We start from the raw sequence: 225,599 nt of genomic DNA on the forward strand, positions 1-225,599 counted from the left end.
CATAATCACAGCTCCTCTACGAACTTCAGTCCGTCCTTGTCTTGACGTTTCCGGTTGCTCCTGAGTCCGTTCTCGTCTTGACGTTTCCGGCTGTTCCTGAGTTCGTTGCTGACTTGGAGTAGGGTTTTGAGCAAGTGAATCAGGGGTCTGAGCTGGAGTGCGACCATCTGTTGGCGGGAAATGCCTAAGGAATCTCTCGATTGAGGGACGCCGGGAAAGAATGATGTCGTACCGAGAAGCCCAGCGCCGCAATGATGTCACGACTTGTTGGCAAGCCGAGCTCTCCAGCGCATTGTTCCTCCGGAGTACGTGATATTCCTCCCACAGTTCGTCAACTCGTTCCTGAACTTCAGAGATGGTCATTCCCCCGCGCCTGCTGATGAAATCCTCATACGCAGTCCTCTCTGCGACGGCAGTATTCAGCTCGGCCTCCAGATCTTTCTTTTCGGACTCTAAGTCCTTATTGTCGGCCTCCAGCTTCACTAAACAAGCCAAGAGTTCGTCATTCTTCATCTGGTCAGCTATGGCTTTTTTCTCAGCTTCGTCTAAAGCGGAAGAGTACAGCCGCTTCCAGTGAAGTACCTCCAGCTCCTTAAGAGTTAAGAATACAAAGCTGCTATATCAGTTCGGCATTTCATTTTACCGAGCAGGTAGTAAACCACAACAGGAGTAAAAGAGAGTACGAAAAGCTATACGAAGACACAAGTGCAGAAAGAAGAATTTTTTCATTCATAAGAAAAAAAATTTTACACGAGGGCTTCAAGGCCATTTTACAAGAAGGAAGAAACTAAACTAAGAGAAGGGAAGACGAAATCATACTCCGCCAGCTTCGTCTCCGGCTCCTCGGTGAAGTTCAGCTTCCTTCTCCTTGTCTGCCTCAGCTTCAGCCTCGGCCTCCCTGCTCTCCCCAGCCTGCTCGGCGCCACCGTAGCCGATCTGCTGCGCCTCCTGCTCGGCCTGCTCATCGCCGGTCTGCCGCTCATGCTGCTCGGTCTCACCCTCTCCATGGAAAATTGGAGCGGGTGAAACTGACCATATGGAGGCAAAGATAGCCTCCATGTTCTCATCGCGGTCAGCTCGGCAACTACGAACTTGGTCTGCAGAAAGCAGGACCGAGGACGAAGCAAGCTCCTCAAGCACCGGCAGACTCTGAAGCCGAGCTGCTATCTCTCGGCCGTACAGCGGCAGGATGACTTCGGGACCCTGCTCGGCTTTATCGGTCATCAGTTTCAGCAGATCACCGACAAAGGCTGAAAATTGGTTGCTCAGAAAGAGTTTCTCCGCGAAAGCACGGAGAGCCTCTCCTTGGGCAACCACGGCGGCAGCATCCCTCCGTTTCGTCTGCTCTCGCTGGATGACGAGCTGGTTTTTGGCAAACTGAGCTTCATCCTGGGCCGAAATCCTAGCAGCTCTGGCTTTCTCAAAGTTTGCCTCAGCCTGCTCGGCCCGGTGACAAGCAGCCGCCAACTTCCTCTGCATCTCAGCATAGTCGTTGGACGCTTTGGAGAGTTCAACGGCGACGAGCTTGGAGAGCATATCGTTCCTCTGAAAATGGAAAAAGCAAAAAGTCAACAGAGGGGCCACAAAAAATACAGGAAAAAAAGCAAGGCCAGAAAATCAAGAAGAGAATTCACCTCGGCGAAGTCCGTGGGCCATAAAAAGGGCTCACAGATATGTTCCGAAGGAGGCGCCAAGACCACGTCTTTCTCTGGCGCTCTCGGGGGCTTCTGGGTCTTCCCCTTCCTACTTGCCGAAGTCGACTCCGGCTTCTTTGGATCCGAAGAGGTCTTTTGCCTCTTCGGATTCTTCTCGGCATCAGGCGCCGAGCTGGTAGCCTTCTCTTTCTCCGGCTCCTTAAGCTCGGAGGATTTGCGGCTAATCTTATTCAGCATGTACACTGCCAAAAAGCAAGAAAGCAAAGTTAGTTTTCGCCACAAAAGCAGTAAGGCACAAAAAAGAATTCCTCACCCTCGGTCTCTTCATCCGAAGACGAGGAGTCGAACACGAAGTCGCCCTTGACGAGCTCAGACTCCAGGTATTGCTTCCTAATCATAGGAATCTTATTGAGCTCGCCCTCGAGCTCGTCCAACGGTTCTAACCGAGGATGAGGAATCACGGACTTCGGCACTCTCCAAGGAAAGCCCGGAGCCGCTGTCCTATTATAAAAAAAGAAGCGATGTTGCCACTTTGGCCACTTGGTTTTGCAGAAGGCCCTAAAAGGCTGTAAAGGGATCAAGTAAAACCAAGATCCTTTTCTCTTAAACTGGAAAAAATTAAGGATTGCCCTCAGAGACAGATCCTTGTCTAGCCTACGCAGTTCGGCAGCAAAGGCCGATAAGTGCCTCCAAGAGTTCGGAGTCACCTGACCTAAAGGGAGTTGAAAAAAATCTAGCAGCTCTACAAAGGCAGGGGGAAGAGGGAAACGAAGCCCGCATTCCAAGCTGGCCTCATAAACGGTGGCGTAACCCTCCGGCGGCGAGTCAGCCCTATGAAGGTCGTCGGGAATCGCAACCTTCCCCCCAGGAAAAAAATATTTTTCGTGTAAGGATATCACAGTATCCTTACTCAAGATGCTGTGAAAATGCTCTACGGTCTTCTCCCCGGATTCTTTCCGGCTAGAAGACCCCTTACCCCCTTTCCTATCGCTACCTGACTCAGAAGAAGAAGAAGAAGACATGGTTCTTACTCTTTGAAAGTCTGAAGAAATTCTGAAGAAATTCTTGAAAGCGGAAGGAAATTTTTACGCAAAAGAGAGAGAATGCAGAAGAGGCAATAGCAAAAGTGTTCAACTGATGAAGAAAGGACGTATTTATCAGATTCGGAGAAGATTTCAAAATCATCGCACCGTTTCGAATCCCACCTTTTCAGGATTCAACGGCCGGATTTTACTGTCGCATTTAATGCAGTCACGCGCAAGGCACGTCCCCTGACGTCAGCCTCCCCCGTACCTTTATCCAGAATGCCGAAGTGACTCGCTTCGCCGAAGTGATTCACTTCGCTTTTCGGGGGGGGTAGTGATGGGGTACGTACTAAACAAGCCCAATAGCAGCGACGGCCCATCAACCCAAAGCCCAAGGAAGAGTATCAGTTCGGCCCTAGCCTACAGCTCGGTAAAAGCCGACCAATCAGTTCGGCATTACCAAAGAGTTCGGCCCCAGCCTACGGCTCGGTAAAAGCCGACCAATCAAGCTCTACTCTCAGATCGGCAAAAGCTGCTCGGCAATAGTTCAGCAGTTCGGTCTCAGTATTCGACCGAACTGGGAGATAGTGGACCCATGCAGAACCTCCACGACCTCCACTACACGATCTATTTAGTGGTGGACCCATGCAGGATCTCATGACCTCCACGACATCCACGACATACTTAGTGGTGATGTAAGCCACGACCTAGTTAGTGGTGATGTAAGCCACGACCTAGTTATTGGTGATACAAGCCACGATCTTAGTTCAATGTATAAATAGAACTTAGATCAGAAGGAAAAAAGGGAGGTCTCTAGACACAAAATATCATATAGCAAGTCTGTATTGTAAGCTGTAGAAAACAGATCAAGCAATACAACTCTGCCCTCTTTTCTTCCCGTGGACGTAGATTTACCTCAGTAAATCGAACCACGTAAATCTCTGTGTTGTGATCTGTATTTTCCTGCATTCATCACCATCAAAAATTCGCCCAACCATCAAGCTCCTAATAAAATTTGGCCTGATAATTACCATAATTTTGTTATTTATTGAATAGAATTACTATTTATGTAGGATTGCTTAAAATACAAACCTTATTTTGAGAATATTTACGGTGACAGTATAAAGTGACTGCTTTTCGCGGTGAAATTAACTGCACTGAAAAATAAAATTCAAATTATTTGAATTTTCAAGAATGGTTTTAGGGTTTAGGGAAGACTACTTTAATTTAACATAATAAGTATTTTGCATATTTAATACTCCCTCCCTCCTCCAAAAATAGTCTTGTTGGTGGACAGCAAAGATTATATTGTGAAATTGGTAAAGTATGAAAAATAATGAGAAAATGTGGATAAAGTAAAAGAAAGATATAGAAATGTGGGTTATTTGAATTTTTATTTTGTCAAATATATTTGAAAAAGTTCATAAACTCTTAAATTTTTAAAAAGCTGATCACCTTAAAACCAACTAAAAGTTGTCCTTCTGTTTTTTCCTGAAAAAAATAAAAGAGAAAAGACCAAGTCTTCTCTATATTTTCAGAAAGACTTAATTCATTGGATCCTCTAGTCAAAAGTCTATATATCTCTATAATCGAGGGCTATGTAATTTTTTTCCACAAAAATTTTCCAGATTTTCCGCAGCTACTTTACGCAAGAAAAAATTAATAGAGTTTTCGCTATGGAATTATTGGGGAATGGATCCCTTGCCATGGAAAGGGTGGATGATGCTGTTCCTCACACCCCCTTATTTTATTTATTTAATTAAATATAAAAAAAATTTATAAAATATTGGGGTGTGAGGAGCAGCATCTCCTGCTGTGCACCCCTCCACAACAAGGGATCCATTCCCGGAATTCTTGACAGAGAAAATATCCAGTGGTCCGGCACACCACTTGGCAATGATGATGTGGTATGTCCCACTAATTACAAACTAATAAATAAAAGTAGTAGAAATTACACTATATAAGGTATAGTCTTATAAATAGAATAAAATTTTGAAATTTAAAAACTTTTCAAATTACAATTTTAACCATTAATACATATACATAAGTATTTTTTATATTGTGTAATGGTCAAATAAATTTATATAAATATTTTTTGTTTCATGCCTATAGTATTAATATGATTAATTATAATTTAGTTTATTTTTTTTTATTTTTATTTTTTTCATATATAAGTGCAAGATGAAAAAATAGTAAACTTAGTTAATGTGATTATTTGAGATACATACATTACTAAGTCAATTTTTTTTTATTTTGTGTAATGGTAAAATAAAATTATATATATATATATATATATATATATATATATATTTTTAATTTCGTGGTTATGGTTCTAACATGATTAATTATGATTTAGTTTATTACTGAGTATTATGTTTTTATTTTTGATTTTTTCATGAATAAATACAAAATGAAAAAATGGTAAATTTAAATTAACGTATTGTGATTTTTGAGATATATATAATACATGTATATAATTATAATACGTTCACATATATAGATATACTCCATAAAATTGGGAAAAAAGAAAAGAGAATAGTCTCATCAAATTGCGGAAATTGATCAAATGTACGGTTATACTAATAGAATATCTTTGATCAATTATAATAGCAACCCTATGAGCATCCACAATGGGCGGACCACTAGTCTGCCCTAATGTGTGGACTAGTGGTCACCACATGAACATTTTCTAGTTCTGCCCTTCCTTCTGCAGTGGTTGCGGACTAGTTGTCGTCCTATTAATTAAAATCTATTTTTTATTTAATTTAATGTTATTATTTTTTATATTTGTTTTCACATATTATAAATAGTAAAATTAAATAATAAATTAAATGCAAAACATATATTACATAATTTTAAAAAAGAAGTTAGAAATTGTATATATAATTTAAATATTTTTTTTTCATATAATAAATAGCAAAATATAATATATTATAAAACATGATAAATTTAAATAAAATACTTACATTACTTAAATTAAATTTACATTACCATAAAAATATAAACATGCTTATAGGAAAAAAAGTATAAGCAAAAAAAGAATCAAATAAAATGAAAAAGTATCATAAAAGTCAAAATTAAAAACAAAATGTTGAGTTTGGGGCTTGAACCCACAACCTCTATGATTTTTCAAAACACATTAACCACTAGGCTAAACATAGATTTTATATAAGAATCATATAAAGTTATACATAAAGCAACAAAAATTCTCTTTTAAGTGTAAAACTATTTGTCACACGTCGAAATCACAGAGAAACTTAGAGTTGAAAACCTATCTATAAAACAACCATTTATCCTACATCGAAGTCATAATGAAAGTTGAAATTAAAAAACCTATCTATAAAAGGTTTACTCAAACAATGCAAAAGAGCCCAATTAAATTATGTAAACAAAACAAACTGGAATGATTTAGTAGTTTTTTTCATAAAGTTTTAGCATCCATGCAGACCAGTTTCTTTTTCAATTTTGCTCATTACAAGCTATAATTATGGCTCCACCATTGCATGTAAGGGCTTAATCACACAATAGTACAATCACATGAGTTTCTAAACAAAAGTAACCAAACATACAAATGCAACATTACATACTTTAATATGCATTATATGCAAAACATAATACAAAAGCACAATGTTTGTCTTCACTCACCTTCTTCTTGTTGCTTTAGCTCTATTTCTTCTCTTCACCTTACTATTATTATATCCGACTCCAAAAAAGAATTCCACTAACCATCTTGGCCTTCCGCTTCTTATAATCATGTAACCAATTCCAATTCCAACTGCAAATCCACACCCATATCCCATAACCACACTTCGCCAACCAAATCCATCTATAAATCCTGACTCATCATCATCATCTTCTGGAGGAAACACTGGTTTTCTATCAGTTGGTTCACACTGCTTTGCCAACGGAACTCCACACAATCCTGAGTTTCCTATGTATGAATCATTCTGAAACGTGGAAAACTGCTTAGATTGTGGTATCTGCCCCACAAGATTATTCATTGATAGGTTTAATTTCGAAAGAAACGTCAACCCTGTCAGATCACTTGGAAATTTTCCACTAAATCTGTTCCATGACAAATCCAATGACTCAAGAATACTTATATTCCCAAGAGATACAGGAATCTCTCCCGTGAGAGTATTACTGGACAAATTCAAGTATCTAAGAGAATTAAGATTGCCGATGGAAACTGGAATATTCCCGGAAAATCTATTGGAAGATAAGTCAATCATTGTAAACGTATCCAATAATCTTGACAATCCCTGATCCAAACCTTTCAAAATGACACGTAAGTCTAAAAATGTTTGGAGCTCATCCTTCCCAACGCGTGTCAGATTATCCTTGGCATCTATCATACCTTCAAAATTCTTGATATATCTATCAGGTAAAGAGCCAACAAATACATTTCTTGATATATCCAAGACTTGTAACTTTGGAAACGGATGCTCGGTCTTTGAAGGCTCCAACATAGTACCATTCAACTTGTTAGACTTCAAGATGAGGACGCGAAGTTGAGGGAATGTTTCCATCCAGAAGGGAAATGCACCTCGTATTTCATTATCACCAAAATCAATGCTTTCCAGGCGTTGGCAGTTGATTAGGGAAGGTGTTATTCCTTCCAACTTATTGCCATACAGAATAAGGGGCCTGAAGACTGCATCCTTTTGCAAATGCTGATTGAAGGGCTGTGATTTGGTTTCCACCCAAATTAAGAGCCAACAATGAACTATTGAAGTTTCCCAAGCAGTTTGGAATCTGTCCTTCCAAATGATTGTCTGCTAAATGGAGGAGTGTTAGTAATCTCAAGTCACAAATGGATGATGGAATCTCTCCAATTAGTTTGTTATGAGGGAGTCCTAAATAGGTCAGCTCTGACATATTCCCAATGGCGGAAGGTATTGGACCTGAAAATTGATTTTGAACAGAGATCAAGAATGACATATTGACATATGAGAGAGAGAGAGAGAGAATATGATACCATTTAAATTGTTGTCGTGAAGCCATAACTCCGTGAGGTGTTTCAGGTTTCCAATTTCTTTTGGAATAGTACCTACTCGTACACAGAGATCAAGAATGACATATTGACATATGAGAGAGAGAGAGAGAGAGAGAGAGAGAGAGAGAGAGAGAGAGAGAGAGAGAGAGAGAGAGACCATTTAAATTGTTGTCCTGAAGCCATAACTCCGTGAGGTGTTTCAGGTTTCCAATTTCTTTTGGAATAGTACCTACTCGTACAAATTTTGAAAAGGACAATCATAACATCCAATGAGTTAATAAATACAGTACGACTTTGTATCCAATAATACATAAAGAGACATGCAATCGTGCTACTTAAAATACGAAGTTATGACACTAATATATGTATGTTTATGTAAAACATGTACATGATGTATTACTTCCTCCCACAATCAGAGTCATATTTTGTCATTTCGGTTCGTCCTACAATAAGAGTCTTATTTAACTTTGATAGAAATCCATTGGTTTCATCCTAAAACCAATTGGTGATAGGAGGAGTAACCCATGAGATTTATATACTAGTTTCAGTTTTATCTTGACACCAATATCGGATAGTTATATGTTATTTTTTAGTTTCAATTGCCAACACACATTTACCATAAAGGGTAAGAAAGCCCCGCATTCGATCAACTTATTCCACTCAAATTTTATTATAAAACTAATATATATATAAGTGGGACTCATATCCTACTAACTTAATCAACCTATTTGTCTTTACATTTCTTAAAACTCGTGTCATAACTAAATAGGACTACTATTGCATGACGGAGGGAGTACTTTATATAACTCTTTTGGAGCATATAACAATGAAAGAGAAAATATCATACCGCTTAATCTATTATTGGAAAGCCATAAGTAGGAAAGAGATGTCATGTTCCCAATTTCCTTCGGTATAGATCCATTTATTAGAATATTGTAGTGCAACTGCAGCTCCCATAAATTAACAAGGCGACCTAGCTCTTTTGTTATAGGACCTGCAAGAATATACAAGAAACATTGTGCAAGCTTAAAATTTATAACTAATAAATTTTAATTTTCATTAATACTGAGTTAACATCAATATACCCGATTGATCCGATGGATGACATATGGTAGTAGTTACTCCCTCATTTTCAAATTAATTGAGTCATTTTTCTATCTTGAGAAGTTTCACGATAATTGAGTTTCTATTTTTGGAAAAAAGTAACATTTTCTTAACTTTTTTATGTCTTACTTTATTCACCATCCATTTAAGACACTATTTTTAAACCCCGTGCTGAAAAAAGGTGTCTCTATTAATAAGGAATAGAGGGAGTATCATATTATGGGAAAATGTGATGCATTCATGTCGACACAAAATTGAACGACTTAAACTAATTTTAGTAGCAATAAATGCAATAAAACGTTACAAAAAAGTAAGTTATGAAGGGTTGGGGTCGTACCACTTAAAGCATTACTGGAAAGGTATATACCAACCATGGCTGTCAAGTTCCCAAGTTCTCTTGGCACTGAACCACTAATTCTGTTGCAACACATGCTTAATCGCTCGAAATTAGCAAGATAGCCGATCTCTTTCGGAATTTCACCTGTAGGGTTATGATAGAAATCATAAACTTAGCTCAAATTAACCGTCAACAAGTGATTTGCTCATACCAATTAGATTATTATATTCAAGGCCTATTCTGCGAAGGGATGTCATGTTTCCAATATCTCTTGATAGCGATCCATTCAAATCATTCGATGCAAAGTCAAAATACTCCAAGGAAGTCATGCTGTAAATAGTTGCAGGTATAGGGCCTGAAAACTCGTTGAAACTCATTCCCAAACCTAGTAAGTTATTAAGATAACCCATCTCTTTTGGAATATTACCTGCCAATTTGTAAAGTTGTAGGAAATTAAAATGCAATCATATATATAATTATACGACTATAAATATAATTTGAAAATGAAAAAAAACTAGGAGTAGAATATAAATAGACTAGCTAAATTTTTAACTAGTAAAGTAAGAGCATGAGATAAAATCTTACCGCTCAACTTGTTGGTACTAAGGTCCAACAATTGAAGCAATGTCAAGTTCGCAATTTCCCTTGGCACGTGTCCGATAAAGTTGTTGATGCTCAGATCCAAACCTGCTAAATTAGTAAGACCACCAATCTCTTTTGGAATATTACCTGCGAGTAAATTACACCAAATAAATATCCAATTATATATGAGTTTGTGCATATGTAATATGGAAGTCTTGATATCATGGAGATAAGATCTTACCACTTAAATTGTTGGAACTCATATATAACACTTGAAGCAATGTCAAGTTCCCAATTTGAGTTGGCACAATTCCACTGAAATTATTGCTGACCAAAGAAACATACTCAAGTTGTGAACACTGCTCCAAACTCGATGGTATTTCCCCAAACAACTTGTTGTAAGAAATATGAAGTCTCTTGAGTCCATGCAGATTTTGTTTGCACATATCAATTGGCAGGTTACTTGATAAACTATTATTCCTCAATTTTAAAACTTCTAAACTTGACATGTTGAAAATAGATGTGGGAATAGGACCATGAAAAGAGTTCTCGCTCAAATCTAAAGAAACGAGAAAAGAAAGATTTCCGATTTCAGGTGGGATGGTTCCTACGAGACCCATGGACGATATATTCAACTGAGTCACCCTGTGATAGCGAGAATCACATGTAACTCCCATCCAACTACAGATATTGCTTTCGTTTCTCCAATTTTGGGATAATATATTATGGGGATCAGAAGATATTCGAGATTTGAAGGCAATAAGTGAAGAACGATCAGGGTTGATATCTGATTTGGCTGAGTTATAATCAATCAGCCATTGAAGAAGTAAGAGTGATGTTATAAGGAGGTAGAGATGGAAATATCTATCCATTATAGGCTTGAATTTAAAAGTAGTCATGTGTAGTGGGTAGACAAGATACAAATATATATACCTCAAACATGTATATGAGTGTGTGTGTGTGTGTGGTTGTGTTTTCTGTGGAAGGGAGAGGGATTGGGCAGATAGGGAAGTGACAAAAGTGAAATAAATGTTATTTACATACTAAGTTTTAAGAGGAGTACATTTTAAGGGTTGAAGAAAAAGTCTTCTGAAAAATGCTTGTAGGTTTGGATCGGTGAATTGCGATACTCGTTCACATAATAATGCAAAAAGTCATGAATTATTGTAAAATGAATGATGGCTGAAGGAATAAAAGAAAATTGGTGATGGTTTCTTTTTTACAATAATGAAACAATATGTACATACATGCCTACTATAAAATACAATAGAAGGTAATTTTGTCCAGGATGGGACATTCAAAAGAAAAATAACCTTATCTATAATGTTTTAATAAGAATATATGAGAGAGTTTTTGTTGGCAATTGAAACATAAAATGAATATAATAATATCCCTGGTGTACATAAAGAGCTTAATCCACTATATAAGTCTCATGGACCTCTCCTCTTATCACCAATTGGTTTTAAGATGAAACACATGGATTTCTATCAGTTTTTTTCGTGCTTATATTGGTTTTTGTGTGCATATCTTGGTCTAGTGATAGAAGAGTATGCATATGAAGTCTAAATGTTTCATGTTCGAATCGATTGAAAAAGAAGGGAAAAACCAGAACTTGTGCTTTCAATTATTAACTTATATTTTCAATTAAAAGAAATTATTAACTTTAAATGATATTCTAATGGCTACGCTTTAGAATTAAAATTTCATAATAAAATTGCAAAATATTAAAAAAGTGAATTTATTCCCAGATTAACCTAGAATTACCTCCATTGCCAGGTGATTAATGGTTGATAGGTTCATATATGTATGCGAACCTTTCTACATGACTAGGGGTGTGCATTCGGGTTTCGGTTCGGTTTTTTGCCAAAACCGAACCAAAACCGAACCAAAACCGAATATAGTTCAAAATCCAAACCGAACCGAACCCGAAAAACCGAAACCGAAAAACCGAAAACCGAACTTAAAAAACCGAAAAACCCGAACAAAACCGAAATTCCCGAAAAAACCGAAAAACCTGAAAAAAATAAATATAATATAAATATATATTTATATATGTGTATTTTATTTTATTTTATATATACTAATAAAATATTTATATATAATATAAAATTAATAATACATATAATATATATTATATAGTAGAATATATTAAAAGAATATATATATTATATATAATATAATATATTAAATTAATAGAATATATATATAATTCGGTTTTTTGGTTTTTCGGTTTTTTCTTCGCCCGAACCGAACCGAACCGAAAAACCGAATTTTTTTTATTTTTAAAACCGAACCGAATTTCAAAATTTCGGTTTGGTTCAGTTCGGATATTCGGTTTCCGGTTTTTTTGCTCACCCCTATACATGACTTATTATTCACACTTGACGAAGACTTCCTAAATCAAGTCAATGGTGTCAATGGGCAAGGTGATACTTTTTAATATTAATCAACTAATAAAATTTAGGTTTAATTCTGATAATTAACTTAACTTTTTTATCTATCGAGGAGAATTATATAGATATGTCGGTCGGGTTTGTCAAATTACATTTCCTTTTCTTTTTAGAACGTGAAAACGTTTGCATTGAACTTCCGAAAGATTTTCATTTGAACATCTTTATACATCGATCAATATATGTACCTATTATTCAAAAAACAATGTTTTGAAATATTTTGTTTGCTAATCTAAGAGTAATAGTTCAATTCATCTATTTATCCTTTTTATAAAGTGTATATTATTTCAAATATTAATGTACCCCAAAATGGAAATGCAATATTAATTTGCAAAATATATATTATTTACATTTTAACCTTGAAAACAAATTCATGACCATTGTCATGTGAGTAATGATTGATAGCTCCATTTGTATGTCAGCACTCATTAATGAGCTTGACGAAGACTTTGTAAGTCAAGTCAATAGGTGAGGTGGACACTTTTCTTATTTATGCTCCTAATAAAATTTGGCCTGATAATTGCCATAATTTTGTTATTTATTGAATAGAATTACTATTTATGTAGGATTGATTAAAATAAAAACCTTATTTTGAGAATATTTACGGTGACAGTATAAAGTGACTGCTTTTCTCGGTGAAATTAACTGCACTGAAAAATAAAATTCAAACTATTTGAATTTTCAAGAATGGTTCAATTAATAATCCAATTTCTATTAGAATTTACTATATTGGATTTAGTTTCAAATCCTTTTGCATGCGAAATAATATAATTCATTTGGAAACTCATTAGTCATGTCGTAATCCTACATGTTATTTTTTCTAAATTAAATTACTTTTTATATTTTTTAAATAACTCTAGTTTTACAAAAAATGGACGTAACTAACGAAGATAAAACCTCCATTAGAAGAATTATTTAAACGATAGAAAGGTGAGAAGTGGGGCCAAGAGGATGACAATGGAAAGTTGACATCTACCAATATTAATTTTGTACTAGTATTACTATAATTTCTTCATAAACAAAGAAAAAGTTGATTTGGAGGTCTAACTAAGAGAAAAGTATGGTGCTTATTTTTATGGTAGGGAGAATTGTGATGAAAACAAATTTTCCATAGTGCTAATTAATGATGCTAAATGATGTCAAGAATTTTGTTGGCCAAAACTGCATTAATTTCTCTTCCACAAAGTAGGTGTCGAGTAAAATAATGATGTCAAGAATTTTATTGGCCAAAACTGCATTAATTTCTCTTCCACAAAGTAGGTGCGGAGTAAAATAATGATGTCAAGAATTTTATTGGCCAAAACTGCGTTAATTTCTCTTCCACAAAGTAGGTGTTGGGTCCCGGTGGTGCACACCCGAACTCCACATTAGTATGATATTGTCCGTTTTGGGCAAATCCCTCACGGTTTTGCTCTTGGGTACTCCCCAAAAGGCCTCATACTAATGGAGTTGGGGTAGCCCATTTATATGCTTGCAACTCTTGTCCATTCTCCGATGTGGGATATGGTTTGCTTCACCACAATCCTCCCCTCAAACCAAGACCACATGTCTGTGCCCCCATGTTACAGGTCACCAGGTCACCCCAGGTCTTGGTCGAGCTCACACACCACATCGGAGAACTTGCAAGCGCAACCCACCGAACCCTGAGCCACACAGGCCCATCCCCTGAACCAGGGCTCTGATACCACTGTTGGGTCCCCGGTGGTGCACACTCGAACTCCACATTAGTATGATATTGTCCGCTTTGGGCAAAGCCCTCACGGTTTTGCTCTTGGGGTACTCCCCAAAAGGCCTCATACTAATGGAGTTGGGGAAGCCCATTTATATGCTTGCAACTCTTGTCCATTCTCCGATGTGGGATATGATTTGCTTAACTACAATTCACCACAATCCTCCCCTAAAACCAAGACCACATGTCCACCCCATGTTACAGGTCACCAGGTCACCACAGGTCTTGGTCGAGACCACACATCGGAGAACTTGCAAGCGCAACCCACCGAACCCTGAGCCACACAGGCCCAGCCCCTAAACCAGGGCTCTGATACCACTGTTGGGATCCGGTGGTGCACACCCGAACTCCACATTAGTATGATATTGTCCGCTTTGGGCAAAGCCCTCACGGTTTTGCTCTTGGGGTACTCCCCAAAATGCCTCATACTAATGGAGTTGGGGAAGCCCATTTATATGCTTGTAACTCTTATTCATTCTCCAATGTGGGATATGGTTTGCTTCACCACAATCCTTCCCTCAAACCAAGACCACCAGACCAAGACCACATGTCTGTGCCCCCATGTTACAGGTCACCCCAGGTCTTGGTCGAGCTCACACACCACATCGGAGAACTTGCAAGCGCAACCCACCGAACCCCGAGCCACACAGGCCCAGCCTCTTAACCAGGGCTCTGATACCACTGTTGGGTATCGTTGGTGCACACCCGAACTCCACATTAGTATGATATTGTCCGCTTTGGGCAAAGCCCTCACGGTTTTACTCTTGGGGTACTCCCCAAAAGGCCTCATACTAATGGAGTTGGGGTAGCCCATTTATATGCTTGCAACTCTTGTTCATTTTCCGATGTGGGATATGGTTTGCTTCACTATAGTAGGTGTGGAGTAAAATAAATGGGCATGGCTTACATGTGGGGCGGGGTTTATATAGAGAGGTATGAATGCATTTGAATTAGGCAAGGGCTCAATTGTGCTTATTAAATACTAAAAAGAAGATTTAGTCTTTTTTTTTATTTGACAATAGGTGTTCCAAGTTGTCTTTAGTGGAATCAGATTAATCTTGTTTGATCGGGTTTGCGAATTGAGGTTGAAAGTCTCCTAGTGGATAGCGGGATTTGAAGCTATGACATCAAAATCACCACAACTCTGCTCTGCCAACTGCGCTACAACCGTTGGTAGATTTAGTCTTCTATTGGTTATTCATTTATTTAAGATGAGAAAGAAATGAAATTTTCTATTGAAAATTTTAATCATTGTCTAGCATCGATTTGATGATAGAAGATATCTCATCTAGGATACCCTCTTTCTTATTAGGCTTTTAAGGATGGATGACTTATTTCTACATAATATCAGAGCAGATTAAATCGATGTGGACCACTTTATCCATTTATTGGTTGCGCGTGTGAGAGTCCGATGTTCAATGTTCATTCCAGCACACACATGCAGAACATGAAGAAGACTCCACATTCTTGTCTCATCAACTTGAAAATGATCATTTGTCATCTATGCATTCTTAGATAGCCCTCTCTTTACGAGCGCTTTTAATGGGGTGAGTGGTACATATCTACAAGTTTAGTTGAACTTTTCAAAATATTTTAGAGTTTATAAATTTTTCATATTAGAATTGACAAAAATAAAATTACAAATATTTAATAGCTTCGATATTCGACTTACAAAAAATTCCATCATGCAGATTATTTTCAATATATTAATTGCATATAATTTCAATAATTTATAAGATTATTATATGATTTATATATTCTCAGTCATTAAAGCTTGCATCTAATATTGGGCTTTTATAATTAATTTTGGTTGCAATACCTATAAATCGATTTCAAGGGAAAAGCCCAGAATGCCTGGTGAGTGTTATCACTGTTATAATTACGAAATATAAGCGTATTAGTAATAACAACATCATTCTTAATTATAATTACAACAACATCACCGTATAAAATATTTTCTAAAGTATCTCATGCACAACTGTAACAAACACATACACATGCACAAACAAAACTAACATCAACTAAAGCACTTTACTCACTATTGGTTTAACCAAAAAAATTTTTTGCCAACCATCTTGGCTTTTCATAGTGAATAATTTCATAGCCCATAAAAACTCCAATTATGAACCCACATCCATACCCCAACACAACTGGTTGCCACCCAAATCCGTTCACAAAACCAGACTCATCATCATCTTCTTGCGACAACGATGGTTTTCCATCGCTCGTATCACATTTTTTCGTCAATGGAAAATCACACAATCCTGCATTTCCCTCATATGTTTCGTTACCAAATGTGGAAAGTTGAGTGGATTGTGGTATTTGTCCCTTGAGATTATTCATCGAAAGATTTAACTTCGCAAGAAATGTCAGCTTTGCCAGTTCACCCGGAATTTGTCCCTCCAATTTGTTTGAAGACAAGTCCAGCGACTCGAGTAAACTCATACCTCCAAGAGATGGCGGTATACGTCCTCCAATTGTATTGTGAGACAAATTCAAGTACCTGAGAGAGTTAAGATTCCCTATGGAAGGTGGAATATTCTCAGTGAATCTGTTGGAGGATAAGTCGATAGTTGTAAAGGTATCCAACAGGCGCTGCAATAATTGATCCAATCCTTTCACTGTGAGTGTCACCTCTATATAGTTTAGAAACAAATTTTCTTCGTCATGAGTCTGATTTTCCTTGGCATCTATCATACCTCGAAAGTTCTTGAAATATCTATCAGGCAGGGAGCCAACAAATGCATTCTGAGATACATCCAATACCTGCAACTTTGGAAACGGCTGCTCAGTGGTTGGAGCCACCACGATCGTACCATTGAAGTTATTTGACCTCAAGACGAGAATGCGAAGTTGAGGTAGTTTTTCCATCCAAAAGGGAAATGCATCTCGTATTTCATTGTCACCAATGTCAATACCCTGCAAACCCTTGCAATTGACTAGGGTTTGGGATAATGGTCCTTCCAATTTGTTTCCATTCAGATTGATTGACTGGAGACTGCAATTCTTTGTGAATGTTGACGGAATGAGTCCAGTTAATTTATTTGCATTCAAATGGAGGATAAACAGAGATGTGCTCAAGTTTCCCAGACAATCTGGAAGTGCTCCTTCCAAATTATTGTCTGATAAATAGAGGGTCTTGAGGGATTTCAAGTTGCAAATGGATGGTGGAATCACTCCACTTAAGTTGTTGGAACGCAGTGCCAATGTAACCAATCTGGATTGATTCACAAAGGTGGATGGTATTGGACCTGTAAGTTTATGTTGTGTTGTGTCAAGTCTATATTTTGAGCAATATGGAAACAAATTCAATTAAAGAAGGGAAAATCCGTTATATGTACTATGTTGTTGCAAACAGAAACAACTATATGGACAATATATTCAACTACTTAAACAACATTTAATACAACTAGTTAGTCGTATCTTTAGTTTTTATATATGTATGTGTTACGTCAATAAATTCAGTCACTTAGCATGCCAGAATTTTAAAAGTTACGAGATTCACTAAACTCACAAATAATGCATTATGGTAATATACTCCATATAGGATGAAAATTGAAAATACCATTCCACCATAAAAAATGTATTATTGTGATATAAAGGGGTGTAGCACTTTAATGGCGTATAATAATAGCATATTATACACAGTTTTACGTGAATTTACAATTTATCTAAATATATTTAAAATACAGTTACAAAAATGGTAAGGATATACTATAATACTGCAAAGTGGCTACTATATTTCAAATTTGTATCTATATGGTACGGATAAAATTTAAGGCTGCTATATGAAAAAATATATAAGAGCGAAATGAGATAGAAAATCATACCGCTTAAATTATTGAAGTGAAGCCATAGACCTTCAATGCTTGGGTTACCAATTTCTCTCGGCAATGATCCTTGAAGTCGGTTGCTTGCGATGTTCAAATACACTAAATTATTGAGACGAAAAATTCCTTTTGGAATATCACCTGTGAGATTATAAATCATCCACACATACATTTAGTTATGGATCAAGTTATTACTCTAGTGTAGCAAACAAATATTATTCTTTAAGTGTAATATATTACTACTACTTAAGTTATACCACTTAAATTATTGTTGTTGAGCCACAAGTAGCTAAGGAATGTCATGTTTCCGATCTCTTTGGGCACTGTTCCATCCAAATTGTTTACTTCCAATTGCAACTCCTCCAAGTTAATAAGATGACCAATCTCTATCGGAATATGACCTGTGCAAAAATAAAATTTTGAAAATCCAATTTGATTGCAACGTACAACGCTACATCATTCTTGTATTTCGAAATTAATAGAGAATATTTGATATTCGTAAAAATACGAGAGAGACTAGGATCGTACCACTTAAAGCATTGCTATGAAGGAGCAATCCATACATTGTTGTTAAGTTCCCAATTTCTTTTGGCAATGGTCCACTAAATTTATTTCCAGACATGCTCAACCGCTCGAAATTACTAAGACGGCCAATCTCCTTCGGAATGTTACCTAAAGGCCCCAAATTATCAGCTCAGTGTAACTTATAGAAAATTTTAAGGGGGATGAAGAATCATATATACCACTGAAATTGTTGAATTCAAGGCCTATTCTGAGAAGAGATGTCATGTTTCCAATTTGTGGTGATAAATGTCCACTTAGTTCATTGGAGGCAAAGTCAACAGATTGCAAGGATGGCATGCTGAAAATAGTTTCTGGAAATGGGCCTTTTAACTTGTTGGCACTCATGCCCAAACCTTGTAAATTTGTTAGACGACCAATCTCTTCTGGAATATCACCTGTCACATTGAAAATGTGGCATGAAATCAAATCCAAATGGCAAGGCATATTTTGCCATGAAACTAGAGTACTGTTTCTCTATCTATATAGCACCTAATTCTTCTCTGGCACCAAGTATTTTTCTGCATGCAACTTAGTGGTAATAATAGGGTTATTAATTATCAAGTAGAAAATTTCCAACTATATTAACCATCAAATCCTTATAACATCATAGATATCATGCAATAGTTAGTGGTCTAGTATCATGACATGCGATCCACATATATGATCGTATAAAAATAATAGTCCCTCGGTCCCAGTCTAAGTGATGTATGCCTTTTTGGTACGTCCCAACCTAAGTGAGACGTTTCCTTTTTTTTTTGGCAACAATCAACTTACACCCCTCTCCTACTTTATCCTATCATCTCTCCTACTTTATCATGTCTCTTACTTTATTCTCTCTTTCTCTTTCTTACTTTATCTCCTCTCTTAGTTTTTTCTCTCTTTCTCTTTCTTACTTTACTCTCTCTCATACTTTACTATCAATAATTTAATTCACTAAACACCACTACTTCAATTCTTGTGTCAAAATAGAAATGTCTTGCTTAGGCCCGGACGGAGGGAGCTAGTACTATCTGTGTCGGATCATATGTGTCATTTTTTTGTTTTGGTCCCTTCACCATCACATGTCTCATTTATTTTTTTACTACTATACACTATTTAATAAGTAGTCTCACATTTCACTAACTTACTTCACTCGTGTTTGAACTAATATATAAAAGTGGGATTCGCATCCCACTAAATATTCACACGTGCATTTCCAAATATCTTAAAAGTCGTGCTTGACTCAAGTGGAACATATATTGTCCGACAGGGTGAAAGTAAATTCTCAAGTCTCAAAAGTGGAGCATAGAAATTAAAAATTAAATAAAAAATGACATTGATAGAAGTACTTAACCATCCACGGTCAATAGAAACACTTACCAGTCAACTTATTTGCACCAAGGTTCAATAATTGAAGCTTCGTCAAGTTCCCAATTTCTCTCGGCACAAATCCACTAAAATTGTTGTTGTACAAAGCAAGAAACTCTAGTTGCGAACACTGGTCCAAACTCGATGGTATTTTCCCATACATTTTGTTGTAAGAAACACCAAGTCTTTTGAGTCTATCCAGATTGTATTTACACATATCAAGAGGTAGACTACTAGACAAACTATTATTCCTCAAATTCACAACTTCTAAACTTGACATGTTGAAGATAGATGGTGGAAGAGGGCCGTGAAAAGAGTTCTCACTCACGTCTAAAGAAACGAGAGAAGAAAGATTTCCGATTTCTGGTGGAATGGTTCCGACAAGACCCATGGATGATATATTCAACTGAGTCACCCTGTGATATCGAGAATCACAAGTAACTCCCATCCAACTACAAATACTTCCCTCTCCACTCCAATTTTTGGTCAATATATTATGGGGATCGAAAGAGATTCGAGATTTGAAGGCGGTAAGGGAAGAACGATCAGTGTTAACAGCTGAGATAGCTGAGCTATAATCAATCAGCCATTGAAGAAGTACGATAAAGAGGTAGAGATGGGAAGATCTATCCATTGCGATGGATTTTTAAGTGTGTGGTGGGTAGACAAGATGTGAGCTACCACTATATAGAGACCTCAAACGTGCGTGGATGTGATTTTATCTTTTTCGTTTGCTATAATCCACCACACGAATGAACTAGTACTACTTTTTAATATGATAAGTTAATCAGTCATTTTTAGCACATTTTTAAGGAAATTTCCTCCATTCTATTATATGGAGATTAAAAAAGCAAATATTTTGTTAGTTAAAAAAAGTGAGAATAAAATATGAATAATCATAAAATTGATAAATAGTGTGAGATTAAAGTAAGAAAGAATAAATAAGAAATTCAGTGTGTTGAATTTTGGCCAAAAATAAAATAACTCAACTGTAATGATATATGATATGACCAAAATGAATCAACAGTAATGATACATGAGGCGTAGTATTTAGTGAGTTAAATATGGAGGCGTAGTATTTAGTGAGTTAAATATGGAGAGAATAAAATGTAGAAGATGTTTAAATTTGGATATATAGTTGGAAAAGGTCAGGCCATACTCTATTAAATATCATTTTCTGAGGAATATTATGTATGGTTATACTATTGTGAACAAAATCCTAAAGATGAATTGATAGTTTTTTCTACGTTTTCAGTGTACATGTTTATAATACTTTTGTAAATATAATATAGTGGGTAGGATTATAGGAAAAATTGTTGGAGGTCTATTCATGAGAAAATTGTACTAGTACTACCTTTCTTGTGATGGGAAGAAGAATTGTAATGGAAATAAAATTTCCAAAGTTGATGATGACGAAAAACAGCATTATTTCTCCTGCGAAAAGTATGAGCCAATTCAATTGTGGCAGATATTTGATGATAAAATTCTGTATCAAAAAATAGTACACTAGTATGCGTGAGAAAAGTAGTTGTTGAATATTAAATGTTGTGGAAATGTTGATCGTGTGGGTGAGCCAATCATGATTCATCAGTGTTAAGCGCTTTACATTACTCCATCGGTTCATGATTAAGTGTACCAAGTTTCCGTTTTCGCTGATCCCGATCCACATTTAAGTGTATCATTTACTTTTTACTCCTAATTTTGGTAATGAACTTTACATTCCTCTTATAACTCAATCTATTCACATTTTATTTTAAAACTAATTATATAAAAATAGTATACATACTATATTATTTTTTTCTATCCACTTTTCATTATATTTTTTAAAAATCATGTCAAGTCAACTTAGGATAATTAATCATGGACAAGAGAGTATTCTGCCATATAAGTTCTTAAGATTTAAGTATTTACCAAGTACTCTCTTTCTCTGAATAGGAGTCCAATTGTTTTGTGCACGGATTTGATAAAATGTTAAGAAAAGTGGATGGAAGAAAGTTAGTGAAATATGAGTCCCACTTATTTATATTAGTCTTAAATGATATGTGAGTGGAATGAGTTAGTGAAAGTTAGACTTTTTCACGTGAAAACATTTGCATTGCACGTCCAAAATATTTTCATTTGAACATCTTCATACATCGATCAATATATTTTGTTTAGAACAATATTTTAATTCATCTATTTATCCTTATACGCCAGAACAAAACGGGGTAGCTGAGAGAAAGAATAGAATCCTTCTTGAAATAACTCAAGCTTTATTTTTGATTCGAATGTCCCAAAGTTTCTTTGGCCGGAGGCAGTCGCTACCTCAGTCTATCTTATGAACCGTCTTCCTACAAAAGTACTCGATATGAAAACACCCCTTCAAGTTCTTTCAAAACAAACAAAAATCCCTGAACCCCTCACTCTTCCGCTCAAATTTTTGGATGTTCTGTCTATGTGCATGTTCCGAAACACGAAAGAACAAAATTTTCTGCGTGCGCTGTGAAATGTGTCTTTCTTGGGTATGAGATTAATCAGAAAGGATATAGATGCTATGATCCGTCATCTAGGAAAATAATCACTACTATGAATCGTAACTTTCTTGAGTGCGAATATTTTTATCCGACCCAACTTAGGGGTCAGGGGGGGAGTAGTGGGAATAGGAATGGCCTAGGAGAGATAAGTGGGCCCCCAAGTTGGTTGGTGCCTCAATCAAGCAACTTCGAGGCGGAACCAACAGAACAAGCTAGCACCACCGCAGAGCAAGTCATGTCTACTGTGGATCCTCCTCAGCCAACCACGCTTCACTCCAATCCTCCTCCAGTGATATCTGAGGTAACTCCCGAACCAGAACCTAAGAGTACATCTATTACTGCTGACAACCCTGACACAGATGAAGTCACTGCCGTTGACGAAGACACTGGCCGTTATATTCTTCCCAAATGCAGCACTCGAGGAATTCCGCCTAAAAGATACAGTCCGGAGAAGATTGGGACTAAGAGCAGATATTCAGTAGCAAACCTTGCTAAAGCCAATCTCAATGAAATGGCTAGGGCATTCACAACCGCCCTATATGAAGAAGAAGAGATACCTCAAACAGCAGAAGAGGCTATGCAGATAACTCATTGGAGAAAAGCGATGATGGTAGAAATGAATGCCCTGATGAAAAGCAAGACATGGGACGTATGTGCCAAACCAGAAGGTGTGCGAGCCGTAGGATGCAGATGGGTCTTCACCATCAAAAGGAGACCCGATGGATCGATTGAGAGATACAAGGAGAGGTTAGTAGCCAAGGGATACACTCAAACGTATGGGGTCGATTATGCAGAGACGTTCTCCCCAGTTGCCAAAATGAACACTATCCGAGTCCTATTCTCTATTGCAGCTAACAAAGAGTGGCCCATGCACCAGTTTGATGTTACTAATGCTTTTCTACATGGGGAACTCTCGAAACCAATATATATGGAAGCCCCACCGGGTTTCTCTGAAGACTTCAAAGGTGGACAAGTGTGCAAACTCAAGAAGACGTTGTACGGATTGAAACAGTCACCTCGAGCATGGTTTGGGAGATTCACCGAAGTAATGAAGAAGTACGGGTACAAACAAAGTAATTCTGATCACACGCTGTTTCTGAAGAAGAGGGAGGGAAAGATCACCTGCCTGATCATCTATGTAGATGATATGATCCTCACCGACGACGATGAGGAAGAAATCAAGATGTTAAGACATAACCTTTTTTCAGAATTTCAGATGAAGGATCTTGGATTGTTGAAGTACTTTCTTGGAATAGAAGTTTTGAGATCAAAGAAGGGAATCTTCATTAACCAGAGAAAGTATGTCCTCGACTTATTGGCAGAAACAGGGATGTTGGATTGTAAGCCAGCAGATACCCCTATGGTGCAGAATCATGGGCTACAGATAGTAGAAGGAGCAGAGCCTACGCATTGCACAAGGTACCAACGCTTGGTTGGTAAGCTAATTTACTTGTCCCATACGAGACCTGACATTGCATACGCAGTTGGAGTGGTGAGTCAGTTTATGCACAAACCCCAAGAAGCTCATTTGGAAGCAGCACTGCGGATCGTTCGATACCTAAAAGGAACTCCGGGACATGGAGTGATGTTTAAGAAGCATGGTCATATGGACATATTTGGATTCACAGATGCCGATTGGGCTGGAAACCCGAATGATCGAAAGTCAACCGACGGGGTATTTCACATTCGTTGGTGGAAATTTGGTCACCTGGCAAAGCAAGAAACAGAAGGTGGTAGCTTTGTCAAGTGCTGAAGCAGAATTTCGAGGAATCAAGAGTGGATTGACCGAGATCCTGTGGCTAAAAAGGCTAATGACCGAGTTGGAGTTGATGCCTTCCGGACCCTGCAAGCTATTCTGTGATAACAAGGCAGCCATCAGCATTTCCGAGAACCCAGTGCAACATGACCGGATGAAACATGTTGAAGTAGATCGACACTTCATCAAAGACAACATTGAAGCCAAGGTTGTGGAACTACCGTTTGTCAGATCAGAAGACCAGCTAGCGGATATCCTTACCAAAGCAGTGGACTCCAGAAGTTTCCATGAAGTATTGGGCAAGTTAAGTTTGGATGACCCCCTTACTTAACTTGAGGGGGGGTGTTGGAAAGAAATCAATGGAGAATCAAATCACGAGCAAATAATCACGAAGATATGAGATTGATTGTGATTACCGTGTAATAAGGTAATTAGAATTAGGGTAAATCTTACCTTATTTTGTAGAGCCTCTCTACTATATAGAAGGATGTAAATCGTAGGTTCATACAAGTTAAAATTTAAACATATATTTCCATGGTATCAGAGCGGGTCACCGATTGTGGGCTAAAATTGACTGACCCAGCAGTATATCTGGGCTGAAACTGAAAAAAAAAATGACTGACCCAGCAGTATAACTGGGCTGAAAATTTGGGCCAAGTGGTCCAACCGATCGAAAAAAAAAAATTGGGCCGATTGTCCAATCGATTAGAAAAAAGTCCAACCCCTCCAAAGTTCACCTTGAAGGGTTTGAGGGAGGGTGTTGGCAATTGAAACTAAAAATATAACATATAAATGTCCCACATCGGTGTCAAGAGAAAACTGAAACTAGTATAGAAGTCTCATGGGCCCCTCCTCCTATCACCAATTGGTTTTAGGATGAACCCATGGATTTCTATCAGAAAATAATCTGCATGATGGAATTTTTTGTAAGTCGAATATCGAAGCTATTAAATATTTGTAATTTTATTTTGTCAATTCTAATATGAAAATTTTATACTCTAAAATATTTTGAAAAGTTCAACTAAACTTGTAGATATGTACCACTCACCCCATTAAAAGCGCTAGTAAAGAGAGGGCTATCTAAGAATGCATAGATGACAAATGACCATTTTCAAGTTGATGAGACAAGAATGTGGAGTCTTTTGCATGTTCTGCATGTGTGCGCTGGAATGAACATTGAACATCGGACTCTCACACGCGCAACCAAGAAATGGATAAAGTGGTCCACATCGATTTGATCTGCTATGATATTATGTAGAAATAAGTCACCCATCCTTAAAAGCCTAATAAGAAAGAGGGTTATCCTAGATGAGATATGATCTATCATCAAATCGATGCTAGACAAGGATTAAAATTTTCAATAGAAAATTTCATTTCTTTCTCATCTTAAATAAATGAATAACAAGTAGAAGACTAAATCTACCAACGGTTGCAGCGCAGTTGGCAGCGCAGAGCTGTGGTGATCTTGATGTCATAGCTTCAAATCCCGCTATCCACTAGGAGACTTTCGGTCTCAATTCGCAAATCCGATCAAGCAAGATTAATCTGATTCCACTAAAGACACCTTGGAACACCTATTGTCAAATAAAAAAAAGACTAAATCTTCTTTGTAGTATTTAATAGGCACAATTGAACACCTTGAAAAAATAGCATGTTATAAGGATTACTGACCTGATCTAAAGAGTTTCCAAATGAATAAGTTTTAGCACAGATTTATATTATTTCGTATGCAAAAGGATTTGAAACTAAATCCAATATAGTAAATTCTAATAGAAAATGGATTATTAATTGAACCATTCTTGAAAATTCAAATAGTTTGAATTTTATTTTTCAGTGCAGTTAATTTCACCGCGAAAAGCAGTCACTTTATTCTGTCACCGTAAATATTCTCAAAATAAGGCTTGTATTTTAATCAATCCTACATAAATAGTAATTCTATTCAATAAATAATAAAATTATGTTAATTATCAGGCCAAATTTTATTAGGAGCATAATAAGAAAAGTGTCCACCTTGCCTATTGACTTGACTTACAAAGTCTTCGTCAAGCTCATTAATGAGTGCTGGCATACAAATAGAGCTATCAATCATTAATCACATGACAATGGCCATGAATTTGTTTTCAAGGTTAAAATGTAAATAATAAATTCTTTTAATAAATATTTTGCAAATTAATATTGCATTTCCATTTTGGGGTACATTAATATTTGAAATAATATACACTTTATAAAAAGGAAAAATAAATGAATTGAACTATTACTCTTAGATTAGCAAACAAAATATTTCAAAACATTGTTTTTTGAATAATAGGTACATGTATTGATCGATGTTTAAAGATGTTCAAATGAAAATCTTTCGGACGTTCCATGCAAATGTTTTCACGTTCTAAAAAGAAAAAGAATTGTAATTTGACAAACTCGACCGACATATCTATATAATTCTCCTCAATAGATAAAAAAGTTAAGGTAATTATCAGAATTAAACCTAGATTTTATTAGTAGATTAATATGATTAAGTATCACCTTGCCCATTGACGCCATAGACTTGATTTAGGAAGTCTTCGTCAAGTGTGAATAATAAGTCATGTAGAAAGGTTCGCATACATATATGAACCTATCAACCATTAATCTCCTGACAAAGGAGTTAATTCTAGGTTAATCTGGAAATAAATTCACTTTTTTAATATTTTGCAATTTTATTATGAAATTTTAATTCTAAAGCGTAGCCATTAGAATATCATTTAAAGTTAATAATTTCTTTTAATTGAAAATATAAGTTAATAATTGAAAGCACAAGTTCTGGTTTTTCCCTTCTTTTCAATCGATTCGAACATGAAACATTTAGACTTCATATGCATACTCTTCTATCATTACACCAATATTCGCACACAAAAATCAATATAAGCATGAAAAAAACTATCTCTCATATATTATTATTAAAACATTATAGATAAGGTTATTTTTCTTTTGAATGTCCCATCCTGGACAAAATTACCTTCTACTGTATTTTATAGTAGGCATGTATGTACATATTGTTTCACTATTGCAAAAAAGAAACCATCACCAATTTTCTTTTATTCCTTTAGCCATCATTCATTTTACAATAATTCATGACTTTTTGCATTAGTATGTGAACGAGTATCGCAATTCACCGATCCAAACCTACAAGCATTTTTCAGAAGACTTTTTCTTCAACCCTTAAAATGTACTCCTCTTAAAACTTAGTATGTAAATAGCATTTATTTCACTTTTGTCACTTCCCTATCTGCCCAACCCCTCTCCCCTCCACAGAAAACACACACACACTCATATACATGTTTGAGGTATATATATTTGTATCTTGTCTACCCACTACACATTACTACTTGTAAATTCAAGCCTATAATGGATAGATATTTCCATCTCTACCTCCTTATAACATCACTCTTACTTCTTCAATGGTTGATTGGTTATAGCTCAGCCAAATCAGATATCAACCCTGATCGTTCTTCACTTATTGCCTTCAAATCTCGAATATCTTCAGATCCCCATAATATATTATCCCAAAATTGGAGAAACGAAAGCAATATCTGTAGTTGGATCGGAGTTACATGTGATTCTCGCTATCACAGGGTGACTCAGTTGAATATATCTTCCATGGGTCTCGTAGGAACCATCCCACCTGAAATCGGAAATCTTTCTTTTCTCGTTTCTTTAGATTTGAGCGAGAACTCTTTTCACGGCCCTATTCCCACATCTATTTTCAACATGTCAAGTTTAGAAGTTTTGAAATTGAGGAATAATAGTTTGTCAAGTAGCCTGCCAATTGATATGTGCAAACACAATCTTCATAAGCTCAAGAGACTTCATATTTCTTACAACAAGTTGTATGGGGAAATACCATCAAGTTTGGAGCACTGTTCACAACTTGAGTATGTTTCTTTGGTCAGCAACAATTTTAGTGGAATTGTGCCAACTCAAATTGGGAACTTGACATTGCTTCAAGAGTTATATTTGGGTTCCAACAATTTAAGTGGTAAGATCTTATCTCCATGATATCAAGACTTCCATATTACATATGCACAAACTCATATATAATTGGATATTTATTTGGTGTAATTTACTCGCAGGTAATATTCCAAAAGAGATTGGTGGTCTTACTAATTTAGCAGGTTTGGATCTGAGCATCAACAACTTTATCGGACACGTTCCAAGGGAAATTGCAAACTTGACATTGCTTCAATTGTTGGACCTTAGTAAAAACAAGTTGAGCGGTAAGATTTTATCTTAAATTCTTAGTTTACTAATTAAAAATTTAGCTAGTCTATTTATATTCTACTCCTAATATTTTTTTCTTTTTCAAATTATATTTATAGTCGTATAATTATATATATGATTGAATTTTAATTTCCAACAACTTTACAAATTGGCAGGTAATATTCCGAAAGAGATTGGTTATCTTACAAACTTACAAGGTTTGGGAATGAGTTCCAATGAGTTTTCAGGTCCTATACCTGCAACTATTTACAGCATGACTTCCTTGGAGTATTTGGACTTTGCATCGAATGATTTGAATGGATCGCTATCAAGAGATATTGGAAACATGACATCCCTTCACAGAATAGGCCTCGAAGGAAATAATCTAATTGGTACAAATTCCACTACTTTTTATTTTATTTTTATTTTTTAATAGTTGATATACTTGTCAAGTGGGCCACCCCAGCCCAATCAAAGCCCAAGCCCATGTGTGAAGCAGGGTATGTTGGATTGGGCCTTAATTGTGTCTTATTTGGGCCGATCTACATTGGGTTTCTAACAATTTAGGGCCCATGGGTTAAGAAAAAGGTCCGAGTTTGCTACAACTGATGATCTTGGGCTAGATTGGTTGATTTCACTGATGGACCGATCCTAGATAAGCCCATATCGTGGGATGGATCGACCCGGTCCACCTAACTAGTTTAAATCTGGTCCACAAGATTTGGTTAATAGAGTTAGTTAATTAGATAAACTTGGAATGCAAATTATATACCCTACTTATAGAATATATCCTTGTTGAGGATTAAATCAAGCTAAGTGCATGCATTCATGATAACATATAACAGGTGAAATTCCAAAAGAGATCGGTCGACTTGCTAATTTCGAGCGATTGAGCATGTGTTGCAACATAATTAGTGGTTCAGTGCCAAGAGAAATTGGGAACTTGACAGCCATGTTTGGTATATACCTTCACAACAATGCTTTAAGTGGTACGGTTCCAATCCTTCCTCTCTTCCTTTATCGTTTGCATTTATCGCTTCTAAAACTCGTGAAGGATCGTTCAAAATTCACTGAACTTTCGAGATGTAAAATTGTTGTAGGTCCTATACCAAAAGAGATTGGTCGTCTTGTTAATTTATGGGAGCTGCAGTTGGAATACAATTATCATATCAATGGATCATTGCCAAAGGAAATTGGAAACTTGACATCCCTTTCCTACTTATTGCTTAACGATAATAAATTGAGTGGTATGATATTTTCTTTATTATGCATATTATTTTCTATAGCATCAAACTTATAAGTGGATGAGTTCTAATCTCACAGGTGAAATTCCAAAAGAAATTTTTCTTCTCAATAATTTATTGCAATTGAACATCGGAAGCAATCAACTTAGTGGATCATTGCCGAGAGAAATTGGCAACAACACAAGCATTCAAGATTTGTGGCTTCACTTCAATAACTTAAGTGGTATGATTTTCTATCTCATTTTGTTATTTCATTGTTATAAGAAATGTAGTGGAAACCAAAGGGGTGAAGAATCAATTTTATTAGATATATAAATCTATCTTGATTTTATTCATATTCCTTGCTAATGCATTTTATAAAGATCAGGATCACTATATGCATGCCTATCAATGACAAAATGTTGAAATAGTAGTCACTTTGGATTGTGCGCAATTTTTTCTTTTTTATTGGCAATTAAAAAGAAATTTATAGATCACATGACTCAAATGTGAGACATTCGCTTCGAACATGAACCACTGTACCACTAGGTCAACTTAAACACACACAGTTTTCTCTTTACTAGTATATGTCACAATTCCTATACTATAAAATATCTTCATTATATTACAATATTGAACATGTATTTTCCATTTTCACCCTTTCAGGTCCAATACCATCCACCTTTGTGAATCAATCAAGTCTGGTTACTTTTGCACTACGTTCCAACAACTTAAGTGGAGAGATTCCACCATCCATTTGCAACTTGAGATCCCTCAGAATCCTCTATTTCTCAGACAATAATTTGGAAGGTGCACTTCCAGATTGTCTGGGAAACCTGGGCTCATCCTTGGTAATCTTTCATTTGAATGCGAATAAACTTAATGGCCTCATCCCGTCAACATTCGCAAAGGGTTGCAGTCTTCAGTCAATCAATCTGAAAGGAAACAAATTGGAAGGAACGCTTCCCCAAACCCTAATCAACTGCCAGGATCTGCGGGGCATCGACATTAGTGATAACGAAATGCGAGGCACGTTTCCCTTCTGGATGGAAAGACTCCCTCACCTTCGCATCCTTCTCTTGAGGTCAAATAACTTCAATGGAACGATGTTGGTGGCCACAAACTCGAACACTGAGAAGCCGTTTCCAAAGTTGCAAGTCTTGGATGTATCAGAGAATGCGTTTGTTGGATCTCTACCCGATAGATATTTCAAGAGCTTTCAAGGTATGATAGATGCAAAGGAAAACCAGACCAACGATGGAGCAAATTTGTTTCTAAGTTTTTTAGAGATGGCACTCACAATAAAAGGATTGGATCAGTTATTGCAGCGATTGTTGATAACCTTCACAACTATCGACTTATCCTCCAACAGATTCTCTGGGAGTATTCCACCTTCGGTAGGGAATCTTAACTCTCTTAGATACTTGAATTTGTCTCACAATACAATTGAAGGACATATACCGCCATCTCTTGGAGGTATGAGTTTGCTCGAGTCGTTGGACTTGTCTTCGAACAAATTGGAGGGACAAATTCCGGGTGAATTGGCAAATCTGACATTTCTTGCGAAGTTAAACCTTTCGAAGAATAATCTGGAGGGACAAATACCACAGTCTACTCAACTTTCCACATTTGGGAACGAAACATATGCTGGAAATGCAGGATTGTGTGGATTTCCATTGACGAAAAAATGTGATCCGAGCGATGGAAAACCATCGTTGCCGCAAGAAGACGACGATGAGTCTGGTTTTGTGAATGGATTTGGGTGGCAACCAGTTGTGTTGGGGTATGGATGTGGGTTCATTATTGGAGTGCTTATGGGCTACGGAATTATTCACTATGAAAAGCCAAAATGGTTGGTGAAATTCCTTTAATAATAGAGGGAGTGAGGTGCTTAATTTAGATGTTTTTTTCATTCTCTTGTATTTAACGAGCATGTGATTAGGTGCTGTTAGTGCATGTGTATGTGTTTGTTGTATAATTAATAAATAAGAACAATGTTCTTAATGTTAATATCCCTATGCTTATATTGTGTATATACTATAATTCTATTAATGATGACTTTTTTGGTACAATATTAATAGTTTGAGTATTTGTTGTAAAAGTTGATGATATTTTTCATGTAACAGCGTAAGGTGGTCGTATCTCCCAGTAACTAGGCATCCATGGTTGTTCATAAGTTGAGGACTCATGCCCGGGTTGTCGCGCGATGCTTGGATTTCAGCAACCCGGAGATCAGCCGCATCCAACCTCTTGTTTAACCTGCTGCAGAAAGCCATTATCCGGTCGCATAGTGAAGATAGAAGGATTTCCTCGTTGGGATTCATGGATGAAGGATGAAAGGCCAAGATGGTTATTGAAATTTATTTTTGGTTGAGAGTGAAGAGTGCTTTAGATGTGTTTACATTCTCTTGCATATGATAGTTTTGTTTCTGCAGTTGTATGTGTTTGGTACGGTAATTAGTTTTGGATCAGAGGCTTTAGAAAAGTATTTTATACGGTAATAGTGATTGTAATTACAAATACTAATAACAATGTATGACAACTTTTGTAGTTTGGAATATTTTAATGATATTATGTAAAGTTGATGACATTTTTGGTACAATATTAATGTTTGTCTGTATTTAATAAATTTGATTTCTATTACCAAATTGGCAAGACATTTTACCTGAAAGACAAAAAGGTGGTGTTTACTACTTGGGTTGATAGCAAACATGGATAAGAAACACTAAGAAGGAATATTGATGGATATGTAGAACAATTTTGAGTTTGGCCGTCTTTATTACAAATTTCTTACTGAATAATTGCAACATTTTGCTTAAGAAGTAGACACAAAAGTCTAAAAGGACATACCAAATATTGCAAAACACTAAGAAGGAACCTTACAATCATTAATAATAAAACTATTGCTAGCACATTCTTTTTTATTTTTGTCTAGCCTGATTCCTCACAGCTCTTCTTCGTCTCTCTCTTTTCTTCCAGCGCTGGCAACGCTCAAAGATCTTCTCAAAAACATCCTCAACTCTCTCGAAGTATTTATACCTGAAACTTCGACAAAATAAAAGCAGCCAAGAAAAGATCCCTATGCCCACAACATATCCAGCAGCAGCAAACACATAATCCCACTCAATCTCCCTATCTGATTCCACTTGCTGCGGTGATGGTTTTCCATCGCTCTTCTCACATTTTTTCGTCAATGGAAATCCACACAAGCCTTCATTTCCCACATACGATCCATCTCCAAATGTGGAAAGTTGAGTAGACTGTGGTATTTGTCCCTCAAGATTATTCATTGAAAGGTTTAACTTCGAAAGAAATGTCAACCTTGCCAATCCACTTGGAATTTCTCCATCCAGTTTGTTTGAAGACAAGTCCAATGACTCAAGAAACTTCATACCTCCAAGAGATGATGGTATATGTCCTTTGAGGGCATTGTGAGACAAATTCAAGAATATAAGAGAGTTAAGATTCCCTAAAGAAAGCGGAATGCTCTCAGAGAATTTGTTGGAGGATAAGTCTATAGTTGTAAAGGTTGACAACAGTCGATCCAAAAACTGATCCAATCCTTTCAATGTGAGCGTCAAATCTATCATATCATGAAACAAAATATCCCCATCATCGTTCATTTTTACCTTGACATTTATCATGCTTCGAAAGTTCTTGAAATATATATCAGGTAGAGAACCGACAAATGCATTATGTGATGCATCCAAGACTTGCAACTTCGGAAATGGCTGCTCACTATTTGAAGCCACTGTCATTGTACCATCGAACTTATTTGATCTCAAGACGAGGATGCGAAGTTGAGGGAGTGTTTCCATCCAAAAGGGAAACGCGCCTCGTATTTCATTATCACCAATGTCGATGGCTCCCAGACGCTGGCAGTTGTTTAGGGTTTGGGGAAGTGTTCCTTCCAATTTGTTTCCATTCAGATGGATTAACTCAAGTTTGCAACCCTTTGTAAATGTTGATGGGATGGCGCCGGTAAGTTTATTTTCATCCACATGGAGCATCCTCAGGGACATGCTCAAGTTTCCCAGACAATCTGGAAGTGATCCTTCCAAATTATTCCTTGATAAATCGAGGATCAATAGGGATCCCAAGTAGCAAATGGATGGTGGAATCTCTCCAATTAAGTTGTTGGAATAGAGATCTAAGGCATGCAGCCCTGATTGATTCACAAAGTTGGGGGATGGTATCGGACCTGAAAGTTTATTTTGTGTATCAAGTTTCAGTTGATATGGAATCAACTTCAATAACGTAATGGATGATGTATTCTTGTCGGAAAATAATGCATTATGTAATAGTCTCTCTGTTTAATAATTAATGTCCCATATTCGACTAATTGGATTTTAAGAAATGGTTTGACTTTGTAAAAATATTGAATGAAAAAAATAAATGGAATGTGCAGTCTTACTATTGTATATATTAGTTTTATAATAAAATGCGAGGTTCACTTATTAAAAATAGTAAAAATGTAAAATGAGTCACTCAATGGCTTAGAATAAGAACTGAGACATTTAATGAAAGACAGACAAGAAGTGTATAATTAGGCGGAAATTGAACATACACGTTCACAAAATGTATTAGTGTCGCCAAATCCAATGAAAGTCATCTCTTAAGATTGTATAACACCTCTTATTTTTTATTTGCAGATGATCAACACATGTCACTATATGTCACAACTCTACAAATCTTTATTAAATAAAAAATGACACATGACAGTTATCATCTGTATGTGTGGCAGAATATTTGACACAATGCTATAATAGAGGATAAATCATGCTAAAATGGGGAAGCAAAATTATGGATCTACATATAGAAATCAAGACCTTGTGGTTAATTAGTAATGAAAGAGAAAACATCATACCACTTAATTCATTATTGCTAAGCAATAAGTTGGTAAGAGATGTCATGTTCCAAATTTCCTTCGGTAATGATCCTGAGAACTCGTTGACCCTCACGCTCAAGCGTAGTAAGTTAGTAAGATAACCGATCTCTTTTGGAATATTACCTGCCAATTTGTAAAATTGCATAGAATCAAAGTGTATTTTTGCGTTAGTATGCAATTTTCTATGTTAGTACGTGTAGAACTCACATCTTACAACATCAACTAAATGAAGAAGATGCATGCATAAATAATAATCCAAATGCAAAGCATATAAATAAGAGTAAATATTCTCAAATGTAAAGCATAGAGATTAAAGAAGTATTCAAGAATTAAATAGAATATATATGGCCTTAAAATGAACATGTGTAGACCAATCAAAGCAAAAAAAAAGTAGTAGGAATAATATTAAGATTTTACCTCTTAAATTGTTGACACCCAAGTATAGTACTCTAAGCAATGTCAAGTTCCCAATTTGTGCTGGCAAATGTCCACTGAAGTTGTTGCTGCGCAAAGAAAGATAATCGAGCTTGGAACAATGTTCCAAACTCGATGGTATTTCCCCATACAACGCGTTGTAAGATATATGTAGTTTGTTCAATCTATGAAGATTGTGTTTGCACATATCAAACGGTAGGCTACAAGACAGACTGTTATTCCTTAAATTCAAAACTTCTAAAAATGACATGTTAAAAATAGATGAGGGAATAGGACCATGAAAGGAGTTCTCGCTCAAATTTAAAGAAACGAGAAAAGAAAGATTTCCGATTTCTGGTGCAATGGTTCCTACAAGACCCATGGATGATATATTCAACAGAGTCACCCTGTTATAACGAGAATCACAAGTAACTCCGATCCAACTACAAATATTGCTCTCACTGCTCCAATTTCGGGTCAATATGTTATGGGGATCTAAAGAGATTCGAGATTTGAAAGAAATAAGTGAAGAACGATCAGTATTGATATCTAAGTTGGCTGAGCTATAACCAATCAGGCATTGAAGAAGAAAGAGTGATGTAACAAGGAAGTAGAGAAGGGAAGACCTATCCATTAGGCTTTATTTTGAAAATGCTTAAATGTGGTGTATTCCTGATTTGATCTACCTCTTTTTATACATACCTAAAAGGTGGGTGTGGCACTTATCTTAATGCTTGATAGCTCTTTTGTGTTATACTGTTGTTCATTACTTTCTCCGTCCTTAAATATTATCTTATTTTGACTCGACACGGATTTTAAGAAATGTAATGAAAAATTAGTTGAAAAAGTTAGTGCAATGTGAGTTTTACTTTTATAAATTAGTTTTATAGTAAAATGTGAGTATAAATGAGTTAGTGGAATATTGGGTCTCCTATAAAAAATGGTAAAAAGTGAAATGAGACAAATTTTGTAGGACGGACGGAAATAGAAAAAAATGGGACAAACTTTCATGGACGAAAAGAGTACTTATTACAGATGCTTGACGAGGACTTCATAAGTCAAGTCGATATCATTTTTCATTAATCTCCTAATATATAATTCGACAATATTTGTATGTAACGTATAAAGTAATTGTATTCGTAGTGAAAATTAAGTGTACTAGAAAAAATTATTTTTTGCTCCCTCAGGTTTTTAAAGCAATATGCATTCATTCATCAAGGCCGATAAAATCATAAATCTACTGTATTTATTCGCTTTCGCAAGCACTAAAAATGGTTTTTACATTCTCACGATATTGATTATGCATCTACTATGTATATGTGCTCTAATTTTTTTTAAGTTTGTTTAATAATACTATATAATATATATTGTTTTTATTTTGGTTAATTCTTAAAACATAGAATGATTATGCTAGTATATTGATCAATTTTAGTATCCTTTTCAATTTTAATTTTCAAGAATAGTTTAGTAATTCAATAAGTATGTATTAAAATGTGATAGAACTTATTACTTGTATGCATTATATACTTGTTTATATTCATCAGTTTTAGATATCAATCAAATTTTGCACCCCTAATTTACGTGATACATTATTGAGAATAAATTCGATTTTGGATAATAGAAGAAAGATGTGTTTATGGTTCGAATCATATCACCCTTGAAACACGGTATTCTTTAATAGTCCAAATTTAGTGGTCTGGTTCGAGGGGTCTTCAATTGACTTGATGTCATTTTCTTATTGGCCGAAAACTGCAATAATTTCTCTTGAACAAAGTAACACGGTACTCCCTCCGTCCAGAAGATGACCCTTACTTGGGCGGCACAAGATTTTATGCAATTTTATTTTGTATATTGAGTGAAGAGAGTAAAGTAAGATAAATGAATAAAGTATAGATAAATGTGTTCTATTTTAAATAATTAGTTATCTTGATTGTGACAAATCAAAAGGGAAGGTGAGTCATCATCACGGATGGGGTACTTATTTAGAAAAAAAATGTAATCGATTGACGAATCAAATTAAATTTGATGATAAAATTTTGGTGAAATTAAATCGCCGTGGCTTACAACTTACAATGGTCCTATATTTTGACTAGTCAGAGCATCAATTATATCTTTTAAAAAAAAAACGTGTTGTGTTATTTTATTTTATCTAAGCCTTTTTTGGTTTCATATGCTAGTTTTTCTTAAAGCTATGAAAAAACCATCGTTGCCGGATGATGAGGAGGAGGAGTTAGGTTTTGTGAACGGATTTGGATGGCAACCAGTTGTGTTGGTTGGTGGAGCGGATCACCTCCCCCACCTCATACACCATTTGCTACCCATTAATAGAATAGTGTCATGTGTTTATTCTTTTAAATGAAAAATCTCCTGCATCATTTACTATCCCACCAATATAATAGTGACATGTGTATATTCTTTAAAATATAAAATTAAAGATTAAAATTTTCATTAAATACTTATATATCTTCTACTATATTAATATAATATTTCCATATAAAAAATAGAAATAAAAAGAAAATGAAAACAATACCTAAACTATTAAAACCTAAAATCATTTATTTATCATCACATCTAAAAACCGAACACCTAAAACCTTTGAACTTTACTGCGCATCAAAAACATAAAAATTGTAAAATGCGAAGGAAAAATCTCCAGCCCCAACAAAACAATAAATTTAAAATTGTGCATAACTTATTGATTAATTAGTTACTTTCAATAGTCAGATTTTTCAAAAAAAAAGGACTAATACTTAAAATTAGAAGGAAAAACATGATCCTCACGTGAGGAGAGAAGGAGTTGTGACTTTTGTTAATATTATTATATTAGTACTCCCTCCGTCCCCCAAAATTCGTCACCATTTGATCCGGCACGGGTTTTAAGAAATATAATAGAAAGTAGGTTGAAAAAGTTGGTGGCATGTGGGTCCTACTTTTATATATTAGTTTTATAATAAAATGTGAGTGTGAATGAGTTAGTGGAATGTAGGCTCCACTACCAAAAATGGTAAAAGTGAAAGGTGACAAATTTTTAGGGACGGACGAAAAAGGAAATAAGTGATAAATTTTCAGGGACGGAGGGAGTATTAAACTTTTATCGTTTTCTTCCCAAAATTTAGATCGGCAGATTAAAATGTCAGCCCCTCGTATCATTCAGCTTTCGAAGATTTAGTCTATCAAGACATTAATTTGGTGGGGGCTGAAGTTAATTTCTGAAAATGTTTAAAAAAAAACTGAAGTAGAAATTTATGAAAACTCTTTTGGGAGAGGCTTAAGCCGCTTCCCCTTGCACCTGTGTCCGCCGGTACACTATTATATTGGTGGGGTAGCTAATGGTGTATGAGATTTTTCATTTTAAAGAATAAACACATGGCACTATTCTATTGGTGGGGTAGCAAATGGTGTATGAGGTGGGGAAGGTGATCCGCTCCGGTTCATAATTGGAGTTTTTATGGGCTATGAAATTATTTGCTATGAAAGGCCAAGATGGTTAGTGAAATTTATTTTTGATTGAGAGTGAAGTGCTTAAGATGTGCTTACATTCTCTTGCATGTAATTGTTTTGTTTGTGCAATTGTATGTGTTTGGTACTGCTATTGATAATTAGTTTTGCATGAGATACTTTACAAAAATATATTTTATAGGATAATAGTGATTGTAATTAGAATACAAGTACTAACAATAATAATTCTATTATTATTTCTCCTGCGAAAAGTATGAGCCAATTCAATTGTGGCAGATATTTGATGATAAAATTCTGTATCAAAAAATAGTACTGGTATTCGTGAGAAAAGTAGTTGTTGAATATTAAATGTTGTGGAAATGTTGATCGTGTGGGTGAGCCAATCATGATTTATCAGCGCAGATATTTGATGATAAAATTCTGTATCAAAAAATAGTACTGGTATTCGTGAGAAAAGTAGTTGTTGAATATTAAATGTTGTGGAAATGTTGATCGTGTGGGTGAGCCAATCATGATTTATGGGTGAGCCAATCATGATTTATCAGCGCCTATGCACCGCCACATCATTATTTTATAGTATACCCTTCCACATGCAGTGGGGCGCCCTAAAGGCCACCCTATAAGTTTCACTACTATTTTGTTAATTAATTTTATATTTTCTAATATGTCAATGCAAAATAATTAAAAAATGTCACGATTAATTAAAAAAACGGCAAATCCTACTTTAACTAAAAATTTACAAGAGTTAGAAATGAAAAAAAGTTCACTACTCTACAAAAGTCTCAACTTGAGGTGGGAAGGGGCGGCGGGGCAGGTTGGAGACGGCTCCATGTTAGACAGCCCATACGAATCCGTACTGAATTCGGGAGCGTACTGGGTGTTGTAGTCGAAGGGCCGATTTTCATCAGGGTTTGTACCCGACCAACGTGCACCACCCCCAAATATCGGACTATTCAGACTTGTGTATTCATCGGAATCCATTTTATAGTGTAATTTGAGAGTGAAAATGTGAGAATGCAATTGTGAAAATGAAAGGAGGATGTTGGGTATATATATAAAAAAAATAGAATTAAAAAAAACACGTAAACGCGTCGCATCGTCCGCCTCGCCCACAGTGGGGCGGACGATGCGACGTCGAACGCATATCGTCGGCGGATGATGGATGTGCCATCGTCCGCATACCCGCAGTGGCGGACGATGGCGCGCCCGATGCATCGGGCGGCCTATTGTCTGCCCCTGTGGATGCCCTCGGTGTTAAGCGCTTTACTCCATCAGTTCATGATTAAGTGTACCAAGTTTCCGTTTTCGCCGATCCCGATCCACATTTAAGTGTATCATTTACTTTTTACTCCTAATTATTTTGGTAATGGACTTTACATTCCTCTTATAACTCAATCTACTCACATTTTATTTTAAAACTAATTATATAAAAACTCTATTTTTTTTTATCTACTTTTCATTATATTTCTTAAAAATCATGTCAAGTCAACTTAGGATAATTAATCATGGACAAGGGAGTAATATCAACCGAGATGTGGAAAACAGATGGAAAACAGATATAAGCATTCTGCCAGATAAGTTATTAAGATTTAAGTATTTACCAAGTACTCCCTCTTTTCGTGAGTATGAGCTCAATTTTTGGGCATGAATTTTAAGAAATATTAAGAAAAGTGAGTGGAAGAAAGTTAGTGGAATATGGGTCTCACTTATTTATATTAGTCTTAAATAATACATGAGTGGAATGAGTTAGTGGAATGTTAGGTTTTTTTCACGGGAAAACATTTGCATTGCACGTCCGAAATATTTTCATTTGAACATCTTCTTCATACATCGATCAATATATCTTGTTTAGAACAATAATTTAATTCATCTATTTATCCTTTGTATAGTGTATACTATTTCAAATATTGATGTACCCCAAAATGGAAATGCAATATTAAATTTGCAAAATATTCATTAAAAGAATTTATTTATTTACATTTTAACCGTGAAAACAAATTCATGACCATTTTCATGTGATTAATGATTGATAGCTCCATTTGTATGTAATATATACGTGTCATATATTTTGCCATTCTAGCTACATGTTCACCCATATTACTGAGCTTGACGAAGACTTTGTAAGTCAAGTCAATTGGCAAGGTGGACACTTTTCTTATTAAGCTCCTAATAAAATTTGGCCTGATAATTACCATAATTTTGTTATTTATTGAATAGAATTACTCCCTCCGTCCCAAAGAAGATGGCACACTTGGAAGATGGCACCAGATTTTAGGAGACGTTGTTTTGTGTGGTAAGAGAAAATATAATTTTATAATTGATGTGAGAAGAAATTTTTTCCAAAAGAGGAAAAAAGTCATCTTTTGTGGGACAAACTAAAAAGGAAAGTGTGACGTCTACTATGGGACGGAGGGAGTAGTATTTACGTACGATTGATTAAAATACAAACCTTATTTTGAGAATATTTACGGTGGCAGTATAAAGTGACTGCTTTTCGCGGTGAAATTAAATGCACTAAAAACTAAAATTCAAACTATTTGAATTTTCAAGAATGGTTCAATTAATAATCCAATTTGTCTCCATTCAAATTGATTGACTGGATATTGCAACCCTTTGAGAAAGTTGATGGGAGTCCAGTAAGTTTATTTGTATTCGAATTGAAGATCAACAGAGATGTGCTCAAGTTTCCTAGACAGTCTGGAATTGCTGCCTCCAATGAATTGTTCGACAAGTAGAGGATTTTGAGGGATCTCAAGTTGCAAATGGATGGTGGAATCTCTCCACTTAATTTGTTGCAACGTAGTGAAAAAGTAATCATGCTTGATTGATTCACAAAGGTGGATGGTATCGGACCTGAAAGTTTGTCAAATTACAATAACATGATCCATCATTGTAATAGAATAATACATTATTATCCTAACACATAAAAGCTGAAAAGTGTAAATTTTCATGCAATTTTTTCATTATGAGTCTCTATATTATGAAAGAAAGTATTGAGATAGGAAATCATACCAGTTAATTCATTGAAGTCAAGCCACAGATCTTGAGCGCTTCTGTTACCAATTTCTCTCGGCAACGATCCTTGAAGCCGGTTTTTGGCGTTGTTCCACTGCACTAACTTATTGAGAAGAGAATTTTCTTTTGGAATTTCACCTGTGAGAATATAAATCATCCACACATCAGGCTCTGATACACACAACGCGATACACACTCAAACTCCATTTTAGTATGAATGCAGTTGGGGCTACACATATATGTGATAATTATTTAAGGTGCAGTATACAGTGACGAAGCCAGAAATTTTGCACTATTTACTGTTAGATATTTTTCGGTGTCGACATCAATATAATCGAAAGCAGTTGCAACTTTCAGTCCAAGAATCTCGAGAGACATGTGATTATTGAGCAAAAGAATTAGAGATAAAGTCGTGGAAAATAGTGATATATCTGATGACGTCGTTAAAAGCAACTTCGAGTCGTGGACCCCCCACCCCCTTTTGGTTTGATATATTCGATTGATTTATTCATAAAAAAAATGCATGCTCACAACAACTAATATGTGAAAGCAAATTTAGGAAAATGGCAACAACTAGATCAAGCGAAGTAACTTATAATGTTACTTTGTAGTCCAATAATATAGAGACATGAAATCGTACCACTTAAATTATTGTCGTTCAGCCACAAGTAGCCAAGGTGTGTAATGTTTCCAATCTCTTTTGGCAATGATCCGTTGAAATTATTAAGTGACAACCATTGAAGCATGGTCAAGTGACATATCGCTTTCGGAATATCACCTGTAGAGTTATAATTGGTGACGCGTTTGCAATCAACCAAGCCTTCTATCTTTAGAAAGTACGATCGTGACATAAGTGGGCCAATCAAAGCCCAAAATTGATATGAAGTTCCCAATTTATGTGATTTTAAAGATATACACGAATTTCTCATGATGACATGAGATATATGTTATAATAATATTTCTCTCTCATTTATACTGATAAAATGGACCCTGCAAAACTATAAAATCAGCAGAGAAACCTCCAAAAATAATTAATTAAATGACATCAAAAAGATAATTTTAATACCAAACAAGCCAAAATATCTAAGAGCATGAAAATAAGTACTTACCACTCAAAACTGTTGGTACTTGGCACCCATATAATTGTTGAAGCAATGTCAAGTTCCCAATTATCTGATTTTAAAGATGTACACAGATTTCTCATATGACATGAGATTTTCCTTATAATAATATTTCTCTCTCATTTTTGCTTATAAAATAGACCCTTATGAAAGACATGCGTAACTAGCACAGAAATAAAATAAATATTACCTCCAAAAATAATTAATAAAATGACATCAAAAATATAATTTCAATACCAAACAAGCCAAAATATATAATAGCATGAAATAAGATCTTACCACTTAACTTGTTGTCACCAAAGTCCAACCATTGAAGCATTGCCAAGTTCCTAATTTCTCGTGGAATGTTACCTATGAATAAATTGCATTAGACCAACACCCCAATCATAGTATCAATTTGTACATGCAATATAAATTATTTTTCAAAAATAAAGTAATATAAAGTTAATTAAAATATTATTTAATGCAACTGTTACAAAATACTACTCCCTCAGTCCCCCAAATATTGTCCCACTTTGGCCCGGCACGAGTTTTAAAAAATGTAATGAAAAGTGAGTCGAAAAAGTTAGTGGAATGTGGGTCCTACTTTTATATATTAGTTTTATAATAAAATGTGAGTATGTATGAGTTAGTGGAATATTTGGTCCACGATAAAAAAATGATAAAAAGTGAAATGAGACAAATTTTGTGGGACGGGCGGAAATAGAAAAATGGGACAAACTTTCAGGGACGGAGAGAGTAATATTTATTTTGTAACAGTGGTATTAAATGATATTTTAATTAACTTCATACTCCCTTCGTCTTTGGAGAGTATGAACAATTTCATTTTTAGTCCGTCCCTAAAAGTATGAACATTCTAATTTTAGAAAGTATTTGTTCTTTAAAGAGGTGAGATCCATTATATACTAAAAATACTTAAAATTACTTTTTCTCTCTATCTCTTCTTAATTTATCAATTATACATTAAAACATGTGCCGAAACAAATGTTCATACTATTCAGGATGGAGGGAGTATTACTTTGTTCTTTTAAAAATAATTTCTTCATAAAATCAAACAACTTAAAACCACACCGAATCAAAATGTGTATTTAAATCATGAATGTATGGAGAGAAACACTCAAATGTATACTTAAATCATCGACGTATCGAGTATTATAAAGATCTTGGCATTAGGATCTTACCACTTAAATTATTGGCACCCAAATTATTAGGTTAATAGTACAGTATATCTTAATTGTTGAAAAAATATCAATCATATTAATTAATTACTTAAATGCTACAAAATAGTAGAGTTTAAAAAATATGCGGGTAATGGATGTCATGTTCCCAATTTCCTTTGGCAATGATCCCCACAACATGTTGTAACTCATGATCAAATCTTGTAAGTTAGTAAGATGAGTTATCTCTTTTGGAATATTACCTGCGTAAAAGTTGCATAAAATCAAAATGCAATTATATATTACTAAGAGCACCGATCTCTTTTGGAATATTACCTGTGAGTAAATTGCATCAAGTCAACATCCAATTATATACTTATAAGTTTGTACATGTCATATGAAGTCTTGAGATCATGGAGATTTTCAGATCTTGCCACTTAAATAATTAGCACCCAAATTTAATAATTGAAGCAATGTCATTTAAGAACTTATTGTCTAAATTTAATAATTGCAGCAAATTATTTTTAATATATATTGATTTAAGAACTTATTGTCTAAATATTGCAGTAGCTAATTTATTAAAATAGCTACCTCATTTAAGTTTGTTTAACTGGCGGTCTTCGATATTTTGGGCTTACAAATGGGCCTCTAATATATTTATTTGATATTATAGGAATATTATAATTGTATATGCCATGGATGGGTCGACAATGCGTAATGTTTAAAATATTGGCCCAAGAAGATAGAACCGTGCCCATAAGCTTTGGACTAGACTCAATGATTATGGGAATTTTTAGACTCCCCCGTCCCATTTAAGATGACACACTTTCCATTGTAGTTTATCACAACCAAGATGACACATTTTTATTTTTAGTAACTTTCTCCAACTGATGCACCCAACCATTTTTTTATCCAATTAAATATCTTATTCTCTTTCTCTCTACATTTAATATTTACACTTACATTTTCTCTCTCCAATTAAACATATTAAACAACTCCTAAAATCTCGTGCCGATTAAGAAATGTGTTATCTTAGGTAGGACTCAGGGAGCAATTCCTAAATGTGAGCAAGATTCTGTTGTGGGAAATATTCTAATTCCAAAATTTTAAACTCTGATGTTTGTTTCATATTTTCATATTTGTATATTTATATTTAAATGCCACACATGGACATAGTTGAATTAATGAGTTAGCAAAGTTATCACATTAAACTAATTATAAACATATTATCAACGTATATAGCTGCGGTGGATTTTGACCTAAAATATGACATGTATGGAATCATAAATAAAATAAGAAAAGTACTTATTACTTTTATTTTTTTATGGGTGAAATAATTATTACGGAAATTAATTTTCCATAGTGGTTGGTGATTACTCATTATGATGATCTAGTTCGAGGGGTATCCGTATTTGCTGATAAAATTATCTACCAATATAATTGGCTTGAGGTCAATATTTTATTGGATAAAAACTGCATTGATTTCTCTTGCACAAAGTATTATTTATAAAATATTTAATTAATCAACGAATCAAATGAAATTAAAGATAAAATTTCGGTGAAATTGAATCGTTATGGCTTACAAAGTGTTCCTATATAGAGAAGTATGAAAATATTTGACTTAGTCATAGCCTCAATTATATCTTTTCGAAATATATTAAATTTGACCGAGTCTCATTATTTTATTTAAGCTTTTTTTTTATTTCATACGCTAGTTTGACTGAGTATACATCTTTGTTTTATAGTATGTGAATTTTTGTTATTGTACAACATAAGAGGAGATTTTCATTTCAGCAGCAAACCAGAAAACGTGAAACAATCAGGATTACAATCAAAATCAAGGGAGAACACTAAACATTGGATAACTAAAACAAAAGCATTCATACTTTTTTATTTTCGTGTGCTAACAAGCTTGATCCTTACTGCTGTCTTCTAGCCTGATTCCTCACAACTCTTCTTCGTCTATCTCTTTTCTTCCGGCGTTGGCAACACTCAAATATCTTCTCAAAAACATCGTCAACTTTCTCCAAGTATTTATACCTGAAACTTCGGCAGAATAAAAGCAGCCATGAAAAGATTCCTAAGCTCAAAGCATAACCAGCAGCAGCAAACACATAACCCCACTCGATCTCCCCTTCCGATTCCACTTCCACATGAGGCGGTGAAGGTTTTCCATCACTCCCCTCACATTTTGTCGTCAATGGTAATCCACACAATCCTACATTTCCCTCATATGATTCGATACCAAATGTGGAAAGCTGAGTAGACTGTGGTATTCGTCCCTCGAGATTATTCATCGAAAGGTTTAATTTCGAAAGAAATGTCAACCTCGCCAATCCACTTGGAATTTCTCCATCCAGTTTGTTTGAAGACAAGTCCAAAGACTCAAGAAAATTCATACCTCCGAGAGATGATGGTATATGTCCTATGAGGGTATTGTGAGACAAATTCAAGTATCTAAGAGAGTTAAGAATCCCTAGAGAAGGTGGGATACGCCCAGAGAATCTATTGGAGGATAAGTCGATAATTGTAAAGGTTGTCAAGAGTCGCTCCAATGACTGATCTAATCCTTTCACTGTGAGCATCAATTCAATCATTCCTTTAAGGTTTTCTCCTCTAAGGTATTTTGTTCCGTTATCAGTTTGGTTTTCCGTGGCATCTATCATACATCGAAAGTTCTTGAAATATCTTTCAGGTAGAGAGCCAACAAATGCATTATATGATACATCCAATATTTGCAGCTTTGGGAAAGGCTGCTTAGTTTTTGAAGATACCAACATCGTGCCATTGAACTTATTTGACCTTAAGACGAGGACACGAAGTTGAGGGAGTGTTTCCATCCAAAAGGGAAACGCACCTTGTATTTTATTATCACCAATGTCCACTATAAGCAAATCTTGGCAGTTGACCAATGTTTGGGGAAGTGTTCCTTCCAATTTGTTTCCATTCAGACTGATTGACTCAAGACTGCAACCCTTTGGGAATGTTGATGGTATGATGCCACTAAGCTTATTTGCATTCAAATATAGGACAAATGATAAGTCCAAGTTTCCCAGACAATATGGAATTGCACCTTCCAAATTATTGTATGATAAAATGAGGATCATTAGGGGTCTCAAGTTGCAAATGGATGGTGGAATCTCTCCACTTAAGTTGTTGGAAGAGAGTTCTAAATGAAGCAGCCTTGATTGATTCACAAAGGTGGATGGTATCAGACCTGAAAGTTTATTTTATTCGTGTCAATTTCAATTTTAATTGATATATATGAAACAAATGCATTAAAACAAAGAATGATCATTAAAAGTATGTCAATCCAAAATTCTTTTTGACATACTTAAGCCAATGTGTTTGACATTTTCAATATACGAGTTTGATAAATTATCAAAGTTATTAAACTAAATTAGTTATCATCTTAATATGACCTGATTTTAGGGAAAAATTTGTAGCAGTATAATTAAAGAGTTAAGCCAAATCAAATGACATATAGTAGTCACCCCTACACGAAAATATTCTTGTAGTAGTGTTAAATACAATATTAGGTGGGGTAGTGATAAAATGCAAACTTTATATATTGTACAAACTCCAAATTTTTCAACACGTGTCAACACAACGTCAACACAGTATAAAATTTCAAGATTTTGATGTCAATACAACATCAACCGTTGACACTGTGATGATATTTTTTGTTGCTATTATTTTATCATCTGTTGTTATTTTTTAACGGTACAGATCATAGTTTGGAGTTTGTACAGTATATAGATTTTGCATTTGATCACGTGAATTTACAATTTTATCAAATTACTTCCTCCATCACAAGATATAAGAAATGGTGTTGAGTGATTTAAGTAGAGATAGAATAAAGTAAATAAATGAAGATAGTAAAATATGAGAGAATAATATAGATAATTAAAAATGATTTCTTTTTTCTTGCCTACAATAAAAATTACTCATTTATCTAAAAAGTCTCTAAAAGCAATAATATTGTGGTGGATGGACTATAACATTGTAAATGACATGGTTGCACATATTTTTTGTGTAAGTTATAGTAATTTAAAATGATTACTTTTTCCACATTTTTTTTACATGGATAAATTTTTTTTTTCTGAAATGATTAGACTGATCCTCAATAAAAACTGTATTATGAAAGATGAAGAAAGCAACATTAGTTACAAAATAAAATAGATTAACGTAATGGGCAGAATTTACATTATGAAAGGAAATAGAAAATCATACCGCTTAAATTATTGTTGTTAAGAACCACATTTTTGATGGTTGTGTTACCAATTTCCGTCGGCAATGATTCACCAAGTCGGTTGTCAGCCATTTGCAATTCATATAAATTCATAAGAAAAATTCCTTTTGGAATATGGCCTGTGATTATAAATTATCCACACAAAAATTTAGTTATCGGTCAAGTTATTCATCTATAAACTAGCTAGTAGCATAACAAATAGATACTATTCATTAGTACACTAAATTAAATGTTCAAATTGTTGAGGCGACGAGACTTTATCAAAACTACACATGTATTTGATGAGAAGGCTAATAACTTTGACAAAAACATTTGGATCCTCCCTCCCAAAATCTGTGTAAAAAGTACTCCCTTCGTTCCGTGTTAATAGAGGCGTTTGTTTCTACACTCGTTTTGAAAAAATAATACTAGTAATAAATAGTTAAAGTGGAGAAAAAGTAAAGTAAGAGAGAATAATGTACATGAGAGTCTTCTCTATATTATTTTTCTCTCTTTTTTTACTCCTCTATTAACTTTAAACTGAAACGCCTCTATTAACTTTAAAAGGAGGGAGTATTAATATATTGAATTTTAATTAACATTATTACCAAAACTGGAAAGTTAATTGTAGAATAAATATCGATCATATTAATTAATCACTTACATGCTACAAAATGATAGAGGATAAAGCAATGAAAGAGAAAATATCATACCACTTAAATCATTGTTGTTAAACAATAAATAGGTAAGGGATGTCAAATTCCCAATTTCCTTTGGCAATGATCCTGACAACTTGTTGTTACTCATGATCAAATATTGTAAGTTAGTAAGATGAGTTAGCTCTTTTAGAATATTACCTACGTAAAAGTTACACAAAATCAAATAGCAATTATATACTCATACTCTCTCCGTTCTTAAAAATAGAAACTTTGAAAATGGTATAGATTTTATTAGTAAAGTAAAAGAGAGGAGAAGAGAAAAAATCAAAAAAGTAGAGAAGATCTTACCACTTAACATGTTGTTATAAAGGAGCAACGATTGAAGCATTGTCAAGTTCCCAATTTCACTTGGCACGGGGCCAGTAAAGTTGTTGGTACTCATGTCCAAATATTGTAAATTAGTTAGAGCACCGATCTCTTTCCGAATAATGCCTGTACGTAAATTGCATCAAAAGCAATCAAAACAAAACAAAATGCAAGGTGATGAATCCGCGAAAATTTGATGTTAGTGATGAATGCTGGAAAAACGCAGATCACGACACAGAGAATTTACGTGGTTCGATTTACTGAGGTAAATCTACGTCCACGGGAAGAAAAGAGGGCAGAGTTGTATTGCTTGATCTGTTTTCTACAGCTTACAATACAGACTTGCTATTTTGTATTCTATCTCTAGAGATCGAGAGAATGTCTTTTGAAGCTAACCCTATCTATCTGATCTAGGTTCTATTTATACAAAGGACCAAGATCGTGGCATGCAGCTATTTACTAGGTAGTGGATGTCGTGGAGATCGTGGCGATCTTGCATGGGTCCACTATCCTGCATGAGTTAATGACTGCTTGACACCACTAAATAGATCGTGGGTGTAGTGGAGGTGGAAATCCTGTATGAGTCCACTATCTCTTAGTTCGGTCGAATACTGAGACCGAACTGCTGAATTATTGCCGAGCAGCTTTTGCCGATCTGAGAGTAGAGCTTGATGCCGACCTGAGAGCAGAGTTTGATTGGTTGGGTTTGATTGGTTGGCTTTTACCGAGCTGTAGGCTGGGGCCGAACTCTTTGGTTGTGCCGAACTGAACTCTTTAGTCATGCCGGACTGATACTCTTTAGTCATGCCGAACTGATACTCTTTCTTGGGCTTTAGGCTGATGGGCTTTACCGCTGTTGGGCTTGTTTAGTACGTACTCCATCACTACCCCCCCGGAAAGCGAAGTGAATCACTTCGGCATTCTGGATAAAGGTACGGGGTAAGTTGATGTTTGTCCTCGGTCTTATGAAGTGAACTCTTCTTTGACCGGACTCGTCTTTGGTCTGATGAAATAAACATCTTTGACCGGACTCGTCTTTGGTCTGATGAAATAAACATCTTTGACTGGACTCGTCTTTGGTCTGATGAAATAAACATCTTTGACCGGACTAAGCTTGTGTCCTAATTTGGCGAGTTTTATCGCTCGGATCGGACTTTCCGTTGTCCTAATTTGGGGATCGGACTTTCCCTTGTCCTAATTCGGCGAGTTTTATCGCGTGGATCGGACTTTCCCTTGTCCTAATTCAGGCAAGTTTTATCGCGAGAATCGGACTTTCGTTGCAGTTCGTTTCAGACGAAGTGCTTGATTTTTAAGCCGAATTGTGGTCTTGTATCCTCTTTAGAAGCTTGGACTTCACAATCGTTGGCTTATTGCAGCTCGTTTCAGACGAACTGCTTGTTTAAGCTGAATTGTGGTCTTGTATCTTCTGTAGAAGCTTTGACTCACAATCGTTGGCTTGTTGCAGCTCGTTTCAGACGAACTGCTTGTTTAAGCTGAATTGTGGTCTTGTATCTTCTGTAGAAGCTTTGACTCACAATCGTTGGCTTATTGCAGCTCGTTTCAGACGAACTGCTTGTTTAAGCTGAATTGTGGTCTTGTATCTTCTGTAGAAGCTTTGACTCACAATCGTTGGCTTATTGCAGCTCGTTTCAGACGAACTGCTTGTTTAAGCTGAATTGTGGTCTTGTATCTTCTGTAGAAGCTTTGACTCACAATCGTTTAGCTTGTATATGTTCTAAGAAGGGGATCAGCCTTCGAAGAGCAAGATACCTCAGTAACATTTGTAAGAGACGACACGCACAGAGACAGACAAAACACACAAACAAAACGCACAGAGAAAAATAAAGACCAAGTAAACCAAATAAAGCACAATGAGCAAACAGGACTCAAGACTGACTGACCGGACTGTCTCTTACAAATGGAACTTTTTGAGGTTGGAAATGTGCCATGTTCGGGGTACCTGTTCTCCTGACATGTGAGCCAATTTGTAAGACCCTTTGCCGAGGACTTCTGACACCCGATACGGACCTTCCCATGTGGGTTCGAGCTTGCCCAGCTTTTCTGCTCGGCTTACTTCGTTGTTTCTCAGGACGAGATCTCCCACTTGAAATTGCAGCTTCTTCACCCTTTGGTTGTAATACCGGGCTACTTGCTCCTTGTACTTGGCTGCTTTTATGCATGCCAATTCTCTTCTTTCTTCGGTAAGATCTAGCTCGGCTCTCAGTCCGTCGTCATTCATTTCTGAGGAGAAATTTAGAGTTCGGGGACTGGGTACGCCGATCTCTACCGGAATTACGGCTTCAGTGCCGTACACCAGACTGTACGGAGTTTCCCCGTTGGAGGTTGTGGGTGTAGTTCGGTAGGACCATAGGACTTGAGGGAGATTTTCTACCCATTGTCCTTTGGCTTGTTCTAACCGAGCTTTTAACCCTTTCACCAGGATACGATTTGTTACCTCCGTTTGTCCGTTTGCTTGTGGATGAGAGACCGAAGTGAACCGCTGTTGAATATTCAGCTCTTGGCACCAATTTTTGAACGTCTTGTCGGTGAACTGAGTCCCGTTATCCGAGATGAGGATGTGGGGTATGCCAAATCGGCACACTATGTTCTTCCAGACGAAATCCAATGCCTTCGAGCTCGTTATCGTAGCTAATGGTTCAGCTTCCACCCACTTCGTAAAGTAGTCCACGGCAACGATTAGGAATTTCATTTGCCGAGGAGCTTGAGGAAGTGGTCCCACTATGTCTATGCCCCATTGCATGAAAGGCCAAGGGCTTTGCATAGTGGATAGATCGGTCTGCGGCATCCTTGGGATATTTGCATGGATTTGGCACTTTGGGCATGTCTTGACGAGCTGCACTGCTTCTTGCACCAAGGTTGGCCAATAATATCCCCATCTTAGAACTTTTTTAGCTAAAGCTCTAGCTCCGATGTGGCTGCCGCACGATCCTTCATGAACTTCTCTGAGGATGTAGCCCGTCTCTTCTGGTCCTACGCACCGCAATAACGGCTGGAGGTAAGACTTTCTAAAGAGGACTCCTTCATGAAGTTCGTACCGAAGTGCTCGGCACGTGATCTTCCGAGCTTCTCTCTTATCCTCGGGCAATTGTCCTTGATCCAGATACTGCAAGATCGGCGTCATCCAGTTCGGCGAGCTGAATACTGAATGTACCTCGGCTTCATCAATGCTTCGATGCATTAATTCTTCCGCCTTTGAGCTCGGATCTGAGGCCAACTTACTTAAGGTATCTGCTCGGCTATTTTCCGCTCTGGGAACGCGGATTATCCGAAAATAGGAGAAACTTCGGCTGATGTTTTGCGCTTTGTCCAAATACTTCTTCATTCTCTCGTCACGGGCTTCACTTGTACCCAACATGTGATTTACTATGACTTGTGAATCACAATGGACTTTGAGAGATTTGACGAGCAGACTTTGCGCTAACTGGAGTCCGGCAAGGAGGGCTTCGTATTCGGCTTCATTATTAGTAGTGGGGAATAGGAACCGAAGTGAGTAGGATACCTCGTGTCCGTCGGGAGCGACGAGTAAAATACCAGCTCCACTTCCCATCTTGTTTGAAGCTCCATCTACGAATCCGCTCCAGCAGTCTGGCGGCTCTACTTCGGATTCCAAGGGCTGTGCTAGCTCGGCATTGGCAGAATTTTTCTGTTCGGCAATGACAGGGATTGCTTGATCGAACTTGGCCTCTGCAAGAAAATCTGCCAAGGCTTGTCCCTTGATGGCTTTCCGAGGTAGGTACTCGATTGAGTGTTCTCCCAGCTCTATGGCCCATTTGGCGATTCTGCCTGATGCTTCTGGCTTGGTCAAAACTTGCCGAAGAGGCAGATCGGTTAAGACGCATACCTTGTGAGCATAGAAGTATGGCCGCAGTCTCCTTGCTGCATTTACTAACGCCAGAGCAATTTTTTCCAGAGGTTGATACCTTGTTTCTGGACCTCTTAATGCTCGGCTTGTAAAGTAGATGGGAAACTGCTTTAGGCCTTCTTCTCGTATAAGCACCGCGCTGATGGTTTGATCTGATGCCGCTAAGTATAAGAATATTACTTCGGCTTCGGTTGGAGCAGAGAGAATAGGAAGCTCGGCTAGATAACTTTTGAGCTCGTCAAAGGCCTTTTTCTGCTCGGCTCCCCACTCGAACTTTGGTGCCTTTTCAACACTTTGAAAAACGGCAGTTGCTTTTCGGCTGCTTGGGAAAGGAATCGATTCAGTGCGGCTAGACATCCGGTTATCCTTTGCACGTCATGTATGGACTTCGGCATTGCCATGTTCTGAACGACTTGAACTTTTGAGGGGTTTGCCTTGAGTCCGTCCTTTGAAACCCAACAACCCAGAAACTTTCCCGAATCTACCAAAAAGGTACACTTTTGGGGATTAAGTTTGAGGTTGGCTTTCTTGAGCACGTTGAGAGTGGACTTGAGGTTGTGCTCGTACTCCGAAGTGCTTTTGCTTTTGACGACTATATCGTCAACATACACTTCGACCTCCTTTCCGATTAGGTGCCGAAAAAGCTTGTCTACCATCCTTTGATAAGTGGCTCCGGCATTCTTTAAACCGAATGGCATCTTTTTATAAGCGAAAATGCCGAAATCGGTAATGAAAGCTGTTTTCGGAGCGTCACTCTCATCCATCAATACTTGGTGATATCCTTTGTATAAATCAAGAAAACAGAAAATTTCGAAGCCGATCAAAGCTTCTACTTTTTTATCTATATTCGGAAGGGGATAGCAATCTTTAGGACAGTGCTTGTTTAGATCGGTAAAATCTATGCACATCCGCCATCCTCCTTCTTTTTTCTTGATCATCATAGGATTGGCCACCCAGGAGGGATATTTCACCTCGAATAGTACATCCGCTTTTAGTAATTGGCGGACTTCGTCATGGATGACTTGGCTTCTTTCTGCCGCAAAGAGTCTTTGCTTCTGTTTTACTGGCCGGATTGAAGGATCAATATTTAACCGATGAGTGATTACCTCGGGGGGCACTCCGGTCATGTCCAACGGAGACCATGCAAAGACATCTCTGTACTCCTTGAGGAGCTGAATGGTCTTTTCCCGGAGTAGAGGCGTTCCTGCGAAGCCGATCTTGACCGTTCTGGATGGATCATCTTCGTATAACTGAACGGTCATTGAGTTCGGCTCTGAAGTGACTTCGGTCATCTCGCTTGCCTTTGACTCCGGTTGCTGTGATTGCTATGCTTGATGGTGCCGAACTGATTGCTCGGCACTTTTAAGCGCAATCTGCAGACATTCTTTTGCTCTCTTTTGATCACCTCGGATGACCGCTATCCCACCTTTAGTGGGGATCTTGATGGTGAGGTGATAAGTAGAGCAAACGGCTCGAACTGTGTTGAGCCAGTCTCTCCCCAGGATGATGTTGTACGGGGACCGAGCTTTCACCACAAAGAACTCTATCATCGTATTGGAGCTTGTAGGCGCTTTTCCCACCGTGATCGGAAGGCTGATAATACCTTCAGGGCGGGTGTCCTCCTGGGCGAAACTTTTCAGAGGAAGTGGAGCCGGACTGAGCCGAGCTGGATCCACTTCCATTTTATCGAAACATTCTTTAAAAAGAATGCTGACTGACGCTCCTGTATCCACAAATACTCTGTGGATCAGTTTGTTTGCCACTCCGGCTTGAATGACAATAGCATCTTGGTGAGGAGAGATGGCTGGGACGGGATCGGCGTCTGAAAATGTAATCATTTCGTCTTTCTTCAGCCTTTTATGTGTTGGCTCCTCTCGATTGAAGCCTCTGCGCTCTGCTTTTAGGGACGATTTAGTCTTCCCGGCAGGGAGAGCATCAATAGTCAGGATTACTCCATCATATTGCGGCTCGTCGTCGTCTTCGGGATCCTCATGCCTTTTCGGATCCTGAGGATTGCAGTTCGCACCTCTCTGCTTTTTGTTCTTTTTCGGCTGCTTGCTTTGGTATTTTTTTAACGTTCCTGTTTTCACAAGAACATCAATACCTGCAGCCAAATCTCGGCACTCCTCGGTATCGTGACCGTGGGTTTGATGGAAGGAGCAATATTGATCCTGAGGTCGCCGCGCGGCTGATTTCGTCATCCGCTTTGGTCTTTCGAACATATCGGAATGTAGTTCGAAAATTTCCGCTCTTGACTTGTTCAGTGGTACGAACTGAGCGGGCGGCTTCTCGGGATTGAGACGGGGTCCCAATCTGTCTTGCACCGGAGCCCTTTGAATTCTTTCAAATGGAGTCCGGCGAGGATGCCCCTGATCGCTATGATCGGGCTTCCTTCTGTCTCCTCGGGACGATGAGCTGTCTAACGACCGTTTGCGACGGTCTGCCTCATCGGCCCGGGAGTACTGGTCCACAATGTCCCACATTTCCTGAGCTGTCTGTGGACCGCACTCAACGAGCTTCCTGTAGAGAGCTCCGGGCAGGATTCCATTTTGGAATGCCGAGATGACAAGCAGATCGTTGAGATCGTCTACTTGCAGGCATTCCTTGTGGAATCTTGTCATAAAGTCGCTGATTCTTTCATCGCGACCTTGACGAATGGAAAGCAGCTGAGCCGAAGTGATCCGGGCTTCCGCTTTCTGAAAGAACCTCCTGTGGAAAGCATCCATTAGATCTCGGTAGGATCTAATGCTGCCTTGAGGAAGGCTGTCGAACCACCTTCTGGCGTTCCCGATGAGCAGCTCGGGGAACAGCTTGCACATGTGGACCTCGTTGAGACCCTGGTTCGCCATGTTATATTGATAGCGTCCCAAGAAATCATGAGGATCCACGAGTCCGTCATAGGTTATCGACGGAGTTCGGTAGTTCCGCGGCAAAGGAGTTCGGGTGATATCGTCCGAGAACGGAGTCTTCAATGCTCCGTAGATGGCGAACCCGACATCTCTTCGGTACGGAGGAGATGGAGTTCTCCTGTGGTTCCGGTACCGAGGAGGAACAGGAACATGTCGGGGTTGAGGATTCTTTCTCCTGGAAGACACGTCACTACTGCGGTAGTGACTTTCATGCCTAGATGAGGAGGGAGAATCCGTCGTTGTCTTCTCCGGCTGTTGGCTCTTCTGCAGGAAGGTTAAGAACTCCTCCTGCTTCTCGGCCAAGAACAGCTTGACAGCTTCATTTAAATCGGGCTGCTGGGAAGACTCGGTGCGATGACTCCTGGAGTGGCTTGTTCCTTCTTCGTGAGAACCGGAGGTAGATGTCTCCCGAGGCCGTTTTTCAGACCTGCGAGCTGGACTAGCTTCCTCACGGTTATCACGAACGGTATTATGGGTGTTATGTGATCTGGTATGCATTTTTTTGGGGTGGAAAAAGGGTCAAAAATTCGCTTTATCACAGATTTGGTTCTCTGTTTCCCACAGACGGCGCCAGTGATGAATCCGCGAAAATTTGATGTTAGTGATGAATGCTGGAAAAACGCAGATCACGACACAGAGAATTTACGTGGTTCGATTTACTGAGGTAAATCTACGTCCACGGGAAGAAAAGAGGGCAGAGTTGTATTGCTTGATCTGTTTTCTACAGCTTACAATACAGACTTGCTATTTTGTATTCTATCTCTAGAGATCGAGAGAATGTCTTTTGAAGCTAACCCTATCTATCTGATCTAGGTTCTATTTATACAAAGGACCAAGATCGTGGCATGCAGCTATTTACTAGGTAGTGGATGTCGTGGAGATCGTGGCGATCTTGCATGGGTCCACTATCCTGCATGAGTTAATGACTGCTTGACACCACTAAATAGATCGTGGGTGTAGTGGAGGTGGAAATCCTGTATGAGTCCACTATCTCTTAGTTCGGTCGAATACTGAGACCGAACTGCTGAATTATTGCCGAGCAGCTTTTGCCGATCTGAGAGTAGAGCTTGATGCCGACCTGAGAGCAGAGTTTGATTGGTTGGGTTTGATTGGTTGGCTTTTACCGAGCTGTAGGCTGGGGCCGAACTCTTTGGTTGTGCCGAACTGAACTCTTTAGTCATGCCGGACTGATACTCTTTAGTCATGCCGAACTGATACTCTTTCTTGGGCTTTAGGCTGATGGGCTTTACCGCTGTTGGGCTTGTTTAGTACGTACTCCATCACAAGGAATATAAGAGCTTGACATAAGATCATACCACTTAACATGTTGTGACCAAGGTCCAAATATTGAAGAATTGTCAAGTTCCCAATTTCACTTGGCACGGGGCCAGTAAATTTGTTTGTACTCATGTCCAAAGTTTGTAAATTAGTAAGAGCACCGATCTCTTTTGGAATATTACCTGTGAGTAAATTGCATCAAGTCAACATCCAATTATATACTTATAAGTTTGCACATGTCATATGAAGTCTTCAGATCAGATCTTACCACTTAAATAGTTAGCACCCAAATCTAATAATTGCAGCAATGTCAAGTTTCCAATTTGTGTTGGCACATGTCCACTAAATCTGTTGTTGTACAAATAAAGATACTCAAGCTTTGAACACTGCCCCAAACTCGATTGTATTTCCCCGTACAACTCGTTGTAAGAAATACGAAGTCTCTTAAGCCTATGGAGATTGTGTTTGCACATATCATTTGGTAGGCTACTAGATAAACTATTAATCCTTAAATTCAAAACTTGTAAAAATGACATGTTGAAAATAGAATGGGGAATAGAACCATGAAAAGAGTTATTGCTAATATCTAAAGAAACAAGAAAAGAAAGATTTCCGATTTCTGGAGAAATGGTTCCTGCAAGACCCATGGATGATATATTCAACTGAGTCACCCTTTGATAGTGAGAATCACAAGTAACTCCCATCCAACTACAAATACTGCTCTCACTACTCCAATTTTTGGCTAATATATTATGGGGATCAAAAGAGATTTGAGATTTGAAAGCAACAAGGGAAGAACGATCGATGTTTATATCTGAGTTGGCTGAGCTATAAACAATCAACCATTGAAGTAGTAAGAATGATGTTATAAGGAGGTAGAGATGGGAAGATGTATCCATTAGGCTTTATTTTAAAAGTAGCTAGCAATGTGTGGTGTATACAAGATTTGAGCTACCACTATATATATACCTCAAAAGTGTGTGTGTGTGTGTGTGTGAGAGAGAGAGAGAGAGAGAGAGAGAGAGAGAGAGAGAGAGAGAGAGAGAGAGAGTTTATCTTTTGTTTTTGAGATAAATGATACTCCAAAAGTCGTCTATTATCATAAACATAATGGTAATGATTTTTCATTTACTTTAAAATTATATTCCTATACACCAAAATTATTTACTTAGAAAAAGAGAAAATGGTTTATGTATACAAAAAGAACTCTATATTAAGGAATCTCATGTTGACTGTAGATCTGATCTTGAAGTTGTGTTAAGAAAATTGAGGCTTTCAGTCCTTTAAATATTTCCATGACGCCAAGTAAAAAAATTAATTAAATTATATTCCTATATCTCTAAACTGAAATATTTACAATATTCAATTCAATTTGTTAATTTATTCCAAAATAAATTTAATTACAGCTTAACTGGAAAACGATACTACATCGATCAATTCATCACCGTTGTCATGTGATTAAAGATTGATAGCTCCTTTTTGTCTTCGACTGCTATGCATGACTTATTACAGACACTAGACGAAGACTTCTTAAGTCGAGTCAATGTCCTTTTTCATAATGTTTTTCTACGGTTGATATTTAAACTCACATTTTTTTAATTAATACTCACATTAACAAACAGTTTCTAAAATCTTGTACGACTAAGAAATGTGTCATTTCAACTGCGACAAAGGCATTATATCATTAAAAATCTTAATCAATTTTTAGTATCTTTTCAATTTTATTTTTAAGAGTAGTTTAGTAATTTAATATCCCCTCCGTCCCAACTCGAGTGATTGACTTCTTTTTTGTCGTTGTTTTGCTATGATGATAGTTAATAGTTAAAGTAGAGATAAAGTAAAGTAACAGAGTGAATAACATAGAAGATAAGCGTATCTACATTATTCTCTTATTTACTTTAATTTCTTTCCACTTTAACTATTTATTGTTATTTTCCCTAAACAAGTGCCTGAAAACAGTCAATCACTTGAGATGAGACGGATGGAATATCTATTTGTATAGTATATTGGATACAAGCTCAAATCCTTTAGCCTATGAAATTGGTATAAATGTGATACTGTATAAAACTTATTCATTGTATACAACAAATACGTGATACGTTGAGAGTAAAATACAACTATATAAATACTAGGTTGGATAATAGAAGAAAGATGTGTTTATGGTTGAAATCATATCACCAAAAGACCTTTAAAACAAGGCATGCCTTAATATACAGTCCAAATATAGTGGTCTCAAGTCAAGTCTACGTTTATCACTAAATAAATAGTCGCTTTATGAATAGACAATTGGACATATATATATCAACATATAGCTGTGGTGGATTTGGACATAAAATATGGCATACTGGAACTATACATCATGTTACCTAGAAAAGTATTACTCCCTTTGAAGATGACCCCTTCTATGGCCATTATATTATGTGTTAAAACAGACTTTTCAAGTAATTAAATTTCAATATTATTTAATCGATGAAAATGAAAAAATTTATAACCCCCGTCCGTGCAGTAACATTATTTTCATAAGAACGGTACGTTCCGAGGTGTAAAGTAGGAGAGAAGGGATGTCATAATTGGGGTTTTGAATAAGACGACCTTTTTATTTTTCATTTTATTCGTTGAAAAAGTAATAAGAATGAGAGGTGTTAAGCTTTTTATCATCCTGGCGTCGAGCTATTTTTCCGCAGGACCTCCCCTACAGTATCGTCACCGCAGTAGAGTTTAACCACCAAGTTCGGGATGGATTGGTGTGGTTCCTCTACGCCTAGGACACCAGAATATGTGGAAAGTAAAAAAATAAAAAAAGGAATAAATTTGACATAGTTAGAGTTAATTATATCTTTTTAAAATATTAAAAAATTATATATTTGACTGAGTCTCATTATTTTATTTAAGCTTTTTTTGTTTCATATGCTAGTTTGACTGAGTATAAATCTTCATTTTATATGTGAATTTTTCTTATTGTAAAATATTAATAATTTAGACACAACAGGATATTTTCATTTCAGCAGCAAACCTGAACCCTAACAGAACAGGTGAATTTCTCCATTCGTACAACTTTGCACCCGGAACGAGTAAATCGAGAGTGAACGGTGAATTATGCCTATCCAAATCACTAACACACTTGGACGTAATATCTGATAACGCAATCAAATCAGCAAACTGAGGTTCATACAACTCTAAAGAATATATATCACATGTTCTCAAAGTTATAGTGTATAGCAAGAAACAATCATCTGCCATAGTCGATGAGTTGATACGATTATTATTATTATTATTATTATTTAGTTAGTTAATTATGAATTTGCATATCTTTTCCATATCTTTTGTCTTGCTCATTAAGTTAGTATCCCTATTACAAATAGGACTATTGTTATTCTCATTATTGAATCAATGAAATCGTAATTATTTGTCTTTTATCTTTATTTAGTTTTTCGTTTAGAATTTCTGATTGTCGACAGAGCACGGTTTCTCTGCGAATTTCTTTATCTTTTTCACTTGATAAGGGTTTTTCCCTTATTAGATCCATAGTCCACTAATTTATTCAACTCATTTTTCTTTACATTTCTTAAAATCTGTGTCCGCACCAAATGCGACTCCTATTGTTGGAAGGAGGTAGTATTATCATGAGCAAATAGTGATGATTTTTTCTTTAGGATGGTCTAGTGTTATAAGTGAGCTATAAGCTTATGAATTGAAGTAGAGATATTTACTTTAGAGTTTTGTTTGAGTCTGATCTTGTTGTTGCGAGAACTTGACAAAATAACTATTTAACGTATTTAGAAATTGGATAATACGAAGAAAGATGTGTTTATGGTTCGAAACATATCACCAAAAGATAGAAAGGACCCTAAAAACACGACGTGTCTAAAAGTTGTCTCAAGTAAGTCGATATTTATCACTGAAAAGTAGCTTTTTTTAATACACAATTGGACATATATATTAACGTATATTGGTGATGGATTTTGACATAAAATATGACACATTTGTAATTAGGAACGTAATCAAATGCAAACTCTAAATATTATACAAATTCTAAATTATGATCTTGATCGTTAAAAAATATCAACAGATGACAAAATAGTAGCAACATAAAATGTCAACACAGTGTCAACGGTTGATGATGTGTTGATATTGTGTTGACATTTTCTGTTGCTACTATTTTGTCATCAGTTGATATTTTTTAACGATCCAGATCATAGTTTGGAGTTTGTGCAATATATGAGTTTACATTTTATCACTACCCTTTATAATTATATATAGACTGAGAAAAGTATTACTTTTATTTATATAATTATCATGGAAATTATCCATCAATTGACTTGAGGTCACTAATTCATTGGTATTAATTTTTCTTGCACTAAGTAATATTGTGAAATATGTTTAATCGCTTCGCCAATCAAATAAAATTGCTGAAACTAAATAGCAACGTGATAAGAGTAATCTCTTAATTATTGCAACCATAGTAAAGATTCTAGAGATCTAAACAACAATAAAATAAAATCCAAAATAATTAATCTTGACGCTTTCCGTCAATTAATTTCTTGCCTTCCACCAAAGCCTGAATTCAATTTCCTCAATCATTGGAATAGCAAACACATAGGAATCTCAATAAAACAAAATATTTATGAGAAACCAATATCATTACCGCTTTCACAAAATATCTAAGCAAAGATCCACTTTAAAGATTAAACTTCTCACAAAATTTCTTTATGAAAGAATATTGCTTGATCACTTTTATAATAGAAAAGGGCCATATTAGCCCAAAAGAGAGCCCAACTTAATAGGCCCAACTGAATGATTTAAACAAAACAAACAAGCCCAAAAGAGAGCCCAACTCCAAAGAATAAGATTGTGTCTTAACACACACACACTCTCTCTCCATCCAGATCGTAACAACTTTATAACAATAAATCATAAAATACAGTTAAATAGCTTACTTTCACAGTAGAGTAAAAATGAATCTTACTTTTCTTGATATCTTCAAATACTATGAAGTAAGTAATCTACTAAAAATCATATCCTCCATAATCGTATTTTCCAATAATATTTTACTTTTCCTAATAGGCTAAGATATTTTGCTCCCTATAAATACACGAAAATGACAAAGATTACTCCATATTTTTCTAAACCCTAATCTTCTCCTTCATCAAAATTGTGATTTCATCTTCTCCCAGCTCTGTCAAATTCAGCCATGGCTCATGTTGATAATTCAAAGTCCAATCATCCAGAGCAGCGACCCTATCTTCGGAGATGACCCATGGGGATGGACTTTCAAGGTTGACACGTATTTCGACTATTACCGGATGTCGGAAGAGCATCGGTCTACACTTCGTCGGACTACTCTTCGAGCAGGCGGCGCTGGGTTGGTTCATTTACCGAAAAAAACAAAATTTGCTGAAATCATGGCCTGATTTCATGGAAGCGGTGAAAGAGAGGTTTGATCCAACATATCATGACAATCATTTTGGGAAACTCTGTAAGCTGCAACAACTCAACACGGTGATGGAATATCAGAACGAATTCGAGAGGCTTTTGGTCAAGATTAAGGGTCCATCGCTATCGGAGAATCACCTCGTCTCCATATGTGAATCGGGCTTGAAAGATCCTATTCGGTGGGAAGTTCACTTGCGAAGGCCATCGTCCTTGTGTGATATGTTTGCGCTTGCTCGCAAATTCGAGAAGATGTACGATGAAGGCTTCAAACAAGAGAGGTGTGTTTTGGTTGTTTTATAGTTTTAGGTTTTGTTTTGAGTTGAATTTTATGGGGATTGAATTTCTTTGCAATTGTTTCCTATTAGAATTAGAAGTTAAATTTGGATATACTTTCATAAATGAGAGTGAATTTATCTATTTGTTATATGTCTAGGCTTTGTTGTTTGTTTGAATGATGATTTTTTTTTATATTTTAATTAATAGATGATTTAGAAACTTTAGTTTTTGTATGTGTTGGCTTCGTTTCCCTCATATGTTCGGTCGTTATTGAGAGTGACTAGGCAACAACTCGTATTAGAGATGTAGACATGGTGATCGTGGTGTTCGTAGTAGTGGGAAAAGAGAGATAAACTCATGTTTTGATAGGTTCAATTGGTCATGTGGAGTTTACTCATTTAAATCTGTAGTTTTTGACCAATTATATGACTTTTGGGAGTTTAATGAGTTTGTTTAGAATGCTCTAAGAATATAAGTGAAATGGGCAAGAAAACGGGCATTGAATGAGATCCAAGGAATCTCATTCGAACCGAGTGAGTGTGGTCTAACATTACCAGTTTGTGATGCAATAATAGCATATTTTAATTAAATACTCCATCCGTCCCGAGATAAGCGAGTCATATTCCTTTTTGGGATATCCCACTATAAGTGAGTCATTTCTCTTTTTAACAAAAAATCATCTCTCTAACTTTATTTTCTACCTACTTTTCTCTCTCTCGTACTTTACTCTCTCAACTTCAACTTTTACTCTCTCTCCTTTAACTCTTTAAATATCAATTCCTGAAATCTTGTGCTCAAAAGAAGTGTTTCGCTTTGGGACGGAGGGAGTACTAACTTACAGTCATATTAGTCCACATTAAAGTTTAATAGAAGTTGCTAGTATTGTTAGAAACACACGACACATTTAAACCATCATCAGATTCTGAACAAATACTTCTGTTTAAGAGAAAAGAATATCAAGAGTTAAATTTTTGTCCAAAGTCGTAGACATAAGATTAGAATCTAACAATTTTGAACATTGAAATATTTGATTTTCTTTAGCATCTGTGCAGATTGCAAGCAAGGGTTGCTTAATCACACATTAGAGACAATATGTACAATTTTATAAACAAAAGTAGTCTAACTTAGAAATACAACATTGCATAGTTTAAGATGCATTATTGCAAAGCATCATACACACAACATGCTAGTGTTCCAAATGAAACACATGTAAAGCCCAATGTTTGTCTTGAATCACCTTCTTCTTCTTGTTGCTTTTGCTCTATTTCTTCTCTTCATCTTACTATTACTATATCCAACGCCAATAAAGAATTCCACTAACCATTTTGGCCTTGCGCTTCTTATAATCATGTAACCAATTCCAATTCCAACTGCAAATCCACATCCATATCCCATAACCACACTTCGCCAACCAAATCCATCTATAAATCCTGACTCTTCATCATCGTCTTCTGGAGGAATCATTGGTTTACCATCAGTTGTTTCACACTGTTTTGCCAATGGAAATCCACACAATCCTAAGTTTCCTATATATGACTCATTCTGAAATGTAGAAAATTGCTTAGATTGTGGTATCGGCCCCACAAGATTATTCATTGATAGGTTTAATTTCGAAAGAAACGTCAACCCTGTCAGATCACTTGGAATTTTTCCACTCAATCTGTTCCATGACAAATCCAATGACTCAAGAATACTTATATTCCCAAGAGATACAGGAATCTCTCCCGTGAGAGTATTACTGGACAAATTCAAGTATCTAAGAGAATTAAGATTGCCGATGGAAACTGGAATATTCCCGGAAAATCTATTGGAAGATAAGTCAATCATTGTAAACGTATCTAATAATCTTTTCAATTCCTGATCCAAACCTTTTAAAATGACATCTAAGTCATAATATGTTTGGAGCCTATCCTTCTCAACGCGTGTCAGATTATCCTTGGCATATATCATACCTTCAAAATTCTTGAAATATCTATCAGGAAGCGCGCCAACAAATGCATTTCTTGACATATCCAAGACTTGCAACTTTGGAAACGGATGCTCGGTCTTTGAAGCCTCCAACATGGTACCATTCAACTTGTTAGACCTCAAGATGAGGACGCGAAGTTGAGGGAATGTTTCCATCCAGAAGGGAAACGCACCTCGTATTTCATTATCACCAAAATCAATGCTTTCCAGGCGTTGGCAGTTGATTAGGGAAGGTGTTATTCCTTCCAACTTATTGCCATACAGAATAAGGGCCTGAAGACTGCAACCTTTTGCAAATGTGGATTGAAGGGCTGTGATTTGGTTTCCACCCAAATTAAGAGCCAACAATGAACTATTGAAGTTTCCCAAGCACTTTGGAATCTGTCCTTCCAAATGATTGTCTGCTAAATGGAGGAGTGTTAGTAATCTCAAGTCACAAATGGATGATGGAATCTCTCCAATTAGTTTGTTATGAGGGAGTACTAAATAATCCAGCTCTGACATATTCCCAATGGCGGAAGGTATTGGACCTGAAAATTGGTTTTGAACAGAGATCAAGAATGACATATTGACATATGAGAGAGAGAGAGTATGATACCATTTAAATTGTTGTCGTGAAGCCATAACTCCTTGAGGTGTTTCAGGTTTCCAATTTCTTTTGGAATAGTACCTACTCGTACAAATTTTGAAAAGGACAATCATAACATCCAATGAGTTAATAAATACAGTGTATCCAATAATATATAAAGAGACATGAAATCGTGCTACTTAAAATATGAAGTTATGACACTAATATATGTATGTTTATGTAAAACATGTACACGATGTATTACCTCCTCCCACAATAAAAGTCATATTTTGTCATTTCGGTTCGTTCCACAATAAGAGTCCTATTTAACTTTGATAGAAATCCACGTCATATTTTGTCATTTCTCGGTTCGTTCCACAATAAGAGTCCTATTTAACTTTGATAGAAATCCATGGGTGGAATGACCCATGGGATTTATATACTAGTTTCAATTTTATCTTGACACTGATGTTGGATAGTTATATGTTATTTTTTAGACACCATCCCTCAAACCCATCAACTTTTTCTAATCGTTGGACGATTGGCCCAATTTTTTTCTCGATTGTTTGGACCATTGGCCCAAATTTTAAGCCCAGATATACTGTTGGGTCAATTAAATTTAGCCTACAATCGGTGACCCGCTCTAATACCATGCTAGAAATTCATGGGTTCCATCCTAAAACCAATTGGTGATAGGAGGAGTGACCTATGAGATTTATATACTAGTTTCAGTTTTATCTTGACACTGATGTGGGATAGTTATATGTTATTTTTTAGTTTCAATTGTCAACACACTTTTACCATGGTAAAATGGTAAGTAGGCCCCGCATTCAATCTTATTCCACTCAAATTTTATTATAAAACTAATATATATAAGTGGGACTCATATCCTACTAACTTAATCAACCTATTTTTCTTCATATTTCTTAAAACTCGTGTCATAACTAAATAGGAGTACTATTGCGGGATGGAGGGAGTAGTTTATATAACTCTTTGGAGCATATAACAATGAAAGAGAAAATATCATACCGCTTAATGTAGTATTGGAAAGCCGTAAGTAGGAAAGAGATGTCATGTTCCCAATTTCCTTCGGTATAGATCCATTTATTAGAATATTGTCTTTCAACTGCAACTCCCATAAATTAACAAGGCGACCTAGCTCTTTTGGTATAGGACCTGCAACAATATACAAGAAACATTGGTGCTTGCTTAAAATTTATAACTAATAAATTTTAATTTTCATTAATACTGAGTTAACATCAATATACCCGATTGATCCGATGGATGACATATGGTAGTAGTTACTCCCACCGTTCCTGATGGGATACGAACTAAGTAACTATACAATAATTGCGAGCCCAATGGCAGTGACGGCCCATCAGCCCAAAACCCAAGAAAGAGTATCAGTTCGGCACAACCAAAGAGTTCGGTCGCAGCCTATAGCTCGATTGGTTCTACTCTCAGATCGGCAAAAGCTGATCGGCAAAGTTCAGCAGTTCGGTCTCAGTATTCGACCGAACAAGGAGATAGTGGACCCATGCAGGATCTCCACGACCTCCATTACACCCACGATCTCCACGACCTCCATTACACCCACGATCTATTTAGTGGTGTTAAGCAGTTATCAACCCCCCATACCAGGGCTAAAAACCACGATCTTAGTTCGAATGTATAAATAGAACTTAGATCAGATAGACAAATGTTAAGTTCTCTAGATCCTGAATCTCATATAGCAGATCAGCATTGTAATCTGTAAGCGAGATCAAGCAATACAAATTTGCCCTCTCTTCTTCCCGTGGACGTAGATTTACCTCAGTAAATCGAACCACGTAATTTTCAGTGTTGTGATCATTTATTACTTGCATTTATTCCCATCAAAAATTCGCCACATCATCACTGGCGCCGTCTGTGGGAACACAGAAAACCAAAACTGTGATAAAAGCGAGTTTTTGATCCTCTTCCATCAAAAAAAATGCGTACCAGATCACATAATACCCATACTTCCGTCCGTGATGAACTTGAGGAAGCTAGTCCAGCCCGTAGGTCTGGAAAACAGCCTCTGGAGAAATCTGCCTCCAGTTCTCATCGCACCGAGCCTCCCCAGCAGCCCGATTTGAATGAGGCTGTCAAGTTGTTCTTGGCTGAGAAGCAGGATGAGCTCTTAACATTCCTGCAAAAGAGCCAAAAGCCGGAGAAGAAAACGGCGGATTCTCCCTCCCCCTCCAGACATGAAAGTCACTACCGCAGTAGTGTCGTATCTTCCAGGAGAAAGAATCCTCACCACCGATATGTTCCTTTTCCTCCTTGTAACCGAAATCACAGGAGAACTCCATCTCCACCATACCGGAGAGATGTCGGATTCGCTATGTATGGAGCGCTGAAGACTCCATTTTCGGATGATATCACCAGAACTCCGTTGCCACAGAATTACCGAACTCCGTCAGTGACTTATGACGGGTTAGTGGATCCTCATGATTTCCCGGGACGCTATCAGTATAATATGGCGAACCAAGGTCTCAATGAGGTTCATATGTGTAAGCTGTTTTCCGAGCTGCTCATCGGGAACGCAAGAAGGTGGTTTGATAGCCTCCCTCAAGGCAGCATTAGATCTTACAGAGATCTAATGGATGCTTTTCGTAGGAGGTTCTTCCAGAAAGCTGAAACCCGAATCACTTCGGCTCAGCTGCTTTCTATACGTCAAGGTCGCGATGAAAAGATTAGCGACTTCATGACAAGATTCCACAAGGAATGCCTACAAGTAGATGATCTCAATGATCTACTTGTCATTTCGGCATTCCAAAATGGAATTCTGCCAGGGGCTCTCTACAGAAAGCTCGTTGAATGCAGTCCGCAAACAGCTCAAGAGATGTGGGACATTGCGGACCAGTTTTCTCGGGCTGATGAGGCAGACCGTCGAAAACGGTCTTTAGACAGCTCTTCCAGAGGAGACAAGAGGAAGCCCGATCATAGCGATCAGGGGCATCCTCGCCGAACTCCTTTTGAAAGAATTCAAAGGGCACCGGTACAAGACAGATTGGGACCACGTCTCAATCCTGAGAAACCACCCGCTCAGTTCGTACCATTGAACAAGTCGAGAGCGGAAATTTTCGAACTGCATTCTGATATGTTCGAAAAACCAAAGCAGATGACGAAATCGGCCACGCGCCGAAGTCAGGATAAATATTGCTCCTTCCATCAAGACCACGGTCACGATACCGAGGAATGTCGAAATTTGGCAGCAGATATTGATGTTCTTGTGAAAGCAGGGACGTTAAAAAAATACCAAAGCAAGCCGCCGAAAAAGAATAAGAAACAGAGAAGTGCGAACTGCGCTCCTCAGGATCCTAAAAGGCAACAGGATCCCGAAGACGATGACGAGCCGCAATATGATGGAGTAATCCAGACTATTGACGCTCTCCCAGCCGGGAAGACTAAATCGTCTCTAAAATCAGAGCGCCGAGGCTTCAATCGAGAGGAGCCAATACATAAAAGGCTGAAGAAGGAGGAAGTAATTACATTTTCAGATGCAGATCCCGTCCCGGCCATTTCTCCTCATCAAGACGCTATTGTCATTCAAGCTGGAGTGGCAAACAAACTGATCCACAGAGTGTTTGTGGATACAGGAGCGTCGGTTAGCATTCTTTTTAAAGAATGTTTTGATAAACTGGAAGTGGATCCAGCTCGGCTCAGTCCGGCCCCACTTCCTCTGAAAAGTTTCGCCCAGGAGGACACCCGCCCTGAAGGTATTATCAGCCTTCCGATTACGGTAGGAAGAGCGCCTACTAGCTCCAGTACGGTGATCGAGTTTTTTGTGGTAAAAGCTCGATCCCCGTATAACATTATACTGGGAAGAGACTGGCTCAACACAGTTCGGGCCATTTGCTCTACTTATCACCTCACAATCAAGATCCCCACTAAAGGAGGGATATCAGTCATCCGAGGTGATCAAAAGAGAGCAAAAGAATGTTTGCAGATTGCGCTTAAAAGTGCCGAACAATCAGATCGGCACCATCAAGCATAGCAATCACAGCAGCCGGAGTCAGAGGCAGGCGAAATGAACGAAGTCACACCGGAGCCGAATTCGATGAAAGTTCAGTTATACGAAGATGATCCATCCAGAACGGTCAAGATCGGTTTCGCGGGAACACCTCTACTCCGGGAAAAGACCATCCAGCTCCTCAAAGAGTACAAAGATGTCTTTGCGTGGTCTCCGTTGGACATGACTGGAGTGTCTCCCGAGGTAATTACACATCGGTTAAATATTGATCCTTCAGTCCGGCCTATAAAACAGAAGCAAAGACTCTTTGCGGCAGAAAGAAATCAAGTCATCCATGACGAAGTCCGCCAATTACTGAAAGCGGATGTATTATTTGAAGTAAAATATCCTTCTTGGGTGGCCAATGCTGTGATGATCAAGAAAAAAGAAGGAGGATGGCGGATGTGCATAGATTTTACAGATCTAAATAAGCACTGTCCTAAAGATTGCTACCCCCTTCCCAACATAGATAAAAAAGTAGAAGCTTTGATAGGCTTCGAAATTTTCTGTTTTCTTGATTTGTATAAAGGATACCACCAAGTTTTAATGGATGAGAATGATGCTTCAAAAACGGCTTTCATTACTGACTTCGGTATTTTTGCTTATAAAAAGATGCCATTTGGTTTAAAGAATGCCGGAGCCACATATCAAAGGATGGTAGATAAGCTATTTCGGCACCTGATCGGAAAAGAGGTTGAAGTATATGTTGAAGACATAGTTGTTAAAAGCAGAAGCACTTCGGAGTACGAAAACAATCTCAAATCCACTCTCGACGTGCTCAAAAAAGCCAACCTCAAACTCAATCCTCAAAAATGTACCTTTTTGGTAGATTCGGGAAAATTTCTGGGTTGTTGGGTTTCAAAGGAAGGACTCAAGGCAAATCCCCTAAAGGTTCAAGTTGTTCAGAACATGGCAATGCCGAAGTCCATGCATGATGTGCAAAGGCTAACTAGATGTCTAGCCGCACTGAATAGATTCCTTTCCCAAGCAGCCGAAAAGCAAATGCCGTTCTTCAATGTTTTGAAGAAGGCACCAAAGTTTGAGTGGGGAGCCGAACAGAAAAAGGCTTTTGACGAACTTAAAAGTTATTTAACCGAACTTCCTATTCTCTCTGCTCCAACAGATGCCGAAGTGATATTCTTATATTTAGCAGCATCAGATCAAACCATTAGCGCGGTGCTTGTACGAGAAGAAGGCCTAAAACAGCGTCCTATCTACTTTACAAGCCGAGCATTAAGAGGTCCCGAAACAAGGTATCAACCTCTGGAAAAAATTGCTCTGGCATTAGTAAATGCAGCAAGGAGACTGCGGCCATATTTCTATGCTCACAAAGTATGCGTCTTAACCGATCTTCCACTTCGGCAAGTTTTGGCTAAGCCAGAAGCATCAGGCAGAATTGCCAAGTGGGCCATAGAGTTGGGAGAACATTCAATAGAATATCTACCTCGGAAAGCCATCAAGGGACAAGCCTTGGCAGATTTTCTTGTAGAGGCAAAGTTCGATCAGGCAATCCCTATTATTGCCGAACAGAAAAATCCTACCAATGATGAACTAACACAGCCCCAGAAACCCGAAGTAGAGCCGCCGGACTGTTGGATTGGATTCGTAGATGGAGCTTCGAATAAGACAGGAAGTGGAGCTGGTATTCTACTTATCGCTCCCGACGGACACGAAGTAACTTATTCACTTCGGTTCTTATTCCCAACCTCTAATAACGAAGCCGAATACGAAGCCCTTCTTGCCGGACTTCAGTTAGCGCAATGTCTACTTGTCAAATCTCTCAAAATTCATTGTGATTCACAAGTCATAGTGAATCACATGCTGGGTACAAGTGAAGCCCGTGATGAAAGGATGAAAAAATACTTGGACAAAGCGCAAAGTATTAGCCGAAATTTCTCTTATTTTCGGATAATCCGCATTCCCAGAGCGGGAAATAGCCGAGCAGATACTTTAAGTAAGTTGGCCTCATATCCGAGCTCAAAGGTGGAGGAATTACCACACAGAAGCATTGATGAAGCTGAAGTACACTCAGTAACCAGTTCACCAAACTGGATGACGCCAATATTAAAGTATCTAGATCAAGGACAACTGCCCGAGGATAAGAGAGAAGCAAGGAAAATCACATGCCGAGCACGTCGGTATGAACTTCATGAAGGAGTCCTATATAGAAAGTCCTACCTTCAACCGTTATTGCGATGTGTAGGACCAGAGGAGACGGATTACATCCTTAGAGAAGTTCATGAAGGATCTTGCGGTAGCCACATCGGAGCTAGAGCATTAGCTAAAAAAGTTCTGAGATGGGGATATTATTGGCCAACTTTGGTACAAGAAGCAGTACAGCTAGTTAAGAAATGTACGAAATGCCAAATCCATGCAAATATCCCAAGGACGCCGCAGACTGATCTATGTGCTATGCAAAGCCCTTGGCCTTTTATGCAATGGGGCATAGACATAGTAGGACCACTACCACAAGCTCCCCGGCAAATGAAATTCTTGATCGTTGCCGTGGATTACTTCACAAAGTGGGTGGAGGCTGAACCATTAGCTACGATAACAAGCTCAAAGGCATTAGATTTTGTCTGGAAGAACATAGTTTGCCGATTTGGCATACCCCATATCCTCATTTCAGATAATGGGACTCAGTTTACTGACAAAACATTCAAGAGTTGGTGCCAAGAGTTGAATATTCAACAGCGGTTCACTTCGGTCTCTCACCCACAAGCAAACGGACAAACGGAAGTAACAAACCGTATTTTGGTGAAAGGATTAAAAACTCGGTTAGAACAAGCCAAAGGACAATGGGTAGAAAATCTTCCTCAAGTCCTATGGTCTTACCGAACTACACCAAAAACCTCCAACGGTGAAACTCCGTACAGTCTAGTGTACGGCATTGAAGCCGTAATTCCGGTTGAGATCGGCATACCCAGCCCCCGAACACTTAATTTCTCAACGGAACTGAATGACGGCGGACTGAGAGCTGAACTAGATCTTGCCGAAGAAAGAAGAGAATTGGCCTTCATAAAAGCAGCCAAGTACAAGGAGCAAGTAACCCGGTATTATAACCAAAGGGTGAAAAAGCTGCAGTTTCAAGTGGGAGATCTCGTATTGAGAAACAATGAAGTAAGCCGAGCAGAAAAGCTGGGCAAACTTGAACCCACATGGGAAGGTCCGTATCGGGTGTCAGAAGTCCTGGGAAAAGGGTCTTATAAATTAACTCACATGTCAGGAGAACAAGTACCCCGAACATGGCATATTTCCAACCTCAAGAAGTTCTATTTGTAAGAGACAAGGTCCGGTCAGTCTTGTGTCTAGTTCGGTCCTAGGGGTATGTGCTTTCATATTTTTATTGTTCTTTATACTTGTCGTTTTTTAAAAGATTAAAATCTTTTTCGTCCTTTTTATTTGTCTCTCTATGTGCGTTTTGTCTCTTATAAATATTACTGAGGTATATTGTTCTTTAAAGGCTGATCCCCTTTTTTAGATCATGTTTTAAAGACAATTGTGAGTCCAAGCTTCTAAGGAAGATACAAGACTCCACAATTCAGCTTAAGAAACAAGCAATTCGTCTGAAACGAACTGCAATAAGCCGAAAACCACTCCGGTTAACTAGGGAAAGTCCAATCCAAGCGATAAAACTCGCCAAATAAGGACACAAACTAAGTCCGGTCAAAGAAGAGTTTACTTCATAAGACCGAGGACAAGTACAATAAATGAAATAAAAAATCGCTGAACTGTAAATACGCAGTGATAGAAGCGAAATGAAAAAATTTCATTTACTAAGTCTTGTTGGGCATACAATTCCGCTGCCCTACGAGAATGCGTTACACCATTACAAAGGACTACTCTACTGTCTACGATTGCTAAAGTTGAGCCACCTATCCGAAAAATCCTCATGATGCTGAGTTCGGGCGTTCCGAGCAGTTGAAGAATAAGTAGGTGGACGAGATGCTCTGATCGACCTACCGCCTCTTCCCTGAGTCCGGGAAGTTCTAGCACCTCGGCGGCGAAGAGTCTCTTCACGAAGCATTCGCTGATCTTGCTCACTCATATTCACAACTCCTCTACGAACTTCAGGGCGTTCTTGTCTTGACGTTTCCGGTTGCTCCTGAGTCCGTTGCTGAGTTGGGGCAGAATTTTGAGTAAGTGGATTAGAGGTTTGAGTTGGAGTGTGAGCATCTGTTAGCGGGAAACGGCTAAGGAATCTCTCGATTGAGGGACGCTGGGAAAGAATGATATCGTACAGAGAAGCCAAGCGCCGCAATGATTTCACAACTTGTTGGCAAGCCGAGCTCTCTAGCACATTGTTCTTCCGGAGTACATGAAGCTTCTCCCACAGTTCATCAACTTGATTCCGAACTTCAGATATAGTCATTCCCCCGCGCCCGCAGATGAAACCTTCATATGCAGTCCTCTCAGCGATGACAGTATTCAGCTCGGCCTCCAGATCTTTCTTTATGGACTCTAAGTCCTTATTGTTGGACTCCAGCTCCACTAAACGAGCCAAGAGTTCATCATACTTTATCTGGTCATCTATAGCTTTTTTCTCAGCTTCATTTAAAGCCAAAGAGTATAGCCGCTTCCAGTGAAGTACCTCCAGCTCCTTACAGTTAAGAATACGAAGCAGCTATGTTAGTTCGGCATTTCAGTTTACCGAGCAGGCAGTAAACCACAATAGGAGTAAAAGAGATTAAGAAAAACTATAAAGAAGACACGAGTGTAGAAAGAAGAATTTTTTCATTCACGAGAAAAAATTTACACAAGGAGGGCTTCAAGGCCATTTTACAAATATAAAGAAAGAAACTAAACTAAGAGAAGGGAGACGAAATCATACTCCGCCAGCTTCGTCTCCGGCTTCCCTGTGGGTTTCAGCTTCTTTCTCCTTGTCTATCTCGGTCTCAGCCTCGGCCTCCCTACTCCCTCCCTCCTGCTCGGCACCCCCATCGCCGGTCTGCTGCACCTCTTGCTCGGCGTGCCCGTCGCCGGTCTGCTGATCCTTCTGCTCGGTCTCCTTGCCGGCCTCATTTTCCTGCTCACCCTCTTCTTGGAAAATTGAAGCGGGTGAAACAGGCCCCAAGGAGGCAAAGATGGTCTCCATGTTCTCGTCACGATCAGCACGGCAATTACGGACTCGTTCAGCAGAAAGCAGGACCGATGAAGACGCAAGCTCCTCAAGGAGCGGCAGACTCTGGAGACGCGCTGCAATCTCTCGGCCATACAGCGGCAAGACGACTTCGGGTCCCTGCTCAACATTATCGGTCATCAATTTCAGCAGATCACCGATAAGGGCCGAAAATTGATTGCTCAAAAAGAGTTTCCCCGTGTAAACACGGAGAGCCTCCCCCTGAGCAACCACGGCGGCGGCCTCCCTCTGTTTCGACCGCTCTTTCTGGATGATGAGCTGGTCTTTGGCACGCTGGGCTTCATCCTGAGCCGAGATCATAGCGGCCCTTGCCCTCTCAAAGTCTGCCCGAGCCTGTTCGGCCTGGTGACGAGCAGCATTCAAATTCCTCTGCATCTCATCATAATCGCTGGACGCTTTAGAAAGTTCAACTGTGACGAGTTTGCAGAGCATATTGTTCCTCTGAAAATGGAAAAAGGAAAAAGTCAACAGAGGGGCCACAGAAAAAAAAATATAGGAAAGAAGCAAAGCCAGAAAATCAAGAAGAAAATTCACCTCTACAAAGTCTTTTGGCCATAAAAAGGGCTCAGAGATATGTTCCGAAGTGGCCGTAACCACTCCCATCTCTCTCTCTGGCGCTTTTGGGGGTCTCTGAGTCTTCGCCTTCCCCCTTGCCGAAGTCGATTCCGGCTTTTTTGGATCCGAAAACTGACTCGAAGAGGTCTTCTGCCTCTTCGGATTCTTCTCGGCATCAGACGCCGAGCTGGCGGTTTTCTGTTTCTCCGGCTCCTTTGATTCGGAGGATTTGCGACCAAGCTTGCTTAGCATGTTCACTGCCAAAAAGCAAGAAAACAAAGTTAGTTTTCGCCGCTAAAGCAGTAAAGCATAAAAAAGAAATCCTCACCCTCAGTCTCTTCGTCCGAAGACGAGGAGTCGAACACGAAGTCACCCTTGACGAGCTCAGATTCTAAATACTGTTTCCTAATCATGGGAATCTTATTGAGCTCGCCCTCGAGCTCGTCCAACGGTTCTACCCGAGGATGAGGAATTACGGACTTCGGCCCTCTCCAGGAAAATTCCGGAGCCGCTGTCCTATTGTAAAAAAAAGAAGCGATTTTGCCACTTCGGCCATTTGGTTTTACAGAAGGCTCTAAAGGGCTGTAAATGGATCAAGTAAAACCAGGATCCCTTTCTCTTAAACTGAAAGAAATTAAGGATTGCCCTCAGAGACAGATCCTTTTCTAGTCTACGCAGCTCGGCAGCAAAGGCCGATACGTGCCTCCAAGAATTGGGAGTCACCTGACCTAAAGGAAGTTGGAAAAAATCAAGAAGCTCTACAAAGGCGGGGAGAAGAGGGAAACGAAGCCCGCATTCTAAGCAGGCTTCGTAAACGGTGGCATAACCCTCCGGCGGCGAGTTAGCCCTATGAGTGTCGTCGGGAATCACCGCTAACCCCCCAGGAAGAAAATATTTTCTGTGTAAGGATATCACAGTATCCTTACTAAAAATGCTGTGAAAATATTCTACCGTCTTCTCCCCGGACTTTTTCCGGCCAGAAGATCCCTTACCCCCCTTCCTACCACTACCTGATTCAGAAACAGTTTCAGAAGAAGAAGACATGATTCTTACTCTTTGATGGCCGGAAGTCTCTGAAGAAATTCTTGAAGAAGCGGAAGAAAATTTTACGAAAAAGAGAGAGAATGCAGAAGAAATAATCGCAAAAGTGTTCCAATGATGAAGAAAGGAAATATTTTTCAAATTCGTCGCACCGTTTCAAATCCCACTTTTTCTGGATTCTCTGGCCGGATTTGCTGTCACATTTAATGCAGACACGTGCAGAGCACGTCCCCTGACGTCGGCCTCCCCCTTACACTTATCCAAAATGCCGAAGTGATTCACTTCGCTTTTCGGGGGGGGTGGTGATGGGATACGAACTAAGTAACTATACAATAATTGCGAGCCCAATGGCAGTGACGGCCCATCAGCCCAAAACCCAAGAAAGAGTATCAGTTCGGCACAACCAAAGAGTTCGGTCGCAGCCTATAGCTCGATTGGTTCTACTCTCAGATCGGCAAAAGCTGATCGGCAAAGTTCAGCAGTTCGGTCTCAGTATTCGACCGAACAAGGAGATAGTGGACCCATGCAGGATCTCCACGACCTCCATTACACCCACGATCTCCACGACCTCCATTACACCCACGATCTATTTAGTGGTGTTAAGCAGTTATCAACCCCCCATACCAGGGCTAAAAACCACGATCTTAGTTCGAATGTATAAATAGAACTTAGATCAGATAGACAAAGGTTAAGTTCTCTAGATCCTGAATCTCATATAGCAGATCAGCATTGTAATCTGTAAGCGAGATCAAGCAATACAAATTTGCCCTCTCTTCTTCCCGTGGACGTAGATTTACCTCAGTAAATCGAACCACGTAATTTTCAGTGTTGTGATCATTTATTACTTGCATTTATTCCCATCAAAAATTCGCCACATCATCAGTTCCAAACTAATTGAGTCATTTTTCTATCTTGAGAAGTTCCAAGATAATTGAGTTTCTATTTCTGGAAAAAATTAACATTCTTTTAACTTTTTTATGTCTTACTTTATTCACTATCCATTTAAGACACTATTCTTAAACCCTGTGCTGAAAAAAGTGTCTCTGTTAATAAGGAATGGGAAAATGTGACGCATTCATGTCGACACAAAATTGAACGACTTAAACTAATTTTAGTTGCAATAAAACGTTACAATAAAGTAAGTTATGAAGGGTTGGGGTCGTACCACTTAAAGTGTTATTGTGAAGGTATATACCAACCATGGCTGTCAAGTTCCCAAGTTCTCTTGGCACTGAACCACTAATATTGTTGCAACACATGCTTAATCGCTCGAAATTAGTAAGATAGCCGATCTCTTTTGGAATTTCACCTGTAGGTTTATGATAGAAATCATAAACCAAATTAACTCAGTTTAATCATCAACAAGGAGATTTAATAACTCAGTTTATGTAGAGTGATGCACTTTAAGCTGAAAACACTAAAAACTTCAACAATGCCGGAATGAGTTGAAATTCACATTAGGATTTGAAACGTACAAAGGATTCGGAGTCGTGATGCACAGTGGATTATGGCCATCGGACATCCTCGTAAGTGCAAAATAGTGTTTTAATTATTTTTTTCGGCTTTATAGTTTTAAGCCTGTGATTGTTTTTTCTATTTATTTTTTTGAATTTCTAGTGTTTTAAAGCATTTATAAATAGTGAGTTTTATTGTTTTATTCGTATTTGTTGGATTTTTAATCTTACAAGATAAGTAATTAAAATTCAAAGTAGTGCAACTTTCAAGAATTCTTATTCCCTAATTAACTTATATTTAATCTTTATTATTATTATTATTAAAATAATAACTTCAATAAATTCTAAAGAGGCATGCATGAAGAATGAGATATACCACTGAGATGGTTGAATTCAAGGCCTATTCTGAGAAGGGATGTCAGGTTTCCAATTTGTGGTGATAATGATCTACTTAGTTCATTGGAGGCAAAGTCAGCATATTGCAAGGATGGCATGCCAAAAAGAGTTGCAGGCAATGAGCCTTTTAACATGTTGGAACTCATGCTCAAACTTTTTAAATTTGTTAGACGACCAATCTCTTCTGGAATATCACCTGCATGAGTTGAATCCAGTTGCATTTGAATATTATTTAGTACATGTTCATACATCATTATAATATTTTAATTTATACTCCCTCCGTCCTCGAATAGGAGTCCCATTTTTTTCATGCACGGGTTTTAAAAAATGTTAAGAAAAGTGAGTAGCAAAAAGTTAGTGAAATATGGGTTTGATGTGTATATATTAGTTTTAAATGATATGTGAGTGGAATATGAGGCCCTTTTACCAATTATGGTAATTATAAACCGGGACTCTTTTTCGCGGATGGGCCAAAATGGAAAAATGAGACTCCTATTTGCAGGCAAAGGGGTATAAAGTTATGTCTATAGAGAAATAGAGAATACAATTAAACTTATCTCCTTGGCCTATTTGTTTAGTAAGATTATGACCTAAAATAATAATACTATGACTCTTGACCTTGAAATTTTTATTCGTATTTGTTGGATTTTTTATATCACAAGATAAGTAATTAAAATTCAAAGTGGTGCAACTTTCAAGAATTCTTATTCCCTACCTTATATTTAATCATTATTATTGTTATTATTATTATTATTAAATAATAACTTCAATAAATTTTAATATAAGTTGACAGTACCTAATTATAATAATGATAACTATGATAATAAATAACCATACTAATAATAATATTGTTAATATTAATTTGAAAATAATAGAAATTGAAAATAAATAGAAAATGACATTAAAAAGAATTATTAAACTATAGTCAATGGAGATCAAATTACCTGTCAACTTATTTGCACCAATGTTCAACGTTTGAAGCTTGGTCAAGTTGCCAAGTTCCCTCGGCACTATTCCATCAAATTTGTTGTTGTACAAAGAAAGATACTCGAGCTGCGAACAATGCTCCAAACTCGATGGAATATTCCCGTACATCTCGTTGTAAGAAATACGAAGAATCTTGAGTTTATCAAGATTGTGTATGCACATATCAAGAGGTAGACTACTAGACAAACTATTATTCCTCAAACTCAAGACTTCTAAATTTGACATGTTGAAGATAGAGACGGGAAGAGGGCCATGAAAAGAGTTGTCGTTCATGTCTAAAGAAACGAGAGAAGAAAGATTTCCGATTTCTGGTGAGATGGTTCCGACAAGACCCATGTTCGATATGTTCAACTGAGTCACCCTATTGAGGAGAAAATCACAAGTAACTCCGAACCAACTGCAGACACTGGCTTCAGTGCTCCAATTTTTGTTCAATATATTTGATGGATCGGAAGTTATTTGAGATTTTAACGCAAGAAGTGAAGAACGATCGGTATTGATATCGGTAGCTAAGCTGTAATACATCAAATAGTGGACTGACAAGAGTAGATTAAGGAGGAGAAAATGAGAAGATTTTACCATTTTCGACTTGATTTCGACTGTAGTATTTTGTGATTGAGTTACGATGCATATACATATATGTGTGTAGGATATTTATTATAAGGAGATTGTAACAAATATGAAAGCATTAGGTGAAGTCAATGGCATGAATTTACGTTGTGTATATCTTATTATTGATGATGCCGCGGCGGCTTCATAATTGATTACACTTACAGAATTATTTATTAAGTCAATGAAAGTGATCTCAATTTTTAAAGTATTTATCCCCCAATTATTATGTTTTTGACTTTTTCATGAACGATCTCATCAGATTTTGTCAAAGATTCAATTGTAAGAGATTGAATTAAATAGATACCACTAGCCTTGGTTATCATCTTCTCTAAAATATGACGATTCCTAGTATTTAAGTCAAACAATATGAATGTTGACATCTTTAATATTTTTATGATAACTGAAGTGACATGTCACAATTTGACAAAACATTTAAACACGCAAAAGCGATGTAATCTGTTTTTTTTTCCATTTTATTAGTTGCATTTGTGCTTTCAGATCTTTATATTTTATTTACATTTTTGTTAATTTCCATTATTTGAATAACAGTTTGTTAATTATTAGTGGCATAGTTAGTGGGTTTGTAGTTTTGTGGCTTATGCAGATCGTGTTTAGTGGATTGAGAAAATGGCATAGTTCCATATGATTTGTGCGTATCCAGCAATCTCAGCAATGTCTGATCTAAACCTTTCAAAGTGACAATTAAGTCAAAATATCTCTGGAGCACATCCTTCTCAACGCGTGTCATATTATCCTTAGCATCTATCATACCTCCAAAATTCTTGAAATATCTATCAGGTAAAGAGCCAACAAACGCATTTCTTGCTATATCCAAGACTTGCAACTTCGGAAACGGATGCTCAGCCTTTGAATCCACCAACATAGTACCATTCAACTTGTTGGACCTCAAGATGAGGACGCGAAGTTGAGGGAATGTTTCCATCCAGAAGGGAAATGCACCTCGTAGTTCATTATCACCAACATCAATGCTTTCCAGATTTTGGCAGTTGATTAGGGTGTGTGGTATTCCTTCCAATATATTGTCTTTCAGATTAATGTACTGAAGACTGCATCCTTTTACAAATGTAGATTGGAGGGCTGTGATTTGGTTTTGACCCAAATTAAGAAGCAATAGTGAACTATTGATGTTTCCCAAGCACATTGGAAGCTGTCCTTCCAAATGATTGTCTGCTAAATGGAGGAGTGACAGTAATCTCAAGTCGCAAATGGATGATGGAATCTCTCCATTTAGTTTGTTATGAGGGAGTCCTAAATAGGTCAGCTCTGACATATTCCCAATCGCGGAAGGTATTGGACCTAAAAATTGATTTTGAACACGGATCAAGAATGACATACAGTACTTGGCAACAGTCCACTAAGATTGTTGATTGCAATAGTGAGTGTCTCCAAACTATTGAGACGACTAATTTCTTTTGGAATATTACATGGCCGTACAAATTTCGAAAATGGCAACTCATATTATCCAATGTAAATTTGTATCCAATAATATCACCTAACATTTTTGTTTCCTATTAATAAAAAATATTACTAATACAATGAATTTTAATTGGAAGGTTAATTTACCTTCATTGTGGAATAACTATGATTTTTAATGGTACTCATGATACTCACCTAAACATAAAATCTGTGTAATAGTGTTATTCAATATAGGAAAGAAAGACATAGAGTGTGAGTATGATACCATTAAAATTATTGACGTCAAGCCATGCTTGGCGCATGGCTGATAAGTTTCCAAGTTCTCTAGGCAACGAACCACTAAAATGGTTCATTGCAATATTGAGTACCTCCAACTTAAGACGACCGATTTGCTTTGGAATATTACCTGTGAAATAATGGCAACTCATGAGATCCAAATGAGTTAATTCAGTAATTAATTTGACTAATGTAATTAAAAATAATATCGAAAGAGATATGAAATCATACCATGTAAATTATTGTGGTTGAGCCACAAGTAACTAAGTCGTGTCATGTTTTCAATCTCTTCAGAAAGTGATCCATTGAAATTGTTTTCTTCCAATTGCAGCTCTACCAAGATATTAAGACGACCAATTTCCTTTGGGATATTACCTGTATATAAATATAAAATTGTGAAACAATTCTATGCCAATCATTTGTTTTCAATTAATAAAGAATGGTACAAATTAAATTAGTAAAATATGACTTGTAAGTAAGAAGGTAGAAAGATATTCATACCACTTAAAGCATTACTGGGAAGAAACAATCCAAACATGGTTGTTAAGTTCCCAATCTCTCTTGGCAATGACCCACTGAACTTATTTCCAGACATGCTCAGTCGCCCAAAATTACTAAGACGACCAAACTCGATGGTATTTCCCCATACAATTTGTTGAAAGATATACGAAGTCTCTTGAGTCTATGCAGATTGTATTTGCATATATCAAATGGTAAAGTGCTAGACAAATTATTCTCCCCTAAATTCAAAATTTCTAAAAATGACAAGTTGAAAATAGATGGGGAAATTGGACCACCAAAAGTGTTCTTTGTCACATCTAAAGAAATGAGAAAAGAAAGATTTCCGATTTCTGGTGGAATGCTTCCGACAAAACCCATATATGATACATTCAACTGAGTCACCCTATGATAGCGAGAATCACAGGTAACTCCGATCCAACTACAAACGTCGCTCTCACCGCTCCAATTTTGGGTTAATATATTATTGGGATCGAAGGAGATTCGAGATTTGAAGGCAGTAAGTGAGGAACGATATCTGAGTTGGCTGAGCTAGAATAAATCAGCCATTGAAGAAGGAAAAATGATGTTATAAGGAGGTAGAAATGGGAAAATATATCCATTAATTAGGCTTGATTTTAAAAGTAGTAATGTGTGGAGGTAAACAAGATTTAAGCTAACACTATACATATATATACCTCAAACTGTGTGTGTGTGTGTGTGTGGAAAGGGAATTTGGGCAATTGGAGAGTGACAATTGTTTGAGACTTGAGAGTAAAATAAATGCTATGTAAACACATTTTGAATTTTGCATGAATTATGGCACAAAAACATTAGTTCACCTTTTGATTATTCAACCCTATAATAAAGAAAGTTGGTGACACATATCATATCTTCGACCTTTCTACAAGCTTGACGAAGACTTCGTAAGTCAAGTCAGTGGCAAATGGTTGGGGTGACACTTGTTTTAAACGGAAATAAATTCTATGGACGTACATTTAAAAATGATTTAAAAAAATTATTTTATCATAAACAAAATAGTGATAATTTTTCATTGGGATACAAATCATCAGAAGTCAATAATTTGGACTTCTACATTCTATGCTGAATAAATCAACGATAATCAATGTTGAAAATTTAGACCAATAGTTTATATAATTACAAATGTTGATTATTTACACATAAAATTAAGTGGAAACGTGGGAAGAAAATTCACTTTTATAATTCATCCCAAGTTTTGAAGATTTCAAATAACCACTTTTTTAATGCATAGAAAAGGGATAGAAAAGGGAGTTTGTTGAGAATGGGTTCAAAATTGAAAATGGGTTCAAAATGGAGTGTGAACGGATAGAAAAGGGAGTTTGTTGTGGATAGTTACAAGATACCTTAAATGCATATTTTACTAAACACTCGACATGTTGATAGGGCACTCGATCTTGTGAATCTCGTCAAGCATATCCATTAAAGATCTCCAACATATCTTCTTTATTTTATTTATTTAGCATATCTTCTATTTTAGTTAGTTATTTTTATGCAATCTTTATCTTTATTGAGTCTAGTTAGTATTCTATAAATTTGAGGTCTATGTACTCTTTTATTCATTGAGAAATAAAGTTAATTACTTGTTCTCATTCCCCAGTTCTGGCGGAAATCGCCCCTAGCACCTCAACTAGGGTTTATCTTGTTCTTCGTCTCACTAGTGCTCTAGTCCGATAGACCAAGGGTCTATCACATGTACATATAATCTTATATATATATATACACTCCCCGTCCCATAAAAATGAAAAAATGGAGCTCTTATTCGCGGACAGAGGGAGTACTAGTATATAGAAATATCAAAGATAAATAAGGTGATAACTCAATAATGTTCCAAGGCACAATATTAAAACCTCCACATGGACTACACCAGTATAATTCCCAGCACAGTTTGGGAACAACATGAGTTTTAAAGCTAAATTAGTACAATAGGAAAGAGATTAAAATAAAAAGGGATTAGAGTGTTGTTATGAGAGAATGAGGTCCACCTCTTATGAAAGTAGACTAATTTCGTAAAGGACTAAAATAGAAAAAAAAAACAAACTATTCTATGGGGACGAAGAAGGGAGTACCTTCTAATTTGAAATTATAATTTTCTTTCCTATTCAAATAAAAAATATTATCAATAATTTTTCATGATTTCCTCCATAGTGACTCAAACATATATAATCTATAAGTTGGAGCAAATGAAGGCATGTTACTAGCATAAGTTCACTTAATCGTCAAAATTAAAATCATATTTTTCAACTTAATCACGCTAAGTAGATAGGATAAGTTGAGAAGATAACGTTAAAAAGGATTTTAGATAGGCACTGAAATTAAAGAAGCTATATATATATATATCACTCATGAAGATTTGACCAAATATTAACAATGTGATCTATACATGAAATCTGTCGGATCTCTGCATGGGCCGACAATGCGTGAGGATGGCCCAATAAGATCAAATCAAACCCACAAGCTGTGGGCTATGCTAAGGAATAATTTCTATCTATGATTATCTTTTATGTTGAGTGAGTTGAGTTACCAAAATAATGTTGTTAGATATTATATTTACTGAAAAATATGGTTCCACAAAATTTGATTCATGTTAGAATTTTAGGGATTGGATTTATTTTAGGATTAGAAATTGAATTTCGAGAGCAACTCGGCAACATTTGGTATGCTTCCCATGGTCATTAATCTATATTTTTGAACAATTCAATATTTAATTTTTTGAACATTGAAATATTATACTTCTGCTCGTTACAAAGTAGTATAAATATGGCTCCAAGATTGCATGAAAGAGCTTAGTCACACAATAGAATCAATATGTATATGTTTTTGTGAACAAAAGTAGCAAACCTTAGATATACAACATTAATTGCATATTTTACAAAGCATAATTACAAAACATCATATATACACCCACTATGCTAGAGTTACAAATGAAGCACAAGGAAATCACAATGTTGGTCTTGAATTACCTTCTCCTTGTAGTTGCTTTTGCTCTATTTCTTTTCTTCGTCTTACTATTATTGTATCCAACCCCAAAAAAGAATTCAACTAACCATTTTGGCCTTCCACTTCTTATAATCATGTAACCAATTCCAATTCCAACTACAAATCCACATCCATACCCCATCACCACACTTCGCCAGCCAAATCCATCTATAAATCCATACTCATCACCATCTTCTTCGTCTTGAGGAAATACTGGTTTTCCATCACTCCCCTCACATTTTTTTGTTAATGGAAATCCGCACAATCCTACATTTCCCACATATGATTCGTTACCAAATGTGGAAAGTTGAGTAGATTGTGGTATCTGTCCCTCGAGATTATTCATCGAAAGATTTAACTTCGCAAGAAATGTCAACCTTGCCAATCCACTTGGAATTTCTCCATCTAGTTTGTTTGAAGACAAGTCCAACGACTCGAGTAAACTCATACCTGCAACTGATGAAGGTATATGTCCTACAATGGTATTGTGAGACAAATTCAAGTATCTAAGAGAGTTAAGATTCCCTACCGATGTCGGAATGCTACCAGAGAATCTGTTAGAGGATAAGTCAATAGTTGTAAAGGTATCCAACAATTGCAGCAATAACTGATCCAATCCTTTCAATGTGAGTTTCAAGTCTATATAACTTAGAAACAAATTTGCTCTATCATCAGTCTGGTTTTCCTTTGCATCTATCATACCTCGAAAGTTCTTGATATATCTATCAGGTAGAGGGCCAACAAATACATTCTGTGATACATCCAAGACTTGCAACTTTGGAAATGGTTGCTCCGTGTTTGAGTTTGAATCCACCAACATCGTACCATTGAACTTATTTGACCTCAAGACAAGCAAGCGAAGTTGAGGGAGTGTTTCCATCCAAAAGGGAAATGCATCTCGTATTTCATTATTACCAATGTCGATGCCCAACAAACCCTGGCAGTTGAGTAGAGTTCGGGGTAGTGTTCCTTCCAATTTGTTGTCATTCAGATTGATTGACTGAAGACTGCAACCCTTTGGAAATGTTGATGGGATGAGGCCATTAAGTTTATTTGCATTCAAATGGAGGATTAAAAGAGATGTGCTCAAGTTTCCCACACATTTTGGAATTGGCCCTTCCAAATTATTGTACGACAAATAGAGGATTTGGAGGGATGTCATGTTGCAAATGGATGGTGGAATCTCACCATTGAAGAAGTTGAGACCAAGCCCTAAAAAAACCATTCCTGATTGATTCACAAAGGTGGATTGTATCGGACCTGAAAGATTATATTATACGACATACGGATCAGATTTATTAAAACAACTAATGATCTATAGTTTGTACAATTAATATGAAAATTTGGATATGCATCAATTCCAACTATATTCAAGTTTGTACATGTAATATGAAAATTTGTATATACATCAATTCCAAATAATGATTTATTGTTTAAAAAGGTATATATTCCAAGATATAAAGCATACAAATCAAAAAAATAAAAGGAATATGGCTTTAAAATAATCAGTTGTACACCAATCAAAGCCTAAACAAGAAGCATGGAAATAGTTAAGATCTTACCACTTAAATTGTTGGCATCCAAGTACAGTTCTTGAAGCTTTGGCAAGTTTTGGATTTCTCTTGGCACGTGACCACTAAAGCTGTTGAATTGCATGCTCAAAGTTTGTAAATTAGTAAGAGCACCAATCTCTTTTGGAATATTACCTGTATTACAACATGAAATAGCATGAAATAAGATCTTACCTCTTAATTTGTTGTTACCAAGACAGATGTATGGAATGTAATAGCATGAACTAAGATCTTACCACTTAAATTGTTGCTACCAAGGTACAACATTTGAAGCATTGTCAAGTTCCAAATTTCTCTTGGCATTTGGCCACTAATGTTGTTGAGATTTATTGCCAAATATTGTAAATTAGTAAGAGCACCAATCTCTTTTGGAATATTACCTGTGAGTAAATTGCATTATACTATCAATTAAACCAAGAGAAATGTAGGGAATGTAAGAGCATCATATCTTACCACTTAACTTGTTGGTACGAAGGTTCAACCATTGAAGCATTGTCAAATTGCCAATTTCTTTTGGGACATGGCCATTAAAGTTGTTGAAACTCATGCTTAAAGTTTGTAAATTAGTAAGGGCACCAATCTCTTTTGGAATATTACCTGAAAATAAATTGCATTAAATCAATCAAGCGTAAACATATGTAGGGAATGTAAGTGCATGAGATACGATCTTACCACTCAATTTGTTGTTATTAAGGTACAACGTCTGAAGGCTTGTCAAGTTCCCAATTTCTCGTGGCACATGATCACGGAAGTTGTTGAAACTCATATCCAAATATTGTATATTAGTAAGGGTGCCGATATTTGTAGGAATATTACCTGAGAATAAATTTCATTAAATCAATCAATCAAGTCCGGTTAGTATGCCTTGAATCTGTATTGTTTGCCGCTAGCCAAACATGGTATCTAATTATCATATTGGGCCTAGCTCGTGTTGTGTGCCTGTTTATATAGAAGTAGGGCATAAAACTCTGCAATCTGAAAACGTTATTATAATACAATCCATTCTCTGTTCTTGCCCGTGAACGTAGCCAACACAATGTTGGTGTACCACATAAATCTGTCTCTTTACGTTTCTGTTTGTCTCGATTACACAATTGCTCTATTTTGTCACAAAAAGCCTCATATATAGCGAATGTAAAAGCATGAGATACGATCTTACCACTTAATTTGTTGTTATTAAGGAACAACAACTGAAGGCTTGTCAAGTTCCCAATTTCTCGTGGCACATGATCACTGAAGTTGTTGAAACTCATATCCAAATATTGTAAATTAGTAGCGACACCGATCTCAGTTGGAATATTACCTATAAGTAAGTTGAATCAAATCAATAAATGCTCAAACAAATGTAAGGAATGTAAGAGCATTACATAAGATCTTACCACTTAACATGTTGTTACCAAGATACAACGTTAGAAGCATTGTCAAGTTCCAAATTTGTCTTGGTACTTGGCCACTAAAGCTATTGAAATCCATGCTCAAAGTTTGTAAATTAGTAAGACCACCAATGTCATTTGGAATATTACCTATACGAGTAAATTGCATCGAATCAATCAAGCCAAAACAAATGAGAAAATGTAAAAGCATAATATAAGTTCATACCACTTAACTTGTTGGTACGAACATTCAACCATTGAAGCATTTTTAAATTTCCAATTTCTTTTGGCACATGGCCACTAAAGTTGTTCACACTCACATCCAAATTTTGTAAATTAGTAAGAGCACCGATCGCATTTGGAATGTTACCTGTGAGTAAATTGCAGCAAATCAATCAACCTAAAATAAATGTAAGGAATGTAAGAGCATGAAATAGGATCTTACCATATAACTTGTTGTTACTAAGGTACAAGGATTGAAGCTCTTTCAAGTTCCCAATTTCTCGTGGCACGTGTTGGCTAAACGTGTTGAAACTCATGTCTAAATATCGTAAATTAGTAAGGGCACCAATCTCTAATGGAATATTACCTGTCAGTAGTTTGAAATAAATATCAATCAAACCTAAACAAACGTAGGGACCGTAAGCGCATGAGATAAGATCTTACCACTTAATTTGTTTGTACTAAGGTCTAACAATCGAAGCATTGTCAAGTTTCCGATTTCTATAGGAACGTGGCCCCTAAAGTTGTTGACACTTACGACCAAAGTTTGTAGATTTGTAAGAGCAAATATCTCGTTTGGAATATTATCTGAGTAAATTGAATTGAATCAAATCAATCAATTACCCAAAACAAATGCAGGGAGTTAACGAGCATGATATAAAATCTTACCACTTAACTTGTTTGTATTAAGATCCAACCATTGAAGCATTCTCAAGTTTCCAATTTCTTTTGGAATATTACCTATGAATAAATTGCACCAAATCAATTTACCACTTAAATTGAAAATCTTACCACTTAACAAATGTAGGCAATGTAAAAGCATGAAATAAAATTTACCACTTAAATTGTTGTTATGAAGTCCCAACCATTGAAGGTTTGTCAAGTTCGCAATTTCTTTTGGAATAGTACCTGTAAGTAACTTACGTCAAATCAACATCCAATTATATATGCCTTTGTACATGCAATATAAAGTCATTGGGACATATTATAGGCCAAACTTACCCTTATATGCAAAACACATAACCAAAACAAAGAGGACTATTAGAGAACCTCTAAGGTCATTTTTACCTCATTTTTAGTGAATCATATGAAATTCAGATTTTAAGATGAACCAAACGATCTACAGATGACCTAGGCCATTTTAAAATCTGAATTTCTTATAATAACCTATTGTTTTATGTTTTGCATTTCGCATTTAAAATTGGTTAGGTATATAATTGAAGTTATTTCATGTAAGAATAGTAACATGAAATGAAAATAAAAACGCAAATGTCACACATATTATATGGAGTTGAGATCTTACCACTTAAATAGTTGGCGCCTAAGTATAACTCTTGAAGCATTGTCAACTTCCCAATTTGTGTTGGCACATGTCCACTAAAGTTGTTGCTGCGCAAAGAAACATACTCAAGCTGTGAACAGTGCTCCAAACTCGACGGTATTTCTCCATACAACTTGTTGAAAGATATACGAAGTCTCTTGAGCCTATGTAGATTGTGTTTGCACATATCAAACGGTAGGCTACTAGACAAACTATTATTCCTCAAATTCAAATCTTCTAAAAATGACATGTTGAAAATAGATGGGGGAATAGGACCATGGAAAGAGTTTTCACTGAAATCTAAAGAAACTAGAAAAGAAAGATTTCCGATTTCTGGTGGAATGGTTCCTACAATACCCATAGACGATATATCCAACCGAGTCACCCTGTGATAGCGAGAATCACAAGTAACTCCGATCCAACTACAGACATTTCTCCTACTACTCCAATTTTTGGTCAATATATTATGGGGATCGAAAGATATTCGAGATTTGAAAGCAGTAAGTGAAGAACGATCAAGGTTGATGTATGAGTTGGCTGAGCTATAATCAATCAGCCATTGAAGAAGTAAGAGTGAGGTTCCAAAGAGATAAAGCTGTGAAGATCTATCCATTAGGATTGATTTTGAAAGTAGTAAATGTGTGGAGATATAGTGTGCTACCACTATATATATACTAACGTGTAAGTAAACCTCAACTATTGTTTTCAAATTTCAAAAGTTTCGAGTTTAAATTCAGCCTATAAAATTTCACCTAATGCACATGTGTATTGGAGTAGGCATGTAAAACTCAATGAAAAATAACTTCTAAAGTGAAGTAAAATCAGTTATTTTTAAATTATATAGTACATACAACCCAAATTGAAAAGCTATAAATTTTAAAAATATTTTCAAGATGAATTTAATCACATTTAATCTGTAAAAAGATTCTAGATCAATTCAACGCCACTGTCATGTATTTAATGACTGTGTTTCGTATCATATTAATTATTGATAGCTCCACATATCTGTGACACATAACTCATCACTGACTCTTGTTGAAGAGTTCCAAGTCAAGTCAATGGCAAGCTGGCCCATTCACTTTCATTTTTCAGTTGGTTTACTGATGCATTACAAAGGCTTAAAAGCCAAGTCAATTGAATTTAATTTATTGGCAAAAAATGCATTAATTTCTTTCGGATAGTAGTTGTGGAATATATTTTGACTTGGTATTTGTTCAATTAATTTAAGGAAAAAATACTAAAAATAAATTAGTAGGTGAGATTTTTAAAGAATTTTTAATATACTTAAAAGTGTACATAATTTTAAAAAGTATATAAATAAATCAGTTAACAAAAACAATTCCATTATATTTTTTGTTTTCAGTGAATACTTTATACATTTCATATCTTCCTGATTCGTTTACATCTTCAATTTCGATTCTAGTATCTTAAAGTCAAATTTTCCTAGTGTTTTTAATTTATAGTGGGCTTACATTTGGGTTTCTAATATATTGAATATCTCTCAACTGAATCAGTTCGAGCACATGATACGGGCCTGGGAATTGAGACCAATGGGCCAAGCGTAAGAGATTAGACAATTTGTCAATATTAATATTGTTAATTGGGTTAAATAGTATTATTATTATTATTATTATTATTATTATTAACATTGCTACAAATATATTATACTAGTATGAATTAAGAAAATTTTGTTGATTTTTAAAATTATCAATCTTACTTTATAGCAATATCTATAACGATGATAATCATAATCTTTTATTATTTATTTTCACATTTTCAATTAAAAATTGTTAAGCACATCTAGGTAAAATTTATGGATTATTATTATTGTTTTAATCATTGTCAAATTTAATTAAAAGTTCACTTTAATTGTTAGGTATATTAGGAAGATCCCAATCTCATTGATATTACGTATAACTTTAACCAATGAACACTATAAATTAGGAAGATCCCAAATCTCATTGATATCTCTAAACAAAAGAGAAATAATCTATTTCCAAGATGATATCTTGCCTCCTATATATATATTTAATCCCATCGTTACTCATATCATCATTCATATAGATTATCTTTTCCAAAACCCTAATCTCCTCTTGATTTCTCCTTCAGCTCCGCCGCCCTCCCATCTTCTTTGAACTCAGTCATGGCAAAACAAACTCATGCTCATAACTCAAATCCTGATATGGTGAAGAAACTTGGATTGGAGGTTAAACCAACCAAACCTTTTCGCGTGTATTTGAGCAATGGGGCGTCGTTAAGCTGTAACGAGAAGTGTGAGCGTGCGAAGTTATTGATTCAAGGGCACAAGGTTGGGAATTCATAGTTCGGACGTGGTCTTGGGAATTCAGTGACTGGAGAGTTTGGGTGAGGTTACCGAAAACTATGCTGACCTCACGATGAAATTTATGCATAATTATAAGCTTGTCACGCTATGCGGCGACATGAATGGACGGGAAATGTCTTGCTATGCCATGGAGGTCTCCTTTGACTAATAATAATAAAATCAAATCCTAACTTGAATAACATAACCAATGCAATAAAAATCCACATCCATATCCCGTCACCACACTTCGCCAACCAAATCCATCTACAAATCCAGACTCATCATCATCTCCAAAATCCAGATTTATTTTAGGATTAAAAATTGAATTTCGAGAGCAACTCGACAACATTTGGTATGCTTCCCATGGTCATTAATCTATATTTTTGAACAATTCAATATTTAATTTTTTGAACATTGAAATATTATACTTCTGCTCGTTACAAAGTAGTATAAATATGGCTCCAAGATTGCATGAAAGAGCTTAGTCGCACAATAGAATCAATATGTATATGTTTTTGTGAACAAAAGTAGCAAACCTTAGATATACAACATTAATTGCATATTTTACAAAGAATAATTACAAAACATCATATATACACCCATTATGCTAGAGTTACAAATGAAGCACAAGGAAATCAAAATGTTGGTCTTGAATTACCTTCTCCTTGTGGTTGCTTTTGCTCTATTTCTTCTCTTCGTCTTATTATTATTGTATCCAACCCTAAAAATGAATTCAACTAACCATTTTGGCCTTCCACTTCTTATAATCATGTAACCCAGTCCAATTCCAACTACAAATCGACATCCATAACCCATCACCACACTTCGCCAACCAAATCCATACTCATCACCATCTTCTTAGTCTTGAGGAAATACTGGTTTTCCATCACTCCCCTCACATTTTTTTGTCAATGGAAATCCGCACAATCCTACATTTCCCACATATGATTCGTTACCAAATGTGGAAAGTTGAGTAGATTGTGGTATCTGTCCCTCGAGATTATTCATCGAAAGATTTAACTTTGCAAGAAATGTTAACCTCGCCAATCCACTTGGAATTTCTCCATCCAGTTTGTTTGAAGACAAGTCCAACGACTCAAGCAAACTCATGCGTCCAAGAGATGACGGTATATGCCCTCCGAGGGTATTGCGAGACAAATTCAAGAATCTAAGAGTGTTAAGATTTCCTAGAGAAGGTGGAATACTCCCAGAGAATCTGTTGGAGGATAAGTCGATAGTTGTTAAGGTATCCAACAGCCACAACAATAACTGATCCAATCCTTTCAATGTGAGCTTCAACCTTATAAATCTTAGAAACAAATTAGCATCATCAATCTGGTTTTCCTTGGCATCTATCATACCTCAAAAATTCTTGAAATATCTATCAGGTAGAAAGCCAACAAATTCATTATGTGATACATCCAATACCTGCAACTTTAGAAATGGTTGCTCGGTGTTTGAATCCACCAACATTGTACCATCGAACTTATTTGACCTCAATATGAGGATACGGAGTTGAGGGAGTGTTTCCATCCAAAACGGAAACGCATCTCGTATTTCATTATTACCAATGTAGATACCCTGCAAACCTAAGCAGTTGAGTAGGGTTCGGGGTAGTGTTCCTTCCAATTTGTTTCCATTCAGATTGATTGACTCAAGATTGCAGCCCTTTGGGAATGTTGAAGGGATGTGTCCAGTGAACTTGTTTCCACTCAAATTGAGGATAGACAGAGATGTACTCAAATTTCCTATACAATCTGGAATAGTTCCTTCCAAATTATTGTCTGATATATAGAGAATTTTGAGGGATCTCAAGTTGCAAATGGTTGGTGGAATCTCTCCGTTAAAGTTGTTGGAATATAGTGCTAAATTAATTAGCCTTGACTGATTCACAATGGTGGATGGTATCCGACCTGAAATAGTAACCATTTTTTGCTTTAATAACTACACATTGTTTAGGCATTATGAAAGTGGAAAATTAGATAGAAAATCATACCGCTTAATTTGTTGTAGTGAAGCCACAGATCTTGAATGTTTGGGTTAGCAATTTCTCTCGGCAATGGTCCATGAAGTTCGTTGCTTGCGATGTTCAATTGCAATAAATTGTTGAGAAGAAATATTCCTTTTGGAATAGTACCTTGAGATTATAAATCATTCCCACATATATTTAGTTATTTTTTAAGCATCTAGTAGTATAAGATACATGTTACACAATGCTACAATAGATGATAAGAAAAGGCAACAATTAACAAAAGATCAAATTAGGTAATTAATGTAACTTTATAATCCAATAATATAGAAAGAGACATGAAAACGTACCAGTAAAATTGTTGTTGTTCAGCCACAAGTAGCTAAGGAGTGTCATGTTTCCTATCTCTTTTGGCAGTGATCCTTCGAAATGGTTTATTTCCAATTGCAACTCCACCAGGTTAACAAGACGACCAATCTCTGCTGGAATATGACCTGTACAAATATGAAATTTGAAAATCGAATTTGAATACCACATAACAACGCTACGCCATTTGTGTATTATGAAATTAATAAAAAACGGTCGATATGATCATAAAACAAAAGAATTGTACGTGAAAGAGAGCAAGATCATACCACTTAACTCATTGCTGTGAATGAACAATCCATACATAATTGTCAAGTTCCCAATTTCTCTTGGCAACGAACCACTAAAGTCATTACCAGACATGCTCAATCGCTCGAAGTTAGGAAGACGACCAATCTCCTTTGGGATAGTACCTAAAATCACCAACTTAAGTGACTGAAAAGGGCAAATGTTAAAGAAAATTTTGAGAGGAATGAAGAATGATAATACCACTTTGGATTCAAGGCCTATTCTGAGAAGGGATGTCATGTTTCCAATTTGTGGTGACAATGGTCCACTTAGTTCATTATAGGCAAAGTCAGCATATTGCAAGGATGACATGCTGAAAATAGTTTCTGGCAATGTGCCTTTTAACTTGTTGGATCTCATCCGCAAACCTTGTAAATTTGTGAGACGACCAATCTCTTCTGAAATATTACCTGCATGAAATCAAATCCAATTGCATGTGCATAATATTTAGTATATATAGCATAATAATAATTTAAATTTGCACAAAGTTATGCCTATTTGTTTAGTAGGACTAAGACCTAAAATATAATACTATGACTCTTGACTTTGAAATTATTATACGTATTTGTTGGATTTTTTTTCTTACAAGAAAAGTAATTAAAATTCAGAAATCAAGAAAAACTAGTACGGAGTACAACTTTGAAGAATTCCTATTCCCTAACTTTTAGGTAATTAAAAAGTCTAACATAATTTTTAAAATATGGACAATACCTAATTATAATAATGATCTCTACGTATATGACTATAAAAAAATAATAGAAGATGACATTGAAAAGAATTATTTGACTATAGTCCATGGAGATAAGATGAAATTACCTGTCAACTTATTTGCACCAATGTTCAACGTTTGAAGCTTGGTCAAGTTCCCAAGTTCCCTTGGCACAAATCCATCAAATTTGTTGTTGTACAAATTCAGAAATTCGAGCTGCGAACACTGCTCCAAACTCGATGGTATATTCCCATACATCTCGTTGTCAGAGATAGAAAGAATCTTGAGCCGATCAAGATTGTGTATGCACATATCAAGAGGTAGACTACTAGACAAACTATTATTCCTCAAACTCAAGACTTCTAAATTTGACATGTTAAAGATAGATGGGGGAATAGGACCATGAAAAGAGTTGTCGATCATGTCTAAAGAAACGAGAGAAGAAAGATTTCCGATTTCTGGTGGGATGGTTCCGACAAGACCCATATTCGATATGTTCAACTTAGTCACCCTATTAAGGAGAAAATCACAAGTAACTCCGATCCAACTGCAGACACTGGCTTCAGTGCTCCAATTTTTGTTCAGTATATTTGATGGATCTGAAGTGATTTGAGATTTTAACGCAAGAAGTGAAGAACGATCGGTATTGATATCGGTAGCTAAGCTGTAATACATCAAATAGTGAACTGACAAGAGTGGATTAAGGAGGAGAAAATGAGAAGATTTTACCATTTTCGACTTGATTTCGATTGTAGTATTTTGTGATTGAGATACGATGTATATACATGTATGTGTGTAGGATATTTATTATAAGGAGATTGTAACAAATATGAAAGCATTAGGTAAAGTCAAAGCCATGAATTATTGATGATGCCGCGGCAGCTTCATAATTGATTACATTTCTAGAATTATTTACTAAGTCGATGAAAGTGATCTCAATATGAATGTTGACATCTTTAATATTTTTACGATAACTGAAGTGACATTTAACAATTTGACAGAATATTTAAACACGCAAAAGCGATGTCAATAATACTCATCATGTAAAACTTATTCATATGTCTTGCTATATTGCGCTTCAACTGTTTGCCGAAATACCCAAAATATTATCTCGCCGTGAGAAGAGCTCTAAATGTTTGATTAAATCCCACGTGATGTCATGGCCGGAAAGTTGTATTTCGGGAATAAGGAGTATCGGAGAAACACCATTTCTTTATTGGTTTATCATCGATGAGTTTGAGATCATCATTATTGGCAGAAAGCCAGATTCTCTATTTTATTAGGAATGTAATTAGTGGTTTAATGTCTGTTTAGTGGGCAGCTATTATTCGATCATCTGCTTCAAGTAGATATATAAAAGAAGCGTGAGATTTGTGAGTTTGAATCAACACAAACTATTGAGAAAACGGCAGCTGATATGATTTGCACCATCATCAATCTAGTTTTCATTTGCATCGATCATACCTCGAAAGTTGTTGATATATCTAACAGGTAGAGGGCCAACAAATTCATTCTGCGATGAATCAAAGACTTGCAACTTTGGAAATGGTAGCTCTGTGTTTGAGTTTGAATCCACCAACTGTAATACCCCGACTTTTTCTATCTTTTTATTTGTTCTCGTAGTGACATCGTTTGTGCCCCTGAAAATTTCTGCCTTTGTTTCGTTTGTCGATAGAAATATATAATCATTTTTGGGGCCTATAACAATCATTCTTTTTCTACCTAATTTATTTATTTTTCCTAGCCCAATTCTTTTTATGAAACTTGTAATACCCGGTTTTTTTTTCTATCTTTTTAAACTAAGATTTTTGTTTTGAGAACGAGCGAGTGATAGACCTTGAATAAAATACCGTCTTCGTTTCGATTGGTTGTGAATGGAAATAGTGAATCCTTGAGTTATTGTTGATTAATTGTGTGGTGTAAGTTGTCGACGAGATTGACGTGAGAGTCGTCGATGGGAAAATTTGGGCGTTCGTTTACAATGTACATGGAATAACACCAAAGTACTAAAATAATAAAACACCACAAGTTAATCAACGTACTGAAATTATATATTTTTGGGCCTATCACTTTTGTCTATTTTTTTTAGCCCATTTATACTTATTCAATTGGGCTACTTTTAATATGGCCATTTATTCATAATTCCTATTGAATTCCTGCCGCCAACATAAATCCCTTCCTCTAAACCCTCCTACACGTTTTTTTTCCATCAATATCTCCACCCACAAAAATCTCTCCAACAAACAAATCTAATCTCTGCATTATATATCTCTCCCCACAACTGCATCTTTTATCACCCGTTTCATAATTTCCTGTTTCATAATTTCCAGTGCAGTTTTCTTCCCTTCCAACAAAGGTATAATCTTCCACTTCAATTCAGTGTATATAACTCGCTGGATATTAAACCCATAGCACCATATTTTTCTTGTCACAGTTGAGAGGAAAACAATTGAGCAGCCTGTGAAATAATCACCTCTCTGCAATCTCAAACTGTTCTCTTCATTCCAAAGGTATACTCCCTAATTTTGGAAGTCCTCTGCAGATTAACATCCAAACATTCATAGTAGTACACGAATTGAAATTTTTGAAACTGTTGAATGATTTGTGCTTGATAGAGTCTTATGTTTGAAAAGTCTCGATCTTTAGGGCCATTAGAAACTATCCTCTCGTTTCTTTAATCTCCAGATCTTGTAAATCCGTTTCTGCCCATAAATATTTGAAGGCAAACAATAAATAAAAAAAACTTAATAATATGAGGGAGAGGGACTTACCGGTTGTGAGTAGCAGCGTCGCTGCCGACGGAGGAGCTGGGTAGCGGCTGGATTGCAGTGTGATGGCGACGACGGTGCTGAGACAGAGACAGCGGCAACACAGTATCGATGGCGGCGATGGAGAGGCGTGAGGCGGCGCCGAGTTGGAAACGAGGGAGATGAGTTGGGATCGTTTCTGTTTTGGTGAACTGCAGAAGAGGTCAGACAGAGAGAGAGAGTAAAAATAAAGAATTTGAGAAGTAGGGAGAGAAAGAGTTGTTGTTGGTTTTTTTGAAGAAGACGAATTGGATTCGGGGCTAGAGTATATTTTTTAATATTTTCCCTTTTTCTTTTGCAATTGTGGAATATGGAATATACTAATACTATGTACTGTGTTGTGAAAGGAGTATATACACGTGGGTTATTGTTGGGAGTATAGTAAGTTACACAGTTTCTTTTTCATTCCACCTAATTTCGGTGATGACGAAGAATTTTCTATGTTGGGAACTTTGGTGTTTAATTGATAAATCCGTTTTGAGTATATGTGAACGAAGGATAAATTGAGCACACACTTAGGATGCATGCATGGTTTAAATTAATTTATTTTGCAAAGTCTAATTGTTGCATATTATGTTATTTCGAAAAGGGTGAGCTTGTGCACGTTGTTTGCGGTGGGAACAGAAAGTGGTTAAGGAGTAAGCTTTTGAGGTGGACTTTCTTTTTAAATAAGGACTATGTCCTAAATACTTTTTATGTGAAAGGAGGTGGAAAGTGTTTGTCTTGCCATATTTTTCCCTATGTACAGGTTGAGCGGTGACGAGCGGGTGAGTGTTGAGCATAAAGTGAAGAAGATAGTAAATAAAACTTTCTGAATATATTATGTCTTCATACATAACATTATTCTACTCTCGAAATGCTTCCACTGAATATTGTTTCTTTCGCCAAGTATTGTTGAGATAATTTTGTTTCGAGTTGCTGAATGTTGTCTCTTTTGAGTTTATGTATTGTTGAGATATAATCCCTTTGAGTTGTCAATTGTTGAGATGATACTCTGATTTTTATTCGAGCTATTCCCATTTGTTTCGAGCTATGGTCGAGTTGTGTTGATTTCCCCCTTTCTTCCTCGCTTCTTTAACCATCCCCTAGTCGCGATCAACCGTGTTTTCTATCCTTAAAAAATGCAGGCGTGACATTTCGAAGCCCAATTATTCTATAAAGAATTAAACGGCCAACACAAAAATTTTCGGCTCCATAAAATCTTTCAGGCCATGATCCGCGCTAGCTGAAAATTAGGAACCAAATCAGTTTCAGCAAACCCTAGCAATAATCTATTTACTTTCACGTTACACAATAATCTATTTACTTTCACGTTACACATTCTCTCAAAAAGGAGGGGGCAGAAGTTCAGATTATGAAAGGCAGATTCTTCACCACACAAGAAGGCGACGCCGCTACCTGTGCGTGTCCGGCAGTGGCAGCGAGGGCGAGGAGCAACGGGGAGCAGGGACAGACCGCGACGACGACGGACTCCCATGGTGGTGGAGTGCAGCGGCGCTGCCACGAAGCAGATGGAAGTCGTGCACCGGCGACGGTGACGGCGCTGCAGTGCTTGGATAGGTCTCCAAGAAAGAGGCAAAATAAACGAAGGGGAGATAAGAAACAAAATGTTGAGAAGGAAGACACCGGCAACACTTTGACAGCAGCAGCGAATGGCGGACAACGGCTGCTCGGCTGAACGGCGGTGACAGCAGCGAATGGCGGAGCAGCAACGTCCGTGCTGCAGCGGGGATCTCAGCGGCTGTCTCGATCTGGAGCAGCGGCGGCTGACCTGGCAGCGACGACGCCGACAGATCTTGGACAGCAGCGGCGCTGTGGCAGAGATGAGGGAAAGATAGGGGAGTGACGGCGATGGCGGCGCAACGGAGAGAAGGCGATGGAGGCGGCAAGCTTACCGCCAAATTAATTGAATGGAAGATTGGCTCGGAGTCCATTAAATCAACGGGTGACTTCACACACGCTTTTCAAGAACGGAATGGAACACAAGTCAAGGCTTTAAACGAACGAGGTGGGCTTTCTTTTTAAATAAGGACTATGTCCTAAGTATATTTATTTTTGCGAAATATGTTTGCCATGCCATATTTTTGTGTTGCTATGAGACCTATCTGAAGTGGCTTTTGCCATGTATGGTTAATCGAATTCGGGTCTGACTAGGGAGTGAGTCCCTAGTCAGGCTAGTGTACACCCCGTAGATCGTGCGCTATCTCTTTGAGTTGGCCGGTCTAGTGGCTTGGAATGTGGCCACATTCCTTGTCATGTACGTTCAGATATGGTATGGTGATGTTGATGATGTTGAGGTTGATGATGATGATGATGCTGGTGAGATGTTTTAGTGACGCGGACCCTTTCAAAGTTAAAACCCCGAGGTCACTCGTTAATGGCATGATAAATACCTTATTTTTATAAAATGTTTTCAGCATGAGTCCACTGAGTGCATCAAGTACTCAGCTTTGCATTTTTTTTTAAAATGTGCAGGTTGAGCTGTGTCGGGCGCGGTGGGTGTTGAGCAGAGCTGGTGAAGATTTGTGTTTGTTTTAAATGTTCTGAATATATTGTGTCTTCATACATAATATTATTCTTCTCTCGCTTCCGCTGAATGTTGTTTCTTTTGAGTTTATGTATTGTTGAGATATAATCCCTTTGAGTTCTCAATTGTTGAAATGATACTATGATTTTATTTGAGTTATTCTAACTCATTTTGAGCTATGGTCGAGTTGTGTTGATTTTCCCATTTCTTCCCCGCTTCTTTAACCCTCGCACTACTAAAAAAATGGTCTGTTATCACACTTAAAAATGTCAGCATATATATTTTTTTATTACACTTCATCTATAATCACAGTGGGTGCAAGTGTGATAACGAAAGATGTAATAATAGTTTGAGTGAAAGAATAGAGGGTCTACTATTTCACTTGGAAACGTAATGTAAAATCACTTATAGTGTCATTCAAGAATGTCATAAGACATAATCTGAGATTACACTATCTTAGTACGTATGAAAATTTTTAAAAATACTACATGTGAATGGTTCTAATTACATTACCCCCCTGATTGTATGTAATTTACAATTTTCACCTACGAAATTCCATAATTTATACATAGGTCCTTCGAATATTAAAAAAATATAATTTCATCCTTTAAATGCTTAAAATTATATATTTTTTAAATATATAAATATTTTTGTTACTTCCATATACAAAATACAAAAATAAACTAAAATTAATAAGCCAACAAACTTTTATCAACAAATCATGTAAATAAATTAACATTCAAATATATAAAAATCCAAAGTATTTCAAAACTCTAAACATGTATTCCAACAATATGAAATGCCAATTCATTTTCTTCTTAAACTATGTGAGCATACTAGCACAGACTATAAAGCATAATCTATTATAAAGAGCATAACACAATTTGTGTGAGCCTCTTCTTCCTATTCGTCGAAAGAACAAGTTCCTCTGCAACGTGCCCTGCAAAAAATTTAAAAATTTTAAATTACTATCATGAGTTGAAAAGTTACATGTGTTCTATAGAATAAAACCTCAAATAAATCAACTTCCTAGAACAAATTATTTAACATTGAAAGAAACACTAAACAGAATAAACCAAGATTGATCATGTAATCAATATAATTAGTTAACTAATTAACAATAGATTACCTTGAATCCATATGTGAATCAACAAATTGTCACTACTCAATGGGAGTCACCTACATATATAAGATGAAAATATACTTAGAATCAAACTAAAATGCATTTAATAATTATATAGTAGTATAATAAATAATTGATAGAGAATACCAAGGAAGATGGCCAAGCAATCATATCACCAACTGTCTGGGAAAGTTCTTGAAAGTTGTCGTAAGGCCTAATCAATTGTTCCTTCGGCTCAATCACAACTTTAACATTAATTTCACACCAATTCAATCCTAACATTTGTCCCCCAACTTTTATATTTGGATCAATGCTCTGAATAAATCCTTTAGCAACGATTTTCTTCGTGAGAATACTTCTCAAAGAAACATATTTTCCAACCTCCAAGAAACCAAAATAAATAAATAAGCATTTTAAATCTACATATATAAATATATATGACTATGATATATATATTTCAGAAGTCAGAACTGTAAAAAAATAATAAAGATACCTGATCAGTTTCAGCCGTTGTAGAACGTAGTGAACGAGATTCAGATGCTATCGCATTTGGCCTTGCGTCTGCTTGTGAAGCACAAGGTCTTTGTTGTGCTCCAAGCATTGCCTCTAGTCGTGCAATTGTTTCTCTATACTCACTTATTAAACGATCTGATGTGTTTATAGGAGTTCCATTCCACACATCTGAAGGACACACTCCTTGACCCATCATTCTTACTTGACCAGGTCTGTCCTTCCCTACGACTTGGGCAAATACATCATTTGGAGCAATTACATCTTCAGAACCTTCCGAAAGTTGATCCCTATATTCTGCCATAGCTGCCTATTTATAAAATAAAAATTAATGTATAAATTAAAATATAATAAATTTGATATAACAAACATATCAATAACACATACAATTTTACTCGAGACAACATCACTTGAGTTCCCATTTGAAGAAACAAAACAGGAGCTAAACAGTTGAGCACGAGTCGGGCATCGTCCTTGTTCCTTTGTCTATGAATATGCATATTATTAGGTTACTAGCATATTATAAAAATCAATGATAAAATTCAATATATAAGAAATAAAACATTACCAATTTGGCCTTAACTTGTGCAAATGACGTTTTCCCTGTTCTTTGATTCATTACCTTTTTGGCTCGAGCATTTTTGTTTCTCTTACTTGTATTCTAAAAGCAAGTAAAAAAGGATGCGTAAATTCATAGTTCAAATGAAATGATTATTATATGGATGTATTAAATTTACCTTTGCATTATCGGTTCTCCAATAAGCAAGAAGATTGATCCATTGATCTTCTAAAACTCTATCATCTCGATCATGAATTAAATGCTCAATAGATACGTCGGCCCAATATCTCGTTTTTAAATGATGCTTCCAAGTTCTCCATTTAAGTCCGATGGAGCTTAAAATCCACTTCTCGGCAATGATAGGGATCTCGAACTGTAACTGCATGACACATAGTCAGTCAATGTTAAAAATATGTGTATATAATCGAGTAATTAAATGATAAATTAAATAACCTTAGCTTTCTTTAAATGTTATTACCTTTACAACTTTGAGCATCTCATCTTTATTCTCCTTTGTCATAGCATGCCAATTTTTAATATCTATTGGACAATATTTGCCATTTCTCGCAAGCGAACCTAAGAAATGACAAAGCTTGCTTTTCTCACCACCTATAGGTTGACCGAACTCATTATATTCAACTGACATGAGTGGTAAGTTTAAAGGACGACCCCATATATTTTTCATATAGGTAGGACCTCTACTTTCCTTTTCAACAATGCTAGCTCCAAATGCACCGTCTTGAACTATAAAAAAATTAATAGGATTAGTCTAATAATAAAAAAAGCTTACATAACGTGTCATAGTGTTTGATTGTCCATTACCTTCATCTTCCTCTAGTTCAATATCAATGCTCATATCCTCATGGTTTGAACGTGTGACTATGTTTGAATCTTCTTGATGTATGTTTCTATTATAAATTCTTCTGCCTAATGTAGTCCTGGTAGTAAAATCTGCATATCATTATAAAATATATATTCAAATAGATTAAATTATTTCCATGTACAAAAGTAAGTCCACATAGAAACTTAACACACAAAGATGGTAGACGCGACAAATGCAAGCTCCTTTGGCAAAAAAAAAATGAAAATGAAGAAAAGCATACAACCTATAGATTACCCTATCCATTTGACGCAAGGCTAATAACCCAAAAAAAATATGAAAATGATTAAGGATATATCTCCTTGCTATATTTCACATTCAAAGTAAAAAAAAAAGATCAAGTTCTGCACTCCATCACTAAACAACCATATAAAACTAGCAAATACATCTCAAACAAGACACCCAAGACATGAATCCATCTCTTTTTCACTAAACACATTCAAGAAATCATCAACATCCAAAACACAAAACCCACATATCTACAAAGAGCAGTGTAATGTGTAAATAACCCCCCCCCCCCACTTGGAAAAGAATATCATATAGCAAAAATCAAATAAAACCAATTGATGAGCATGAGCATGCTCTATCCAATTGTCTTTTTACCTTCAGGATTTTTCAACCTTTGATGTGATATATCTGATTCATCTTGTAAACGAACATTCTTTTTACATTGCCTTCGTCCTTTAGAAGCCATAACTGCATATATTACAACAATAAAATAAGCATAGAAAACTTTTAGGATTGAATGGTTAGAATACTGAATGCAATCAGAAACAGCCAATCCGATCAAACAATAGCACAAAAACGCCCATGACATGAATCCCTCTCATGTTCACTAGACACCATCAACAAATCATCAAAATCTTAAACACTAAACCCACCTATTCACAAACAGCAATGTAATTCGTAAATTACCCCAATTGGAAAGGAATAACATACCCCAAAAAATTCATATACAAATTGAATGATTCGAAGATTCAATTACACCGCAAAATATAGAGAATTAAAGAGAAGTGTTAAAACAATCTATAGATTTATAGATAGGGCAAGGATGACAAAAATACCGGAACACGCTAGCGTACTCTCTTCTCCTGTGCGAAGTAATCCGAGACTCCGAGACTGTCACTATTTTTTCCCCAACGAGAAGTGTTGAAATTTGAGAGGGGTAGGGTTTTGGGTTTGTAGGCGGGAGGAATAGAAAAATTTTGGTAATCAACCGCTAATTCCCTAAAAATTGTAGGCGGGAGTAATAAAAATAATGTACTTTTTCACGAAAAGTAAGAATTCAATGATGCTGCGTAGTTTAAAGTTTTTATACATTTTATATATTTTTTAAATTACAATGTAACATTAAGATTAAGGTTAGTTCCATATATGACTTGGTTAATTAATGTAACGCTTAAAATTTAAATAAATAAAACACATCATATAAATCAATAATATAATAATAATTTTAAAGTATTAATATAAAAAAATTTATGGAGTATACAATAAAACAAATAGTTTCTACTTAATTTATTTTTATCAATTATCTTTTCAGTATGTGGTTTTTAATTACTTTCTTCACTAATTAAACTTATTTTGAGTAATTTGAATTTTCCTTTTTTGAATCATGTTTAAATATTCACTTATGAAAATATATATTCCTTGAGCAATAATAGGAGCAAGTTTCCATTATTCTACGTAACAGAAGTGTGAGTATATGATTATTCAAATGACATCTAACTCCAGTGTAACGTTAGTGTATGATATAAATGTGATGAAAGGTCAATGTATTGTTTGAGTATCTATGCTCACAGTTTTAATAAAGTGTGACTAATTTAATGTAATAATATGTCAAATTTTTAGTAGTGTCGCCTAGTCGCAATCAACCGTGTTTTCTATCCTTAGAAAATGCGGGCGTGACACCAACATCATACCATTAAATTTATTTGACCTCAAGACGAGGATGCGAAGTTGAGGGAGTGTTTCCATTCAAAAGGGAAAATGAATCTTGTATTTCATTATCGCCAATGTCGATGCCCAACAAACCCCGGCAGTTGAGTTGGGTTCGGGGTAGTGTTCCTTCCAATTTGTTGTCATTCAGATTGATTGACTGAAGACTGCAACCCTTTGGAAATGTTGATGGGATGAGGCCATTAAGTTTATTTGCATTCAAATGGAGGATTGAAAGAGATGTGCTAAAGTTCACCATACATTTTGGAATCGGCCCTTCAAAATAATTGTATGATAAATAGAGGATTTGGAGGGATCTCATGTTGCAAATGGATGGTGGAATCTCTCCACTAAAGCTGTTGAGACCAAGCCCTAAATAAATCATTCTTGATTGATTCACTACGGTGGATAATATTGGACCTGAAAATTTATATAATACGACACATAGATTCAAATTCATTAACACAACCAATGATCTATAGTTGTCATTAAACAATGCATTATCACAAATTTATATTTCTGTATGCGTTTACATTGCTATGTGAATCTATAATTTTGTCTAAATAATATTTTTCATACACAAAAAATAGTCTAATTATTTTTTGGTCTGTACACCAAAATCAGTTCTATTTCCATTTTACTATTTATATAAACTTTTTCATCACTTTTTCTATTTCTATCCCCGTACACATTTTTCACTTTAGTCTTTCCACCAAATTAGTTCTATTTTTATTTCTAGAAATAATCACTTTTTTCTTTATCTCTCCTATTTTACACATTCTCTCTTCTTCTCTCATATTTTATCAATTTAAAACTTATATGGTCCACAAATGAGACTATTTTTCATAGATAAAGGTATAACAATAAAAAAAATACTCCCTCCGTCCCCCATTATGTGTCTTAGTTTTCCATTTTGGCATATCTCATATTAATTGTTCCACTTCGTTTATACCACTCTTGGTAGTAGACTCACGTTCCACTAACTCACATTTTATTATAAAACAAATATATAAAAGTATGACCCACATTATGCTAATTTTTTCAACTCACGTTCAATTACATTTCTTAAAAATTCCTACCAAAGATAGTAAATTAATAAGAGCTTAAATTATTTTTTAAAATTAAGCCCGTATAATTTTATCAATTAATATCTACCTATATGAGTTTATACATGTAATACGAAAATTTAGATATACATCCATTCCAATTAAGATTTAGTATTTAAATAAGTATATATTTGTAGATATAAACCATAGAAATTGAAGAATTAAGAAACATGGAAAATAAAGCCTAAAAAAGAAGGTAGGGAAATAATTAAGAGCTTACCACTTAAGTTGTTGGCACCCAAGTATAATATTCGAAGAAAGGTCAAGTTTCCAATTTGTACATGTCCACTGAATTTGTTGCTCTGCAGAGAAAGATGCTCAAGCTGCGAACACTGCTCCAAACTCGATGGTATTTCCCCATACAACTCGTTGTAAGAAATACGAAGTCTCGTCAGTCTATGCAAATTGTGTTTGCACATATCAAGAGGTAGACTACTACACAAACTATTATTCCTCAAATTCAAAACTTCCAAAGTTGACATGTTGAAAACTAATAAGTTTTTGAACAAAAGTTTCCATCCTAGGTTACGCAACATTAATTGCATATTTTATAAAGCATAATTACAAAACATCATATATACACACACCATGCTAGATTTACAAATGAAAAACAAGGAAATCACAATGTTTGTCTTGAATCATCTTCTCCTTGGTGTTGCTTTTGCTCTATTTCTTCTCTTCGTCTTACTATTATTATATCCAACCACAAAAAATAATTTAACTAACCATTTTGGCCTTCCACTTCTTATAATCATGTAACCAATCCCAATTCCAACTACAAATCCACATCCATACCCCATCACCACACTTCGCCAACTAAATCCATCTATAAATCCGTACTCATCACCATCTTCTTCGTCTTGAGGAAATACTGGTTTTCCATCACTCCCCTCACATTTTTTTGTCAATGGAAATCCGCACAATCCTGCATTTCCCACATATGATTCGTTACCAAATGTGGAAAGTTGAGTAGATTGTGGTATCTGTCCCTCGAGATTATTCATCGAAAGATTTAACTTTGCAAGAAATGTTAACCTCGCCAATCCACTTGGAATTTCTCCATCCAATTTGTTTGAAGACAAGTCCAACGACTCAAGCAAACTCATGCCTCCAAGAGATGATGGTATATGTCCTTCGATGGTATTGTAAGACAAATTCAAGTATCTAAGTGAGTTAAGATTCCCTACAGAAGGTGGAATGCTCCCAGAGAATTTGTTGGAGGATAAGTCAATAGTTGTAAAGGTATTTAGTAATCGCTCCAATAACTGATCCAATCCTTTCAAAGTGAGCGTCAACTCTATAAATTTCAGAAACAAATCTGCTCCATCATCGGTCTGCTTTTCATGGGCATCTATCATACTTTGAAAGTTCTTGAAATATCTATCAGGTAGCGGGCCAACAAATTCATTTTGTGAAACATCCAAGACTTGCAACTTTGGAAATGGCTTCTCAGTGTTTGCAGACTCCAACATTGTACCATTAAACTTATTTGACCTCAGCACAAGGATGCGAAGTTCAGGGAGTGTTTCCATCCAGAAGGGAAACTCACCTTGTATTTTATTACCACCAATATTAATGCCCATCAGTCCATTGCAGTTGACTAGGGTTTGGGGTAGTGTTCCTTCCAATTTGTTTCCATTCAGATTGAAGGACTGAAGACTGCAACCCTTTGTAAATGTTGATGGAATGTGACCACTAAGTTTATTTGCATTCAAATGGAGGAGTAACAGAGATGTGCTAAAGTTTCCAAGACAATCTGGGACTACTCCTTCCAAACTATTGTTTGACAAATAGAGGAGTTTGAGGGATCTCAAGTTGCAAATGGATGGTGGAATCTCCCCACTTAAGCTGTTGGAAGAGAGTTCCAAGTTAATCAGTTTTGATTGATTCACAAAGGTGGATGGGATCGGACCTGAAAGTTTATTTTATTCGTGTCAATTTCAGTTTAATCTATATGAATCAAACGTATAACAAAGAATGATCTAACGTTGCCATAAATTAATGCATCGTTGTAATATATATAGGTAAAAATTGTACGTGATTTACAATTTTATCAAATTACTACCTCTATCACAACAATACAAGAAATGGTGTTGAGTGAGTTAAGTAAAGATAAATAAAATAAAATAAAATAGTTGGAGATAATAAAGTATGAGAGAGATAATATAGATATTAGAATAAGCAAAAGACAAAAGTAAGAGAACAATTTAAAATGGTTGATTGTTTCTTGCCTAAAATAAAGATGACTAATTTATCAAAAAATACTCTAGCCATGTTTGTTTGCAAGATTGTGTCTGAGAAAATAATTTCATTCCTTAAAAATTTAAATTCCGTTGTTTGTTTGAATTTTAATGAAATTTGGAAAGTAAACAGAATCCTAAAAACAAAGTGTTTAGGATTCTAATTCCCCAACCTTTCCCAGGTATTCATTTTCCATGTTTATATATATAATATATTTTGTATAACAATTACTCCCTCCGTCTCTAAATAACGATAATGAACTATTTCATTCTTAGACCATCCCTAAAAAGTATAAACTTTCAAATTTTGTTAACTCTTTTTTTCTCTAATGAGGCGGGACTCATTTTCCACTAAAAATGCATTTATTGTTTTTTCTTTCTATCTCTATCTTACTCTATCAATTATTATTATTATTATTATTATTATTATTATTATTATTATTATTATTATTATAAAAACTGAAAACTATTAAAAAATTAATCTAAGTATTTAAGATTATTCATTATAAAATATGATATTCTAATTATTATATTTATAATTAATAATATATAAATAAAATCTTAATATACTTTTAAAATAATTGATTACATTATTATTATTTTTATTAGTATTATTTTGTTAATAAAAATTAAACATTATTACGTCAATTAGTTAATTGAGTTAATATTTCAATTACTCGATTGAATTCAATTAGTTAATATAAGTTCAAAATCATAACAAACAAAGCATAAATAATTTATTAGGGTGAAATTAGTTCAATTTCTGTTGCAAGTCTTAACTTTTTCTATTTTTGCCATTCTCCATCTAAGGATTATTGTTGTTTATCTTTATATCTATTTTAATTAAATGTAATTGATAACTTTTAAGTAATATTATGTACATTTTCTTATTTTATGGAGTAGAAAAATTATAATTTTATATTAATAAAATACGTATATTGAAACTATCAAATTAAAAATTAGCTTTATTAATGATAATATATATTCTTCTGAATTTGTATATAATATTTTAATTATTATATTTTAATTTTTGTGTTTTAATTTCATATTTCCGTGATTCATATTCCTAGGATTTATTTTCCTTGCCAATATTACTTTTCCACCAAAAAAATATGGCCTAAAATACTAGTACTATTTTGTGTAAGGTATAGTAATCTAATATGATTAATTGTCCACATTTTTATTTGCATGGATAAAATTTTCTTTTGCTATATGGATAGACTGATCCTATATTAAAAATGTTGTATTAACATAAAAGATATAAAAAGCAATATTAATTATCTAATAAACATGATTAATGAAATGGGAATAATTTACATTATGAAAGGAAATAGAAAATCATACCGCTTAAATTATTGTTGTTAAGGATCAAATTTGGGATGGTTGTGTTACCAATTTCCGTCGGCAATGATTCACCAAGTCGGTTGTCAGCCATTTCCAATTGATATAAATTATTGAGAAGAAAGATTCCTTTTGGAATATGACCTGTACGTGATATTACAAATGAACCACAGATAAATTTAGTTATCGATCAATTTATAAATCTAGAAACTAGATAGATACTATTGATAAATACACTAGATTTTCAAATTGAAAGAGGATAAAACAATGAAAGGGAAAATATCTTAATATATTGAATTTTAGTTAATGGTTTTACCAAAACTGGAAGGTTAATATATCTTAACTGTTGAATAAAGCAATGAATGCAATGATAGAGAAAATATCATACCACTTAATTCATTCCGGTTAATCAATAAGTTGGTAAGGGATGTCATATTCCCAATTTCCTTTCGCAATGAACCTGACAACTTATTGTTACTCATGACCAAGATTTGTAAGTTAGTAAGCTGAGTTATCTCTTTTGGAATATTACCTGCGTAAAAGTTGCATAAAATCAAGATGCAATTATATACTCGTACTCTCTCCATTTCTTAAAAATAGAAACTTCGAAAATGGTACGGATTTTACTGGTAAAGAAAGAAACAGAGGAAGAGAAAAAAATGGATAAAGTGAGAGAGAAAAGGATCTTACCACTTAACATGTTGTTACCAAGGTCCAAATATTGAAGAATTGTCAAGTTCCCAATTTCATTCGGAATAATGCCTGTACGTAAATTGCATCAAAAGCAATCAAAACAAAACAAAATGCAAGGAATATAAGAGCTTGACATAAGATCATACCACTTAACATGCTGGGACCAAGGCCCAAAGCTTGTAAATTAGTAAGAGCACCGATCTCTTTTGGAATATTACCTGTGAATAAATTGCATCAAGTCAACATCCAATTATATACTTATAAGTTTGTACATGTCATATGAAGTCTTGAGATCAGATCTTACCACTTAAATAGTTAGCACCCAAACCTAATTCTTGAAGCAATGTCAAGTTTCCAATTTGTGTTGGCACATGTCCACTAAAACTGTTGTTGTACAAAGAAAGATACTCAAGCTTTGAACACTGCCCCAAACTCAATGGTATTTCCCCATACAACTCGTTGTGAGAAATACGAAGATAATTCAGTCTACGCAGATTGTGTTTGCAGATATCATCTGGTAGGCTACTAGATAAACTATTCATCCGTAAATTCAAAACTTGTAAAAATGACATGTTGAAAATAGAATGGGGAATAGGACCATGAAAAGAGTTATTGCTAACATCTAAAGAAACAAGAAAAGAAAGATTTCCGATTTCTGGAGAAATGGTTCCTGCAAGACCCAAGGACGATATATTCAACTGAGTCACCCTGTGATAGCGAGAATCACAAGTAACTCCGATCCAACTACAAATACTGCTCTCACTACTCCAATTTTTGGCTAATATATTATGGGGATCAAAAGAGATTTGAGATTTGAAAGCAACAAGGGACGAACGATCGATGTTTATATCTGAGTTGGCTGAGCTATAAACAATCAACCATTGAAGTAGTAAGAATGATGTTATAAGGAGGTAGAGATGGGAAGATGTATCCATTAGGCTTTATTTTAAAAGTAGCTACCAATGTGTGGTGTATACAAGATTTGAGCTACCACTATATATATACCTCAAAAGTGTGTGTGTGTGTGTGTGTGAGAGAGAGAGAGAGAGAGTTTATCTTTTGTTTTTGAAATAAATGATACTCCAAAAGTCGTCTATTATCATAAACATAATAGTGATGATTTTTCATTTACTTTAAAATTATATTCCTATACACCAAAATTATTTACCTAGAAAAAGAGAAAATGGTTTATGTATACAAAAAGAACTCTACATTAAGGAATCTCATGTTGACTGTAGATCTGATCTTGAAGTTGTGTTAAAAAAAATTGAGGCTTTCAGTCCTTTAAATATTTCCATGACGTCAAGTAAAAAAATTAATTAAATTATATTCCTATACCTCTAAACTAAAATATTTACAATATTCAATTCAATTTGTTAATTTATTCCAAAATGAATTTAATTACAGCTTAACTGGAAAACGATACTACATCGATCAATTCATCACCGTTGTCATGTGATTAAAGATTGATAGCTCCTTTTGTCTTCGACTGCTATGCATGACTAATTACAGACACTAGACGAAGACTTCTTAAGTCGAGTCAATGTCCTTTTTCATAATGTTTTTCTACGGTTGATATTTAAACTCACATTTTTTTTTAATTAATACATTAACAAACAGTTTCTAAAATCTTGTACGACTAAGAAATGTGTCATTTCAGCTGCGACAAAGGCATTATATCATTAAGAGTAGTTTAGTAATTTAATACCCCCTCCGTCCCAACTCGAGTGATTGACTTCTTTTTAATCGTTGTTTTGCTATGATGATAGTAAATAGTTAAAGTAGAGAGAAAGTAAAGTAAGTGAGTGAATAACATAGAAGATAAGCATATCTACATTATTTTCTTACTTACTTTAATTTCTTTCCACTTTAACTATTTATTGTCATTTTCCCTAAACAAGTGCCTGAAAACAGTCAATTACTTGAGATGGGACGGATGAGTATCTATTTGTATAGTATATTGGATATAAACTCAAATCCTTTAGCCTATGAAATTGGTATAAATGTGATACTGTAGAAAACTTATTCATTGTATGCAACATATATTTGTTGTTTGTATTCATTACTTTTAGCTCTTAATCAAATTTTGTACCCCTAATTTACGTGATACGTTGAGAGTAAAATACAACTATATAAATACTAGATTGGATAATAGAAGAAAGATGTGTTTATGGTTGAAATCATATCACCAAAAGACCTTTAAAACAAGGCATGCCTTAATATACAGTCCAAATATAGTGGTCTCAAGTCAAGTCTACGTTTATCACTAAATAAATAGTCGCTTTATGAATAGACAATTGGACATATATATATCAACATATAGCTGTGGTGGAATTTGGACATAAAATATGGCATACTGGTACTATACATCATGTTACCTAGAAAAATATTACTCCCTCTGATGATGACCCCTTCTTTAGGCGACACGAGATTTCGTGCAGCTTTATATTACGTGTTAAGTGGAAAGAAAAAAGTATAAAAGGGAATAAATTAGAGATAATGGTATTTCCAACTTTGGATCATCTTGATTGAAACCAAGAAGGTAAATAAGTCATATTTAGTGGATGGAGGAAATATATTTTTTTTCTGGGTGCAATAATTATTATGGAAATCGATTTTCTACAGTGGTTACTCGTTATGAGGTATTTGCTGATAAAATTATCTATATTTCAGTATAGTTGACTTGAGATCAATATTTTATTGGCAAAAACTACATTGATTTTTCTTGCACAAAGTACTGTTTAGAAAATTTTAATCGATCGACGAATCAAATAAAATTGAATATAAAATTTTGGTGAAATTAAATAGTCATGGCTTACAAGTGGTTCTATACAGAGAAGTAAGAAAATATTTGACATAGTCATAGAGTTAATTATATCTTTTCAAAATATTAAAAAATTATATATTTGACTGAGTCTCATTATTTCATTTAAGCTTTTTTGTTTCATATGCTAGTTTGACTGAGTATAAATCTTCATTTTATATGTGAATTTTTCTTATTGTAAAATATTAATAATTTAGACACGATATTTTCATTTTCAGCAGCAAAACAATCAGGATTACAATCAAAATCAAAGGAGAACACTAAACATTGGATAACTAAAACAAAAACATTCATACTAATTTTCTTCTGCGAATAAACTACATAACATAGCCTTATCCTCACTGTTCCTGATACGGTGATCCCTCTCGACCAAACGGGACCGGCCAGTGTTGCCGGAGGGGAGGACGAGTCAGGGGAGTCATCGGTCCCGGAGCGGAATTATGAGACGGTGGAGCAGGGGAGGCCGTCGCCGAGGGAAAGGCGGGAGCAGAGGAAGTCGGCCCGGCGAGCCAAGGCGCCGGTGAGGTTCGGGGACTACGTTCCCAAGTAGGACGTGCGAAAGGCTTCGTAGATTAGGATTCTTTATTTTTATGTTTTCTTTATTTTCTGGTTTGGTTTTATTTTATTGTTAGAATAATTGGGTCGAGCGAATTATAAGCTCCGTGTCGGGTTTTCTTTGTTGGTTCTTTCCCGGCCCGTAAGTCGAACCAACACTAGGGTCCTTAGATTATAAATAGGCGCTGAAATTAATAAAGGATTATCAGAAAATTTCGCCTATTTCTTCTGGTTATTTTTCGTTAATAGCAAACCCTAGTTGTCGACGGGATTTCGCCTCCCGGGACTTCTAATACTCAATCGCTGCATCACGTTAGGGAGTTTTCCTTAACAGTTCCTCACAACTTTCTTCGTCAATCTCTTTTTTTCCAGCGCTGGCAACACTCAAAGATCTTCTCAAAAACATCATCAACTTTCTCAAAGTATTTATACCTGAAACATCGGCAGAACAAAAGCAGCCAGGAAAAGATTCCTAAGCTCAAAGCATAACCAGCAGCAGCAAACACATAACCCCACTCGATCTCCCTATCCGATTCCACTTCCACATGAGGCGGTGATGGTTTTCCATCACTCCCCTCACATTTTTTTGTCAATGGAAATCCACACAATCCTACTGTTGAATAAATTGGTGGACCTTCATTTGGGCTGGTTTTGTCTTTGGCCCAGACGATGCTGTGTTGGGCTTGGCCCAAAACTAATTCTCACTCTCCAGATGCAGCCACGTGTACTCTCACCCGGATCAAGGCTTTCAGCCGTTGGATTGTGGTGTGTGCTTGTTATGTGAGAGGTGAGTCCATTCACTTCATTCATCCTTTTGATATTCACTCTCTCTCTCACTCGAAGCTCTCCAAAACTCTCTCTGTCTCTCTCTCTTTTCTGCTCTCTTCTCCGACGATTCTCCGGCGGTTTCTGTGAGATTTCTCTCGGTTGAAAGGGCTGTAGACCTTGCTACAGTAACAGTGAGGGCAACTACTTCGGTTGCCGGTGTTGGTTGAGAAATAGGGTTTCTGTCTTTGAGGGTTTCGGTGTGAGGTGTTCTCGGACGGTGTAGATCTGGGATGTAGGAGTCTGGTTGAGCTGGAATCTGGAGGGTGAGGTTAATCATCGGTTGATTCTGCTGTGCTCCTTTGGATCTGTGTTCTTGAGAATAGATTTGTGCTATCGGCGAGTGTCTGAGCCGAAGCAGCTTTTCTTCTGTGTTTTCTTTCATTGCATCTTGTGTTCTTACGTGTAACTGCTCCAGATCCGAAAGGATCTGTTTCTTGTAGTACTAATTCGTTTGTCAAGTGTGCAGGGTTGAAGAAGCTGAAGCTGGGAGTGAACTGTAATCTTGTGTAATAGATAGGTCTATTCGGTATTCAAGATTATTTGTAACTTTGATTGTAATATCAGTCGCATGGTTGGAGTTTGACTGAGCTCCCTAATGAAGAACAAAGAGGTCTTGGTAAATAGTGAATCCGACCCTAGTCTGATCCCTACAGTGGTATCAGAGCCACGGGGGGACTAGGTCGGCACGCCAAGTCGCGTAAGGCGGTGGGCAAGTGGAATCCTCCTTCGAGTGGGGATTCACTCTGGTAAATTGGCTGTGACCTTCTTGTTTTACGGTTTTCTGTTATAGTGCCAACATAGGCTTGGGTTTTTTGTTGCTGGTAGTTGGTTCTTGGCAAGAACTTAGGTTTTACTTGATTTCTTGTGTTTTTTGTTTTCGCTTCTGCTGTTGTTGTGTGGTGCTCTGTGTAGTCTGATCCCTAATCTGATCTCACTTCACTTGGCCACTAAGTACTGATACTGCCAAAGTGAACCCCTGCGCCCTCCAAGAGCGAGTGATTGCGAACTGGGATAGCCTTTGCCAGTGTGCTCGTGACAGTCAGGGAATTGAGTCTGGTTCTCTGTGAGAAAGTGTGTTCTAAGTGCTTGCTATATGTCTGTGTGCTTAAAGGTGTGTAAAGCTCTCTGTGTTTGCCTTGCTTCCTGTGCTCTTGTAAAAATCTTTGCAAAAATGACTCAGCCTGTTGGTTTGATCCCTTTCAATGGTAAAAATGACTTTGTGATCTGGAAGCAGAAAATGAAATGTGTTTTGATTCAACAAAAGGTTTTTAAAGTTGTTGATGGTTCTTTGCCTGAGGCAACTGCTCAGGACAAAATTGATGAGATGAATGAGTTGGCTAGAGCCACCATTGTGTTAAATCTGTCTGATTCTGTGATTAGGAAAGTTGATCATATTGAATCTGCCTCTGAAATGTGGAAAAATCTTGATTCTCTGTATACAGAGACCTCTATGTCTTCTAGAATGTATCTGCTTGAAAAATTGTTCAAATTTAAGCTTGATTTAACTAAAGACATTGATGATAACATTGATAGATTCCAGAAGCTTGTGCAAGATATAAAAAGATCTGGTGATAAAACCATAGATGAATACACAAGTATAGCTCTAATGAATGCCATACCTGATTCCTATAGTGATGTTAAGGCAGCCATTAAGTATGGCAGGGATACTGCCCCTTTGGAATTGATTGTTAGCTCCTTAAAATCTAAAGAACTTGAGTTAAGGGAAAGGGCAGCTGATAAGAGTGCTTTTAATAGAGCTCTGAGTGTCAGAGGTAGATCTCAGTCTAGAGGGGGTAAAGACACCAATAATGGATCAGGTTCCAACTCTAATTCAAAGAAAAAGAATAGATCTAGGTCCAATAGCAGGGATCCTAAATCTTTCAGAAAGTGTTTTAATTGTGGGGAAGTGGGGCACTACAAAAAGGAGTGCACTAAGCCTAAGAAGAAGAAAATCCAAAATAATGACACTCAGCTTGAAAGTATTGTCAATGTGGCAAAATATGATGCAAATAATGAATGTGTGTTCATGGTTCATGATCTGATGTATATTAATGCTTCCCCTATGTGTCCTTTTAATTCAAATGATTGGCTGTGTGATTCTGGATGTACTTATCATGTTAGTCCTTTTAAGGAGGTGTTTTCTGAGCTGAAACCTGTTATTAATACCTATGTGTCTATGGCTGATGATAAAAAATGTGAAATCCATGGTATTGGTACTGTGTGTTTAAAGTTTAATGATGGTTTTGTGCTCTGCTTGAAAAATGTGAGGTATGTTCCAGATCTGTGCTACAATTTGATGTCTTGTACTGCTTTAGAAGCTGCTGGTATGGGGGGAAAATGGGGGGATGGATGCATGAAAATTTGCAGAGGATCTATGTGTCTTTTTAAGGCCAAAAAGAAATGTGGTTTATATGTTTGTACTGCAGAACCTCTTTCATGTGCTAGTGCCTCTGCCAATGTGGTTAAAAGTGATAAAACTATGCTATGGCATGATAGACTAGGACACATGAGTGAAAAAGGTTTAAATATTTTAAAGAAGCATGCTATTTTATCTGACTCTGATGTGCAAGGCAGTATGCCCTTCTGTGATACCTGTGTGCTGGGTAAACAGCACAGGGTTTCTTTTCATTCTCCTGTGCCTGTTAATGTGAGCAAATGTGTGCTTGAATATTTGCACATGGATGTGTGGGGTCCTGCCTCTGTATCTTCTCACTCTGGTTCTGTCTATTTCCTATCTATCATTGATGACTTCTCTAGGAAGGTTTGGTGTTTTCTCATGAAACATAAGTCTGATGTCTTTGAGAGATTTAAAACCTGGAAAATGTTGATTGAAACTCAGACAGGTAAGAAGATAAAAGCTATCAGAACTGATAATGGTCTTGAGTTTTGCAATAACCAGATTGATAACTTGTGTGCTGCTTATGGTATTAAAAGACATAAAACTGTTCCTTATACACCCCAACAAAATGGAGTGGCTGAAAGGATGAATAGAACTTTGCTTGAAAAGGTGAGATGTTTGCTTGCCAAATCTGGTTTGTCAAAGAAGTTCTGGGGTGAAGCTTTAATTACTGCTGCTTATCTGATAAATAGATCTCCTTCTGTACCCTTAAATGGTCAGTGTCCTGAGCATGTGTTTTCTGGAAAAGATTTGTCTCTTTCTCACCTGAGGGTATTTGGCTGTACTGCTTTTGTACATACTAAGTCTGATAAACTTGAGCCTAGATCTAGGAAAGGTGTTTTTCTTGGATATCCTGAGGGTGTTAAGGGTTATAGAGTCTGGCTAAGGGATGAACCAGGTTTTAAGGTCATTATAAGCAGGGATGTAGTCTTTAATGAGACTGATTTCCCTTGCTTAGGTCTGACCACTGACCCTGCTCCACTCCCTGTGGACAGTGAACCTCTTATGGAGGAAGAGCCCACAGTACCACTCACTGATGTGGAGAATCAAAATGATACTCCAAGTGAGGTGGAGCAGTCTTTCTGGCATACCTATCCAGTATTTACACCTGTTGAGACACCTCATGAGGGAGATTTGATTGATAATTTGCCCCTGAATGTTAATGACAATGAGATGCATGATAGTCCTATTAGGCAAAACTCTCCTGCTCAGAATATTTTGCATAGTCCAACTGGTGTTCAAAATGCAATTGATAATACTGATTTGAGCAATTATGTGTTAGCCAGAGATAGAACTAGAAGATTGAATGTGTCTAAACCAAATAGATTTGTTGGCATGGTTGCTCTTATTAACCTGGCTTTTAATGTTTTTGAATCTGATGGGGATGAACCCCAGTCCTATAAGCATGCCACTAAGTCAAAGTACTGGAATGAATGGCATAAAGCAATGTTAGAGGAAATGCACTCCCTAAAGATAAACCTTACCTGGATACTTGTTCCCTTGCCCCCTGGTGCATCTGTGGTTGATTGCAGGTGGTTATATAAACTCAAAAATGAGGTGGAGGGCCTTAGGTACAAGGCAAGATTGGTTGCAAAAGGGTTTACTCAACAAGAGGGGGTAGATTATACTGAAATTTTTGCTCCTGTGGTTAAGTTCACTACTGTTAGATTGATGCTTGCTTTGTGTGCTCACTTTAATTGGGAATTGAAACAGATGGATGTAAAAACTGCTTTCTTGCATGGTGATTTAGATAAACCTATCTATATGAAACAGCCTGAAGGCTTTGTTGATCCCAAGTTTCCCAATCATGTGTGTTTACTGAAAAAGGCTCTTTATGGGTTGAAACAATCTCCTAGGCAATGGAATATTAAGTTTAACAGTTGCATGCATAAATTGGGTTTTGTAAGAAGTACTTTTGATGCATGCTTGTATGTTAAAGACCTTGATTCTCCTGTGCCTGTGTTCTTGCTGCTGTATGTGGATGATATGCTCATAATGGGACCTTGCTTGAAAACCATAAAGTCAGTTCAGTCTGCTTTGAGTGAGAATTTTGACATGAAGGATTTGGGTGATGCTCAGAAGATCTTAGGGATAAATATTGTAAGAGATAGGAAGTCTTCTACCCTTGTGTTGCATCAAGAACCTTATGTGTACAAAATTCTTAAAAAATTTAATATGTATGATTCAAAGCCTGTCTCTGTTCCTTTGGCTTCTCATTTTGTGTTGAGTAAAGATCAGTGTCCTCAAACCAAGTCTGATATTGATGCTATGAAAAAGATTCCCTATGCAAATGCTATTGGGTCAGTGATGTACTTGATGGTAAGCACCAGACCTGACATTGCTTATGCTGTGTCATGCCTCAGTAGATACATGTCTAATCCTGGCTCTGTGCACTGGGAAGCTGTGAAATGGCTTCTGAGATATCTTAAAAATACTGCAAAATATGGTTTGTGTTACTCTAAGTGTGAAGATGGTGTTTCCTTAACTGGGTTTGTGGATTCTAACTATGCAAATGACAGGGATAAGAGGAAGTCAACTACCTCCTATGTGTTCACTGCTTGTAGGTCTTGTATCAGTTGGAAATCCCAATTGCAGCATATAGTGGCTCTATCCACTACAGAGTCAGAGTACATTGCTATCACAGAAGCAATGAAAGAAGCAGTTTGGCTAAAGGGAGTTCTCTCTGAACTGAAATTTCTGAAGTTATCTCCTTCTGTGTTTTCTGATTCTCAATCTGCAATTCAGTTATGTAAAAACCCTGTTTTTCATGATAGAACTAAGCACATTGATGTAAGGTTCCATTACATTAGGGACATAGTAGAAAAAGGTGAAGTTTTCTTGCATAAGGTCCATACAGATAAGAATCCTGCTGATATGGGTACAAAACCTTTGCCTGCTGAAAAACTTGTTTTCTGCATCAAATTTTTGCATTTTGATTTAGGTTAGATTGCATGTCCCGGGGTAAAGTCCTCAGTCATTTTACTTGCTTTGGTACAGCTGGTATATGACTTGAGGCTGGAAGTCCTCCTAGACTAATGGGTCTATCCCTCTGGTGTCTGGAGGCAGTGTGGTGGTTCCCCTGAGTGCAAGTGAACTTTTTTGTTCTTTAAAGCTAAGGGGGAATTACCTTGCAGGCTGTGATGATTATTTCACTTTAGCTTATAGCACAAGTTGGTTTCTCAGAATGAAGTCCAAGGTGGAGTATGTTGAATAAATTGGTGGACCTTCATTTGGGCTGGTTTTGTCTTTGGCCCAGACGATGCTGTGTTGGGCTTGGCCCAAAACTAATTCTCACTCTCCAGATGCAGCCACGTGTACTCTCACCCGGATCAAGGCTTTCAGCCGTTGGATTGTGGTGTGTGCTTGTTATGTGAGAGGTGAGTCCATTCACTTCATTCATCCTTTTGATATTCACTCTCTCTCTCACTCGAAGCTCTCCAAAACTCTCTCTGTCTCTCTCTCTTTTCTGCTCTCTTCTCCGACGATTCTCCGGCGGTTTCTGTGAGATTTCTCTCGGTTGAAAGGGCTGTAGACCTTGCTACAGTAACAGTGAGGGCAACTACTTCGGTTGCCGGTGTTGGTTGAGAAATAGGGTTTCTGTCTTTGAGGGTTTCGGTGTGAGGTGTTCTCGGACGGTGTAGATCTGGGATGTAGGAGTCTGGTTGAGCTGGAATCTGGAGGGTGAGGTTAATCATCGGTTGATTCTGCTGTGCTCCTTTGGATCTGTGTTCTTGAGAATAGATTTGTGCTATCGGCGAGTGTCTGAGCCGAAGCAGCTTTTCTTCTGTGTTTTCTTTCATTGCATCTTGTGTTCTTACGTGTAACTGCTCCAGATCCGAAAGGATCTGTTTCTTGTAGTACTAATTCGTTTGTCAAGTGTGCAGGGTTGAAGAAGCTGAAGCTGGGAGTGAACTGTAATCTTGTGTAATAGATAGGTCTATTCGGTATTCAAGATTATTTGTAACTTTGATTGTAATATCAGTCGCATGGTTGGAGTTTGACTGAGCTCCCTAATGAAGAACAAAGAGGTCTTGGTAAATAGTGAATCCGACCCTAGTCTGATCCCTACACCTACATTTCCCACATATGATTCGTTACCAAATGTGGAAAGTTGAGTAGACTATGGTATTTCTCCCTCGAGATTATTCATCGAAAGGTTTAACTTTGCAAGAAAAGTCAACCTTGCCAATCCACCTGGAATTTCTCCATCCAATTTGTTTGAAGACAAGTCCAACGACTCGAGTAATCTCATATCTCCAAGAGATGGTGGTATATGTCCTATGAGGGTATTGTGAGACAAATTCAAGTATCTAAGAGAGTTAAGAATCCCTAAAAATAGGATCCTTTTTTATATTTTCCATATTACATTGGTATGACTGAAAATCACAAAATAGGGAGGGACCAGACAGTGATAACATTATTGAAATTATACCTTTTTTGGGGGATGATTACATAATTCATATAAAATGTTTAACATTTGTTTCATATTGGTACAAAATGTCGGACGTTTACATAAATTATGCAAAAAGTTTCATCCACATTTCAATTTAAATATTAGGTCATACGTGCTTAGGGGTCGTTAACTCTTTAACTACGTGGGGTACACAACGTGAACCAATGATACTCTGTGTTTGATTGTGATACGAGTATTATATCAGTATTAATTAGTTTAGATATATTAGGGATTTGCATATCTTTCTTGGGCGCTCGACGACTACGGTCTCTGTTTCTTGATTTTGTGTGGAATTCGACGTTAAGGATTTAGGTCCTTAACATATTGCTCCCTTTTTCTTTTATTAAATGAAGAAGAATGGCATTTTGCATTGTTTTTTAGCTAACTGTTGGGTTCTGTTTTATGTAATTATTTAGCTTAGCATTCTGATTGCATTTTTCTGTTGGGTTTGTGTTTTGTGTTGTAGGGTCCGGTGGTGCACACCCGAACTCCACAATAGTATGATATTGTCCGCTTTAGACAAAGCCCTCATGGTTTTGTTCTTGGGGTACTCCCCAAAAGGCCTCATACTAATAGAGTTGGGGTAGCTCATTTATATGCTTGCAACTCTTGTCCATTCTCCGATGTGGGATATGGTTTGCTTCAGCACATGTGCAACCACTTAACTAAGTGTACTTGTATTTTTATGAAGTTTTAGAAGGCTGTCTAATTTTTGAATGAATGTCTTTACGAAATTGCTTATATTTAAGTTGTAGAACTTCTCTCTGAGTTTCTTCACTGTGGCTGGTGGATTGCATTCGTCAATGCGTACTATAATGGTTTATAAAGTTATTATTTCCTAACGCCTTCTCAAAATGAAGTAATAATGGTTTAGATAAAACTGATTAATATTAGAGCTTCTAAATATAAATGTAATATAGGAATAATACGTTATACCTCATGTGGTCATAACATAAAGTATAAATGATTTTGATAAAGTATTTGTAATATTGGACCTTATGTGGTCTTAATATAAATGTAATATTGGAACAAATCCCAAAATTGACTCTGTGTGTAAACAACTTATAGTCATATCACCAATAATCAAGCTTGACTATTCCATGAAAAAAAGTCTTGTACACAATTATGTTTCCCATTAAATCATTTCGATGTTTTCCCATACGCCAAACTTTGCCGTGTTTCACAATTATGTTTTGCACATTGAAGTTGTTTTTTATTGTTGGAATATAGTATAATTTTAATTTTGATTAAAAGGGCATCTCATATAAATAGGCAAATGAAGCAGAGTAGATAGACAAAAACATCATTCATGAAAACAGCACACCTTTTTCTTGCATATCTTTTTCTCCTAACCATGTGTCCATGTGTGTGTCCTTCAAGAGCAGCCACAAGTGAAGCAGAGGCTTTGATGAGATGGAAATCCAGCCTATCATCTTCTGCTTCTCTCGAGTCTTGGTCCGTCAACAACATCAGCAACCACTGCAGATGGATTGGCATTCGCTGCAACGACGAGGGATCTGTCTCTGGGATTAGTCTCCCCGGTTCAGGCCTTGCAGGGACATTGGATCTGTTCCATTTCACTGCATTGCTGAATCTCACCACTTTCAACCTCAGCGGGAATTATCTCAACGGCTCCGTACCAGCTGCTCTTGGCAACCTCACAAGCCTCACTCTCTTGGACCTCTCCAACAATCCGTTTTCCAGCGCCATTCCACCAGAGATCGGCCGCTTGACAGAGCTTCGATACCTGAGCTTCTCCGAAAACCAAATGGTTGGAGAAATCCCATATCAGATTGGCAATCTGAGGAAGGTGCGCTTCTTGGATTTGGGCTCTAATTACTTTAAATCTCCTGACTGGTCTAGATTTCCCACTTTCCCTTTCCTAACTCACCTTAATCTTTATTACAATGAACTCACCTCAGAAATTCCACACTTCATAACCACATGTCTCAACCTTACATTCCTTGATTTGTCTCTAAACAACTTCACAGGCCAAATTCCTGAATCATTGTTCACCAATTTGGTCAAACTTGAATATCTTGACCTCTCCAGTAATGCTTTTCAAGGCCCCCTGTCACCAAATATCACTAGCCTCACCAAGTTAAAGGATCTTCGCCTCGGCAACAACTTCTTCTCTGGCAACATTCCGCAAGAGCTCGGACTGTGTAACAAGCTGACCGACTTAGATTTATCCCAGAATTCACTCTCGGGGCCATGGCCGCCATCCTTGTCAAATTTGGGCAATTTATCTTATTTGGGACTATACGACAATGAATTCAGTGGGGAACTTCCATCAGAAATAGGATTGCTCACAAACCTCGAGCATCTGTATCTCTATAATAACTCGTTTTCAGGCAGCATCCCACCAGAGATAGGAAATGAAGAGGTTACGAGGTGCGTAGGTGTCGTTCAAGTGAGGATATATCCTACTGGCAGGATAAAGATCCTAACTAAGCCTAGACCTCGTCTTCAAAGATTCCTCAACCCACTTCTACTGATCAGTATAGTGGAGGTAAGGGTCGAATCCCACAGAGATGGTGCGTTTAAACTACTGTGGTGATGTTTTGGAGGGTTGGTTAGCTACCACGCTCGGGTTGAGTTTCTACCTAGGCGAGTAATTAAAGGGTGGCGTCCTACTGACTAGGATGGGGGAGCAGATCATAGAATGCGACTGTGTACGTGGAAATGAGGGGACATGGTGTAACAGAAATTGTTTGGAAAGGACGGTATTTCTATTTTTGGCTAAACAGAATATTCAGAGTGTAGTGGAGGTAGTGGTGACTAGGCTGACAGATCTGCAGGTACAACCAGAGGTGAAGGACAAAAGAAAGCAAAAGTAAATAAAAGTAAGGTGGTCCCCAATCTGGATGTAGACATCGTCTTCTCCAACAACACAACTTAAACTCAGATAACAATTCCAGATCCAACCCGGCAAACGCAGATTAACAACTCGCGAACACAGATCTAGAACTAAGAAATCAAATCTGAAATCAAACGCTGAAACTGGACTTCTGCATGCTGGTCAACATGAAAGATCGATTCAGAAAATAAAACGAAGCCTTGCATGCAACGATCTACTTCCAGATCAAATAGTACATGTTTACCTATCCTAAAGAAATTTGTTACGTAACAGAATTTAGAGATTTAGCACTTAAAACACCGAGAAATCTTAGATCTAAGCTAACTAGACAAGGAAAGAAAAGAACACTACAATGAACGAAACGGAAATCAACTTCATAGCATTAACACGTTCGGATATCCAAAGCAAGCATTTCAAAACAACAAAATCCCAAAATGTAACAGAAATCCAACGTAAAGACGGAGAACTAATTAAACTACGAAAGCAATTTAAAGATTGTTTGCCACTCCGGGCGATAAAATCTCTGACTGGAACTACGATCTAGCTAACTGGAACGGACGATGACTGGAACTCGGGAACATTCTGAACGTCAGGTGATCATGGCTCGGCGAGGCAAGAAGTGGACACGGCTGAAAGACTGAAATTACCGAGAGAACTCTCTACCTAAAGATGATGGTGAATTGAAGTCTATCCCCCCCCGCTTGCGGCTTTTTTCTCTCTCCAACTTGGCTACCTTTTATAGGGAGGCTACCCTTGATTTTAGGGTAAATCCTCGCTGCAATTTGACTTCTTTGCCCTTGATTGTGGGTAATCCGTCCCAGCTATCCGTCTTCTTCATCTCAAGCCGTTTTAGCATGTATACGGATCAGTATGAGACCATGCTGGCGCTTTTTCTACCCGAACACTCCGGAACTTCCCTACTGGCCAGAACACTTATCCTGCACACTTTGAGCAACTGCTTTGCAAATATAATCATTTAAACCTGTCATACTGACCAGTAACCGAGGCCTAGAATACGACTTATCAGGAAACCTACAAAATTTGTGGGAGCTGGACCTTTCAACCAATAACTTTTCAGGTGAAATACCTCAACTCATAAACCGATTTCACATGGAACTTGGAAAACAATGCTTTATATTCCTTGGCAATATTGGTTTCACATGCAATATACTTATTAATTTGAAACTTGGCATATCCTTGTTAATTTCTCTATAGTAACTCGTTTTCAGGCAGCATCCCACCAGAGATAGGAAACCTACAAAATATGAGGTGGCTGTACCTTTCAACCAATAACTTTTCAGGTAAAATACCTCAAGTCGTAAACCGATTGAGTGGGAACATGTAAAACAATGCATTATATTCCATAGTGAATTTCTTATTCTTTTTAATGACGGTTTGAAACGATCATCATTTTGAATTAAATACTTTCTATAAAGAATGGAATGCATTACTCATAAATGTGCAATTACAATGCTATTCATACATTTACATTTTAAAAGTAAAGAATTTTGATTTATATCCTTATTTAACTTTAAAATATATTGTTCGAAGGTCCATTACCATCCACCCTTGGGAGTCTTACAAATCTGGTGGACTTAGTTCTCTCTTTCAACAAATTAAATGGTGAGTTCCCAACCTCCGTTTGCAACTTGACATCTCTTGAGTAATATTGTTGGCCAAATACCAAATTTAATAACTACTCGAGTGCAAGATGTCATGCTAGTATGAAGTGATTATATAAATATAAACCTAAAATACTATGTTATTTCTAGAATATTTTGTTCCATACATGCCTGCTAGAACATGAATTTTGTTCCTCGGGATATTACCATATGAGTAATGGCTATGTCTCAAACTTGTACCATCCACAATTCAGAATCTATACTTGTGAGTTATTGATATATATGTCCCAACAAATTAAATGGTGCTTTTATTACAATATGGAGTAGTAGTTTAGTTCACAACATGACATGTATGTACAATTTTAGATGTAAAGAAATTTGGTGTATATCCTTCTTATATTTCGAATAAATGGTTTGAAGGTCCAATACCATCCACCATTGGAAATCTTACAAATCTGCAGTCCTTAGTTCTCTCTTCCAACAAATTAAATGGTGAGCTCCCATTCTCGTTGGCAACTAGACATTCATTAAATAATCTCGTTGCGCATTTTTATAACTCTCAGAATACATAGCATATTATGTCATTTTTATAATAGTTTTTGTTATAATGATTTCCTATATGCGAGCTAGGTATGAATAGTGAATTTCATAACTCTGGATATTAACATGAATAATATAGATATGTTAGAATGCGGATATTGAAAAGTTCATATATTAGGGTGAATAGTTATATTTTCGCCAACACTTTTATGTCTGAAAATGATGCTAACTTTATTTAAACGTTCTGATTTATGTTCTGATTTATGGGAGTTATTTCATGAAAGATTGGTCATCTTGACAACTGACATTTCGATTTTATGTGGTCCTTCTACTGTAAAATGTTAATATCTAATGCGGATAACCGCCATATTGCCGATGAGTATTTTTCAATATAAATAAATTTGATTTATATCTTTCTTTTATCTTTCAAATTATTTGTTTGAAGGTCCAATTCCATCCAACATTGGGAATCTTATAGAATTGGACTCCTTGGATCTCTCTTCCAACAAATTAAACGGTGAGCTCCCAACTTCCATTTGCAATTTGTCATGTCTTGAATAATCTTGAGGGCTCATTCCACAACATTTACCAATAGTTCACAACATGATATGTATGTACAATATTAGATGTAAAGAAATTTGATTTATATCCTTCTTATATTTCAAATAAATGGTTTGAAGGTCCAATACCATCCTCCCTCTGCAAGTTGTCATGGCTTTATTATCTTCTTCTCTCAAATAATACTTTGGAAGGAAGACTGCCACCACAGTGCTTTGGGAACTTCACCGCTTTGACCATCTTTCATCTAAACCAAAATCAATTTGATGGCCTCATTCCATCTATCTTTTCTAAGAATTGTAGTCTCATTTCCATCAATTTGGGTAATAACAAATTCCACGGACGATTACCTAAATCCTTAGTCAATTGCCAAAGTCTAAGGGGTCTCGACATTGGAAATAATAGAATACAAGATGAATTTCCCTTTTGGATGGAACGCCTTCCCAAGCTTAAAGTGCTAGTCTTGAAGTCTAACAAGTTTGATGGCAACTTATCACTTCCTTCGCCTACCAAACTTCCATTTCCTATGTTACAAGTTCTAGATATATCTCATAATGCATTTTTAGGCTCTCTACCAGAAAGATATTTCAAGAATTTCAAAGCAATGATAGAGGAAAAGCAAAGAGATGACACAGAGATTTCCTACGAGAAAGAAAAACAAGATGACCAGTATCAAGGTTTTCTGGATATGACAATCACCTTGAAAGGTCAGGATATGTTGTTGAATAGACTACTTGATACCTTCACAACAATTGATTTATCCTCCAATAGTTTCTCTGGGACTATTCCACCTTCCATAGGAAATCTTAAGATTCTCAAATATTTGAACCTAACCCACAATAGCCTCACGGGACATATACCATCATCTCTTGGAAACATGAGGCAACTCGAATCATTGGATTTGTCAACAAACAAACTGGATGGAGAAATTCCAAGTGAATTGACAAGGTTGACATTTCTTGCAAAATTAAACCTTTCAATGAACAATCTTGTTGGGCAAATACCACGATCCAATCAGTTCTCCACATTTGAGAATGATTCGTATGTGGGAAACTTAAGATTGTGTGGACTTCCGTTGACAAGAAAATGCAACGAGGATGATGGGAAATCGATGCAGCCTGCAAAAGAAGAGGGTGATGATGAATATGAATTCATAGATGGATTTGGTTGGCGATGTGTTGTGATGGGATATGGAAGTGGATTCATTGTTGGGATTGGAATTGGATACATGATTATAAGGAGTGGAAGGCCAAGATGGTTAGTGGAATTCTTTTTCGGAGTTGGTTATAAATATAAGACAAAGAAGAGACGCAACAGAGCTGCATCAACACACAGGGTAACTTAGATTGCAAGACTAAAGGAGGATTGTGTGCTTTCCTTGTGTTTAATTTGGGGATCTTTCCTTGGTTGTTTCGAATTACTTTTTTTACGTTTTTGGATGTCATGCTTGTGTTTCTACTTCTGTGGTTGTGCTCAATTTCAAATTTAGAGTTGTTGTAGTGTATAAAATTATGTTAAGAATTAAAGCTAATTTATGTTGTGTATATTTTGCAAACTAGTACTCTCACATCCATCAAAGATGACTCACTTTCTTTTTTAGTTTGTCTCATTCAAGGTAATCTATTATTAAAAATAAAATTCCTTTTTTATTTATTTTATTTCGTCTCTCTTATTTTATTCTCTCCAACTAACTCACAAAATAAAATTACATAAAATCCTATGTCACCCAAAAAATGGATTATATTCCTTAGGACGCAGGAAGTAAAAAGTCATCTGTGATATAGGAAAAAGTTTGGAAAATTAAACATATATAAGCTTTCAATTGTCACATTAAAAATACACCCAACAAAAACTCCGACGTTTTAAAAGTTCAAACTACAAAGTGTATTGCATAGCACAAGATGTGCTTGTTCAACTAGCTCAAGGGTATTATAACTGAATGAAGACAATTCTCATGCGTTGGATTAACTTTTATTCATCTTATTAACATCTTAATTTTATATTATTACAAATCTTTTTAAAAAGCGAAAAATATTTGTTAAAATTTCAAAGAGTCGATTGGGGGAAAAATAAATTAAAAAATCGTGTTGTAAATCTGCAAAATCCGCACGCTCTAATGAGGCCAAAGGCGCAAGTACAAATATCTCACTGTTGTAATCTCAGCCCAATATTAAAACCTAAGATGGGTTTCACCAATGTAATTCTCAGCCCATTTACAGATTTATCATACTTCTCTATATGAATTTCTAATATTATTCTTCCAAATAAATTAAAAATATAATTCACAGATTGATGAGACCCAAACCAAAGACCTCTATCCACTAATTATAAATAAAACGAGTACACGTAACATTTCATCATAGCATATATGTGTTGTTTTAATATAAATATCGTATACGAATAAATATCAAACTTGACACTATACATATAAACTTGACACAGAAAAAATATTATATTTTTCTCACTTTATTTTGAATCACTTCCTCTCTCTATATTTATTTAGAAATGATTCGGTAAGAGTGATAAATGCATAAGTACAAATTACACGTGTAGTACCAATTTTAATCCCATTGTTGGTGAAATTCATATTCATGGATGTATGTAATTTATACTTACATATCATTCTCAATTCCCACGTTAAATATAATTAGCATTAGATGTTGTGTTTAAATTAATTAACTCATTTCCAAAATTACGAAATTCATTTGAACCGTATATGAGTTGTAGCGACACAAACGGTTGAGTACAAACCTATTCCATATCGTGCGTGGGACGTTGGAAGTTATATATAATTCATGTTCAATCTCAATTAGGCTGAGGTCTTTTGGGAATGACCTAAAAACAAATTTGCGTGGGTTTGACCTAAAAGTGACTAAACCCAACATAGCAAAAGTGATCAGTTTCTACTATATCAAACTCAACGCCCAACTAACAATCAAATCTCAGTAAATTCTAGACTTTGTCCAGATTTCTTCTCACTTCCCAAATTCTTTGATTTTTTTTTCTTTTCATTTCATTTTTTTCTATTTTTTTTCTTATATATCCTTTCTCTTTTATATGCACAACAAAATTTCTAATCCAAACCACATATGTCTATGCAATTTTCACATTTAAACACACTTCTTTTCTTTCTACCTCATCTCTCCAACTCATTTCACAACATTTAAACTAACTTTCCCCAAGATTTTATGGATATTCCCCCTTTTATTTAGCTTCCAAAGAAAAAGGCTTTAAAGGCTCAAAGTGGCTAGCTAGGAAAAATATTGAGTTAGGTCATAAATTTGGATATATAAAATAGCTAAGAAAGATGGCCTAACGTCCTTTTTTATCATTTAAACACTATGTAGACTTAGGCTGACCGGGAGCAAGTTCAGTTCATGAATGCAGATAAATCACACAAGAAAGAAATTTACAGCTCAAGTCTCATAGGGTATAAGCACGATTCAAGGCAAACAAGCAATTAACTAATTATGCACCTTTTCACAAAACTATGAAATCAATATATCAAGCCAACTCAAACAAAATATAATAGAACTTTTCATCATAGGCAACTCGGTCTGATGTCCCTAAACATGAGTATTTTTAAGTTTTCTATGTTAAGCTCATGACTAGGTCTGATGTCCCTAAACATGAGTATTTCTAAGTTTTTTATGTTATGCTCATTACTATATTCACCTCGGGTTTTTTTAAAAAATAAAAACAAAACTAACAAAAACAAACTAATCTAAAAAAAATAAGCAAAAACAACGGCCACTGCTCCGTTGCTGTTCGGAGGAAGACCGATGCTGGTAGCCCGTTCATCGGTGTGGTCCAGCCTCCTCCGGCCACTGCCACTGCCACTGCTACTCTTCCACCACCGCCCCGATACTGGTTTCGACTGACCGCCCTTGTTGCTCTCGTTTTCTTCATTTCATCCCATCATTTAGGATATCCAATTAGGAGGAAGCAACCTTCTTTCGTATGTTTCTTTCCTACACAGTGAGAGCAGGATAAATCTTCCATGGGGACTCAGTAACAGAATCATCATCGTCCCTAACCCTTCTCGGCCTTTAGCCTGACCCTTTCTAACCAAGAACCTGCAAATCAACCAACCAAAACCATGTCAAATTCCGAACCAGAAACTCCCAAAAAAACCTCAATCGGGGACAGCCAAAAAGGCTTCCCACCCGAATTTGTTGCACAACTTGCAGCGTTCATGAAACAGAACTTCAATATGCCACCAGAAATAAAGCCGGTACACCACCGGCAACAACCTAACCTATTCAACATAATTGGATATCCTGGCTCTGATTCCATGATAGAAATCCATGAGTTTCATCCTAAAATCAATTGGTGATAGGAGCCCATGAGACTTATATAATGATTTCAGTTCTCTTTGTACACCAATGTGGGATAGTTGTAATTTATATTTTTAGTTTCAATTGCCAACACTCTCCCCCAAACCCTCCAAGGTGAAGAGGTTGGGCTTTTTTCTGATCGATTGGACAACTGGCCCAATTTTTTCGATCGGTTGGACTACTTGGCCCAAATTTTTAAGTCTAGATATACTGATGAGTCAGTCATTTTTTCAATTTTGGCCCAAATATATTGCTGAGTCAGTTAAATTTGACCCACAGTCGGCGACCTGCTCTGATACCATCTCAAAAGAGGGCATCAATCGAGAGGAAAAGTGTTGAGAGAGAAGGGATCATTTTTTATTTATGTGTATTTTTGTACAGCCTTTTACATCTCTTTATAGGAAAGGTTACATGTAAATATGGGAGAGAATAATCTATTCCTAATCTTAATCAATTACATATCAATGAGTCATTGATCGATTAATTGCTGAGTTTGATCCTTTCCCGGCTTAGAATATCCTATGCAATCTTTCCTTTCTTGAGAGGATAAAGATTAAAATATCTCACTGTTGTTATCTCTTGGATCCCTCTCGTCGATGAATGAAGGTTAGATTATTCACTCAGCTGATACATCTCTGCTTGAATTGTTCTAGAAGCTTCGTTGTTTTGTGAATTTTAAGGAGGCGGAGGATTGTGAATTTACCCTAATTTCTCACTTAGCTCAATTATTGTTTTTGAGCATGGGAATGGGAGTATAATCTGTTTTGAGGAGTGGTTTATGTGTTAATTCACTAATTAGTGTGATATTTATGTTGTTGGAGTTCGTAGGTGTTAGTGGATTGTGACGTGCTTGATTGCTCCCTTTCCTTTGTTATATGGCTTTTAATTACTTAAAATTACGCTTTTTTTGCTTATCACTAAAGAAGAAAGATTGCATTTCCTTTGTAGGGAACTGTTGGATTCTGTTTTATGTAATTAGTTAACTTTATATACCTCTGTTTTTATGAAGATTGCAATTTTGCTTTCTTCTGTTGCGAACTGTTTGAATGTGTATAGCTATGCATTCTGTTTCATGTAAGTATGTCTCACGTCTCAAATCTCACATTCCACTAACTCATTTTTACTCATATTTTATTATAAAAGTAATATATAAAATGAGACTTATATTCCACTAATTTTTTTCCACTCATTTTCTTTTAATTTCTTAAAATCGAAACCAAAGTGGACAATTTTGAGTTGTGTTTTCTATTTGTTTGTTACTACTTTTAATTGTTAGTTATGTGCTCATACTCGATTTCAAATTTAGAGTTTGTAATATGTAAAGGCTTATCCTAAAACTTGTTCTGTATTTCAAAAATATTAATCTAAGTTGATGAGTATAATTTATTAAAGTTTAGAATATATAGCCGTCACGTGATCTAAATTTGAGATGAAATATTTTTATAAAATTGATGAAACTTGTCTGATTAAACCATATTTGTAAAAGTCCAAATGAAAGAACTTTCACCAACATAATTCTCATTGCACTTCCATTTTATAAGGCCCAAAAATAAAGCCCAAATTAAAACCCAAAAATGGGCTTTACCAATGTATTGACAGCCCATTTACATAGGTGTATTCTTTTATCATCATTATGACCTTATCCATATGCATTTAGGTATATCTTTGGAGAGATCTTATTCTTCATGTACTATCCCCAAAGATATAGCTCTTCCAAATAGAATAAAAAAATATAGTAATTCATAAATGTAATATTGGAATAAATCCCAAAATTGACTCCTTGTATGTTAACAACTTAGAGTCATATAACAAACAATAAAGCTTGACTATTCCATAAAAAAAAGAAATGTGATTCACATTAAAGATGTTTTCACACGCCAAACTTTGCCGTGTTTCACAATTATGTTTTTCACATTGAAGTTGTTTTTTTAGTGTTGGAACACATTATTTTAATTTGGAGTAAAAAGGCATCTCCTAGTTTGCATATAAATAGGTAAATGAAACAGAGTAGATAGACAAAAACATCAGCCATGAAAACAGCATACCTTTTTCTTACATATCTTTGTCTCCTAACCCTGTGTCTATGTCTGTGTCCTTCTAGAGCAGCCACAAGTGAAGCAGAGGTTTTGATGAGATGGAAATCCAGCCTATCATCTTCTGCTTCTCTCGAGTCTTGGTCCCTCAACAACATCAGCAACCACTGCAGATGGATTGGCATTAGCTGCAACGACGGGGGATCTGTGTCTGGGATTGATCTCTCCGGTGCAGGCCTTGTAGGGACATTGGACATGTTCCATTTCCCTACATTGCTGAATCTCACCACTTTCAACCTCAGTATGAATTATCTCAACGGCTCCATACCAGCTGCTCTTGGCAACCTCACAAGCCTCAATCTCTTGGACCTCTCCAACAATCTGTTTTCCGGCGCCATTCCACCAGAGATCGGCCGCTTGACAGAGCTTCGATACTTGAGCTTCTCCGACAACTATATGGTTGGAGAAATCCCATATCAGATTGGTAATATGAGGAAGGTGCGCTTCTTGGATTTGGGCTCTAATTACTTTAAATCTCCTGACTGGTCTCGATTTCCCACTTTCCCTTTCCTCACTCACCTTAATCTCTATAACAATGAACTCACCTCAGAATTCCCACACTTCATAACCACATGTCTCAACCTTACTTTTCTTGATTTTTCTAGAAACACCTTCACCGGCCAAATTCCTGAATCATTGTTCACCAATTTGATCAAACTTGAATATCTTTACCTCACCAGCAATAGTTTTCAAGGCCCCCTGTCACCAAATATCACTAACCTCTCCAAGTTGAAGGAACTTCGCCTTGCCGACAACCTCTTCTCTGGAAACATTCTTGATTCAGTAAGCCTTATTCCAAGCCTGCAAATTCTAGAGCTGTACAATAATTCGTTAATAGGAGAAATCCCTCCTTCTGTAGGCCTACTCACGAATCTACGAACTCTAGGCCTTGGAATGAACAGATTCAATTCCTCGATTCCCCGAGAGCTCGGACTGTGTAACAAGCTGACCGACTTAGATTTATCGCAGAATTCACTCTCGGGGCCATTGCCGCCATCCTTGTCAAATTTGGGCAATTTATCTTGGTTGCAACTATCTGGCAATAGCCTGACTGGTGAAATATTGACCTCTTTCTTCACGAGTTGGAGAAAACTAATCTCACTACAAATTGGAGAGAATGAATTCAGTGGGAAACTTCCATCAGAAATAGGATTGCTAACAAACCTGGAGTATCTGGATCTCTATAATAACTCGTTTTCAGGCAGCATCCCACCAGAGATAGGAACCCTACGAAATTTGGAGACGCTGGACCTTTCAACCAATAACTTTTCAGGTGAAATAGCTCGAGTCATAAACCAATTGAATGGGAGTTGGAAAACAATGCATTATATTCCATACTGAATTTCTTTTTCTTTTTAATGGCGGTTTGAAACGATCATCATTTTGAATTAAATACTTTTTATAAAGAATGCAATGCATTACTCATAAATGTGCTATTAAAATGCTATTCATACATTTACATTCTAAAAGTAAAGAATTTTGATTTATATCCTTATTTAACTTTAAAATATATTGTTTGAAGGTACAATTCCATCCACTATCGGAAATCTTTCAAATCTGGATTCCTTATTTCTCTCTTTCAACAAATTAAATGGTGAGTTCCCAACCTCCGTTTGCACTTGAAATCTCTTGAGTAATCTTGCTGGCCAAATACCAAATTTAATAACTACTCGAGTGCAAGATGTCATGCTAGTATGAAGTGACAATATTATATAAATATCTCAATATAAACCTAAAATAGTATGTCATTTCTAGAATATTTTGTTATAGTGATTCCCTACATGCCTGCTAGAACATGAATTTTGTTATTACCATATGAGTAATGGCTATGTCTCAAACTTGTACCATCCAAAATTGAGAATCTATACTTATGAGTTATGGATGTACATGTCTCAACAAATTATGGTGCTTGAGAATCTACAATATGGAGTATTAGTTTAGTTCACAACATGATATGCACGTGGAGTACAATTTTAGATGTAAAGAAATTTGATTTATATCCTTCTTATATTTCAAATAAATGGTTTGAAGGTACAATTCCATCCACTATTGGAAATCTTTCAAATCTGTGGGTCTTAGATCTCTCTTCCAACAAATTAAATGGTGAGTTCCCATTCAATAAATAATCTTGTTGGGCAATTTTATAACTCTCAAACTACATAACATATTATGTCATTTTTATTATAGTTTTTGTTATAATGATTTCCTATATGGGAGCCAGGTATGAATAGTGAATTTCATTACTTTGGATTTTAACATGAATAATCTAGATATGTTAGAATGCGGACATTGAAAAGTTCATACATTAGGGTGAATAGTTATATTTTCGCCAACACTTTTTATGTCTGGAAATTATGCTAAGTTTATTTAAACGGTCATCTTAACAACTGACATTTCGATTTTATGTGGTCCTTCTACTCTAAAATGTTAATATCTAATGCGGATAACCGCCATATTGCCAATGAGTATTTTTCAATATAAATAAATTTGATATATATCTTTCTTTTTTCTTTCAAATTAATTGTTTGAAGGTCCAATTCCATCCAACATTGGGAATCTTATAGAATTGGACTCCTTGGATCTCTCTTCCAACAAATTAAACGGTGAGCTCCCAACTTCCATTTGCAATTTGTCATGTCTTGAATAATCTTGAGGGCTCATTCCACAACATTTACCAATAGTTCACAACATGATATGTATGTGCATTTTTAAAAGTAAATAATTTTGATTTATATCCTTATTTATCTCACGAATAAATTGTTTGAAGGTCCAATACCATCCACCATTGGGAATCTTACAAATCTGATGATCTTATCTCTCTCTTCCAACAAATTAAATGGTGAGCTCCCATCCTCTATCTGCAAGTTGTCATACCTTGGTATTCTTCTTCTCTCGAATAATTCTTTGGAAGGAAGACTGCCACAGTGCTTTGGGGACTTCAGCAGAAATTTGACCATCTTTCATCTGAACCAAAATCAATTTGGTGGCCTCATTCCATCCACCTTTTCTATGAATTGTAGTCTCATTTCCATCAATTTGGGTAATAACAAATTCCACGGACGATTACCTAAATCCTTACTCAATTGCCAAAGTCTAAGGGGTCTCGACATTGGAAATAATAGAATACAAGATGAATTTCCCTTTTGGATGGAACGCCTTCCCAAGCTTAAAGTGCTAGTGTTGAAGTCTAACAAGTTTGATGGCAACTTATCACTCCCTTCGCCTACAAAACTTCCATTTCCTATGTTACAAGTTTTGGATATATCTCATAATGCATTTGTAGGCTCTCTACCTGAAAGATATTTCAAGAATTTCAGAGCAATGATTGAGCCAATAGAAATTGAAGGTGATCAGTTTCTAAGTTACGTGGAGATGAGGCTCAACTTGAAAGGTCGGGATCAGTTAATTAAGAGACTGTTGAAAACCTTCACAACAATTGATCTGTCCTCCAATAGATTCTTTGGAAATATTCCATCTTCTATAGGAAATCTTAAGATTCTCAAATACTTGAACCTGTCACACAATAGCCTCACAGGACATATACCTTCATCTATTGGAAACTTGAGTGAACTCGAATCGTTGGACTTGTCAACAAATAAACTGGATGGAGAAATTCCGAGTGAACTGACAAGGTTGACATTTCTTGCGAAATTAAACCTTTCAATAAACAATCTTGTTGGGAAAATACCACGATCCAATCAATTCTCCACATTTGAGAATGATTCATATGTGGGAAACTTGGGATTGTGTGGACTTCCGTTGACAAGAAAATGCAAAGATGATGATAGGGAATTGATGCAGTTTGCAGAAGAAGAGGGTGATGATGAATATGAATTCATCGATGGATTTGGTTGGCGATGTGTTGTGATGGGATATGGAAGTGGGTTCGTAGTTGGGATTGGAATTGGTTACATGATTATAAGAAGAGGAAGGCCAAGATGGTTAGTGGAATTCTTTTTTGGGATTGGTTATACATTTAAGACGAAGAAGAGACGCAAAAGAGTTGCACTAACACGCAGGGGAATTTGATTCAAAGCCAAAGGGAGTGATGTCCTTGTGTTTGAGTTGTGTTTTCTATTTCTTTCTACTTTTTTCATTGCTAGTGATCTCGTTTTGCTTAGTATCTATGATAAATTCTCTAAAGTATTAAGCTACATGTGTTCTGCATTTGAAAAAAAAATCTGTCCAACAAAAAAATTGATTGGTAAAATTATGGTACATAACCAATAGTTATGTTTTTCCATTTTGATCCATTTACAAAAATTAGTCAGACTGCCAGTTTGTAGTTTGTGTTTTCATTTTCTATCAATAATACTTCTACCATTTTTTTTGTATGCCTCTATCATGTTTTACTAATTTTGTTAAGGTATTATTTTGGTCCTCGACATATGGCTGGAATACGAAGTTAGTTAAGAACATTCATTTTTTTCGAAAATTGACTACTAAACAAATGAAAACATTGCCGAATCGGTCATTTTTTTCCTGCTCCGTCAAAAAATGACGGTCAACCGTGGATTAGTGAAATTGTGACCAGATTAAGCGATTTTGGTCACGGCAGCTGATATTTCAAAAAAATGGAAAGGTGTAATTGGGAGTGTTGGAACAATTGATGTGGAGCAAAGACTCCAGATGCTTGATAAATTGATAGTGTAATACTGAGATACATTAAACTGGAAAAAAATGAAATAATTATCTCTTTGTCCTAGGGTTTCTCTGTTCATAGATGGTACTCTCTCCGTCCCACAATAAGAATCACATTTTACCATTTTAGTCCGTTGTACAATAAAAGTCACGCTTCATTTACTTAAAACACGGCTAAATATGTAGAAAAAGAGGACTCCGTATAAATTTCCATTAATTGCAAAACACCATTTACGCATAGCAATTTGGTTGCTATCCAACTCAATCAAGCAGTAGAGCAGAGCACAAAATAACTCAATGGAACAGTTCGCGCCACAGGTATTCGATAAAAGGCTTAAGAGAACACTGTAACAGAAGAATCAAGAAAAAGCAAACAAAAGAACGATCCACATGAATGAAGGCCCATTAAAATTGGCCCAAAACAAAATTCTACTCTTTTCACCAAATAATGTCTCCAGCCCCAAAACTAAATGATTGTTTGTTTATCTTTGACTAAAATCATAAGCAAATTTTATATAATAAGATAGTAACCAAGACTTTAGGGGTATCTAATTATACTTAACTTACTAAAGATAATAAGAATTGTTTTTATTTTAGATAAATAATGACTTGCACAGACAGGTCAACAAAGTAGGGTTAGAACTATGTGGAAAATTGTCTTCTTTCTTTCATTATTATTATTATTGTAATGATTTAGTGGAATGTAAAGTCTAATTATATTTTAGTAAAAATGAAATGAGATTTAATTGTGGATTTTTAAAATTTGCAATATGAGATATTTAATATGGACTAAGGACTCGAATACCCCTCTAATATCACGAAACGAAAGCACAAAAGATTAACACATAACTTGACCCAAAATAAAATTTACTTTCATTACTAAATAATTTGACAAAGCCTTGTGATTATAATACAAACTTGGGCTCACGTATATTTTCCATGACCACTCTTATTTTCCAAAAACTTAATCACTATGTCCTATTATAAATGAAACGTTTTCTTTTTTGGATTATTTCAATAAAAATGAAACGTTTCCTAAAATGGAAATATTAATATCTCTACTTTATCTTCACTTTTACTTTACTCTCTCTTCATTGACTCACAAAACACCACTGCATAAAATCTTGTGTCTTATTTATTGGGACGGAGAGAGTATTAGGTAGTAATTTGCCAAACGTAACTTTTATTTTCATAACCAAATATTTTATCAAGGCCCAAACGTAACTTTTATCAAGGCCCAAATATTTTCATATCCAAATATTTTACTAGTAAAATTTCTTACTATGGCAGAACCTAAGTTTAAGCATTTTCAACTTTGTCGTGTTGCATTTTAGACTAAGTAGAAAATGCTTTAAAATAATTTATAATTGTTTATCCTTTAAAAAAATCAGTAATGTAAGTTCGTATTAATTGTTAAACAAAACGTATTTTAAATTAATCTATTATTTTCATTTATAGTCTTTTCTTTCACAAAAGGAAATTTCATTTTCTATTTATTTTCTCTCCTGATCTCTTTTCTTTATTAATTTTGCGTCTATATGAAAGACTGCTTATGAAGATAACCTACTTGGGCCATTAATTTGGCATTATCTGATGGAGTTGGAGTACATGAATTCTACATGGATATATCTATTTTGATTGTACAATTAATTAAAATGTGATGGCCAATATTATACAACTTGCACTTCTAATTATTTAATTTGTATCAGTTCATTAACCATTTTATATTTAATCAATTAAGTAGGAGAGATAAAAAATTTCTCTAACTGAAAGGACCTGAAAATTGGTTAATGGTACCACTTAGTTTAAATTTCTGGTTCTGTCACTAAAAAGACCGGAAACGGCATATTTGACAGCCCAAAATGAGTACTCCCTCCGTTCCATAGTAATAGAGTCATTTTACCATTTTGGTACGTTCCATAGCAATAGAGTTATTTCCCTTTTTAGTAAAAATTCAACACATTTTTCTATACCTAATTTACTATCTCTTACATTTTTCTCTTTTCATCTCTCTACCTTTTTCACTTTCCACTTTATTCTTCATTTACTTAACTCACCTAACACAATTTTTCTTAATCTACGTGCTGAAAATAAACGCATCCATTAGTATGGAATGGAAGGAGTATATCTTACTCGAGTTTTCAAAAAGCCGAATTTAAAGTCTCCCAAATTTATTATAAAAATAGAAAGTGTTCTGCTTTTGAATGTTAATTATACCACATTTCCTATGATTAATTTAAGACCCCAAACAATCAAAGATTCTTTGTGGTTTCTTCAAGTGGCAGTCCTCTTGACACGGCCAACAAATTAATCTTAGTGCTAATTTAATATGAATTTGTGTTTAGACTTTTGTTTCCCAAATCTAACATAAAGTAGAGAGCATCTGCGACGGTTGCATTTTATTATTAAATTGAAGAATTGGTAGACAGTTGGAATTGTTTCAACAATCAGAGGTAAAGGTTTTCTTTGTGTTTGTAAAGTAATTTAAATTGCCCATGAGAAATTATAAAGTAAATTTTAGGAATTTTAAAATGTATGGATGTCCCACAATCAAAATAATAGATGAAATATCTTTGAAATTAATGAGCTTGGTTTATCAAACTACCTAGCGACATGAAAAGATATGTATCATATGAGGAGCGAGCTCCTTTAGGACAATGGACACAATATTAAAAGAATGAAGTTTAGTAATTTCAGTGGAAAATATAAAGTAAAATAATAAAAAAATAAAGAGAAAACAAAGTTTACTATTCCATGGAAAAGGTAGGTGATTCAGATTTAATTCTTGTACACTATTATGTTTCCCATTCAATCATTTCTCACATAAAAGTTGTTTTTTATTGTTGGAATATATTACTTTAATTATGAGTAAAAGGGCTCCTTGTTTGCACATAAATATGCAAATGAAGCAGACTAGATAGACAAAAACATCATCCATGAAAACAGCATACCTTTTTCTTACATATATATCTCTCCTAACACTGTGTCTGTGTCCTTCAAGAGTAATATTGGACAAATATCTAGTTTGCACAAAAACATCAGCCATGAAAATATAAATGTAATAAATCCCAAAATTGACTCTATAAAAAAGCTTGACTATTCCATAAAAAAAAAAAAAAGAAATGTGATTCACATTAAAGTCTTGTACACAATTATGTTTCCCATTCACAAAGATGTTTTCCCATTATCATCGTCTAACCATTCCACACGCCAAACTTTGCACAATTATGTTTTTTAGTGTTGGAATATATTATTTTAATTTTGAGTAAAAGGGTATCTCCTAGTTTGCATATAAATAGGCAAATAAAGAAGAGTAGATAGATAAAAACAACAGTCATGAAAACAACATATCTTTTTCTTACATATCTCTCTCTCCTAACACTGTGTCTATGTCCGTGCCCTTCAAGAGCAGCCACAAGTGAAGCTGATGAAATGGAAATTCAGCCTATCATCTTCTGCTTCTCTCGAGTCTTGGTCCGTCAACAACATCAGCAACCACTGCAGATGGATTGGCATTCGCTGCAACGCCGAGGGATCTGTTTGTGGGATTAGTCTCCCCAGTGCAGGCCTTGCAGGGACATTGGATCTGTTCCATTTCACTGCATTGCTGAACCTCACCACTTTCAACCTCAGCGGAAATTATCTCGACGGCTCCGTACCAGCTGCTCTTGGCAACCTCACAAGCCTCAATCTCTTGGACCTCTCCGACAATTTGTTTTCCGACGCCATTCCACCAGAGATCGGCCGCTTGACAGAGCTTCGGTACCTGAGCTTCTCCAACAACTATATGGTTGGAGAAATCCCATATCAGATTGGCAATCTGAGGAAGGTGCGCTTCTTGCATTTGGGCTCCAATTACTTTAAATCTCCTGACTGGTCTAGATTTCCCAATTTCCCTTTCCTAATTCACCTTAATCTTCGTGTGAATGAACTCAACTTGGAATTCCCACACTTCATAACCACATGTCTCAACCTTACATTCCTTGATTTGTCTCAAAACAACTTCACGTGCCAAATTCCTGAAACTTTGTTCAGCAATTTGGTCAAACTCGAATATCTTAACCTCACCAGCAACAGTTTTCAAGGCCCCCTGTCACCAAATATCACTAACCTCTCCAAGTTGAAGGATCTTCGCCTAACCGAAAACCTCTTCTCTGGCAAGATTCTTGATTCAGTAAGCCTTATTCCAAGCCTGCAAAATCTAGAGCTGTACAATAATTCATTTATAGGAGAAATCCCTCCTTCTATAGGCCTACTCACGAATCTCCAAAGTCTAGATCTTCGAATGAACAGATTCAATTCCTCCATTCCCCGAGAGCTCGGCCTGTGTAACAAGCTGACCTACATAGATTTATCCCAGAATTCACTCTCGGGGCCATTGCCGCCATCCTTATCAAATCTGGGCAATTTATCTGAGTTGTACCTATCTCACAATAGCCTGATTGGTGAAATATTGACCTCTTTCATCACGAGTTGGAGAAAACTAATCTCACTACTAATTGAAGACAATGAATTCAGCGGGGAACTTCCATCAGAAATAGGATTGCTCACAAACCTCGAGTATCTGTGATACGATTACTATTATTATTATTATTATTAGTTAGTTAGTTAGTTAGTTAATTATGGATTTGCATATCTTTTTCATATCTTTTGTCTTACTCATTAAATTAGTATCCACTATTATAAATAGTGGACATTGTTCTTCAGTTCATTCATTCAAGAAATAAAATACTTCTTTTACGCAATTTAACGTTTTTTTCTCTCGTGCACAAAGCACGAACCCTAGAATTCGACGCCGGATTGATCGACGGGCAAAGCTCCCGCGACGTTCGACTCGATTTCCTATCGTTGAGGAACTTTATCCTTAACAAGTGGTGCTTTCATTCTCGAACTCATGGCCGAAGTCAATTTTCGTTCATGGTGGGAGATATCGCAAGCATCTGAAGGCTTGCAATTGAATTCAACAGTAGCAACATGGGAGAATATTCTCGCTAGGCTCGCCCGGCTCGAAACCCAATTGGTTGAGCATAAGCGCAGGGTAGCAGCAACGCACTCTCCGCTCCAGCCTGAACCTGATCCACCCGACCAACCCTGGCTGTACACCGTCGCACAACCACCTCACGCGCCCTACACCTACACGAATTCGTACCCGCTGCTGCGAAGTCCTTATGCCGGACCCCAGAATCTACCGCTGCCTCCATACAAGCTGGATAGACACCAATTGCACCACGGCCACCAGCCCATCGCCTATCAACAGCCACCGCTGACAGCAGCCGCTGCCGCAAACCTACCCCACCAAAACTACCAGCCCGCTATCAGCTGGTGTCCACTGACGAGTCACCACCACTCAGCAGCGCAACTGCCGGCTGCTGTTGTACCGCTGTACAGAGGAGGCCCATTGGAGGCCGTCGCCGTACCTGATGAGGCCGTTGTAGTAGAGGAAGTCCAAGATAAGAGCTGCAGCGAAGTCATGCTCTTCAGCCGCAAGCCCTATGACGGAGCTGAGATGCTAATGGTTGTCCCGCCCTCTCCACCCGCGATCTCTATGCCGTGCAGCCCCAATGTCAATGGACAGGAGGGGGAATTGTTTGAAGATGAACCGCCCCTACTAGCCGGGATCCCACCGCCGTGCAGCCCAAGTCAGGATTACAGTAATCACACTTCGGTTCCAATTGAATTGGTCAATTCAATGGAGTTTGAGCATCTTGGCGAGGGGAATGATAGGATTGAAGTTAATGGTGAAAACAAGGATCTAGACCGAGTTGATGAGAAAGAGTCATTGATTTTGGCAGAAGAAAAGCGTCGTGATGAACGGGAAAGAGTACGTTCCACGGACTCTATATTTGAGATAGAAGCAAAGGATGCCTTAGTTCATGTTGTGGCTACTTGTTTAGTTGCACATATGGAGCAACTGTCGAATGATGCTGAAATTGCTCCAACGCAGCGACCGGGAACGTTTGATCCAGGAGGGGATACATCAAAGCTTTTGTTGTCTTCGACTCTCTTCGTTGCTTCGTGGTTCCCACCTTGAGGACAAGGTGGATTTCAACCGTGGGGAAGTTGATACGATTACTATTATTATTATTATTATTAGTTAGTTAGTTAGTTAGTTAGTTAATTATGGATTTGCATATCTTTTTCATATCTTTTGTCTTACTCATTAAATTAGTATCCACTATTATAAATAGTGGACATTGTTCTTCAGTTCATTCATTCAAGAAATAAAATACTTCTTTTACGCAATTTAACGTTTTTTTCTCTCGTGCACAAAGCACGAACCCTAGAATTCGACGCCGGATTGATCGACGGGCAAAGCTCCCGCGACGTTCGACTCGATTTCCTATCGTTGAGGAACTTTATCCTTAACAATCTGTTTCTCTCTAATAACTCGTTTTATGGCACCATCCCACCAGAGATAGGAAACCTACAAAATTTATGGAGGCTGGACCTTTCAACCAATAACTTTTCAGGTGTAATAGCTCGAGTCATAAACCAATGGGAGTTGGAAAACAATGAATTATATTCCATAGTGAATTTCTTTTTCTTTTTAATGACGGTTTGAAACGATCATCAGTTTGAATTAAATACTTTTTATAAAGAATGCAATGCATTACTCATAAATGTGCTATTAAAATGCTATTCATACATTTACATTTTAAAAGTAAAGAATTTTTATTTATATCCTTATTTAATTTTAAAATATATTGTTTGAAGGTCCATTACCATCCACCATTGGGAGTCTTACAAATCTGGAGATCTTAGTTCTCTCTTTCAACAAATTAAATGGTGAGTTCCCAACCTCCGTTTGCAACTTGAAATCTCTTGAGTAATCTTGTTGGCCAAATACCAAATTTAATAACTACTCAAGTGCAAGATGTCATGCTAGTATGAAGTGACATTATATAAATATCTCAATATAAACCTAAAATACTATGTCATTTCTAGAATATTTTGTTATACTGATTCCCTACATGCCTGCTAGAACATGAATTTTGTTATTACCATATGAGTAATGGCTATGTCTCAAACTTGTACCATCCACAATTGAGAATCTATACTTATGAGTTATGGATATATATATGTCTCAACATGGAGTATTAGTTTAGTTCACAACATGATATGCACGTGGAGTACAATTTTAGATGTAAAGAAATTTGATTTATATCCTTCTTATATTTCAAATAAATGGTTTGAAGGTACAATTCCATCCACTATCGGAAATCTTTCAAATCTGCATTCCTTATTTCTCTCTTCCAACAAATTAAATGGTGAGTTCCCATTCTCCTCTGCAACTTGACATTCATTAAATAATCTTGTTGGGCATTTTTATAACTGATAAACTCGTGGTTTAGCAAGTATTTTGGATGATTAACGTGAATACTTCAATGTTTTGTAGCATATTACTTGAGTTTGCATCCATTATCCACTACTTAAGTGTTTTGATGAGTTTGTCTAGTGTTTGGGGACAAAACAGGTGAAAATTACTTGAAAACGAGCTTGAAGATGGAATACAGAAGAAACGCCCGGCTCGGGCGTTCATGTACAAGAGAAACGCCCGGCTCGGGCGTTTGTACAAAGAAGGAACGAATCCAGAGAGTTTGCCCGACCGGGCGTTCCCCCTCGGAAGAATCGCCCGACCGGGCGATGTGAAGAATTGGGTCCATCGAGAGATCGCCCGACCGGGCGTTTAGGCGACTTAAAATCGCCCGGCCGGGCGATGTGTTCTGCGAGAGTTAATTGCTATTATTTCCGTCCCGGGTATAAAAGGAGAGCTAGGTTTTCGTGCCCAAGGAGACCAGACACGCCCCAAGAAGGAGTTTTTCAGATTGGAGAGTAGGTTGAAGCGACAAAGAGTCCGATTCATCGACAAGGTTGAAGACGAAGACAATTTGCCCATTCAATCCACCTTTGGGAGTATCTCTATTAGTTTCTTATGTTTAGTTCGATTTCTTTGGATTTATCTTGTGAATTTGCATTGAATATGAGTAGCTAATTCCCTTGTAGAGTTTTGGTGAAGACTACAATGAATGCTTTTGATTAATTCAAGGACTTTTGATTACCTATGCTCTTGTGATTCCTTTGTGTTATTCTTGAGCTTTTTCAATTCAATTGCTTAGCTACCAATTGGGTTTGTTGACCTAGTTTTGAGTAATCGAGAGATACCTAATTAGGATTGATAAAAGAATGAACAACACCTAGATAATTTACATTCGAGAGAAGGAATTCTAGAGTGAGGGCTTGAGCCTTTTGTTTTAAGGAGTTAATCGTGAATTATTAGAAGGAGACTTCAATATTAATGGTTAATCAACGGGTTGGGTGCACTCGAGAGAGGGCTTAGCCTAGACTAGCGGCTTTCCTAGTAATCCTAGAGACTTCAAACTACATAACATATTATGTCATTTTTATATAGTTTTTGTTATAATGATTTCTTATATGCGAGCTAGGTATAAATATCTCAATATAAACCTAAAATATTATGTTATTTCTAGAATATTTTGTTATAGTGATTTTCTACATGCCTGCTAGAAAACGATTTTGTTCCTCAGGATATTACCATATGAGTTATGCCTATGTCCCAAAATTGTATCATCCACAATTGAGAGTCTATACTTTATAATTAAGGCTATAGTATATATGTCCCAACAATATGGAGTAGCAGTTTAGTTCACAACATGATATGTATGTACAATTTTAGATGTAAAGAAATTTGATTTATATCCTTCTTATATTTCGAATAAATGGTTTGAAGGTCCAATACCATCCACCATTGGAAATCTTACAAATCTGTGGTTCTTAGATCTCTCTTCCAACAAATTAAATGGTGAGCTCCCATTCTCGTCTGCAACTAGACATTCATTAAATAATCTTGTTGCATATTATGTCATTTTTATAATAGTTTTTGTTATAACGATTTCCTATATGCAAGCTAGGCAGATTGGACCTGAATTTCATTACTCTGGATATTAACATGAATAATTTAGATATATTTGAACACGGACATTGAAAAAAGTTCATACATTTGGGTAATAGGGTGAATAGTGATATTTTCGCCAACTCTTTTATATCTGAAAATTATGCTAACTTTATTTAAACATTCTGATTTATGGGAGTTATTTCATGAAAGATTGGTCATCTTGACAATCAACATTCTGATTTATGGGAGTTATATCTGTAAATGGAAAATACCTCAAGTCGTAAACCGATTGAGTGGGAACATGGAAGACAATGATTTATAGTATTAATTTGCAACTAGGTGTTGGGGTACAAACCCATCCCACATCGGATGAGTGAGGGAAGTTGGAAGGTGTATATAATTCCTGTCCAACCCCAATTAGTTTGAGGCCTTTTGGGAGTGACCCAAAAGCAAATCCGTGCGGGCTTGACCCAAAGCGGACAATATCAAACTAATGTTGCAGTCGACGATCCTAACAAGTGGTATCAGAGCCCAGGTGGCTATGGGTCGGGCCTGGATGAGCCCCGGTTAGGGTCGGGCCCTGAAAGACTCGGGTTAGAGTCGGGCCCAGGCCAGGGCTGGAACGACCCATGTTCGTGTCAACTGCGTTCCCGATGTGGTCTCGGTTTGAGGGGAGGTTTGTTGGGGTACAAACCTATCCCACATCGGATGAGTGAGGGAAGTTGGAAGGTGTATATAATTCCTGTCCAACCCCAATTAGTTTGACTCCTTTTGGGAGTGACCCAAAAACAAATCCGTGCGGGCTTGACCCAAAGCGGACAATATCAAACTAATGTTGCAGTCGACGATCCTAACAAGTGGTATCAAAGCCCAGGTGGCTATGGGTCGGGCCTGGATGAGCCCCGGTTAGGGTCGGGCCCTGAAAGACTCGGGTTAGAGTCGGGCCCAGGCCAGGGCTGGAACGACCCATGTTCGTGTCAATTGCGTTCCCGATGTGGTCTCGGTTTGAGGGGAGGTTTGTTGGGGTACAAACCCATCCCACATCGGATGAGTGTCGGGCCCTGAAAGACTCGGGTTGGAGTCGGGCCCAGGATGACCCAGGGGCCAGGGCTGGAATAACCCATGTTTGTGTCGATTGCGTTCCCGATGTGGTCTCGGTTTGAGGGGAGGTTTGTTGGGGTACCAACCCATCCCACATCGGATGAGTGAGGGAAGTTGGAAGGTGTATATAATTCCTGTCCAACCCCAATTAGTTTGAGGCCTTTTGGGAGTGACCCAAAAGCAAATCCGTGCGGGCTTGACCCAAAGCGGACAATATCAAACTAATGTTGCAGTCGACGATCCTAACACTAGGCATATCCTTACTGAATTTCTTATTCTTCGGTTTGCTACGATCATTCATTCCGTCCCTTAAATTTTATGTTTTGGTTCATATTTAACTGTCAATCTCATTTTAAAGTCCGATTTTAGTCTCGTACATTTGCACAAAAAATCTATTTGATCATATACATTTTACGTGTGGTATCTTTTGATCTTACACAATATATTTGTTCCGTATTTTAACTTATCAATCAAGTCAAAATCGAGTTGATGTTAAGTTTTAACGGAATCGGTAAATATGAACAAAAACATAATGTTTGGGACCAAAAAGCTAACAAACAATGTGTAGGACCAAAAAGTTTTATTTTAAAATTTAGTCTATTTGTTATTATAAAGTTAATGTTTCCATGTAGCATATCACCTAACGCCTTCTCAAAATGAACTCTAATGGTTTAGATAAAACTGATTAATATTAGAGCTTCTAAATATAAATGTAATATAGGAATAATACGTTATACCTCATGTGGTCATAATATAAAGTATAAATGATTTTGATAGTGTATTTGTAATATTAGACCTTATGTGGTCTTAATATAAATGTAATATTGGAACAAATCCCAAAATTGACTCTTTGTGTGTAAACAACTTATACCTTTTATTACATATATGTCTCTCCTAGCACTGTGTCTATGTCTGTGTCCTTCAAGTGCAGCCACAACTGACATTATATAAATATCTCAATATAAACCTAAAATATTATGTTATTTCTAGAATATTAAATGGTGCTTTTATCTACAATATGGAGTATTAGTTTAGTTAACAACATGATATGCATGTACAATTTTTAAAAGTAAAGAATTTTGATTTAACTATAAAATAAATTGTTTGAAGGTTCAATACCATCCACCGTTGGGAATCTATCAAAGCTGGGGTTCTTATATCTATCTTCCAACAAATTAAATGGTGAGCTCCCATCCTCCATCTGCAACTTGTCATCCCTTGCTTATCTTCTTCTCTCGAATAATACTTTGGAAGGAAGACTGCCACGATGCTTTGGAAACTTCAGCAGATCATTGATCATCTTTCACCTAAACATGAATCACCTTAGTGGCCTCATTCCATCTACCTTTTCTAAGAATTGTAGTCTTATTTCCATCAATTTGGGTAATAACAAATTCCACGGACGATTACCTAAATCCTTAATCAATTGCCGAAGTCTAAGGGGTCTCGACATTGGAAATAATAGAATACAAGATGAATTTCCCTTTTGGATGGAACGCCTACGCAAGCTTCGGGTGCTAGTGTTGAGGTCTAACAAGTTTGATGGTAACATGTCGCTTCCTTCACGAACCAAGTTTCCATTTCCTATGTTACAAGTTCTAGATATATCTCATAATGCATTTGTAGGCTCTCTCCCCGAAAGATATTTCAAGAATTTCAGAGCAATGATAGAGGAAAAGCAAAGAGATGACACAAAGAGTTTCCATGACAAAGAAAAAAACAACGACGACTATTATTATCTAAGTTATGTGGATATGATAGTCACCTTGAAAGGTCAGGATATGTTGTTGAATAGACTACTTGATACCTTCACAACAATTGATTTATCCTCCAATAGTTTCTCTGGGACTATTCCACCTTCCATAGGAAATCTTAAGATTCTCAAATATTTGAACCTAACCCACAATAGCCTCACAGGACATATACCTTCATCTCTTGGAAACTTGAGTGAACTCGAATCGTTGGATTTGTCAACAAACAAACTGGATGGAGAAATTCCAAGTGAATTGACAAGGTTGACATTTCTTGCAAAATTAAACCTTTCAATGAACAATCTTGTTGGGCAAATACCACGATCCAATCAGTTCTCCACATTTGAGAATGATTCGTATGTGGGAAACTTAAGATTGTGTGGACTTCCGTTGACAAGAAAATGCAACGAGGATGATGGGAAATCGATGCAGCCTGCAAAAGAAGAGGGTGATGATGAATATGAATTCATAGATGGATTTGGTTGGCGATGTGTTGTGATGGGATATGGAAGTGGATTCATTGTTGGGATTGGAATTGGATACATGATTATAAGGAGTGGAAGGCCAAGATGGTTAGTGGAATTCTTTTTCGGAGTTGGTTATAAATATAAGACAAAGAAGAGACGCAACAGAGCTGCATCAACACACAGGGTAACTTAGATTGCAAGACTAAAGGAGGATTGTGTGCTTTCCTTGTGTTTAATTTGGGGATCTTTCCTTGGTTGTTTCGAATTACTTTTTTTACGTTTTTGGATGTCATGCTTGTGTTTCTACTTCTGTGGTTGTGCTCAATTTCAAATTTAGAGTTGTTGCAGTGTATAAAATTATGTTAAGCATCAAAGCTGGCCTTTTTAAAATATTTGTTAAAATTTCAAAGAATCGTTTAGGGATAAAATAAATTAAAAATGGTGTTGTAAATCTGCAAAAATCCGCACGCTCTAATGAGGCCAAAGGCGGAAGAACAAATATCTCACTCTTGTAATCTCAGCCCAATATTAAAACCTAAGATGGGTTTCAACAATGTAATTCTCAGCCCATTTACATATTTATCATATATACTTCTCTATATGAATTTCTATTATTAGTCTTCCAAATAAATTAAAAATATTTCACAGATTGATGAGACTCAAACCAAAGACCTGTATCCACTAATTATAAATAAAACGAGTACACGTAACATTTCACCATAGCATATATGTGTTGTTTTAATATAAATATCATATACGAATAAATATCAAACTTGACACTATACATATAAACTTGACACAGAAAAAATATTATATTTTTCTCACTTTATTTTGAATCACTTCCTCTCTCTATATTTATTCGGTAAGAGTGATAAATACATAAGTACAAATTACATAGGAAATTTTCAAGTAAGTGGTACCAATTTAATCCCATTCTTGGTGAAATTCATATTCATGGATGTACTCTTATGTGTAATTTATACTTACATATCATTCTCCATTCCCACGTTAAATATAATTAGCATTATTTGAAAAGTTCTTTGATGTTCCATTATTGGGACCAGAAAATATGTGGCCTTATTTGATTACCTTCAATTCATTATGCATTTTCCATTAATGGGAAAAAAATATGTGACTTTATTTGATTTTGCTTAATTATGCAATTGACACCTTTTGAATAGTCTTTGTCTCTTTTGCCTCCAAAATTGACTCATTTTCCGTTAAAAGGACAAGAATATACGTGGGTTTATTTGATTTAGCTTCATTTTGCATTTTCCATTAATGGGACAGGAAAATATGTGGTTATATGTTTTACTTTAGTTATGTATTCTACACCTGTGAATATCTCCAAATTGATGAGCTTGTTTCATCAAACTTGATTAAAAAGAAATTCGTAAAGCTGTTCAAACTTTAAACATGTTTATATCTGTATTGTTAGATTTAATTTATTTTATTTTATTTTTCCACAAATACAAATAAGTTAGATTGCAGAAGCTTCACTCATTTTTTCCAGTGGGGCCTGACTTGGAAAATACTAGTACGAGTATTATTTTAGTTTTGAATAAAAGGGCATAATATCCTAGGCTTGTTGTTTGCAATATGGAGAGAGTTAATTCCCCATCCCAAATCCCGTCGCCAAAATATTTTAAGTAATTTATAAGTTATTTATACAATATATTTTGCCTATTATCTTAATGCCTTGCAATTGCACAATAAATGTCAGATTAACCTAACCTAATGCCCTCGCAGTTGCATGCCACTCAAGACTAATTTTGATATAAAATCTATTGATCCACTCAAGACTCTCTGTGACAAGTGTCATATCTGGAGTAACTTGCTTATGTTCACTAAGATAATAGTAGAATAAATTGGATACAGTTTTTGCCTATCTAGATGTCTCAAAGAACAGTAAAATAAAAATCTAACCATAAACAATAATCAAAGAAAAAGTCAAACAAAATAATCCATCAGCATCCGCAATGGGGCGGACGATGACGCGCCCGAGGCATGGCAGACAATATGCCTCGGGCGCGCCATCGTTCGCCACTATGGGTGTGCGGATGATGCCCGATGCATCGTCCGTGCCCTATAGATCGTCCGTGGACGATACGCGGACGATAGGGCATCATCCGCCACTATGGGCGACGCGGATGATGCAACGCGTTTTTTTATTATTTTATTTTTTATTTGAAAATTAAAGTCTGAATAGTCTGATGTTTTGGGGTGGTGCGCGTTGGCAGGGTACAGACCCTAAAGAATATCGGCCCTTCCACTCCAACACGCAGTACGATCCCGAATTCAGTACTGATTCGTAGGGTCTATCCGACATGGAGTCGTCTCCAACCCGCCCCCGCCAGAAAGAAGCTGAACCGGCACCGGGCGCACAAGTTGCCACCTCCGGAAACGAATGAAGAGTACGCCCCCGGGAGGACGAACTACCAACCGGATGAAACCCTCGTCTTGGCGAGTTGTTGGGTGGATATTTCGGAGGACCCGATATTTGCAAACAACCAAAAGCAGGTTGCGTACTGGGAGCGCATCGCCGAGCGCTACAATGAAGCGAAGCCACCGAGCGCGTACAAGCGCCATAGGGAGCAGCTCCGCAAGCACTGGGATCAGGTGAAGAAGCAAATCAACCTGTTCTTGGCGGAGTACGAGAAGTGCTTGAGGGAGCAGGGAAGCGGCGAGAGTTTGAGCGATTTGGGCGATAGAGCGATGTTGTCGTACCAGTCATTGTACGCGACTTCAAGCATTTCAACATCTGGGTGCTCTTGAAGGACAAGCAGAAGTTCCAAGGCGGGATTCCGTCATCGGCTGCGCCAAAGAGAACGAGGACCACCGAAGCCGGTGCTTACACGAGAAGCAAAAGCGGCGCATATCCGGTGGACCTCAACCGGACGATGTATGAGGAGGAAGAGAGTTCCGGCACATCGGTGTCCTCCCGGTGTCCCGTTGGCGTCAATGCTGCGAAGAACAAGGGGAAGGCGAAGGCGAAGGCGACATCCTCCTCACAAGCCGCGACCACCCCCCATTGCCGATCCCGACCCCGACCTCGATCCCGACCCCGGCATCACTTGCCTACGCGGAGTTGGCAGCGGCCGCCAACCGGAGGACGTTGTTGGACACACACAACACCCTTATGCAGTGTCAGGACCCCGCCAAAGCCGAATACCTCCAGGGGATGATCGATGAGTTGCGCCGCAAATTGGGACTTTTGTAGAGTAGTCAACTTTTTTTTTCATTTCTAACTCGTGTAACCTTTTTTTAATCAATGTAGGATTTGCAGTTTTTAATTAATCGTGGTGTTTTTTTAATTATTTTGCATTGACATATTTGAAAACATTTAAATTAATTAACAAAACAATAGTGAAACCTATAGGACGGCCGTTAGAGCGGCTTATAGGGCGTCCCACTGCGGGTGGAAGGATAGGAGGATAAAATGATGATGTGACGGTGCATAGGGCGCCCTATAAGGCGCCCCATTGCTAATGCTACGTATGCAATAATATACACCCTATTACATGCTATGAACAACGGATATCGAACTAGCCACACATACTAAAATATTGAACACCAAAAAATCATAATCTATAACAATAGAAAATACTCCCTCCATTACATAAAAGTATATAGTATATACCGGAATTTATGTTATACATGTATACAATGAAATCAATATACACAATAAAAATGGTACATATTGTGACCAGCGAATATATTTATACATATATTACATATTTTTTAATATAATAGTACTATTATATAATGGTATAACAGAATTACGATATACCATACTGAAATCCGGTATATGTCATACAATTCCATACAATTCCATTATACGGAAAATACCGTAAGGTGTATTGAAATTGGTCATAGCGAAAATTCAATATATCGAATTTTGGTAAGGTAATGTATGATTTTTACTCATACCGTATACGGTATGACAGTTTCGGTAAGATATATCGTATCAATATCAACCCACCTCTCTTCTTAATCTCATGAAACATACTCCTTAATTGGTAAACGAGTATAATGGTATTTTTACTTTTTCTTTTAACAAAGAAAATCTTTACATAATTTCAGTTCAACCTGAAAACTTCAGTTTAGTTAATCAAACCAATAAATAATCACCCTTGCTTTAAAGAGTATATTATAAGCATCTTGAAAGTGCTAACCTGTTCCATATATATGTGGCTAATCCTCAAATTATATAAGACTTCTGGTTCTGGGAACTCTTCGGACCCCGCTTTCTCCTTGGGCTCGAGCCGCTGACCGCACACGAGAAGGCATTAACGAGCTCAGAGTCCTCTTCGGTAGTCAACATTTTGGCCGAGTTAGGGTTGGAGAGTAGAAGCTTCGAGACGAGATATCCTGCAATAGACCATGTCTGGAATAGCCGCGCTTGCTTCCCTATGAACCTTGCTTTCTTCGTGTCATAATATTCCGGCCACTTGTCTTTCGAAATCCGTTTCTCTGCAGTCTTGATGGCTCTTTCAGCAATCTCGGGTCGCCCCATTTTGATGCAAGCAACAGTTAGCTGCAAAGGAAGTGAAATCGCAAGCGTTATGGCCGTCGGTTATAGATTAGATTGATTAATGAGTATTTGAAGGATCACACAAGCTCAAAACTTTTCAATTCAATCCGTTAGAGTATGTCGTCGATTAGGCCGTATTCTTGCAAGCCGGCTAACATCTTCAAATCAATTCAGAATTAAAGAAAGCAGTCTACCTGCCAAAGAAGAGTTGGCCAGGAACCACCATTGTGATAGGACCAAGGCCTGCAAAAAGAATAAACCGAAGCATTATTACGAGGAAGATAAATACATGATACAGATAGATGGCCGAATGACAATGATGAAAAAAGCGTACGTGTTCTTGGGGTCGCAGCCAGTTATGATCTGCCACTCCTTGTCTTCAAGAGCGGGATAGCATATTTTAAACGGCATGTCAGCCACCAAATCCGACCACTTAGCTTCAATAAGGTCCAATATGTCGTGTGATTGCTCCGGTGTTGCAAGATTGCTAACTACAGACCATAGGTTTCCGAGAGAGAAGAAACGGAAGTCCATGTGAGCAGGCTGCAAGTTTCCAATAAGATAGCCCCCTGTATGAGGCATCCATTCAACGAGCCAAGGAGGAATCTGATCGGGGTAGATATTGAATTTGTTAACTGCGTCGTATGAGTATTCCTCAGTCTTGTATCGGTAGATCTCATTGAGTTTCTTCATGTCGATCCAATAATATTCTCTAATATGAAACGACAATGCAACAAGGCGGTTGTTTAATGCCCGAATGAGGTCGGCCGATCCATCCTCCGGAGCAAGCATTTCACGTGCACATAGCAATGCAGAGTAGAACAGAGCCTGCAATCACATTACCGTTAAGATATAAAAGCCGTAACTTTGAGGTTCCACCGAACTGAAGCTTTTAATGAAAACAACGAAACGCTATTAAGGAAATGGAGTGAAGAAATGCATATTAAACTATATAGGGAAAATTGATGGAAAAAACAAGAAGGTTAATCAAATTCTTGTTTGTTCCGTAATTTTAAAGCTCGGCGGGAAAAACCATGAAGTTTATTTTTTCGCAATTTCTAGTACGAAATTTTTTGCTGAAATTGTATTTAATAGGGCAATCTAGAAATCATAAACGGATGTCACCGTCGTTGGGTTACCAATGTTGGGTTTATTCATAAAAAAAAAGTTTAACGATATATTTCACGTAGGCGCCTAGATTTTTTTATCTGTGGGATGATTGTGAATAAAGCCAAACTTCGTGGTTTTTCTAGCTAATTTTAAAGTTGTAGGACGAGCCATAATTCGATTAAACTTAAGTTTTTTCGGCAATATGCTCTTATATCTATCAACAAAAGGTATTTGAAAGATTTACTTGCCTGGATCTCTAATGGATGGCCATGTATTCCCATACGGCGATCAATCATGCAAGAACCATCGGTAACCAATAACGTAGGAAACATATCGAAACCATCTGCGAGGCACAGCCTAAGGATCATCTTAATTCCAGTCTGGACATCTATTCTCTCCTCTACAGATCTATCCCCCGAGCATTTTCCATACGCCCGTAACAAGATAATCCACCAGAGACCTACTCACACAAAGCAACGATACACATGAAGGTAATTTGTGATGGAGAAAGCTTACACTGTAAATGTCTCAGCACGTACCAGAATCGACTGGCGCTACACGCCCAATTGCTGCTTCCCCAAAGTCGGGATCCAGAATTTCTTCTGTTGCAGTGTCGTCCCCCTCCAGAGGCACCGTCCGCACCTTAAAACTAGCCGGCATTAACCCTTGGCCAGGACTGTGGCAGTCCATCGTTTTCTCCCAGCTCTGCAAATATAAAAAAATGGGAAGATTTTTTTCATGTATTCTATAGATCGGGATTAGAGAACATCACGAGAAAGATGACAGACTAAACTAAGTTACAATTACGGTGAATGCTCACCTGCAGCTGAAGAGTGTGAAGAAGAAAATTACGAACAATATCATACTCCCCCTTAAGCAGGAAGGCGATGCCAGAAGGTATGAAATCACGGATAAAAACGTGATCATAGTTGAGAACATTGATGGATTCAGACGGGTCCTTTGCAGCAATCGTACCTACAGGGCTATTGCAATAGTACACAATCGATTCCCTTAGCAGATCCCACGCTTCATCCTCGATAGAATCCGTGTTACCCTCACGCAATATAGTTCCATTGCCATGAATCCCACCATTGGATGTCCCAAACCCATCCTCGGATGTTAATCCTCTCAGACTCTCAGCTCGTTCGCAGTTGCATCTGCTGAGGCCCAAGCGGTTGGAGGTGACTGAACGAGGAAACTGACAAGAACTATCGTTGTATGGTTTTTTCAAGAAGTTGATAGGTTCGAAACAAGCTGCAGCCTTTCCTCTTTTATATTTTACAAAAGACCGAGAATGAGACCCTGACCAAGATCTGCTGAGAAGGGGCTCTGAACTAAGAAGGTAACATATATTTCCACCACAAACTTGTAATACTGTTTGAGCAGTAGCCATTGACACAATGCAAGCTTGAGGCACAGTTCATAAACTCTATACTCCTTTATGCAAAGGTAAAACCAAGAAACCCACCTCAAGAAACGATGCCTAATGAAGACGAAAATCATATAATCAGGATTCATACGCACAATCAGCAATGTTATTGAACAGACTAACAGAATCAACATTCAACCACTTCAGAAAGCATCAAAGATAGCCATCCATGTACACTATAAAAAAAACAATTCTTGCAATCCTCATCATTGTAATCAAGTACACACGAAGGCTTTCCCGCCAGTGAAAATCCCAGCATACTATATAAGCAATAAAATCTGAGTTGGGAACAAAACAGACAAGCAGAAACTTCACACCGCACTTAAAAGGGATAACTGTCATGTAAGACAATATTTTTCTTTGTGGTCAAAACCTAAACTAATATGCAAAATCAGATATGATGTGACAGCAAAACAGCGTTGTTTTGGACAAAACAACGCCATTCTATTTTGAGTGTTAGTTAAAACGACGTCGTTTTGTCGTTTTATCCAGTTGTTTGCACATCATACTTCGATTCTGACCATCGTGGGACAATTGCGAGAAATGGAAAAGTTATCATTCCAGTTTCAAAAGTCATGGGATCGAACTAAACCAAAATTCTGATTTAAATGCCAATAATCCCTACTTAAAAATCCAAAGGTAAAAACTAAGAGCAATACTAAACTGAATCTCTTTTAAATCAGCTTTTTAACCACATCATTGCAAACCAGTGCCCAATCCCCAGAAAATCAGCAAATAATTTGATTTCAGCTAAATACACGATAGTCTTATTCACTTCCCCCAAAAGATTCTACAAACCCTTTCCCTTCAATTCATCAACTTCTACTCTAGATTCTGATACACAAATCAATTAATTATCACAAAACCAGCAAAATTGGATATCCAATACACCAAACTCCAAAATCAAGCAAACAATCAACAAAAGGAGTAAGCAACAAAAAAAGCCCAACAAAGATAGAAGCAAGAAACGATTTTTACCGAGTGATAACAGCAGGAATCTCGCTAAGAAATGGGTGCTTTCAGATGCAAAGAGGAAATTGCAGCAAAAACTAATATGTTGGCTGTTTTTCCTTGAAGCGGTGACTGCGTTGCTTGAGCGAATTTCAGTTACTTGTATTGGAAAAACTCTGTGCTGGCTTGGTTTAGTTTGTTTCTCTCTCTCTCCTCTTTGTCTCTCAGTGAGCTGAAATAGTTTTGATCGGAGAGAAATTGTTCAGGAACAGAAGTGTTCGTTTTTTGGATCACAAAGTGTTTGATTATTGGTGTTACATTGTTACTTCTCTTCAAAAGAGATTATGTAAAAATTCCACTGTTGGAATATTTTCTTATTTATTTTATGTACAGATCAGAGGCTATAATAACATTTATTTTTTTAATAATTTTTGGAGAACACATAATTGACTAAATATTTTGAAGTTTGGATGTAAAAATTCCACTTTTGGAAATATTTTCTTGGTTTATTTTTTTATCTAAACTAAATATTGTAAAATTTATCACACCTTCATGGGAAGTGATCAATTGCTAACTCATCATTTAATTACTAACTATAACTAATTTAAGACCATACGATTTTAGAAATCTTGTGGTCTACAATTTGTCACGTGTAATTTCGTTTTTCATTTTTTAAGATTAAAAAAATAATAGCAACTATCAAATTTAGGATTTAGAAACACAATGTCAATACAGTGTATGAAATACGGCGTCACAAAAACATGATAATGTCAATACAATTTCATATTGACATTGTACAAGCATTGTATTGATATATTATGAGTCATGTAGTGATATAAAGCTGTTAACGAAATTTATGAAAATTTTCGAATTTTTTTTTTAAATTTTGACATTGGAACATATGCAATTGAGATTTCGTTAGAATCCTTATGAAATTATCTTTATTTTGATATATGTTGTGCGAAAAAATAATTTAAATCGAGAAAGTTATATGCGTTTTAAAGTTGTGAAATATTTTTCAAAAGTTAGTCACAACTAATTTGTTATAAATTGATCTTAATATCCTTATTGACTTTTTTTGTTAATCGTATTGACATTACGGGACTGATGATCTAGACCCTTGATTTGAATATCTAATGGATATTATTTAATTATAGTTAGCAATTAAATATTGAGTTAGCAATATAACACTCCCGTGATATTTCAAATCTATTTCGAATAATCGATTTTGATGTTTGAATATTTAAGCTATGTGAAATTATAATAGCCATTTTAGTTTATCATCCTCTAATATAGTAATAATACATGAAATATGAGAATTCTCGTCGCGATTACAAAAGTTGAATTTTTTAAAAAAATTATGCAAATTTGAGCATTAACCTTGATTAGTTAACCTTTCATTAAAATTTCGGTTTTATACAAAATAATTGTCAATTATATTTGTAAAGTCTAAAATATTAAAAAGACACGTTTCAAAATTTGTATCCACACGATTACTTGTGGTCCTTGACACAATAGACAGCCCAGGTGGAGAGAAAGATGCAATCAAACTTTCACAATATGCTTGATAGATATAGGAGTGTTATTTTATTATTTTGCACATATATTATTGTACCCTATTTCAAAAAAAATTTAAAAAAATTGTCTAGATACCCCTCGTGAATTTTATCATTTTTCTCGACACACATTTATTTACGTCATCAATTTGAAACACATGTGCATTGAAACAACAATGTACTATTACAAAGAAAATTAAAATATTTCATTAGGCAAATGTTAAATTCATGGTTTTACAACTAATTTATAAAATTGCAAAAGGTCAAGTGATATTATGGACATTGGGTGATAAAAGGACATTATTAAACAAATTAGATTTAGATACTTGATTAGCGAACATTAATATTGATTTACATTCTGTTTTAAGTGTTTGAGCTGACAATCTTGCTGAGTTCTTCCAATTTCCTCATTCTGATTTTCTCACTTTGACTCACCAACTGCACCAAATGTGAAAATAAATATAATTATAAATCATTAATATATAGAAAATATGCTACATAAATCTCTCTTCCTACATTATTTGAACTTTATTATTTGCAAAGAATTCGTCACTGGTATTAAATATAAAGTATTTTTATGCAATATTATAAATTGATTTTATTTACATAGAGACGAACACTTTGTCGCTAAAATTTCATAAACATATTATAAATTCATGCATATATAAAGTATAGCATATAATTTACCTCCACAAGGGTATTGGTTAATTGAGCTTTTTCATTGTTCTTTTCTTTGAAAGTCTCCATTGCTTCTTTGTATTCTTTCTCCTGTGCCAAATTTCAAGATGTGCAAATGCAGAGGTTATAATTAACCATAAACTATTCTTAATTTTGATATAATTCTAAAATAATCACATTTAATTGTGCTGAATTATTTAGTTCGAACTATAACAATAGTCATCAATTATTGGGCCAAGGACGATATATATAGTTGAGCATGTGTGGACTATTTAATAAGGTACTGATTGAGAAATCGGTTGGATATGAATGGAAAAATTTAGTGAAATGTGTATCTGATTTTTATATGAACTCTGATTGTCAAAGAATAAAAATAGAATGAGACATTTAATGATATAGTACTAAATTTTTTAAATAAAAAAAAGCCTAGTCTTCCTCTCCTTCTTGGGCATTATTTTTTCGTAGACGGAAGAAATATAAGAGATAGAAAGGTTACTTTCTTGTTGCAGATTTGGGCAAGAGATTTAAGGTCGCGGTTGGCCAAGTCAATTTTCTTGCGCACAGCTCCAACTTCCTTTCTCATTGGATCAGTCAACACTTCTAATTCCTATTACATTAATCAAAATTCAAAAATATAATTTAAATCCAACATTCATCATAAAACTTATAAAATATAAATATTGAAGCTAACTCTTAGCAACTTCTTTAATTAAATGGATTAATTTTACATTTATGTAATCATGCACAAATATTATGGGATTGACTAGAATTTGACTAAATTCCACAATTAACATAACATGAAACTGGATATATTATTAAGAAAAAAAACACTAACTACATAATCATATGTATTTAATTAACAGAAAAAATATCTATATAAGTTTTTTTTATTAGAAAAAAAAATACTTACCTCCCAAACTTGAGCTAACCGTCTGGTTTCCTCCTCGGCACGGTTGAGTTGAGACTCGACCCTTTCTTTCACTTCCATTTTCTTCCTCTCTATCTCTTCTTCTCTCTCTAGATATGACGAGATCGCAGTCTTCGTAGCCTCACATTCGTCACCTTCATCTGTCGAAGGCCGGCCGTTGCTCCCCATGCTTGCAATACTCATCATTCTCAAATACTTATGTATGTGTTTAATATCTTTATATGAACAAATTGTGGTTCCTTAATCCCTATATATATTGATCCATATGTATTCTTTGGCACGTTATGATTTTATCCACATTGTTGCTTTTGCTTTAATCATATTACAATTGTGTGGTATGCCCACTTGTTTGTTTTATAGTATTATGATTTCATAGTTAATCATATATATGCACATGAAATAGTATTTTTTTATATTTATAATTATTTTTAACAGTACATCAATTGTATAACAAGATTAAAATATGTAGTGAAGTAGAACATTGGAATTAATCGAGTAATAATTGTACTTTTTTGGAGTTATTATTAATATTTTTGACTTTCCTCTAATAATATATTGCTTGAAAAATGAGCAAGTTTGGTGTCGGGACACATTCAAGTGTTGGTGACTCTGAAAAAACGAACATGTCTTTTCTTGTATGAACCAAATGATTAAAAATTTTAATTTATTTCTATGTTTCTTTTACCTTAACTCTGAAGTCAAGCATAGAAATTAACAAGATAAAATATGAGTGATGGGGAGTGAATAACTTATCCACAATAAAGTTTGGAATGATAACTTTGAAAAATAACTTAGTTATCATTATACATGCCAATAAAGAATGGTTTAATTTAGTACAATGTGTACAAATATTTGAAATATATATTAAATTATATTGGTTAAATATTAATTTAATATAAACACAATGTTACCAATAATATATCCCAATGATATATCCATCAGAAATTCAGCAGATATATTAGATGGTCCCTCTAAAAACCATAATTTAGTGGGTCCAAATGTTTTGTTAGTTTGAGAATTGGCTCAGAAACAAATAATCTAAAATGGATTACTTTATATAGACCATAAAAGTATACATCATGAAAAAGTCAACAAGAAGTCTACAACCAAACTAAAAAATTAGAACATTTTATTTTCATTATTGATAAAAGAATACATAATAAGAAAATTCGGACGTACAACATCATGCAATATATAAATGCTACAAAACAATTGAATAATGTTAACCATCATAAACACCCACCAATAAATAAATAAAAATGAACAAATACAAATTAACAACAATTATTAGTGAATTAAACCAACATCAAACCTTTTAGACCAAGCCCTAGTACTTTTCAAGTACTAGACTTGCCAATTCATTTCTCATCGAAATAATCTCCGATGCTGTCGTCCGATGCCGAATCATTGGTGGGCGCAACGAGACACTTCCGATCAAGAAAAGGTTGGAGACCTCGAGCTCGAATAATTTGATCCTCGATCATCTCATCAGATAGACCCCATTTTTTGAGCTCGTCTAGCTGGTGGTACGAAGCAAGACTATATTCGCCATCCGGGCCAAGCTCTAGGACTCGATATTCGCAATTAGCTGGATTGGCTAGCTCTTCAAACTGATTAACAGTCCAATTGAACCATTTCATGAGAAATAGAAGGATAGTGAGTCCATGTGAGACTACTATCAAATTCATCTCATTGCTAAATTTGTTGGATTCCATGTCCCTCCATAGCCCCTCAAGAAAACCTAAAAAAAGGAATTTTTGTGGTAAGAATGTTGGTTTATGACATTATTGTAATTTAATAGAGTTGTAAGTTGTAACAATGCATAATATATGATCCAAATTTCAATTGAATTGATCAAAGATTAAAAAGTAATACTATAAAAAAAAGTTGAAAATGTGTGAGATCTTTGAAATCAAGATTCTTAGTATTCTTATAGTAATTAGAAAATTTTTTTCAGAAACCTGACATAAAATAATGGAATATAAACGATAGAAATATTTTTTTAATGAATCATACTACAATTTTAACATTGTTTGTGCATGGATGTGACAACGGAGAAAAATCAAAACTTATGATTTAATATTCTAATTTCAAAATTCATGGATCATACAGAATTTGACCAAAATTCATGATTTAAATTAATATAAATGACTATTACCCCTAAAAAAATTGCGGACACAACTACGATTAACCGAAAACATGAGACGAGGAACTTACTCGAAACACGGTCGTAAACATCGGCACTCGATTCACCCTCGGGAACCCTATAGAAGAACTTCCCATACCTAACCCTACTTCTCTTAATCTTCCTCCTCTCCTCCAAATCCTGAAAATTCCCAAAATGCTGCTCTCTCAATCTACACTCCTCTCTCACTCCAACGATCCGATTCTTCTCGAACGTTCTGCCTCGGGAGATGATCTCGTCCATCGTCTCCCTCGTCCTATTAGAAGGAGAGACGTAGAACAGAACCTTCCATGCCTCCTCTTCCGACACGATCTCCTTTATCATCCGCCCCGTTGCCCGAGCTTGCTCGGTCCCCTTCTTGATCAGTTTGATCTTGTGGTTGGGGACGTGCTCGAGGACGCCTTCGTCCTCGTTCACCTCACTCTCTCCGTGGCGCACCAGTATGATGCGCCGCGGGAAGTGATGAATCATCTTTTCTTGGTGGCTCGGCATTTTAGTTTCAAATTTGTGTGTGAAGTTTTTTTTTAAGTTGGTTTGTGAGTTTGTGGTGAATGAGGATTTAGTGTGTGTGGTGTGTGTTTATATTGTAGTAGTTGGGGATTTGTCTTGTATTGAATTTTGTTGGATGTTGAAAGGGAGCTAGGAAATGGGAATAGCTTGTTCCACGGTGTAAACAAAAGACTTTGAAATTTGAATTGAATCTTTGGATTATAATAATCCAGGTATTCATATTCCTTGACACTTTACCCCATTTGTAGAAAATGTATTCTTTGAAACTAAACATAAAAGTTAATAGGGTTATTTATCGGCAAAACATCTCCTTAAACCGCAAAGCCGGTGGATTATGATAAGTCGGATTTTGCCAAATGCGGATTCGGTATTATCTGTGGTCAAAAAAAATTTAGGAGTATATCAGTATAAGACAACATTTTACTTTGTTTTTAGTTTATTTATGAAATTCAGATTTAAAGATGAATTAAACAATCTAAAAATCTAATTTTTTTATAATGAATTAAAACAAAGTAAAAATTCTCTAAGGTGTTCTTTTATAATGCCATATTTTTTTAATTCTGTGTTCAGCATTTAAAATAGTTCTGTATTGATGCAAATATGCATAATTAACTTAGTCAACATGAATTAGCAACAAAGAAGTTTATAGGTTTTGAATTAGTTAAATATAGGCTAAATAGAATAAATTCACAATTAAGAAGCTTCATAGCCGTGGATTATATGAAAAGTATAATAAACTCACAAGTAAGAAGCTTCATAGTTGTGAATTGTAGGAAAACTAGTACTCTTTTGTAGGGCTGGGTAAAAATACCGAAATACCGAAATACCGCCCTTATCGTACCGAAAAATTACCGAAAATACCGGATTTTCGGTATACCGCAATTTTCGGTAAGGTATGATACCTTATCGATTTATTTCGGTAAGGTAAAGGTATGAATTTTCATATACCGAGGTATACCGGGATATACCGAAAATACGGTATATACCGTAATTTTAGGTATATACCGAAAATATGGTATATACCGATATATGTTTTTTTGTAGATGCAAACTTGAGCCAAGAAGATGAACAGTTGCTAGGGGATCCACTTTTATCTTCTAATTAATGAACTTGAGCCAAGAAGACGAACGGAGGTCAGAGTTTTATCTTTACTAAATACGTATACATGTTAAAGCTCTTTAACTTGTCATTTCTTAAATTGGATCTATGTAATTTTATTCGCTATAGTTAAAAATTGTGAATCATGATTTTAATGTTCATTTTAAAAAAAAGAGTTGTGCCTATGTGGTTTGTTTATTATTTACGCATCCAAGTCTATTTAGATTGTGGCAAGTAGTATATATATGCATTATTTCATATGGTTTATTGAGTTAATAATTTAGTTTACTGAAAATTGTTTAAAACTTCACAAATGCAGGTTTATGATGATAAATTGAAGGACAGTGGAGGCTGCAAGAACTGAAGATGATATTAAGATATTATTACTTAATGTTCGTGATATGATATTGAACATTGTTTAATTGCATGGAGTTTAATTGTTGTAGTTTTTTTAACATTATTTGAATGTTTGAGTTTTATGAAATTGGATTTTTTTTAAGTATTTTGAAATATTATTTTCATTGTTTTTGTATTTAGAATTATATGCAAAATAATGAGATTTTGGTATCTCATATCGTAGTCCGATATATCGTAAAACTCTGGTATACCGAAAAAGTACGGTATACCGAATTTAGGTATGATATACCGAAAATGAAGTATGGTATCGGTATTGAACTTTGTCTTACCGAAAATAAGGTATACCGAAATTCGGTATACCGAAAATTTTGGTAAGGTAAAGGTATGATTTTTTCTCATACCGAATTTTCGGTAAGGTATACGGTATGATGGTTTCGGTAAGGTATACCGTACCTACCCACCCCTACTTTTGTATCAGTGTAATTGAGTCGTATTCATTTACAGAAGGTATGCGCAAGTGAACCATTTCCTTTTAAAAAAAAATAAATATTTTTGTCTAATTTTATTTTCTTTTTTCTCTTGCTTTATTTTATGTCTATTTAACTCACCATATATATTTTTATAATTTTTATATCGAAAAGAAATACCAGTACTACGTAATTGGAGTTTTAACTTTTAGCTGAATTTTGTTCCAGAAAGGGAAGAAATGCATGGGAGCATCTTTTACGGTACAATAAAGACTTTGAAGAATCGAGGTATATTTCTTAGCACTTTACTACCTAATTTGCAGAAAATTAGTTTTTCTATAATTTATTTCAGTTATACAGTCCAAATATAAAAGTCAAAATATTTCATTTTTGTTCTTCTCGAGATATATGGAGTATTTTTTAGTCAGGAATGAGGAATAGGATATATATTCAGATTTTAAATATATATTTCGTGTACTTTTCCTCAAAGAAAATGTGAGTAATAACTAATTAATAATAGGTCAAAAGTTAGAAAATCTAATCTTTCCTTCTCATGCAGAACACTGAAACGTGTTTGAATGATTTGAAATTCAGCAAATCATTTACGCTCTCATTACAAAATTATTGAATAGTTGAATCTTCAAATATGAGTGTATTTTCTATTTTTTTAGTTTTGTTTATTGAATACTTATATGGCATTAAGTATTATTCGTAAACTTATTCAAATATAATTATCTCTAGCAAAATTAATGAGAGAAAGTTTCGACGAATTTAGGATTTCAGCGAAAATTAATGTGAAAATTAGGCTTTCGGCGAAATTAATAAGAAAATTAGGCAAGCCTCCCTCTCTCTCTCTCTCACACACACACACACACTAAAATTCAAATGAAATTGATGAGAAATTTAGGAAGCATTTCATATTTTCACTCACTCCAGAATAAATTACTCCGCTAAAATATTGAAAGTAAAGTAAAATCAACTTTGACTGATTCCATATTACATAATCTTGACTTCGACTTCGTCAGATAATACAAATTAAATTAGTATGCAATTTTGGCTTTTTTTAATTTATTCTGGTGTGACGATTCGTACGATTTAAGATTTTCAAGAGGACTACAGTATGATACAACTACATATTCTTGGAATGTGAGACCTTCCATTTAAATGTCTGTCTCTCTCTATACTAATTGCAAATATGTAGTGATTGTCTCATCATAGGATCAAATTAAATAAAGTAGGGCATGGCCTACTATTGCATGTCATGTTCAACGATATATGGAATCATAGAAATGATAATAAATTATCATGACCTATAACAATATATGATACATTTGACTAAATTATTAAGATATATTTTATCATATTATTATATATTGTAAGTGTATTAAAATATATGAAATATATAGTTATCACTTGGTAGACTGGATTAAAATTAATAACATTATTATATATTATCGGAACTGTTTGTTGGTAGAAAGATCACAAAACAACCTAAATTATGTATTTAAGCTATGAAGACTTAAATATTCTCAGTAAACACTTTTTAAAAGTAAGTGGACCACAATTTTTCCCTGCAATTCTATTATTTCGACTATGAACAATAACGATTTTTCTTTTTAATAATTTATTAGAAATAAATTTATAAAAAAACTGCAGCCAATTATTCATATGTTTGAATAGTATTTTGGAGCATGAAAATTTGTTACTATCCATGAAATAATTCGCGTATAATAAAAGCAAATTTGCTCATAATTTTGATCTCACCCAACTTGAGAAGAATACGCGTATAGATAAGTTTTTACATATAAATACATAATTAATCCCTATAAAATAGTACTACTAGTAGCAAATAATAACGTGAAAGCAAACCAAATACGATAATAATGTATAATAGCTTTAATTAAGGCTAATCACAAATCTAGCTAAGAATTGACATATATCCACTCAGAATCCATTCATCTCGGAGTTCAACTATATCAATGTATAGCTTAAAAGAAGTAAGAATCAACAACTTATCTTAACATGGAATTAAACAAACTTGCGTGTGACAAGAAAAAAAAATTATCTAAAGATATTTGGATTTCTTCCAATTTTAATTAAACTTCAATTGGTGCTTCTCAAATAAAGTTAATTTTTTCGATTTGGTACAAATGCTCGAGCCATGGAAATCGTGATCAAAATAGCATTATACAAGTAGTTCATACAGATAAACAACGAAATCAATATATAGACAATCTAAAACCACTATGGAATAAAAGCAACGAACAAACACAAGAAAACGATAAACAGTACACTTTTTGGCATTATCCACCAACATCAAACATCGAGATGAGTGGTCTCACAACAATTCCAAAGTTCCAGACATAAACTACAAAACACACTAAGGTAAAAAAAATAACTAAACCTAGTCCTAAACTTTTCAAGAAAATAAAAGTGTTAGACTTCTATAATGCAAATAAGCAAGAGATATTTGGACACATCATGCACATCCAAAATATCTAGAACAGAAAAGGTCGACTCTTGTGCTCCAAGTCATAGGCATAGCCACGTTTTCTCCACCTTAGAAATATTGACTATTTCTACATAAAATTAATACGACTTCGTAAAATGAAGTTATTACATGGAACTTTCTTCCACACCCTTATAAATACAAACATTCTCATTGAGTCCCTACATTACAAACATACTAAACAAATCTCCAAGCAACATCTTTTCTACATCTTCAACAACTTTCTTGAACAAAAAGCTATATGAATCCTTACACATATTCTACACCCACATACTACATGGAGCCATCAAACAATGGTGCATCCTCGTCTTTCTACCCCGCCTTCGATTATTCAAACAGACAGGAAGAGACGAAGACGTCCCACTTCATCAGATGGAACTCGGGCAAGAGGGTCGATCCGAGGCTTCTAGGCGCGCTAGAGATGTTCGGGGAGATCTATGTGGAAAGACGTGAGTTCTTCGACAAGGTCTTCAAAGGAGACCACGAGGAAGTGTTCAAGAAGATCGGGCACGCGTTGAAGATGAAGAAGAAGCAGATGAGCAAGAGTGGGAGCATGAAGAGGAGCATGAGCATGAAGTCCATGAGACAGAGAGAAATAAATATGGGAGAGATAAATGAGTTTAGAGATGAGAGGTTTAGGATTAGAACACCAAATGTAATTGTGGAAGGTGGTGAACAGGGAGATCAGGCTAGTGGCGAATCCAAAACATAATTCGGAGGCAGAACCATTGACTGGAAATAGGGTTTGACTTATTCTTCAAAAAAATAAAAATAAAAAAGTTGCAGACCGGGGGCGGCCATGGCGTTTCTGGCCGACCCTAACTTGGAGATCAGGCTGCAAAAGGTTAAAAATAAATGTATAGTATTAATTGACATTCTTTTATTTTTTTCTAGTTAATTTAAGTGTGTGGCTGCAATTGGAAACTTGTAAATGAATCAAGCAGAAATTAAGTGTTTATGTAAAATGTATTTATTTTTATTCAATTGAATATCTATTGTTGCTGTTATAAATACGCGCTTTTTTTGCTCTTTTTTTAAATGACTATTATAGATGTCGTTTTTTTTTAATTTTCTAACTAAATTAAAGTCATATATCTTCCAACTTGCAGTGCTCTAAAAAAATATCGGCTAAAGACATTTTTTTCATTCAGTTATGGACGCTAATTTATGTTTTTGAACTTATTAAAATGACCTCATTTATCTTTGCATCCTAAATTTTGACCGACTTTCAAAAAAAATTCAACGCAAATAGTTAACCCTAATTTTGTGTCCAGATAAGTCTACTAATGGAAAATGTGTCCAAAACTTAATTAATAAAATTTTAATATATTGCAGATAATTTATTTAAATTTGTTTTATATCAAAATATTTATTGTGATCAAATATTAAACCATAAAAGTTTTTAAGGTAATCTCCAAATCAAGTTCAAAGAGAAATGACGCAAAATCAACTCGAAATCCGATGGTACTTTTCTATTTCAAAATCCGATGCTAATCTCTCAACCATGTCGGATGTCACAGCTGCTCCGCAGCCATACTCCGGGCATCGGAGCGTCAAGCAAGCAGCGCCGTCGTTGATCGCGTTAGCAATATAGCTACTCAAGCACTGTAAGCAGAAGAGATGGCCGCAGCTGGCGGAGGCCATTTTATAGGGGCGGATTTTTTCGAAGCAGATGTTGCAAATCACGTGTTTCGACGTCGATGCTTGCGGCGGCGGAGAGCCATTGCTCGCAGGCGGAGTGGAGGTTCCAGCTGTTGGTGAGGAGGAGAGAGCAGGCGAGGCCTCTGGGGACGGAGAGGGCGGCGTAGACGGTGGAGATGTCGCTTTCTTGGAGGTTTTTTATGTCGGTTTCGGTTAGGGTTTTGGGAGGCCGGCGGCGGTGTGGCTGCTCTCCGCCCAATCGCCGCCGCGGCTGTGGTGTAATTATTTCATGGGGAGTTTGGATTGTGGGATTGAATGTAGATTTAATTTAATTGGGGTTTTAGTGATCATATAGTGGTTTAGGGTTTAATGATATGATTTAGATATACTATAATCCTAATGAATATCCAAGTGTATTCTAATTAGATACTCCTAAAAAACTAATTATATTTATGTAAATTGGTAGAGGATTTTTAGTAAATTAAAGTGATGGCGTAGAATGAATGAATGATAAATTATGTATGTATAGATCATTAAAAGGTTGAATGAATGAGAAACCTAAGCTAGAATGATAGACAAAACACCCCTTAAATGCATAACACATAACCAAAAACATACTCCATTTTTACTTCATTTTTAGTCCATTATATGAGCACAACTAAAGTTATTTTTACATCATTTTTAGTTCATTATAAGAAAATAAGATCATATTTAGGCACATCGTACACCTCCAAAATAAGATCACATTTCTCATAAGCTACATAATTAAAATGAACCATGAAAAATACTAATAGATTCCCAAATAAAGTAGTACTAGTCATTTCTTTTTGATGTAGTGCAAATGCTCAGAGTCATAGAAATAACGAACAAAATAGAAATAAAAAAGGTAAATCATGCCGAAATAACAAAAAAAGTAAAGAAATTAATACATTGATAAACACAAATGCATAATCCAAAACCATTACAAAAATGGCAGCGAACGAATACAAGAAAACTATAAATAATACACTTTCTGGCATAATTTGCCGATTATCGCAATTCAGGTTTAGTTGTTTTTTACCTTCTTGTGTTTTGTGGTTTATTTTTGAAACTTTGGAATTGTTGTGAGACAGACTACTCGTCTAAGCAAATAGATATTTGGACACATCAGAGATATAGAATAGAAAAGGTCAACTCTTGTATTCCAAGTCTTAATTAGCCACGTTTTCTCCAGCTTAGCAAAATTGACTATTTCTACATAAATTAATTCGACTTCTTCAAACTAAGTTATTGCATGGAACTTGCTTCTTACATTTTCCACACACTTATAAATACAAACATTATCATCAAATCCCTATATTACAACATACTAAACATATCTCCACCAAGCAACACCGTTCCCACTCTACAAACCTTATAATCAACAACTTTCTTGCTTTTTTGCTTTTTTTTTGGCTTTGGATTTGGCTTTTTTGCTTTTTTTTTTAAAATACTCTATTAAGTCATTTTTTATTTTGTAACGCAAATTAACGTCATCTTCCGGCAGATGCGCTAAAAAATTAATTGGCTAACGACATTTTTTATTCAATTAAAGAAACTAATTTGTGTTTTTAATTATATTCTCACATGAGCTTTAAAAAAAGACCTCATTTTTCTTTGTATCCTAAATTTTGATTGATTTTCAAAAATTTCTAACTCGAATAGTTATTATCTATATACTATAATTTTGTATCCTTGTAAGATAATTTTTCAAAAATTTCTAACTCAAATAGTTCTTATAAGATAATTAAGTCTCTTAATCAACCTCCAAAACTTATGCCTCTTTGGCTCCTCATACTCTAACTCTTCTGAGTCCGAGGATTCAGATTCAGAGTCAGAGTCAGAGCTTCTCTGGGGATTGCTCGTCTTCGACCTCCCAACTTCAGTCAAACAATTCTCCGACGCCACAACCAAATCCTCGAAACACTTCCTCGTAACACGTGCTAGATCCAAAATCCTCACCTCAAACACCCTAAACTTCTCCTCATCAACATAAACCCCTTCATCTCCCATCTCCTCCTCCGCGCACCGCTGCAGCATCCCCACAGCCGCCTCCGCCTCCCCCTGCAAGTACTCCAACAGCCCCGCCTCCGCCACGTAATACCCAAACGCGTAGCACCACTTGAGCACGCGCCGGCACACCACAATCTGCTCCCACGCCGCCGCCACAAACCCCATTCTCCCGCCGCCGCACCGCCACCTCGCCCGCTCCAGCTCCTCCGCCGCCGCCTTCCTCGAATTCTCGCAAAACTCCCACCTCTCGCGGTGGTGAGCGTATCTTCCCGCGTCGCTCTCCGGCCGCTTCGTCTTCCCCTTCTCCTCGGCCGTGCGGCGGCGGCAGGTGTCGCCGTGGTTTCTCATCGGAGAGAGGCAGTTCCAGCAGAAGTGGAACCGGCAGGGAGCTCTGCAGGTCATGTGGTCGCAGCCTTGGGTTTTCTGGATCGGGCGGTGGCAGCTGGGGCACGGCTTCGTGTTGGAGACGATCCACGCGACGCTCTTCGCCTCGGAATTGTTCGCCGCCAGCCACTCGGCCGCCGCCTCACACGACACGGGGCGGTGGCTCTCCGCCGCGCAGAGGAAGCAGAAGGTGTGGGAGCAGCCGCAGACGACGTCGTGGATCAGGCTCGCGTCGAATTCAAATTCGATTGCTAGGTCACACCCCGGGGCCTGGCACCTGAGACCGAAATCAAATCAAATCAAATCAAATCAAATCCTAACAACTACATAAATAATTCACAAAATTATAAATATGAGTACTATTTTTATATATTAGTTTCATAATAAAATTTGAGTTGGACCAAAAATAATAAAAAGTGAAAATGTGATAAATTTGTTGGATGGAAAGAAATGAAAAAATGTGATAAAATTTAAGAAATAGAGGTAGTATTCCCTCCGTCCCAAAGAAATGACTCGTTCATTGGGCGGCAGGAGAATTTATACAGCTTTATTTTGTGTTTCCATTTTCAGTAATGAGGGGAATTAAAGTAGACAGAAAGATGTTTCCATTTTCAGTAATGGATTATTTTGGTTGAGACAAACTAAAAAGAAAAGTGAGTCATCTTTAGTGGGACCGAAGGAGTATTATATAGTCTCCTTAAAATAAAGATTTTGGAACTCATATAAGTTTTAATAAGAAAACTGTAAAATATAGCAAAAGAAAAGAAAATAGAGATTCTAGAATTTAATGCAAAATTTATAAAATATAAAATGAAAAGAAAACTTGTGCAAAATTGCAAACTGTTTCAATGTTTCAAATTGATGAAACATTCCCACATCCCCACATGATTAGTAGTAAGTGTTTGGTGATAAATTTCTAAAAATAAAAGTGGATTAATTTTATGGGTAAACCAAAAACGGCAAAAAAAAAGTACTTTTAAATATTAATATAATTATTTAATGGTGTGCGGAATCGTGTTAGTGAATGAGACTTTAAATCGAAGCATATGATAAGCTTAATTCATGTATTAAAAAATATAAATGTATCCATATCAGTACCACTTTCGATTCGGATTCAATTCCACGTAGGATCGCCGGAGATGGCGGTGGTACTTTTCTCTTTCAAAATCCGATGCTAATCTCTCAACCATGTCCGATGTCACAGCTGCTTCGCAGCCATACTCCGGGCATCGGAGCGTCAAGCAAGCAGGCGAGAGGCCATTTTATGGGGGCGGATTTTTTCGAAGCAGATGTTGCAAATCACGTGTTTCGACGTCGATGCTTGCGGCGGCGGATTCACGGCGGCGGCGGCGGAGAGCCATTGCTCGCAGTCGGAGTGGAGGTTCCAGCTGTTGGTGAGGAGGAGAGAGCAGGCGAGGCCTCTGGGGACGGAGAGGCGGGCGGCGGAGACGGTGGAGATGTCGCTTTCTTGGAGGTTTTTTATGTCGGTTTCGGTTAGGGTTTTGTAGTTGGGAGGCCGGCGGCGGTGTGGCTGCTCTCCGCCCAATCGCCGGCGGCGGTGTGAAATTGATTCATGTGGAGTTTAGATGGTAGGGTTTTCCCTATATTGTGGTAGAAGAGAAGTTTGGGTTGAAAAGATTTTCCAACATTATTTAAAAGAATAATGTTAAAAATCGCAGAGAAAGTTAGAGTCCGAATTTGTTAATTATGGAGCATGTAAGGAAATTATTGAGCTCAGTATATTTCTTACTATATCTTTGATTTATTCTCTATTTCCTTGTGAAATATGTTTCCTAGTGTGACCAAAATTAAAAAAAATTATTTTTACTTATAACCAGAGGTGCTCTATGGGAGAATGATCCTGAAATTATATAGTAAAATTTCTGGCTTGGTGTCGCCCCAAACATAGATACATAAACTATATGGATAAACAATTCCTTTGTAATTGCATGTCTTTTCTAACTAAAACTCAAGCCTTGCAGGCGCCTTACAAAAAAAGATTGGCTAGCGAAATATTTTTATTCAATTAAGAACGTTTATTTGTTTTTTCAAGTACATTACATTCGCTTTATGATATCTCGGTTTCTTTGCATCCTAAATTTTGGCCAATTTTCAATAAATTTGAACACATAATTTCGTCTAATTTTATATTCTTATAAGATAAGTCTATTGATGAACACCGACCAAAACTTAATTATTAAAATGTTGATTAATTTCAGATAATTTAATTAAACTTATTTTAATACAAAGCATTTGTTGTGGATATTTCAGGTAATCTCTAAATAAAGTTCCAAGAGAAATGACACTAGTGAAACGAAAAATGTTACACAATAAAGCAATAAAAACCCTATCACCTGCATCCTCTATTTCTTATATTTGGAGCTTTCTCCCGTCTGGGTCGAGGAGGAGTTATGCCTCCTCGACTTCTCAAGCTCAAAGGTGGAGTACTTGAGCCTCTTCGGCTCCTCTTACTCTGAGCCCGAGTCAAAGGGTAAAGAGTCTGAGTCTGAGTCGGAGGTAGAGAAGAAGTACATAAGCCTATTCGAGTTCTTGTACCCTGGCCTTGTCTCAGAGCTTCTTTGAGGCTTGCTCGTCTTCGAGCTCCCAATATTCCCCTTCGAGCTCTCGTACCCGGGCCTTGTCACAGAGATTCTCTGAGGCTTGCTCCTCTTCGAGCCCCCAACTTCAGTCAACCAATTCTCTGACGCCGAAACCAAAGTATCAAAACACCTCCTCGTAACACGTGTTAGATCCAAAATCCTCACCTCAAACCCCCTAAGCTTCCCCTCATCAACATAAACCCCTTTATCTCCCATCCCCTCCTCCACGCACCTCTTCAGCCTCTCCACCGCCGCCTCCGCCTCCCCCTGCAAATACTCCAACAGCCCCGCCTCCGCCACGTGATACCCAAACGCGCAGCTCCACTTGAGCACGCGGAGGCACGCCACAATCTGCTCCCACGCCGCCGCCACAAACCCCATTCTCCTGCCCCCGCGCCACCGCCTCGCCCGCTCCAAATCCCCCAACGCCGCCTTCCCCGAATTCTCGTAAAACTCCCACCTCTCGCGGTGGTGGGTGTATCTTGCCGCGTCGCTCGTCGGCATCTTCATCTTCCGCTTCTCATCAGCGCAGGTGAGGACGTGGTTACTACCCATTGGTGAGAGGCAATTCCAGCAGAAGTGGAACCCGCAGGGAGCTGTGCAGATCATGTGGTTGCAGCCGTAGTCTTTCTGGATTGGGCGGAGGCATTTGGGGCACGGCTTCGTGTTGGAGACGATCCACTTGGAGCTCTTCGCCTCGGATTTGTTCGTCGCCAGCCACGCCGCCGCCACCTTGCACGACACGGGGCGGTGGCTCTCGGCCGCGCAGAAGAAGCAGAAGGTGTGCGAGCAGGCGCAGATGACGTCGTAGCTCGTGCTCCCGTCGAATTCGTACTCGATTGCTAGGTTGCATCCCGGGGCCGGGCACCTGTGAGCCGAACAAATCAAATCAAATCAAATCAAATCAAATCAAATCCCTATGTACGGATTCCTCGTTTTATATAGTCTTTCTTACTCGTTAAAATATAAAATTTGGAATGACCCGAGTTTTAATGCGAAATTTATGAAATACTATAAAAGATGAAAATAAAAACTCAGCCTGCGTTTTAATGCGAAATTTGAAAAAAATTATTCTAAACTCAGCTTAAGTTTTAATGTGAAATTTGAAAAAAATTACTCCAAACTCCGCCTAAGTTTTAATGTGAAATTTGAAAATTGAAAAAAATTACTCCCTCCGTCCAATAGAAATAGACCATATTTTCTTTTTTTTATTCGTCTCATACAAATAGTCAATGAAAAAAATATAGACATGAAAAGAGAATAAAGTAAGTAAGCGGGAAGAAATATGTTGACTTTTTACTGAAAAGGAAATGACTCTACTACTATGAAAGGAATAGGTATTTACAGTATACCTACATTGTTTCATAAAATGAAACATCAATAAATAGTGGGATCCATATGATTAATACTCCTATAGTAAATGTTCGGCAAATTCAAAAAATAAAAGTAAAGTACATTTATAGAAAAAAACCAGTGATTCAGTTGTTTGACTAATACATATTTAGTAAATGAGACTTTAAATCCAAACATATTATAAGTCTAATTCATGCATAAAACTAATAAATATATATGTAACAGTACCACTTTCGATTCGGATTCAATTCCACGTAGGATTGCCGGAGAAGGCGGCGGTATTTTCTAATTTTCGGTCCCGGCGCGAATCTCTCAACCATTTCAAACGTCACAGCTGCTCCGCAGCCAGACTCCGGGCAGCGGAGCATCAAGCTGGCGGCACCATCATTGATCGCATTACCAATATAGCTATTCCAGCATTTTAAGCAGAAGAGATGGCCGCAGCCGGCGGAGGCCATTTTAGAGGGTGGAAATTTATCGAAGCAGATGTTGCAGATCACGCGTTTCGACGTCGCCGATCCTTGCTGCGGCAGATTGACAGCGGCGGAGAGCCATTTGTCGCAGGCGGAGTGGAGGTCCCACCTGTTGGTGAGGAGGAGGGAGCAGGCGAGGCCTCTGGGGACGGAGAGGGCGGCGGAGACGGTGGAGATGTCGCTTTCTTGGAGGTTTTTTATGTCGGTTTCGGTTAGGGTTTTGTAGGGTTTTGGGAGGTCGGCGGCTGCGGGAGGTCGGCGGCTCTCCGCCCAATCGCCGCCGAGGGTGTGGTGGAAGAGATTCATGGGGAGTTTGGATTGTGGGAGTGGGATTGAAGGTAGATTTGATTGGGGTTTTAGTGATATAGTGGTTTAGGGTTTTGATTTTATAGCTAAAGATATGATATAGATTTGCTAGAATCCTAATGCCTATCAAGAAGCGGATAAGAGAAGTTTTGGGTTAAAAATATTTTCCAACATTTACTTATAAGAATAATGTCAAAATTTGTAGGGGAAGTTATAGCCAAAATTTGTTGGTTAGGGAGCCTGAAAAGGAAACAATTGAAGCTAATATATTTTTTAGTATATCTCAGATTTATTTTCTTTGTGTGATACTCCATTTGTCCGCGAATAGGAGTTTCGTTTTTCCATTTTAGTCCATCCGCGAATAAGAGCCCCGGTTCACTAGGGTCTCACATTCCACTAACTCATTCCATTCACATTTCATTTAAAACTAATATACACAAGTGGGACCGCTATTCCACTAATTTTTTTCCACTCACTTTTCTTAACACTTCTTGAAACTCGCGCCGCCAAGAAACGGTACTCCTAATGGCGGATGGAGGGAGTATGTTTTTTTGGTAGTGATGAAATGCAAACTCTAAATATTGTACAAACTCTAAATTATGGTTTGGACCAATAGATGACAAAATAATAGCAATAAAAAATGTCAACACAGTGTGAACGGTCCGATCATAGTGTGGACACTGTGTTGACATTTTTTGTTGTTGTTATTTTTTCATATGTTGACATTTTCTAACGGTCCAGATCATAGTTTGGAGTTTATACAATATTTAGAGTTTGCATTTGATTACATCCCTATGTTTCTTAGTTTGACTAGAGTTAATATTCTCTATTTTTGCTTATAAACAAATGTGTTCTATCATTGTAGAATTAATTGCCCTAAACTATTGTATCGAGTTGGGTAAACAATTCATGTGTTCATCTCATTTATATTTGTGAATGTATGTGTTTATTTCTCCACAAAATTTTAATATCAAATTTGAATTCCAAATAACATAAATACGGTAAAATTCCTAAACTTTTGTACCACGATTCACAAATCAATTGCGATCTTCTCATCCATGAAACTAATCCTAGTTCTCTGCATAATTAACCCGTTCAACAAAGAAATACTAGAATAATTTAAATGTCAATTGTCCATTTTTAGTTATATTTATCATTTAAAGAATTTATTAGTGTAAATTTATAAATAAGTTTAAGAGTTGTGTAGTGTATGTGATCAATAAAAAACTAATTTTAAACGCAAAAGTTAGAATAAAAAAAAGTAGCATTATAAGAAATAATGTAGGTTATTTTAAAATATAAATTTTCTATAATGAACTAAGACCAAAGTAAAAAATGGTCTTGAACCCAAGACCTTTGGTCTCGGGTTTAGGGTTTAGGGTTTCGGTTCTGCATTCTGCATGTGTTTTGCCTTTAATACTACTCAAATGTGTGGTATCAATCTGTCTTTTCAGATTTTAACTTTCTATGAAGTAAGAAGAGTATTTAACAACGTCCGACTCCATATTTTATGGTTACTATACTTATGATCGGTCATAATTTGTACAAGAAAATGTAAGCTTGAAAAATGAATGAGAAATGTTGAAGAGCATAGATATATATACTGTATAATGCAATTCTTGAGGCCTGTATTTAATTCCACCAATGGTTTGTTTTGTTATCAAATTTTGTGTATACATTTAAAAACACTGATTGTGTTAAAATATAATAAGTCAGATAAAACGGATTATAGCTACATTATTCAAACCTATGCTTAAAGGGGGAATATGAAGTTAATTTACATGATGAGTTAAGCTTGTCATGTTCTGATTAGGGCTGGCAAATCGTGCGGATTGGGTCGTTATCAGGTCAACCTGATAATGACCCAACCCAATAAGGCCTAACCTGAACCCGACCTGTTAAGGAAACTGTAAATCCGAACACGAACCCGACTTGCTACCTTCAAATCCGAACACGACCCGCACCCGACACGAACCCGTTATCGACACGATATAATATGGGTTGACACGACACGATAACAACCCGAACCTGATATTACACGATTAAAACCTAATATTACACGATTAAACCTTAATTTATAACCTAATTTACACAATTAAAATTCGTTTTATACTATTTAAACCTAATTTATAAGAAATTAAAAAAATTAAAGTAATATATATTTTAAATAATAATAAAAATAATAATATTGTTTCTTAATGGGTTACCCGTATCTGACCCGCATCCGACCCGAACTCAACCCGAAATTATCGGGTTCTTAATGGGTCAACCCGATGAGGACACGGATCCGATAAGACTTGACCCCAACCCAATAATTTCGTGCGGATTCGTGTCAGATTATCGTGTCGTGTCGAAAATTGTCAGCCCTAGTTCTGATTAAGCCTTTGGATGTTGATTTCTCGACATGAACCAACATTGAAGTTTCCCAAAAACTTCATATTTTAACACATAAATACCACTTAATATTTATTATTTTAAAATTATTTTGATTCAATAAAAATTTAAACTAAAGTTAAATTTTTCAAATAATAATCGTTTTTTAACAATAATTATAATTTACAACATTAATATTACAAGAACGGGTGATGTTTGGAAATTGAAAATAAATCGTGCTTTTATGAGCTAATTACTCTACATTACAATGCCCACATTTCGCATTCTATAAATCAGAGCACAAAAAGAGTTGAGAGCATACTTAGAAATTAGAACACTTAATCACAGTCTTAATAATGTTGATTATGCAGAATGGATTGATTATATTATGGTTTTGATATGGACATGATATGATCAAAAGTGGGACAGGAACGTAAAAAAACAGAGCATTAAGTAATTAAAAACATGATAACTACCAATTTGGTAGATAATTATGCCTTTTTCTTGTGATTATATATAATTGATTATTTCTTTATCTATTTATTTCCAAGTGGTGAGCCCCATCTTTAACATTCATCATTTGAAAGGACATGTGATGAAAGGGTTCGTACAAGTGCGTGGTTATGCAATTATATGCATTTGTAATTAGTTAGGGTCACTAAATATTTGTAACGTTTCTCCTAAATTTGTTAATATTTCATAATCTTGTTGTGTTTAGACAAAAAAATTATGTGAAAACATCCATATTCTTTGGATGTAGATAAATGTAGAGGATTGGTAAGTAGTGAATCATTTACGAGCATTGTTGTTGTGTAGATTCAGATGGGGTCGGTGGATCGACCTTTAAAAATGAGAGTTTCAATGATTTTTATTGAAAAAAAAAATTGTCTTTCGAATTAACATCACCCCACATTCAATAAGTTTGGCTTCGTGAGTTTTTTTTTTCTGGTAGAAGTATTATTTAAGAATGAATAAATGGAATCAATCTTCAAGTCTTGACTTCACACTTCGTCATGAGTTTTAATGCAAAATTAGTAAAGTAAGAGAGAAGTAAAGAGAAAAGGTAAAGTTTTGTTAGTGTAGAATGGGTTTCACTTCGTTAGAGGAAAAGAGTTTCTAAAATTAGAAAGTGCATATTCTTATGTGATGGACTAAAAAGAAAAAGTACATATTTTTTTGGGACGAAAAAAATACTACTGTATTATTTTTACCAAATTCAGATAAACATTAAGGTGTGGGCCTAAGTATATATGTGGCATTCCAAAATAGCAAAATCTATATTGGAAATTAAAATAATGTGTGGGCCTAAGAATATATGTGGCATCCCATAACTTTTGGCAAGTGGGCTTTCGTAGTTGCATTGCATATGATGGTCCAAAGTTGTGATGATTTATGCCTTACCAACCCCAAAATTCCACAATTGTAATATTTCATTTTATATTAATCCATAAACAATATTCTATCAACAAATTAAGATTAAATAAATCTTAATGTTTCTTAAGGTCGGTCGTCTTTCACTTGCGATACATTCGACCAAAATAATTAATTTAAAATTATAATAAAAGTGAAATCGTGATTTCACTCATAAAATTACTTGATTAAGGAAGGGGAGTACGGTTAAAATTTGTATGCATGGAAAGGGGGACACTCCCCAATTAGAGGATGTAACATTTAGAAATCAAGAAATGTCATCAAAATTTGTATACTTATACTCCCACAATCTCACAAAAGATGTCACATTTGTGGGACGACATGAGATTTTATGAGGTTTTGTTTTGTGTGTTAAATGAAGAGAGAAAATATAATTTTTATATTTATGTGAGAGATAACTTTTTTCCAAAAATAGAAATATGACATTTTTTATTGGACAAACTAAAAGAAAAAATGTAACATCTATTTGAAATGGAGGGAGTATAATTTATGGGTTGATTAAGTCCACTCTATATTGATGTACATATTTTAGTGGTGAGCCCCCACCCACAAAGTTAAGCTCCAATTATAGGTAGTCATGTTCAAAATAATAGATGATAAAACCAACTTCTTTGAGCACTATGTATACATATTTTAGTCTTAAAATATATCCATCTCGATGTATATTGAGATTTAAAACTAATGCTTGTGTTGCCAATATCTTTATGCAAATGTAAAATACACAAAATCAAGAATTGGCAAGCTGTATAGTCCACCGCGAATATAGATAATTTAAAAGGTATATAGTAAATATTGTAAACCAAAATAACAACACACTAAAAATTAACTAATAAAAATAAAAAATATATAACAACATTAGTATCGACCGATCTCACATAGATATACCAATGTCAAAGTCTCTTTAATTACCATTTGGGTGCTAACTGAAATGGTGCAAGCGATGAAGTATGAAAGATGTTTGGATAACCTTAAATAATAGTACTAGGAATAAAAAATTCTCAAACTACTCTTTAAATGATTCAACCACCTACTTTTGGTGAAAATATCAATTTACAATTAAAACTTTTGACTATTTTAAGTTTTTAACTAAACCAAGTATCATGAATTATTTCTTATAGAGTTATTAGAGCTACATAAGAAGAGTTTTAATTTCTTAATTAATACTCCCACCGTCCCACCGACTTAGAAATAATAGTACTATATCATTTATCATTTAAAACGTCCATAATTTAAATGTAATTTAATTGGAATATTATCAAAAACAACACGATAAGATAATTCCTTTACATCATGAATTTCATTACCTTGATTACAGGGCTTCTTCTTGTCTCTCCTTTTAACATCATGATTTGAACAAATTGATAGCCTGAATCATAATTTAGTAATTATATATTAATAATAAAAGTACAACTTTGGATCCCATCATCTTATATAGATATTTTGGAGGCCAAGAACAACATCATTGCTTGCTCCAATAAATAACAACTTTGGGTACCTTTTCAAAATATCTAAAGAATCGAGTTGATTTATTCAAAAGGCATCTTAAATGTCCATCATTATAAATTGGGATATTGGCATCTAATATTATGATACTTTCAAAAAGTTGGATTTTTCCCACAAAGTTTAAAATTGGCAAATAATATCACGAACTTTACCCCCGGTTTGTTTTTTGCCACGAATGAAAAAATTCCCACAAATAATATTATGATACGAATTTGTTTTCGTAATTTATCAACATTAATTTTGAGAGCTTCAAGTTTTCCAATCTTTGAATATAGTTTTTCTTAAAGCACACCCTCCAAAATTGTTCTTCAATCTATTAAAATAACATGAATTTTTCATTCGTGGGAAAAAATAAACCGGGAGTAAAGTACGTGATATTATTTGTCAATTTTAAAGTTCATGGGAAAAATTCAACTTTTTTAAATTTTCATGATATTAGATGTCAATATCCCGTATAAATTTAGAACAATCGGTGGAAACTTCATATAATTATGTTACATAAAAATCAATATCTAGCTACTATCAAAAAGGGACTATATTTGGTTTCCAATTGATCAATTGAATCATTAATTAATGATTCAATTTACAAATTAATTGATCATTAATTAACTATTTACAAATCAATTTACATTCACAATAGTCTTCAATTTACATTACAATAGTCTTCAATTGTTAATTAATGATCATTAATTAACAATTTACATTCACAATAGTCTTCAATTTACAAATTAATTTTAGTGGCAATTTTATACTAGTAAAAAAATGTTAATTAATGATCAATTGAATAACACCAAATATGAATACATTAGATTCACAATTGTAAATATTTTTTTTAATTATTTGCACGTATACTACCAAATTTTCAAGATAGTTGTGGTTAATACATTATGATTATTATTCCACAAGTCATTGTTGCGCATCACAGTGGAAAACTAAATATAATTAGAAAAAAAACATTTAGTATATACCCGGCTTGTGATCCATTGATAACTCACCCTCTAGTTGTTAACTACAACTAATTTAAGACTATAGGATTTTAGAAATCTAGTGGTCTAAAATTTACCACGGGTAATTTTCGTTTTTATTAATTAAATCGAAAAAGATTAAAAAAAACTACCAAATTAGGGTTTTGGATGAAAATATTAATATAGTGTTTTAAAAATATCAACACAATGCTCTAAGAATGTAACACATTGCTTTAAGAATGACATTCTACTTGTATTATACTGACATACTTTATATATTACGTTGACATTTGTTGCTGTACGAAAAAATTGAAAAATTTTGAAAATTTTCAAATTATGACATCGGAACATATGCAAGTGAGATCTCGTTAGAATCCTTATGAAATTATCTTTAATTTGATATATGTTGTTCGAAAAAATAATTTAAATCGAGAAAGTTATATGCGTTTTAAAGTTATGAGATATTTTTCAAAAATTAGTTACAACTAATTTATTGTAAATTGACCTTAATACCCATATTGACATTTTTTGTCGATCGTATTGACATTCCGGGCTGATAATCTAGGCTCTTATTTGAATATCTAATGACTATTATTTAATTATAGTTATCAATTAAGTGTTGAGTTAACAATATAACCTCCATATATATAGTTCACTAGTGAAAGTATACATACTACGTATATAGTATTATTGGAACAATTGATTGGTATGTCTGAATATAAATATAGTATGAAATTTTGAAATTTGTATTGTTCCTATCCTTGTGGAGTTGGTAACTGGTATGCAGGATGGGAAAAAGTAGAAAGAAACAAATCAAAAGATTTTCAAGACTTTTGAAATCGAACCAAACACATGCTAAATCATGGGACTGTGTCAATTATTAGTATACTCAAATTAATTTCTCCAAGATCACATGATATGTATCAATAAAATTTAAAGAATATATCACTATATACACATTTCTAATTAATAATTAATGCTAAGGTAAAAATTAGAGAACAAACATTGATAGACAGGCCTGTGAACTACAATTCACATCGAAAATAATTGTTATGAAACCACATAATATTTAAATACCAAACCACAACAACAGAATATCATACAATAGGGAAAATCTACATGAATATTTTGATAAGATTGGCTTTTTTTTAAATGTTCTTGAGGATGGAGTGGGAAAATAAATATATGATGCTGAATATCCATAGATATTGTAATCTTCTCGAATCTATGTAAAATATTCATGAATCAAGCTTCTATAAATTAAATTTAGTTGGTAGATATCTCATATCTTAATTATTATTAGTACTATCATTTTATATATTCAGTGACGTCAATTAATATTTATTATTAGGGGTTTAAAGGGAATATGATTACGTGTAATATGAACTGTGATAAAACAATCGCATCGAATCTTCTAGATTTAATTTTATTTTAATTAAATGTTCTCATCGGTTGGAGACTTGGAGTATATTGCTTTCCATTCATCGTTTTAAAAATTTAATCTTTGTGAAATATGATTAATTAGTATAAACTTTAATTCGAATGGTACATTTTAAAGCCTCAACTAATAGGCACCACCGACCTTATAATGGTCAAACGTTTGAAATTATACATTTAATGAACTTTTTTAACTCTTCAAAGATAATGAAAATACCTAATCTAATCGGCAAAAGGCTATGAATCTCAATTATCCACGAGATATTATTTTAATATGAGGCGGATTAAGCTTTATGTAGTCAAATTGAAAATAATTAATCACCACAAATTAAGAGAGTGGGATCATGTGCAAAATTTTAAAATTAATCCCTTTGTTAAAGAAAACCACCATAAATATGTTTATAAATCTAATTTACTTATAAATTTTTTAACGATAAACCATCAACCTTATAACACACGTTATTTCACATTTTTCACAATCACAATAAATCACCAAATATAAATTTTATGAGTTCTTGTAGAAATAATAGCTTACTTAATATCTAGAAGTTCATTTTGTAATCCATATATTTTGTGTAAATTGATGTCGGACCTATTTTTTTGCACGAGTTATAGTTAAAAAATAGATATAATAATAATATTCCACTTTTATAATTTAAATATGATATCATAGATCATATAAGTTCAATAGCGCAATTTTTAGGTAAAACATAGTAGAATTCTTTTTGTTAGTGCACAAAGTGAAGTTTCTATTTTAAGTTTCAAACCCATCTCTATAAAATACTATATCTATGTGCTATCTCTATATCTTTATTAGATCATACTCCTAAACCATATCATCACCAAGAAAAGGTGTTAGTACTATAAAATAGTGAATTTATTAATTTTTCTTGTCTAATTTTCCTGCTTTTTTCTTCCTACTTTCCTCTGTTTTCTACTCAGTCCAATCCCTCTTTCTCAATTCAATAAGTTTGCTTAATAGTCATCTCTCTCTATCATTCTTGAAACTGTATTGACAATGAATTCTGCATTCCCACTTTAAAACTTTCACTGTTATTCTGTCTTTTCCTAGCTTGCCTTACCCTATATGGAGTTTCTCAGTCCTCCACTTTGGGTTCTCTCCACCCTCACCATTAGCTTTTCCTCATCTTAAATACAGCTACAAGAAACCTTGGCGGTGTGAAACCCAACATAAAGATTGAATTTTGAGTGAGAAAGATGCAATCTTTTTGAAATTTGATTGTAGTTGGAGGGTTTTTTTGTTGGCTGCAAGATTTTTTGAAGAAATTCATCTGGGGTTTGCAGAGGTGGGACAGAGAGAATGATTCTTGGATTAGTCGGACAGTAGTGTCAGTGCATAAAAAACAAAACAAACGAAAAACTGATTTGAAATAGTGGAAGAAGGGATAACAATGATATCTTCAGGCATAAATTTGGTGATGACAGTGATTGGATTCACAGTCAGTACCATGTTTATAGTGTTTGTGTGCACGAGGTTACTTTGTGCAAGAATTCAGCTGAATGCTTCAAGAAGGTCTTTTGCCAGAGCTTCTGGATCTGATTTCAGCATTGTAAGCATATTTCTTTCTCTATCTTTCTGTTTTTTTGGTTTTTGTTTTTTTGATTTGGTTGCAGATTTTTCTATGTTTAATTTATGACATAAACCAAAATCCTGAATTTTCTTTTCATCACACCTTTAGGGATTTAGACAGTTTTTGCATTTAAATTTGGTGTCATCTCTTGCTGTGTTGGATTATTCTATTGGAATTTCTCCCATGACTTTTTGTTGCAATTGTTTTTATTAGGCTTTCAAATAGGGAATTAGTTTCTGCATATGTGTTTCAAATTGGGAGTTTTAGACAGTTTTTGCATATGAAATTTGGTGTCATCTCTTGCTGTGTTGGATTATTATCCTATTCATGTTTGTTGTGATTGTTTGTCTTTGGCTGCTATGTGTTGCAAATTGGGAGTTTGGACAGTTATCAGTCGGAATATTTGTCGTATGACTTTTCGTTGTAATTGTATTTATTAGGCTCCCAAATAGGGAGTTAGTTTCTGTATATGAAAATAAGAACTGTTGATCTTTAGCATCTCCAAAGTTAGTCTATTTATACTGGATTCGTCGAATCAAGAGTTTTTACCAGCACTGTTTGCTTTGTTTGATCTGATGTAGCCGTGTAATTCATTCGATAAGCACTAGTATGATTGTCTCTGACTCGATTGTTGTGTGTTTCAACAGTTGGAAAGGGGACTTCATGGAATCAAGCCGCTCGTGGTAGCCAATTTTCCCACGAGAAAGTACCAAGACCTGTGCTTGACATCAAAAGAAAATGCTCAGTGAGTTTTGTGATATCCTCTTGGTTCGTTTCGTTAGGAAAAAACTCCGTTGCTTTAACATTTGTTTTCCCTTTCTTTCTCCGGATATGAGAATCTTCTTGCATTGTTAACATATTATGCTTACTCGTTATATTGAAATTGTGCTTTATGATACAAAGGCGAATCTCTTAGGTCCGGTATGTGAAAAAGTTAGATTTTTTAAGCTATCAGATGGTGATGTTTTGGTAAATTTGATGTTGCTTTACATATATCATGTGTGGTACGGTATGGGATGGGCGGGGTAGGCCATTCTCGTTGTGATGAAGCCCGGATTTAGCCATGATAGAATTATTAGAAGCCGAATCCATTGGGAGGATGAGGAAAAACAGAGACGAGCGAACTTAAGACGACAAGATACATCTGTCTAGGCAGAACCGGATAGAAATCTCAAAGACGATGCTTAGTAGCAATCGAAGGGATACTGTATCATCGTTCGAACACCATTTGCCGCGTTTATGGTGCTTAATTTCAACTTAGAAGAACATGCTTGTTACTGTGTTTTCTGACCTTATAGTAATATTGTTTGAAGATTCTCAAAATTGCTAACATTTGTAGGAATATAACATTGATAATGTTTGAATTAATAGTGTCTAAATACATCTATAAGAATCCATCCTTGTTTTACTCTTGTTGTTGCTTTCATTGTGGCAGGTGCTCGATATGTTTGTCCGAGTATCACGGAGAGGACTCGCTCCGTTTCCTACCCCTCTGCGGCCACTCCTTCCACGCAGCGTGCATCGACATATGGCTGCAGCAGCACTCCACGTGCCCGGTGTGCAGAGTCTCGCTCCGTGAGCTTCCCGAGAAAAAGTGGTTCATGCAGCCGATGTTCAGCTCAGCTGTCCGGTCTCAGCAGCCTGTCAACGCGCACTACTGTCATTGCATGGCAAATAACGGCCCGAGACCCGAGTCTCTGTCCCATAACAACCTCTCGGTGCACCCCTCCGTTCAGGACCACCGTTGTCGGCCAGAGGCGGATGCAGTCCACTTCGGAGACGCCAAAGAGTCGGGAAATGTGAAAACCGGGACCCCGTCCGATCGGTGAGTCGAGCATTCGGAGAAGTTGATGCTTTGTTTTTATATGTCTATGCATATTGTTGTTGATTTTAGGCTTCTTGTGAATATGGAATTAGTGGTATTCTTCCTCTCTATCTTTCTCTTTATAGATTTATTTGATTTTGTATTTGTGATTTTAGGAAGGCAGTTTTGTTAGTTTAGTTAGAAACAAATGTCTACTAATATAGCTATAGTTATGAACTTGAAGCCAATGTTTGATGTTTCCTTAATTTCTTGGTTTGCCTTGTGTAGATAATATTTTGGTAATATTGTTTTTGTGGCCTAACACCTAATGACTAAACTACTATGTATAAATGCAATTAAAGAAGCTATTATCATCTTGGATGAAATAACAATAAAATCTACTAGTGCCTTGACAATATTAAAGAAAGATTATAATTTATGATTAGAACGATATTAACCAAGTAACTAGTATGCTTCTAGACTTCTCTAAATGAAAGCGAAAGTAATTGGAAAAAACAAATAAATGCCCTCATGAGCTATTCCAACCATCAAAAAGGTAAAAATTTAATGTAATTAATAAATTATAATACCTACTTTCTTTTGTCTTTTTGTGAGAATTGGTTGTATACTTGTACTCCACCATGTGCCACAATTTTAAGTTAGGAAGAAATAAAATTTACTCCAAGTCCATTTATTATTTCAATGCCTCCATGTCTAAAAAAATAAATAAACATATGAATGACTTTTAATGTATAATTGATAAATAAAAGAAATGGAAAAAATAGTAGAAGAAGTGATCATGGATTATAGGTCCAAGTTATAAATGATCATGGAGTTTTTAAATGTGACCTTATGATAGTATTATGAAAATGTCAAAAGATTGGATATACATCAATTCATAATAAATTAATATTGGAAGGTCAAAAAATGCTAAATAGTGAGACATGAACCTATATTTGGCCTTCAAAATTTGCACTTTTGATTTTGATGTGTACCCAACAAAATCACAATAAATTTGATGTGATCTAAATTTCGACAATCAACTTTTGAGCATCATAATATATGAGGTGACCCCCCATGCATTGCATTACTCTATGCATGTGAGCATAAGATTAAGTACAAAATTAATTATTATTTTGTTTTAGGTGAATTGATTTACTAAATTAGAATTAAGTATATAGGTTTTTAAATAATTGGCAACTAAGTAGACGTAATTAAGGATAACATAGCTAATTCTGTCCAAGTCTTGATATGTGTAAGTTGCAAACATATTTAGAAAGAGCAATATTCTTATTTAAGTGCTTCTCATCTAAATGTACTAATAGTAACATAAATTGCAACTAAATACACATATGATACAACAAAACCAACTCAACCAAAATAAACCCTCCACATTCATAAAACCTAACCCAAAATCAAAATTAATTAAGAACAAATTACTAAAAAAACAACAAAATAATTACCAAAGTAAAATTACCATCATGCCATCGGTGTGATCTTAGCCCTCAAACTATTTTTCATCACCACCGTAAATTCCAACTTCTCACTAAAATCCACATTCCCCGAATCCGGGTAACCCGCCCACCCGAATTCCTGGACCATCCGGGCCAGCATCAAATGCACGTGCACCGTCGCCATATTCAAACCGGGGCAAATCCTCCGACCCATCCCGAATGGTATCATCTTCACTTGCTTCACCCCGGTTATATCCGCCTCCTCCCGACCCTCAAAAAACCGGTCCGGGTCAAACTTCTCTGGGTTGACCCACAATTTCGGGTCATCCGAAATACCCGGTAAGAAAATCTCTACATTCGCATCCGTAGGTATATCGTAGCCCGCCAATTTCGCGGGCTCGGTCACTGCGTGCGTCAGACTAAAGTACGTCGGCGGGTGCTTCCGCAAGAGCTCCTTCACGACGGCGTTCAGGTACGGCATCCTCTCGACGTCCTTCTCGTCGACCTTCCGGTCCCCGACCGTCGCCCGGATCTCGTCGCGGAGGCGCGTCTGGATCGACGGATTCTCGATCATCCGCGCCACCGCCCACTCGATCGCGGTCGCGGTCGTGTCGGTCCCGCCGTTTAAAAACTCCGAGCAGAGCGTCACGATCTCCGCGTCGCTCGGAGTCGACTTCCTCCCTTCGATGCTTAAATCGAAGAGAGTGTCTAAATAAGAAAATGAGGCCATCCCGGCCGTCGCCGTCGCGCGGTCCCTGACCGCGCAACGGCGCTTCTCGATCAGAGGGACCAGGGTCTGGATCTGGTCGTTGCGAACCTCCCAGACCTTTTTCCTCTGCTTCGAGAAGAAAGGGCTTAAAATTGGCAAATAATCATCGAGCCTCGGATCAAGAACAATCAACACCGCCTTCATCAAATCATCGATTCTCTCAATCAATTCCTCATCCATTTCAATTCCAAAGCACATTGATAGCAAAATGCAGAAAACGGCAAATCTAGCATTCCGGAGAACCCAAACAAGGCCGCCGTTCGCCGCCTCCTCGAATTTCAACCGATCAATCAACCGATCCATCGCCAATTCACGTGCGGATTTGAATTCCTTGAGCCTCGTGGCGCTGAGCATGTTCTGCACCATGTTGCGGCGGAGGGAGCGCCAGACGCCGCCGTAGACGGCGGCGTTGACGGTGAACTTGTCGCAGCTGAAGATTGCCCGCGTGGGATTCTCACGCGGGCGGGAGGCGAAGAGTTGGCCCTTCGAGTTTAATGCCTCGTGGACTAAATCAGCATCGCTGACGATGATCATTGTCCGGGTTCCCATATGAAGGGTTATGATGGGGCCGTATTTCGGGATTAATTCGCGGACATATTGGAAAAAGGGCTTGCCCGAGCGGGCGACTTGGAGGAGGTTGCCAACGACCGGGTAGCCCGGGGGGCCCGGGGGGAGGCGGAGTTTTTTGGAGGAGGAGGAGGAGCGGGAGAAGGCGAGGAGGAGGGCGGAGAGGAGGAAGGCGAAGGCGGCGAAGAGGAGGTGGTAGTAAGGGGAGAGAGAGGAGGAGAGGAGAGAAGCCATGGTTTGTTGAGGGTTGAGGAATGGGAGGGTTTGGGAGTAGGGGGTTTGTTATATGAATGGTTGAGGGCTGGAAATTACAGGTGGGGATTAATGAAGGCTGTTGAATTTTGATTTTTTTTTTGGTGGGAATTAATTGTTTGTTTAGTTAGTGACGGGGCGGAGTCGGATATTTTACGTTGAGAGAAACGGTTTTTACTCGAAAGAGTGACGTAGTCGGATGTTTTACGTTGAGAGAAACGGTTTTTACTCGAAAGAGTGACGGAGTCGGATGTTTTATGTTGTTAGAAACGGTTTTTACTCTATAGAGTGAAGTCAGATGTTTTACGTTGAGATCAAGAAGATATTTCACGGTTTTTTTCTAAAGATTGACGTAGTTGGACATTTTACTTGTTACATTGAGATTAAGGTTTTTACTTTGAAGAGTGACAGAGTCGGGCATTTTTCGTTGAGATGAAGAGAATATTTAACAATTTTTTAAAGAGTAGTGAAGTTAAACATTTTACGTGCGACATTATATCTTTTCTTTCCTCTTAAAAGTGACTAAGTCAGATATTTCGCGTTGAGGCCAAGAAATAATTTCACAGATTCTTTTGTGAATTTTATTCCAAATTAAAACACATTATCATGAATTCAACAAATCTAGAAAAAAAATTTTACTACGGTTTTAGGCATTTCATGTTGAAACTAAGAAGACATTTACTAGTTTTTTATCTGAAAACTGACATTTTACGTTGATTTCAAGAAGACATTTCTATGAAAATTTACATGAAATTAAACCAAAAATTTATTATTAATTCAAGAGCTTATGAAAGATACTCCATATTTTTATCACTAACTTGGTGGTGTAGGTGAGAAGTAGTACTGAAGGGTATTGGATTTTGATTTTGATTTAATAAATTGTGGTTGTGGTTAATCGTTAATGGTTGGTTGTTATTATGTGAATATTAGTAGCTTTGGGAATTTGGCTTTCGTTTCTTGTTTGACGTTGTATTTCATTAATTAATGCTCTATGTGGTGCATGTGATAAAGTGTACATGGAGAATTTTATGAATATTGTGTGTGTGTGTTTCGATTGGGATTTAATCAATGTTAATTCAAAATGCAGCAATTGCAAAAAGTCTATTACATTTCTTATTTTGGAGATATGCAGGTTTTTTGGAAATTTTAATAAGAATAGTTCTAATTTAATAGTTTTATTTAATGTTCAAATATCATTATATTATCACATTTTTCAGGTGAATCAATTCTTATATTAAATCACTAGTAGATGAATTAATTTATATCTTAAATTAAAATTATGACAAATCACATTTTGATTGAATAGCACCACACATATAACTGTGTGGATTAATAAAATATAAATAAATTACTATTGGTTTTATTTAATATTTAAATCTATACATTATTATATCCTTCTATATTTTTGAAAGAAAAGATGATTTTTCTAAATAGGAAATAAACTGAACTGGATATCATGTATAATTGAAAAGGAAATTATAGGAAATCTAGCATCACTCATTAAATTAGGAGAGGACTAATGTAAGCATTATGATATTGAAATATCATGTATAATTGAAAAGGAAATTATAGGAAAAGAAATGAATGAGCAATTAATGAGGAGAAATAGAGAGAGGGTGGTTGCGAGGTTCAAGAAGAAAAAAAAAGCAGTAATCTAAGTAATTAAACACTTCCAACTACCTTCTGTCATTGAATTTGCAGAACTCAAAGTCAAAGAGATCTCTTCTTTGGGCCACTTTGGGTTAAATTATAGGACAAAATCATTTTCGAAAAAATATTGGTGAAAGAAAAAGAAGTGATATATTAAAGCTATCATATCTCTTCACTAGTTATTTTGGATCTTTAGAGTTATAGCCAATCTCACAATTTAATAGTTTCACTTCAAGTTTTTTGAAACTGGGGTTCACTTTTTGAAGCCCACATTTTAGTACCGTATAGTCTGCATTCCAGTGCGGCAGCTTCATCCCACTTTTTTATGATTATGGTTCATTTTTTCGTTCTTGTCCGTCATTTGTTGTTATTGATGGCTGCCGCACAGCTTCTGTATTTTGACGCATACGACGATCCGGTGTTACACTACTAGAAAAATGATATTTCATCACATTTGAAAATGGCAAGATAAATATACTCATATTACAGTTTACCTATAGTCACACGTGTAGCAAGTGTGATATTCACAGATGTAATATTAGGTTAAATGTAAGCATAAAACTTATATTACCACACTTAAAAATGACACACAAAGCAACATGTAATCACATTCAAAACTGTGACAAAACGTCATCTTAACTTACACTGTTATATTAAATGAAAATTTACAGAATGCCTCCTATAATTGTTTATATTTACAAACTCCCCCTTTAATTATATGTTATTTAACCTGCAAGTTTTGATAGTATTTTATATTCTCATCATTCAAATATTTATACAATTATACACTTTATTTTAAATATATATATAATTATATTTTCACTTGCAACATAAAAAATTCATAATAAGCTATTAATAATAATCCAGCAAAAGAATGTATATACAATGCCAAATTTAATATACAAAAATCCCCAAGTATCTAATGATTTTACACTTCTAAAACTACAAAAACCATACTACTAAAATTTGTAAAGTCCTAATCTATTCAAAAGAGACAAACATAGTTGTAGGTGCATTGCTTATCTCTTTCAAGAGTAGGCATCTTATATCTGTCAAAAAAGAAAAACCAAAAAAATTATTAGCACTCCAAATAATACATATTCTAAGTTACATATGAAATAAATATAAAGGGGAACAACCGCACAGTGTATATTACTCCATGACATAATGACTTTCCCCATCATAATACAAATTTGTATAAGGATGCAATGGTGATTCTCAACTACATCATGCTTATCACTAGATGACGAAATATTGTCTTAATGAATACACGTGCATTCGTTGGAGACACGATCAAGAACATATAGTATGACAAATATCTGCTCAACATTAATGTTAACAGAACAAAATTACAAATTAAACCTATTTCTTTAATCCCTAACCTATTTCACAAAACATCAAGGGTCTTAATTTCATAAAAACATAGAGAAGCATCGAATTAGAACCTTTTGGGCGCAATCTACTCTGGTCAGCAATATGATTCTCAGGTGGGCAGCATCTGCTCCATTAAAAATCTCTGCTCCGTTATGCAATGGAAAAAATAAGTAATTGCCCAAGTGAAGATATCACCTATTGGTATCTATCCAACTACAAGCTTCAATTAAAGTGGTAGTTTTAGGTACTATCAAGGCTTTTGATAGCTTCAATCACTAAGAATTCTAAAACAACAAATAAGAGGAATCGGTTTGCAGCATCCCAAGCGTGCTAACAATTCTCAAAACATATGCTGCAGTAATTATTTCTACTCGGATATCAAAATAAAACAATTGACATTGAAAACCGTCGCAAAATCAGGGATCTAAAAAGATAATTGAATTATACCATCAATTGCGTCGAAAAATTCCCCTTGCGCTGAGACGAAGCTGCGGCTCTCCATTTGAATCTGGCTGAAATCGGATGAATCAACCTGAATCCTGGGATCGAAACACCCTTCATCCACCTCAGAAACACTGTCTACGCACTCAATCAAACATTTATCCTCCTCCTCATCCAGATTAAAACTCTCAGTTTCCGGAACCCTTACGTTGCCTCCGCCGCGACGCTTGTGATTAGCGACGTAGGGAGAAGGGGAGGGCGGGTCGCGGAAGGAGTAGTCGGGTATGGGCGACTGCTCCGGCGTGGTATTGAGAGCCGGGAATATGTAGAGGTGCCTGGAACGGCCATCGACGTCGGGCTTTTTTAGGGATTCAGCAACCCTAGGCTCGAGAAGGTTATCTAACGCGATTGCAGTGAAGGAATTAGAATTAAATGGATTGAACGGAGGTTTCTAAGGTGAGGGAATTAGAATTGAATTTGCCGATAGCCGTAGAGGAGTGGGCGGCAGTTTTATTTCAATTAGGTTTGGAGCTAGTTTCTTTATTCATTTGCCGCTTATTTCTCAATTTCTAAAACAAGAGTTATTAAAATTTAACTTAATTGTAAAGATATCACTAGTTTATTAATCATACATATATATTTTATAAAAATTAATGATTATTAATTTTTTAAAATAATATCTGATGATTTTCTTAAATTATTCAAATTTTTCTAAAAATATATTATATCATTACTGAGTTATTTCTATGATATATAAATAAATTCTCTTGTTGTATAATTAAATGAGAATTATCATTTGTTTTAAATAAAGTTATAAATAAAAGGTACCAATGTCCAATGCCGTTTCCTTAAATATTATTTTTGAAGTTAATTATATTTTATGTTCAAATACCAAATTTATTTTACTCACATAATTTTTTAATTAGATTAGTTTTAAGAATTACGCATGAAATTTTTTTTAATAATAGAATTGTAAGAAAGTTGACAGTGTAAGTAAAGAAGTCTTATTCTCACATTTATTTAGTTATGTAATATTAGTATTGAATATAAATGTGGCCAAAGGATGGTGTAGTGATAAGGTATATGTGATGTCATCTTTTACAAAGTGTGATAAGATAAATGTAAGGATAGCCTATTTTTCTAGTAGTGTTAGTATATATTTGACCATATAAATATTTGAATTATACATACCTAAGAGATATTTGGTGGGACTAACGGTACACCATTAATTAAAAAAAGTGGTATCATAAAATAATTCATTTCGTACTATCATGTCACACAGTAATACAGAATTTATGTAGGTTATTTGGTGAATGTAAATTACTTGCTTAATTATTATATAGATTGAATTAGTTCTATTAATTACAAATAATACATTAGTATATGACAGCAAGTATTTCAATCTCTAACAATATCATTAAGGCATTCATGCTGGTGCATTAATTGTTTTCTTTTTTTGACTTAAATGCATTATTTAAAAAAATTATGTTTATATAGCTCTATATCAATTGGTTCAAATTCCAAAATGATATAGTTATATCTTATTAACATCTAAATCTAATTATAGGATATTAAGTATATTCTTGTTGACAATACACATATTTGTTACAAGAGGAAAATTATATGCATAACGTTTTATTTAATCATTTCTAGATGCATAATGTTTTGTTTTAATTGTTATATTTAAATAAGTTGACCAGTTTATAAAAGTCAGGGGCCGTGTAGTAAAAGTCATATACAGCTATGAATTTTGTCAGAAAATAGATATGCATTTATGCCATACTTTAAATGTGTACCTGCATTCAGTCAGAAAACTGCATATGCAATGTCTCAACTTTTGTAATGAAATTTATGTTAGATAAAATTCTCAATATTTTTTTTATTCAACCTGATGAAAGTTGATTGAAATTTAGTTCTTTCTGCAATTTTAAAAATTAGACAAAAAATTGAAAATTTTAAATTTATTCTCAATTGGTGAAATTTTTATTGTGAATTGTACATGATATGATAGTCGAAAAATCCTAACTAAACCTCGCGCGCGGTGAAAAACGAAGCTGTCTATTCATGATAAAGAAAATGACATTACTTGATTCACAAATATAAATAATGTATTACACGTATATGGCCGGAATATATTTTTTATAATGTGATAGTTGTGAACAAATTCAAAAATTATGATCTTTCTAATAGCTGGTTTTTAAAGTTGGGAGAGAAACCAAAACTCAACCAAACTTAATGATTTTTTGTACAATGCCAAATTTTTAAATTTGGTTTTGATTTTTGTATGGGCATTTGTATCGAAACAATCTTCTGGATTTTCAGTTTGGCTCAGTTTAATTTGACAAAAGAATCTAAAAAGTAAAAAATTATAATTTAATGTAGAGTGAACGGCATCTAATGACCCTAACTTTTGCACTTGTTATACACCAGTGACCCCTAACAAAAAGTCAAAAAATAGCATTTGTTACACCAGTGACCCCTAAATTATATTTAAAGAAAATGTTTTATTTAATTAATTTTAACACAATATATAATAAAGTAATAATAATACTTACTCTGTCCCAAGGAAGATGACCCTTTCCTTGGGCTGCACGAGATTTTATACAACTTTATTTTGTATATTAAGTGGAGAGAATAAAGTAAGAAAGATGAATAAAGTAATAAAGTAAGAGAGATGAATAAAGTACAGATAAAAATAAGTTCATTTTAAATAATGAGTCATTTTGGTTGGGACAAATAAAAAAGGAAAGTGGATCATTTTCAGTTGGACAGAGGGAGTAATTAATATTAATAATAAATTTATAGAAAATTATTTTCATTTTATTTTATACTAGCAGTATTATTTTGGAGTAATTGTTTCGTATAAGGTTGATGGTAAACATATGTGAAATTATTGTGCTACATCTGACTATATATCTATTCATATATGAATGGATATATCTGAATAATATTCAATGTTTTATCTTAAGTTAGGAGGTTGTGGGTAGAAAAATAATGCTTTCTACATCAGACTATATATTAACTCATATATGAATATATCTGAATAACATTCAATGTTTTATCTCAATTTAGGAGGTTGTGGTTAGAAAAATAATGCTTTCTTCGATTGAATGTCAGAAATGCATCAGCTGTCAGTTGCCGTAGTATTTAGATGAACTTCAATTCAGTTCACCAATTTATGACAAATTAAATATTGGAAGACACAAAATATTACTCCTATTATATGATTAATTATAAGTCTATAATTATAACAAAGGCTAGAAAATATATTTGATGTGAAATGACACTGCTATACGAATTGAGTCATTAAATTGTGTAACACATGCAAGTCGTTAAATGAGGTGAGGAATTATTCAGATGAATGCTTGAATTATTTTAGCATAGGTAGGAAAATATTTATGTCGTGTAAGATTAGAATGTATAGCACAAATAATTGTTGACTAGGTATAGCTACGGTAGTATACTATATTTAAGCCAATACCAAAATTGAGTTTAACACATTTAATGTTTGGATATTTACATTTGATTTTTTATTATTATTTTTTATTATTGTTGTTGTTGTTTCTATTATGAATTGCTTTGTATGGATATTCAATGATTCATCATTTCATAGACAATTTTTTTTAGAATACGGTCAATTTTGCTGTAAATGCATTGACTTTATATGTTTAATACCATATTTTTTATTTTTCACGTTAGAAATAGATTTTACATTATCCATACCCTTAGATTGAATATTCAAAATTTTATCTAGAATATTAAATTATTTTGATATTCCACAAAAATATAAAAATTAAATTAATTTACTCTATTATACCTACGTTTATCGGCCCATTAATTTGATAAAGTGGATTTGGACTACAATTGTAGGTTGAAATTTCGATGTCTGTTTAATGAGATCATTGAAATAATAAAGTCCAGCAATCTTGTCAAAGCCCAATAGACTTCAAATGTCCTTATTGCCCCTGCTTATGATTTTTCACTAATTAATACCATATCCTACCTATTTTTGTTGCAAATAATACAAACCTTGTTTCCTTTATTTCATTACCATTGTCTGAATTTTTCACATCATATTATGGTATTTATGCAAATACATACACATATGGATGTACAATAAGTTGTTTAACAAAACAAGTTATTAGTCCTTCTATTATTAGATGTTTCACAAATAAAAATAAGAAAAACTGAATTAATAGGAAGGGTCAAGTTTCTTTTTTTATGGAGTACTTTTGTTATTGAATCATTACACTATTCGAATAGAAATCATTTTAAATTAAAATTAAGAAGCAATGATGATAGTCACCAACCAAGAGTTGATATTAAAGAAAATTAAATTAGAAATGAAGAATAAGAAGACCGCATAGCGCAGTGGATTAGCGCGTTTGACTTCGGATCAAAAGGTCGTGGGTTCGACTCCCACTGTGGTCGATTTTCACTTTTTTTTCCTTCTCTTTTGTCTTCATTTTTTTTCCGGTTCTCTTTTGGCAAGTTCAGGGTAAGTAAGAAGTAAAAGAGATGTTCGACCCTCAAAATTTTGGACAAGCACGAAATTAAGTACTAACGTATTTGTGCTCTTATCGTGTAGACGTGTCATGATTCATGTAATCCATTATAAATTTTCATTTTAGGGTACAAGAATTAAAATAGGTGTTGGACCTCGGACACGACACACACATGCAATATATTATTGTAAGTTGATATTAGTGTCGAATATTATCGTGTTCTTATCGTAATATTGGTATTACTTTTTTTTAAAATAATTCAGTTCTTAGTTTACTAGTTATAGTTAATTTGAGTATTAGAATTTGAACTTTGAGAATGTAGATTTTGTATGATTGTTATGATGCGTGAAATTGAGTTGTTATTTTATCATATTATTGGATCGATATCGTATTATGTCTATACAAATAAAATCGTGTTTCTGGCTATATGAATCGTGTTCGTATTCAATCAAGGATATCCTTATCGTGTCGTGTTTGAGTTCGGTCTTATGGTATGTCGTTGGAATTTGTAGTTATCATGAGTTTTCCATACATAAATACAATGAGATTCTTCTTTTTCTTTCTTTTTGGGCAGTAAATCAAGATGTATTGGACCTTGTGCATATATGGTTGTACATCGTTTCACCAGTTCTAAACAAATACAGAGCTGAAATAGGCCTTGGGCTTTATGCACAACTGATTGTACCTCTTCGTCATCTTCTTCCCACCAATTCACCACACACACTCACACACAGTCGAATCCACCGAAATCAATGCTATCTCTGAAACTCCCCCCACCGCCGCCGCCCCCAATCTCCTCCCTCAATTCCAAACCCCTCCCCCTCCAAATCCCCAATTTCCCCTCAATCTCAAATTCCCCCAAAAAATCCCGCCCAAACAGAACCCTAATTCACGCGCAGAACAACGGCGACAACAAGAGCAAGAAGCTGCCGAAGGAGAAATCCGGCGATGACAACGCGAAGAACGGGCGGCCGCCGCGGCTGAATCTGCGGTGGAAGGACCTCCTGCTGGATCCGGATCCGGACAACATCGTGGCCGTGGGATTGACGGGGCTGCTGACGTGGGCGAGCGTGCAGGTGCTGTGGCAGCTGGTCGTGATATCGGCGGCGATCGTGCTCGCCGCTCTCAAATACACCATCGTTGCTGCTCTGCTCGTCTTCATCCTCATCACACTTCTCTGATTTTTTTGATTTGGTTTTGCATAGATTGTTTCGGATTGTGATGTATTTGAAGGAAATGAATAAACTCTGGGATTAGATTTATCAAATTCTAGCTGTTTCTTATTGAATCTTTGAGAGCTTTAAGAATACTGAGAAACTGTTAGCAGTTTTTAGTTGGATTTGAATGAGGCTCCCATAATTATGGGTTCCACGTGTCCACTTTACAATGGTATATTAGAGCATCTCCAGTGGGCGGACATCCCACTAGGACATCCAGTAGGACATCCCAAAAACACCTTCTGCCACGTCACTAGGACTTCCCATCACACTGCCACGTCACTAGGACATCCCCTCCTATGTCCGCCCTTCCCACTAGGACATCCCGCAATAAAAAAAAATCATACATTCACAAATAAAACAATTTACATTTACGGAAATAAAATTTGACCGAGAATACGAACGGGAAAAATTAACAACTTCATCGGAAAAAACATACATGATTCGAAAAAAAAAATTACATACTAATAAAAAAAACTTCATACATTATCACGTCAACCCCTCCGAGTCCAAACCTCTTCGATGATATCCTGCTGAAGTCGAACATGGGCATCTGTTTGCCGCATGTCGGCAAATGCACGCAGCCGCGCGACCTCTCCATGAGGTACCCCCATATTCACATTCGCGGTGGCCACGCCGTGACTTGGACCTGCACCCGTATCATCTTCATTGGTCCACTGAGTCAGTTCCGCAGCTTCATTTTCGACCATCATGTTGTGCATTATGATACATGCGTACATGATATCGCCGATGTTGGGAATATACCACTGCCGTGCAGGACCCTTCACAACCGCCCACCGACTCTGGAGCACACCAAATGCCCGCTCCACATCCTTGCGCGCTGCTTCCTGACGGCTCGCAAAGTATGTCTTCTTTTGTCCGAGCGGATGCTTGATTGACTTCACAAAGACGGGCCAGTTTGGGTATATTCCATCCGCCAAATAGTACCCCATATTATGCTGGTTGCCGTTGGCGACGAAACTGATGGCGGGACCAACGCCATTGCACTGAGCGTTGAACAGGGGCGACGACTGGAGAACGTTGATGTCGTTGTTGGACCCGGCGACTCCAAAATAAGCATGCCATATCCACAGCCGGTAGTCAGCTACAGCTTCAAGGATCATAGTGGGATGCTTGGCTTTGAAGCCGGTAGTGTACATCCCCTTCCAGGCGGCGGGGCAGTTCTTCCACTCCCAATGCATACAATCTATGCTGCCCAACATCCCAGGGAACCCGTGCACCGACCCCATGCATATCTATCAGCATCTGGCAGTCTTCGGGGCTCGGACTCCGAAGATACCGCTCCCCGAATATCGCTCTCACGCCCGCGCAAAAATTCTGCAGACACTCGACGGCTGTCGACTCGCCAATGTGGAGGTACTCGTCGAACATGTCGGTCGCGCCTCCATACGCTAGTTGTCTGATTGCGACAGTGCACTTCTGCAAGGGCGTGAGTCCGGGTTTGCCAGCTGCATCCTCTCTGATCCTAAAATACAGGTATCTTCTCTCTAAAGCACCCACGATGTGCAGAAACAGCGGACGATGCATCCTAAAGCGTCGCCGGAATAAGGCTTCCCCAAAACGCGGTTGCGGAGCGAAGTAGTCCGCATACAACCGAATATGTGCAGCAATGTGGTCACGGGGTACTTGAGTTCGACGATGGATCGGCCGAGGTACCGCCGCCTGCTGCCGCCGCTGCAACCTCTGTTGTAGCAGCCTCTCTATCGCACCTTCAACAGCGACCTCCAACTCATTCTCGCTATCACTTTCACTAGACATTCTAGATATACTTGAAATTAGAGATGTAGAGAGAGAAACTTGTTAACACAAGTGGTGCGAATGAAATAAAATTCAACGAGCCGTATATATAGAGTTTTAAAAAAAAAATTTAAAAAACGGGACGTCCAACTGGACGCCACAATGGCGGACGTCCGCCCGCCCGTCGCCGGGACGTCCGAGGACACCCGACGTCCTCACGGGACGTCCGTATCCGACCCTAAACGCCACAATGGCGGACGTCCCGGTCGCCCGTCGCGACGTCCGACCGGATGTCCGACCGGACGTCCGCCATTGGAGATGCTCTTAGAGCATCAATAGTGTGACGGATGTCCCGACACATCCCCATCCCGACGGACTTTCCAAAAACATCTTCGAACATGAACTTATTAATTGAAGAAGCATATTTTCATTACACATTACATTAATCGAACAGCTTAAACTATTTGTAGTTTTGTTTGGATCCAATGAAGCTAGTTTACACTTTACATTAATCGAATACTTTTTTCGACTAATGAATATAACCCTAAAGAAGCTCAATAGCCTTTGAAGATTGAGATATGAGATCCAACTTTTAATATGATGAAAATAAAATGGCTAATTCAAGAATCTCAACAGTCAGTTACAAAATTTTGGCTTCCATTGTTTTAGTATATTAATATATAGATCAACACAAGTCCTCCTCACTCAATCTGTGAATCTAATCTTCTTTGGAGCAGCCTGCACACAGCCCACCTGCAAATAACATAATAACCAAAACCATTAGTGAAACGAAAATCGATCGTCTTTGTCCGCCCTTCGTATGAGAAACTATCCCCTATCAATTTCATATAGCACAGTTTAATGACGCGACAAGGTTATGACAAATAAATCACTACCAGAATATAAGGACGGCCTTTCAAACCAACAGGATGAAACTAGGGGAAAAGGATAAGAGATCGTAACATCGTACCATTTCTGGGCACTCGTAATCAATACCAGCTGCCTCAATGCGCTTTCTTCTCTTTTGGTCCCTTTTCAGCACGCCAGTAACTAACTTCTGCTGCTGCTCTAGGGTCCGTTCCTAGGAATTATATTTGATCGGGAAGAAAGTATGAGAACGAGAGAAATCAAAATACGAGGATTTGAGAAGTCTGTGTTGTGTTGTGTTGTTCACCTTGTCATGGTGCTTCCTCTCAATGTGAACCCTGTCCACTGGCTTGTAAGAGCGGCCGACGCCTTTCCATCTGAAAAATATTTCTGGTTAGAAAGACGCACTAAAACAACTCTAAGGGCAGCATGCAAATCCTCCTAGGACCAAAATATTGATTTCAAAACAGAATATTTGAAGAAGCAAGATTGATGGTCGGTTAAAGACTGTACTCACAATCTTGGATGAACTTTCTCAGGAGGAACGATGCTAACTTGGAGGAGATGCTCATACATTAGATAGTTATGCATACATTCTTCAACAACTTTGGCAACCTGCATCGGCCGGAAAATTCGTTTGTGAGAAAGGGGAACAGCCAAACAGAGAGCATGCAAAGATATGATATTATCTTAAATAGAACTGTACTACCTCAGGAGACATAAACTCGATGAATCCAAAATGCTTCGATTTCCCGGTCTGTTAAAAAAGAAAAATGAAACAAGATACATAAATGGAGGAAATGAAAGAAGATATAGAATGTCTCGTCATTTTGTATGGTACAATTATATCAACTTCATAATGCACATAATTCAACAGAGGAATTTTAAAAATGCTTGATCTCACACATACAAATTATATGTCAACATTCTACTCATTCCAACACCAAGAATCGCAAAACGAAACATCATAAATTCAGAATGTTGATTGACAACCAGACAACTGAATCATATTTAGCATTTAACGTGCTACATGTAACTATGAGGAACCAACTGGATTTGCAGCTGTAATACTCAACCAACAATTGCCTAAAGCAACAATGCACCAAAATCAGTAGACTGTCTACACCCAAATCTACTTAAAGCAAGCAGGAGTAACCAAAGTTGAGAAATAAAGAGCTTCGTTGTGTATAAAGCCCTAAATTATTGAGTCAGTAAATGTATCAGAACTCATAAACTCATAGTTTACCTCAACAATAACCCTAGTATTCTTCATTTGTTAAGAATCGATTGTAGCTATATATCAATGTCTACACTGCCTACGTGAAGTATTGACATCACAGTACTATAGCAATCTCATATTGTGTTTGGTAATTATTAAAACTACAATACAGAGATCTAAGGCACATGTGTAATTTACACCACAAATGGTAAGCAAAGCACACAAAGTTCCAAAATAGAGTGCAAAAATGGTTGCACGAACATGTTACTTAGATAGCGCCAGAACAACTCGACCGATGTAGCAGTAGAGTATAGACTTTATGCCAAAACCTCCACCAAATACTAAGCATCTTCTATAGATAAATAATTAACAGGCACAATCTACCAATATAACAACATGACATACAGCAACCAAACAATCAAACTTCCCCAATCCAAAAGCATATTTGCAATTCAAAAACAAAAAAGAAACTAACCTTCCTATTCCTAGCAATCCTAAGTCTCTTAACCGCACCGAATTGCTGAAAGAAAGCTGCAAAAGGCGATTACACGGAGTCAGAAAAACACAGTATATTCAAGCTGATGTAACTAAAATAAGCAAAACAAACCTTCCATCTCAGTTTCATAAAATCCGTGTGGAATTCTTCCAATATACAAAACGGTTGCTTTGTTCTCTTTATTCTCCGTCTTCGGAATACTCTTCGAAGGACCACCCTCCAAAGGCTGTATTTCCCAAATACAAGCAAAATAATCAATTACATTCATATCAGAAAGGAAAAGTTCAAATTATTTTATTATAATAACATACCAAGTAATCAGCGCCTTCGGATTTAGGTTTTGGAGCAGAAAACTGCACGGCGGCCTTCTTCGAGCTCTTCGCAGCTAGCTTCTTCTTCGACTTTAATCCCATTTTAGCTGCATATATTTCAATTCCAATCGATTAAGACCATACAAGCAACAAAAATCGGTAAACTTTTCAAAGTCCAAATCGAAGAGAATAAGTGCAGAAAACTTACAGGGGTTGTAAAGTTTAGATTTTAGGGTTGAAGAAAAAGGAGGGCTGCGTGATCTATTTTTTTTATTTAAGAAGAAGAGTATTGGTTTAATGGGCTTGTCACATTTATTACTTAATGATTGGGCCAATAGGTTATTAAATTCGACCTAATTGGGCTTGAAAAATATTCATTGAAAAGAATATTAAATAATGTTATATTATCAGAATTTAAAAGAAAAACCCTTTTTTTATAAAATTTCGACAACATTATATAAAATAGTTTTAGATGACCATTAGGATTGGTTTGTGATGGATGACTAAGATTATTGTGTTGTTGTGCTCTTATGTGAAAGCGAAGATTGGTTTGTGATGAACAATGCAGATTAATTTCATACAAAAATACAAATTGTGTTGTTGTAATGTCCATTATAAATTGAAGATAAATTCCTCACATTTCATCACATCAATAAGGTTCCATAGTTCATGTTATGTATTATAAGTAAATATTAATATTATGTACTGGCTTCCACTTTTAAAACTGAAAACTGATTTGATTAGCCACTTTTTTTAGAGTGACTTCTTAGATTTTAATCCTATCTTTTTGCATATTTTGAATAATATAGATAACAATCATGGTCTGCAACGAAATCAACAAATTTTGAAAGTGAAAACTTACGTGGCTCAACGTGAACGATAAAAGGAATTTGAAGAAAACGTGAACGACGAAATGAGTTTGAAGAAAACAATAGAATTGGGTTGAAGAAGAAGATGAAGAATTGAAGAAGATGAGTGAATGGGGTTGAGGAAACGTGCTAAATGGATTTTGTTAGTTGATTGAATTGTGCTTGAGAAAATGTTGTAGTGAGAATAAAATCAAAATAGTGTTTTATTATCAATATTTCATTTTATAGAATTTATAAATGTAGAAAACATTAAAATGATAATTTTATAGAATAAAATAGAAAATGATTTTGTACTTTTAGATAAATGTTAATAGTATCCACGTCCCATAAAAATATATGCATTTTACATTTTCATCCGTCCTACAAAAATATGTGCATTTCCTTTGTTGAAAGATTTTCCAATTTATTACCCATATACATTAATTTATTTACAACTTATATCATCATTAAACAGTATTAATAATAGTGTGGGTCCAATTATCCACTACCACTACTTAAACTACTCTTCTCATCTTCTCTCTTACTTTATCAATTTTGTTTTAATTTTCATTCCATATCAACTGCCCATATTTTAATGGGACGGATAGAGTAATACTTAGATGCATGACTAAGATTAGTTTGTGTTTGTTACGAATGACTTAGATTGTTATGCTTTGTAATTTTGGATATATTGAATTTGATCTTCAATGTAATACTCCCTCTGTAGGCATTTCTTTTCAGCACGAAGTTTAAAAACAGTGTGTTAAATTGATTGTGAAAAAAGTAAGAGAGATTAAAGTAAGAGAGATGAAGAGAGAATAAAGTAAAATAAAATAAAAGGGATAATTATTTTTTGCTAAAAGTAGAAACAAGTCAATTAACTTGGAACTTCCCAAAATAGAAAAATGACTCTATTAATATGGAACAAAGGGAAATGGAGTAATAAGGAACCCAATATCTAATTATACCTACAAATAATTAAGAATTTGAACTAAGTCTCAAATGATATAAAATATAGTTTAATATTTAGGATAAAATATGTGAAGAATTTGAATTAAAGCTCAAATGATATACTATAAAGTATAAAGTTTAATATAAAGGGATATTGGCCCATAATATTATGGAACTTTCAAAAAGTTGGATTTTTTCCACGAACTTTAAATTTGGCAAATAATATCACGAAATTTTACCCGAGTTTGTTATTTCCCACTAGCGAAAACATTCCGGCTATATCAATGGATTGCAGAACAATTTTGGAGAGTGTGCTTCAAGAAAAATTATCCTCAATGGTTGAAGAAGTTGAAGCTCTAGAAGTTGTTGTCGAGAAATTACGGGAAAAAATCCGTATCATGATATTATTTGCTGGATTTTTTTCGTCGATGGGAAATACAAACTTGGTAAAAGTTCATGATATTATTTACCAAAATAAAAGTTCGTGGAAAAAATCCAAACTTTTTAAAAGTTTTATGATATTAGGAGCCAATATCCCTTATATAAACTATACTCCGTACTATATAAAGTTTAAACCTCAAATTTGAAATTTCACATTTTAAACCCTCAGATTCTATGACGGATATGCCCAAACTCAAGATCTTGGCATAGCAAGAAGCCAAGAAAATCACATGATCATCATCTAGTCTTTGATATTCTCCTAATGGAATCTATGTAACAACATGAAACCACCAACTTCAACTTGTTCAAAAATGTACTATCTTCCCCATCCCAACCCTCTCCAACACCTGATTTTGCTGCAATCAATACAAGATTCTCCTCATTCCCAACATCAATCTCATACACTTCCTCAAAAACCTCACCAACTTCACAAACCAACCTCTCATAGAACATCTTGCTCGAGGGAATCACGTTCGCAACGAGGACACCCTCGTCGCGAAGAACCTCCCTCGCAGCCCTGAGAACGGAGCCCTCCACGAACTCCACAGGTGGCGCAGAGACGCCACTCATCACATCACTCGAATCCAAATCAACCATCACAATGTCATACTTGTTAGCAACCCTCTTGAGGTATCTAATCCCATCTTCAACAAACAAATGGATAAACTCATCATTGTTCAATCCAAAATGCCTCTTGGCAGCTTCTAACACAACCTCGTCTTCCTCGACTCCATCAACCTCGAAATGGAGGCGATCGGCCAAGAATCCGAGCAATGCGCCTCCACCAACTCCCAAACACAACGCTCTCGGCCGGGATTTTCCATCCAAGAAGCGGTGGATCACAGCAATGCCAGCCACCATAGGGCTTAAATAGGGCTGAACCAAAGCACCCTTTTCCAATTCAAACTCCAAATCATCTAAATTATCCAAGATTGAATCTTTTTTAGGCCGAATTCTCATTTGGGACTGGACAAAATTAGGCATTCTCTTAAACCTCAGCCTTCTCCTAAACTCTGTAACTCCATCATCGAACTTCAATTCAACATTCTCAATGAGAAATTCACCTACAAAAGGCCCATTGCAGATCTCCAAGATTGAACTTTTAACCACCTCATCCTCGTAAACCAGCAAGGGCACTTCTGGGATTTCACTGTGACCTAGAAATTCGGATTTGGGGGAAAGCCCTAATAGCAAGGGGGCGAGATTCTGCGGCGGTGGCGGTGGCGGAGAGGTGGAATTGAAGGAGGTGGGAATGGGGGAAGATGGGGGATTTCCGAGGAGGATTAGGCGGGAGAGGGGGAGGGGGGTGGGGGAGGAGAGGAGGAGCTGGAGGTGGCCGGAGAAGGTGGAGAAAATCCAGTCGGATTCGCGGCCTTGTGGGACCCATATGGCGGCGGTGGAGGAGGGTGAAGAGGCGGAGGGGGAGGGGGAATCGAGGACGGCGGCGCGGAGGAGGAGGTGGGGGAGGGGGAGTGTGAAGGTGATGTAGCGGGAAGGGACTGTGGTTTCGAATACGGATGGATCGAGCGACATTGTTGATGATTTCTGGTTTACATATTTTTGCAGTTAATCTGATTCACTACTACAGATAAAAAGAAAGATGAGAGCATCCACCATCATTTTGGACAAGCAACGGCACATTAATAGCCTAGCCACGAACTTCTCCTGCCACATCAGCAGCACTAAAAACACTTCCTGCCGCATCATCAGGACAAACAATAACCTAGCCATAGCCTAGCCACAATAAATAAAATTATAAAAACAAATAATTAACAATCACACAAAATACGGAATTAAATGTACGACACAGATAGGAGAAAATCAATAATAATATTAAAATTTTAAAAAGTACATTAATTAAAAAAATTACATTAATTAAAAAAAACTCCTCTAACACACACGAGCCCCCCTCCGCCTCACTCCTCGCCGTTGTCGCCGTCGCCGCCGTTGTCGCGCGATATCCGGTGTTGGATATTTTAGTATAATTGGATTAACTTGATTGATCAATATGATCATAATGAGACATCAAATAAGTTGTAAGTGCAGAGTGCACACTTGTTTGAATTCGTTATGATTGGACGGGGTTCGAGGGCAGCGCCCCCGAGAGCAGGGTCTAAGGGGCAGAGCCCCTGGCTGGGGTCGAGCTGGTCGATCGCTCGCCAAATTTTTTATTTCCATTAAAGTTGCTATACATAAATCTTCATCCGGAAATGTAATTTTCGATAATTGAAGAACCAAATTACAATATTTAAAACCCGCCAAAACTAAATAAAAAATAAATAAATAATCGGTTGGCCGATCGGGGGTCTGCAATGGCGGCCAGCCGATCGGAGAGCGCATCGGCTAGCACCCGCAAATCGGCGTGCACTCGCCGTTTTTCTCGCCGATTTGTCGCTCGCCGGCTGCAATGGTTCGGCGAGCGGACCGGCCAGCGCCGAGAATCGGCTAGCCAGTCCGCTCGCCGCCATTGTGGATGCTCTAATTAAAATATGTTTACTAGATAATGACACTCACACCCACGTTATTATTACTAGTATTACATCCGTGCGATGCACAGATCAGTATTTTGAAAAGATGGATCTTATGTTGAAACGACACAATATTAAATGCATCATCACAACTAATATCATTATCATCACAGATCGCACGGATCAGTATTTTGAAAAGATGAATCTTATGTTGAAACGACACAATATTAAATGCATCATCACAACTAATATCATTATTATCACAAAACAATAAGAAAGGCTCAACATAAGAAAAATGTAGAAGGGTAGAAACGTGAATACTTATTTTTTCCACGTCTACTCCCGAGACACCTGAATAGAATATGGACTTTATGTTGAAATAACATAATATTAAATGTATCATCACAACTAACATAATCATCATCGCAACTGATGTATAATTTTCGAGTTCTAAAATCAAGTGCAAGATCACACAAGTTTAATAAAATAAATCTAATATTGCAACGATACTGCAAGAATACATCATCGAATGTAGTACTTCGAGTGTCGATCCACAAGGAAAGTAAAGATTATTTAACTCTAAAGCAAACAAAATACATAACAATAAATACTTTATTTTGAAGATTTTGATCAAAGATCATGCAACAATAATTAAAAGAAATAAAATGAGCAAGACGAATTAAGAGATGAAATTGTTACCCCAATCATTCACAGATAAAACGGTGATTCATTCTAATATTCAATTATATCTTATGAATTACGGGATTACACAATCAACTCTCAATGGTAGCACTGAACATGCTTGACATATAATGGCTGAACACATATTCTATAAACCAACTTTCGTTTATCTAAGAACCCTACGGATATGCGTGACTCAAAGATCAACTACTATAAGCACATGACGTCCATTATCATATTATCCTCTAAACAGTTCTAATTGATAATTAATTACCCCAAAGATCTATCTTATTCAAACTTAAAGAAACGTTTAAATAATAATAAAGATCTTCTACAATTGATGCAACAAAAATAATAAATTCAAACAATACGATTGTGATAAGGATGATCATAAGATAGAGAAATAGAATAATTCACACGAACAATTTATCCAATAACATGTTTGGAGAAAAAATAAATCTTTAGCTAAGCATTTTCACAATAACATCAATGACATATGGAGAGAAAATTCTTGAAATCAATGACATATGGAGAGAAAACTCTTGAAACCGTGGAGCTTTGATGAAGACAATGCCTTAAGCTTGGGATTTATTTTGCAATTGTTGCTAACTCAATTCTTCCAAATGAGAATCTCTAGCAAAGAATGAAATTCTCCAAGTCGTGCTCTTCTTCCAAATCACTTAAAGAATATAATTATTAAGTTTCACTACACAGTCAATACCACCAATTTCATGACCTATAAAAAATATGGCAAACACATTTATTTCAATAAATCGGTGCATAGTAGAAATATAGTAGTAAGACAAAACAATATTTATTTATAGGTTAATTTTTGAATGAAATAGACGCTATCTAAATGTTTAGCCTTTTACCTATCATAGAAGATGAGCTAGATTTCGACAAACCATCCGTGGACGAAGAAACCTTTGTGAAGTTTGTATTACATAAGTATTTTGTATCTCTAAAAAATGAGTAATACTATTTGAAAAAAAAATAGTAAAACATGCACAGTGGCATATAAAGAAGCACAACGACAAACAAATATTCACTATTCAAAAATATTACATCTCAGAAGTGGCAAACGAATAAAACAATTTAGCCCAATAAGTGAAGAATTCTTTTAGAAAAGTAGAAGAATATTTAAACTAAATGAGATTAAAATAAATACAGATCACTAAAACATCCTTTCTATATCAGCTCAATTATATGTCCTCATTCACTAAAAATTGTATATTAAAGCGTACTTGCAAAACTAATTTTCTGCCTCAATCACTTATTAATTTTAGAGGAATTATCTAAATATTGATAATAAATTTTCATTAATTGCATGTGCTACATTAAAAAATATGAAAACTGACCTGTTGAATTTTCGCTTCGTGGATTTATTCTTGTAGACTTTGTTAATTTTTTCATTCTTCTATAAATACCTGTATCAAAGTAGGAGTAACAAGTATAATCAATATATTATGTTTTTTATGCAACTCACTTTTCTTTTTTCTGGTGCAGTAATTTTTGTGAAACTGCAACTCACTTTGATGGCAAGCAAAGAAAAGAGGATGATACGTAGCTGAGATGGGAAAAAAATTGTTACATCTCTAATTCCATTTGTAAATAGGACTCTAAAAATGTAACAACAATCAACAACAAAATAAATACATAACAAATGCAAAAAAAGAAATGATACTTTGAACATTCATAAAGAAAGAGAAGAACTTACTGAATAGGATTAGCAGCATGCAGTGTATGGTGAGCAAAATGAATTTAGTTCTTTGAACTTGTATTTATAGAAAATGAGGAGTCTCCATAATTTCTGAATTAGAATTTTATCTGATAGGTTTTGAAATGCCACCAGTATTATTTATCAGACTTAAGAGGATAACATTTAAAAGAATTTTTATTTTATTCATTGGGTAATACTAACATAATTATTGTTTCCAAGTCTTAAGTCTTAGGCCATCCGCAATGGCGCCTAGCGCACCGCCTAGCCGAGCGCCGGCGCTAGGCGGTCCATTGCAACCACCCAGCCATTTTCGGAATTAAAAATCGCCTAGCGCTCGGCGATTTCGTGGCGCTAGGCGATGCGCTGGGCGATCTGCTCGGCGCTATTGCAGCGTCCGGATCGCCTAGCGCATCGCCTAGACGATTTTTTTTTCGAAACACTATATATACGCGGTTTGTACGTCATTTTCATTCGCACCACTGGTTTTAACGAGTACTCTCTCTATCTTAATTTCTGTACAAGATCAACACCGAGAAATGGAGAACACCAACGAAGGTACTCCAGTGACGACCGGGTCTCAAACTCCCCCGGTACCCGTGGGAGGTGGATGGGGTCCGATGCCAGGGTACTACAACATGTACCCTTGGCAGGGGATGATACCCGGGATGGCAGCTGGGGGGAGTATGCCGGCGTGGCAGGGGGTACCGGAGATGCAGCCCGGTGTGCATATGATGCCGGGGTGGGCACCCGGGATGCAGATGATGCCTGGGGGGGACGACGATGCAGCCCCCGACGCAGGGGACGACAGGGTGGGTACTGGCGGTGCAACCCCCGACAGGGGGGGTACCAGGGACGCAGGGGATGCCGGGGGATGAAAACGTCTATCGCCCCAGTTTTGATTTTTAGACTGCTTCTTCGCACACTTCGACCCCAACGGAGATGCAGTTCACGCAATTTGAGACTTTCTCCTTGGAGGAGTTGGGGTTTGATATGCTCGGTGTTCCGGAAACACCCGTTCTCACGGGGGGGGGGGGGGGCAGTGCGGGGCGCCCCAAAGAAGAAGGGCAAGGGGAAGAAGAAGGGCGAGTCGTCGCAGCCGGGTGAGGATAGCCAGGTCCGGAGAAGGTGGACGGACGCTGAGAACGCCGCGCTGTGCAAGGCGTGGGTCAGTGTTTGCGATGATCCACTCACTTCGAACAACCAGATGATCGTCAACTTGTGGGGCAAGATAACAGCAGCCTACTAGACATTTTGCCCGGAGGGGAGGCCACACAACGGGGAGGATTGCCGGAAGGGGTGAGACCGAATCAGGGCTGCCGTCTCCCGATTTTCGGGCTTGTACGCCAACGCCCTCCGCATGCAGAGCAGTGGCCATACAGAGGAAGACTGCAGGAGGATAGCGGAGAAAGCCTTCCCCCAGCCCGGGTTGTATAAGGAGTTCACCTACTGGAACTGTTATCTTGTGCTGAACGACTCCGAGAAGTTCCGAGTAGGTGTCAACGCTGGTTGGCCGAAGAAGCAACGACTGAACTATACCAGTGTTTACAGCGGCAGCAGCGGTGGTTCCCACGACCTCCCCGAGACGGCCCAGGAGGTCCCGACCCCTCGTTCGTTCGTTCGCTCGCCGAACTCGCCCGGTTGGGCACAAGCGGGCTCAACGGGAGGCGAGGGGGGTCGCCGGGGGTTCCCAAGAGGTCCAGTCGGCATCCCCCTTGGCCAATCCACAGCGGATCTCAAATTCTTCGCGCTTCAACAAACGCGCGCTCAGATGGTCAAGACGTTGGCCGAATGACGGGCGACGGTGGACCCCATGGAAAAGAGTTTGCTTCAAACATTGCTCATGAGCATGCAGGACGAGTTGGAGGCGGCACGGAGGGAGACCGGCGGGAGTAGAGGCGGCGGCGACGGTGGCGACGGAGGCGGAGGCGAGGGTGGCAACAGCGACAGAGGAGACGACGACGGAGACGAGGAGTGAATTATTATACCTTTTTTTTAATTATTGTAATTTTTTAAAATTATTGTACTTTTTTAAATGTTACTTTTTAAAATTTTAATAGTATTATTAAGGTTTCTCGTATATGTCTCGTAAATTAAATTCCGTATATTGTGTGATTGTTAATTTTTTCATTTTTATATAATTGTTATTAGTGATGTGGCTAGGCTATGGCTGAGCTATTTGCTTGTTTTGATAATGTGGCAGGAGGATTTTTAATGCTGATGATGTGGCAGAAGAAGTTTGTGGCTAGGCTATGGCTGGGCTATTCCTATTATGGATGGCCTTAACCGTGTAGCTTGAGAGCCTCAATGAATGAGATTTGACTACTCTGACTTCCCTTTATTCTATGTATGAAATCAGTGGGCAGGAAAATGGAGTTTGTTGTAGGTGGCATTTATATATACATATATGTCTTATTATTATATTATTATTAAATTTATAAAAATTTGTAGAAAATGTCAAAATAAAATAAAAATAAATAAACAAGAGTCATAAATTGTAACAATTCAAATACAAATAATCTTAGGAAGGTGTGAAATTTTAAGTATTAGAGAACATGTCATTCTCATTATCCACACTGAATCAATTTTAAAAAATGAGAAATTGTAAAATAGAAAGAAGATTATATGCAAAGAAAAATAAAGATTTTTTCTGAATAGAACTATAGCAAAATGTGATCTCTATTTGTAGAGAATAAAAAAAAATAAGAATTCTGGTAAAATTTATTTATAAATCTGATTTAATATATAAAAGATATTTCAATATTAAATAAAACATCTATTGACCAATGACATTGTAACGAATGGAATAATCACACCACTTTGTCTTATTTTATGCATCGGTCAAGAGAATTTCATCGTAACCATTGGATATATAAAAGTGTGATTTGACTGATTTGACAACTCTTATGTTATATACTCATGTCAATCATGTGTTAATATAGTATATTATATGCTAATGAAATTTTATAATATAGTGAACAATATTTCATGAAACTGGGCGGGAAAATGGATAGGTTGGTATTCCGCTTTTATATATGTATAGATTAGGATATTGGCCCCTAATATTACGGAATTTTCAAAAAGTTGGTTTTTTCCAACGACTTAATTTGACAAATAATATCACGAACTTTAACCGAGTATGTTATTTCCTACTAGCTAAAGAATTCCGACTATATTAATTAATGGAAGAACAATTTTGGAGGGTGTGCTTCAAGAAAAATCCTCAAATATTGAAGAACTTGAAGCTCTCGAAGTTGTTGTCGAGAAATTATGAAAAAAAGTCCGTATTATGATATTATTTGTCGGATTATTTTCGTCGCTTGGAAATAACAAACTCAGGTAGAAGTTCGTGATATTATTTGTCAAACTGAAAGTTCGTGAAAAAAAGCAAACTTTTTGAAAGTTCCGTGATATTAGGGGCCAATATCCCCTATTATTAATATTTAATAGTGAGTCATACTAATTACAATTGTAAATAAATTGATGTATATGAGTAATAGTTTGGAAGAACTTCCATAAATGGAAATAAGATACTTTTACAAGGAAAAAAAGAAAAGAAAATGTAGTACTTATTTTTGTCGGACGGAGGGAGTACACGATGTAGTATGCATAACATGCTAGAAAGTATACATACATTTATAAAAATGTTACATTTTCTTATTTATTGTTTTCTGTCAAATAATTCTCCATTTGAAAAAATGGCTCATAGTCGAGCATAAATTGAAAAGATGAAAAACTACATGTTGGAAAGGACTGTCTATGAAATTATGAGATTCTATCCTAGTAATTTCTCCTTGCTGCATACGTGTACGTGGTTGGATACTAACCAGAACAAGAATGTGAAAGAATGTCATGTATAATGCTATCCTACTGCACTTCTTCTATCATCTTGATCTTGGAGTGATGGTGGCTTGCTCTACATTATCTTGTGTTTTCACTCATTCTTCTTTGCTATCTTGCTTGCACGAAGATGCAACCTCGCCTTCAGAGGCCGTGGCGCTCGAGTTTTTTGGTCGAACCCTCTAACACACACGAAACCTGCAACGCATTTTTCATTTTACGAGTATAAGTACGGATGGAATCAATCGGTACACTCCTTCGAAAGCTGAAGACCGTACGTACCTTTCCAAAAGCAGTATTGGATACCTTCCGTCGACATACCTAAAAACCACGAATCGAATATTGCTAAGTCACTTAGCTTCGACTCTTTACGTGTGAGCTAATACTAGATTGAATTTACCTTTGAATATAGTCGAGACCGAGGTCCCAAAGAAGACTGTCCTTCTTGGTAAATTCCATATCGAACTTCTTGGTACGTGAATAGGATCCTTGCTCGTTTTATCATCAGCGAAAACCTGCGTGTATTTCAACATATATGGATGTATTGATCATCACTGATAGGCAATTTCATACGGAAAATATGAATCATGAGAAGTTCTTTACCTCGTTGACTTGGAAATATGTCCCGTTGAGTGGGAAACTGCCTCTCATTGCTGTTCTGCAAGGTATCTGCAAAGAGGTAGTTCGTTTAGCATTAAAAAACAATCGGGTTCATTGTTTGTCTATAAATGGAAATTTATACTAGCACTTACTAGAATAGTTCCGCGCACTGTTTGTGCGTGTGTTTCTCTCGTGTTGTTGCATGAAAAACATGTTTTGTCGTCGCACATGCCACTTTCTGTAGCGCTACATTTACCTTCCGGAAGCTGAATCGAGTCTGCAGTCTCACCTGGCGCCCATAGGGCGAGAAGGTACGGACTTGGATCGTCAGGCTCTCGTCTATCCATCTAACAGACATATTTTACTTCGTTGTCAGATTGATGCATTGTGAAATGTTAAAAGCTTACGTAGAGATGGGGAGTAACTAACCCCTTCTAGTAGTGGATGTGAATCCGGGAGTTCATACCTGCAATTACGTATCATAAATCGATGAAAATTTCGACTGATCGAATATGCTCAAAGCTACTACTCATCTACGACAACAGAAGGATGAACGAAAGAGAGAAAAAGAATACCAATAAGGATTGTTATATTTTGTTATTTTGGATGGAGGTTATGAACTTACACTTGGTGTTCAGTCCGCAGTCGGCTAACGTGCTTCAGTTTGGGCGCGGGAATAGAAGCAAGACGGGGGCTAAGTGCAATTATGGATCTGGACATATCGCCTTCTTGCATTTCTTTATTCTCTTGAATGAAGCTCTTTAGATTAGTCGTGAATTCCTCGATGTTGAGGTTTATTTCCGGGATTTCATCAGGATCATCCTCGTAAAATGCATCCTCAATGTCTCTTTCTGTATATTCTATCGATGATTCGGGGGAGGCTGGCTCCTCGATGATAGGTTCACAGTTTGTCGTCGTGAACCCTGCACCACTCCCCATGTGATCCTCGGGCGGAGGTAAGAACATAGGCTTTTCAACTACGCCACATTTGTGACTGGGATCCGTTGAAACGTCTGAACAGACCACACGTTTCTCTTCTTGCCCCGGAAGAGCAAGCCTTGCACTGGACCAGTTGCAAATGCATCAGTTATGCAGTTTTATTATTCTCTGTTTCAAACACGATAATTTTTACACGTACCTGGCGAAAGCGCTGGCGAAATGACGGCATTCTCCTCTCATCGGGCATGCGTTACAATTTGGTTGTCTCTTTGTGCAGAAAACCTGTATCGTGATCAGATGCATGGTAAGTAACTATCGTAAAACGTTTCTTCTGGATTTGTACGATGATTAGTTAGTTACCTTCCCGAATGTTATCAGTTGGTAATGTAGCTCATACCTGTTGCACATAATACAATTGTCAGTGGAATGAACATAAGGATATAACTTTGTTATCGCGATAGGCTGATTCGGGTTGAGAATTTTACAAGGTTTCTTGATCGAGCATGCAGAGTCGAGGCCAAAGATACTTCTGAATCGACTCCAGCATCGGGTACCTTCACGAAAGCAATAGAGTTTTTATCAGCCGCGGCCTTAACTATATATGATGTGATGCAAACTTACAGTTCAAGAAGATGCAACTGTAGTGACTCCGGGAGCGGTTGAAGTGGGACCCAACCAAGCCGGACAGCAATTCGTCCAACGTTCGTGTCAACCTAAAAACAAACAGTCAGTGAAATGGTTTTCTTTCTCGTTGATCCTTGCAGGCAAGTGTGCTTACCGGAAAAGCTAGATGGTGAAGCGTTAGGAGGCGTATGCACTCCACGCTTTTCAGCCCCAACCCGTGTATACTCAGTAAGTAATCCCTGCAACAACACGAGTTGTTAATAGAGAAAATGTAAGACTACGTAAATCTGTGTAATTAGTAAGCGTGACGAATTTCATTATGCATACTTGACTTTGTCTGGCTGAGCGTCTCGAAGCCATTCTAGGTCAATGCTTCCGTGATCTTTAACTAGTCTGTCGAGAAATTCCTGCAGAAACATCCAATTAGTTTCTTCATCGGGTTAAGTAACGTGCAACGTTCGGCATACCTTGATACGCGCTGCTAGCTTGTTATTCATTCCTCTTTCCTTTATAGTGCTAGAGATCTCACGAACATCAGCTTTTCGTAAGGCCTCGTAGTCCAGAGTGTCCATTGTGTCCCTGCTTCTTCCTCCCTTGCCCGCCGTTGATTGCACGTGCTTTCTTAACGAATCCCAATCAATTGGCTTTTCCTTTTCCTTCTCCTTCTCGCCTTTCTGCTTTCTTGCAGTTGCATTTGTTGATTGTTCATCAGAAGCATGGACTGTCTTCGTCTCGGTTGGCTCAAGTGTGCTGTCTGCATAGAGTTTTCGATTACCTGTGGGGTTTTGCCCGAGTGCTTCGGCTGATTTATTATGCAACTCTTCTACAACTGATCCGTGTGTCGTATCACAAAGCGTAGAACTTAAAGAAGAGGTGCATTCCTTTTCATATTCCCGAAGATCGTTCGGGAGAATTTTGTCCGGATACGAAACTCCCATTTCTGGCATCTGATTTTTCTGGAGTTCTGCTATTCCTCCAGCCTCTTCGAAGAGGTACAAAGGTCGATGAGAATTGCTCCCGGTTGCTTGGTCCTCGGCTTCAGAATTTGATCCCGAGCTTGATCTGATATCCTCCGAGGCTTGGAAACTCACGGAGCCTGAAGAAGTTTGTGACGAAGCTATACATTCCTCTGTTATTCTGGCCTCTTTGCCCGAAGGAACTTCTTCTGAACCGTGTTCAGACGATTTGTGGTCGTAAACTGGCTCCCTCGTCATTCGCTGATGACAAGTCGTTCCATCAGGATGAGTTACGCGGACCACATATTCAGCTGATGGTTTTTCCGCGTTTTGGCACGATGTATCTCTAGTATTTGTCGACTTGCCAGGAAACTTGGCTGCAAGAGACATGAAAGCCGAGCTGCAGGCAATGTGGAAAAACGTTAAAAACGCGATCTATCATCTTCTATTCCTCAATACTCGCTATCGTGGAAACCAACCATACCTCGAAAGATGATCCGAGACATTTTGAGTGAGATATACTCCAATTATCGAGTCAACGACCGATCCTTTCCATTTGGAGAATCGTCTGTCGCCTGCCAAGATAAGTTCTCATTCCGGTTATCCGAATACTGAAATTTGTCTAATACTATCAATTTTAATAAATATACCTTGAACAAGATGCATCCGGGCTATAAATGAATCCACTCGACCACGGAAGACTCTTCGTTCTTCATCCCATTTCTTCTGTTTATCCTCGTCCATGGTGTCCTCATTCTCACTTCCTTCACTGCCCATTAACAGGTTCCACAGCATGTTCGTCTCTCGATCAAGGTCCACTTTGGGACGTGGCCTCCGTTTCTTGACCGCCTCATATGGAACCACAGCACCGTCTCCTGCGTATGGAACGTGAGCAGTTTCCTCTCCCTTACTGATCTGTAGCCTTTTCATGCCTTCTGTTATATTATCAACTGCAAACATGTTTCTATTATGTTCAGAGATATTACATTTCGTGCAAATAAAACTATACATTAAGAGGAAAGTTTGCTGAAAGATGCGTACCCGAGACATTCGTCTCCTGCTGTACTACTCTATCTGTACGCGACATTTTGTTTGGTGGCGTCTTTCTGATGTAATGCCTCTTTGCTGACACGCGAGCAGACCCAGCCGCCATCTCCTTTCTTTTTACAACTTTAGGGCCTCTGTTAAAAGTGGACATTTGCTTCTGAAACCGGAGTCCAGAATTGATGGAATCCACGCGCCAATGGCGGGTGGCCTTGTTGGTTTCGTACGTTGGATTCATCAGTTTGGTTATTTCTTCAATGCCAAAATATGGCAATCCAACATTCATGCGCTGTCTGTATGTCTGGCCATGAATGCTCCTGCTCGGGCTTACAGTTTGTTCGGAAAATTTTTCAGCAGAAGGCATTCTGAGCCCATTCCTCTCTGCAAAATCTTGCCACGGAGTCATGCTTTGTTCGTTAAAGTGGACAATCCGGTGTTGTGTTGGCGCAGTATAGGAATATGCTCTTTCGGGTTGCTTTTCATCCCTGTTAGTAACCAAATCCCACGAACGTTGAGGCGTACTCTGAAGTCCCGGATGCCTCGGTCCATCCATGTTTTGCTGTCGGGTGTTTGCTAGAATAAGAAGCTGACTAAAGCCGCCACTTGAATGACTGTTTACCTGCCCGTGTGCACCCGGATTAGTACTTCCCGCCTTCAAACTCCTTGCAATGGCATTAAGAGTGTGGCCTTTCGATGAGGCTGTTGGGACAGTGGCTGCGAACGCCTGTGACTCTTGAGGCTGGATTTTGCCTGCAAACGGAGTTTGTGTCTGTTCGCTGCTAATGTTTTGATGCACAGCCTCGCTCCCCGAGTTACTGTCACCGTGGTGGTCAAACTCTTTGCATTTAGATTTCTTTCCGACTTCGTCTTCCGAGTCAAAATTTAACGATCTCTTACACGATTTCCCTTGATTCGTCGAGCCTTTAATGTCTTTCTTGCGCACGTACTTCCTTTTGGTGGGAGGATCTCCACCGGGGGTCTTGTTTTCTTTGGCCGCGGGCTTTGGAGTTCGTTTAGGCTTCTCTGCCCTCACTACCTTCGGCCGGTGCTTTCTCCTCTTTGGTGTCTTCTGAGGTGGTGTTTCGTTACAAAACTCTCCTCCGTTGTTTCCGCCAACTGGATTTCGCTTCTCCTCGGTCGTTGAAGCGTCAGGAGACGCTGAACTCAGGGCATCGGAAACGAAATCGTCGTGCTCTCTCTCTCCAGTTTCAGCTTGTTGAGACAGCATAGACTTCTTACTGTTTTCTTCTGTTGACAGATGAGGCGGCTGTCTGTTCTTCAGTAGGCTACGGTGATCCGGTGTTGCTGGTCCGAGATGGAAAGGCCGACTCACACTCGAGGAGTCCCCGTCTTCTGAACTTCGCGGTACACTTAGGCCGTCGCTTGGTCTTTTATCCACCAAAAGTCTACCTGCAAACACAACATCACAACCATCAGATACTGCTCCCGTCCGCGATAAAAAAAATGTGTCATTTTGCCATTCGGTACGTACGTAATTAAAAGTCCTAAGTGCACTTTTTTCCATGTTGGGTAAGTGCACCTTAGGCTCCACTAAATCATTACACTCACATTTCATTTAAAAATAAAAAGTGACACCCAAAATCCACTAACGAATTTCCCTCACTTTCCTTTACATTTCTTAAAATCCGCATCGAATCAGTAAAGAAGTATTGTTTTGTTCCACTCTTCTAGAGCAAGTATACAATAACTTTTTCCTCTTCACGTCCGCCGTTAAATCATAGGTGGGTCCCACATTTCATTACGAAACTAATTAAAGTCATATCTGAAAAAGTGAGATCTACGTTCCACTAACTCTTTTCTACCCATGTTCCATAACACGAGACACTTAACGCAGACGAAGGGAGTATTATGCATAATTCAATATCTAGTTAAGGAGTAGAATGAATCAATACACATAAAGCACATAAAATGACTCAAAACACACAAAAGATATAACCTAGAACAACATCATGTGAGCATAGCAAACATTAAAGTTGAAATCTTTTGAATAAAAAAACTAAACTGTCAAGAAATTTTACTCACTTTGCATTTGCTGCAGATTGTAACCACCAATATCCTGATTTTCCACAACCTTACCCAACAATTCTTCCAAAGACTCAACCTTTCTAGGAAGAACCACATTTCCAACATCATCAACGCCACGGCTCCACTGATCTGCCCCGGATAGCCCAGTCGAGCCACCACGAGTCTCATTCCCCGTCTCAGCAAAAGCCACACCGCAACCATTCTGAACCCCTACGGGACCACCTGGCCCGAAACTGCCCCCCTGGCCCCATCCGTCCTGCAAAACATCGGTGTAGAGCCCGAGCAAATCCTCCCAATTTTCAACCCCTTCATCACTCTGCTGCATCCCAAACTCCAGATTCATACTCCTCCAATTCTTGTTTCTTCAGAAGCCTTATGCTATTTTGCAATCCATATTTGCCCCAAAAATCTAAAAAACCTTTCTTTTTATGACAACCACACTGATCTAAAATGGAAAAATCAATCCATCTTTAAAACCAATTTCCTAAAATAAATAAACCACCTGCATTTTCACTCTCCTTTCCCTTTTTTTTTCCTTCAACAGCCTATTTCATCCATATATTCTCAAATTTCCTAAAATAAATAAACCACATGGATATTCATACTCCTTTCCCAATTCTTGCTTCTTCAAACCCCAAAATCTAAAAAAATAACATACTTTTTAGAGCAATCAAAGTGATAGAAAATGAAGAAAAAATTCCATCTTTAAAACAAATTTCCTAAAATAACAAACCACCTGCATTTTTCACAGCTTGAATTCCACACAATATATATATCTATAGGCATGCCAAAGTCACCACTTCTTAGCTACCCTGTACCTCACAATTGAATGGAAATGAAAAACACCAAACAGAGATAAATAGGCAAATCAAAGTGAATTAGGTGATTTAATTCCTAGCTTAAATGTGGCAATGAATTCTCCCCACTCTCTGTCTGAGTAAAGCCCATAAAAACCTTAAATGAAGATTATTTCATGTGATCCTTTACTGATACAGAATTAAGAGGCGTGTTAATTGGGTTTAACGGGGAAAAAATGTGATGGAAAAAAGATTTGGAAAATTCAAGAGTTTTGTTCAGTTACAGTCGAGCTCACCGATGTATAGATACAGCCGTTTTGTACGTCTAGCCGGAGTGATGTGTTTGAGAGTGAGTCAATGTCGGAAAGCCAAGTCAGCAACAGTTATAACAGTATTCGTTTTTTTAATAGAGAGAACGAAGGGGAGAAATGAGAGAGGTAGTAATATAATACTCCCTTCTTTTAAAAAAAAATACAAACATTTGAGACGATACTATTAATGCACACTTAATAAAATAAGAGAGATAGAAAGAAAAAATAAATATTGTTAATGAAGAATGAGACTCATCTTAATAGAAAGAAAGAAAATAAAATGAGATATTTTTATAGGACATTCCAAAATAGAAAAATATCCTTATTGTTATTATGGGAGAGAGTGTGTATTGGAAAAAATAAATGTAAAGAATAGTACTAAAATTTAATACTCTAAGCCACTTATAGTCAATCCCCACATTTAATTTCCGGTCCCTATACTTAATTTTGAACATTGGATTATATTTTTACTGCTATTAATATCGTATTATCGTTTAGTTCTATATTATCTACAACATAAATTAGACAATAATTGTCTTAGATTTACGTTGTACGGATACAAATACTGGGTTTTTAAAATGTACTCTTCTATGTTCATAATTAAAGTTAGTATATTTTTCCGTACGAAATATATTCACATTTTCACTTCTTACCTCAGTACATCTAGGTATTTACGTCGTACTTATTAATTGATAGTCATATACTCCGTATTTAACTTATGCCGACATTATATGGAGTATTAGTTTTTATTCTTTTCTTCTACTATTTTCTACAACGTAATCGAACAATGTCGAAAAACTAGGTATCAGTTTTTCTTCTTTACTTCTATTATTTTCTACAACGTAATCAAACAATAATTGTCGAAAAACTAGAATTGCGTCATACGGGCATAGATACTGCATTAAAAACTTTATGTATGTTCGTCTTTAATCAGTAGTTCTACTTTTTCATACAAAATATATTCGTCTTCCATTCCCCATCTACCGACACAACTTGTTACTCATTCTCTCTTCTATGTTGATATTAACGTTCAAATAACAATAAGAACGTTCGGTTGTTCACATTTGACTAAATTTGCATTAAAACCAATATCATTCACTATTAAAATTATTAGTAATGAACTGAAAGAGTATATCAAGAGTTGACTCTATTTTCATATGTTGAGAATATTAGGTAATGATTGTGATGAGTGCCGAACTAATTTATAGCACCGAAGTGTTGGAACCCTTCCTTTTTAGTTCATTTTAAAATATTGTTACGGAGTTTGTTTTTAGTTTTGTTTAAGTTCATTTTATACGGATATTCATTTTTAGACCGTTTTAGTTCGTTCTAGAAAGAATGAACTAAACGATCTTAAAATGAACTCCATGTTGTCCAATAATGAACTTCTTATTTGGTTCAACGATTCTACACTACTAAGAAGTAGTTCTTCATATATCATTCCTCTATTAGGTAACATCCATCATTTTAGGTATCATCCAGTCATTCGTATTCATCCATACTATGCTAGTTATTTCTCAATTTTTCGAGTGATTTGAAATTCAGTACACAAATAATGTTTTAGTCAAATAATAAATTCAGTTACATTCAAAGTACAATTATAACATACCTAACTTTTAAAGTAGAATAATAAGTTCCATCATTTTTTTGTTAAAAGTCTCAATTATTCACATTTTTAACATAGGTGACCGGTCCCTAACATACTCTATATAGTAATATAGCACTCAAATAATGTTTTAGCCATTTAAGATAGTGGAATCTTTTATTTGTTTTTAGCAAAATTATTTGGAATACCCAAAAAAATTTGCACAACATAAAAAGGGAAATTAGTTGTAATTGGATGTAGGGATAGAATTGATAAAACTCTTAAAAAAAATACATTTGCTTGGAAAAATTGCAACATACCTGAATTTGTTTCTGGCACTGAGAAAAGAACATATGAAAAGAAGGGGGTTTTTTTATTGATGAAAAGTTGAAATATTTTGGATACAAGAATAGTTGAATGAGATTAAGACATAGTACGAGTAG

The 225,599-nt window shown here is 36.4% G+C and overlaps 27 protein-coding genes, 1 long non-coding RNA gene and 1 other non-coding gene across 41 annotated transcripts; 7 read left to right on the forward strand and 22 right to left on the reverse strand.

The window, feature by feature from the left end:
* Nucleotides 1-6,179: 6,179 nt before the first annotated feature.
* Nucleotides 6,180-7,209, reverse strand: LOC121761740 (receptor-like protein Cf-9 homolog). Its single transcript, XM_042157364.1, has one exon. It carries the CDS (start codon nt 7,207-7,209, stop codon nt 6,322-6,324), a length of 888 nt encoding a protein of 295 aa, XP_042013298.1. The 3' UTR covers nt 6,180-6,321.
* Nucleotides 6,180-10,710, reverse strand: LOC121761739 (probable LRR receptor-like serine/threonine-protein kinase At3g47570). The gene is made up of 8 exons (XM_042157363.1): nt 9,941-10,710; nt 9,703-9,846; nt 9,329-9,544; nt 9,118-9,261; nt 8,524-8,670; nt 7,834-7,905; nt 7,659-7,730; nt 6,180-7,584 (listed from the first exon to the last, which is right to left on the reverse strand). Exons 1-8 carry the CDS (start codon nt 10,596-10,598, stop codon nt 7,304-7,306), a joined length of 1,734 nt encoding a protein of 577 aa, XP_042013297.1. The 5' UTR covers nt 10,599-10,710; the 3' UTR covers nt 6,180-7,303.
* A 5,065-nt stretch (nt 10,711-15,775) lies between these two features.
* Nucleotides 15,776-20,306, reverse strand: LOC121760221 (receptor-like protein 52). Its single transcript, XM_042155867.1, has 6 exons — nt 19,632-20,306; nt 18,452-18,667; nt 18,237-18,380; nt 17,966-18,109; nt 17,709-17,849; nt 15,776-17,129 (listed from the first exon to the last, which is right to left on the reverse strand). The coding sequence occupies exons 1-6, from the start codon at nt 20,251-20,253 to the stop codon at nt 15,925-15,927; spliced, it is 2,472 nt and encodes an 823-aa protein (XP_042011801.1). The 5' UTR covers nt 20,254-20,306; the 3' UTR covers nt 15,776-15,924.
* A 6,832-nt stretch (nt 20,307-27,138) lies between these two features.
* On the forward strand, nt 27,139-31,847 carry LOC121760165 (receptor-like protein 52). Its single transcript, XM_042155789.1, has 8 exons — nt 27,139-27,900; nt 27,995-28,138; nt 28,298-28,513; nt 28,967-29,110; nt 29,222-29,368; nt 29,445-29,588; nt 30,011-31,196; nt 31,471-31,847. The coding sequence occupies exons 1-8, from the start codon at nt 27,270-27,272 to the stop codon at nt 31,523-31,525; spliced, it is 2,667 nt and encodes an 888-aa protein (XP_042011723.1). The 5' UTR covers nt 27,139-27,269; the 3' UTR covers nt 31,526-31,847.
* A 247-nt stretch (nt 31,848-32,094) lies between these two features.
* LOC121761522 (receptor-like protein 43) lies at nt 32,095-35,335 on the reverse strand. Its single transcript, XM_042157163.1, has 3 exons — nt 34,650-35,335; nt 34,212-34,355; nt 32,095-33,545 (listed from the first exon to the last, which is right to left on the reverse strand). The coding sequence occupies exons 1-3, from the start codon at nt 35,278-35,280 to the stop codon at nt 32,266-32,268; spliced, it is 2,055 nt and encodes a 684-aa protein (XP_042013097.1). The 5' UTR covers nt 35,281-35,335; the 3' UTR covers nt 32,095-32,265.
* Nucleotides 35,336-40,525: 5,190 nt separating this feature from the next.
* LOC121761636 (MDIS1-interacting receptor like kinase 2-like) lies at nt 40,526-41,454 on the reverse strand. Its single transcript, XM_042157266.1, has 2 exons — nt 41,117-41,454; nt 40,526-40,957 (listed from the first exon to the last, which is right to left on the reverse strand). The coding sequence occupies exons 1-2, from the start codon at nt 41,274-41,276 to the stop codon at nt 40,665-40,667; spliced, it is 453 nt and encodes a 150-aa protein (XP_042013200.1). The 5' UTR covers nt 41,277-41,454; the 3' UTR covers nt 40,526-40,664.
* Nucleotides 41,455-43,505: 2,051 nt separating this feature from the next.
* Nucleotides 43,506-57,642, reverse strand: LOC121760931 (probable LRR receptor-like serine/threonine-protein kinase At3g47570). The gene is made up of 3 exons (XM_042156521.1): nt 56,992-57,642; nt 56,762-56,905; nt 43,506-43,660 (listed from the first exon to the last, which is right to left on the reverse strand). Exons 1-3 carry the CDS (start codon nt 57,620-57,622, stop codon nt 43,506-43,508), a joined length of 930 nt encoding a protein of 309 aa, XP_042012455.1. The 5' UTR covers nt 57,623-57,642.
* Nucleotides 57,643-63,494: 5,852 nt separating this feature from the next.
* Nucleotides 63,495-79,191, reverse strand: LOC121761815 (receptor-like protein Cf-9 homolog). Of its 3 annotated transcripts, XM_042157487.1 has the most exons (6): nt 78,535-79,191; nt 77,571-77,786; nt 76,906-77,049; nt 65,998-66,144; nt 64,999-65,070; nt 63,495-64,930 (listed from the first exon to the last, which is right to left on the reverse strand). In XM_042157487.1, the coding sequence occupies exons 1-6, from the start codon at nt 79,157-79,159 to the stop codon at nt 63,666-63,668; spliced, it is 2,469 nt and encodes an 822-aa protein (XP_042013421.1). In that variant the 5' UTR covers nt 79,160-79,191; the 3' UTR covers nt 63,495-63,665. The 3 variants fall into 3 exon arrangements, with proteins under 3 accessions (XP_042013421.1, XP_042013423.1, XP_042013422.1); XM_042157489.1 differs by lacking the exon at nt 77,571-77,786 and having other exon boundaries at nt 63,496-64,930; XM_042157488.1 differs by lacking the exon at nt 65,998-66,144 and having other exon boundaries at nt 63,496-64,930.
* Nucleotides 79,192-79,742: 551 nt separating this feature from the next.
* On the reverse strand, nt 79,743-82,151 carry LOC121760932 (receptor-like protein 43). Its single transcript, XM_042156523.1, has 4 exons — nt 81,404-82,151; nt 81,134-81,277; nt 80,892-81,032; nt 79,743-80,506 (listed from the first exon to the last, which is right to left on the reverse strand). Exons 1-4 carry the CDS (start codon nt 81,495-81,497, stop codon nt 79,743-79,745), a joined length of 1,143 nt encoding a protein of 380 aa, XP_042012457.1. The 5' UTR covers nt 81,498-82,151.
* Nucleotides 82,152-84,272: 2,121 nt separating this feature from the next.
* On the reverse strand, nt 84,273-89,585 carry LOC121761656 (receptor-like protein 43). Of its 4 annotated transcripts, XM_042157287.1 has the most exons (13): nt 88,888-89,584; nt 88,422-88,493; nt 88,254-88,325; nt 88,029-88,172; nt 87,808-87,951; nt 87,589-87,732; nt 87,369-87,512; nt 87,149-87,292; nt 86,662-86,805; nt 86,443-86,586; nt 86,226-86,369; nt 85,981-86,124; nt 84,273-85,678 (listed from the first exon to the last, which is right to left on the reverse strand). In XM_042157287.1, exons 1-13 carry the CDS (start codon nt 89,516-89,518, stop codon nt 84,399-84,401), a joined length of 3,351 nt encoding a protein of 1,116 aa, XP_042013221.1. In that variant the 5' UTR covers nt 89,519-89,584; the 3' UTR covers nt 84,273-84,398. The 4 variants fall into 4 exon arrangements, with proteins under 4 accessions (XP_042013221.1, XP_042013222.1, XP_042013223.1 ...); XM_042157288.1 differs by lacking the exon at nt 88,029-88,172; XM_042157289.1 differs by lacking the exons at nt 86,662-86,805; nt 87,149-87,292; nt 87,369-87,512 and having other exon boundaries at nt 88,888-89,585.
* Nucleotides 89,586-92,086: 2,501 nt separating this feature from the next.
* LOC121760933 (receptor-like protein 9DC3) lies at nt 92,087-92,587 on the reverse strand. Its single transcript, XM_042156524.1, has one exon. It carries the CDS (start codon nt 92,585-92,587, stop codon nt 92,087-92,089), a length of 501 nt encoding a protein of 166 aa, XP_042012458.1.
* LOC121761659 (probable leucine-rich repeat receptor-like protein kinase At1g35710) lies at nt 92,107-106,552 on the reverse strand. Its single transcript, XM_042157295.1, has 7 exons — nt 106,228-106,552; nt 94,668-95,159; nt 94,053-94,261; nt 93,833-93,962; nt 93,548-93,691; nt 93,225-93,365; nt 92,107-93,141 (listed from the first exon to the last, which is right to left on the reverse strand). The coding sequence occupies exons 1-7, from the start codon at nt 106,550-106,552 to the stop codon at nt 92,591-92,593; spliced, it is 1,992 nt and encodes a 663-aa protein (XP_042013229.1). The 3' UTR covers nt 92,107-92,590.
* Nucleotides 101,317-101,611, reverse strand: LOC121761660. Its single transcript, XR_006042065.1, has 2 exons — nt 101,511-101,611; nt 101,317-101,398 (listed from the first exon to the last, which is right to left on the reverse strand). It is a non-coding gene; the product is annotated as an uncharacterized LOC121761660 (long non-coding RNA).
* Nucleotides 106,533-111,261, reverse strand: LOC121761658 (receptor-like protein Cf-9 homolog). 3 transcript variants are annotated; one of them, XM_042157292.1, is made up of 6 exons: nt 110,586-111,261; nt 110,428-110,499; nt 110,279-110,350; nt 109,977-110,048; nt 109,592-109,732; nt 106,533-107,919 (listed from the first exon to the last, which is right to left on the reverse strand). In XM_042157292.1, the coding sequence occupies exons 1-6, from the start codon at nt 111,214-111,216 to the stop codon at nt 106,646-106,648; spliced, it is 2,262 nt and encodes a 753-aa protein (XP_042013226.1). In that variant the 5' UTR covers nt 111,217-111,261; the 3' UTR covers nt 106,533-106,645. The 3 variants fall into 3 exon arrangements, with proteins under 3 accessions (XP_042013226.1, XP_042013225.1, XP_042013228.1); XM_042157291.1 differs by having other exon boundaries at nt 109,977-110,120; XM_042157294.1 differs by lacking the exon at nt 110,279-110,350 and having other exon boundaries at nt 109,977-110,120.
* Nucleotides 111,262-123,031: 11,770 nt separating this feature from the next.
* LOC121762181 (receptor like protein 22-like) lies at nt 123,032-128,525 on the forward strand. Of its 2 annotated transcripts, none has more exons than XM_042157984.1 (6): nt 123,032-123,149; nt 125,429-125,500; nt 125,751-125,822; nt 126,242-126,313; nt 126,807-126,878; nt 127,042-128,525. In XM_042157984.1, exons 2-6 carry the CDS (start codon nt 125,464-125,466, stop codon nt 128,262-128,264), a joined length of 1,476 nt encoding a protein of 491 aa, XP_042013918.1. In that variant the 5' UTR covers nt 123,032-123,149; nt 125,429-125,463; the 3' UTR covers nt 128,265-128,525. The 2 variants fall into 2 exon arrangements, with proteins under 2 accessions (XP_042013918.1, XP_042013917.1); XM_042157983.1 differs by lacking the exon at nt 123,032-123,149 and adding an exon at nt 125,107-125,277.
* A 4,768-nt stretch (nt 128,526-133,293) lies between these two features.
* LOC121762180 (receptor-like protein 52) lies at nt 133,294-137,665 on the forward strand. The gene is made up of 5 exons (XM_042157982.1): nt 133,294-134,622; nt 134,872-134,943; nt 135,381-135,452; nt 135,881-135,952; nt 136,117-137,665. The coding sequence occupies exons 1-5, from the start codon at nt 133,386-133,388 to the stop codon at nt 137,376-137,378; spliced, it is 2,715 nt and encodes a 904-aa protein (XP_042013916.1). The 5' UTR covers nt 133,294-133,385; the 3' UTR covers nt 137,379-137,665.
* A 3,668-nt stretch (nt 137,666-141,333) lies between these two features.
* LOC121762182 (leucine-rich repeat receptor-like serine/threonine-protein kinase RGI4) lies at nt 141,334-146,049 on the forward strand. 4 transcript variants are annotated; one of them, XM_042157986.1, is made up of 3 exons: nt 141,334-144,776; nt 145,187-145,258; nt 145,447-146,049. In XM_042157986.1, exon 1 carries the CDS (start codon nt 141,418-141,420, stop codon nt 142,558-142,560), a length of 1,143 nt encoding a protein of 380 aa, XP_042013920.1. In that variant the 5' UTR covers nt 141,334-141,417; the 3' UTR covers nt 142,561-144,776; nt 145,187-145,258; nt 145,447-146,049. The 4 variants fall into 3 exon arrangements, with proteins under 4 accessions (XP_042013920.1, XP_042013922.1, XP_042013919.1 ...); XM_042157988.1 differs by having other exon boundaries at nt 145,465-146,049; XM_042157985.1 differs by having other exon boundaries at nt 145,187-146,049.
* Nucleotides 146,050-148,258: 2,209 nt separating this feature from the next.
* LOC121761309 (receptor-like protein 20) lies at nt 148,259-150,515 on the forward strand. Its single transcript, XM_042156960.1, has one exon. The coding sequence runs from the start codon at nt 149,319-149,321 to the stop codon at nt 150,414-150,416; it is 1,098 nt and encodes a 365-aa protein (XP_042012894.1). The 5' UTR covers nt 148,259-149,318; the 3' UTR covers nt 150,417-150,515.
* Nucleotides 150,516-154,235: 3,720 nt separating this feature from the next.
* Nucleotides 154,236-158,589, reverse strand: LOC121762534 (alkaline/neutral invertase E, chloroplastic-like). The gene is made up of 7 exons (XM_042158441.1): nt 158,275-158,589; nt 156,688-157,350; nt 156,407-156,572; nt 156,116-156,327; nt 155,092-155,585; nt 154,952-155,000; nt 154,236-154,760 (listed from the first exon to the last, which is right to left on the reverse strand). Exons 2-7 carry the CDS (start codon nt 157,258-157,260, stop codon nt 154,425-154,427), a joined length of 1,830 nt encoding a protein of 609 aa, XP_042014375.1. The 5' UTR covers nt 157,261-157,350; nt 158,275-158,589; the 3' UTR covers nt 154,236-154,424.
* Nucleotides 158,590-159,987: 1,398 nt separating this feature from the next.
* LOC121761194 (reticulocyte-binding protein 2 homolog a-like) lies at nt 159,988-161,718 on the reverse strand. Its single transcript, XM_042156802.1, has 4 exons — nt 161,392-161,718; nt 160,978-161,088; nt 160,491-160,571; nt 159,988-160,241 (listed from the first exon to the last, which is right to left on the reverse strand). Exons 1-4 carry the CDS (start codon nt 161,593-161,595, stop codon nt 160,167-160,169), a joined length of 471 nt encoding a protein of 156 aa, XP_042012736.1. The 5' UTR covers nt 161,596-161,718; the 3' UTR covers nt 159,988-160,166.
* An 875-nt stretch (nt 161,719-162,593) lies between these two features.
* LOC121761554 (phosphoglycerate mutase-like protein AT74H) lies at nt 162,594-164,127 on the reverse strand. The gene is made up of 2 exons (XM_042157194.1): nt 163,627-164,127; nt 162,594-163,150 (listed from the first exon to the last, which is right to left on the reverse strand). Exons 1-2 carry the CDS (start codon nt 164,084-164,086, stop codon nt 162,768-162,770), a joined length of 843 nt encoding a protein of 280 aa, XP_042013128.1. The 5' UTR covers nt 164,087-164,127; the 3' UTR covers nt 162,594-162,767.
* Nucleotides 164,128-171,919: 7,792 nt separating this feature from the next.
* LOC121760937 (probable E3 ubiquitin-protein ligase ARI5) lies at nt 171,920-173,781 on the reverse strand. Its single transcript, XM_042156527.1, has 2 exons — nt 173,690-173,781; nt 171,920-172,868 (listed from the first exon to the last, which is right to left on the reverse strand). Exons 1-2 carry the CDS (start codon nt 173,779-173,781, stop codon nt 171,920-171,922), a joined length of 1,041 nt encoding a protein of 346 aa, XP_042012461.1.
* A 1,278-nt stretch (nt 173,782-175,059) lies between these two features.
* On the reverse strand, nt 175,060-177,323 carry LOC121760938 (probable E3 ubiquitin-protein ligase ARI5). The gene is made up of 2 exons (XM_042156528.1): nt 176,773-177,323; nt 175,060-176,059 (listed from the first exon to the last, which is right to left on the reverse strand). The coding sequence occupies exons 1-2, from the start codon at nt 177,321-177,323 to the stop codon at nt 175,060-175,062; spliced, it is 1,551 nt and encodes a 516-aa protein (XP_042012462.1).
* An 8,524-nt stretch (nt 177,324-185,847) lies between these two features.
* LOC121762366 (RING-H2 finger protein ATL58-like) lies at nt 185,848-188,694 on the forward strand. Its single transcript, XM_042158226.1, has 3 exons — nt 185,848-186,603; nt 187,272-187,369; nt 188,060-188,694. Exons 1-3 carry the CDS (start codon nt 186,445-186,447, stop codon nt 188,451-188,453), a joined length of 651 nt encoding a protein of 216 aa, XP_042014160.1. The 5' UTR covers nt 185,848-186,444; the 3' UTR covers nt 188,454-188,694.
* Nucleotides 188,695-189,699: 1,005 nt separating this feature from the next.
* Nucleotides 189,700-191,493, reverse strand: LOC121762772 (cytochrome P450 77A2-like). Its single transcript, XM_042158760.1, has one exon. The coding sequence runs from the start codon at nt 191,450-191,452 to the stop codon at nt 189,908-189,910; it is 1,545 nt and encodes a 514-aa protein (XP_042014694.1). The 5' UTR covers nt 191,453-191,493; the 3' UTR covers nt 189,700-189,907.
* Nucleotides 191,494-199,292: 7,799 nt separating this feature from the next.
* TRNAR-UCG lies at nt 199,293-199,366 on the forward strand. The gene has a single exon. It is a non-coding gene; the product is annotated as a tRNA-Arg (tRNA).
* Nucleotides 199,367-202,986: 3,620 nt separating this feature from the next.
* Nucleotides 202,987-205,572, reverse strand: LOC121760119 (uncharacterized RNA-binding protein C1827.05c-like). The gene is made up of 9 exons (XM_042155733.1): nt 205,517-205,572; nt 205,309-205,415; nt 205,109-205,223; nt 204,977-205,032; nt 203,992-204,039; nt 203,800-203,897; nt 203,590-203,659; nt 203,386-203,496; nt 202,987-203,168 (listed from the first exon to the last, which is right to left on the reverse strand). The coding sequence occupies exons 2-9, from the start codon at nt 205,408-205,410 to the stop codon at nt 203,121-203,123; spliced, it is 648 nt and encodes a 215-aa protein (XP_042011667.1). The 5' UTR covers nt 205,411-205,415; nt 205,517-205,572; the 3' UTR covers nt 202,987-203,120.
* Nucleotides 205,573-207,696: 2,124 nt separating this feature from the next.
* On the reverse strand, nt 207,697-209,123 carry LOC121761168 (eEF1A lysine and N-terminal methyltransferase). Its single transcript, XM_042156766.1, has one exon. It carries the CDS (start codon nt 209,079-209,081, stop codon nt 207,786-207,788), a length of 1,296 nt encoding a protein of 431 aa, XP_042012700.1. The 5' UTR covers nt 209,082-209,123; the 3' UTR covers nt 207,697-207,785.
* Nucleotides 209,124-216,049: 6,926 nt separating this feature from the next.
* LOC121761507 (DNA glycosylase/AP lyase ROS1-like) lies at nt 216,050-223,676 on the reverse strand. 2 transcript variants are annotated; one of them, XM_042157150.1, is made up of 20 exons: nt 223,557-223,671; nt 223,200-223,275; nt 222,461-223,104; nt 220,415-221,827; nt 220,024-220,323; nt 219,858-219,948; nt 218,885-219,773; nt 218,745-218,824; nt 218,572-218,656; nt 218,415-218,506; nt 218,279-218,347; nt 218,154-218,190; nt 217,993-218,075; nt 217,480-217,917; nt 217,284-217,320; nt 217,007-217,201; nt 216,858-216,923; nt 216,655-216,769; nt 216,537-216,575; nt 216,050-216,452 (listed from the first exon to the last, which is right to left on the reverse strand). In XM_042157150.1, exons 3-20 carry the CDS (start codon nt 222,804-222,806, stop codon nt 216,349-216,351), a joined length of 4,479 nt encoding a protein of 1,492 aa, XP_042013084.1. In that variant the 5' UTR covers nt 222,807-223,104; nt 223,200-223,275; nt 223,557-223,671; the 3' UTR covers nt 216,050-216,348. The 2 variants fall into 2 exon arrangements, with proteins under 2 accessions (XP_042013084.1, XP_042013083.1); XM_042157149.1 differs by lacking the exon at nt 223,200-223,275 and having other exon boundaries at nt 223,557-223,676.
* Nucleotides 223,677-225,599: the final 1,923 nt, after the last annotated feature.

Source organism: Salvia splendens, chromosome 13 (genome assembly GCF_004379255.2).
Source record: "Salvia splendens isolate huo1 chromosome 13, SspV2, whole genome shotgun sequence".
Lineage (NCBI taxonomy): Eukaryota > Viridiplantae > Streptophyta > Magnoliopsida > Lamiales > Lamiaceae > Salvia > Salvia splendens.

Bases quoted from the DNA above. Each gene is read 5' to 3' on its own strand.
- LOC121761740 (XM_042157364.1), bottom strand. From the start codon at position 7,209: ATGGAAACATTCCCTCAACTTCGCGTCCTCATCTTGAAGTCTAACAAG.
- LOC121761739 (XM_042157363.1), bottom strand. From the start codon at position 10,598: ATGACTACTTTTAAATTCAAGCCTATAATGGATAGATATTTCCATCTC. The intron at 8,671-9,117 runs GTACGACCCCAA...ATATTCTTGCAG, and splicing joins TTCCAGTAATGCTTTAAGTG to GTCCTATAACAAAAGAGCTA. The intron at 7,906-8,523 runs GTATGATATTTT...TTGTACGAGTAG, and splicing joins TTCCAATAATAGATTAAGCG to GTACTATTCCAAAAGAAATT.
- LOC121760221 (XM_042155867.1), bottom strand. From the start codon at position 20,253: ATGGATAGATCTTCCCATCTCTACCTCTTTATCGTACTTCTTCAATGG. The intron at 18,381-18,451 runs GTATATATGATT...TGGGGCCTTTAG, and splicing joins TGAATTCAACAATTTCAGTG to GTAACATTCCGAAGGAGATT. The intron at 17,850-17,965 runs GTATAACTTAAG...ATAATCTCACAG, and splicing joins CAACAACAATAATTTAAGTG to GTGATATTCCAAAAGGAATT.
- LOC121760165 (XM_042155789.1), top strand. From the start codon at position 27,270: ATGGATAGATATTTCCATCTCTACCTCCTTATAACATCACTCTTACTT. The intron at 29,111-29,221 runs GTACGGTTCCAA...AAATTGTTGTAG, and splicing joins TCACAACAATGCTTTAAGTG to GTCCTATACCAAAAGAGATT. The intron at 29,589-30,010 runs GTATGATTTTCT...TCACCCTTTCAG, and splicing joins TCACTTCAATAACTTAAGTG to GTCCAATACCATCCACCTTT.
- LOC121761522 (XM_042157163.1), bottom strand. From the start codon at position 35,280: ATGGATAGGTCTTCCCTTCTCTACTTCCTTGTTACATCACTCTTTCTT. The intron at 34,356-34,649 runs GTAAAATCTTAA...ACAAATTGGCAG, and splicing joins GGGTGTCAACAATTTAAGAG to GTAATATTCCAAAAGAGATC. The intron at 33,546-34,211 runs GTATGATGTTTT...ATAAACTTTCAG, and splicing joins TAGCAATAATGAATTAAGTG to GTCCGATACCATCCCCCAAC.
- LOC121761636 (XM_042157266.1), bottom strand. From the start codon at position 41,276: ATGATTTATATTCTCACAGGTGAAATTCCAAAAGAAAATTCTCTTCTC. The intron at 40,958-41,116 runs GTATGATTTCCT...ACAAACTTTCAG, and splicing joins TGACTTCAATGAATTAACTG to GTCCGATACCATCCACCTTT.
- LOC121760931 (XM_042156521.1), bottom strand. From the start codon at position 57,622: ATGGATACATCTTCCCATCTCTACCTCCTTATAACATCATTCTTACTA. The intron at 56,906-56,991 runs GTAAGATCTGAT...ATTTACTCACAG, and splicing joins GGGTGCTAACTATTTAAGTG to GTAATATTCCAAAAGAGATC. The intron at 43,661-56,761 runs GTATGATCTTAT...ACTTTTACGCAG, and splicing joins TGGTCACAACATGTTAAGTG to GTAATATTCCAAAAGAGATA.
- LOC121761815 (XM_042157487.1), bottom strand. From the start codon at position 79,159: ATGGTAAAATCTTCTCATTTTCTCCTCCTTAATCTACTCTTGTCAGTC. The intron at 77,050-77,570 runs GTATATCTCATT...ATAAACCTACAG, and splicing joins TGAATTCAACCATCTCAGTG to GTGAAATTCCAAAAGAGATC. The intron at 66,145-76,905 runs GTACGACCCCAA...ATATTGTTGCAG, and splicing joins TCACAATAACACTTTAAGTG to GTCCTATACCAAAAGAGCTA.
- LOC121760932 (XM_042156523.1), bottom strand. From the start codon at position 81,497: ATGTCTGGAAATAAGTTCAGTGGGTCATTGCCAAGAGAGATTGGGAAC. The intron at 81,033-81,133 runs GTATGATTTCAT...ATTATTTCACAG, and splicing joins CAACCACAATAATTTACATG to GTAATATTCCAAAGCAAATC. The intron at 80,507-80,891 runs GTATCATACTCA...ATCAATTTTTAG, and splicing joins TGACGTCAATAATTTTAATG to GTCCAATACCTTCCGCGATT.
- LOC121761656 (XM_042157287.1), bottom strand. From the start codon at position 89,518: ATGGATAGATCTTCACAGCTTTATCTCTTTGGAACCTCACTCTTACTT. The intron at 88,326-88,421 runs GTAAATTTTATT...ATTTATTCATAG, and splicing joins TCATAACAACAATTTAAGTG to GTAATATTCCAAAAGAAATT. The intron at 86,806-87,148 runs GTAAGATCGTAT...ATTTATTCTCAG, and splicing joins TAATAACAACAAATTAAGTG to GTAATATTCCTACAAATATC.
- LOC121760933 (XM_042156524.1), bottom strand. From the start codon at position 92,587: ATGATAGATGCCAAGGAAAACCAGATTGATGATGCTAATTTGTTTCTA.
- LOC121761659 (XM_042157295.1), bottom strand. From the start codon at position 106,552: ATGCAATTAATGTTGCGTAACCTAGGATGGAAACTTTTGTTCAAAAAC. The intron at 93,692-93,832 runs GTATGATCTTGC...ATATTTGTACAG, and splicing joins TCACAGCAATGAGTTAAGTG to GTCATATTCCAGCAGAGATT. The intron at 93,142-93,224 runs GTATGATTTTCT...TTACTATTTCAG, and splicing joins TCACTACAACAAATTAAGCG to GTCGGATACCATCCACCATT.
- LOC121761658 (XM_042157291.1), bottom strand. From the start codon at position 111,216: ATGGATACATCTTCCCATCTCTACCTCCTTATAACATCATTCTTACTA. The intron at 109,733-109,976 runs GTATGATATTTT...TATCACGTACAG, and splicing joins TAACCGGAATGAATTAAGTG to GTCATATTCCAAAAGGAATC. The intron at 107,920-109,591 runs GTATGATTTTCT...ATAAACTTTCAG, and splicing joins TAACAACAATAATTTAAGCG to GTCCGATCCCATCCACCTTT.
- LOC121762181 (XM_042157984.1), top strand. From the start codon at position 125,464: ATGAGGTGGCTGTACCTTTCAACCAATAACTTTTCAG. The intron at 125,823-126,241 runs GTGAGTTCCCAA...AATGGTTTGAAG, and splicing joins CTCTTTCAACAAATTAAATG to GTCCAATACCATCCACCATT. The intron at 126,879-127,041 runs GTGAGCTCCCAA...AATGGTTTGAAG, and splicing joins CTCTTCCAACAAATTAAACG to GTCCAATACCATCCTCCCTC.
- LOC121762180 (XM_042157982.1), top strand. From the start codon at position 133,386: ATGAGATGGAAATCCAGCCTATCATCTTCTGCTTCTCTCGAGTCTTGG. The intron at 134,944-135,380 runs GTGAGTTCCCAA...AATGGTTTGAAG, and splicing joins CTCTTTCAACAAATTAAATG to GTACAATTCCATCCACTATT. The intron at 135,953-136,116 runs GTGAGCTCCCAA...AATTGTTTGAAG, and splicing joins CTCTTCCAACAAATTAAACG to GTCCAATACCATCCACCATT.
- LOC121762182 (XM_042157985.1), top strand. From the start codon at position 141,418: ATGAAATGGAAATTCAGCCTATCATCTTCTGCTTCTCTCGAGTCTTGG.
- LOC121761309 (XM_042156960.1), top strand. From the start codon at position 149,319: ATGAATCACCTTAGTGGCCTCATTCCATCTACCTTTTCTAAGAATTGT.
- LOC121762534 (XM_042158441.1), bottom strand. From the start codon at position 157,260: ATGGCTACTGCTCAAACAGTATTACAAGTTTGTGGTGGAAATATATGT. The intron at 156,573-156,687 runs GTGAGCATTCAC...TTATATTTGCAG, and splicing joins TTCACACTCTTCAGCTGCAG to AGCTGGGAGAAAACGATGGA. The intron at 155,586-156,115 runs GCAAGTAAATCT...ATGTGATTGCAG, and splicing joins GCCATCCATTAGAGATCCAG to GCTCTGTTCTACTCTGCATT.
- LOC121761194 (XM_042156802.1), bottom strand. From the start codon at position 161,595: ATGATGAGTATTGCAAGCATGGGGAGCAACGGCCGGCCTTCGACAGAT. The intron at 161,089-161,391 runs GTAAGTATTTTT...TTAATGTAATAG, and splicing joins GGTTAGCTCAAGTTTGGGAG to GAATTAGAAGTGTTGACTGA. The intron at 160,572-160,977 runs GTAACCTTTCTA...AATTTGGCACAG, and splicing joins CCCAAATCTGCAACAAGAAA to GAGAAAGAATACAAAGAAGC.
- LOC121761554 (XM_042157194.1), bottom strand. From the start codon at position 164,086: ATGCCGAGCCACCAAGAAAAGATGATTCATCACTTCCCGCGGCGCATC. The intron at 163,151-163,626 runs GTAAGTTCCTCG...TCCTTTTTTTAG, and splicing joins TGTTTACGACCGTGTTTCGA to GTTTTCTTGAGGGGCTATGG.
- LOC121760937 (XM_042156527.1), bottom strand. From the start codon at position 173,781: ATGGTTGAGAGATTAGCATCGGATTTTGAAAGAGAAAAGTACCACCGC. The intron at 172,869-173,689 runs GTACTGATATGG...TTTCGGTCTCAG, and splicing joins TTGAATCCGAATCGAAAGTG to GTGCCAGGCCCCGGGGTGTG.
- LOC121760938 (XM_042156528.1), bottom strand. From the start codon at position 177,323: ATGAATCTCTTCCACCACACCCTCGGCGGCGATTGGGCGGAGAGCCGC. The intron at 176,060-176,772 runs GTACTGTTACAT...TTCGGCTCACAG, and splicing joins TTGAATCCGAATCGAAAGTG to GTGCCCGGCCCCGGGATGCA.
- LOC121762366 (XM_042158226.1), top strand. From the start codon at position 186,445: ATGATATCTTCAGGCATAAATTTGGTGATGACAGTGATTGGATTCACA. The intron at 186,604-187,271 runs GTAAGCATATTT...GTGTTTCAACAG, and splicing joins CTGGATCTGATTTCAGCATT to TTGGAAAGGGGACTTCATGG. The intron at 187,370-188,059 runs GTGAGTTTTGTG...TCATTGTGGCAG, and splicing joins ACATCAAAAGAAAATGCTCA to GTGCTCGATATGTTTGTCCG.
- LOC121762772 (XM_042158760.1), bottom strand. From the start codon at position 191,452: ATGGCTTCTCTCCTCTCCTCCTCTCTCTCCCCTTACTACCACCTCCTC.
- LOC121760119 (XM_042155733.1), bottom strand. From the start codon at position 205,410: ATGGGATTAAAGTCGAAGAAGAAGCTAGCTGCGAAGAGCTCGAAGAAG. The intron at 205,224-205,308 runs GTATGTTATTAT...TGGGAAATACAG, and splicing joins CCGAAGGCGCTGATTACTTG to CCTTTGGAGGGTGGTCCTTC. The intron at 203,497-203,589 runs GTGAACAACACA...TATAATTCCTAG, and splicing joins AGAGGAAGCACCATGACAAG to GAACGGACCCTAGAGCAGCA.
- LOC121761168 (XM_042156766.1), bottom strand. From the start codon at position 209,081: ATGTCGCTCGATCCATCCGTATTCGAAACCACAGTCCCTTCCCGCTAC.
- LOC121761507 (XM_042157149.1), bottom strand. From the start codon at position 222,806: ATGAATCTGGAGTTTGGGATGCAGCAGAGTGATGAAGGGGTTGAAAAT. The intron at 218,657-218,744 runs GTATGCATAATG...GTGTTGTTGCAG, and splicing joins GCTCAGCCAGACAAAGTCAA to GGATTACTTACTGAGTATAC. The intron at 217,202-217,283 runs GTTAGTTACTCC...TATGTCTGTTAG, and splicing joins CACATCCACTACTAGAAGGG to ATGGATAGACGAGAGCCTGA.